Below are 288358 nucleotides of genomic sequence, written 5' to 3'. Positions count from 1 at the left end.
GTCCAGGAAAGCCAAACACAAAGGTAATATCACTTAGCCAGGCTGCAATTAGCAGATTAGCGGCTTGTTGCTCTTGTCTTATGTCCCACTCGATGACCTCACAAAAGCCCAGAGAGCCTCAACACTGAGCTGCTCCAGGAAAGGGCCCATCGACTTCCCTGGCAAAAAAATCCCCCAGCCTGTCACCGTGAGTTTCCCCATTGTAGAGCTAAACTACAATTGATGTTCTGTCTCTATCAATTTCTCAGGAATGCTGGGACACAAGCCCAGTATTAATGAAGACAGCAGAAAGGAAGGCATGGGGTTGGCCCCGTTCCAGAGCTGACAGAGAGCATGGATCCTGAATCATTCCGGGGACCTGGAGAAACCCGAATGAGGCAAAACAACCAGACTCTGGGGTCACACACAGGCTTGGTGGGGCAGACAGATGCGAGAAGGCTTAGGGGAGAATTTCTGCTGGGAAGAAATAGCCTCGAGATTATCCTTTTTTATGATCAAGTATTATTTTCACCATCCAAGAAAGGCAATTTTAGTTTAGACTAAAAGGGCATATCCATAGGTGTATTCATCTGGTAGTACACAATCACACACACAATCACACACACAGAGCTTACACATCACATTAGGGGACCATGGTAAAGCCAGAACTAGCACTAGAGTAAGGAACTGAGGCTGTATCCGCATGTGTCTGACCAAATCCCTGAGCACCTCTCAGAATTGCCTCTCAAATCAGAAGTCCTCCCAGGTCACATGCAGAGGAAGCCTTGATTGATGTGGGAGGCCTCACTGGTATTAAATTAAAAGCCAGTAAAATGCTTGTCTTCATCTCAGTTTGAAAAATGAATAGAAACTGGCCACTGGCTCCTGTTTCTCAGACAGTGTCATCTGGGGGCTTCTCATTTCGGAACCTTTTTTAATCACACATAATTCCGTAATCGTTCCAAACTGACCTGCTCCTTAAAACTGGCTCCAGTGATGCTGGAACAATTTAGCTAAGCCAGCAATCCCATCAAGCCAATTCACCGCCTCTAGGATGTGGATCTATACAGGATCTGGAGAACACAGAAGGCTCCATAGGTGCACAGAGTAGACCAAGGCTGACAGTGGGACAGCCATAATGTGAGACATAATCATCCCTGACACAAATTTCATAAGAATCAAAATCAATAAGAAATGGAAGGCTCTGCCTGTAGGAACTCTATAAAAGAGAGCTAATATCATTAGGGGTATGGCTGTTTTAACACTGTTCTGAGCAGGCTAGAGCTCCAGAACTGTGAGATAATGAATTTTGGTTATTCCAAGGCCCCCAGTTTGAGGTACCATCTTAAGGAAGCCCCAAGAACCTAATACAGTGGTATGTCCAAGAACAAGAGACTCGTATTTCATTCACTTGTTTGATATCTGCTTTAGTATCAGGTTTGTTGACCTGCCCCATTATTACCTAAGCAAGGAGAAAGGAACCTGGGGAGAACTGCTGCGGTGGGAAAATGTGAGAAAAGAGGGACTAGAACTATCTTCCTGACCTTTCAGGTTCCAAGAGGTACAAAAGATGCTTGCCAGTTGGCTACAGAGAGCAGATGAGTTTGAGAACTGCTCAGTGCAGGTGACAGAAAGACGTACAATAAAGGGGGTGTATCCTGATATCACCACATGGGAACAGGCAGAAGGGCTTGCCAAATCTCCAAGGACCCTCCAGTGCCAGTGGGGTCTCAAGGGAAGGAGCCCTTGTCAGTAGGACACACTGGAGCTACCACACTTCCTCATGGAAACTGTAGTTCATGAGCCAGAAGGGCAGTTATAGTCATCCTAGAAGAAAACCACAACCTCATATAGGGAAGGAGGATGCTTGCCCTCTTTAGGGTCTCTTCACTCCACCCTACCATACCTGAGGGACTAAATGCCACCATGCATGCTCACACATGCACATACACAAAGCACATTTTCTTTCAATGCCACCAGAGTAGAGAGCAAAGCTAGACATTGGTGGGGGGACAGAAAAGGGCTGTGAATCAAATTGGAGAGTAAATGGGTTTTTAATTAGTTATTAGGAATAAGTCAAATAACCAAATGAGATGATTCTGTAACCAAATGTAACTAAAGAGTTATGGAATCTGGGCTAGATATTGTTAAGGGAGCTACTAGGTAGTATGAATAGGAGATTTGGGATGGTTTCACTGAAAGTGATGATTGGAAAAAAAGTAAAAATCATTATGATGGTAACCTCATCAAGCAGAGATTCTTTAATAAACCATTTGCTTGTACATAAAGGAATGAATAACACTTTCAGGTGGCCCTGTGAGGAAGTGATGGAGCAGGCAATGTAACCAGGGGTCAGAAGAGGGCTGAAAGTCACCATGGACTGGAACAGTCAGGAAAATAATGCTTAGGTGCAGCCAGACTGAGCCTCAGACACAAGGACTACCTTGAGGAAGTGGAGAAGGAAGAGGGAAGATGATTGACATCTTTCTTAGTGGCATGACCAGCAAAGGCACTGATTGGTACTTGTGAAGTACCAGTGAATCTACATTACAGGAATGGGGATTGGTGTTGCAAGCTTGGGGTCAGAGGATCAGATATTTTGGACAGGGGAACTACAGGGAAGAAGCAGGAGAAGGAAGATGGGGCCTCCCAAGGAGGACTGTCAGTGCCAGGCTAAGTGGAAGGGATCCCACTCATTTGTCGTCAGAAAACCAATGGCCTGCCTGGGCACCCTGCATCTGAGGGCCTCCCCAGCTGGCACTCTGGGTGCCCTCCTTGCATGGGTCTAGTGCTGGTATTTGGGAGTGTGCATAGGCCATTATGTGTTTGGTGAAGGAATAAGTGGATGACACTGCTGGCCAAGAGACCAGCACACAAGTCCCAGCTCAATTTTACAAAGACTCGGGAACTGCCAGAACCCTAGGGAGTAGCCCCCACTCTGGCTTGGGAAGGCAGAATGGGCTGTTGAAGCTTATGAGACAGTGTGTTTTGTCTGGCTTCTGGCCATCAGAGAAAAAAAAACACACACACACACACAACAAAGGAAAGAGGAAAAGATATGGATTATTGGCATGAACGGCCTAATGACAAACACATTTGCATGTGTTGCTACATGGAGAGCCTGCCCTCTCTGTGGCCTAATAGGGTTTTTATTTCCTGTGCTCCAAAGGGCAAAGCCAGGTGCCAGCCCCAGAAACAACACCTCTTCTCTTCCCAGGACCCTTGGTTTAATGTGGGTGGCTCCAGGTGCCTGAGTTTGGGCCACTGCCTCACATGCCTGATTCACCATCTCTGACATGTGGTTTCTCTATCTGGAGGATTGGCTGGGCTGTCCCAGAGAGCCATGGGCCATACTTAACTCTGGGGTGAAAGGGGCAACAGACATGTCTTGAATTAGCCCCCACAAGTCAGGGACCATGTTAAACTCCTCATATACATTGTCTCATTTGATCTTCACAAATTCCTACAAAGTAATAGATCTTATCCCCATTTTAAGGGTGAAAAAACTGACGCTTAGAAAACACACCATTTCCATCTTACCACACTGCCTCCCTGTGTGAAGAGAGCTACATAAATTATTAAAGAAAATTAAGATTCATGGATTTCGGAGCTGAAAGAAACTTCAAATAACATCTTTTCAAATTTCTTTACTATACAGTTGGTGAACTTGAGGTCAAAAGAAAAAAACTGGCTTGCCCAAAGTTGCACAGAACTAGGAAGATAATGCTATTGTGTGCATTCCAGGCCCCAGCCCATCATAATTTGGAGGCATTTTAAACAAAGGCATGATTAACAATAAAGATGGGGCTGTTCCTAACAGGGGGATGTACATGGCTAACTGGGGAAAAAGCCCCCAGCTCCCTACTCCTGCATGCCCCAAACTCCTGGGTGTTTTCCACGAACATGATAAGGATGCTGCTACTTGCAGGTAATGAGTAAACACTCTTGTGTGGTGTCCACATATCTGTCATGTTGAGACCTGGGTTTCATCAACATGTCACCCATTGAAGGCCCGATCTTTGCTTTCTTCACTCTGCACAACCCAATGCCAAGCACGCAGAGAACACACTGGCCACGGTCAAGAAATGAAAGGACCTTGCTAAAGCTGGAATGTAAATTAGGAATTATAAACAGAATGTCAGCTTGGATAAACTCTTTCAACTTACCAGCAGACCTTGTCCACAATGTCAATTAGGAGGAAAATAAAAGGAAATTAGGAGAAACAATGAGAAAAAAGGAACAGAGGAGCAGAGAAAGGAAAGACAGTGAATAAAAAAAGACCTCGGAGGGTGTCACTCAGTGATAACCTGGTACCCAAAGTCTGGCCAATACCTCTTTATGATGAAATCCCAAACATACCCCATTCCCAGGTGAACCATTAAACCTGGAGAGAGGGCTTGGTGAGAAGCTGGACCAGCAGCAATGGTTCAAGGCCAGTGATGTTAGACCCTCTGATCCCCCAATTCTCCATCCAGCTCCTACCAGTCTACAGGCACTCAAAGCCCTAAAAACCATCCAACTTCAGGTTGACAAGCCTAGGCCCTAACCAATAAGAAGCAGGTTAGGGATGGGTGTGGTGGCTCACACCTGTAATCCCAGCATTTTGGGAGGCTGAGGCAGGCAGATCATGAGGTCAAGAGATCAAGAACTGCCTGGCCAACATAGTAAAACCCCGCCTCTACTAAAAATACCAAAATTAGCTGGGTGTGGTGGTGTGTGCCTGTAGTTTCAGCTACTCAGGAGGCTGAGGCAGGACAATCGCTTGAACCTGGGAGGCAGAGGTTGCAGTGAGCCAAGATGGTGCCATGGCACTCTAGCCTGGCCACAGAGCAAGACACTGTCACAAAAAAAAAAAGAAAAAAAAAGTAGATTAGGCTGTATAGGCTGTGTATGAAACCCTGTATACCCCATCAAAAGGGGAAGTCATTCTAACCTAAGCCCAGTATCCTGTGGGTCTGGGTGGGCCCATGATTTCGAATATCCATCAGGATACAGATAAACTGTATACAGAGACCAGCATAATGCCTGGCACATAGTAGGTAGTTATGACTATTTACAGTCTATGCCAGGCATGGCAGAGACTGATGTACTAAATACATTTTCTTTTCGTCTTGGGCACACAGACCATACACCAGCTTCCTCTGCAGTGAGGCATAGCCATGTCTTTGAGTGCTGGCCCATGGATTGTGGGCAGAAGCGCTGTGCTCCATTCCTAGGTCTGGTCCATTAAAACCTTCCATGTGTCATTCGCCTTTTCCTCCATCTGTCAGCCAGACACAGAAACCCAGCACAGCAATCCACAGCCCCAGGGTAAGGCAAAACCACAGACGGAAGGAGCCAATGTCCCTAAATGAACATATCTAATGCCACCTGGAGAGACACCAGGAATATCATATTGGACTATGTGTGAGTGGGAAATAAGCTTTCTGCTACATTAAGCCACTGAGATTTGGGGATTTGTTTGTTATAACCATGCAAACACTAACATTACTTACCCTAACGTAGACCTTAAGCTTGGTTTGCTGAGAAGATTCCACAAGGACTGAAGCCCTTCTCTTTCTGAGTGACAATTTTGATGAAGCTCTGGCCTTCTGTCAGGCCCCTGGAAGCTTCTCTGTGAGACCTGATTACTGCCAGGAGTCCTTTTTCCACTGAGACAGACCTGTCTGATACTACATCTGTACCTCCTGCCAATCCAAGAGCTATCTGCCCAAAGACAGGCTGGCACATCCTCAGCTTACCCCCCTCCACACCTGCCAGGCTAAGCTGGCTTCTAGGAATGCCTCACAGCTGAGTTAGGGGTAAAAACAAGGTTTATGCCTTGACTCTTAAGGGGCAGCAGGAAGTAATAAAGAGACCACTGGGTACAGTGCCAGTCAAAATCAAAAGGAAAAACACCAAAGCCATGTGTTATAATGTTATAATGTGGAAGCATAGGTCATAGTCCAAGAGCAGAGCTGTAGACACATTCATTACACATTTATTCATTCAAAAATGTATACAGCAACTGCTGTGGGGTAGCTACAAATCACCAATGAGTGTTGTTCATTGAGTCAAAGACGTATTTGCCATCGTAGCTCTGCACATTCGTACTTCCTTTCCTTCTCTTCCCAGTACAGTTGTTCTTGGATCACATGACTACTACTTCTAATTAGCCTTGGTTATCCATATATGGTTAGTCTATGGATTAACTTGAACTGGAGAATGCAATGCAGCAAATGGAAAACCTTATTACATGTGAACTCTTCTTTAAAATCCTCATTTTCTTTTATACCACACACTATATATACTCAATGACTCAATCTTCTACTCCTGTGAATTTTACCTGATCCCTTAATGCTGGCATTTGAATGGCTGCTGTGTGTCTTCTTAGAAAAAAATGTGTCACCTGCAACTTGTTTTTTTCTAAAGGAGGCTCTGTTTATTCACTGTACACAAATGACAGTATGTTCCTCAGCTCCTCCTGGATTTCACCAGTCAGCATCTATGGGCACAAATGACAACTTCAACTAACGTTATTTGACTCCTTCTTATCTCTCACCTTCTGATGGAAACATTGAGCTCAATGCAATGTTCTTTTCATTCAGAACACAGCTTAAGTCAATGTGGAGTAAAAGCTGCAAGCATAACTCTTGCATTCGAAAATCAACTTTGGCCAGGCACAGTGGCTCACACATTTTGAGAGGCTGAGGCAGGCAGATCACCTGAGGTCAGGAGTTCAAGACCAGCCTGGCCAACATGGTGAAACCCCATCTCTACTAAAACTACAAAAATTAGCTGGGCATGGTGGCAGGCACCTGTAATCCCAGATACTGGGGAGGCTGAGGCAGGAGAAATGCTTGAACGCAGGAGGTGGAGGTTGCAGTCAGCTGAGATTGTACCACTGCACTCCAGCCTGGGTGGTGGAACAAGACCCTGTCTCAAAAAAAAAAAAAAATCAACTTTAACTTGGTAATTCACCAACAATCCCTGTATGATGGCAGGAAGTCTCACTCTGCTTCAGGTTGTCAGCTGCAAGGGCCATGGTTAAGTTAGTTAACCTATCTGAGCCTCCTTTTTTGTTTCATGTTGTGTTGTGTTTTCATTTGAAAAATGGGGACGAGTGTATTCTTTGCATATCTACTCATGTTGTTTTGACGATCAAAGAAGATAAAACGGAAGTACTTTGTAAACCATAAAGCAGATAGATTGGGACAGGATGTGGCTATCATTCAGTTGCTCCCCAAGCCAAATATGCCCCTCAATACGTTCTCACAGATGCACATACTTCCTATCTCTTCTGCAAAGTCCACTACAGACTAATTTTCCCCTTTTCTAAATATCAAACTAGTGGTCCATTTGTTTGCTCTTCTCTAGCTGTAAGGACTGCACAGTTTAGCACTTTATCTCTAAAGCATTTTATGCACCAAATTCCTGTTGGCTAATTGGGGTGTGTGTGTGGGTGTGTGTGTGGATGTGGATGTGTGTGGCTGGCTGGCCTTCCACACTAAACTGGCAAGGACTATCTCATACTCATCTGAGTCGTTTCCCCAGTATGTGTGCATGTGTGGCCCTTAACAGGGGTCCACATAGAAAGGGCATCTAAATAAACCTTTGGAGTGTGGGAAACTGGGAAACTTCATAAACTGTATGTTGCCTGAGTTAAATCTCAAAAGATGAAAAGACATTAGCCAAACAAGGGAACAGCATATGAAAAGGCCAGGAAGCTCAGAGCACCTCAAGAGCTGATGCTCAGTAAGGGTGGGCAGTGAAGGCCAAGCCTCAACAGGGTAGGCTGATGGTGGAGAAGAGTGGAGACCCACAGATGGGCAGGTGCAGGAGGACAAGGGATACAGCTGCCACTGATGAAGAATGGAGGAAGAATCTGGAAAACACGTAATCTTCAGCATAGGCTACAGCCTTTTTACATTCTAAATCCTGTTATTCTGCTCCTCTTTGTCCCATGGTAGTAACACAGAAAGTGCCTCAATACCACCCCAAGCTTCTCACATCCGGCATCCAGCCCAGACATAGGAATTAGACCAGCAGAGGCCCAGGGCAGAGGTGGGTGCCCAGGCTGACCAGTGGGCGCCCTCTTCTTGAGTGTACTCTGTATCCCTGCCAGCCAGAAGACAGCCCCACATTACTTCAGCCCCTGCCTTCTTCTGTGTTCCATATTCATACTTTCTTGACACAAACCATACAAAGTTTCAACACTTGGAGACTGCAAAGTAAACCATTTGTACATACCAGGTCTGGTAACACTTTAAATAATAGGCCAGTTAGTTAATGCTGCGCTACAATAAAAATTCCTGTCCAAGTACACATTATGTCCTCATTAATGCCAAGTGAGTTCAGAGTGATTAATGTTATGACAATAAATAACTGGGAAATCATTATGACCACCAGGCTGCAGCACACAGTGGAGCCCAGAGCAGCCTAGGCTTCTGCTACTCTCTGAACATACTAGGGTGCTGCCTGCCCCTCCATCAGGCACACTCAAGCCCCTCCAAACCACAGCTCCAGGGAGCATGGGTCTGTGCCAGAGAGCTGAGGCTAGTAAGCCCTACTCGTGAGGCCAATCTTGAGTTACCCGGGAAGAGGGGACAAGATTATCAGAACATGCCCTCTCCTCCAAAGGAAAGAGAGCATGTGTCGGAAGCTGGAAACAAAGCCCTCAAGTCCATGGGCAGAACAGCTCTCATCAACCTCCTGGTAGAGACCCAGGCAGGGAAAGCTGGGCCAGCTCTAGCTGCACTGGGCACCATCAGGAGGGGCTCAGGGAAGTGGATAGGTCTCTCATGAGGGACAGTGGAGGGTGTGGTCAGGGAAAAGGGGACTCACTGCACAAGAAGTTCAGGTAGAGACAGAGGCCCCTGTCTTCAGGAAGCTTCTCTCAAGGCAGTAAATGAAAACCGGCTTTGTGGTTGGTCAAAGAAATAGGGCAGCTGTGCTCTTTCTCAGCATCTCTAAGCCATGTGGGGGCTGGTCCCTGGGATAGGAGACTGGTCCATGGGTAGTATCCTTGAAGTTGGAGATGCCAGGCTAGCAAATAAAATGCTGACAACAAGGAATGAGAACCAGATTAGAAAAAAATTACTTTACAAACCACGGAAACTAGCATCTCACCCTTTAGAGTATAGAGAAGGCTTGATAACCCAAAGAGCAACTTCAGCTCCTCCCCAGCTCATCCCACAAATCCCACGTTGCACTCATTGCCCAAATGGCTGTGGACTCTGTCTTGGCCTATGGGAGGCCTTAAGGCTACTGGCATATGCCAGATCTTATATGAGTGCTTGTTTTTGGCTTTTGTCCTTCTCGGTTTCTCTGAAGCAGGTTTGATCCGGCCTGCTATGAGCTCCTCTAGCCTTTGGGGATTTTGTGAGCAGTGCAGTACCTGAAATATAGTAGATACTCAGCACACGGTGGAATCGGGCTCTGGGTGGAAGGCCAGAACTCCCCAGCCTGTCTTTCATTGAATGAACCACCACCTCCAACATTGCTGGCCCTCTACTCACCCCTGCCCAGTGTCTTCTCAAAGCACAGCCCCTCAGGAGTGGGTATCTAGGCTAAGACTGGAGCCCCAGATGGACATGGGGGTAAGGAAGGGTGGGCTTACTCCAAAGTGGGAAAGTCCAGCTCAGAGTTTCCACTCAGTCATCAAAAGTCAACCCTATTGATTAATGAAGATGCTGGGTTGACCAAGAAGTGAGGACAGAAGTGGCTAGAAGTCAGTGTTGACATTTCAAACAACCATAAATTCCATAAGGGTGACAAAAGAGCCTGCTCTGTAATCTTGCTCATTATTTACACTAAAACCTAATTAAAGTCATTATGTTTTTTGTTCATTAAACAAACTTACTATTACAGACACCAAGCCAGCACAAGGACTGCTGGGCTCACTCTGGAAGCCGAGAGCCTCAGGCTCAGCCAGAGCCCAACATCCAACCATCTTTTGAGTCAAACTTTCTCTGGAAAGAAAGACTGCAGAGAAACTGAATAGGACAGGAAGCTGGGACAAGAAAAGTATCACAAAACTCCCCCAAAGTACATGTCTTCTCTGTTCTGCCTCTTTCTACAAAGCAAGAACAAAGAATTCCTTGCAAGTCCCATTTCATTTCAAGGGAACTGGATCCACACCAAGATGAACATAAAGTAAATGGAAACGTGCGTTGCGGTTCGTCAAAGAAATAGGCAGCTGTGCTCTCTCAGCAACTCAAGGCCATGTGGGGGCTGATTCACGGGATACGACTAAGCATAAGAGTCCATTTAACTGGCCAACATTTCTAGACGCATCCCATGAGCCATGTCCAGTGGAGGGTCTCGGGGTGGAGTGGGAGTATTAGATCTATCTCTAAAGTCACTGGCACTCTATTAAGGGTAACAGGAAGGTAATCTAGTTACAAGGCCAATTGTGAACAAGAGACCAAAAAGGACATTATATATTAAGTGTCAATTCATCAAAAAATGTGATGGCTCACGCCTGTAATCCCAGCAGGGAGGCGGAGGTTGTGGTGAGCTGAGATAGCACCACTGCACTCCAGCCTGGGCAACAAGAGCAAGACTTTGTCTCAAAAAAAAAAAAAAAAAAAGTAACACTTATAAACGTGTGTGCACCAAACATCAGAGCTCCCATATTTGAAAGGTGAAATAAACAGTTCTATAAAAATAGTTAGATACTTTTCAATACCTTATTTTCAATAATGAATAGAATACCTAGACAGAGGATCAATGTAGAAATAGGAAACTTTAACAATATGTAACAGCACCAAGATCTGTTTCTCAAAGCACAGTTGCTCAGGAGTGGGAATGCAGGCTGAGACTGGAGCCTCAAATGGACACAGTAGTGAGAAAGGGTGAGCTCTTACTCTAAGGTAGGAAAGATCAGCTTAGAGTTTCCATTTTGGCATCAGAGTCAATCCTATTGATTAATGAAGATGCTGGGTAGACATAACATTGATACAGAACACTCCACCCAAAATTAGCAGAACGGATGCACATTCTTCTCAAATGCACATGGATGGAACATTATCAAGTATAGACCACATGTTAGGCCACAAAATGAGTCTCAATAAATTTAAAAATATTGAAATCATACAAATGATGATTCTTCTTACCACAAAGGAATAAGTCTAGAAATCAATAACAGAACAAAATCTAGAAAGTTCACAAATATGTAGAAATTAAAGAATATACTCCTTTTAAAATGAATTATATTATGCACATATAATACAACATGATGTTATAAGGTGCATATATATATAGTAAAATGGATACTATAGTGAAACATACTAATATGTCCATCATCTCCTATAGTCACCCATTTTCCTCCCTATGGCAAGAGCATCTGTAATCTACTCATTTAGCAAAAACCCTAAATACGATACACTATTATCAACCATAGTCCTCATGTTGCACATTCAATTTTTCAGCTTCTTCATCCTACATCCTTTGATCTATATCTCCCCATTTCTTCCCCCCACCACTCCCTGCTCTACCTGATAATCACTGTTTTTTTCTATGTATATATTTGACTTTTTTTAGAGTCCACATGTAAGTGGGAATCATGCAATATTTTTCTTTCTGTGTACAGCTTATTTCAATGAGCATAATGTCCTCCAGGACCATCCATGTTGTAGCAAATGACAATAGCCAAAATATGGAAACAATATATCCTTAAACAAGCAATGGGTCAAAGAAGAAATCACAATGGAAATTAGAGTATGCATAGAGATGAACGGGGGAAAAGCACAACATATCAAAACATGGGATACAATGGGGCAATGCTCAGAAGAAAATTGATAACACCTATATTAGAAAAGAAAAAAAATCTCAAATGAGTAAGCTAACTTTACACCTTAAGGAACTAGAAAAAGATGAGCAGGTCAGGAGATCGAGACCACGGTGAAATCCCGTCTCTACTAAAAAATACAAAAAAATTAACCAGGCACGGTGGCAGGCACCTGTAGTCCCAGCTACTCGGGAGGCTGAGGCAAGAGAATGGCATGAACCCGGGAGGCGGAGCTTGCAGTGAGCGGAGATTGCACCACTGCACTCCAGCCTGGGCGACAGAGCAAGACTCTGTCTCAAAAACAAACAAACAAACAAACAAAAAAGACGAGCAAATCAAACCTATAGCTAGCCGAAGGATTAGCAGAGCAGAAATAAATAGAAAAACAATAGAGAGAATCAATAAAAGCAAAAGTTGGTTCTTGAAAAGATCAACAAAATTGACAAAACTTTAGATAGACTAATGAAAAAAGAGAAGATGCAAATAAAATCAGAAATGAAAGTAAGAACATGACCATCAACCCTAACAAAATAGAAAAGATTATAAGAATACTATGAGCAATTGTATGCCAACAAATTAGATAACCTGGATGAAATAGATAAATTCCTAGAAACACACAAATTACCAAAACTCACTCAAGAAAAAGCAGAAAATCTGAACAGACCTATAACAAGAGATTGAGAGGGCTTTCAAGAGAGTTGATTAGAGGCATCTCTTACTCACTTCCTTCACTAGGAAGAACTGAAATAGTGAGTAGATAATTACAGTTGGAATAGATCACCCAAGAGAGGGCACTGGAATACAACAGGCAAGTGACAGGAAACATGTAAAGCAGGGAATGAGAGGAAAGTGAGGCAATCTGCTTGGCCAGGATCAGCTGGGAGCTGGGAGAGACTCCTGAATGTGGGAAAACGGTAAATGAGAGACACTCACCTCAACCTGCACCCAGGTGTCCATAGCCAGGGGAGAGCTCTTTGACCCTAGCAGAATCTGAGACCAACATAGGGAGCTCCCAGAAAACTACATGGAGGTATTGCTCCAGAAAGAGAGCTTACATTCGATCACACAAACCCCTAAATCTTAAGCAGCAGCAGCATGGTACCATTTTGAGTGCCCAGCCCACACCAGACTGCATCCTTCACTGCAATGTGTGCTGAGGTGAGAGCCACAGGCAACAATCCTACCTGCTGCCCTGCAAAGGATGGCCACCCGCCTTGGCCTCCCAAAGTGCTGGGATTACAGGCATGAGCCACCAAGCCCGGCCACTATCACTTTCTCAATCTACTTTTGACCAATAAAGTTGGCAAGACATCAAGAAGAGAAACACAAATCTCAAAAAAAGAGAGAGAGAGATTGAATCAGTAATCAAAAGCCTTCCAACAGAGAAAATCCCTGGGCCAGATAACTTCACTGGTGAATTTTACCAAATATTTAAAGTGAAATTAACACCAATTCTTCTCGAAGTCCTCCAAAAAATAGAAGAGGAAGTAATGCTACCTAACTAATTCTATGAGGCCAGCATTTCCCTGGTACCAAAGCCAGATATAGACATCACATGAAAAGAATATCACATAACAATATCTCTTATGAATACAGATGCAAAAATATTCAACAAAACACTAGTAAATTGAACACAGCAGCACATTAAAACGGAGTAAATACCATGACTAAGTGGGATTTATCCTAGGAATGCAAGGAATGGCTCAACATAAGAAAATAAGAAAATGTAATGCACCACATTATTAGAAGGAAGAATAAAACCACAGTCCCCTCCATTGATGCACAAAAGGCATTTGACAAAATCCAACACCCTTTTCTTATTAAAAAAAAAAATGCAGAAAGCTAAGAATAGAGGTGAACTTCTCCAACATAATAAATATCACTTATTGAAAACTCACTGTTAACATTATGTTTAGTGGTGAAAGACTGAAAAATTTCAGTCTTAGCAATGAGACAAGAATGCCCACTTTCACCACTGCTAGTCAACATCATACTGGAATTTCTACCTAGAGAAAACAGGCAAGAAAAAAATAAATAAAAGGCATCCAAATTGGAATAAAAGAAGTAAAACTTTTTTTCCATAGATTATATGACCTCACGTAAAGAAAAATCCCAAAGATTTCACAAAAAGCTACTGAGCTAGTATATAAATTTGGTAAAGTTGCAGGGGAAAAAAATCAACCTACAAAAATTGACTGTGTTTCTGTACACCAGCAATGAACAATCTGAAATGGAAATTTAGGAAATAATTCATTTATAATAGTATTCAAAAAAATAGAATACCTAGGAACAAACTTGACAAAGGAGGTAAAAGACTTGTAGACAGAAAACTACAAAGCATTGCTGAAAGAAATTAAAGGAGACCTAAGCAAATGGAAAGACATCCTGTGCTCATGGTTCAGAAGATGTAATATTGTTAAAGTGTCAATACTACTCAAAGAAATCTACATATTCAATACAATCCCCATCAAAATTCCAATGGCCTTTTTTGTATAATGGAAAATTCAATCCTTAAATTCATATGAAATTTCAAGGGGCTCCAAATAGTCAAAACCATCTTGAAAAAGAAGAAAGTTGGAGGACTGACTCTTGCCTATTTCAAAACTTACTATAAAACTATAGTAATCAAGACAGGGTGGCACTGGCATAAGGATAGACACATAGACTTATAGAATAGAATTGAGAATCCAGAAATAACTGTATAATTCTATCACTAACTTTTATTTTTAACAACAGTTTCAAGACCATTCAGTGGAGAAAGAATACTCACTCCAACAAATGGTTCTGAAACAATTGAATATCCACATGCAAATGAATCTCATTAGACCCTACCTTACACCATGTACAAAAATTAACTCAAAGTGGATCAATGACTTATATATAAGACCTAAACCTACAAAATTATTTGAAGAAAACATAAGGGTAAATCTTCGTGACTGTGAATTTGGCAATGGATTCTTAGTTATGCTTAGATATCTAAGAATAAGCAACAAAAGAAAAAATAAATACATTAGACCTCGTCAAAATAAAAAAAAAGTTGTGGATCAAACAAAGAACATTATCAAGAAAGTAAAAGAAAAACCTACAGAATAAGAGGATATATTTGCAAATCATGTATCTGATAAGGCTCAAAAAGACAAACAACTCAAATAAAAATGGGCAATGGACTTGAATAGGCATTCCTCTAAAGAAGATATACAAATGGCCAAACACACATGAAAAGATGTTCAACATCTTAGTCATTAGATAAATGCAAATCAAAATCATGATGAGGTACCACTTCCCAACCACTGGGTGGCAATAATCAAAAGTTGAAAAATAACATATTTGCAAGGATGTAGATAAATTGGAACCCTCATATGTTGCTGATGAGAATGTAAAATAGTTTAACTGCTGTAAAAAATAGTTTGACAGTTCCTCAAAAAGTTAAATAGAATTGGCATATGACTGCAATTCCACTCCTAGGTGTATACCCAAAAGAATTAAAAACAGGGCCTCACATAAGCACATGTACACACATGTTCATAGCAGCATATTCACACAGCCAAAAGGTGGAAACAGCCTAAATGTCCATCAATGGAGGAATGAATAAACAAATTATGGCATATACCTACAGTGGAATATACCAATTATTCAGCCATAAAAAGAAATGAAGTACTAATACATGCTTTAATGCTGACAAATCTAGAAAACATTATGGTAAGTGAAAGAAACCAGACATGAAAAGTCACATATTGTGTGACTCTATTAATGTGAAACATCCAGAATAGATAAATCCATAAGGACACAACACAGATTGGTGGATTGGTGGTTTCCAGGAGCTGGGAGTATTGAGTATAATATTAGTTGGATTCTGCAGAGAAACAGTATGTGTGTGTGTCTGTGTGTGTGTGTGTGTGTGTGTGTGTACGTATATCTCCAATTATTGTATACATATATATGTGTATATATATATGTTTATATGGGGGAAGCAAGAGTTATTTTAAGAAATTGGCTAACATGATTGTTGGTGCTCCCAAGTCTGAATCTGCAGGGCAGGATAGGCTGGAGATTCAGTGAAAAGTTGTTATTGCAATCTGAAGACAGTCCAGAGGCAGAATTTCCTCTTCCACGTTGTATTAGTCCATTTTCACACTGCTATAAAGAACTTTCCTGAGACTGGGTAATTTATAAAGAAAAAGGGTTTTATTGACTCACAGTTCCACATAGCTGGAGAGGCCTCAGGAAATTCACAATCATGGTGGAAGGCAAAGGAAAAGCAAGTACCTTCTTCACAAGGTGGCAGGAAAGAGAGAGAGTGGGTAGGAGGAACTGTCAAACACTTATAAAACCGTCAGTTCTTGTGAGAACTCACTCACTATCAAAAGAACAGCATGGGGGAAACCCCTCTCATGATCCTGTCACCTCTTACCAAGTCCCTCCCTTGACACGCAGGGATTATGGAGATTACAGTTTGAGATGAGATTTGGATGGGGACAAGGAACCAAACCATATCACTCAGGGTACATCAGTCTTCTTCCTGTTAAGGTCTTCAACTTGGATTGATTGGATGATGCGCACCCACATTATAAAGGGCCATTTGCTTGATTCAAAATCTACTGATTTAAATGTTCATCAGATCTTAAACTAATACCTTGACAACAACATCTAAACTGGTGTTTGACCAAAGACTAGGTACCATAGCTTAGCCAAGTTGACACATAAAATTAACCATCACAGAGGGAATGGGAAAAACTGTTTAATGGGCATATTCATTTCCTAGGGTTACCATAACAAAATCCTCCAAACTGGGAAGCTTAAACAGCAGAAACAGATTGGCTTATAATTCTGGGAGCTAGAAGTCTGAGACGGAGGTCTTGGCAAGATTGGTTCCTTCTGAGGGATGTGACAGATAAACTGTTCCATGCCTCTCCCCCAGCTTCTGGTGGTTTGCTGACAATCTCTGGTGTCTCTGTCTTCAGTTGTATCACCTCAATCTCTGCCTTCATTGTCACATGCTGTTCTCCCTATATACATGGTTCTGTATCCAAATTTCCTCTTTTAATAAAGACACCAGTCATATTAGATTAAGGCCCATCCTAATGACCTCTTCTTCACTCAGTACATCTGAAAGGACCCTATTTCCAAATAAGGTCACATTCTGATTTACAGGGGGTTGAGACTTCAACATCTGAATTCTGGGGGGACACAATTCAACCCATAACAATGAATAACGGGATTTGCTTTGGAGTGATAGAAATGTTTTGGGACCAGAACGAGGTAGACAAAGTTATAAATGTCCTCAATGCCATAAAATTGCTCACTTGAAAATGATGAATTTTATATTGAGTTAATTTTATCTCAATCAATTATTTCAGAAAAGGAAGTAGAGCTTGCAATGGAGCTTGAACAATGGGTGACATCGCAGAGACCCAGGTGTTGCAGGTGGAAAATGTGTAATAAGCAAATATATGAAGAAAGGACACTGCAAGACGTAGTCGTAGTCATAGTGCAGAACAGCTGGAGGGTGGGCTTGTCATTGTTCATCACCATATTAACATCCCAAATGGATCACATTACCTGAGAAAGTCAAGAGATATCATCTTCACCTGATAAACCAGTGCCCTGACCAAGACACATTCTCGAGGGGCTAGCTACTTGTCTAGTCATCCAGGAAAATGATGACTACAAATATATGGGCCTGTTGGCATCTTTGGCTCTTGTCTGTCTCTCTCCTGGGCATAACTGAAGGAGCTACTTTTCTCTTTGAACTTGACAAATCCCCAAAGGAAAATGCAAATCCGTGTAATATGTAAAATGCATAGTGATGCATCTTATGAGGGTGGCAGTAGAGGATAGGAGGGTCTATAATCATCATATACTGTGAAAATTAAAAAGTTTAAATAGTTTATCTCGACCAGGTGCAATGGCTCATGCCTGTAATCCCAGCAGTTTGGGAGGCCAAGGCAGGCAGATCACTTGAGGCCAGGAGTTTGAGACTAGCCTGGGCTACATGACGAAACCCCATCTCTACTAAAAATGCAAAACTTAGCTGTACATGATGGAATACACCTGTAATCCCAGCTACTTAGGAGGCTGAGGCATGAGAATCAATTGAATCCGGGAGGTGTGGGTTGCAGTGAGCTGAGATCGCGCCACTGTACTCCAGCCTGGAAGACAGAGTGAGACTCTATCTCAAAAATAAATAAATAAATAGTTTATCTAAATTTTGTTCAAAGTAGCCAGCCCATGAACTGCTTGCTATTATTGGTTTATAATGATGTAAGAAACTTGTGCGAGTAGCTAAATCAATATAATCCTTTGTTCATTGAGAAAGTCTTGCTATGAAAAATTAAAATGTTAGCTATAATAAAGAGCTAGACAGTTGATTTACATTTACATTTTACATTTGCATTTACTAAAGACGTCGATTTACATCCTGATACAAAGTCCTTATCCCCTTGTAGACAAGTAACAGCTGGTTCCCATACCAGCAGTTGTCTGCAAATCACACTGAAAGTGGTACTCACCTAAATTACCCTTAAAAAGTCCATAAAGTGCAGTATTCATGATTTTGTGTATATATGAAAATTTCAGTTTGAGAAAGATTGATCTAAATATCTAGAGCGAAAAAAAAAGGAACAAAAGGAAAGTGACTATTCAAAGTTATAGGGCATTTAGAACTTCCTGCCCGTCTGTGAGAGCTGTAAACTGGAAGCCACTCAAATGCCATCGACAGTAGAATAAATAAATTCCAACATATGCATAGAATGATGATAAAATAAATGAGCTACTATTCGCGTCACAACATGGATGAATCTCACAAATGGAATGCTAAACAGAAGAAAGATGGCACAAAAGAGCACATACTTTATTTATATAAAGTTCAAAATCAGTCAAACAGATCTATGATATTAAGGGTGATGATATTGCTTTCATTTGAGGGAGAGAGTGACTGGGAGGAATCTAAGGATTTTAATGTTCTTTTTCTTAACCTGAGTGGAGTTAGGAGAATTCTGTTTGTAAAAAACCATCACAACATGCACTTGTGATGTTCACTCTTCTGTATGTATTTACACTTCAATAAAAAGTTGTTAAAACATCCTGTCTTTAAGACAACCCTCACATTCCTACCAGTAATTGGAACTTGCATAGAGAGCACCTGCTTTTCTGAAGAGTTCCTGCCACTCTGTCTCCAAGCTTCCAGCTATAACCCTTGACGCATGTCAATAGTGCTGTTTGTCGTGTTGAGGTCTGAAGGCAATGGCGAAGTTGTATCTTAAGTTGTGATTAATTTCTAAAGTCAGCATGTAACATAAATGCACATAAAATGAGAGTCCACTATATACACTCTGAAGCCAAGTGAATTTGTCCATACACATGCACACATCTGTACATATCATAACAGTAGGACTTTGTAAGTAACATTTCAGTATTCCCAGAAACCACCTTCAGCAATCCACAAATATACAAATGCAGACATTTTGGAACAGGCTACTGGCTTTCTCCTGTATTATATTTTGGAACAGAGCTCATATTTTCTATGCCCTAGCTTGACACCACAGTTAACAGCCTTTTTGACTTTCACTGGAGTTTTATCTCTCTGTTGATGAGAGAAAAGTTTTCTCACTAGTTGGAGCATTCTCAGCAAGAGCCTCCCAAATTCCTTTTCCATTCCCCAGATAAAATACGCAATGGACTCTTCCACATCACAGAGCCAAGCCAGTGCTAAGCTCAACAGTCTAATCTTTAAATTTTTCAAAACTTTTATTTTTTTCTCTGTCAAAGCTGATATGTGCAGCTGTGCAGGTTGTGTACTGCACAATTCTAGGAGGGGCCATTCATTTAGAATACTATGAATGGTGTGCCTCCTTCCCCTTCCTCTCTCTCTCTCTCACACACACACACACACACACACACACACACACACAGTTACAGTGTTGTGAGAAGTGGAGTACAACGGTGTACATGGAGATATGAGGGCAGGAGGCCAGCTCAGCTTTGTCTGATCAAATCGTTCGTGGTCCATTCCAGCATTGCAGTGAGTCCCATTCAAACTCTTCTCTCAACAAGATTGTAAATAACCACATGCTTTGGGCCTCTAGTCAAAACTGTAACTGTTACATTTACAAGAGCACGCTGTAATCCCCAGGGGGTTAATCACCAATTCCCCCTCCCTAGGGCACAAGTGAAAGTCGTAGGTCAGGCAGGGTGAAGGTGCTATCTCTCTCTCTGCCCAGGCCTGCTCCTCCTCATTCATTCTGTGGCTCCTCAGCCATCTGTGATCTCCTTTATCCCCTCTGTATCCATGCAGGACCTTGTCCCATTTTACTCTGTCTTATGCTGGTCCATGGCCCTGACTGTGTCACTTCATTGTATCAGGACTGATAGAATTATTGGACTAAATTCTCAGTCTGTTATTTCTCTGAGTTCAGTTCTGAAAGCACAAAGCCTTTGTTTTCCCAACCCAGCCTGCTACATTGCATTTCTACTGTTACAGTTGTCTGTAACCAGATACTAACCCCTGCTGTCCAAATTCACATAGAGCAAGGAATTCTGTAGGTGTGGCCCAGTGCAAACTAATTGTACTCATGCCCCTGCAAGAAAAGCTTCTGGAATTCATCTTGCCTGAAACCCCACTCCAGGCTCCCATTCCTCCAGAGATGATCTCCCCTTCACACATCCAGACACCTCTCCTATGGAAGGATGCATACTTGGAGCCAGATGCTGCCTCATTCAGGGTTTTTCTGTAGGATCATGTCACTTACACAATTACATTATGAATTTCTGCCTTCCCTTATAGGGGAGGAAAGTTAAAGAAGACGCAAACATCAGCTGTAAACGTCACCGATTGTCCACCACTGAGCTCCCATTTCGGGGCCGGCTAACAGGGTGGGCTGGAGGCTGCCTTTGAGGGCCAGGTAAAGGGCCCAAGCCGTGTGCTCTGGGGCAGCTTAGAAAATCCCCTGGGAGCACTCACCCAAGTATGAGCTGTGCCCTCTAAGTGTTACCTGTATTAAATAGCCTCTGCTGAGGCCCAACAGCCCTGTCTCCAGCAGCCCTGCCCTCCTGGCCCTAGAGAAGCCCACCTGGGCACTGGCAGCCCCAGCGTTGTGGCCAAGCTAAACCATGAGCAGGAAAGACAGAGTCCCTCTGGAGATTGGTCCCTCTGGGAACTCAGGCTGTTTGGATCCAAAGCAGAGCAGACTGGCTCTGTGATGTCTTCAGGGAAGAATTTGAGGGCCATGAGCATGCCAAGATCTGCCTTCTACATGCTATGATGGGACCCAAGTGTCCTCTAGAAGCCATGAAAAGAGCCAGCTCAGCCCCTGTTTTCTAGTATGGAGCTCAGGGAAAACTTCTATGTGCTGTCTTCCCCCTGGGACGGAAGATGCATATCCCCTAGGCCTTCCAGCAAAGAATTAAAAGCTGTTTGGAAGACTCTGTCTGCAAAAATGTCTGATGTTTAAGTCTAGTGGGTAGAGCCTGAGACTATGGCCTATCCCTAGGAGGAAGCACTTGGGATTTGAGGAAAGCACTGTTTCCACATTCAGGAATGCTAGGATGAGTCTTGCCACTTACAGAGAATCTGAGTCACGACCTTTTCCTTCCTAAGACATCATCCCTTCAGTTATAAAGGGAGAGGATGATCCAAGTTGGCAGTTCATAAACAGCATGCATTAGAATCTACTTGGGAGCTTTTTAAATGCCTAAGCCAGGCCCCCACCTCCAGCATACCTTAGGTGGCCTAGGCATGGGAAGTTAAAAAATTTCTGCAGCTGACTCTGACGTGTCCCCAACGACCTGTAGTTCCATGAACAGAACTTAACATTCTACTCATGCAAATGTGGCCATGGCATGATATTGTAGTTAGGCCAATTTCCTGACATCAGCCTAGTTGAGGTGCTTTGCTTTTGCCCAAGTACAAGCTGCACATTAGAGACAAAACCACATCCCCAAGGCTGAGCTTGAAGATCACAGGCCATTGATGAGGCCACAGCCACCTCTGCACAGGCCAGCACAGCTAAGTTCAAAACAAAAGTATCCCTTACCTGTCTCTCCTTCCATGGCTCCCAAGATCCCTGCTCTCATCCCTTCCCCAACCTGGTGCAGTCCTCTCTTCCCATCACTCAATGGGGAAGGAGAGGCTGTGTTTCTTCCACGATAGTGGCACCACTTGCTATCCAGTTATCCCAGTTTGAAACCTCTAAGTCTCCTTGGCCTTCACCCTCCATGAATTCTATTTCAAGCCTCTCCATCCCAATGCCTGTATTTCTGGGTCAACTTCTCCCTTGCCAGGAATAAAACAAAAGCCCACAGACAAATGTCCTTCCAGCCACTCCCCCAATCTGTCCTCTAGGATGAACTTTTCAAACTGAGGTTCTGACTTCAGGGATCCCTGCTCTGGCATGTAAAACGCCGTGGGGAGGGAGTGTATTTGTACATTTTTACAGAGGATCCATTGCTTTCATCAGACTCTCAAAAGAGTTTCCGGCCTAACAAAAGTAGATGAAAGTGGATACCAGGCTGCACCCCACTCTGTGTTCTGACCAAGGTGGTCTTGAGGGCAGGAACCACATCTTCACCACCTCTGTTTCCCTGTGGTCTGGCTCAGTGTCTGGCACCAAGGAGGAAGTTCCAGGGGTGTTGAATTGAATTACTAGCCACAGCCCAGCATGATTTCAGCAGCATGGGAGTGATGCCTTAAAGAACTCTCCCTTGTGGGCTGGAAACACACAGAAAACTCTTGGCCCTCTCCTAGCAAGATAACAGCCTTTAACTCTGAAGGAAATATTCCATGTGCATCAGCTTTGCCAACGAAAGTGAGCCAAGCAAAGGTGTCTCCAGCCCGTGGAAGAGCCTTGAGGACACCATGCCAACCGCAGCAGGTGATCCACTCTCAGGCATGACTGCATGCCACAGCAGTGCCAAACCACCTGCCCATTCAACCAGCTACAGAATCCCAGGCCTGCTGTTGGATCAGTGGGTCAGATCCAAAAATCCCCACCAGCCCCAAAGCTGTCTGCCAATCATTACTACAGTCTTGTGCTCCCCTACAGACGCCAAGCTGTGTGTGTCTTGTTCAGAGATGTTTACAGCTCAAGTTCCAGAGACAACTTGGAGGGCTCTCAGGCTGTAATCTACTTAAGACAAAAATCTATGACATCTCCTTGGAATCCTGCAGCTTCCCAAGGGACATTCCAACTGTACTTAGGAATATTTGATTTTCCTGCATGTTGTACTTCCAGGTAAGAAATCATAAAGGTAGAACAGAAGATGGCTGGACATGATAAGAATGCAAAACATGTGTTTGCTAAGGGGGAAACAAGAGTCATGGAATCCTAATTCTTCAGGTTGATTCCAGCAGTGCAAGCCAAGTACAAAGAGATTTACAGAAGAACCAAAGTTTGCCTCATCTACATGGTGTCTTCCCCCAGACAGCAGGCAGTCAAGACCAATTTCTCAGCCCATAGTGTGGGTATTACCTTCAATGCCCAGGATTCCTGAACTTAGCTTCTTCTGGACCGCAATGGTGAATAGCAAGAGTCCCAGCTGAAGCCTATGTGGGAATCCAGACATGTTCAGGACAGAATTCTCAGAACTCTAACTGCATAAAGAACTGAATTTCCTTCAGGGAGAGAATTCATCCTAAGGCAAGACTCAGCAATGGAGACTCAGATATGAAATTTCCACATCTTAGCAAAGGAGTGATTCCGAATGTACTCTGGCTCTGATCCTCATATCTCTTCCCCATCTAGTCCTATAGATTTATGTCTGTTGTCTTCAAACTTTTTAAGACAAGCTGGTAACTGACAATGGCACAGACCAGCCTTCAGTTTCAGACTAGGAGGGCCCCCTGCACATCAGTGCTACAGCTAACAAGGACCACAGTTCCTGATGAGAGGAGTCAGGTAGCAGGAGTGACCACAGGAGACTGTGGAGCCCACAGAAGATGACAACAGAGTCCAAAGCCACGTTCGGATGGCATGCCAGGACCCCATGGTGAGAGGGAAACTCAGTGATGGGGAGGCAGTTCCTGGAAGAAATAGAAGCACAAAGTGGCTACCAGCCATGCTCAGGAGCACACAAGAGACATTCAGGGGAATCCAGAAATATTCAGTGGAAACTTTGCAAGGGAGTCAAGACCCTATAAACAGATGGGAAGGGTAGTAAAATTCTGATTATTATTAATATGAATTTATCTGTAAGCACAAGTTAGAAAATTGATAGAATCTCAAGTCATAATAGAAGAAAAAGCACAGTTGATGGACTTACTCTTTTGACAGCCTACATGGGCCTTCTGTGGACTTACTTTCCTAATACAAAGATGGGAAATGCTGTTTGAAAACAGATGAGTACAGGCTCAGCCACTTCTCCATAAGCCACTGGGAGTGAGCCCTTGACCCCTGAATCATTTGGGTAATTCAGCATCTGGGCTGCAGGTGAAGAGGGACTTTGGTGAGAGTACCTAGATGCCATTTCCATCACAGGGTACTAAAGGGGTCTTTAGGGGTCTGTATGGGCTAGAGCCCCAGTGCCTTCCTGCTGAGCAATGGAAAGTTATTTGTGATCACTGTCTCCTGAGCCATCATCCTCAACCTTCAGCTCCTCCTTCCCCTGCCCACAAAATCTTGGGATATGAGAGAAGGATCACGTTGATCACAGAATGGTAGCAGAGCACCATTCATTCATTCAATCATTCACTATTTAGTAAATATGTCCCACATGTCAGGCACTAACCAGGCTCCAACTCACATTAGTGAACAATACAGTTGTGCTCTCTGCCCTCAGGGAGCTTACAGTCTAGTGGGGCAGACAGGCATTAAACAAGGAGACACAAAAGAACCACAAAGTGTGATCAAGATTTCAAAGGAAAAGAACAGGTCTCTATAGGAGAGGACAACAACAGAAAAACTGCTCAGGATTAGGGTGTCATGGAAGCCCCTTGCAGAAATGCTACTTATCCTGAGATGTGAAGACAAGTAGGGTTGGTGTGGGGGAAAGCGTGGCTCAAGGCAAAAAGCCCTTAAAGCCAAAAAGAGGATCCTGACCCTGAAAGGAGCCATGGAACAAAGCATCATTTGCAAAGAGAAGGGCAGCAAGAGAGGGGGTCAAAGAGGAGTCTGGACCACCAGAATGAAGCCTTGGAGGCCATAGCAAGGGCTGCACATTTTGTCCTCGTGCAAAGGCAAGCCAACAAGGGACTCTACACAGAGAAGTTACATGACAATCTATTTATATAACCATCAATCTGGCTGCTTGGGGACAGTAGGTTGGACAGGGCTCTAAAATATAATCAAGGAGATCAGTAAGTTGCAGAGAAGTTCAAGAGAGAGAGATGATGGCAGCTAGGCTAAGGTAGAGACCATAGTAAAGAAATGGATAAGTTTGAAAATATTTGAAGATAGCATCAACATAATTGGTGATGAATGAGTATGAGGACAACCAAGGGGGAAGCAGGGAGGATGATGCCTCAGTTTCCCAGTGGAGTAGCTGGGCAATTAGAGGTGCCATTTATTGAGACTGAGACTGAGGTGGAGTAGGTTTGAGAGAGAATATCAAGTTATTCCTTTGGGGCCTCTTAAGTTTGAGCCTGTGAGGCTTCCAAGTGGAGATGCTAAGAAGGCAACTGTCGTGCAAGTTTCAAGTTCAGAAAATGGAAGAATTTAGGAGTTGCTGGCACACAGTTGGACCCTGGGGCATGGGAGGCCTGTTCAAACTTTTGAGGTATTTGCCCAGTTCACAATCACCCAACCCCACAGCGACGCCTGCAGGTAGGAAGACACAGCACCACTGCCCTCAGCCCATACCTTTTCACTTTTATCACCCTCTCCTTAAAGGCCTCCATGATTCCTTGTTACCCAGAAGATAAAGTCCAAATATCTTAGCCTGCAATTCAAGGCCGTCTGGGATCTGGCCTCCACCTTCCTTATCTCCCCATTGCCTTACATGTGTCTCTGCACCAGCAAACTGGCCTCTTGACTGTTCCTGACACACCAATCCCTTCCAGCCCGCACGCCTTTGCTTACAAGGGCCCTTACCTGGGCTTCCCTCCTCCCTATTCTACAGTTAAATACTACTCAGGGCAAAGAGGATTGGAAGTGCTGATCACAAACACAAGATATGGGATGAGCTTCAGTCTACAGGAGGCTCCAGCAAAGGACAGGGCATCAGACCCCTGGGCTACCTCTGTGAGCACAGAAAGGATTCAAGGCAACATGACTCTCTTTACCCATCTGTTAAATGGAACTGAATCAGGCTAGTTTTTCTAGGCAAAAAACAGGTCACAAAATGTCCAATTTTAAGATTATTCTTGATGTCTCTTTGCCACGTTACCCTTATTTGAGCAAACAGAATTCATTTCCAAAATCAACTCTCCATAAATTGTATTTGGGAGAAACTCTTACATAATTTAAGATATGATTAAGGGGAAAACAGAAAATGGGGGTGGGTGGGCAAAAGGGTATGGACAAGCTGATTGTACCCATAGATTGAAAGGATTCTATTCATAGATTAAAAACTGGCTTTTGGCCTTATTTAAAAAAAAAAATTATTCCCATTAGGGTGCTTGAGATGCCTAGAGGAAGGGTCGGAGATAAATCTGGTACTTACCATGACAGGCTGTGGAAGGAGGATGCCAGCTGGCCCTGTAGACAGATTCTGTTTCATGGCTTTAGGCCTAGTGGTTGGGGAGCCCAAGGCAATGCCCATGACAACAGATCACCTGTGCATTTAGGCAGTAGCTTTTTGTCCTTGGGCTATCCTATGGGCTTCCCATAGGATAAAGTATTCTCTGCCTACCTCTCCTGCTTCACATAGACCACTCTCTCCCTGGCCCCCAGAGCTCCAGCTGTTTAAATCTCTCGGTTTCTTGAACCCATCATGCCTGTTCTTGTCCAGGCACTTTTGCTCTGCTGTTCCCATTGCTGCAAAACACTCTGCCCCTTTTCTGGGCTCCCTGGTGATATGCTATCCTTTTGTGACTTCCTGGATTAGGGTAGGGGTCCTCTTCAGTTCTCTGGCCTCACCCTACACCCTCACACCCTGCTTCTCACTCCTCCAGGCTGCTGACCTTGCCACACCTCAGGCTTATAGAGGGAAGGCCTGTGTCTGCCTGGGGCACAGTAGCCTCCGTGGTGCCTAGACACAGTGATGCTTTCTGCATGTTTACTGATAAAGATGTGAAGGAGAGTGCAAACTGCACTCAGCTCTTCTCTCATTCTAAAGAGCCACAGGAAAAGGTCAAGGCTCTGAGATTAACCGGGTGAGCCTCAGAGGTCATTGGATGAGTCAAGATCTGGAAGTAGAGGATTCTCACATGAGAAATAAGAGTCATGGAAGTTAGTTGCAAAACTTTGCAAACTTTTTATACTAGCAGATTAAGTCTTCCCATCCAGAATGGAGGTGTCTTTGTGGTGGACTGTCTCTTCCTGCTTGTCTCCCAGGGTATAGTAATGATATGGTTTGGCTGTGTCCCCACCCAAATCTCATCTTGAATTGTATTCCCATAATTCCCACATGTTGTGGGAGGGACCCAATGGGAGATAAGTTGAATCATGGGGGCAGTTTCCCCCATACTGTTCTCATGGTAGTGAATAAGTCTCACAAGATCTGATGGGTTTATCAGGGGTTTCTGCTTTTGCATCCTCCTCATTTTCTCTTGCTGCTGCCATGTAAGAAGTACCTTTTGCCCCCAACCCCACCATGATTCTGAGGCCTCCCCAGCCATGTGGAACTGTAAGTCCAATTAAACCTCTTTTTCTTCCCAGTCTCTAGTATGTCTTTATCAGAAGACATAAACTAATACAATAGACTAATACAGTAAATTGGTACCAGTAGAGTGGGGTGTTGCTGAAAAGATACCTGAAAATGTGGAAGCAACTTTGGAACTGGGTAACAAGCAGAGATTGGAAAAGTTTGGAGGGCTCAGAAGACATGAAAATGTGGGAAAGTTTGAAACTTCCTAGAGACTTGTTGAATGGCTTTGACAAAAATGCTGATAGTGATATGAACAATAAGGTCCAGGCTGAGGTGGTCTCAGATGGAGATGAGGAACTTCTTGGGAACTGTTAGCAAAGAGACGGGTGGCATTTTGCCCCTGCCCTAGAGATTTGTGGAACTTTGAACTTGAGAGAGATAATTTAGAGTACCTGGCAGAAGAAATTTCTAAGCAGTAAAGCATTCAAGAGGTGACTTGGGTGCCGTTAAAAGCATTCAATTTTAAAAGAGAAACAGAGTATAAAAGTTTGGAAAATTTGCATCCTGACAATGCGATAGAAAAGAAAAACCCATTTTCTGAGGAGAGATTCAAGCCTGCTGCAGAAATTTGCATAAGTAACGAGGAGCCCAATGTTAATCCCCAAAACAATGGGGAAACTGTCTCCAGGGCATGTCAGAGGTCTTCAAAGCAGCCCCTCCCATCACAGGTGCAGAGGCCTAGAAGAAAATGGTTTCCTGGGCTGGGCCCAGGGTTCCTTTGCTGTGTGCAGCTTAAGAACTTGGTTCCCTGTGTCACAGCTGCTCCAGCCATGGCTGAAAGGGGCCAACATAGAACTCAGGCCATGACTTCAGAGGATGCAAGCCCCAAGCCTTGGCAGCTTCCACATGATGTCGAGCCTGCCAGTGCACAGAAGTAAAGAATTGGTGTTAGGGAACCTCTGCCAAGATTTCACAGGATGTATGAAAATACCTGGATGTCCAGGAAGAAGTTTGCTGCAGGGGCGGGGCTCTCATGGAGAACCTCTGCTAGGGCAGTGCAGAAGGGAAATGTGGGGTTGGAGCCCCCACACAGAGTCCTTACTGAGGCACCACCTAGTGGAGCTGTGAGAAGAGGACCACCATCCTCCAGACCCCAGAATGGTAGATCCACCTATAGCTTGCACCACGTGCCGAGAAAAGTCACAGACACTCAACACCAGCTCATAAAAGAAGCTGGGAGGGAGGCTGTACCACAGGGGCCAAGCTGCCCAAGACCATGGGAAACCACCTCTTGCATCAGCGTGACCTGGATATGAGACATGGAGTCAAAGGAGATCATTTTGGAGTTTTAAGATATGACTGCCCTGCCAATCCCATCTGCCTCTGTTCTCTTATTTCCATGCTGCAGCAGATGTTTGGGGTCAGATCACTGTCTTTGGACTTGCCTGGGCCCTGTGGCCCCTTTGTTTTGGCCAATTTCTCCTGTTTGGAACAGCTCTTTTTACCCAATACCTGTACCCCCATTGTATCTAGGAAGTTATTAGCTTGCCTTTGATTTTACAGGCTCGTAGGCAGAAGGGACTTGCCTTGTCTCAGATGAAACTTTGGACTGTGGACTTTTGGGTTAATGCTGAAATGAGTTAAGACTTTGGGGGACTGTTGGGAAGACATGATTGGTTTTGAAATGTGAGGACATGGTATTTGGAGGGGCCAGGGGCAGAATATGGTTCGGCTCTGTGTCCCCACCCAAATCTCATCTTGAATTGTACTCACATAATTCCCACATGTTGTGGGAGGGACCTGGTGGGAGATAATTTGAGTCATGGGGGCAGTTTCCCCCATACTGCTCTTGTGGTAGTGAGTAAGTCTCACAAGATCTGATGGTTTTATCATCTTCCTCATTTTCTCTTGCTGCCGCCACGTAAGAAGTGCCGTTCACCTCCTGTCGTGATTCTGAGGCCTCTCCAGCCACGTGGAACTGTAAGTCCAATTAAAACTCTTTTTCTTCCCACTCTCAGGTATGTCTTTATCAGCAGTGTGAAAACGGACTAATAAAAGGAAGCGCACAGCACTGCAAAGCTTAGCAAATGCCATGAAAACACGAGGCTTATGTGGGACTGTCACAGGCAGACTTCTCTTGGGGGTCATTTGTAACTTCTTCTGAACACACAATTCCCATTAGTGAGAATATTCACAAACACATACATATACACATACATATATATCCAGTGTATATCTCATATATGAAATATGCATTATTATCATTCCATTATAACTGCTATAAATATCACCTCCTTTTTTCCTGCCCCTATGAGTTCCTATTTCTCTGATTCTCCAAGCCTCATGCCAATCTCATCTGCCTCTGTTGTCTTATTTCCACGCTGCAGCAGATGTTTGGGGTCAGATCATTGTCTTTGGAAGGCAGTGTTTGGAGGAAGAGTACTTGCCAAAAGACCTGGCTCTACTGCTGCAATGGGCAGCCAGGCGCCTGCAGAGGGCTTGGTCAGGACAACAGCAGCTCACCTCCCTGGCATGGACTCCTAACAGGCCCCTCAGTGTCAGCCAGACGCAGCCCCAGCCATTTGCCTTCCCTGTCCCACTGCCCCTACACCTTCCCTTGTCCTCATCACTACCCTGCCTGCTAAGAATGCTCACTCAAAATCCACCCCCAACGCAGGAAGCCTTCCCTGACCACTACTCTTCAAACACACATACACACACATACACCATACACACATTATAAACACATACCACACACACACACCCCACACTACAAACACATACCACACACACACACACACCCCACACTACAAACACATACCACACACACACACACACACACCCCACACTACAAACACATACCACACACACACACACACACACACCCCACACTACAAACACATACCACATACATACCCCACACTACAAACACATACCACACACACACACCCCCCACACTACAAAAACATACCACACACACACACCCCACACTACAATCACATACCACACACACACACACACACACCCCACACTACAAACACATACCACACACACACCCCACACTACAAACACATACCACACACACACCCCACACTACAAACACATACCACACACACCCCACACTACAAACACATACCACACACACACACACACACCCCACACTACAAACACATACCACACACACACCCCACACTACAAACACATACCACACACACACACCCCACACTACAAACACATACCACACACACACACCCCACACTACAAACACATACCACACACACACACACCCCACACTACACATACCACACACACACACCACACTACAAACACATACCACACACACACACACCACACTACACATACCACACACACACACCACACTACAAACACATACCACACACACACACACACACCCCACACTACAAACACATACCACACACACACACCCCACACTACAAACACATACCACACACACACCCCACACTACAAACACATACCACACACACACACACACACCCCACACTACAAACACATACCACACATACACACCCCACACTACAAACACATACCACACACACACACCCCACACTACAAACACATACCACACACACACCCCACACTACAAACACATACCACGCACATACCCCACACTACAAACACATACCACACACACACCCCACACTACAAACACATACCACACACACACACCCCACACTACAAACACATACCACACACACACACACCCCCCACACTACAAACACATACCACACACACACCCCACACTACAAACACATACCACACACACACACACACACACCCCACATTACAAACACATACCACACACACACCCCACACTACAAACACATACCACACACACACACACACACATACCCCACACTACAAACACATACCACACACACACACACACTACAAACACATACCACACACACACCCCACACTACAAACACATACCACACACACACACACACACACCCCACACTACAAACACATACCACACACACACAGACTACAAACACATACCACACACACACCCCACACTACAAACACATACCACACACACACCCCACACTACAAACACATACCACACACACACACCCCACACTACAAACACATACCACACACACACCCCACACTACACATACCACACACACACCCCATATACACAACACATACACTATATATACGCTGCACAACCACAACAGATAAATACACCCCACACATACCACATCCACACTATACACCATATACATACTGCATACAAACATACTAAGTATACCATGTACACACTGCACACAAATACATACCATATACATATTATACACAAACAATATACATGCAGTATACACACCACACACCTAATACACAAAGCACATGCAATATACACAGTACACACAAACACCACGAAAACGTATACACATGACACACACTATACACAAACACACACTACAGTCACATACCACACACATTACATATACATACTACACACACTGTAGGCACCATACACACATTACATGCCACACACGTGCTACCCTATACACACACACACATCCCTCCCACCATCCAGGCAACAGTGGCTTCCTTTTTCACAAAATCTGACTGCGTTGACTGCAGCTCTCCATGCAAAGCACCCAGAATGGTACCTGGCAAATGTGGCCTTCTCCTTCCCCACCTGGGCCCTGAACATACCCGGTCTGTAGCCAGGGTTGCCCTACCTCTCCACAGAGCAAGAACCTGAAGGGCTTAGGTGGAGAGTGAGTCGACAGCCACATTCGGGTAACTGGGAAGATACCCAGGAGCCAGCTGGCCACACTTGGGGATGGTTTGAGGGTGACATGCAGATGACGCCACTCACCCCTGCAATGCCACTTCACTCTTCAGAACAGCACGGCCCAAACTGCTCAACAGTATTTCATCCAAGCAAATGAGAGGCAGATTCCTTAATAAAGAAACAAAACAAAAGAGACCCATGCACTGAGAGTAAGAGGCTAGTTCTGACCTGACTCTGCCATGAACTCCCTGAATGACCTTGGACCAATCACTTGAGCTGCCCAGACCTCAGTTTACACTATGTGTAAAAGAGGAATCGTTTTTCCCTGGGCCCTCTCACAGGATGGCTGTGATTACCCATGGAACAAGCAACACCTAAGGGCTTGCAAAGTTAAAGTGCCAGACAAACAAGTCTCCCTGGTAGAGGCTGCAACTTCCTCAACCCGAGAGGTGACAAGGTAGATACCAGCAATTGGACTTACCTACCAATCTAAGTTCAGGCATATGGCTCCCCCAGTGCCATAAAGGAAAAGACAGGAAATTACTTTTTCCCTGAGGGCACTGAACTAGGCAGATAGCCAGCCTATTGTTATTCAATGTCAGAGTCAAAAATCCTGAGAGACCTCTATACCCCTCATAACAGTGTCAAAACTGGAACAATCTTACACACACACACACACACACACACACACACACACACACACACAAACACTTTCACTTTCATCATCCCCGGGCATCCCACTCAGGGCATAAAGCATGCCTGGGAACAAGAATGACAGGTTTCCTACCTCGTGGGAGACTACACAATGACCCAGGGCCCTTAAGAGTTCCAAATATAGTCCAGGCTCCCAGAGCGAAGGCAGTGACTGGCCAGAGCCTCCCCATTTAGGGGTACTGACCTGAGTGCCATCTACCCGTCAAAGTGCTTCAGACCACAACAACCCCTGAACGTGAGGCTGATTAAAGAGGGTTACGTGAACTGCCGAATTAAGCCGTCCAAAATTGGATAAAGCGATTGTGAAATCTGTTTTGAGTCAACCTATACATGTCTCATTGCAGGAAAATGTCTCGGTAAGAGTTCATGGAGAAAAAAAGTCTGGCAACTCATTGTTGGCTGACCTTCCTGGGCTCCTAATATTCAGTTCCCCAAAAGGCATCTTAGCCATGTAATTTCCAATATGGGAACAATTTGAGTTGCAATTAGGCAAATCTCAGAAGGTTCTGCCACTGATTTGTTCGTTCTCTCAATATTATTCTATAGGACACACTAAAATACTGCACCAGGTTCACGCAGAGGACAATTAGGACTGCTGCATGTCAGGTTACAGAGGCGGGGTAAACACATCCACGTCGCCATTCAGGAATGGTGTCGTTAGGCCTGCAGAGCTGGGCACAGGGCCCTCTACCCCAAAGGACACCTACCAATGGCTCTGTGGGGGACAGAGGCTGTTAGCAACCCAGAGCTTTGGGCTGTGGTGATGGCAGGTCCAGAGCAAGTGGAGAGGGGGTCAGGGTAGCTAGCAGCTGGAATGCAACCCTGGAGATTGTAGATGAAGGAAAGCTAACAGACAACCCCTGGCAGTAACATTAGATTTTGTTAAAAGCTACATCTTTCACTGAGCACCTCCTCCGTGTCAGGCTCAAGCCAGGCCCCAGGGACACTGAGATGAAAAAGACATAGCTCTTGACCTCAAGAAGCCCAGTGGGAGGGCATATCAGCAAGCCCAATTATGATAAAAGATAAATTACAATCAAGATACTATTTTCAAAAGTGCCAAGAAAGCACAGAAAAGGAAGAGTTTGATTCACCTGCAGTGTGAGAATAAGCTTCCCATAGAAGGGCATATTTGAGCAGGCCTTGATGCATGGCTAAGAGTATGGCAGGTAGAGAGGAGAGAAATGGCCATTTTAGAGGAGCATGCCTGGTTGGGACGAGTTGGTGCTTTCTGAGCTGTGAGTGCCTCCCAAGGACTGAGTCATGTTCCTCTTTTTCAATAAGCAAAAACTGCTGGTCTTCAGTTTGTCTCAAGCCTCCAGGGAGAAGAAACTGTCATTCCAGCCCCCTTTGAGGCATATTCAGCTTTCCCTGGACTCCTGTTATGATTTGCTCTTTGTCCCCAGGTGGCTAGTTTACTCCCAGTGAAGAAGAATGTCTAGATTCTCCTCTAAGTCCTTTGCAAAAACTGCAGAAGCTCTCTCATCCCTTCCTGACCAAGCACATGACTCCGACCAGATTCTGCTAGAATTCAAGCACAGGTGAGGGCAAAGTCAGCCTTGACTGGGGACCTGCAGAGCAAGGCCTGAGTCAGGTTTATCTTTGTTTTTCCTTTGCCCCCACACCTACCCAGGCCCAGCTCTCAGGATCAAGTGTGTAGGTGAGTGCAGAAGCCCAAATCAACAGCCGGGCAGTGCCTGGATGGTTAAGGGAGCACTCAAGTCTCAACCTTGGGATCCGGTTAACGGGCCAAATCACAAGCAGGAGAGACATGAAAAATGGGGCAATTAGTCTCAGGAACGAAAGGCAGAGGTAAGTTGTGTCAGGGCCACGTGTGGAGTGAGATTCAGGGACCACATAGATGGAAGCCAGGAAGGAGAGTGGGTCGCAACCGGGCAAGCCTAGCTTCCCAGAGCAAGAGAACCTTAGGAAGCATGCAGGGCAACTGCGGAGGCAGAATCAGCAACTCAGCACGGCTCTGCATGGGGGGCATCCTGCCAAAAACCACCTTCCCAGCCTCCCCGACTGCTACAGGCACCACGGGATCACAGTGGGAGTCGATTTGCACTTTGTAAACAAAGTTCTCTTCCCTGACACAGGAGTACCCCTTCCTCCACAAATTTCCTTTGGCATCTTCCTGCAGGTGATATGGATAGGCAGCTGCCACTTTCTGCCCACGAAGAAACCCTGAGGATGAAAACTACCCAGGAACACTGCATGACAACTGCAGCAGCCCCGCACTCTATACCTGGGCCTCTTGCTTAACTGAGAAAAATAAGCCCTATTTGTTTAAACCAACTATTCTCCTTTTTTTTTTCTTCAAGCAGCCAAATTCACTCCCTGATACACCTGACACTGGGCAAGTACTTGGTAAATGCGCATGGATGCTCCTGAGTCATCAGATAGCAGGGAAGATGCAGATGATCCCTGCGGATGAAATGCCTTGCCTTGGCTTCCAGCTGCGTGATGCTGTTCAAACCTCAAATCAGCCCCACGGGCACCCCTTCTCCTCTCTTTCTCCTTCACACACACACATCTCCTCTGAGTGCAGAAAGGCTACCATTCCTGCAACAGAATCTGCCTTCCAATCGCAAGGTCACTCATCAGGGTACTGCTTAAGCCGGGATTATTTCTTAATGATGTTCTAGGAGGGACAAAGCAGGAGCTCTCACTTACCTGTAAGTCCCTGAGCCAGGCCCTTCGTGCCTCCCTGTCCCAGTCTCCTCATCTGGTAAATGGGGTTAAAATCATTCCACAAGTCATAGATGGGGGAAAATATGCTTCTTTTGGAAGTAAGAGTTTATTTCTGTCATGGTTAGTATTTTCTCATTTGTTTCTGGCTGAATGAAAGGTCTGCTGCTTCTTAATGATACTCCTGGTGCTGGGCATGGTGGCTCATGCCTGTAATCTCAGCACTTTGGGAGGCCGAGGCAGGAGGACCACTTGAGCCCAGGAATTTGAGACCAGCCTGGGCAACATAGCAACACCCCCTTCTCTACAAAAATAAAAATAAAAAAATTAGCTGATGTGGGGGTGCACACCTGCAGTCCTAGCTACTCTGGAGGCTGAGGCAGGAGGATCACTTGAGCCCAGGAGTTTGAGATCACAGTGAGCTATGATCCTGCCTCTACACTCCAGCCTAGGTGACAGAATAAGACCCTATCTCTAAAAATAAATTTAAAAGAAAATTAAGGATACTCTCAGATCATAAAATTATTCTGCCAAGATGCTTGTGGCTTTGCTTAGGGATACAGCTACCCCAAAGCAGACAGTCGCTTGCCCAGTATATCCTGAGCCACTACCAACACACAGCCCAACCCCATCCGGACGGTAACCAGACCTGTGCCTTCCTAACCCAAATACAGGCTCTCAGGGTTGGCTGGGGGTGAGGATAGGAGCCTGAGTCTCACTGCCTGGTGCCCCAGCCCTCCAAGGTCTCCCCTTGACAGGCCTCAAAATGAAAACGCCTAATCCTACACAGGGTACACAACACATCACAAGCCACGCAGTTGTCACTGGCCATTTTCAAAAGCCCATGTTGGACACAGCTGTACCCAGAAAGCCTAAGGACTCCAAGAAATACCACTGGGGACTGATCACATCTGATTCTCTCAGTGACCCACTGACCCTAAGTACAGTGTCCATGTCTATACTGGTGCCTAGAGTTGGGCTGTCCTGCCCTCAAGGAGGCCTGCTTAGCAGGTTTGTCAGTACGTAAATAACTGGGCGCAGAAAGAGCCTGAAAGTCAGGCCCACCCATGCTGGGGGAAAGGCCTGGAGCAGGGAGAAACACTTTTTCCAGGAAATCAGGAAAGCCATCATGAAGATTTCCCCAGCACAGGTCATTCTGAAGGAGGCAACAGCATGAGCAAGGGTGGGAAGCAGGAAAACAAGCAGCATCAACAAGGAATGGAGGGCTCAGTTCCAGAATACCTGGTGCTGATGGGGAGCAAGGAGAGTGGGGTGGGAAGGCAGGCTGGGGGCCAGGGAGGGCCAGAAGTTGGGCTTTGTCAGGAGGATGTCAGATGACATTGATGCATGGGGGGTATTACAAAGATGGTCCTTGAGAAGATGGATCTGGTAGAGGATAGAGAGGGAGGGTGAAAGCAGGGGGCAGGGAGAGCTTTGGGGTGGTGCTGGTGGGCTCTGAGCTAGGATGCTGACAGCAGAAACAGATGGGAGAGAGGTCTTACGGTGGGAGAATTGGTCAGCCAGAGCTGCACTCTGAAAATGGCGAGTGGCAAAGAGAAAATAGTCAAAGAGAATACCCAGCACTTGGTTTGGGTGCCTAAGAGGATAGTGGTTCAATGAAAAACCTCAGGAACTAAAGAAAATAGCAAGTTAGGGAGAAGATGGTGAGCGGTGCAGAGGGAGCAGCCCCTCCTATTGCACCACACTTTCCCGAGTGTACAGACCACACTCTCCTCCCTGTTGGAGCTATTTGAGACCACATCCGTCCCCACTCCAGTTGTCATGCCGAGCTTCCCCCATCCCTCAACTCTGGTCCAATGCCTGTTACAGCCTTAGGCAGTTGATTCAGGGATGTTTGGTCATTCATGGGTTGAGATCCATGAAGTCACTTTAATGGACAACACAAATGTGTCCCTGCCTCTGGTGACCGGAGCCCGGCACTGTCTCCATGGGAGATAATGAGACCCTCCCTTGATAGCAGGGGCCACTTAGCTCCATGGAATCGACCCCTTCTTGCTTCAATGTCACTTCCAGGTGGAGGAGGGTGGTATCTGAGCATCTTGTTTGTTTACAGGCATTGGCCATAGGGATTCCCTTTTGGCCAAGAACCAGAGTCCCATACCATGATGATTTCCAGCTTCTTTTCCATTGATTAACAAACCGCAGGGGGTGTCACGATAAAAACCAATGCTACCACAGACCCATTAATTGTAGCTCCTTCTAAGCCCAATCAGCTGCAGGTAGGGTGACCAACCATCCCAATTTGCCTGGGAGTCTCCAGTTTTAGCATCAAAAGTCACACCCTGCAGGAAAGTCCTCAGTCCCAAGCCAATGTGAACAGCTGGTCACCCTAGCTGCAGAAGAGCTCTCTGATGTTCAGACAGGAGCAACCCTGAGGGGTTTCTTAGTTTGTGTTCCCAGCTGCTGTGGGAACACAAGCAGCCAGCCACCAGAGGCACTGCCCGGGGGCTGCCGAGTCTCCCCACCACAGACTCAGGCCCTCCGTAGCCTCTTCAGAGGCTACAATGCCCTGTCCTTTGCCTCCACCCCCTATGAGATTAAGCCCGTCCTCAGAGGCCCGCCAGAAGGCTGGGCACCCAACATGTGCTCTGTAAGGAATGGTCAATTGTCTTAGGAAGTCTGTCCCTCGGCCTCTCCGATCTTCGCTTTTCTCCTCTCAGGGAAAGGCTGAATGGATTCGTGTGGGCACTTGATTCTACCGGAATGCCACAACCAAGAATTAATTCCCAGGACAAATTCAGGTTTCTGTTGCTGATTCATTGACACTCTATCCATCCAAACCCAGTTTGGTAAACCATTTAATCATGAGGTTTCTACATGAGAGTTTCCTAATGGGACATTTTACATCTTTTTTTTTTATTTTTATTTTTTGAGATGAAGTCTCGCTCTGTCACCCAGGCTAGAGTGCAGTGGTGTGATCTCGTCTCACTGCAACATCCGCCTCCTCAGTTCAAGTGATTCTCCTGCCTCAGCTTCCCGAGTAACTGGGATTACAGGCACCCACTACCAAGCCCAGCTAATTTTTTGTATTTTTAGTAGAGACGGGGTTTCACCCATGTTAGCCAGGATGGTCTCGACCTCCTGACCTTGTGATCAGATCTTCTGACCTCATGATCTGCCCACCTCCCACCTCAGCCTCCCAAAGTACTGGGATTACAGGCGTGAGCCACTGCACCCAGCCTTTACATCTGTTTTCTAAGAAAAGAAGCCATATGTTTCCAAGAGCAAACTGACTTGGTACCCTCAGTAATGGAGTCCTGCTAAGGGGACTTCTAGGGAAAGGAGAGTCCTCTTCATCCTGTAAGGAGTAGAAAAGTGAGAGGCACGCAAAGGGCTGGATGCTGTAGCACGGGGCCATGCAGACTCACCACAAAGCAGGTGCTTTGTGTTTTTAATAAATGTTTTTATTTTGAAATAACTTTAAACTTACAGAAAAAGTGCAAAGGTAGTACATGGAGTTTGCCAACGTTCCCTGTTGTTAATATTCTCACATTTCCACAATATATTCATCAAAACTAAGAAACCAGCATTGATTGGCTACAATTAGCTTTTTTTCCTTCAGATTTCACCAGTTTTTCCAATGTCCCTTTTCTGTTCCAGGATCCAATTCAGGGTTCACTTTGCAAAACAGCCTTGTGTCTTCTTAGGTTCCTCTGGTCTATAACAGTTTCTCAGACGTTCCTTGCTCTTTATGTCCTTGACAGTTTTGGGACACCCTGGTCAGGTATTTTGTAGTGCACCCCTCAATTTGGGCTTGTCTGATGTTTATCTCATGATTAGACTGATGCTATGGGTTTTGGAGAAAAAATATAATGGAAGTGAAGTACTTTCCTCTCCACAGCCAATGAGGCTACATGCTGTCAACATGACTTACCTCTCACAACGTGAACTTGGTCCCCTAGCCAAGGTAGTGTCTGCCAGTTTCTCCACCATGGAACAGAGCAGGATTTTTCAAATGTCTCCCTTTCCAAACCTTATTGGGGAAAGCAGCAACAATAGCTCCTATGTTCATCCAACTCCCTGGCCGTGACAACTTGTCCAGGGGTGACAAGCATTTGTCCAAGTTCCCCCATGACCAGGCTAGAAATCTGTTCAACCTCACACAGAACCTAAAGTGGTCCCACTCCGTCAGGAAATGTATAACAACAGAAGGTAGCCCTGGTCCAAGAGAAAACTGCAGTCCTTGCACTGATGTCCTCAAAGAAAGCCTATATCGTTGACCCTTGAACAACTTGGGTTTGAACTGTGTGGTTCCACTTATATGTGGAATTTTCTTCAACCAAACACAGATTGAAAATAAGAGTATTCACAGGATGTGAAACCTGCATATACAAAGGGCCAATTTTTTTGTATATGGAGGTTCCATAGGGCCAATGGAGGGACTTGAGTATATGTGGATTTGGGTATACTCCAGGGTCCTGGAATCAAGCCTTGAGTACATCAAGGGACAACTGTAGTTGCAAGAAAAAAATATGTATATTTACATTTGTATTAGTCCATTTTGACACTGCTATAAAGAACTTCTCTAAGACTAGGTAATTTATAAAGGAAAGAGGTTTAACTGACTCACAGTTCTGCATGGCTGGGGAGGCCTCAGGAAACTAACGATCATGGCAAAAAGGAAAGCAGTCACCTTCTTCACAAGGTGGCCGGAGAGAGAAGAACAAAGGAGGAACTTCCAAACACTTATAAAACCATCAGATCTTGTGAGAACTCACTATCACAAGAACAGCACGGAGTAACCGCCCCCATGATCCAATCACCTTCCTCCCTTGACACATGGGGATTACGGGTCCCTTCTTTGACATGTGGAAATTACAATTTGAGATAAGACTTAGGTGGGGACACAGAGCCAAACCATATCAACAATCACAACTATTATATTGCTCTGAGAACATGAATCTTCTCTAGCCTTAGTAAATGTCGGTTGAATTGAACTGGGTGTATCCAGTTCCTTCTACTCTCTGGCTGTGCCTCTCTCCTCTTTATTTCCCTCTCTTTTGCTTTTTGTTCCCTGTCTTGGTCCTTTAAGTGGTTATTACAGAATACAGTGTAATTTTTAATTACTATACTTCTTAAAAAGAGTTATGTCTCTGCTCTCCTTTATTTACAAAACAGAAAGTTGGGAGAGTTTCACTTCCATCTCCAAGAGAAATGGCTAGGATTGCTCTATGCATATGTGATTACTGGTGTTTGTTTTCTGGAACCGGCAGTGGGAACACACTTTCTAATATGTGATCTGGTAAGTGACAGAGTATTGACACCAGGGTTGTTGGGTCACCACATCCAAACCTTACTCCAGTAGGGAACGGGACATTAGAAATAACTTCCTGCTGCTTCTGAGTTTATCTTGGGAGGAAATTTCAAGTGTTGTCGCTTAAAATTGGAGATGACCTCAGTTCTCATCTAGTCCAACTACTTTGCTCTACAGATGGGGAAATCTAAAACCTGTTGATAAGAGGAGGCTCGTACAAGGTCACTTAGCAAGTGAGTGGCTGTGAAACAAGAGCCCAGCAGTTTGGATTCCCACTCTAGTGATCTTTCTACCACAACAGGGTTGATTATTTCATGAAGAAAACAACTACCTTTCCCCACACAGCTGTTTGTAAGTAAATTAGGGCATAAAAAATCCCACACAGGCCCTTTTCCTGTACAAAGTGTGCTATGAACACTTTCTAATTTAATCAAAATGCATCTCAGAGTTTAACCAAACTAAACAAAACCCAGGTTGGAATCAGCACCACTTTGAACATCATACCCAGACCCTGGCTCCACCTACTCCTCACATAGCCCAAGCCCAGGTTAAGGCACTCAGACATGAGCCTGGACTCCATAAGATAAACCTTACACTTTGGGGTTATTGCTCAGTAATGTGACTGTTCTTGATGTGGGAATCCAAATGACTTGGCTGCAGAGATTTTATAGGCCTGGGAATGAAGGGGCTGCCAGCCTCTGACTTCGCTCCACATCAAGCAGCCCACCAAGGTGTTGGAACTAGGAGCAGGGTCAGCAGCGAAGGTGGCCTCTCAGAGACATTACACAGGTTCTGGAAGTCCTTCAGGAAACTGAAGCTAAGGGGTTCTCCTGCGAGTCTCCAGATATCCAGCACATCTGTCTGTCTGTCCTATCAGCTTTTCTGCTATTTCCTGTACTCACCCAAATATGATGGAAGAGCAGGAATCTAGAAAAGACCCAGAGAAAAGTAATAAAGCCTGAGAATGGCTCTGGCAAGCTGTGTGGACAGTTACACTCCACCATGTGGCAAGCCTGGAGGAGAACATGCAGGACAGGGCTGAGGCTCTGCTCCAGACACCTATGCTGGGAGGTGTCCGTGGCCACCACTGAGTTATATGCTGTCACTACACAGCATAAGAAACAACGAAGATGCCAACGTCATTGTCAATAACTCTGAATACATTCCACCCACATCACCAGTTGGGTTTGTCTGGCTTATCCTCTTAAGAGATTGCCCAGAGTCACTCACTGAAGATGCCATTCAGGTATTGCTATGGTAGAAACTCCAATGCAGGTGGACCCAGCTGACCATGTGAGCCCAACCTCGGTGTCCGGGCAAGGATTCCTTGATGTTGAGTCTGGCAGGCCCCCTGTATAATTTGTACTCTAGGTCCCAACAGATAGCGAAGTCACCTTAGATGGCAACAGCATCTAAGGGATATCAAACAAATTGTTATTTTAAAACCTAGGCAGCCAGATGCTATGGCTCCACCTGTAATCCCAGCACTTTGGGAGGTGGAGGTGGGCGGATCATGAAGTCAGGAGTTCGAGACCAGCCTGGCCAACATGGTGAAACCCCATCTCTACTAAAAATACAAAAATTAGCCAGACATGGTGGTGGATGCCTGTAATCCCAGCTACTCAGGAGGCAGAAGCAGGAGAATTGCTTGAACCCACCAGGCGGAGGTTGCAGTGAGCCAACACTGCACCATTATACTGCAGCCTGGGTGACAGAGTGAGACTCCATCACAAAAAAAAAAACAAAAACCTAGGCTCTCAAACAAAAGCCTAAAGGCTCTCCATTGCCATTACAAATTTCATATACACTCATTAGTAAAACTCTCTACAGTCTTAGCTCAACCCACTTTTTCATATCCTGGAGACCCACTTGCTCCCCAGCATATACACTGTACTATAGCCCCATCAGACTTTCTCCCTAGTGCTTTTACCAGGAATTCTCTTCCTCCATCAAAGCCATCTCCCTTTGCTGATTGCTGAGCTCTTATTCATCCTCCAAACCCATCAAAAGCTTCCTCCAAGGAGTCTTTTTCATCATCTCTGGACCATCTTCTCTGCGAAACACCCAAAGAATTTCTTTTGTATCTCTTTTATGGTTCTGATGCTCATAAACATCAAATGGTATTAGCATCAGCAATTTCCCTAAATAGGAACTAAGCTCCTGCTTCCAGCCATATATATAGAAAGCAAAACAGAAAGATCTGAGTCCTCAAGACCCTAGGGATAAGACTTTCACACTCTCTTTTATTCACACAATTATAATTCAGCTTCATTTTTTTGTCTTAATAAAAAGCATTTGCAATGTTGCTAATGTTCCTCTGGGCCTGTAAACATTTTTACTCCAAACACATCAGCTGCAAAATGTTGGAGCCCCACTCAGAGAAAGAACAAGAAATCCAGATCCGCTTCTAGCCAACAGCCAGGGTGGGAGCTGAGACCCCACTCTGAGCAAGCCGCCCAGCACCTGGGTGGGCATGTGCAATCCAATACAGGCAGACTCAAACTAGTAAAATGAGGGGGGGAAGAGAGGATGTTTTTGTTCTTCTAAAAAATGGCCCCCAATGTTACATATAAAGCCCCATGAAATATTTCACAGCTCACATCAAGAAGCGGAAAGTACCTTGATATTCAGACCCTTGACTGCTGCCAGGGTCCAAAGCAGTCCCTCAGCCTCAACTTCACGCTTGCCAGAGGACAAAGCCAACTAGACCATGTGAAACCCGGATGCCTTTGCCACCTCTTAGCTGCCTAGGGGGACAATTAACTTAAAAATATAATGACTTTACACCAGAAGGAAGTTTATCCAAACCACACATGAAAAGTAGATTTCTGATTTCATAGTCACACCAAGTACTGTTTGGTTAAAGACCAAACAATTGTGAAACGTAGAGAAGAACGATGAGCAAGCCGTGAATGTGGGTTTCTGTTTCCCAGCAATCTTTTTCAGACTTTAGAAATGCCTACAGTTTCTGGAGATATGAGTGTCTAAGTATAATGAGAATATGTTTAGATTTCACACATTCTTATTTTACAGCAGAAATCCTTGACAAGTGAGGAAGCCCCGTGAAAGCTGAAAAATCATTGGCTTTGACAATAGACCTCTAAATAGAAGGCACAGGAATCATGAATATGCTAATGGATTTTCCCTGCTATGGCCTTGCGGTATTGAGGTTTTAGCCCTAACATGTACATCAATTGGTGCCAAGTTTAACCATCCTGCAATCTTCAGCAGGAATCCCTGCTTTACATGAAACAGGCAGTATGAATCACAGATGTTAGGGGAGGGTCCAGGATTTCTGAATAAGAAAACTGTCTCCCTGCAGAGTTTTGATGATTTAGTACTTGGGTAAATGTTCTCTCTAAAATGGACCAGTAATCGGGTGGTTCAAAGGTTATTAGTGCAATAGAAGTTTAAATATTTTCTAGCTTAACACATTACATAAAGATAAATCAGCCAACAGACATTTATGGATCCATGGAGCAGCTATAATAAATGGGTCTTAACTTTACTAGAATGTAAGCCCTATGAGGGCAAGGATGTATCCACCATGGAGTGGATAAAAGAGTGATGGGCACATGGTAGGTGTTGATACTTATCTATTGGATGAATTGGGTGGTTGATTCATTAATTAATTAAACTGTGTTACTGAAGAATATCATTTCAGGGGGTCCCCAGCTGTCCTAGGAAATATGACACCAACTAAACACATGGAACTTGCTGTAAAGAAAGCCAGCAGAGGGAAGACTTACCTGTTTCCAGTACAGTAACCCTGCTGAAGGAGCAATGGTGGGCAGTCGAGTTACCCCTCATTCATTCACTCAACACTCACTAACCTAGTTCTTACTGTGCTCCCAGCTCCAGGTCAGGGCAGAACTATAGACATGGCCAGAACACCACTGTCAGAAACAGCATCTTTAACCCATCAATCCAACCCATCCATGACAGTCTCTGAATGCCTGTCCAGCCTAGATGGGGGGTAAGAGTGGGGGATGCCCACAGAGAAGCACAGGGCCCAGCCATCTTGTGGGAGCTGGACCTCCAGCCAATGCACAATATGGGCACATGTGTCCCTTTGACTTCAGCTCTTCCTGAGGTCCATGTGTTTTGCCCCAGGGATGTGCAAAAATCTGAAGGGAGATCACAGATGTTGTGCAGGAACAGAATGTGTGTGTAGCAAAGCAAACGAAGGCATCTTGGAAAACTGGCGAGGACCAAGTCACAAAGGACCTTGGATGCAGAAAGAAAAGAAGCAAGAATTTTAAAGTTATAAGGAACTTTGGGCAGAGTGGTTAAGGAGACAGACTTTGGATCAAATTGACTTGGGTTAGAATCCAAGTTTTACAGATTAGCAGTCATGGTACGCTGAACAAGTTAAACTCATTCAATCTCAGTTTCCTTGTCTGTAAAACAGAAGCAATGCTATGAATGCCTTGTAGAGTCATTACCTGTTCCTAGTAAGCTTCCAATAAACTGTAGCTGGTTTACAAATAGTGTGTGGGATCAGGCAGCTGAAAGTACATGCACACCCTGTTCTCGTCTCCCCACCACACACACACCACTCAATTCCTACTTCAGTTCATGGTAGACACTCTGCCTGAATTACAGGCCCCCTTGTCTGCTGTAATCAGTTCACCTCCTGATGCTATCTGCTCTGGGAAGCCTTCCTTGGTTAGCTCAGCAGGGTGTGATCTCCCCTGTCTGAGAACCCATAATGCTACATTTCTACATCTCTGGCAGGCTGTGATGCAATTCTGCCTTGTACCATAGAAATCTGTGTTCTCTTTAAATCTGCTCCATCAGACCAAAACTTCTTTGAGAGCTACCATCCTTTACACCTTCATAGCCCCCACTGTGGCTCATAGATATCCAGCTTTGATGCATGTCTATTTGATTGGGTCCAGATCTCCACGAGTTTTGCAGGTGAGGAAACTGGACTCAAGATCTTCCAGCCCATCGGGGTAGAATGGAGGCCTTTGGCCTCAGGCTCCCATGCCTAAGCTCTGTTTCAGAACCATCAGAGAGACATTTTATTTGATCATGGAATGGAGCAGTCCTGCAGATCACACTCGGCCCTCGGAAGGAGCAGAGGCAGTGGGAAAGGCTGAAGGCTCCACTGTGGTAAGGGGGCAGCAATGCCAAGCTCCCAGTTGGTAACAGAGTGTTGGCCTTGACTGTGTTCCTGCCTGTGGAAACAAGACCCAGCCTTCAATGCAACTCTGATAACATCTCACCTGAAGGCAGCACAGGCAGGCCTGACTAAGGCTTCCACTCTTCGGGGGCCAGCCAGCAGCATCCAGAAGTGCATGGAACAACCCAGGCTGCATCCTCCCTCCTCCATGTTCCTTCAAGAGTCCCTTCCTCCTTGCTGCTCCAACCCACCTGCTCCAGCCTGGCCAAAGGGATGCTTCTGAAACATGGATCCAACCACCTTACTTCTCTGGCTGCAAACACCTGCCCCACCCCAACCCACAGGATTGCTCATGGAACTGAGTTGAAACAGTGTGAGGATAGATCTTGGGGTCTCCATGTATAGCCAGGTGGAATCACTCTGTCTCTACGCACCAAGGCCTACTTTACTCCCAATCTATGTCTCCCTGGAAGCTCCATCCATGCAACTGTTCATCTGTACATCTGTGCATTCAACTCGCATTTACTGGAAAGGGAATCTCACAAGAATGAAAGGACTGGGAAAATTAAGGGGTGATACTATTTGAGCTAGGTTCTAGCCCTGGTTCTATGCTAACCCACCATGAGTTGTTATATGCTCTAAGCCCTGGTTTAGTGGGTCCCTTTCTTCAGTCACACCAAGTGTCCTGTTTGAAATGGGTGCAGGGACCTCAATCAGTCCCCTCTCTTCCTCTGAAGGTCCTGAGGAAAAGGATCAGCCAGATTCTGAAGTGGCCCTGCTCTGACCATCTGGGTTCTGCGATCCTAAATGACCTGGATGCTGGTCAGAAGCTCAGCTCCATAGAGAACACAGTTTTACAGCAAAGCAGGGAGCCATTGACTGGGCCCCTCCTGACCCACAGAGCTTCCCCAACTGGCATGAATAAAATCTCTCCAGCACTTGTACAAAAGCCGAAGAGTTCAAAACAGCATAATGGGTGCTGTGATGGAAGGGAACAAGGTTCTGGGGGAGAGACAAGGGAGAGGAGTTAGGAATAGGAGCAATAAGGTGTGGCCAGGATAGAAGTCCTGCAGCCCTGGGACAGGGAATCCAGGTCAGAGAAAGGGAGGTGGTGGAGTCAGTCTCAGACGAGTTCATGGGGAGGCAACACTGCGTCTGGGCCTTGAATGACAAAGATGACAGCGACTGTTTATTGTGCATCTACTGGGCACTGGGCAATATAAATGCATTATCTCTCATCCGTACTAAAACCCTAGAAGATAGGAAGTATAAATTCCATTTTACTGACAAGGAAATTGAGGTCGAGATAAGTTCTCTGGTTGTCTGGTCTGTTAATGTCAAAGACAGGATTTGAACCCAAGTGCATCTCATTCCAGAGCCCACACTCCTTCACTACACAGGATCTGGATAGGGAAGGCATGCAGAGGGCAGCCCAGAGACAGGCTCCCTGCAGAGCAAAAGCCTGGAGACAAGACCAGGGAATAGCCATTGGTATAAAGGATGTTGTGCATGGACCGAGGACAGAAGCTTGTCTCTATCCTGGGAAAAAGGCACACTGCCTCACTCAGGCCTAGAGAAAGCCTGGTGGCTTGCTCCTCCCCAAACCCCAGTCCCTGTCCCAGGTTGTTTACCTCCAGTGCTTATGGAAATATAAGTGCTCTCACCTGACTGGGGACTGCAAGGAACAAGGCAGGAGCACACTCTGTGAACCTTCTGCCCACCCAGCAGTATGCCTCCAGAGGACAGCCAGCCCCCAGGGTTCCTGGCAGCTCATCTAGACATTTCCATTTGATGCTATGCAAATGGCTGAGACTGCCGCCGCCATCAGGGCCACCACTCCATGCTGGGAGTTTTCATGAAACAGATTCCAAACCTGCCCTTAGGCAGACATGGCCACCCCCAGATCCCAGCTCCACCAGGAGATCCCAGCTGCAGGGTACTGGAAAGGGGCAAGTCAGCACTCACAGCTGAAATCCACCTCTGAGTACAGTTCTTTCCAGAGCCACAGCACCCCCTGCCCATGACAGGCCTCTCGAAGGCCATGCTAACACCTGCCCACTTCTAGAAGCTGCATGCCAGAGAGGCTAACGTCCCCATTTAACCCACAAAGACCCACACCCTGAGCCAAGCCATCAGCTAATTAAAACACTCTGCAAGTGCCTTCCACGCAGATGGAAAAAAACAGAAACAACACAGAACAAAGGAAAGGAGAGACTTCTGTTTGGGTCCTGGCTGTCACTATAGCAGCCATGTGACCTCCAGCAAGCCACTTATTCCCTGATCTTTTCTTTCTTATCTAATAGTAGTAACATCCAACATTTATTTTTTAAATTTGTAGATCACAATGTACTTTTACATAAACTGTTGTATTGAAGGTAATCCTCACAAAACCTTGCAAGATAGAATTGTTTACCCCATTTTGCAGATGAGGAGCACCAGGGTCAGAGAGGTCAACCTCCATATTCAAGCCACACAGCCAGTAAGTCTGGCCTGGAACCAGATCCCCTAATAGCCTGCCCTCCCTGCTGCGTCCACCTTCCACAGCCTACATGGGAAGACCCTCCCTTGTGAAGGCTGCCCAGACATCTTGTCAACCATCAAGGCATTCTCCCTCTCATCACTTCAATGTCTGGCTTTCTGCATCCTGATTTTCTACAGTCTGAAACCCTTGGGACAGCTGGAAGGCTCTCCTGCAGGTACATTCACTGTTCACCATTCAAGCCCCCAAAATAGAATATTCTCTTCCACCTAACCTCTGCTAGACCAAATGCCACCACCAACAGGTCCCCAAAGACAAAAAGTGGGAGAAAAACTTCTGGGTCGGCTGTAGGAATGTGCGGTTAAAGTAAGACAGGAAAGTTGAGAGTTTAATCTAGAAATAGGACCCTATACAGAAAAAAAGAAAGGAGGGGGATGATCCTATCGGCAACTGCCCAAGTTGGCCACAGCTGACAATACTGACATAGGAACACATTCTCTGATGTCCTGGGAGAGGGTGATAGGACCATCCAGCTGCTGCTGCACGCGCCAGGGACCACACCTGGCTCTGCAGCCCTCTGGGCATGCTGCCTGCTGAGTCTCGTGGGCAGTGCTGACTCACAGAGGCCAGACCAAGGGGACAGCCTGGCCCGGCTCTCAGCACGTCTGACTCACCGTCTCCTCCTGAGCCACTGTACAACATTCCTTCTCCAAGAAACAACATCCATCTTTTTTTTTTTTAACTGGCAGAAGAGCTTTTTCATGTTCTTGGGACTGTAAACCAAGCATCGAATTTTCCGCAACTTTTTCTAGTAAGTGTGCCTTGTGGGAAAGTTAAAAACAAGTCCATTTTTGGGCCTAAACTTTGTCATAACTCCTGAGCTGCCTTAGTCTCTCCCGAGGTCGTTCACCTAGGGGAGGCCAAAAGCAAGGATGTTTCAGAGATCATCGATCAAAGTAGGCACAAGATTAGGTAGTCAGTTTTGCTTGAATGAGTGTTTAATATTTAATAGAAATCCACATGTCAGGCACTGAATAGTCATTGTGCATGTATTTCTCTAGGCACTACCATAAGCCTGCAGAGTCAGAATTGTCATCCCTGTTTTAAAGCTGTGGAAACTGAGGCTCAGAAAGGTTAAGCAACTTGTACAAAGTTAAGAATTGGAGCCAAGATTTAAGCTCAGGTCTATCTAATCCCAAAGCTTCTATGCCTTAACTAAACCACGCAGCTTCTTTCCTCTCAGCCCCTGTACATCCAGGCTGAGAGGTCATTCTCCTGCAATTTGTACATTCCTGGAGGTTACTGAGCATGCCAAAGAGTTTCTATGAAGAGAATCCCTTGGCCTCAATCTCTTTGGCCAAGCTGTCTGCTCCTACCATCCCTGCCCCTCCTGACTCCTGAGGCTAAAGCCCCCTGACTGCATCTCCTGGAAAAGGCAAAAAGTAAAAAATAACAGTTCCTATGGGCACTACCCAGCCAGTCAAGCAATGTGTCCTCCTGGGAAGTTACTAACCTCTACCAGACTATACAAGAGCCCATCCTCAAAGCCCTACATGGACCCATAAAAGCAAACCCTGTACCTAAGGCCCCTGTGGGGCACAGATGGTGCTTGGGAGGAAGTCTGCTCATTGCAGATGGCATGCTGATGGGCAGATGGCCAGGTGGGCACTGCCCATGTACAGAGAGCTCATGCTGGATGCTTTGTTTGCCCCTTGGACCCACCCTCCGCTGTTCTCTGACCTGGAGGCCAACCTGGAGCTGGATGAATGGGTTCCCTTGCCCTTTGTCCTCCAGCTGGGTCTGGCCAGTGGAGGGTGCTGGCACTATAGCAGAGGGCAGTAGGTGAATAAGACCAGGCTACTTGCCCAGCTCCTCTCAGGCAGCCTCTCCTGAGCCCCACAGCTGCAAGTACAGGTACGGTGGCTGCAACTGTCTGCCCCTGCCACCCACCGCCCCCAGAGGGCTTCATCATCCCTTACTCATGGCTCTTGCTCTTCTCACACTTTGAAAATAGCACCAACCCCCTCGCCCATTAAACTCTCCACGGTTACTTCCATCTGTTCCTGCCAGGTCCCCAGCTCATTCAGAGTGGTTTAGTGCAACGGTGCCGCCTTGAGTAAAGGAAGTGTGGGGTAAGCCAAGGCTATTTTGATGGCTTTTCTTTGGCTTTTATCATCATCAAAATCAGGAAATTTTATGATGCTGTTCTTAGTGCATTTGCTGTGCATTTAAATTGTCGGCTATAATTCAGAAGTACCGGCACTTCTGTCAGCCACAGCTTCAATTCCCTGGCAGTAAATTCCTTAAGGAAAGAGAGAGGCCTTGGCCTCACAGCCTTCCCAGGATCCACAAGGTACCCACTCACACTTGGAATACTTGCCAGGTAACATCAGACTCAAAGCAACATTCTGCGTAAAGCATGTTTGTTGGATTTAAGAATAAAATTTTTATTGAGATCCATTATCTTCCCAGTCTCCATTAAAATTGACTTGCTTTCAGTCTGTACAGATTTATTTGTAATGGAAGAGATAAGAAAAAGACCAAGACCCAATTCCTACCCTCAAGAAGCTCACAGATAAATGAATGCAATGTAACAGGAGCAATAAGAACACAAAAGCGACTCTCACACTGCCTGGAGGTACCAACGAAGGCTTCACAGAGGAGGTGGCATCCAAGATGATGTCTGAAGGGTGGCAAGGAGCTCAGCATGTGAATAAGATGAATGAGGGCATTCCAGGTGGTGGGCACAGCATATGTAAAGGTATGAAGGCATGAAAGGGTACATGGTGTCCCGGGGGCCAGAAGTAAAACATTACGACAAGAACTTGGAGTATGTTTTGGGGACTGACAGTCATCAGACTGGAGAGTCAGGCCAAGGCCCTGCAGCCATGCTTAGAATTCAGAAGGAAGAACAAAACACTTGTAAAGTATAAATGATTGTCAGCCAAGAACCGTGTGTAAGGCTTTCTTAGCAACATTTCAAAATGGCCCTCTTATAAAATGGTATTTCAAAATGGCCTTCTTAACGACAAAGGAAAATCTGGTCAATTCATTTCTGGGTTAAAATTTATGCTCCAGAAAAATGTGACCTAAAGAGTAAGAAAATTAAGGTAACATATTTTGAAGTGGTTTAAGTAATAGATATTGTTGGGTACACATATTCTGTAAACTAGTGTGTATCTGTGCCAACTGGTTGGAAATAGCTCTTAAAAATGGAGATTGGATACCTGGCTGGATGGATGGGTAGGAGATGAATTTATGCATGCATGGATGGATGGGTAGATGGATGATTAAAGGAAGGAGGGAAGGAGGAAAGGAAGGAAAGGGAATGAAAGAACACAGTGAACGAATTCAGAGGTAAATGACTGAGAGATGGATGAAAAACAAATGGATGCTCCCAAAGCATTCATCACTCCCTGCCATTAAGCCTCCTTCTAACCCAGTGAATGAGGTCTGCCTATTGCCACAGAAACAAAATAATTTGGAAATGGCCAATTGAATTAGAAGCCAAGTTCAAAACTCCCAGAGCATTGAGAACACACAGTGAAGACCCCTGCGCAATCCCACAGATAACTGGAGAGGGCCCGATATGCCCATCCTTGCCTCTCCCTGGCCCTGCTCCCCTGGACAATGTGAGGATCACATGTGGGGATCCTGCAAGAGAACAGTGCCCTGGGGAACATCTCAGACTGTAAATTCCAGGGAACATTACAACCAATTGAAGGAAACTGTTGCAATTTTGTGAGCCACAAATGGCTCCAAGGAAAGTCTGGGTCAGTTTTCAGACCTGGCAATAACTTCCTTCATGGCAGAAGGATGGTGGCCATGAAAAGGCCAGTTTTTCCTTCCCCATTTCCCCAAAGGAATGGGCCCTGAGCCGGGAAGGTTGTGTTTTCCTCACCTGTGGTTTTCTGTTCAAGCCAAGTCAATAAACTGAAATACAGCTTTGGTTCAGATGATTCTCGAGGAGGAAAACAGCAATTTTGCCTTCAAAGGGACAGACCCAGGAGCCAGAAATAAGAGTTATGTTTCTGGGCTGTGCTGAAAGAAGGCTGGGCTGTAGGCTTCAAAGGGCCAAGCTCCCACCAAGTCCAGGGGTAGCCGGGGGCAGCCCAGGCTTTGGCAGTTGGGGGCACCTGTCATTTAAAGAAGGTGCTAGTTCATGAGTGGGCAGGGCAGATGCTAAAAGGAGACTAGTACCTGCTGGGACAATTAACACACCAGGACACAGCTATCTGCTTGTGCCCCCAACAGTAGAGAAAATGGGGTAACATACTCCCTTAATGGGGTATCAATGGCCAGGCATACAGATAAATGGTAGAGGATGTGAGGAGGGAAGAAGGATGGCCTCAAAATCATGAGGCTTCACTTCCTTCCTTACTTGACTTCCAAGTCCCTTTGTGGCTTTAGGCCAGTGATTCTTCCTTCCTGAGCCTCCATTTCTCATCCATAAAATGGTCATGGTCGCACCTGCTCTGCCTATCTCACAGCCCTGATCAAAGAAAGAATGTGAGACTGCTTCAAAGTTTCAGCAAAAATCACCATAGCATGGCCTGTATCAGGTGAACTGCCCTCCAGGGATCTTGTTATCAGTAACATTCCTTGCATCTTCAGAAGCGCATCCAGACTCTTCTCCTCCCGTTCAAATAAGTCTGGCTGCATTCCCCACCTCAACTGAGTTCCCTATTCCAGCCTTGAACCTGGGTCTTCAAGGCCATCATTTCCCGGTGCCCAGATCCCCAAGGATTATGTACAGCTTCTAACTACCCCGACCCTCAGCCATAACCAAGACACTGCAACGTTTAATGCCGACCCAGTCCAATTAATCCCCCTGCATCTTCCTAGGCACAGCGCTATGGAGAAAGACATTTAACGGCCTTCAATACACAGAGGAGCCCACATTCCCCTCCACCTGGGGAAAATCTCCAAGACGCCAAAACGTTTATTTTTCTAGGATTAACACAATGACAGGGAATCAGCCATATATATTGTTGAACATGATGAGCCAAATATTTTTCTGTAATTTTTACAATAATATGAGGAAAGCTGAAAAAGAAAAAAAAAAAAGAAAGCAGCTGGTGTTAGGCTAGTCTTCGTAAGTTACAGCCTCCAAAAATAACAGTCGTTCCCATGAATTACCAACAACACTGTTTGTAGGGCAGTTGCTTGATATAAGAAATGGAACATATTAACAGGAGCTTCCTGAGAAAAAGGGGCTTAGGGAGGACAGACTGACCTAAGACAGAGGATACCCGGGAGGCCACAAGCTCTCAGCCCCAGCCCCAGCCCCTGTGACGTGGTCTCCCCAAGCCTTCTGCAAAGCAAAAGAGGTCACAGGAGATGCCGCCGGGACCCACACTGATTTCAAGCACTCAGAATGTGGGCAGGTGGGGATGGGGACTCAAGCCAGGAGGGGGGCATCTGGATTGGGTCGCACAAGTGCCACAGCACTGCCAGACAACTTACTCACTGTGTTGCTCTTTCCAAACCTTGAAACCTGATGTGGAAGAGACAAACACGAAACCAGAGTCTAAGGAGAGATGAGGGTCAGAAAGGAAGTTCAAGGGAAGAGAAGGTGGAGACAGACATGGTCAGGGCCTGGCAGCAAGGGGGTTCATCTTCTAGGGCCCCCACTCTCCCACAGCCTCTGGGTAAATCTAGTAGGGCAGGTATGTTGTGAGGAGGAGGAAGAAAAACAAGCAGCCTGGGCTAAGAACGCAGAATAGAGTGCTGGGATGGCTTCCCACTCCCTGCCTCTGTAGCCTTGGATCAGTCACGGGCCCGCCCTTGGGCCAAGGTGTCCTCAACCTCATGAGGGTGCTGTAGAGATTAAGTGGGAGTGAGATAATTACAGCAATGCCACAGAAGGCTGGAAGCTGGTGTCTAGGAGCCAGCTGCTCCTTCAACCCTGCACTAAGGGAGGTCACGTGAGGAGCGTGAAGAGGACCCTTGTGGACCAGCCAGAGGGGACCCCAGGAACAGCAAGCCTGCTGCCTCTCAGCCTCCCAAAAAGAGCTTTCCCCTGGACTTTCCCCCAGGGAACTGGAGCCCCAGCTGACAACTGCTTGTGTAGAATAAGAGATGACATTTGTTCAGAGCCTCGGAGGACAGATTTAGGGCCACTAGCAGATGCTTCCTGGAGTCACATCTGCTTGGCAGAAAGAAGGACTTTCTATCAGTCAACACAAAGCTGGCAGCCCCTTCCCCACCCGCTCTCTGGGGATTTGCCCAACTTTATTCTCACACTCATACTCTCTTCTCTCTTAGGGCCTTATTTTTTTAAAGGGACCTGGAAAAAGAAGGATCTTCAAGAGCAAAGGGCTAAGGAGAAAGGAGCTGATCAGATTGGGCCCTGGACACAGGAAATCCTCAGGCTAATGGAGGGGAGTTGAGGCAGAGACACCCAAGGCTGGGCTTGGGTTAGGAGAGCTGCACAAAGCAGCTGCCTAGAGGAACCAGTGGAAGAGAGCCTGGAGGGACCAGTGGATAAGGCCTTGGAGGGGTCAGTGGAAGAGATGCTACAGGAGCCAGGGTCAGAGGAGTGAGGGAGAAGAAAGGACCAGGAAAGAGGGCTCCCAGCAGGAGGAAAGTCCAGAGACTCAGTGCTGGCCCCAGCCTGCCTTTCCTGCAAGTTGTGCAAACCCAAGTGAGATGTTGAGTGGAAAAGATGGCAAGCACTCCAGGGACAAGAGACAAGGCCCTGGTACACCCTGCCAAGTGCTGGGGTAAAGGAAAAAATAAGACAGAGCCCACAATAATGCCCCCTAGGAAGAATTCCCATTTAACAGATGAGAAAACTGAGACTCTGAGAGATTGAGTTCCCAGCCATCAGAGAACTCCTGGTCTTTAGGTTCATGGGAGCCAGTGTGGGGAGGGAGAGAAGTCCTGCCCCCCCACACCCCCTGCTAGCAGGAGGCAGTTTCCACTGGAGAGCCAGGGATTTGAGGGAAGCATGAGGCAAACACCAAATGTTTTACCAGTGGAAATAAAATTGAAAATGTCCCTGGAGCCCACTTCATCCAGAATTTCCAGGGGAGGTTTGGTGTGAGTGAGTCACCAAGAACACAATGGCTGGTTCCGAAGGCCAGGCCAGCTGAGCTCGGTGGATATTTAAACAGAGCTTGGGGAAAAGATGGTCAAAAACACTGGCCTGTGCCTGCTGAAAACTGAAAGGGTTGCCTCCACCCTGCCTGAACCCACTGACTGCAGGCAGCTTGGCAGGCCCCATGCAGCTCTCAGAGGCTGGACAAGGACTGGGGGAAACCCAGAAAACAGTGAGGGCAGTAAATCTCTGCCTGCCCACGACGGTGCTCTGGCACCTTCAGCGTCCTTTTTCCTCTCTAAGGAGAAAAAAAGTACATAACGAATAAAGCCCCCAAGATCAGAAGAGTTATTAGGCAAGCTTAGTGCTGAGCCCACTCTCTTTCTCCCCAGCAAAATGTGAGCTTTTCCATGATACCTCCAGCCAGTGTCTTGTGATGGCACCGCCACTCTCTCACAAGCTCCCTTCTCCTTCACGGAACAAGCGTCAAAGATGGATCAGCAGGCAGGATCATCCTGTTCTGTTCCCAAACTCCACCACATGCAAGTGCCTCTGAAAGAGAAAATCCCAACCCTACATGGGAGAAGATGGCCTGACGTCTAAGGACAATTTCCCCTTAACAGCTCAAGAAACTGTCCCAGACAATGAGAATAACTAACAGTAAGTTACACCAACCATGTGCCATCATTTAAGCCTAACAACAGCCCCTCCAGAAAGAATTCTTCTTTAGCAGATAAGAAAACTGAGGCTTCAAGAGATTGAGTGCCCAGGCCAAGACAGCATTGATAGTGAGAGAATAAGTAGCAGAATGAAGCATCAAAACCTACCACTTCTCTAGACTGTCTCTCCTTGTTCTCAATACATCCCTGAGCCCCAGCAGGAGTGAGCTCTCCAAGCATGCAGAATGTGGAAATGTCTCTGATATTCAGAAGCATACTAGACTAGCATCCATATATCCTGGGTCCAAAAACCTAGGAGTCAGGCTAAATCAGGCTTAGTGGCCATTGTAAAATAATAATAATAAAATATTCACCCTAATAATTATTATTACTATGAAGTCTTCCTTGGTGCAGCAAAAATCCTGGGCTTCTGAACATCCCCATGCAGAGAGAATCCAAAGGTCCCACCTTAAGCCTAAGGGGCAAAAAGCACCTTCCATTCTGACTCTCCAGGAGAGATGAACTGAACAAACGAAAAGCTCTCAACTCCCAAAGATTCCTGTTGCAGATCCACACCAGGCCTGGTATCCTGCCTCACTCCTGCCACAGCCAGAACGCACCCCCGCCCCCGCCCATGGCCCCCAAGTCCTCCAACCTCAGGGATGGTGGACATTTACCCTCCCTCTGAAAACTAAGGGCCCCCAAAACCAGCTCTCAGTCAAGCCTCAGCCTTTCCTGCTCCTGGGCCACTGCTGGGCTCAGAGGCACTGCAATGCTGAGGGCAGCCACCGCAGGCTTTCCTCTAACAGGCCATGCACAGAATAGATGAAGTCAGTGTCAGATAGATGGAGGTCTTACTTGTAATCCTGAGCCTCAGTTCTTCTGTCAACTGGGCACAAAATTAGTACCCACCCCCAGGGCCATCGTGAAGATGAAAACATATTAATGCTCTAAACCATGGGATGGTGATTAATAAAGATTACCTATGAGTGTGAGAATGCTTAAAGCTGAGGACTCAATAGACCAGAAGATCAAGGCTTGTCTGCCCCAGATGACACTACTTCCCATCCATTTATCCACCCCTGCCTTGAAGCCACCCCTAAGTCCAGCGCTCACTTTCAGATCCCTAGAGACACAGCTCCATTAAGAATGAATTCATTCATTCAGGGCCTAGAGCAAGAGGACAGGTGAAAGTCCGTGACCCACCCATCCTTTTCCCATCTCCCATTCCAGTGGAGTCCCACACCATGAAGGGCCTCGTATGTAAGTCTATAGACCCCTCCTTAAGCCCATACATTCAAGCCCAGTTCACATGCTGCCACCCCTCAGACTTAGAAATGCCCTCATGGGTGGCTCAGGAAAGACCCCAACGAGACTCCACGCAGGCCTCAGGGCCATTGGAGCAGAGGAGTCCAGGGTCCCTTGTACCAGGAGTACAGTGGATAAACCTAGGGTCAGACTCCAGCTGGGAATGTTGCTTTGGTCCCTTGTCCCCTGGGAAAGGGCAAGGCTGGAGGAAGACCAGAGCAGGGACACAAAAGCACCGTGACCAGGGCAGTTACTTTCCCTCATTTACTCAATACATTCTCTGGGAACCCTGTGTGCCCTGGAAATACCAAGGTGAATAAGGCCCAAGACCTGCCTACAGGGAGTTCTCAGTCTGGGGATGTGACGAGGTTCTCATAATTGCAGTAAAGTGAGCCCCGTGGGAGAGATGTGAACCACGGCAACCAAGCTCAGAGGTGGGGCAGCCCCAAACAGCAGAAAACCTCTGAGCAGGAGGAAGGGGAGTCTTGCGGGCAGAGAATGGAGGCAAGAGTACTCTGAAAGAAGACAGCGCAGGCCAAGGTGTGCAGGAGTGTGGGCCTGGGCTCCAGCACCATTTGGGAAGGCAGATCCCAGGAGGAGGAAGAGTTGAAGATGAGGCTCAAAAAGCAGAAAGGAAGTGAACCAAGCAGGGCTCCTGTGCTAGGGAGCACTAAGGAGAGTCTCCAGACTCTCAAATTCCAGCCCGGCCCTCCACACACAGTCTACTCCACCTGCTTAGCAGAGAACCTTCCCTGTCTTGCTCATGGGCTCCATCCTGCCTCCCAGCTCAGTGCCAATACAGCACCAAGAATGTCCATGGCCACCTCATCACCACATGTGCAAGGGTGACATCACAAGCCATCTGTAGCTCTGGACAACACAGCCCCTGTTGGCCTGGTGATGAAGCTGTGATTAGATGCCGGGGCCAGGCCTAGGGCTGATGGCTGGAGCCCAGCTGGCCCCAGCTGGAGAGGCAGCTGCCCTTCCCAGGCAGCGCCTTTCTCCTCCTGAAGCACATCCCATGCTACCCAGGAATTAGCTAGGGAGGGACACTGTGAAAAACCAATGCCTCTGAAACTTGGGGAATATCACAACTACAGATTTAGAAATCCCCAGAATATGAAAGGCGGAGACTTATATGACCTTGACTGACCTAGCTTCCTGTAGACAATGATGCCCTCAACTGCACAATGGACTTCAGGACCAGGGTATAGAAGGTGGGTGACATGCCTGCCACCATCTTCCTTCAATCAATAAGCCCTAGGCCGGCTTCACCCTTTTCCAAACACCACCTTCCCACATGCACCTGCCCCCACAGCCTCTGGCCTGGCCACACACAGCTCCTCAATACACTCACTGCTGCACTCAGAAGGGTCTTCTCACTACTCGGCGAGTCCCTTCTCACTCAGTCCCCCAGCAGAGCAATACCCTAGGTACCAAGCCAAACCTCAAAGGGTCAAAGGCAAGGAGGCAGGAACCTGGCGCGCTCAGGGAAGAGTGTGACAGGACCCAGTGTGGGAGAAGCAGGGGGGCAAAGTGGACATAGTAGCCTGGGGTCAGGTCACCAAGAGCACCCCACACCAGGTGGAGAATCACTGTTGCCTTAGCACTCCACCCCAACCCTTGCCAAGCATGTTACATTTCAAGATCTATTGATAGAGGGTAGAGGCCACCCTAGGACATCTTCTGGACTCCTGGAGAGGTTATAGGAGCTTTCTGGGACTATATGGCAAAAATGCCCTCAGCTTTCAAAATCTAAGTCAAAGTCACCTGCTGTCTGGAGATTTTTCTGATTTCCCAGTTCTTTCCTTGCCCCACTGTACCTGCAAGAAGGCTATCATAGCATTGTGCTTAACGGCTGGTAGTTCTATCTTCCCCCACACCTTAGGTCTTTCAAGTGGAAAGACTATGTCTTATTTATCTTTGTATTTCCAGAGTCCAGTAAAGTGACTAGCATGGCAAGTTTGTTCAAAGATGGATGGATGGATGAATGAATGGATGGATGATAGACTCTGCATTCCATAGCAGTCATAGATTCAATGAACATATCTTCAAATTACCACTTGCCAAAAAGCTAAAGTGGATAAAAGCATTGGACCCAATTATGGTTTTCCCAGGTACCCTTCCTTCTGTCTGCCCACTGGTGCTCAAAACCCTTGGCAGATTTCCTCTGTAGAGCTGAGCTGGGGCATCAGGCCCAGCCTCCCAAAGACATCATGGGAGAGGAAGAGCCACGACTGGATCCTGGCACCAGAACAACCCTTCGGTAATTACATGTTTCCAGACAGACATAAATAGACAGATTAGCCTTTCTGCATTTTTCTTATAAAAATAACAACAGTTCCTAAGCACACTGGCACGAGCATGGACATTAAGCATTGCAACCTGCTGTTCTTGGCAGGCAAGGGCTGGCCTTCCTTGCTGTTTCCCCCTACACTACCTCCCCCTCCAGGCTCTTGGAGGGCTCCTCATGCCTGGCTCTGTCCACCCCTATCGCCCCAGAGCAGGTTGGCAGCCAAGCCCTGAGACTGGCTAAGGGCTTTTATGAGCATCATGTCCATGCTTTGCTGTTCTCTTGGCTGGATCTTTATCTGCTTTTAGCCATTATGTAACTAAAAATCCTGTACACACGGTGAAACGATTATATGCCCTTTCTGTACTAGGGAGAATGTTTGCTTTATTTCTGCCCTAACCCCGAAGAACAGCACTCCTAACAATGAAGCCCCTAACATTATACACACACTTAATGTAATCTCTCTCCCTTTCCTTCTGCTCTGGCCCTCTTCCTCTTCCTCCTCATCTCTCTCTCTCTCTCTTTCATTCTTTTCTACTTGTCCTCAGACTCCCATGCTGAACCTGGTTATGACCATGGCCCAAGGACCAAGGCACCTTCACTTTGCCTCCCACACTCTTCCACACCTGACCTGCCTCTAAGGCCTCAGTGCTCAAGAATCAGACCCTAAAGTACTGATCACCAGACCCTCCTCCCTAAGGCCCATGGATCCCCCCCAAGCTAAAAGAAGTCCTATCCTCATCCTCCTAGCAGATACTGACCCAATCAGGCCTCTGGCCACAAGGTCAAGGGTCTACAACTAACCATCAGATGGCCATTGTTGTGGGAGACAAATGTGTGGAAGACAAATGATGACTAGAACTGCTTTCAGGCCATAAAAAGCTTTATTTTCTCTTCCATGTGATGCTATTACTCCTCATGGTCTCCCTCAGAAAGACCCAGAACAAGGGGTCTACATGCCACATACCCAGTCAACTATACAAGGTATCTCTCAAGAGGGCTACGACATTCAATGAAAAAGAAGAGGAATTTGAAGTCAGAGGCCTTCAGTTCAAGTCCCAGCTCTACCTCTCATTAGTTGGTAGGTTCAGGCAAGTCACTTCCCCTCTCTGAAACACAAAAGCAAAAATGGTGGTATTGTGCCAAATCATCAATGTGTGTGCGTGTGTTCTATTACTACACAATGTGGTGTCCCATGCCATTTTCACTTACAATGCAGCTTAGTAATTATTTCACATAGGTACATAAAGCTTTCTTGTTCTTTCCACAGCTATGTAGTATTCATTTGTATAGATGTAATGCTATTTTTTAATAAATAAGTAATCCCCAATCAACTTATTTTTAAGCTATTTTCAGTCTTTGACTCTCTCCATCAATGCTGCAGTGAACAACCTTGTAAAAATATCATTTGAAACACTGCAAATATACCTGCAGATTAAAGCACAGATATAAAATTACTGGGTCAAAGGGCATATGCATTTTTAAATACAATAGGCTTTCTCCAATTACCCTTATAAATGTTGAATCAATTTGCACTTCCACTAGAAAGGTATGCACACTCGTTTCCCATATTCTTGAAAACACAGTTTTTCACTAACATTTAATCATTGCCAAATGTTGATGAAAATTCGTATCTCAGTATAATTTACATGACTTATTTTTAATGGGTGTGAGAATCTTTTCATATTTTTGACCATGTGTATTTCCTTTTCTATCTGTTTATAATATTTTTCCATTGTTTTATTTAGCTATTGGGTTGTCAGTATTCAGGAGCTTTTAACCTGAAGCTGCAGAGAGAACACAAACCCCCAGAAATTGAGTACAAATGTTATGTAAGCATGTGTTCATTTCTCTTGAAAATGTGTTTATTGCTTTTAACAAATTCTCAAAGGGTTTGTGACCTTTAAAAGTTAAAACAAGTGAATGAGATTTCCATTAAGAACTCTTCAAGAGTTAACAACTGAATCTATGAATGCTGCCGAGTTTAAGGTGCTGAGCATCAATAAGCACCTATCTGTGTGCCCAGTACTGGCTCAGTGGGGTCGTAGGATACTCTAAAGGACTAGCTTTGCAAATCCAACATGAGTCTCTACACATGTTCCACTTGCAGTTTAGATGCAATATTTATAGGTAGAAGGGTGATCTATTCACCCCTAGGGACACCATGATAAATTAGAAAACATAGGTACCATGATGAATGTGGGATTCTGATGAATACTCTAGTCCTACTGTCAGTTTCAGTAACCACAATCAACTTGTTCCTGGAGGTTAAATACCGCCCTTGACATTTGCTTCTCTGGAATCCCATCATTCCCAGTGAAATCAAGAAAACCCTTCCTATGGCAATCTCTCCCCCCATCAATTCCTGCCTGCAGCAAACAACCATTACAAAGTCTTGCAAGAATGCCAGTACTTCTCCCACCAATGTACAGTGTTTCTCAACTACTTTGTATAAAAGAGTGATATTTGTGTGAACCCTCCTGTAAGGGGCTGGGTGAGCAGGTTGCATATGATAGATCCATTTCAGCATTCCTATCTCTTTAAGCCTTGGGATTTCTTTGTCTGCAGTATGCCAAGGAAGTTCTGATGTGTGAGTTTCATTTCACTCAGGACACCATTGAGTCCAAGTTTCAGTCAAAAAAAAAAAAAAAAAAAAAGCAAACTGCCAGAGTCATGCTGAGCTGCTCAAGCTAACAAATTAGATCAAGAACCTGGTAAATACATGCATCTTGATACATTTGTCCCAATCCAACATTACATAACCTCCTCCGTAGACTGTCACCTTGTAATTTTTCTTGCATGTATGCTTTCTCCTCCCGGGTCATACTTTGTTCTCAACCCTCTTGGGCATGCTAGGATCTGACTTAGTTTTGAATCTGAAAACAATGAGAGGTAGTGAGAATATGTCTTAAGGGGATTTAGCATCTCCTTACAAGGTCCTTAAGCAAGTGGAAAGTAGTCTCCACAGCAGTGGAGAAGGTTGCTTCTAATGGCAAAGTAGGGACAGAGAAATTTGGGATGTGAGACCAAGCTATTCTGAATCAGCCAAATCTACCCAAATGTCTCCATACTATTCTCAGTGTCTCACTCTTTCTTAAACAATGTCCTCACTTTAACACAAGACCTAGTATGGCTGTAAATTACATTGTGCTATTATCTGCTACTTCATAATTGAACTTTGTAACACACTAAGTTACAAAACAAGCAACAATTATTTTAAGGCAGTTACAGAAGCACTCTGATTCTCTGATCATTGACTTGTACCCTGAGATTATTCATTTCTCTTATTCCAGTGCAGTCAGAAATGGCCAGCCTGCCCACCCTTACAAGTCTCACTCCACGTGGCCACCATGACATCCTATAGCAGTCACCATGTAGTCTGCCAAAGCCTTGCCCTTCATAGGTTCTTTATTCCAGGCAACTTCAGGTGACATTTTAAAACTACTGTTTGCCATGGTAGGCCATGCATTGTCAATATTCCATTTTCTTTTGAGAAAGAAGCCATCACTAGCTTCAAACCTAACCTGCACAGATAACCAACCCATTCTTCTCATCTTTAAGTGTCTGCTTTCTAGGAGCACTTGCAGTGCCAAATACTGAATCAGTCAGGAGCCAGTCAGGAAAACAGAAATCTCTCCAGTTATATTAAGCAGGATGTTGTTTCATGCAAAAATGCAGGTGTTTATAAAACTGTTAGAATAATATCAGGAAAGACCACGATTAGCTTTTAGGAACCCATGAAGGATGACCAGAGCAGGAACATGTCCAGAGATCACTATAATACCTCCCCCTTCTTCCTAGATTCAACAGACTGAATGATGAATAAACTTCTCATTTTCCATTATAATTTTTTAATTGAAAGATTAACAATAAAATTGGAAATATGGTTAAAAATACAAAGCTGTTTTAACATTGCAAACTTAACAGTATTATATACCTTAGAAAAGCAAAACCAAAAATGAACTGATATAGCTATCTCAGGCTTTGGTATAGCTGAGACTTTGGGTCTCAGGTCTAGGAAGGGCTTGGCTTTCTAACATCTGAAAGTAGTGCTCTTTGTCACTTGGTCGTTTGACTCTGGTTTTTGCTTTAATTTTTTTTTTCAGTGAAATCCACAAGTGGCTCGTCCATGGTTCTGGGATTTCCAGCAACTTCTTCAGATGCATAAAACTCTTTTGGCCTATCTTCCACTGAGGCTGTTGTCTTTTTAGAGAAAAGCTTTTTATCTCTGACAATCACTTTCTACTAATCTCTGGAAAAAGGCCTCTGTTGTCTTCTCATAAACCCTAAAAATGGGTCTGTAGGGCCATGACACTCCAGAATGTTCTGTGCTTGTGTACAGCCCAGGAGTTCCCATAAACTAGCAATGACTCCCCTAAGGCATCCTCAGCCATTAATACCTGTATTAGGGTTCTCCAAAGAAACAGAACCAATAGAATGTGTGTATATACAAACATGCAGAGAGGGAGGTATTTATTTTAAGGAATTGGTTCAAGCAGTTGCGGAGGCTTGACAAGTACAAAATCTACAGGGTCTGGCAGCAGCTGGAGATCCCAGGATGAACTGCAGTGTGAGTCCAAAAGTCATCTGCTACAGAATTCCTCCTTGCTTCAAGGTCAGTCTTTGCTCTTAAGACCTTCAACTGATCGGATGAAGCCTATTCACATTATGGAGGGTGGTCTGCTTTACTTCAAGCCTACTGATTTAAACATTAATCTCATCTTTAAAAATACCTTCATGGAAGTATGTAGAATAATGTTTGACCAAATATCTGAGCACCATGGCCAAGTTGGCACAGAAAATTTGCCATCACAATACCTCCTTCAAGAAGCCCTTTCTAGGGAGCAGCCCACTGAACACACTCAGAACGTAGCCTTCCTCCCACGCAGCATCCCATGCCTTCAGGGTACTATGGTGTTTTACAAACATGTCAATCTCACCTACTTGAATCCACACACCTCAATGGCAGAATCACTTCTGATTCATCTCCGTAGCCTGCTACCAGCCCAAACCTGACAGAGATGGCTCAGTAAGTGTTTGCCGATTGAAAGAATGAATGATCACTGTAGGAGCTGGGGGAAGCTGATCCTACTTCCTCTCTCTTGAGAGGGTCTTGCTTCTCTCAAAACATCTTTTCAATAGACATTTGAACATGCAAAATAGAGGCGGTTTTTTTTTTTTTTTTTTTTTTTTGAGACGGAGTCTCGCTCTGTCGCCCAGGCTGGATGGAGTGCAGTGGCGTGATCTCAGCTCACTGCCAGCTCCTCCTCTCAGGTTCATGCCATTCTTCTGTTTCAGCCTCCTGAGTAGCTGGGACTACAGGTGCCTGCCACCACGCCCGGCTAATTTTTTGTGTTTTTAGTAGAGACGGGGTTTCACCATGTTAGCCATGATGGTCTCGATCTCATGACCTCATGATCCGCCCTCCTCAGCCTCCCAAAGTGCTGGGATTACAGGCGTGAGCCACAGTGTCAGGCCCAAAATAGAGTTTTAAGGCAACCTGGTGTGGTTTCTTCATGGGGAGACAAGGTACACATGAGACCAGTTAAAGATTATAGCACACCAACCTCACTTAATACCAAGTTGGTACTACAAATAGTACCTTGGGTAACCCACTGTAAGTCTTTCTACTGATCATTTCTAACCAATGAGGGAAATACTTTAGGTATCCTGGATAAAAGCACCTTGAAGTCAGGATCTGAACACTGTGACAGGCCCTCTTGCATCTCACTCTGGACCAGGTTCTGAGCTGGTTTCTTTCTTGATGTCAGATCTGAAAATCCTGCAAACTAAACACATCTGATTCCCAAACCACCTCCTTGCAGTCAGGAATGGCCCATGCAGTGACGCATTCATGGAGGGGCTCCCACAGTTCCCAGCCCTGCCAAATCACTGACATGCTTCCCCAGACACTATGAACGGTGCCAGCAAGTCCCGCTGGAAGCCGAGTCTCCTCATGTCCTGATTCTGTTCTGTCTTCAGACAGACTCAGAGGGGAACATGAGCATGAAACACACAGCAATGCGGCCATCAGCCAGGGACATCAGAGCCCAACCCACTTCTTCTTGGGGTGAAGACAGACCTAGCACTGACAGCAGAGGGAGGCGTGATTTCCCCAGCAAAGTCCAAACTTCCTCACTGGGAGCTTTAGAAACCTCTAGATGTGAAGGTTACTTATCAGGGATCCATGAGGCCAGGAGGGTCAAAGAAGGAAAGGGAGCCTGGGCTAGGGAATGGCCTGAGGGTGAAGGATCTCTCCCCACCACCTTCATTTCTGGACTATTTGATGAAGGAAGGAGGAAGCATTGCTCTTCACTGGTGTCGGGGGCAGGGAGCGGGGGAGGAATACAGGTCTGGGAGATCTGCCTCTGATTAGCTGAGTGGCTCTCAGCAAGCTCCTTAAAAGTCCTGGTTTGTGTCACAGTGGAGGGGAGGTGATGGAGGACAGGCAGTCCTCGGGTGATTAATGGTGTCTGGGTTTCCACCTCCAGAATTAGTGCTCTAACTCTTTTCTGAGAACTGGATGCAAGAGTCTTTAGCTAGAGAGGTGCTCCCTTTCACTCCCCACCCACACACCCTGCGAAGTGCAGAGCCAGGCACACAGATTTCTCCATCAACAGCTCTTGGATTGACGAAGAAAAGTCTTCTAAAGGGAAAACATTGTTTTTCATTGACTAGGGTGGGTTAGCAATGAATGAAGTTCCAGGACCCTGAATTCCAAATGGCTTCTCACACGGGTCAGGTGCTTTCCTCGGTGGTGTTCTGCCTGGGGGGTCTTCTCCTGAGAACAAGGCCTATACCTCCTCCTGTCTTATCCTCTTAGCCAAGAACAGGACCAGACACCAGCTGGGTACTAGGTGAAGCTCCGGGGTGAAGGGGCATACATAGACGAAGGGATGGATAGAGACACTGAACGTGTTTGTGAAAGAGCACCTGGCCTCTGTAGACCCTGCCTTGGCCTGAACTGGATTTCCCTGTTCTAATCATCACCCAGCCTTTGCTCTGCAGGGAAATATATGGGTGAGCGGAGAGCCACACATACTTCCCCAGTGAGCTTCAGCTCGCCCCCTCACCATCAATCTCCAGGAGGCTGGCTCCCCAAGTGGCTCATTGTTTCTGGTTTTATCTGAAACAAAAATAGACTCTTGCAAACATTCCAGTCTTGAGGTCATCAGTTCACAGGCCTCATCCAGCCCTGGCTGAGGTTCCTCCGTCGAGCTCACTCAGGACACTGTGGCTGCCTGGGCACAGCTGGCTTCATTGCCATTGTGGCTTATTCAACACAGCATGTTCTTCCCTCAGGCCTTTTAGATGGTCCTTGGATATGAAGCTATTCACAGACAGCAATGCCAAGCACTCAGACACCTTAAATAGCTGCCAAGACACAGACCTCCGGGGCCAATCATGTCCCTTTTGGGGAATGACTCAGTTACCACTCATGAGAGCCACCATGACTTCTCAGGGCCCCCAGGGCATACTGCATGGACAGGGCTCTCTTCCCATAATTCATTCCATGCTATGGGTGTTTGTCTATATATCTTGCCCTGTCGTTGGAGGGGAAGCTTCTGGTGGGTAGAAGCCAGGTCTGATTCAGCCCCAGGACCTTGCCAGCGAATATAACCAAATTCCCTCCTAGACAATTTTGTTAAAAGAGGCCTCATCAGGAAATATTTATTTATTTATTTATTCATTCATTCATTCATTCATTCATTTATGAAAGGATCGACTAAAAGACACCCACTCATGCTATAGATTCTGGAATGTTCATGTCAAATTTGGCCAGGTCATCAAAGCTCTTTGTCCAGCCTGTATCCTTTGACCACCACCTCCCATTCATTTTTCCTGGCTTGGATATTGTCACTGTGGCCTCTGCTTGCATCGGGAACTGGTGTGAGAAAGAGCCATTGGGAGACACTCCGATTGAGTTTTGGAAGGAAAGCCATCCAGTTCTTGGCACAGTGCCCCACTTTTGTCTAAGATTTTTCCTAAGAATCTGGTTTGTTGTTATCCTATGGGTGATGCTACTGCTCAGATTTCCCTATTTGCCTTTGCTGCTAAGAAGTTTATAGACTAATTGCCAACCCATCACTGGGAATGCATACACAGGATTGCATTTTGAGGATTAATCTTACCTCCAACATTTTTATTTTCATACCCCTATTTTCCCTTTGCCCAACCCCCTATATTTTATTGTATCTTGCTGTTTATAAACTGTGCCCGGTTTCTTTTGAGACAAGTTGAGGTCTAAATTTATTAATAGATTAACTTATTTTAAAGTTTTATCCAGGTGGGCGCGATTGCCTGTAACCCCAGCACTTTGAGAGGCCAAGGCAGGCAGATGGTTTGAGCTCAAGAGTTCAAGACCAGCCTGGGAATGTGACAAAACCCTGTTTCTACAAAAAAATTAGCTGGATTAGCTAGTCGTGGTGGCACACTCCTGTAGTTCCAGCTACTCAGGAGGCTGAGGCAGGAGAACTGCTTGTGCCCAGAAGGTGGAGGTTGTAGTGAGCCAAGATAGCACCAAGATAGCACCTTTGCACTCCAGCCTGGCCAACAAAAATGAAATCCTGTCTCAAAAAAAAAAAAAAAATTTTTTTATTTTTTTTTAACGTTTTATCAATGAGGGTAGGTCAAGTTTTGCTACATAATAAATAACCCCAATATCTCAGTGGTTTAACAGCACAAAGATCAATGTGTGAATTTATTTATAACACTCCCTTATTTATTTCTCCAGCAGCATTGCTAGGAGCTATGCTCCAGGCCATCACCATTAGAGGTTGCAACCTGACATAAACTCCTATTTGACATATGCTTCCATGATCACTGCGGCAGAAAGGGGAGGGTAAGCATGCATTGGCTCTTAGAGATGCCATACATTACTTCTGCTCACCTTTCACTGATCTTAGTATGTCATATGGCCATAACTGATTACAAGCAGAGCAGAGAAGTACAAAACTACCATCCACCTGAAAGGTGGAACACTGAATATTCACGAATTCTGTTAATGGCAAACACAATGCAAGGGCAACCATATAATATACCATTCAAAATGGGACACTTTTGAGAGTGGAAGGAGGATCTAACAGTAAGAAAAACTAAATAGTTTTCTTAAGATTCATGTGTTGCCTAGCAAATTATTTTATTGATAGACCACAAAATTATTCTATTCAAAAACTAATTTCAAAAATAAAATTTCTGGCCAGGTGCAGTGGCTCATGCCTGTAATCCCAGCACTTTGGGAGGCCGAGGAGGGTGGATCACTTGAGGTCAGGAGTTCAAGACCAGCCTGGCCAACATGGTGAAACTCTGTCTCTACTAAAAATACAAAAATTAGCTGGGTGTGGTGGCATGTGCCTGTAATCCCTTCTACTCAGGGAGCTGAGGCAGAAGAATGGCTTGAACCTGGCAGGTGGAGATTGCACTGAGCTGAGATCATGCCATTGTACTCCAGCCTGGTGACAGAGCAAGATTCCATCTCAAAAAAATTAATAAAATTTCTTCTAAACCTATAATACAGACTTGTGTACATCAAGTCAAAAAAATATGTTGTAAAGATGTCAACAATAGATACTGGGGACTACTAGAGGTGGGAAGAAGGGAGGGGGGGCAAAGGTTGAAAAACTGTTAGGTTCTCTGCTCAGCATGTAGGTGGCTGGATCATTCATACCCCAAACCTCAGCATGGCTCAATATGCCCAGGTAACAAACCTGTACACGTACCCCCTGAATCTAAAATAAAAGTTAGAAAAAAAGTTTTAAACCCACAAAATAAAATAAAATTATCCTTTCTTTTCCAACTAGAAAAAGAGATAGAGATTTTGGAAATTGTGAAGAAAAAAGACTTTCTACTCAACAGAAAAACTGAAAGAATATAAATAAATAATCACTGACAAGGAAATATAGTTAAGCAATATGAAAAATGCTCAACTTCATTCTTAATAAAAGAAATGCAGATTGAAAATTTTTTTTTAAATTTAATCTTTATGTTGATCATCTGAACATTAAAAAATAATGTAAACAGAATAATTTATGTTTGTTATGGATTTGCATATTTAATTCTGTTTCCTAGACATATTACCCTCTAATATTTTATCACCAAAATTTCAGAGATTGTAATTTTTTCACGCTGATCTTATCATTTTAGACTTCACCATAAAATTGCCTGCAATTTTCTTCAAATTGCACATTATGATTCATACATTTGAAATCATTGATGCTTTGAATTGGCCCTTCTTTGTAGAGTGCAATTTTTTTTAATTGAGAAAGCATTTTGCCTCCTGGTACTGAGATATCTGGAAAGCTTGGAGAAATTTTAATGAAATTGAGGATATTGTCCATTTTAATTATTTTTCATATTTGAAAAGAGTAAATATTTCACTTCAAGTATTTTCACAGATACTTTCCTTTTGCCTCAGAGCAGTTTTCTTTGCCAAAACATGTTAAGTAAGTTGTCTCTATGATTCTTTTGAGTAGTTCACCAGTTTTACATGTTCGAGATCATAGGCCTACTCAACTCCACTCCACCACATTGCAGAATACAAATTTACTTAACTACCATGTGAGCACCATCACGAGATTCGCCCCATAAATCAAGATAGTCCAAAGCACTTAGAAAATTTGAATATTAAGTGTGGTACACCATTTTATCTCTTGTGATTTATTTTTTTTCAGCTTCTCCCTTGCTTTTGTAGAGATAAATCTCAAAGTCTTCCTACTTACAGGGCTTGTTTTTAGTAGTCACAATTCAAAAAAAGATTCATAAGCTGATGTCTTAAGATGAACCACTTACTTAATTTGGTTAAATATCTCCAGCTGGTTTTAAACAAAATGAACCAAAATTTAGAGAATTTATTTACACAAAAGCTGTACAACATTTTAAGACACAAGTTGATTCACAAAGTAGTTCTTTAAAAATTCAAAGATTTCTAAAATCTGACTGACAATAGGCAGGAAAGAAAAATGTGTATACTGTCATGCTAAACTATTTCACACTCAAAATCAGTTTTGTCACAAAATTTTGTAGTTCAGTTTTCTGAGTACATATAAAATTACTCAATTTTTTACAACTACAGTTTCTTTTTTTTTTTTTTTTTTTTTTTGAGACGGAGTCTCGCTCTGTCGCCCAGGCTGGAGTGCAGTGGCGCAATCTCGGCTCACTGACTGCAAGCTCCCCCTCCCGGGTTCACGCCATTCTCCTGCCTCAGCCTCTCCGAGTAGCTGGGACTACAGGCGCCCGCCACCACGCCCGGCTAATTTTTTCTATTTTTTAGTAGAGACGGGGTTTCACCATGGTCTCGATCTCCTGACCTCATGATCCGCCCGCCTCGGCCTCCCAAAGTGCTGGGATTACAAGCGTGAGCCACCGCGCCCGGCCTACAACTACAGTTTCTAATTCAACTGATGGGGGGAAAAGCGACATTTGGAAACAGTTATTAAGTATGTGTGCACCCAACCAACTTCAAGTACATTCTGCGTCTATTAATATCTTAATTTAGTAAGAAAATTATTTCCTCTATAACACTGTGTTCCACCAAAATTTGTATTTTTATTATCATTGAAGAGAATCTCCAATATTCAAGGTCTTAACATTCATTTCATCTGTTTCACTTTTGACAAAATGATCTTACAAAAGCATTACAAACATACCTCAGAGATATTGCAAGTTCAGTTCCAGACCACTGCAATAAAGCAAATATTGCAATAAAGTGAATCACATGAATTTCTTGGTTTCTCAGGGCATATAAAAGTTATGCTTACACTATACTGTAGTCTATTAAATGTGCAATAGCATTATGTCTAAAAAATACTTTATTGCTAAAAAAAATGCTAATGATTATCTGAGCCTTCAGTGAGTTGTAATCTTTTTGCTGGTGGAGGGTCTTACCCTCAGTGTTAATGGCTGCTGAATGATTAGGGTGGTGGTTGTTGAAGGTTGGTGTGGCTGTGGCAATTTCTTAAAATAAGACAACAATGAAGTTGCCTCATCAATCGACTCTTCCTTTCACAAAAGATTTATCTGTAGCATGTGATGCTGCTTGATAGTGTTTTATCCACAATAGGACAACTTTCAAAATTGAAGTCAATCCTCTCAAACCTTGCTGCTGCTTTATCAACTAAGTTTATCTAATATTCTAAATCCTTTTTTGTCATTTCAACAATGTTCACAGAATCTTCACTAGGAATAGATTTCATCTCAGGAAATCACCTTATTTGCTCACCCCTAAGAAGCAACTCCTCTTCCATTGAAGTTTTATCATCATATTGCTACAATTCAGTCACATATTTAGGCTCCAAGTCTAATTCTAGTTCCCTTGCTATTTCCACCACATCTGCAGTTACTTCCTCTACTCAAGACTTGAACCGTCAAAGTCATTCATGAGAATTGGAATCAACGTCATCTAAATTCCTGTTAATGTTGATATTCTGACCTCCTCCAATGCATCACAAATGTTCTTAATGGCACCTAGAATGGTGAATGCTTCCTGGGCAGTTTTCAATATGCTTTGCCAAGATTCAGCAGAGTAATCACTATCTATGGCAGCTATAGATTTACAAAATGTATTTCTTAAGTAATAAGATATGAAAGTCAAAATTACTCCTTGATCCATGGGCTGCAGAATGGATGTTTTGTTAACAGACATGAAAACAACATTAATCTCCTTGTATGTCTCTACCAGAGCTCTTAGGTGACTAGATACATTGTCAATTAGTAGTAATATTTATAAAGGAATCATTTTTTCTGAACAATAGGTCTCAATAGTGGGCTTAAAATATTCAGCAAACCATGTTATAAACAGATGTGCTATTATCTAGGCTTGATTTTTCCATTTCTAGAGCACAGGCAGAGTTGATTTAGCATAATTTTTAAGGGCTCTAGGACTTTCAGAATGGTAAATAAGCATTGGCATCAACTTATTGTCACCAGTTGCATTAGCCCCTAACGAGAGAGTCAGCCTGTCCTTTGAAGCTTTGAACCCAGGCATTGACTTCTCCTCTCTAGCAATGAAAGTCCTAGATGGCATCTTCTTCCAATAGAAGGCTGTTTTGTCTATGTGGAAAATCTGTTGTTCAGTGTAGCTGAGGTAGGAGGCGGGACTCAACTCCAGAGGCAGGGCTTGGACATCAGTCCAAATTGAGGACTAGCTAAAACAGGGACTGGGTAGAAGCAGCTTTCCATAAGGCATACCCAGGAGTGTGCCATGTCAGTTTACCACTGCATGGCAACACTCAGGAGTTACCACCCTTTTCCATGGCAATGACCCAACAACCCAGAAGTTACTACCCTTTCCTTAGAAATTTCTGCATAAACTGCTTAATTTGCATGCAATTAAAAGTAGGTATAAATATGATTACAGAACTGCCCCGAGCTGCTACTCTCTGCCTATGCGGTTGCCCTGCTCTGCAAGAGCAGTCATGGAGCTGTAACACTGCCACTTCAATAAAGCTGTGTTCTTCTACACTACCACTGGCTCTCCCTTGAATTCCTTCCTGGGAGAAGCCAAGAACCCTCACAGGCTAAGCCCCAATTTGGGGCTCACCTGTCCTGCATCATAGCCAACTTCCTGAATTATCTTAGCTAGATTTTCTGGATAATTTGCTGCAGCTTTTATATCAGCACTTGCTGCTTTTATGTTATGGAGATGGTTTCATTTCCAAAACCTCATGAACCAACTTTTATTAGCTTCCAACTTTTCTTCTGCTGTTCATAGAAGGCAGGTATTACTTAACATTCTGTCTGGAAAAGGAGCTGGATAAGGGAGCTCCTTGTATTATAGCAAAGCAGCCTACATTTTATGTGACATAGTACATTATTAACTCTAGGTATAAAGAAATAAGCTAAAGACACACATTGTTGTTCCTAAAGCAGCCACCAAAATAATAATGCAAAACACATAGCTAAAAATTCAATAGAAAAATCAAAACAGAATACTAAAAAAATTTCGATTAACTCAAACAAAGGAAGGAAAAGAGAAAAAGTGAGACATAAAACAGAAGCGACAAATACCTAAAAATGGTAAAATGGCAGACCTAAATCCCACTATATCAATAATTATATTGAATGAAAATGAACTAGATACTACAATTATAAGGCCAATATAGTTGGGATGGATTAAAAAAGAAAAAAGTTTCAACTATAGTCTGTGAGATGAAACATAAATATAAAAATAGGTTGAGGAATCCATTTGTGCCTGGTAGCCTAGTGCACACACCTTGCAAGCAATGACGCCATGAGTCTGACTTCCAGCTCCAGCATACAAGTTGAATGGATCGCAGCATTTACTGCTGCTGCTGGGACAGCTGCAATTGGTTATCTAGCTTACAAAAGATTTTATGATAAAGATCGTCAAAATAAAGCTATGATGAATCTTCACTTCCAGAAAGGCAACCCCAAGATAGTACATGCTTTTGACATGGAGGATTTGGAAGATAAAGCTGTGTACTGCCATTGTTGGAGGTCTAAAAAGTTCCCATTCTGTGATGGGTCTCACACAAAACACAACGAACAGACTGGAGGCAACGTGGGGCTTCTGATCATCAAGAAAAAAGAAACTTAACTGGACACTTTTGATGCTGCATATCAACTTATTGTGAAGTTAACTGATTGCTTAATTAGAATGACTACCACCTCTGTCTAATTCACCTCCCCTGGGTTCTAAATGTGGTATATTGCAGACTGCAGCTTTCGTATTCATGGCATTTGTCTTACTTTTTGAAACATTGTGGTGCACATTTGTTTAAACAAAAAAAAAAAAAAAAAAAGGAAAAACCAACCTCATGGCCTGTGGGTTATTTTGGTCTTGTAAGGATCAGTTTCTTTAAAATATTGACATATACAGTTGTATCTTATATAGAATATAGTTGTATCTCGAAGTCAACATATTAAATTATTCTCAAAATTTTTAAAAATATATATTGAAAGTAGAAGGAAAGAAAAAGATAACTAGGGAAACACATATCATAAAAAAAGCTGGAGGAGCTACATGCACATCAGATAAAATAGACTTCAAGAAAAGGAGTGTTAGCAGAGATAAGAAGGGACACTGTGTAATGATAGAGGATTCAATTCCACATAACAAGCCTAAATGTGCCTGCAAGTGATAGCAAGCTTTAAAACAAATGAATCAAAACTTAACAGAAGTAAAAGAGGTAGTCAAATCTGTACACAGAGTTGGAGATTTTATCATCCCCTCAGCTACTGATAAAACTGTTAAACAAAAAATCAGTACAGGTATAAAAGATCTGAATGATGCTATCAAACACCTTGGTCAAAACTGGCACTTACAGAACACTACATCCACAACTATAGACTACATTATTCTTTTTAAATGCTATGGAGTATTCACCATATGCTGGACCACGACAGGTCTAAATACATCTCAAAATATTAAAATATTATGGAGTATGTCCTTTAACCACAACAAAATTATATTGGAATCAATATTAATGTGAAAGCTAGAAGTGCCCCCAAGTATTTGGAAATTAAACAAATACTAAATAAGTTTCAAAGAATTCAAAAGGGAAACTAGAAAATATTTTGAATTGAATAAAAATGAAAACACAATGTATCAAAATTTGTGAGATGCCGTTAGAGTGTTCAGATGAAATTTCTTAGCTTATATGAGAAAGGAAGAAAGGTATAGAATCAGCGTTATAAGGTTTCACTTTTTAAAAAGAGCAAATTAAACCCAAAGTAGATAGAAGGATAGCAATAATAAAGGTAAGAACAGAAATCAATTGGATAGGAAATAGAAATAGTACACTGAAAATTAGATCTTTGAGAAGATGAATAGAATTGATAAACTTCTCACAGGAAGGATCAAGAAAAAAAGAAAATACAAACTACTAATATCAGATTTGAAAGAGCCGATAGTGCTACAAACCCTACAGATATCAAAAGGATAATAATGGAATATTACGCACAATGGTTCATTAATAAGTTTGCCAGCTTACGTGAAATGGGCAAATTCCTTGAAAAGTACAAGGTGCCAAAACTGACACAGGTGAAATAGAAAATTTGAATAGCCTTATACATGGCAAAGAAATTGAATTTGGTATCAAAAACATTCCCAGAAAGAAAACCTTCAAGCTCAAGATTCCACCGCCGAATTTAATCAAATATTTAAGCAAGAAACAACATCAATCACCTGTAAACTCTTTCGGAAAATAGAGAAAGGAACATTTGACAGCTCTTTTAATGAGTCTAGCATACTCTGATATATCAAAGCCTGAAAAAAAATTATGAGAAAATTCTCCATTAACACAAATGCAAAAATCCTTAACAAAATACTAGCAAATAGAGTTCATCCATATATGAAAAGGATCATTCATTGTGAACCAGTGGGCTTATTATAGGAATGCAAGATTGATTTAGTATTTGAAAAGCAAAGAAATTCACCATACTAACAGAATAAAAGAGAAAAACCACATGATTATCTCAAAATGTAGAGTAAAAGCATTTGTTAGCATTCAAAATTCACTTAAGTGTATGGGGAATCAAAGTGTATGGGGAATCAACACACACAGTGTATGGGGAATCAAAGAAAAACTTGTTCAGTCTGATAAAGGGCAGCTACAGAAAAAATCTACCAGTGTCATACTTAACGGTAAAACACTGAACACTTCTCCCTTACTACTGGTCACAAGACAAGGATGTCCCGTTTTCAACACTTGTATTTAACATCATACTGGAGGTCCTCACCAGTTCAATACAGAAAAGAAACAAAAGGCATAAAGACTGGAAAGGGAGAAGTAAAGTTTTTCCTTTTCACAAGTGACCTGATCGTTTAATTATCAAAACTTAATATTGACAATAAAACTACTAGAATATGCGAGATTAGCAATGTCAGAGGATATGTCAATAAATATAATCCATTGTATTTCTAGGTAGCAACATTGAACAATTGGAAAATGAAATTAAAGAAATAGCTTCTTTTATAATTATGTCAAAAAGAAACACACTTAGGAACAAATTTGACATCAGTATTGCAAAAACTTCTCAACGAACATTTCAAAATGTTCTGCTTATGTAAATTGCACTGCTTAGGTTAACTGAAAGCCTTAAAAAGTATCCAAAAAAGACATTATGTGCATGGCATGTACTTTCAAAATCTGTTGAATAAATTCTAATGAATACCTAATACATTCCAGGCACTGTAGATACAACAGTTAAAGTCCTAACCTCATGAAATTTACATCCTACTTAGAGAAGCAGCCAATAAAAAGACAAATTATCCTACAATATATCAAGTGCTAATAATTGCTATAAAAAAATAAAACTTGGTAAGGGAGAAGACAGTAATGCAGGAAGATTCTTTTATATAATAGTGAAAGCCTTATTTATTGATTTAAGACAAGGTCTCACTCGGTTGCCAAGCTGGAGTGCAGTGGCACAATCACAGGTCACTTAGGCTGCAAACTCCTGGGCTCAAGGAGTCCTCCCACCTCAGCCTCCCAAGTAGTTAGGACTATAGGCATGTGCCACCATGGCCAGCTAATTTTTTTAATTTTTTTTAGAGGCAGAGTCTCACTGTAATGCCCTGGCTGGTCTGGTCTGAACTCCTGGGCTTAAGCGATCCTCCTGCCTTGGCCTCCCACAGTGCTGGGATTACAGGTGTGAGCCACTGCACCTGGCCAAAAGCCTAATTGATAAGGGGAAAAAAAAAAAAAAAAAAAAACATTGAGCAGAAGCCTGAGGAAAATGAGAGAATGAGCTATGTATGTTAATCAGAGATGAGAATTACAGGCAGAGGGAATAGCAGGTACCAGGGTCCTGAGTTATGAGTGTGCCAGTTTGAGAAACAGTGTAACGACTAGTGTCTCCAGAGTGCAGGGAGGTGAGCAAGAGGAAGACTAAATGACAGCAGAGGGGGAATGTCTCAGGGACCCAGTGATGCAAGGATTGGGGATTTTCCTGTGTGCATTATGCAAAGCCACAGGAGTGTGCCATGACCTAGATATTTTAAAAGGATCTCTCTGTTACTATGAAGAGGATAAAGTTTAGGGCACCAAGGATAGGAATTGGGTGGGAGACAGAGGCTTTATAACACCTAAAGAGAGAGGTCAGTGACGGCACTAGAGGGGCCCAGAAGCTCTGGGGAAAAGTATTCTTTGTGTTCTAAAAACACACCAAAGACACAGCCTATAAGACTTGGAGTCTGAGAAAAAAAAAAAGTTGAGGAGTTTACCTGAGCAGCCAGAAGAATAAAGTACCTTTAAAACTGTAGGCGGGGCACAGTGGCTCACGCCTGTAATCCCAGCACTTTGGGAGGCCGAGGTGGGTGGATCACAAGGTCAGGAGATCCAGACCATCCTGGCTAACACGGTGAAACCCCGTCTCTACTAAAAATACAAAAAAATCAGCCAGGTGCAGTGGCGGGTGCCTGTGGTCCCAGCTACTCGGGAGGCTGAGGCAGGAGAATGGCGTGAACCCGGGAGGTGGAGCTTGGAGTGAACCGAGATTGCACCACTGCATTCTAGCCTGGACGACAGAGTGAAACTCTAAAAAAAAAAAAAAAAAAACTGTAGGAAGTGCATGTTGAAATAGAAAATCCAAAGGTACATTTTGGACTTGTCCCTTGTGAGATTCAAGTGGAGATCATAGACAGCTGAATATGCAAGTCTGGAGTTCAGGGGACCAGGTTTTGGGAAGGCAAATTTGAGGAGCCATTAGCCTACTGATAGGGTGATCATATAACTTAGCTTTCAAACTGGGACTTTTGCTGAGACTGAAAGGTGGTGCCGATTAAGCCCAGCATTGGGCAAAAACAAGAATTCTCCCGGGCAAACCAGGACACAGGATCATCCTACCTACAGAGGGTGTTAGAACGATGAGACTAGGTGAGATGCTTGAGGAAATTAGGTTGGATTGAGAAGACAAATATTACAATGCCTAAAAATCCAAAGATGAGAGGGGCCAGCAAAGGTCCTATAAGACCAGTTGGTATGAGACCTGAGAGACTGCTGTCCTGGAAGCCAAGTAAAGAACAGGATTTTCAGTAAGAGACAGTGATCAACTGCATCAAATGCTGCTGGCATGTGATGGCAGTGAGAGGATGGATGAGAACTGGATGACAATGAAAGCTAAACTCTGACCCACAGAAAAGAAAGTGTCTGTACACTCTAAAAGCTTTATTCTTTTTTAATATTCAGGGTTGAAGAAGTAGAAAAGTATTAGAGAATGCACATTGTGTTCACTTTAAAGAGAAATAATTCAAATCCTTCTTTAAAAATACACTGTCCAAAATGGAATGCTTTGTCTGGGTACGGTGGCTCACTCCTGTAATCTCAGCACTTTGGGAGGCTGAGGCAGGTGGATCACTTGAGGTCAGGAGTTTGAGACCAGCCTGGCCAATATGGTGAAACCCTGTCCCTACTAAAAATACAAAAAAAAAAAAATAGCCTGGCGTGGTAGCACACACATTTAATCCCAGATACTGGGGAGGCTGAGGCAGGGGAATGGTTGAAACTGAGGGATGGACATTGCAGTGAGCCAAGATGGCACTACTGCACTCCAGCCTGGATGACAGAGCAAGACCCCATCTCAAAACAAAAAAAAAAAAGTGTTTTATGGTCAGTTAAAAGATTTTTAAAATGGCAAAAAGTAATGATAGAAATATTTAAATAGCACATAAGATGTGCCAGCCACTGTTCTTAGTGCTTTACATATATTAACTCATTCAATCCCTACAAGACGTGGACTATTTTGCTCTCCTCCCATTTTAGAGGAGAAGCAGCCCAGGTAAAGGAAGGTAAAATAACCTATCCAAGTCCCCGTGGATAGTAAGTGACAAAGCCAGCATGAAGACCTTGGTAGCTTGGCTCCAGAGACTGTGCTCTTAGCCCCATCTGGGCTTAGTGCCCCTAAGGCAGGGATATATTCACAGTAGGGGAGAGATTTTTCAAAAATTGACCCTAAGGTGTTGAAAACAGTCATATTTCCAAAGTCACCAAGCTAGGACACAGGATACACACTTGGTGCTTGCTCCCACAATAGATCCACTAGGCCAAGGACCAGAGCTTTCTAATCTCACTTATATGAGTCCATTCTCGCATTGCTATAAAGAACTATCTGAGACTGGGTAATTTATAAAGAAGAGGTTTAGTCTGCTCACAGTTCCACAGGCTGTGCAGGAAGCATGGCTGGGGAGGTGTCAGGATAGTTACAATCACGGTGGAAGGCAAAGGGGAAGCAGGCACATCTTACGTGGCCCGAGAAGGAGGAAGAGAGAGAAGGGGGAAGTGCTACACGTGTTTAAACAACGAGGTCATAATAGTGAACTCATTCACTATTATGAGAACAGCAAGGGGATGTCTGCCCCCATGATCCAGTCACCTCCCACCAGTCCCCTCCTCCAACATTGGGGACTACAATTGGACATGAGATTTGGGCAGGGACACAAATTCAAACCATATCACCACTCATCTGGGTCAGAACTTCGTCTGCTATAGTTGCATTAGAGTTCAACAGCTTCCAGCTTCCCCTTTCTTTCTGGAGTTCTGAGAAGACACTAATCTTCCTAAAAATTCAACTAATTGGCTGCTCACCTGGACCCTGACATCCTAGCATGGTTGTTATAAGCCAATGGATATACCTACGGTGGGGCAAGGTCCACTTAGAACATGGTTACATAATCTAAGTAGGTCTGGGGTTTTCCCCACTCAAAAACAATCATGAATATCTCTTCATCTCCCAATGGATTTGAAAATACTTTATCATTTTTTGATGAATGCATAGTTTTCCTCTGTAGTATGAGCTATAATTTAACTAGCCCCCTTGTTTAACATTTAGGGTTTTCTTCCAGTTTTTCATCAATCAGAAATTCATAAATATCCTAGTGCATTCCCATATAACTTTCCCCACTGGAAGAGTTTCCTTTTTAGGATAACTTTTTCAAAGCAGGTTGCTGGGTCAAACGATATGGGCATTTTATATTTTGATACTTGTCATACTGCCTTACAAATAGGTTGAACTAATTTACACTGCCATTAACTAAGCAATTCTCAAGACCTTAGCTAATACTGATTTTTTTTTACCCAATCTGTTTACCTTCGCCATTAGGCAAAATATGATATTTCATGTTTAATTAGCATTTTTCATCATTAGCAATGTTGAACATCTTTTTTACATGTTCCTGACCACTTTATTTCCTCTTTTGTAAATTACCTATTTAATTTTCCATTAGTCTATGTGGATTGTTCTTTCTCCTTTTGCTTGTAATGGCCTTGTGTATATCGGGCTGATTAACTCTGCCATAAATCATGCAAATATCTTTCCCAGTTTCTCATTTGGCTTTAAATATTAATAGTATTTTTATAGGGCAGATGATTTTCAGCTTTATTAAATACAACTTACATATTAGGAACCTGCAGGAGATTTTCTTCTGATTGAAAGATTAAATATTGAAGTTAAATCAGACCCATATACTCCTAAATAGCCCATGCATAATGCAACCTTCCCTCCAGAAGCAGTGATCTAAGCTCTGGAGAGAGTAAAGATAGTGACTATATGTGTTCTGGTGGCATGGTACCTCTGGTCTCTATACTTTTCTCCTTCTCAGCCTTCTCCCTTTGGCTCCCAAAACTCTCACTAAAGCACGATGGGAGCCATCTGTATGATCATCTCCCCTCCAAGGCTCCTGCCTTTTTAAGCTGATGTACATTCAAAGCTTTAGCTTTAGCACTGGCTTTTTGCATTTGTATGAATAATCCTTAAGAACCACCAAGCACCAGCATAAGTTGGCCTGTGTTGGATGACAAGCCCATTGAAGGGTCTCTCTGGTTAACAATGGAGTTGCTATGTGCCATCCCAAAAAGACAGAAAAGACAGGAAGACGGAGACAGACAGACCAGCAAGGGACAAGCCCAGGGTGGGCCTTTGCCAGCTTGCAGTCTTGCCCCAGCCTGGTTTTGACTATGGTAAATGGAGGCTGTCATCTGTGAACAGGCCCAGTCCTCTGCCAACAAAGCCCAATCATTGCCAAACCTCAAAGGCCTCCAAGTACGTGGTGGCCAGAGCCCACTCAAAAAGATGACTTCACCAGCATAGGGTAGAGCCAAGAACCAAAATACTTTGTCTTCTGCTGTTTATTTTAAAATCGTGATTATGTGTTCCCTCTTCTTTCAGGGACATCAAACATGTAGTAACATTGTACAGGGACTTCTGGAGGCCTGGCCATTGGCACGAGCATAGAGGAGATGTCAGGCAGGTGCTGGGAACAGTGTATCCTTGGCAGATGTTCAAAGGGCTGACCACACTTGGCTAGCCTTGCTATCCAAAAAGTGTGTCTAGTCCCAAGGCCATGGCCATCTGGGAACGGTCATGCAGCACATGGTTCCCCACCCCCAAGAACACTGCTTCACCTGCTGCCTCCTCAAGAGGAAGCTGGCAAAGGTCAAGAGGGGGAGCAGACCTTCTCTGACCTTTCGTGCTCTTCCAGACCTACACTTCTTTACCCTGTTCGTGCAAATCCTGGCTCTTTGGAGGCTCATACTGTCAAGAAATACTACCCATGACCACTCCCTATCACTGCTGTCTGCCAACGTCCTGGACATTCTCTTCATTCATTAAAAACTCCAGGATCTGACTAACAATTATCTTTACCAACCAAAGTCCCTGGGTGACCTCAACAGCTCCAAGAATGACCTAGTCAGCACCGGGCTTCTTCTACTTCTTTTAGCCTCTCATCAGCAGTGATCTCCATCTCCTCCTCACTTTAACAGTCATTCCTATTGTTACACCCTAGGCTTTGTCTTTATCTGTACTTTTCTACATCCAAAATCTTAAATTCAGTCACCCTAGTTTCCAACCACAGCCTCTCATCCCTCCAGCTTACTCAACTGAATGCATTCTCTATATAAATATGCTCCTCCTTTGTGAATTCTTCCACCTCACAGGCACCATCAGCCCTGATTTCTTTCTTTCTCCCTCTCTCCCTTCCTTCCTTCTAGTCTTTACTTTTTGCCCCACCCACCTGAGATTCCAGGGTTTTCTTCTGATTAAAAGATTAAATACTGAAGTTAAATCAGACCCATATACTCCTAAATAGCCCACACATAATGCAACTTAATCTTTCTCATCAATATTCTCAGATCAAACCCTTGTCCCCTTGATGTCCCTCTGCAACCATCTCACAAAACTGCAACCCAGGATCATTTGGACTCTGCAGTTCCATATGCCTAAATCAGGTGGCTAAATCCTACTGAAGAAATTAACTCACCCCTAGGTTTGGAGTCACTACAAATGCCTGGTCACTAGCTTATTCCACACTGCTTTCATTTTACCGAGGAGCTAGTGCAAATGTTCTCCACTCTCAAATCCTTGACTCTGTTCCCACGCTCTTTCAGCTGTCAGTCCCAGGAGACGAACTCATCCCCTCTTTACAGAAATGATGGCAGCCACTGGATAAGACACTTGTTAGCAGCTTACCAGCAAGCCTCCCAGTTGTCCCCTCTGCCCCCTTCCTTTCTCACTCCCACTAAAAGTGGAGAAAGTTTCTTTTTTATTTTTTTGCCCGAGGCTAATCCTTCCTTGTGTTCTTTCTCTTATCACTTTCACCTTCAGTGTCTCATCTCTTGATCATGGGCTGTCTCTAGCTCCTCCGTCTTGCTATTGGCTCTTTGCCATCAGTGCTTAAACATGCTCCAGTCTGCCCAGACTTTAAGCAAACAAAAACAAAGCAGCCTTCCTCTGCCCCAGATTCCACCCCAAACCTCCTCAAACTCATTTCTTCAGTTCATAGCCAGACATTGTTAACATTTTTTATTCTAGAATAAAACACAGATACAGAAAACCAGTAGAAATCTATAGCTGAATGAATAACCTTGTCAAGGTGTTCAAAAAATTGCATTTTTCCAGTTAGAAGCCCCTGGTGCTCCATTCCAATCATAACTTCCCCTTCCCCAAGAAGGAACCACTCTTCCGACTTTCAGAGTGGTCACTTTCTTGTGTGTTTTTGTAGCTACACCACCAAAAGTGCATCCCTAGGCACTACAATTTAATCTTGCCCATTGCTTATTTGATATATCCTGTAAGTATTTATTATCTACATGTTTCCTCATGATCCCTTTATTTTTTTAACAGTGTATTGGTAAAAGAACCATCGTCATGTGACCTGTAGGGTTTCTCATGGTCTCTGGATTTGGTTGATTGAACACTCATGTTGCACTCGTGTTCTTCTGTGTTCCTGTTAATTGGTAGCTGAGTCTAGTGGCTTGATCAGACTCAGATTTGATCCATTTAGCAAGACTATAGGTGATGGTGTTTCTTTCATCAGGAAGCATCTAATATCTGGTTGACTTTGTGCAATGTTTATACCCAACAATGTTCAATGCCTCCTAATCCTGTTATTTTCTTTTCTAGCTTGAATATTTCTAGAAAAGATGCCTCCTCTCTCATAATTTGGCTACATGGTGGTACACAGTTGGTATAGAAAAGGCAGAATAAATGCTTGATTATTTCCTTATCTTTATCCAGTTGTCCAGATAATCAATTTGTTTCTTATCCTTCCAATGTGGCCAAGTAGTTTTTTTTTTTTTTTAAGTATTATTGTAAACTTATGGATTCCTATGTTTTGCCAGTAGAAGCCTCTTCAAATTGGCTCCTGGCCCATTTGACACAGCCCCCTTGGTCTTCGACAGCTTCCTTACTATCTGGTATGACAAGACGTTCCAGATTTATCTCATGTTTACTGTTCCAGACCCAGAATTAGCCATTTCTCCTAGAAGCCTTGATTTGTTTTCATGGAAAACAAGTTTTCAAGACCAAAATCTTCATGATAGGGATGCTCATGGCTACTTAGTTACACTTCCTAAAATGGTTATCTTCACTTCCCAATTCCCATCTACTCCTTAGGCCATCCAACTTAACTTCTGCCACCACCACTTCCTTGAAAATATTCTTATCAATTGCTAAATGACATTGGCACTTCTGAGTCTCCATCCACAACTGACATAACCACTCCTTTCTTTTCAAAACATTCAGGAACACTTATTTCTATGACACCATCATCTTCTCATTTTCCTCCTTTTCTTTTTACATTTTTTTCTTTTTCCTTTTTTCTTTTTCTTTTCCTATTTGTTTTCATTTTCCACCTTTTCAAGTGCTCCTTCTCATTCTCCATTGTGACCTGTTTCTCCTCTGCCAAGCTCTTAAATGCTGTGGCCTTGAGATGATTAAGGGGGTCTTAAGACTTTCTTCTTCTTATCAGAACCCCCCTCTCTGATCTATACCACCTACTCCATGGCTGAAATTAACTTATATGTTGATAATTCTCAAGTCAATATCTCCTGTTAAGATCTCTCCTCAAACAAAAGACCAGCTACCCAACTCTTCACTCTGATGTCCCACCTGAGATTTCCAGATACCCATCACATCCCCAGTCTCTAGCATGCTCCTGATGCAATGATTCAGATCTCAGTAACTGGTGCCTCTGTCTACCCAGTTGCCCGAATCTGATTCTGGGTAGTCACCTTTAACTCATTCTTTCCCTTCACCCCCGCAATCCAATCAAAAACTGAAAGTGACTCCCTCCATGGTCCCCCTCCTAGCTGTCTAGCATCTGCCACCTTCTCTCCACTCACACCACCCTTACCCAAGCTCATGCTGCCTTCATCCTGCTCATCTCAGCCACATCCTCCCATGTGGCCTCCCTGCCTCTGGTGTGGCCCCTCCAGTCCATTCTCTACACCACAGCCAGAGCAATCTTCCTGAAACACAAACTAGATCATGTCATTCTACTGTTTAAAACAATGCTCTTGCCATAAAGCCCAAAATTTTTTGTAAGATGATTTTTACAAAGCCCAGCATGATCTGGTTCTTGCTTGCTTCTCCATCCTCTCCTCTGATAATCGCCACTTTTCACTACCCACAACTCACTCCAAGATCCAGCTTAATGAACTTTGATCACTTTAAATGGCACCATTATTTCCTCCAGGAAGCCTCCCCTGCGCCCCCAAGTTTGAGTCTGATGCTTCTTTCAACACTAATTTGTGGCTTCAAAATTCCCAGTCCATTTATCTGCATTCCTCACTCCCCCCAACTAGAGTAGAGTTTCTCCTTGTTGACAAAACTCATGCCACAGCTGCCTTATCAATTGCCAACTCAGGGACACCTTCCTCTGGGTCCACTATGTATACCTCTGAATGCCAAGGTTCTATACTTAGAAGATCCTTCACATTCAGCAGACTTTCCTTAGGCAGAGACAGGCTGCCCAAACTGGAAAGATGTTCTAAAAACATCAAGTCCGACCCTTCCATTTTACAGAGGAGGAAAATGAGGCCCCAAGAAGGGGCCTTTCAAAACCCCTTCAGAGAAGTGGTGGTTGAGACAATACAAGAATCCAGGTCCATTCAAGGGATTTTGCCTTCTACCAGCAAGCCCATGAGAGCTGCTCCAGGAGGCCTTAGGGAAAGGAATGGGTCATTAGAGCTTCCTTAGTTCAAAATAATCTAAAGCCATATTGTTGCAGAAATCTTACAAAACTACAGCTGCTGACCCCAACTGGGGTCTACTTTGCTCAGTGTTGGGACTAAATCAAAAGGCATAGCCCAGTCTAGAAGACAGACTGGCCTAGCCAGTTCTAAAGGGACATGAAGCCCCCCCTATCCCCCATGGTGACCAAGGGACTCCTCTAATCAATCAGGTGGCACAGACAGAAACATAGATGTAGTCACAGGAGCCAGGTGGATCTTGTGGCTAAAGATCAGCCTAACAGAAGGTAGAACAAACAATTGAAGTGGCAGAGAGATCACAATTTTGGGTCCCTGACATGGCACAGTCCAGACCAGATTCCCCTGCTAACTGCTTGACCTCTCCTAGGTCAAGCCAGAACAGGGGCTAGATGACAAAAAACAGATTGTGGCTTGTCCGTGAAATCTGTAGACCATCACAGACCACACTTGGAGAAGCAAGCATTCTCCTTGTCCCAAAGAGCTGGAGAAAGCATGGGTTCTTGGGTCAGATTCCCCAAAATAGGCCCTGAAATGAGAGTTTGCATTCAAGCGATTTCTTAAGGAAGTCTAACTGGAAGAAACTGGTAAGAACAGAGAAGGAAAGAAAGAAATAGAGTTTGATTGTAGGCAGAGACCCACAGAGGACACTCTGAGTCCGATCCTGCTGTAAGACTCCTCAGGATTGACAAACCTTCAGCAAGGGCTTTCATAACCCCTCCCCTCACAGTCACTGGTCCAGGGGAGAGGTAACTGCCCACTCAATTCTGGCTTCTATGCAAAGTAAAGCACCACCAGTAGCCCAAGGGTATGAGGGCAGTCCTTCATAGAAGAGCTGCAGGCTCCAAGTGCTGGGGATTGGAAGCAAGAGCATACCCAAGACAGTGGTACCCAAAATGGACAGGGGCAAGGGGAGTGGTGGTGCATTGTCATTGCATCAAATAACAGCATAACATCATAGGGTGACCCAACTAAAGTGAAGCTGGAATTCACGGTCTTTCTGGCCACATGAGTAGAAATCTGGTTATTGCTCTTGGAATCTGTTTAAATTAGCTGGTATACATGGAAGCTGTTTAGGAGTGAAGGGATGCAGAGACTCCTGGGGAGACAGATAGGGTGAGGAGGGGAATGGGAACCATACGAGGGAATGGTGTGGTGACTGTCTCTCCCTCCAGCCCAAGACAGGGGTTCTGGATCTCTGTCATTTGTAGCCAGAGTTCTAAGTAACTCACTTTATCAGTTTGCTAGGAGGGGGATAATGAGCGAATGGACGAAAAAACGCTTCATAAATAACAAATGTTGTATTATTTCCAAGTCACATTTGATGGTCTGGAAAAAACACTGAAGAGTACACATAATGGTCACTCAGTGAATATTTGTTAAGTGAATGAATCAAACTGGCCAAAGGAGGAGGAGGAAGAAGAAAAAAAGGAAGAAGAAGAAGAAGAAAAAGGAGGGCAGGAAAGAAGAAGAAGAGTGGGTAAGAGGGAAGGGAAGGAGAGGGGAGGGGAGGGGAGGGCAGGGGAGGGGAGGGGAAGGGAAGGGAGGGGAGGGGAGGAGAGGGGAGGGAAGGGAAGGGAGGGGAGGGAAGGGAGAGGGGAGGGGAGGGGAAAGGGAGGAGAAGGAGAAACCCATACACAGAACTCACTGTATCTGAAAATTCTAGGGCTAGGTCTAAATTTAGGCATGGCTGATTCAGGCCCTCAGAAGCTGTGGACAGGGCCGTATCTCTCACCAAACTTTGGCGCTGCTTGTCTCTGTGTCGCCTTCATTCTCAGGCTCTGTGTGAAGTAGCAATGCTTCCACCAGTGAACATCCTACCAGCTTAGCACCCTAATGGCCCTTTCCTCATAGCTCCAATAGAAGTTCCATGATTGATTCTGATTCACTGACTTGAGCCATCTGCCCATTCTTCAACCAATGACTGTGGCCAGGGAGATGGAATAAGCAGATCGGCCAGCCCTGGGTCACACATTCACTCTTGGAGCAGCTTACAGGTGGGTAGGGGTCAGTTGCTGGTCCCACCTGAACTGCATGAAATGAGCATGGGGGAAGGGGATTTCTCCCAAAGGAGAGCTGGAGTGCTGCTTGTTGAAGTAGAAAAACAAGGTGCTGGACATGCAAAAATCACAGTCTCCTATGTTCCTGTGTGATACCAAGACTGCTTCTGCAGCAGAAATGGCAGAAAGAAGGGTGGGCCCTTAACTTCCATAAGTGATGCACTCTTAGATGTCTATGAACTACAGAGTCAAGGAAATTCAAATGTTTGTACCGGATCCAGGCTTTCTCTTGAATCACAGGTAACTGTTTTTCCAACTTCCATTAGTTTTCTCTCACTTGGTGAGCCATTTTGAACCATTAGAGAAGCTGTTAAAATGGTTTCAGGAGATGCCTGGTGTTGTTTTCTTATAGAACTCCTGGTAAATTCATTTACACCATTGGAGTGAGTCCCTGCTGAATTCAACATTCCTTCTTCTAATTTGTTCAAAACTTCAAACGCTCATTTTCTTAACCCACCCAGTTTCTCTACACATCCATCTCCAGCAATAGTTTTTGGCATTCTTTAATGGTCATTCTTTTTCCCACTGGAACCAAGTGTTGAATAACCTCATAGCAGTTACAGTGTCCATGACGATGAACAGAGAATGTGAAAGTGGCCCTGAGGTGTGGGCAGCTTGCTGCGTGCTGAAGGTCTCTGAGAGAGACTCCTGTGGCCTTTGCCTCCCAGGATCTACTCACCTTTCTGCTGATAAGTGTATTCTGTCCTTCACTCTTAGATCCTAGGTTTTGGTGGAGCTTCTCACCATAATTAGGGCTGGTGCCTATAATGTAGGCCTAAAAACCAACTAGATTATCACAGCTCTCCAGCCACAACAATTAATTTGGGACCCAGTCAGAAATAATGAGAGGCAATGAGACACTGGCAGAATTTTCTGGGAAAGAGACTGATGCTATTAATATTTCCTGCTGGACTTGAATCTGAGGGAATACCAGGTTGGGAGCTAAGGCTGCCATTTCCTGAGAGATGGATCTGGCCTCCAAATGGAGTCAACCCAAAGGAAGTGGATTTTAAGGTGAGGAAGAGGGAGAGATGAGAGAGAGGCTAGACTCTGGTGACATTGATTGAGTGAGGTGCCACCTGAAACCAGCCCAACCTCTGCCTTTTAAGAGAAGTGAGTTGATAAGTTCTCTTTTTGCTTACCCTGGTTTGTGCTGGGATTTCTCTCCCTGGAGAGCAAAAGTTTCCAAGTAGATACAACCCTATTGTATTTCAATACCCTCTCAGTCCCCACCAGCCCACGGGTTGATATCTGGTCACATTAACAACAGCACAATGGAGGCTCTCAGCTTTCATGCACTGCACAGGGACTCAGCACCCCTCCAAGTCTCTCTCTCTCTTATTTCTTAGTGAAGATTTCCCCAGTGGGTGTCTTATATGTTCAGGAACAATTTTGGTCATGTTCTTTCCTGACATTCTCTTATAAAATGACTGTGGCCAGAGGAGTGGGATGAGACCACTGACCTCATTCTGATCATGAGCAGGGCTGGGAGGACAGTGAGTATAGCTGGCAGCCTCCAGGAGGAGCACTCAACTCACATGGAGGAGAGGCCATCCATGGAGAAGAAGGGAGCACTATTGCCAGAACAGAGAAGAGCGAGCTAAACACACAAACAAGGGGGCCTGCCATGGGTAGAAGTGCAAGAAGTGCTGAGACCACCCACTGAGGAGGACAGGAAGGCCTGGGGGAGGGAACAAATGTGCCAGTGGTCACTGGGTGAGGAGGTAGTGGGGCTCAGACTCAAGCCCAGGGGCCCAGGGTGCTCCCCCTGCTCACCCATGCCTTTGCTAGAGAGCCATGCACAGTTTAGCAAGAGTCAGGAATGTGTGAAAGTCCACACTGCCAGTTCTACCCAATCCACAGTCAAGTTCAAGTGTATTCCTGGATGGGGAGCAAAGGCAAGATCTGTCTGACAACACCAACTTCCCCCAACCTGAGCACCAGCCCCCAAAGCTCCCTGCAATATAAACTGCCATGGAACACTGGCCTAGACCCCTGCAGACTTCCTACCCTCAGAAACAGCCATTCTATGGAATTACAGTGTGGCGCAGGCTTGATCCAAACACTCCTGACTCACTGCATTGCAGCCATGCCCTGTGGGCTCTGATCACACAATTCTCTCATTCTTGATAAGCTTATTCCCCTGCTCCTTCAGACTTTCCTCTCTCCCATCATCCCAGAATTCCCTTGCTCATTTGTATAATCTAAAGTCTTTCCTCTTCTTTCTCTAAGATTTTTCTTCTTCAAACCCCACCCCAATGTTCAAATCTGAGACTTCTCAATAGAAAGAACCCCAAATTGGAAGCAGGAGGCATGGGCGAAGGAGCTGACTCTGGTGCTGCCTCCTTGGATGACCTTGAGCCAATTCCCACAACTCTCTGGGCTCCAGCTTGCTCTTCCCAAGGCATTGCAGGCAAACGCTGGGATTCCCCACATCATCTGGCCCACTGTGAGCACAAAAGATGCCCCATCTTCTACCATCCCTGACCCCAAGCCTCTGTCCCTCACACCAGGGCTGCCTTCTGTCCCCAGGTTAGACCTGAATGATGGGAAGAGATGTTCTTGCCCCTGGAGACTGGGCAATCCAGGGCTGTTTCTGTTTTAAAAATAAACCATATGATTCTTTTGGATTTGGGGGTTGAAGAGCAAAAAGAAAGAGGATATAAGAAAAGCTTCAGGGCTGATTGCCAAAAATGTTTCCCACCCTCCAATTTCTTAAACTAGGAGCATCTCAAGGGGGAGCTGACCACATGGTCTTGATTTACTAAAACTTCACTCATTAGGCTTGTATCCTTTCAAGCATATTGGACAGCCAACAGGCGAGAACCTTTTCAAAGCCCCTTCCCCTTCATACTGGGGCTGGCAGGGGGCCAGGAGGGAGGCCCTAGAGCAGAAGCACTTGTGCACCCGCCCCCAGGGGGCTGTTCCTGCTGGGTTACAATCTCCCCACTGAACCAGAAGAAAGCTCTACTGAGGATCACACGTGGCACAGATGTGGTCACACATGGCTCCAAAGTCCGAATGGAAGTCTTGGCACTGGACCCAGGTGTGATGGACACACATGTGTGCCCAAGGGTATAGATGAGAATACGGGCAGGACCACACACAACCAGCCCCCTATGGGTGTCATCTCCCCACACAGGCACACATGTGCTCACACACACACACACACACACACACACACGCATACACACACAGAGGCAATGGTCCCTGCATGCTGAAGAGGCACATCCAGAGAGCTCAGTCTCTGCCTACAGCTAGAACATCTTGGACTTCCAAACTCCTTGTAATTAGATGTTGAATCTGTGCACAGGCTCTTGCTACACACACTGAAAGACAGCAAAAGCATAAACCCGCTGGAATCTAGCACCAAAATGTATTTTCCACCAAAGCATCTTCATAAGAATATTATTTTCTATGAGCTGATGAGAGGTCATATTTCCTGAGTTCTGGCAGAGACCTGCCTGAGTATATCTTCTGTCCCATCCAGGAGTGTCTGCACCCCACATACCCAGACTAGCACAATTCCATTCACAGGCTGCAAATCAGCACATCAGCTCTGTCCTGGGGACACAGCCTCACTGGCAGAGGATTCCTAGGGCTCTGTGGGGCTCAGTCTATACCCAACACTGTGAGCACCAAAGGGTAAGCCAACCAAGGCACTCCCCAGAGACACCTTGCTTAGGGAGGTGGCACAGTGCCAACAGGGAAGCTGAAGTTCTTTTCCTGATTGGGAAACATACTGATGGTGAGAGCAGAAAGAGTCAAACCCAGCAACTGATTGTTTCCCAGGAAAGAAGCTCCAGAATATGCTACCATCCAGTCGGAAAGGGCTGCTGCCTCCCTAAACACCTTCCAGCTACGTTCACTCTCAGAAAAACTCGGGTGAGATTCATGGATGATGGCTCTGAAAAGGGTGTAGTCCAATATGAGTTTCCAAATGGGAAGCAGAGGCTCAGAGAGGAGAAGGCAGTCCTGTTCAAAGCAGTGCAGAGCTGGGCCATGAAGCCAGGCTAGTCCAGCAACTGAGAGCACAGGCTTTCAGGACATGTAGTCCTGAGGTCAATTCAAACTCCACTGTAGCCAGGAGTTAACACCTACTTATCTAGGACTAGAATCCTTATTGACAAGAACACCACTAACTCATGGAGTTAAGTGAGAATTAAACGAGACACTACATAAAAGAAGCCAGTATGCAGTAGGAGCATAATAAATGCTGATCTCTGCCCCTTCTCATTCCCACGTTCTTCCACCAATCTGAGCACAGCTTTGGCTGCTTTTTGAGTGCTTGACTAGATGATGCTTTAAAGATCTGGTCCACAACCCAAATGTCCATCAATAATAGAATGGATTAAGAAAATGTGGCACATACATACCATGGAATACTATGCAGCCATAAAAAAGGATGAGTTCATGTCCTTTGTAGGGACATGGATGAAGGTGGAAACCATCAATTCTCAGCAAACTATCACAAGGACAGAAAACCAAACACCACATGTTCTCCCTCATAGGTGGGAATTGAACAATGAGAACACTTGGACACAGGTGAGGAACATCACACACTGGGGCCTGTCGTCGGGTGGGGGAGGTGGGAGGGATAGCATTAGGAGATATACCTAATGTAAATGACGAGTTAATGGGTGCAGCACACTAACATGGCACATGTATACATATGTAGCAAACCTGCACATTGTGCACATGTACCCTAGAACTTAAAGTATAATAATAATAAAAAAAAAAGATCTAGTCCAAACTGAAAAGGTGGCTCCAGAGGATGGAAGCACAGCAGCTCAGCCCCTTCTGGACCAAGGCCAGGTACAGCCCAACATTCCCAGGACTGCAGAAAGACTCATGACCACCAGGCACAGCCCAGAGCCTATTTCTGTCTCCCTCTTGCACTCTGATCCTGAAAGAACAGTGGTATCAAGACTGGAGACTCCTCCTCATTTGGTGGCTTTGGGGGCCCTCCCTGAGTAGAGGAAGAGGCATCCTGATTCACAGCATCATGCAGTCCCAGGTGTGGCTGAGGGGCTAGCAGGCCCCTTTCTGGCTGCAGATCCTGAAGGGCTCTATGGAGGCAGGGGAGCACACAGGCTCTGTGGTCCCAGAAGGCAGAGCCCAAGCAGTACAGGCTATTGTCAGATTACAGGGGCATCATACTGCCAAATTTGCACTGCTTCTCAGGTTGCAAGATGCTTCCATGTCTATCTTCTCAGCTCAGGGTGTGGTGGGACATTTCAAAAGGCAGTGACTCCAAGATAAATCCTAGCAGAGGATGACCACCCGCCTACGACCACACTAAGAATTCCTCTAGTAGGTAAAGGTAGGAGGTGGCTTGGAGATCCCTCCCAGACCCAAGTGTCTGTGAGACCATCAGAGCCTTAGAGTCCAACTCTATCAAAAGTTTAGGGCACTAAATGGATAACCCCAAAGATCACATAAGAGGCAAGTTACTTCTGTGGAGTTCAGAAAAGACACCTACTTTCTTTCAGTCAGATGTGTCCAACAATTTAGCTGCTACACCCCAGGTAGGAAAAGTCAAGCTAAAATTCCAGGCCTCCTTCCCCAACCCAGAAATTGAAAACGAACTTGCAAAATGTGAGCCCAGCAGAGCAAGATCTACAGCACTGACCCAGTGAGGAAACTAGGCCACCCAATGGGGGGCTACCTGCGATTGGCGCCTGCAAGTGAAGCATTCCAGGCTGAGCCTCCCAGGACATACACATCTCTGTCCGCTCAGTCTCCACACCATTAACAAGCAGAGATTTCCCTAGGCTGATCCTCACCAGGTTCATTGGGCAGAAGGAAGTCGGCTTTCCAAAGACAAAGAAAGCCATTTCGCCCGGGAACTTGACATAGCCAAAGTGGGCCATCTTTCTTCTCTAGATTCTAAGACCTTTATGGCAGGGCTAGGGAGGTATATATAAAGAGGTCAAGGCTGGGTGTGGTGGCTCACACTTGTAATCTCAGCACTCTGAGAGGCCAAGGTGGGAGGATCACTTGAGTCTAGGAGTTTGCGTCTGCAGTAAGCTGTAATGCCACTGCACTCCAGTCTTGGCAACAGAGCAAGACCCTTTCTCTGTTAAAAGAGGGATAGGTCGGCCGGGCGTGGTGGCTCAAGCCTGTAATCCCAGCACTTTGGGAGGCCGAGGCGGGCGGATCACAAGGTCAGGAGATCGAGACCATCCTGGCTAACACGGTGAAACCCCGTCTCTACTAAAAAATACAAAAAATTAGCCGGGTGCAGTGGCGGGTGCCTGTATTCCCAGCTACTCGGGAGGCTGAGGCAGGAGAATGGCGTGAACCCGGGAGGCGGAGCTTGCAGTGAGCCGAGATCGCGCCACTGCACTCCAGCCTGGGGGAGAGAGCAAGACTCCGTCTCAAAAAAAAAAAAAAAAAAAGAGGGATAGGTCAGAGGGTGAGAATGGACACTCAGGGCAATTCTAGTCCAAGGCCCCATCTAGCACTTTGATGCTTGGGCCTCTCTGCAGCAGGAGCAGAAACCACAGAATTGGCTCTTTCAGTGGCCAGGACTCATGAATGATTACAATTCAGAAATGTTCCTCCACTGCGTTGAAATCTGCCTTCCATTTTCCCCCACCATATCTTCATTTACTCACAAATATTGACCATCTAAGCAAACATGGTGCCTGCCCAATCAGTCTAGAATTTTAATAGAACAACTATGGCCTCCTGAATTCCCAACTACCTGTACCTCCCTCTGTCCCTCTACTTCATCTCCTTCAGTTTCTCCTGCTGTGGAATGGCTTGGCAGGACTCTGCAGAAGAGTTGAGAGACCTTGAGAACACACACCAAAGTGTTTGGTCAGGAGACATTTGAGGACCAGGGCCCTGCCAGGTCACAGCTGCCCAAGGTCAATGAAGGGATGACCTGAAGAGAATAGCTCTGAGGGCCTGAACAAGCCCACTTGGCTGAGAAGGGGAAGCTCAGGGAATGGAGGTCATCACATTGTCAACAACTAGTGTTTCAACCACACAAGAGAGAAAGGAAGCTCCCATGAAGACATTAGTCCATCTCCTTCCTTCGTTCTTGGGTCTTAAGGGAGCTCTGGTGCCATTTGGGGTTTATTTTGTTTTGCTCAGGTAGGGATGGAGGAAGAATCAAATTGCCATATATTGTGATGTCCTTACATGTGACCCCCGCTGGTTTTCAAACGATGTTTGATGAAGCCCTGGGGAGTGCACAGAGCCCTTTAAGGGATGCTGGGGAGAGGATCCTAGGGACAAGGTAAGCTAGAGCCAGAGGCATCAGTGTCTTCTCCGTGCCCCTGTCATATCAGAAGAGCAGCTCTGAGTTTATCTGTACTATATGTGAGGCTTTTTGTTTGAAGAAAGTCCTCTGTGGATCTTTTCGGATGCCCTTGCTTTTTAAAACAGAAAATTTTTAAAGGACCTGAATTTCTGAATTGCAATCATTTCTAAATCATTTCTGAATTGCAATCATTCATGAGTCTTGGTCACTGGCAGTGTCAATTTCGTGGTCTCTGCTTCTGCTGCAGAGAGGCCCAGGCATGGGCCACGGAATGGATTGGTGCTGTCTCCTGACCTTCCCACCAGAGTTCTTTTCATCTAATTCAGCAAAGCTCGAGGATCCCTTAAGGGTAAAAGGTGCTATACAAGAATCCTGAAAGAAGTGGAGGGCAAAAATGAATGGCAATTATTTCCTAATTGTGAACCATAAGATATGCAAATAGAGGGGCTTTTCCACAGATGGAAACCACACAGTCCAGGCTTGGCCAGGACACCTGAGACCTGGGCAGTTACCTCTGCTGGATTGTTCCCAGGATGACTGATGACCTGACATCATCAAGCCCAGCTTCAGGGCCCACTACCAGGCCCTACTAATGCTTCACTGCCCCAAGCCCACCTGTGGAATTGAACATAGAGTTTATCCTAAACGGAGTCACCTGGATCAGGTATAGAATCCTTCAATGATCCCAGGCCGGAAAGCCCTGGGCAGGGCCCCAGGTAGTGGCTGAGTCAGTGTGAGGAGGAGACATGGTGTCAGCGTCTAGCAAGTGCTCAAATCAATCATGAATAATTTTCTGGAAGCAGCTGAAGGCCGAACATATTCTTTAGCCATCAGATGTGGACTGTACATTGTTTTTAAACTTATTTCGTTTTCTCTTTTGCCAAAAAAAGGGGGAAAAAAAAAAGACACAAGTTTTGGACCATGAAAACAACCCTGCTTCCTCTGCTCTGCAGCGCCTGGGCTTTTATTGGTGTTTTGTCTGCAATGGGCTTTGGCCACGTAAATGTGAACAAAATGAGGTAACTCACAAATCCTCTGGCTGCCTCATGGCTGAAGGCTAGTGCCTCTGAGGGTCAGCGGAAATAGACAGGCAGACAGGCGAGCACCCTAAACAAGTGGCTACGAGCCGGCAGCCAGCATGTTTCCCAAACCAGGGGGGGTCAGATCAGGGATCTGGAATGCGGTGGCTTGGGAAAGTGGGACAAGATCACCATCACTATTAGGATGAGGGATGTGCCTCATGGGCACCGTGGCTGTGGGCACTGGGTGTCTCTTGTGAGCTACTCTGTCCCCTCCCAGCCACCAACCACCCCCACTATGCTGAGATGCCCTCTGCTCTGCCCCTATCCTAACCCACCCCCGTCATCTATTAGGAACACATGTTGGTGGGGGAGACTAGTTGGGGCTAAGGACAGGACTAGCTACATCACTGAAGGGGCCCAATGCAAGATGAAAATGTGGGTCTTCTTGTTTAAAACTTACTCAGAATTTCAAGATGGCAAAAGTCCCAGCCTCTTTCAAGCATGGATGCCCACGAAGCCAGGGAAGCAAGACAGAGACACAGGCAGGAGTGGGAACATCACGTAGGGTCTCTGTGATCAGGGCTGAGTAACAGCACTCTGTTCCTGAAATGCCCCCAGGCAAAGCAATAGTTCTGAGAGAAGTTCCACTTAAGAAAAGACTTTCTCAAGCTCGTGATGCAGTGAGTAGCACTGATGCACCTCCCAGGTGAGGCCAGCCCTCATCCCATGCTGGCAGGGTCACCAGGGATGCTGCAGCCATGAGCTCAGCCCTCTGGTGGCCAAGGAAGTCCAGGCGTGAGCTTCAGACCCAGCGCCCCTCACCCAGCTGCTGCAGCTACCCACAGAGGGTGAGAACAGTGGGTCATCCTTACATGCCCAGGCAGGTCAGCACCAGGCAGCCCATCCCCTCCCAGCCACCAACTACCCCACCAGGGCATCTCAGCAGCACAGGCTCAGTGCTGCAGGAAGGGCAGAGGTAGGTCACAGGCTGGGAAGGCCATTAATGACTCAGGTACCCTATAAGCACCAGGTCTCTGGGAAGCTGTCCCCCTGTGGCCTGACACCAATCCCTCCAAACCCTGGCTCCTCCCCTCCTTTGTCCAAACAGGCAACATGAAGTTGGGCAAAAAAGTCTGATCTCAGCCACATCACTGACCCACTGTGTGATCCTCAAAAGACACCCCTCTCAGAGACTGTTTCTTCTAAAGTAAAACCCAAAGTTGGGTTATATGATGGCACAGGCACTGCTGGTTCCAACACCACGATTCTCCCTGAGAAAACAAGTTATGTTGGCTTTCGGGGATCGAAGTTCAAGTCCTCTTGAGAACACATGAAGGGATAGGGATGCATCACTTTACCTCCTTCCTGGCGTTTCTGGAGTCAACCTCCTTGTGAGATCCTAGGGCCTCTCTGCCCAGCCACAGGTCAATGGGAGCATCACACCACTGTGGTTTAATCTCACATTGTGGGAGCTGCCCCAGTCCAGGACTTGGCCGTGGAAGCAGCCAGCAACCCATTGTCCAGCTGGCAACGTGTGGGATCTCACACAAAGGGTATGTGGAAATTGCCCATAAAATCACTCTCTTGCTCCCCACCCAGCTCTCATGGACCCCACAGAATAATTTATAAAGCCCAAGTGGGAAAGACTTCATCCACAGCCAACTCCCCACAGGCCCCAGGCTGGAACAGGCTCCAGCCCAGAGGGTCTGCTTCACTGCTGGGCGGGCCTCCCTGTGCAGGCCAGAGTGGTACAGCCTGAGAACAAAGACTTGGCAGAAGTGTAGTGCCCCCAAAGCCATTTATCACCAATCGCCACCCCTGTCACAGAGCCAAGAGTGATATGATCATATAGTATTTCATAAATTGTGTCCAAATATCTATATTATACAAAGTGATGCCTCAATACAATTAAAAAGTCAAATAGCACAGAAAGTTGTACAATGAAGAGAAAAATCCACCACCTAACATTAAAAGACTTATCTAGGAGAAGGTTGAATCCCCACTCTACTGCTGGAGGAAAGGTGGTGTGACTTGTCCAGGGTGACTCAGCTGATCTGCAATGGAGCTCAGAGCCTCTGACCACCCAAGGCAACTATTCCCAGTGGACAGCATTTAGTATGCTCTGTGTCCTGGTGCTGGGAGATACAAAGTGTCCCCGGCCTGCTCCTGAACCCCACACAAGCCTGGAGGAATGGCCCACACTGAAGAAAACTGGAAGCCAGGTCCCGTGGGTCACACCTATGGTCCTAGCATTTTGGGATGCCTAGGTAGGAGGATCGCTTGAGCCCAAGAGTTTGAAACCAGCCAGGGAAATATAGCAAGACTCTGTCTTTACAAAATAATAATAATAATAATAATAATCACCAAGTGTAATGGCACATGCCTGTAGTCCCAGCTACACAGGAGGCTAGCATGGGAGGATCTCCTGAGCCCAGGAGTTCAAGGCTGCAGTGAGGTATGATCATGCCACTGCACTCCAGCCTGGGTGACAGAGAGACCCTGTCTCTATTTAAAAAAACAAAAAGGAGAAACAAACATGGAAAAGAGGTGAGTTTTGGTTTTGGCCCTTACTTTGCACCTGTGGGGCCTGGTGTCTGACACCACATCCACCAATAGGTTCTTTGCTCCACGTGGAGCTCGCTTCACTTTGCCCAAGTGTGTCATTCCTGCTGAGCCCTCCGCAAGCTTCCCCAGTGAAGCCCTATTAGAAACTCTTTCATCCATCCCTAAAGCTCTTAAGCTACAGAACCCAGGTCTGGGCACCCTATCTGGCACACTGAACACACATCTGCAGATAACATTTAAGCCCCCAGGATTCTGAGCTAGGGCTGATGCCATGGTGGGGAGAGAAGGGGAGAAAGTTTCCAGTCTGACGTCTGGGAGATGGGGCCCGCCCCTACAATTCAACAAGTTTTGTTGAACAGAGCAGACTCAAGGGCAAAGCACAGCACGTAATGGTTGATTGAGTGGAGAAAAAAGAGATGAATAACTCATTTGTGGACAAGATAAAATTGCCACACCACCTGAAGAAAACATCCAGCTGACTGTGACAAAGGCAGCCTAGGGACCACCACGGTCACCACCTGCTGGAGATGCAGAGGCTGCCCCAGCATGGCAGGTGACAGTGTCCTGAAGGCTCACATTCTGAAAGAGAACCCTGCACCATCTTGGCCTGCCCCCAGCCAAAGCTGTGCAATCTGGGACTAGCCCTGGGATCATCTGAACCACCAGAAGCACACAGGATTATAGGATAGTGAATTGTAGGAGAGCTCAGGAGAGAAACTTTTATGGCCTTAGACAGAATCGTAGAGAAGGGAAGAAAGAGTATCTATGACCTAAACTTCTCCATGTCCTAGGCAAGAGGCCTCTCAGCAGCATCCCTGGCAAGCATCCATCCTCACCTACCTTAAATACTCCCTTCACAAGCACTCACTCCCCTGGAAGTCAGCACCATCTTTAGCTGTAAGGGGTATTCCTTTAAATTTTTTTAATTTAGGTTAAAAACCAATCTTTTTGGAATTACTGCTGACTGCCTGAAGTCCAGTCTCTTAAAGCAGTTTTTACAACATTTTTTTCTTCTGTAACATGTAACTGATGACCCACAAATGCATATCCATGGGCACCTGTTCATGCATTCATTCAACAAGTTTTGTTGAACATCTACTAGGTGCAGGCACTGGAGCAGAGTAGAACAGGAAAGAGACAAAAACTCCTGCTTCCTGAATGCTATATTTATTATTGTTTATAACACTAGTAAGTAAAATATACAGCATATCAGGTAGAGATAAGTTTAAACATAAATAAAACAGGGACAAGACAGGGGAGTACTTGGGATACCTGTTTCTATAGAGCAGGCCAGAAGGTCTCATTAGCAAAGGCCTGAAAGGGGAGGGAGCCCACAAGCCACGCAGACATCGGGGAGAAGGGCAAGCCAAGCAGTGGGAGCAGTAAGTGCAAAGGCCCTGAGGCAGTAAAGCTGGGCACAAATGGAATGGGCCTCAGGTTGGGCACAATTCTATGGAGTCTAGTCACCCTTAGCTCGCCACCCTAGAAAAAGCTGAGAATACACAACAATGAGGAAACATTGCAGAGATGAACCTTGCATCTGCTCTGATTTTTTTATTTTATTTTTTTTAAGACGAAGTTTCACTCTGTTACCCAGACTGGAGTGCAATGGCACAATCTCGGCTCACTGCAACCTCCGCTTCCTGGGTTCAAGTGATTCTCCTGCCTCACCTCCTGAGTAGCTGAGATTACAGGCACGCACCACCAGGCCCAGCTAATTTTTGTATTTGTAGTAAAAACAGGGTTTCACCATGTTGATCAGGCTGGCCTCAATCTCCTGACCTCAAGTGATCCGCCCATCTTGGCCTCCCAAAGTACTAGGATTACAGGCGTGAGCCACTGTGCCCGGCCCTGCATCTGCTCTGACTTCTTAAAATGCATGAGTTCTTTATCATTAGCAACAAATTTGCCAGCAACACACCTCACAATAAAGAAAGCTCCCCAATGCGTTGCCACACGGTGGCCAAGAACAGCTGTCCTAGAGACAAATGCACCCGGCCCCAGCGTGAGGATGTTCTTTGGGGAAGAGGAGAAACACTCAACACCCTGCACTGTCCCCCTTGTCCCCTTCTGGCCCACTCTAGCTTGTCTAGGTCAATCATCCCTCTCCATCCTTTTCTAAATCATGATGTGCAGTCCACAACATGAATGATGGAGAAAAGGCAAGCTGCACATCTGTTCACACACAACTCAGGTTGCCTTAACCCAGACGCCTGACCTCCATGTTGGGGAGCTGGCGCTCTGGGCTGCCCTCCCTCCTTGTAATTCACGTCACCTCCAATACCAGAAACATGTATCATACAGATCTTTTCCCTTTTTTTAAGATGTTCCCAAGAAAATCTGCATTTAATTTATGGGCAATTTATAATGGAAATAGACCATATAAAATGTATACAAATGTGTAGGCCTGTCTATAGCGCTTGGAAGGAGACAGTTTAGCTTAGCAATAATTAATGTGAAGGGTCTCTTCCCTGCTGCCAGGTAGACATTTAGATTGCCTGGACTTTCATTAAACTTAAACCAGAAAGGGCTCAAGGGCCAAGGTCCAAACATTCCTCAACTCTATGGAGGACGTCAGGACACGTAGCTGATGACAATACATTTCACCAGGATTGCCAAAGCCCTGCTTAAGTTGAGAAGATGCCTGCACTGCGTTATCAGACAGAGGACACCAGCCTGTGTATCATAATCAGTTTTCCAGAGAAACAAAGCCATCTCCAATGCCCCAATCAGCGTGAGGCCACAGGGTTTGCAAAGCAGTCAGCAGAGACACAGGGCACCTCTCTGTCCCCACACCTGGTTCTTCAGGCCTCTAAAGACAGCTGTTGCTCCCAGCACAGGGCTGCCCCGCTTAAGTCAAAGAAGAGTTACGGAGAACCTCCGGGTTGCCAAAAGCTATTTCCAGGGGACTTTGATCATCTGATGCTGTAATCTCTGAAGGGAAACATACTTCATTTAGAAGGTATTCTTTGGTGTCATTCCCAAGGAGAAGGCATACTTGTTTTTGGAATAGCAGAGCACTTACTTTCTCTCTCTGTTGCTTTTACTTGATCTCCCTCCCGCTCTCTCCCAGCCATGAGCATTCTAACTGTGATGTGCACAAACAACGGTGCTGAACACAGTGAGAAATCATAGAACATGCTGTCGGCCAAAAAAGCATGTTTTCGACAGTGCCCAGTTAGGAGCCAAAATCCTAGATGGCAGCAACACTGACGCCTAAGGGCCAAAGGCCAGGCTCCAAACTTCCCAGAACTGTTACAGCTCCACCAGCCTCCTGACCTCACTCAGGGTGAGACCCCATCATGGGGGAGGTGGAACACCCTAAAACCCAAATGGGTCCCTAGAATCCTCTGAATGCCATGGTGAAGGGTGGTACATTTAAATAAGTTTTTCCTGGCATAGTCAAACACAGTTTAGATCAATTACCTCATTTTTCAACAATGAAAAGATTAAACAGTTGTTAAGGGCTACGAAATGATTTAATATGTTATTAAGCAGAGATGTAAACTATCAAAGTAGAAATTTCCAGAGAGAGACTTAAATATCAATTATATGTGCATCCAATTTGTAGGCAGCTCTTCCCCACACCCCTCCCAGAAGCCCACACCAAGGCCCCTCTGAAGCCAGCTTTGAAAATCCAATTCTTCTGCATTGGTTTCATGAGAATTTTTCATGGCCAGGGGAACCAGGTTCAGAGTGTTCACAACACTTTATTTCCCCTTGAAATGGAGAACAAAACCAAATTTTAGAGAGATTTTGGGGATATGTATTCCTGCTGAATGATGGGAAAGGATCATTAGGTACCTTACTTGAAACCAGAGTAGGGCTCTAACTTTTGAACTTTCACTGGTTTTTACTCATTCACTGCTGGCAACATTTCAAAGGGTAATTTTTTTTTTTTTTTTCAAATTACTGTTGAAGGAAAATGAGAAAACAATTCTTTTCTTCATCTGTCTCTTCTCCTCGCAATAACTTTTCAAAATATTGGTTCTTCAGGCTCACTTTACTCCCCAAACAATTTTACCTAAAAACCTGCAGCCCCTGATATTGACATCTTCTCAATTTGCATAGCACCCGTTTGCATAATCAATCAAACAGAGTAAAGCATGCATTCCTGTCTGAGTTCACCTCTTGGCCCCTGGACAGGATCCGACAATACGGACCCCATCACAAGGACAAGTCAATAACCCATTTTATCAACTCCAACCGCAAAAGGGAAGTTAAGGTGGACGCCACTGCGTGGGGAGCTCCGGGTCAGTTTTCATAGAACACAGATGTGCCCCCACTTCCCTATTCACTCCAACCAGAGGAAATAATATAAGAACAACATCAGGAAGATAGACTCAGCAACATTCCCATGCAGTAAAACAAGGCTCCCTGCCCCTGCAGGCCTCCAGACCCCATCTCCTTCCATCAGACTCCAGAAGAACAAGTCGGGGAGGGGAGGCGATACTCCCCAGCTCCTGATGAAAGTCTGGGGGCATCAGCTTAAAGAACATTTGGAAAAATGTTTTGCAGAGTAAATATCTCCCAACTTCAAACTACTGCTGACCAGTGTCCAGGAAACCAGAAAGCCCATATCATGGCACGGTTGGATCGCAATTATTAAAAACTGCACACTCCATGCCTTTGATGGGGTAGCCAGACTCCCCAAATTAACAGTAAATCCAAACAACCCAAGCATGGATTGGCATCTTCAGAACAGCGCTGGAGTCTGCCGTGCCACGTAACACACTGCAAGTCCCCACTTGCAGGAGGAGTGTGCCTCCTGTGTCCTCTGCCGCACTGGGACAGCAGCCCCCACCACAACACTAGCAGCCTCCAGAGTCCCAGGGCCGCATGAGACAGGTGAAGTGAGCCTCTCTGTGAGGATGGCCCTTTGCTCTGCTCAAGGAAGGAAGCGGTGCCTGAGCAGGGAACCTTCTCCATCAGCTGTGCATGCAAGGACTGTCCTCATGACCCGCTTGTCAGAGCAGTGACTTATCCCCAAGTCTCCAAGAGTGAGGCCGATGGGGCCAGCAGAGGAGTGGCCATGCGATTTCAAAGTTTCCCCTCCTCTGACCCTCCTTCTCACACTAGTTCGGCTACAGATGAGGGAGCTCAAAGTTCTGTTCCTTCTGATGTGTGGCCAGTAGGGAGGGTCTCAGAAGGGGCTTGAGTCTTTCCCTATCTATCCCAGCAAGCAGCACCTGCTGGGCCCCTGGCTCCAAAGGCTGGGCATGGATGTAGGTGAGGAGGGACATTGTTCTGGAAGGAATGGAGGCATGCAGCTCAATCAACCTCATCCAGAGCAACTTTGCCAGAGGCAAGGTGGATTCTCACCACTGTAAGAGCTCCTCTCCCGTCTGGGCAGAGTTGAGTCCCTGAGCTGTTTATGTAGCAGAAAGACACTTAACCACAGGCAGGACACACGCGAGACCTGAAAGCATCCTCTGAAAGCCATTGTCTGAAACTGCAGGCTCTGTCCTCCAGCAAGGTGCCCTGCACACTCTTCAGAAATGTGGGCAAAGCTCCCTGAGGAAGGCAGCCTCAGGGTTTTGTTGGCTGAAAGCAAACACTAAGTCAAGTTGATCTAAGTTGTTCTCCTCCAAGCTTCAGTTTCTGCCATCTGAAAATCTTGTTTGGAGTTTGAAACAGGGCAGAAGCGGAGACATGGGGAACCCAGTGGAGGCACGAGATGGACCGAGGGCTCTGCACTTGCGGAGAGGCCCTGGCCAGGTGCACCGGCCCTCACCCCTAAACCTACCTGGTGTGAGCCAACAACAGATCCTCAGGAGGGAAGCTGGCAGCCCCGTCAGGCTGCCCAGGCCAGGATTCCTGAGAGGCAGCAGCCAGAGCTATCTCTAGAAGTGGCGCTTCCTGTCTATCCCTCCTTACACAGGGCAGCAAAGCTGAGCCCTCTGCTGAAATGAACTGAGCCAAATGCTGATCTTTATTTGGGGGGCATCTTGTAAAAATATTGGATCCAGTTTATGCTCTGCTCATGAACAAGCTACAAAAGTGACCCTGGAGGGACTTTTCTCCCACAGGCCAGGAGCAGCGACAGCAGCGGCTCTCACCTTCGCCACCTGGCTGTGCTGCATGCAGGAGGGGCCCAACAACCCGCGTGAAGGAAAAGGAGGTAAGAGAGCCACTGGATCCTGAGCCCCGCCGGAATCCGTGGCCCGTGGTGCCACTGGAAAGATCCAAGGACCACACGCCCAGTGTCCAGCAAGCCTCAGCTCCTCCAGCGGGCATTTCCAGAATCCCCAAGGCTGCCCGAGAGCCCCTTCACCTCTGCTCTTAATACACAGATGTCATGAAATGCTGGGTGACCTCTGAGGAAGGGATCCGTGCACCCACACTGCAGATTCAGGGGAGCGGCCACAATGGTAACAAGTGGGTGGGCAGGACTGTAGCCCATTTCTCCTGCCTCAGCCAGTGTTCTCACACTAACCACAAGTGTGCATGCACACGCACATACACATAGGCACACATGCTCACACACGTAAGTACATGCTCACATGCACACATACACAGTCTCTCCGTGAGGAACAGGCCCATGCACTCCCTGGCGGCTGGTTAACAGCAGCTGTAGGCTTCTAGAAGAACCACCACTCCCTGGGATTTTCCTGGGAGGGGAGACGTAAGATTGGGGTTTGGATCACCACACTCAGACCACCTTGTTGCCGTGTAACCGCAGTCCTCTGACCCTTGATGGCTCTCAAAACCATTCTTGTCATATAATACATGAACTATGCATAAACAATTCTGGGTTATGATGTGTTTCCTAAAACTAAGAGAACTTCAGCCATAACACTGACATCTTGTTTCTGGAAATTAAACCCTGGGAACAGTGAAAATAAAGTCCCTCAATTTATGAATTGTATTTCCGTACATACTTCAATTCCCAGTGCTTGCGGTGAAAGAGAAACACGATTTTGTTTCTGATGGCGTAGCCACTGAGACCAGAGGGCCTGCCCCTCCTAGGTTCTCCACTTCATACCAGGAAGCCAGGCTCTCCAAATAAGGTCCTCACTAACAACCTTGGTGACCTAATACTTCAGGAAGTGACGAGAACAAACCCAAGCAAGACGGATTTGCCCATTGCTCTTGGGAAACAGTCACCTCCACCTCTGCCCTGTTCCTGGCAGGAAGGGGCAAATGCCTGGGAGATGCTGAGACAAGTTTGCCAAGGCCTTGGGCAGAGTCCCCAGGCTGGCATCTCAGTATGAACGAACCTTGCCAGTCCCGGGACTTCTGTAGGCAGAAAATGTGCACCCCCAATGCCCAGCAAGCTGCAGCCCTGCCGATGTGCGTCAGGCTACGAACAAGGGTTGGGGAGAGGCTGAATGATTATAACTGCCAAGCGAGGTGAAGATGGATTGGATTCTGGTGCACAGAGGAAGGTTGAGAGAAATGGAGGAAGGTGAAACGAACAAGAAGTGTCCGGACACGCTAGCAGGATTTCAGCATACAGAGCTAGCAAGACACAGGGGTGAGATACACATACAAGCTGGAGAGAACGGGGGCATGGGCAAAGGTGGGGGCCAGAGAGGCATGGAGTAGAAAGGGAATAGTGGGAAGTTCAGTCAGATGCAAGCTCTGGAGATGAGCAAGGGAGTTGAGAGGTGGGGACGTGGCCCCTAACATGAATAGATGTCAGGTGTGTTATTTCCCTGCAGGGACTGCCCTCCTTCTCCTTCCTCCAGGACAAACCCTCCATCCCCACTGGCCCTGCTCAAACTCCGCCTCCTCCAGGAAGCTTTCCCTGAACTGCTCAACTGGCAATGAACTTCTTCCTCTCTTCTCTAATTTCTATAGCACACCTCAGCCATCAGTTCAGGGCCACAAGGTGTGCACAGGCATCTCACAAGCTTGCAGAAACACCTTCGTAGACTGCGTTCTTCTGGAAGAAAGGTCACTTTGTACACATGTACCTCCCTGCAGTGTGGCTTAACCCAGGTCCAGGCACACCAAGACTTCAGGAGGGGCCCACCAACTCAGAGGGAGGCTGGCATATGGGCAGGACAAACCATCCAGCCCCACACCCACCCCAGCCCCTATCCATGACTCCACCAACCAGGACTCTGCCTGCCTTCCCAGCCCTTGGCACAGGAACCCCAGCTTTTAGCACCTTCTCTGAGGCTCCTGCACCCTGCCTGGAAGGCAGCCCCTTGCCCCCAACCTCCTCCCGCAACTCCTCAGTTCCCCACGCCACCAGCCTTCCACAGCTGAAGGCCATAGCTCATTAAAGCCAGACGTGTAGTGCCCCGTGCCACATTTCCTGGGCCTCAGCACTTCCACAGAGCCCCAGTGCCAGGAGGCCACACATTCAGCCCCAGGGGCAACCTGTCTGGTCAGGGAGGCTAACAGCAGCCCTATCACAGCAAACGAGCAAGCCCACTCTTACGAAACCAGCGTGGGCCATGGGGGCATGGGGAGAAGAGACAGGAAGCGCTGGGCAGGGCTCCTGTCTTGGTCCTTCCTACTGAGGAGGAAAGAGGGCTCAGGCTTCCACTGTCAGTGGGGATGGTGGGGGTGGCCTCCAGAGAGGACACCTGCCTGTGCAGAAGCCAGAGCCAGTCCTGGGCCCCTGGGTCAGCAGCACAGACACAGAAAGAAAACATGCTAACTTGTTAACTGAGTGACTTGTAATGGGGACAAACATTCACATTAGAAAATAATCTCCATTTGGCAAAAGGTCCTCTTTAGGAATTAACGAACTCCTCTTTGAACATGTAAGTGCCCTGTAAGAGCTAAGTGAGGCTGTTCCCTGGAATCATATTACCCAGGTGTTAGTCACTCACCCCTTAGTGTGAATCAGCTTGATCAGGCTGCTTTCCTGCTGCCTTCTGCTAGAATTCAACTTTCTGAAAAAATAGATCTGTTTGGGAAGTGATGCAGGCTGGGTCATCTTAGAACACAGAGCACAATACGAGGCTTGGAAGCAGTGGGGAGGGAAAGAGGAGCTGTTCAGCCAGAGGGCCAAGCAAGGAGACAAAGAAAAGCTGGGGGTAACAGTAGGAGGCTCAGGAGGGCAGAGTCCAGGGGCGGGAGCAGCCTCCCAGGTGTGGGCACTGGATTTGCTTGCTGGGGCTGCTGCAACAATGCCACACAGACGGAGCAGCTTAAACAGCAGATGTGCACGGCCTCTTGCCTTCTGTCGTGTCCAGTGTCCCCGCTTTCCAAGGACACCTGTCACATTGGATTAGGGGCCCACCTGACCTCACTATGACCTTGCCTTAACTAACTACATCTTCAACCGCTGAATTTCCTTATTTGAAATTCTTTATTTCCTTATTTCATCACATTCTGAGGTACTGGGGGTTAGAACATCAACATGTGAATTTGGGGGTATCATGACTTAGCCTGTGATTAGCACCTTTTCTGGGGTGAAACTGAGGCAGAGGAGACCTCGGCCCCAACCAGCCGAGTAACCCTGAGCAAGCCATTGTCCTGTGTGACCTCAGGTGACTCACCTGTGGCACGGATGGCCCGGGGATGGTGGCTGATGGTCTCTTCCACTTGCCTCCCAGCACATTCAGATGGTTCAGTGAGGACCTCCTGCATCTGTGAGGTGCAGGCACCTGGGCAGTGGCTTTTCCACGGCTGTCAGCAATGCTCACGTGACTAGACCTCAGCGGCTCTTCCATCCCTGCTCGATAAGACATGGGGACTCGTTACCAGCACTCCCAAGCCCCAGGGAGGGAGAGCTAGGGCACAAAAGTAATAACCGACACCAAGAGGCCTGGAGACTCCTTAAACAGGTAAGCCTCCAAGACCACACAGCCGAGACCTCCACTGTATTAGTCCGTTTTCACACTGCTATAAAGAACCGCCCGAGACTGGGTAATTTGTAAGTAAAATAGGTTTAATTGACTCACAGTTGCTGCATGGCTGGGAGGCCTCAGGAAACTTACAATCATGGCGGAAGGCGAAAGGGAAGCAGGCACACCTCACACGGTTGCGGGGACGGGGAGAGGAGGGGAACTGCCAAACACTTTTAAACCATCAGATCTCGTGAGAACTCACTATCACGAGAACAAACAGCAAGGGGGAACCGCCCCCCTGAGCCAATCACTTCCCACCAGGTCCCTCCCCTGACACATGGGGATTACAATTCAACATGAGATTTGAGAGCCAAACCATATCATCCACGAAAAAAAGCATGCTCTTACACAGTCTGGATACATCCTGCTGTTGACTGCAAACAGCTTGCGTTTACAGGGAGCAACAGCACCATCTCTGGCTGAGTCAGGCCCATCTGCCTTCAGAACAGAGCCTGGCCAAGGGGCCACCTCCCGGCGCGGGACAGGCCAGCACACAGTAGGCGCTCAACGAGCGGGGTCAGAGGCGAGGGCGGCCCACTCGTGGAGCGAGGGCGACACCCAGTGGTCAGGTGGAAAATGACCTGCTCCATCCCAAAGGCGAGAGGCAGCAGCGTCTTATCCGCCAGCCTCAGGCCAGGAGGAGGTGGCAGAGTCCGATTTGAGTCCCATGTCCTCTGGACTGCAAGTTGAGACTCCCGGTCCAAGGAGGGACACCAAGGCCTGCTCCACCTTCACAGGCCATCTGACGACCTGCGCAGCTGTTTAAAGAGCAAACCGCGCATGAGTTAGGCCGCTTGGCCCCTCCCATTCAGACCCCTAAGGTCGCCTGTGGACAGCCTGGCTCACCTTCTAAGGGCCTTCCTGCCCACCCTGGGAACACACACCGCAGGGTCCAGGGACTGGCGTCAGAGGCAGAGCGAACTCAGCGCTACCTGGGCTCCAGGCTTGGCACCTGCTCCAGGACGGGGACAAGCCCCACCCCTCCCCGATCCCATCCCTGAGGCCAGGGACACTGGGGTTATAGTGAATCGCTTCTGAGGACATGTGCAGCTAAGGGTGAGCAACTTGTTTTTCGTTTGTTTGTGTTTTGGTGTATGTGGGTTTGTTTTGTTTTTTGAGATGGAGTCTCACTCTGTCGCCCGCACTGGAGTGCAATGGAGGGATCTCGGCTCACTGCAGCCTCTGCCTCCCAAGTTCCAGCGATTTCCTGCCTCAGCCTCCCGAGTAGCTGGGATTACAGGTGCGCACCACCACACCAGACTCATTTTTGTATTTTTAGTAGAGAGGGAGTTTCATCGTGTTGGCCAGACTGGTCACAAACTCCTGGCCTCAAGTGATCCGCGCGGCTGGGGCCTCCCAAAGTGCTGGGATTACAGGCGTGAGCCACCCCATCCTGGGTGAGCAACTTGTCTTCAAGACCCCGAGCCTTGATATCAGACAGCTGGGTTCAAATCTGATCTCTGCCCCTCCCAGCTCTGCAGCCTCGGGCAATTCTCTATGGGCCCTTTCCTCTCTTGGGTTACCACGAAAATTCGATGATGGCAGGTGCGTAAAGCTCCCCACGCGGTACCTTTCCCATAACAGGTGCTCAGCGGTGGCAGGCTCTTCTTTAGCTTGGTATGCATATCAGCACGACAGAAAACAGCTGCACCGTATCTCAGGCAGCCCCAGGTATGTGGAACTAAGTGATCAAAATCAGAGACATCTCCTGCCTCTGGTCTGCAGAGCCTCTGCCCTTCATCTCACACAACACTGATCACACCCCCACGCCAACACATACACACGCAAGCTGCCCAGGACCCCTCGCTGACTGCCTCAGGGTCAAGTTCACACCGATCCCCCCACCGCCAGCACAATTATCCAGCCTGGAACCCCAAGTATCCATCCTAGAAGCTGCTGTCCCCTGTTGCCCTCATCCCCACCCCTCCAGCCGCCTAGAGAAGACTGGGAAAGCCCAGAGAAGAGCAGGGCAGGCCCCTCTACTTGTTCCCTTACTCAGGCAGGTCCAAGGCAGAGCCCTGGAGCCCAGGGACAGAGGACAGGGAGGGTCCTAGGCCCATCCAGCTCAGAAGCTCAATGGAGAGGAAGGAAGGGTTCAAGAAGCTAAAAGGATGTGGTTGTTACTACCTTCGACAGAACCAACAGACCAAGCTCAGAGCCACTTCCTAGGCAGAGTGTGTCAAGTAAATCTTACTTTCAAGCCCTGGGAAGATGAACCCTCCTGCTAGCGGTGGGGGTGGGCATTCCTGTTGTACTAGGGGCTGTGACCCCTCCCAAGACCCAGCCTTACAGTATGGCTGCAGAACTACCCCTCCCACTAGGTGTCCTCATCCTCCCTCAGCCACAGCCTGAGATAAGCCTGAAGGGCCTTTCCACTCAGTGACTTTAGATAAGGAGAAACAGAGGCCTGGAGAGTTTAGGGGAATTGCCCAAAACCACAGAGGGAGTAAGTGGTAGAAGCAGGTGAAATTGTTTAACATTATTTTATTTGACCCAGTATATCTAAAATATTATCATCTTGACACAATATGAAAATGTTAGAGGTACTTTACATTCTTTTATTTATACTAACTCTTAAAAATCTGGCATATATTTAACACTTACAGCCCATCTCAATTTGGGTGCTAAATTTTCATTGAAAATACTTGATCTGTATTTAGATTTCACAAACTTTGCAGTGGCAGATTCACATACTTTAAATGTGAATTTGTTGTTCCAAACATGAAGTGCTCACATGAAGTATGAGTTCACTTCACCCACTCCACTGCCCTACTTTAAAATTTTTTAGTAACTGAATTGTTGGCTTTGGGTTTGTTGTTGTTGTTGTTGTTTTTGGAGATAGGGTCTTGCTCTGTCACCCAGGCTGGAGTGCAGTGGTGAGATCATAGCTCACTGCAGCCTTGACTTCCCAGGCTCAAACAATCCTCCCACCTCAGCTTCCTGAGTAGCTGGGACCACAGGCGTGCACCACCATCCCCAGCTATTTTTTTTTCTATTTTTTTGTAGACGTGAGGTCTCACGATGTTGTGCAGGTTGGTCTTGAACTCCTGGGCTCAAGTGATCCTCCCACCTGGGCCTCCAAAATGCTGAGATTGTAGGTGTGAGCCACTGTGCCCAGCCAGTATTTTTTATTTTAAATGAACTCAAATGAGAAATTCAGTTCCTCAGTAACACTAGTGACACTTCAAGTGTTCAATAATTGCATTTGCTAGTGTCTATCAGTGGACAAGCTAGCACTAGATCTTCTTGCAGAATCCTTAAATGAGACCATACCCAGCTATACAGCACTTAGAAATCCATGATTTGGCCAGGCACAGTGGCTCACGCCTGTAATTCCAGTACTTTGAGAGGCTGAGGTGGGCGGATCACCTGAGATTAGGAGTTCAAGACCACCCTGGCCAACACAGTGAAACCCCATCTCTACTATAAATACAAAAATCAGCCAAGCATGGTGGTGCCCACCTGTAATCCCAGCTACTCAGGAGGCTGAGGCAGGAGAATCACTGGAACCTGGGAGGCTGAGGCTGCAGTGAGCCAAGATTGCGCCACTGTACTCCAGCCCGGGCAACAGAGTGAGACTGTGTCTCAAAAAAAAGAAATCCATGTCTTTTCTTGTCCTGTCCAAGTACTCAGTTTCTACAGGCTTCATGTTATAGGGCAGTGTGTCCCAAATCCCTCCAGCTAATTTAGGGGTATGAGTAACAGTTAAAGCATCAAGAGAAGTAGCCACCAAATAGAAATGAAAGTATGGTGCAATTTCTGTTCATGTAGCCACTACCCCTAAAGAGGCAACACTTGTAAAGCATCCATGGAGTAAAACCAGTCTGCACATCTCAACAACTCAAGGTCACCAAGCAGAGACCATGGAGCTGCAGAAACAGGATGCTATTCAGACTGTTGGGAGGCCCACACATAACTCATTTGAGAGCACAAGGTTAATAAGTGGCAGAGACAGAACTAGAGCCTAGGTCCTTGCACTCACAGTCTGAGCTCATCAGTGTGTGAGCTCACTTCACCCACTCCATTCCTACAGCCTCAGAGTTCCCCATGGAAGTCTCAGTTGCACACCAGAGAGGCATCTGGGGGAAAATGTTCCACCTGGTCTCATGGCCTAGGAGACAAAGAACCCTGCGTTAGGATCTCAACCCTGGACTTAGTAATGACCCTGAATAAGCCTGCGCCCTCATGTCCTTCCCACCTGCAAAATGGAGGCTGTATCCCTGTCCTAGGCCCTCTGCAACAAAGCATCACAAACGTGGTGACTTCAAACGACAGAAACTTATTCTCTCCCAGTTCCGGAGGCCAGAAATCTGACACCAACTTGTGGAAAGGGCCTCTAAAGCCTCGAGGAATCTTTCCTGGCCTCTTCCAGCTTCTGGTGAATGCAGGTGCTCCTTGGCTTGTGGCAGCAGAACTCCAGTCTCTGCCTCTGTCTTCACATCACTGCTGTCCACTCTTCTATCCCAAGTCTCCTCCTGCCTTTCTCTTAAAAGAACACTTACACTGGATTTAGGATCCACCCAGATAATCCAGGATAAACTCTCTTCTCAAACTCTCAATTACTTCTGCAAAGGCTATGTTTCCAAATAAGGTCACATTCACAGGTTCTAAAGGTTAGGTAATGAACATATCTTTGTGGCAGAATTGGGGCGGGGGGAGTGGAGGGAGGCGCAGCGTTCAACCCATGGTAAGGAGTTTGGACCATGTGAATTCCAGGTCTCACTCAGCTCTGAAAACATACAAAAAGGGCAAAGGGCAACTATCTCTACCACATAAAGAATGCATCCAAGTGCGTCAGGTCAACATCAACATCCCAAGAAGTAAATGGACAGTTCACACATACAATTAGAAGATGCTCTAATTAGCAAGCAGACACATGTGGGAGTTTTGCCTTTCTAAGGTCAGAGAGATGCAGACTAAAATCTTAGATTTGTTTAATCTCAGAAAACTAAAACCAAATGCTGGCAAGGATGTGATGGAACTGAGACTTAAACGTGGATCTGCCATTTATTCCCTGGGACTGGCTCAGGGTAGGCACTTACTGATTTGGCTTGCCGATGGATGGTTAATTGGCAAAACTCTTTGGGGGAAAACTGTGGCAACATATTCCAAGAACCTTGAAAATAAAGATGGCTATTGGCTGAAAATTCCTCATCTGTACTGAGAATTTATCCTAAGGAAATAATCCTTGTGAACAAATATTTGTGTCAGCATTATTTATAACATTTAGATAGTGCAAACAACCTAAGCCTTCAAAAGAATGGGAACAATTCTGCACAGAAGTTCCGCAGCCGTGAAAGTGATGTTAAAACCAGGAGAACAGATAAAGCTAGTTGAATAAATCAGGACCACTGAGGAGGAGGCAGGGGAGGTTTAGGGGTGCCAGCAATGCATTGCTGTGGGCGATCAAGAACATGATGTGATTGCTGTAGAATCGTTTCCTTAAACTGTGCATTTGTGTTATGTATTTTTTATGCTTAAAACACATTTTAAGAAAAACCGAAGATAGATTTTATTTTTTCTTTTTAAGAGCTGAATCCAAGAATCCTAGGACACTCTTAATTTGTCCTAGAAGTGTGAAGTCCACCTAGGGCATAGCCGTGAAGGGCTCCCAGACCTGTACGGTGAGTTTTGAGGCTGGGGTACCGCGGTGAAGTGCAGCTCACCCGGGCGGAGCGCACCTGACCTGGCTTCCGCACCTGGTGGAGCGCCTGGGAGGCCTTGCGGATAAAGCCCCGGGCAGCGCGTGACCCGCCCCAGCCCAGTTGTGAAGTCCCTGCCGCGGGCCCCTTGCTTGCAGGGTAGGTGTGGCCCGGTCGTCCCACTCCCCGCCCCCTCCTCCTCCTCCTCGCCGCGCTCAACCCGCCCGCTTCTCCTGCCTATGTTCTTCTTTCTGCTCCGGTCGCCATGGCCCCGGCCTGGGCGCTCAAGCGACCTTCTCGCTCCGCCCAGGTCAGTGAAGGATGGGATGCAAGTGCCCGCCAAGCCCTCCGTTTGCCACGTGGAGTTCCCACAGGGCAGCAGGGAGGGGCCGCGCCTTCTCTAACTGACCCGAACCGACCCGGACTTCACGGGCTTGGTGGAGAGCAGCTGCCCCGCCGGCATCTTCCGGATGAGGCTCTCTAGACAACAAAGCCTTCTATGCGGAAGTTACTGGTGACAGGGGAAGGATTCATGGGTTTTTGCAGCCCAATGTCCCCAAAACAACCTCCTGGCCCCCAGCCCACCCAGGTTCCCTTCCAGACCGCCCAACCCAGAAAGACTGGCCTGCCCGGGGGCCAGCAAGGATGCAGAATCAAGCAGCTGCCCCCCACAGCCTGCCGCCCAGCATCGGTTCTCCCACCCATCTGCCTGTTCCCACCCGCCATGAGACGCCCTGGGTCTGCTTCCCTGGGACCAGCCCTCAGCGTTGCCTTAAGTGATCCTGGTGCCAGGGCCTCTGAGGACCCCCAGGCTCCTCCAGGCTGGCAGGTGACCACACTCCTTCCACTGCAGACCCCCGGATGCCCAGCTGCCGCACCTCCCGTGGCCCCACGCTGTGGCTACGTGTTGTCTGAAGACGCCTGGGGAAACCTTCAGGGCCTCTGTACTGGCCTGTCATGTGGTCAACCAGGTGAGCAAGCTTCTGAGATGCCCTTGTTCAACTGCCCCAGGAAACAGGTGTCCAAGACTCATATGGAAGAAATCTGGCCCTGCCCTCAGCACTGAGGACATTTGGGGAATCCAGCATCCCCTCCTGGAGGCAGATCGCTTCTACCTGGCACAGGCTGTCTTCACAGCTGCAAAGTCCTCTTGTGTCTAAGAGCAGAGACCACAATTCCATCTTTGCCTTGCCAGGATTGACCTCTACTGAATAGAGCACCTTTGTAAGGTGGACCAAAAAAAAAAAAAGAAAAAGAGCATTTCCAGGTGGCTGTAACTGACAGCTGGGAACTGCCAGAGTGTGGCAGGAGGCCCAACGCGGTAGGAGTTTAGAGGAAGCCGCATGCAGGTACCTTGCGTTCAAGTGATGCATGGGGTAGAACTGCAGGTGAGAGCAATCAGAAGGAGCCTCATGTGGGATAGCAGGGTTTAACCTGGCTATGATGTCAGCAAGGTGGACAGGAAAACTGGGGCCCCAGCTATGCCTGGATTTAGGGTTTCGAAGGTATTGGGAGCTAGCAGGAGCACTTGAACAGAACAGAGGTGAGATTAGCATCAGATCACTAAATCCTAAGTCTCTTCTGTGCATCTCTACCTGCTCTATTTCATCATGCTCCCTTCCCTGCACACCTCCAGCCCTCTATCTACTAACAAGAGACCTGTACCTCAGTCCCACTGAGCCAGGTGGGACTGGGCCAAACCTCCCTATTCGATTCTTGCCTCATCTTCCCTGGGACTTCAGTGCTTTCTTGCCCTTCTTCCAGGATAATAGATGGTTTTCCCTCAGTGTGAACATCAAGGTGTCTGGGTTCATAGAACCTGGTGAAGAAACCACCTACAACTATACCATGTCCTGTCCCTATTTCACATAGGCCTCGAGGGAGATTCTCTGAAGGGAACTACATGGAGGTGAGCACAGGTAACCCCAGCCAGAATGCTGGGTCTCCTGGGGCCGAAACTACCTCCTTCATTCTATGAAGTGAGGCCACACTTGTTATTTTCATGGAACCAAGTCCCTTAGTACTTAAGCCTTATCAGCCATGAAATAGACCCTTTTCTGGAAACAAGATTTGATTAAGTTGAAAGGAAATCAGAATGTCGAAGAGATCTCTGCACTCCTGTGGTCATTGCAGCACTATTCACAATGATATGGAATCCACCTAAGTCCCTCTCAGTCCCTCAGTTGGATGAATGGATAAAATGTGAGATAGATAGATTAGATACACACACACACACACACACACACACACACACACACACAGAGGAATACCATTCAGCCACTTTTAAAAAATGAAATCCTGTCCCTTGCAGCAACGTGGATGAACCTGGAGGTCATTATGTTAAGTGAAACAAGTCGGGCACAGAAAGACAAATACCACGTGACCCCACTCATTTGTGGAATCTGAAAAAGTTGATCTCAGAAGTAGAGACTATAGAATAGTGGTGCCAGGAGGCTGGGAAGTGTAGGAGAGATAGGTTAAAAGGTACAAAATTACAGTTAGGAGGAATAAGTTTTAATGTTCTATTGTACAGTGGAGTGACTATGGTTAACAATAGTATATTGTATATTTATCATATTTATAATTTATATTGTATATTTATAAGAGGATTTTGAATGCTCTTACCACAAAGAAATGATAAAGGTTTGAGGTGATGGATACGCATTACCCTGATTGGATCATTACACATTGTAAACATCACACTGTACCCCATAAATATGTACAGTTATTATGAGTCAATTAAAAATACAACTTCAAATCTTGATTTAGGTTGGCAGGGGAGTGTTTCAGGCAAAGGAACAGAGGCCTAAAGGTAGGTGGGCTGCACACAGTCATCACCCAACCACATGGCTCATTGCTGTTGCCTTGGGCTCAGAAGTAGCATCAAAGCTGGTGCCCCAACCAGGCCCTCAGCCCTTAGGATATCTCAGGAGAACCTAGGTCCCAACAAGAAAGGCCATTCCTATGAATGACGTGACCCTTAGGCTGCATCCCTGCTCCAGGAGATGTAAATGGACCTGTGTGGGTATCTGCTGGGTCAGGTCCTGGGAATCTGCATTTACAGCCATATGGTGGAGAGAGCCCAAAGGAGAGGCTAAGACATTTGTAACTGGAGGAGGGGAGGGGAGTCAGGAGACAGAGCTGCGTGAAGAGCCTGCTTGTTGGCAGGTGTCTTGAGGATCAAAGTGCCCATGGTTTCTGAAGCCCAGGACCCTGAGCAATGGCTGGATGCATTGGCTGGATGCACTCCCCATGGTAGGGCTGAGGACTGATCAAGCAATCCCTGGCCAGCCCAGATGGACCTGCCCACCACTCTCCCATACAGTGTGCAGGTAGCCTGCAAGCGACATCACATCCTTCAAATTCCCTGTAGCCTATTGAGATCCTGGAGATAGGAGCCCCACCTGTCTCATCTTGCCTACCTGGGAAGGTACCCCGTCTTTGCCAGTCTTGCCTCCAACTGGGAGCCTCTTCTGCCAGTCCTCTCTGCTGAGCCCTGCTCGCACCGAGCCAGGGGGTGGAGGGACAGTGAGGGTTGCTGAGTGCAGCTATGTAACTTGTACAGCCTGCACAACTCCAAGCAGTGGCCCTGTGTCTAGTATTTTCTGGGGGGAGATTCTGGTCAGCCTTGATTTTTGGGCCTTTTAGTGTTCTATCTTGCCAACTTAGTAAAAGATCTGGTTGCCTTGCATTTGAGAGGAGATGAGAGAAGCAAGTACCTCTTTTCTGTAAGAACAAGTAAGTGAACAAGTGCCTCTTTCCTGCCTTGCATTCAACTCCTTAGATCTCAAACTTGATTGCACGGTCAACCTCGCTCCTGTCTGTCAGGCTCAGGAACCACTTCCAAGATATGGCAGGTGATCCCACAGGGAGGAAGCATCCCACAGGGAGGAAGATTATGCTGGTGAGCCACGTGGCCAAGCAGGACTATGGCTTCAACAGCTATGGGGCCTGCATGTTCCTGCATTAGCCCTACTCCAGCAATGAGGCTGAAGTCACTGGGTGAGTTTCATCTACCCCACTCTAATCCTTGGGAGAGCAAGAGTGGGGACAGATCAGGAGGATGCTCTTTAACTGACATCTGTGAGCTCTGAGCACAGAGTACTATTAGGTTGATGCAAAAGTAATCTCAGCTTGGTCAAACAGCTTAAGTCTGCTTTCATCTTTATGAGCAATTCTAATCAAAACTGATTATGTCCCAGGGAGCAAATAGATTAATGTGGGAGCAAATAGATGAATGTTTTCAGGATTTAGGCGTCTGGTCTTACTTACAGGAAGTTTATTTCGTCTCAAACAACTCCTGTATCGTCTTCTCTAGGTTTTAATATAACTCGATACCTGCCTCTCTCTAAAGAGTGCCTCTGGGTAGGACTGAGGTGTGATCTCATGGGGTGGTATAACATCACAACTGTAACTCCAGCTAGAAGTTTGTCTCAATCCCAACTGGGTGGCCAGCTATGGTTTTCTAGGGAAGGCAGTTGGCGAAGTGCCTCATCCACTGCACACCTCTTATCTGCTGCCTCTTTGTTTCTCCTAGAGTGACATCATGGTATCTGTGGTGCAAGCTATAGCAGCCACCTATTCTTGGAGCACACGTGGTCAGACACTGATTGGCATGTGACCAAGTTGATGGTGGTCAAAACAGAACTCCTTTCATGCCCACAAGCTTCAGTATTACTATGTTCCTTGCCACTTCAGTTGAAGTTATGCAGGCTTGGGATGATCCTTTGGTGTGAACAAGCCCCAGAGAGGACCATGTGGAGAGTGCCTGGTATGTCTTAGTGTGCACAGCAGGAATACTGACTTGGCATAAGGGCTCAAGTTTTAGCAAGTACAGCCCATCCCATCTGGGCCAGCTTCTACCTTTAGGCCTCAATATGCCCACAGACTGATTCAGTTTGAGTTCTGATCACTTGTAGGCTGTAACTAAGAGCTGGGTAAGTGGATTCAGAGTTCTGTCAAAAGTGTGATCTTGATATTTAGAAGTAAAAGCTTCAGAACATCAACTTTCTAGCCTATCATCCAATTAAATCTTAAAAACATGATATAGACCTTCCCTTAGAACTATCATTAATGCCAGGCACAGTGGCTCATGCCTGTAATCCCAACACTTTGGGAGGCTGAGGCAGGCGGTTCACCTGAGGTCAAGAGTTCGAGACCAGCCTGGCCAGCATGGTAAAACACCATCTCTATTAAAAATACAGAAATTAGCTGGGTGTGGTGGGACACACCTGTAATCCCAGCTACTCAGGAGGCTGAGGCAGGAGAATCACTTGAACCTGGGAGGCAGAGGTTGCAGTGAGCCAAGATCATGCCACTGGACTCCAGCCTGGGCAACACAGCGAGACTCCATCTCCAAGAAAAAAAGAAAAAAAAAACTATTATTCAGACTCTCATGTGATTGGATAACTTTCGGTCCTGAGGAGAGACAACAGTAGTGAGGATTCTTTTGACCTCCACGAGCCTATAATCTACACAAAGAAGATTGTGGTTAGCCCTCACCTGCGAGCTTCTTTTTTTGTGTTCAGCCACTACTTAAGCCAACATACAAAGGGACAAAGTTGAGTAAATTGCACTCTTACCTGGGATGGAAAGGCTAGTATGTTAATGGTTATTTGCATAAGGAATGGCTGGCAGTTCTTGACTCATGCTGCTGGGTTGCCCTCGGGTTTATGAATGGGCTTATGTTCTCAGAATGGCCCTCGCTGATCCCATCCTTCCTGTGGCTCCCCACTTGGCCTTGTTCTTGAGTTACTGGCTAAAGAAGGATTGGCTCTTTAAGAAACAAGAGCATCTTTGAGGGAAAAGGGGAGAAGATTATCGAAGGACACAGACACCCCTAGTCCTTTCTAGTCCCCTCACAGGAAAGAGAAAACAGGATGCTGTTAGCTCTGAAGACTTAATTAAGGGAGACTGGGAGAGTCTGTTGCCGGTAAACCACAGGCCTGTAACAGATGAGAACTTCCAACAGACACAGTCCCTGGGACAAGACTCTTCAACATCACCTTTGGAGCTGTCTTCCCTGGTGACCAGTTGGTGGCAGTAGGGATCAGAACTGTGCCCTATCCTATTTCAGAAGCGGATGAACCTGGGTATAAGATTTGGGAAATTTCCCTCCCAGATGGAACACAAGGGTTTGTGCTTGAAGTGTCCTTGCTGACACGAAAGTGATTAAAGAGGTAAGCTAGTGCTCATGTCCATGTAAGAAGCCGTCAGTTTGGACAGATCCTCTGCCCAGCAGATAGCTTACCAGATAGTGTTACCTGCTGGGCAGGTAACATACTTCATAGGCAGAGCTCTCACCCACCCCGCCCTCACAGGTCATTAAATTACATGAGCATGTCTTATCTAATCTAGCTTGGCAGGCTGGAGCAGTTTGAAACACTGTAAAGGAGAGACCAGTAACCACTCGAGTACGTGATCAGAGTGGACATCTTCATTGGATTGAGGTCTCAAGCCCCCCATCAGGTGGTGGGCACACAAGGACAGGGCCTACTCAGCTATGCTGTCCAGCCTGAGCAGATGCTGTAAGGGAGAGGGAGGCTGTCCTAGGGTCACTACCCAGAAGTAGCTTCGGAAATTCAGGCAGCCTTTTGCTCAGCATGGCTCTAAGCTATGGTCAACCTGAAATAATTGAAAGGATCAGAATCCAGTTTTAAAGTTTATTCAAGCAAAAAGCTGGGAATGACCATACAGGAAACAGACTTCAGAGAAATGGAGTAAGTGCTCCAAAGTTAAAAGTTAAGGTCTTGCTTATATAGGCAGAAAATACAGAAATTCAGTAGGATTTTATCATTTTCTATACAAGGCTGCTTTATGAGTTACAATTTAGTTTGTTTTCTTTTCCATAAATTTTGTTTTCTTTACAGCTTGTTTTCATTTCCTTTCCAATTTAAGAGTAGTTAACATTCCATCTTAGACAATCCCGTAGCCATGAAGTCTTTGTGTGGAAGAGGAAAGAGGGAAGTTTATCTATACTGAATATCAACAGTTAAGAGGGAAGGGGTCTTCCCTGGCACCCTTTAGTCATTTACGACATTTACAAAACATGTAGGTAAGAAAAATGACCAATCTGTAATCAGGAACAAAGGTTACAGCTGCATGTTTATGTGACTCAGGTCCTATAATCACATTCCCTTAAGGCTCAAAATGTTTTGAGGTTCTAACTGCTTAGATTTTGAATTACTTTACTCTATCCATCACTTGCAGACTGTTCCTGTGATGTCTTCTTGTACATGAACAGGAATGAAACCCACTATGTCCTCCATGTGAACTATACACTGAGCGTGGGTCCAGATGGGAAACCATTCTCCTACCCTGCAGAAATGGAATATAGTTTCGAGGATGTTGGTAAGTACACCAAGTGAGGTGCTGGTCCTGGACTCATGGATGGTCTTGGTGCCCAACAAGTTGCACTGGCTTTGTCCAAACAATGGCTGTGGAGGCCCCTCCCATGGTGGGGGGGCTCCCACTGGGGCTACACAGAAATAACTCCTCACAAGTGGCTTGTCTGCATGCTGGGATTGGAAGCCCAGTATAGAAGGAGCTGTTGGCAGACACATGAAGTAATACAGAGAATGGGTGGCTACTCATACAATCAGCAGTAAGACTTCACTTAAATCATGCCAGGAATGACATGAACAGGACTCAAGGTGCCCCATACAGTCTTCCCTCCCTGGTGCCACCACCCCTGAAATATTAACCTTGGTAGACTTCTCATGTCAAGGTCATGGTAAGGGTAGCCAGTGGTATCAAGACCTTGGTATAAATCAGACATGGCCATCTTCCCAGCAAGGTCATTAGGTACCCAATGTAGAGATAGCAGGGAACGGATATAAGAACAGGGAAGTTCCAGGTGAGTCATCTTTTGCCTATGACTAGGCCTACTTATAGGTTTTACAGCTCCAGGAAGTAAGAAAACAGGTGTATTGTCTTCCTTCCTATAGCTCTGCTAGGTGTCATCCTCTTAAGGTGACTAGGATTCTAGTGTTGAAGGCTTGCTGCCACACAGATGGCAGTGTTCTATCCTCACAGCACTTTCAGGGTGCCATCTGATGGGTCTGAATCCTGGTTCCACTGTGAACTTTAAGCAAGGAACTTAGCATTATCCAATCCCCATTTTCTCCAACTACTGACCCCCTCTAAGGAGGCTGAAGAGTGAAAGCATGTTGAACACCAAGATGCTCTCCAAAGATGGAGTCCTTCTCTTCTGAGCCCCACAGCTCTGTAAGATGGGTAGAACTCAAGGTGGCATTAGGCTCTGAGTGGAGCTCCATCACACAGCTAGCATGGTATGGAGCTGGACCAGAGCCCAAGTCCCCTGTCTCCCCACTGTCTTAACCAAAAGCTTACACTTCAGAACCCAAGGCTGTGAGCACAGACCTCACACAGCTGTGACCTGAGAAACTGCCATTGTTGATCTAGTGCCAGAACCGCTTCCCCATCCCTGGCTGTCCTACTGACTTCCCAAAAGATAAGACTTTTGTTTAAAAAGGGGGCCTTCTCGGCCACGCATGGTGGCTCACACTGTAATCTCAGCACTTTGGGAGGCCGAGGCGTGTGGATCACTTGAGGCCAGGAGTTCCAGATCAGCCTGGCCAACATGGTGAAACCCCATTTCTACTAAAAATACAAAAAAAAAAAAGCAAGGCATGGTGGCACGCACCTGTAATCACAGCTACCCAGGAGGCACAAGAATTGCTTGAACCCAAGATGCAGAGGTTGCAGTGAGCCTGTTTGTAGCCCTGTACTCCAGCCTGGGTGACACAGTGAGACCCTGCCTCAAAAAAAAAAAAGAGCCTTTGGCCAGGCGCACACCTGTAATCCCAGCACTTTGGAAGGCTGAGGCGGGTACATCATCTGAGGTCAGAAGTTTGAAACCAGCCTGGCCAATATGGTGAAACCCTGTCCCTACTAAAAATACAAAAATTAGCCAGGCGTGTTGGCATGCGTCTGTAGTCCCAGCTACTCAGGAGGCTGAGGAGGGATAGCCTCTTGAACCCTGGAGGTGGAGGTTGCAGTGAGCCGAGATCACACAATTGCACTCCAGCCTGGGCAATAAGAGTGAAACTCTGTCTCCAAAAAAAAAAAAGGGAGCCTTCTTGGGCTGACCAAGGTGGTTCATGCCTATGGTCCCAGCACTTTGGGAGGTCTAGGTGGAAGGATTGCTTGAGTCCGGAGGTTCAAGACCAGCCTGGGCAACATGGTGGGACCCCATCTCTACAAAAAATTTAAAAATTACCATGGCATGCTGGTACACACCTGTAGTCCCATCTACTCGTGAGGCTGAGGCGGGAGGATCGCTTGAGCCCAGGAGATGGGGGCTGCAGGAAGCCATGATTGTGCCACTGCACTCCAGCCTGGGCAAGAGTGAGGCACTGAATCAAAAATAAAAGCCATCTCACTTAAGGGCCTTCACACTAGGGCTCCAGTGGAAAAGTAAAACGGCCAAAGGGGAGTGATGAGAAATGGATGCTTGGGAGAGAATAGGCCTCCAACAAGACTCTTCAGTCTTGGTATGCCAAGGCTGGACAATAAGGAGAATCTGACCCCAATCTGAGTCCCACATACCCATTCTGTACTTTTCACAGAACTTCCCCAGGCCATTGGCACCTGTGACAGTGAGAACCTATACTTGGCCATCGCAGTAACTGACCTGCTCTCCTTTTGGGAGCTCTACGTGGGACACCAGCACCTGAGCCCTAGGCCAGGACCCCTTGACATAGTCCTCCTGACAGATAACTCCACCCTTCTGCTATTGGCAGTGCAAGTCTTTTCTCCAGGGTGCTGTATGAGGGGGTCCCCCGAGGGCTTAAGCTGGTTAATGGGCTAAGGAGGGTGGAGAGAAGTTGTGCAGCCACTGTCCTGGGCCATCAATCACAGGGGTGTGTCACATCAGACACAAGGGAGTGCCTGGATGCTGAAGGCTGCTCCCAGGCCAGGCTTGAGCGATCCCTGTCCAGTGTTCTCGGGGAGCAGAATGCATGGTGTCTAACACAGTCTACAACAGCACTTGTGAGGAATAGCCTGTGTTTGGGTGCATGTCATGCCATTAGAATGCCTAGAACTAGAAAGAAGTGGCTTCCAGATCCCAGGCCCCCTGGGCAACTCTCAACATCCTGGGACCCACAGGCCTGAGCTGCCAGATCTGCCCCCATGGCGAGGACTGCGTGGCGTCTGTTTCTAATAAAACTGAACCCAGCTGTGGGGTGGGTCCCAGGATCTCTCCCTCCAGAGGATATACGCCCAGCTTGAGGTGGCCCCAAAGAAGCCTGACATGCTAGAGACTCCAGAAACCTTCTCCACGGACTTACCCCATTGGGAGAGAAAAGGCCTCCAACAAGACTCCTCAGTCTTGGTATGCCAAGGCTGGACAATAAGGAGAATCCGACCCCAACCTGAGTCCCACTTACCCATTCTGTACTTTTCACAGAACTTCCCCAGGCCATTGGCACCTGTGACAGTGAGAACCTATACTTGGCCATCCCAGTAACTGACCTGTTCTCCTGTTGGGAGCTCTACACGGGACACCAGCTCCCAGGCATTTATCCCTCTTCAGACCTCACTGGTGAGAAGCTGGGCTTCTGGGTCCCCATGCTGCTTCGTCCCCCCTCCCAACCCTGTCGTCAGGCCCACTGCTGATCCCAGTCTAGAATCACAGCACCACTCCCATCCTGCATGAGGAAGGCCTTGTGCATCTGTCTTGGTGAGATCTTTCCAGGCTCACTGGTCTCTACCCCCTGGGGAGATGATCAAGACCAGCTCACACTGCTGTGTGTAACATCCATGTGTTCTACGGGAAAACTAACCCTCCTCATCTCCTATGTGAAGTCTCAGGCTTCAGAGCCTATTTCAAATGCTGTTTCTCCTATAACCACATAGCCTACTGACCAGTGGCTCTCCTTTCTGGTTCTTACCTCTCCCCCAACTTTTTCCTTTTGAACTCTCGTAATCAGAGCCATAACCATATTCTGCCTTGCCCTAGCTACTTGTCCTTGACTGTTTGTCTTTATTTTCCCTTCTGAGCTGACTTTCTTGAAGGCAGGGCCCCCAACCTAATCAACGTGCCTCAGATAGTATCAAGGTTTTGCCTTCAGCCCCTCAAATCATACATATAAAAATGAACAAAGTCCAATATTTATCCAAAGCCTACTTGATGGCCTAAGAATACATTTTAAATGGGTGTGTCTGAGGTCACTTGTGAGAAGCCAGGAGCCAAGTCCTACCTCAAGGAGCAGCATAGAGGCTTAGTCCAGCCTAGTCCAAGGACTGCCAGATAAAATAGAGAACATGCTTTGATCAAAATATGGTTGGAAACAGGATGGTTGTGAGAACTATGGTTGTGTTCCTAGTGTGTTTCCCTAATGGGACTGTGGCCATCTCTTCCATTATGGCCACAGACCCTTCCATTGACATGTGCAAGGCCACACTGAAGGACCACACCTGCAAGCCAACAGAGTCTAGCAGGAACCAAGCCTTCTTCCGGTTTAACGTCACCAGCCGTGGTATCTCAGCGAGGGCAAGTAAGGCAAAAGGGCCACCTGCTCCTGCCAGGCCTTACCATACCATCTAAGCTTTTTCTTCTCAGTCCTGCGGTATTGTTCCATTTTCACACTGCTGATAAAGACATACCTGAGACTGGGCAATTTACGAAAGAAAATGGGTTAATGGACTCACAGTTCCACGTGACTGGGGAGGCCTCATGATCATGTCAGAAGGTGAAAGGCATGTCTCACATGGCAGCAGATGAGAAGAGAAGACTTGTGCAGGGAAACTCCCCTTTACAAAACCATCAGATCTCATGAGACTTATTCACTATCACAAGAACAGCACAGGAAAGACCTGCCCCCATGATTCAATTACCTCCCGCTGGGATCCTTCTACAACATGTGGGAATTGCAGGACCTACAATTCAAGATGAGATTTGGGTGGAGACACAGCCAAACCGTATCACCCGTGTTCTCCATATGCTCTAAAGTCTTGGGTTATGTAGTTTGAAGGTGACTACATGATATATGAAAAGGGAATCATGTATGAGAAGGAACCCTTGCTATGAAGGGCTGGCCCACAATTACAAGATATCCAGACTACAGGTGAGATGGCCACTGTATGAATGGAAGTCAGCTGTGCCCCTGAGCTTCATCTCACTGTTGTCCCCACCCCTGTCCTCAGGAAATTCCAGCTGACTAGGGAAGAGAATGCCAATGTATAGTTTGCAGCAGGAACTCAAAACACCAGTGACAGTGCCCCAAAGTGTTTCAGGTTCCATGTTCTCTTTTTCATTTTTTAGGTCTTATTTTACTTCCTTACCTAATACTTATTATACTGGAGGTATGATGTAAATTGGAGTAATATTGACAGACCTTCTTCTTTGATAGACTAAGCAATGTTGCTAAAAACAAATCATCACATAACTAGATCATGATCCACCATGCACATAGCCCACCAACCAATGGAGAAGACCAGCAGAACAGACAGTAGGCTATCTCTTCCAGCCTCAAGCTCCAATGCTGTCATTCCTAAGTTGAGACGTTGAAGTCTCTTTGCCTCCCTGGTACAGAGTCTCTTTGCCTCATCTTGTCCATGAACCAGAGTTCCTTCAAGTCCTTTCTTGCTCTGCGGTTCTACAAACCAGTGAGCCTACTCTTGCCTCCATGCTTGTCCTAGGCTGATGCTGCTCTGCTACTACTCAGTTAAAGAAACATTGGCCCAAGAGGACAGGCACAAAGACAGGTGGAAGAAGAAAGCTCTCCTGCCACCAGGAGATGGCAGGGTGGTATGGCAGTCCCAGGTCCGAGGTCAAGGGGTGGCTGGGGAACAGAGGGAGAACTTTGAGGGCACCTGGGTGCCCTCAGCTTGACATTCTCTCATTCAGCAGGGCCTCAGAGAGAGCAGACAGACACTGGAGATCCAGGCAAGAGTAGCTCAAGGTAAGGGTGTTCTGGAGTATACTTTGGGGGACAAAGGGCAGAAGAAGAAAGTTGTCCATGAGTTCACCAAGCCCTTCCTCTCTTAAGATGAGTCGTTCACTGAGTTTCCCCATGGGGAGATGGCCATTGTGAATCAGCCATAGTCAACACTCTTTGAGGTAGAACTGATGAGCTTTGCAGATGCCTCAGCAGAATTACTCCTGGACAAGTGTTGGGTGTCAGAGTCACCAGAATTTGATGGCAGCCCCCAGTGGAACATAATAAATAGGTACATATTCTCAGCTAGCAGCTGAGAGGGCAGAACCAGAACCCCAGTCCTACCAGATATAGCCCAAGATTCTGTAAGAATATCTTACATGCTAGAGCAAGATCCCCAAAGTGAGGACCTGATACGGTTAGGCTGTGTCCCCACCCAAAATCTTATCTTGAATTATCCCCACAATCCCCACATGTCAATGGCAGGACCAAGAGTGGAGATATGGGGGCAGTTTCCCCTAAGCTGTTCTCATGATAGTGACTCTCACGAGATATGATGGTTTTATAAGTGTCTGACATGTCCCCTGCTTGCACTCACTCCATCCTTCCACCCTGTGAAGAAGATGCCTGCTTCTCCTTTGCTTTCTGACATGATTGTAAGTTTCCTGAGGCCTCCACAGCCATGCAGAACTGTGAGTCCATTAAACTTCTTTCCTTTATAAATTACCCAGTCTCAGGTATTTCTTTATAGCAGTGTGAGAAGGGACTAATACAGGACCCAATCTCCCAATAGATCTGAGTGTCATCTGAGCCTTCCATCACTTTTGAGACAGGTGATGGAAGACTTCCATCACTTCTGTGCAGCTTCTCAGTTAGGAACTTCCCCTGACTTCTAACAGCCTCAAGCCCCCGCCCCAGTCCTACTCATATTTCCTCGTGTATAAGAAAGGGTCAGCCAGTCCTCACCAGTCCTGAGATAACTACTGGAATGGACACAAGGTTTCTCCAGAGTGCCTCACTCCTTGTTTGTCTCCAAATTCTTCCTGACAGCTGCAAAAAAGAGAAGAACTTGTTGGAGGTAGACTTTTACCCTGTCTCCCAGGGTGAGAGGGTCCAATACCTCTCATTGGTCAAGAAGCTAGTGAAGTTTGTGGCACCCAGATTCAAAGAGATGAGATCTCAGAGAACCATAAAGGGCTAAATAGGAACCTAGATTCCTGGTTATATGGCCAATATGGGGACATTGAGCAAAGTCCCTGGGAGCCCCAGGTCCCAAGTACTCCCTAGGCTTCTATAAAGAAATCTGGATGACATGTCCTGCTTGGTGACTTGGCATCAACGTTTAGAGGTCAAATCTGACAGATGGCAACTGGTAACCAGATTAAGCATGGAGGGTGGGGGCAGGGCAGCCTAGCATGAGTGGGACCCTAGCTGATCCTCTGCTTAGACAATTGTTGACTGTGTGACCTAAACAGGTCATGTCTCCTTTTTGAACCTTACCACCTTCTGCAAAATGAAGCATTAACGTTAAAGTCACTGAAGACTTCAGAAGTATTGATAAAGCATTCAATAAGTGGACTTCCTAATAGGAAAGGAAACTGACTCATTCCTGACCAACACCCTCAGAATAATCCCATTTCATGCCTAGATGCAGGAGAAAGCTCATTATCTTCCCCATCCCATTCTCACACTTTAACTCCTCCTCTCCTCCTCTTGTCTCCTTGAAGAAAGCCTGCCCTCTTACTAAAGCCAGTTGGGATGAGGTCCCATAAGACTTTTGTCTTAGGACAAAGTATGGGTGGGAAGGAATTGGTGTTGGGTCACTCTTGGTTTCCCAAGACCCTGAGATGGGAACTTCTGTTCCTGCTAGAACAGAATGGCCTCTGCCCGCACACAGCTCGAGATGCTGTGGAAGCTTCCAGATTCTTGGCCCCTTAAGGTTTGTCTTCCTGTAATGCTCAGTCTTCTGCTATTCACCCATTTCCATTCTCAGGTGTATCCGTACAACCTGACCCAATCCTGCCTACACTTGGACCCTGATGGGCACTGTGGTGGCCAGTACTATCCAGAGGAGAGAGGAGGAGGTAAGAGCAGGCCCCTAGCCACGTGTCCAGTAGCAACACTGAGAAGTTCTGCCCCAAAGGTCCTGCCCACAAAGTTCTCTGCACTTTCCCCCTCCATCCCTCCAAACAAACTCAACCTTCTGAAAGCTGCCTCAAGTCCTGACCAGATGGCACCCTCCTGCAGAAGTCCCTGAACAGCACTCTGCACGTCATGCCTACATCTCAGCCTGAGGAACTCTTGAAGAGGCCTTTCCTCCAGAGCTGAGTGAGTTCTAAGAGCTCTTTGGCCAAAAACCCCTGGCTCTTGCCCATCACACTTGCGTAGTATCTGGCTATGATAATTTTCAGGCATTTTATGAAACATTTAACAAGTCTAATTACCCTTCTAGGAGACAGTCCTATAATAGAGGTCATATGAACCCAGATCTTAGTCCTCCTGCATCAGTGACTCCCTCACCCCATACACACCTTGAACTCAGGCCAGAAGAGAGCACTTGACCATCTGGCTCTGGTTCCAGTGACTCCAGGACTTATATGCCCACAAGCCAGAATATCAAGATCTGAGTGGGAACTGTGGAAAGCATGTCATGCGAGCCCCCGCCGCCCTTGAAACTCTGCCTTCCTCCTCCTCAAAGAACAGTGCCTGAAGGTCCTGGCTGTGGCCCTGGCTGGCCATCTTGCTTCCTGGTCATGGTGGTGGCCACTGCACTGGTCCTGTCCAAGATGACCTGTACATCATTCCATGAATGACACGTGACAACAGATTCCCAGTGTAACAAGCACATTTAACCCAGCACTTGTCAGCCCCACTGTTCTGTTGGAAGTGTTCTATTTCACTAATCTTGCCTCTCCTAAAACAAGGAACAACTCCTGGCACTCCGCTGCAGAGGCCCTTGAAGCCTGTTGGAATTTTAGTGAAATGAGATGCCTGACTTAAGCCATGTTGCCTAGCTTCTCAAGTACCAGCAGACCTATTACTAGCAAGGAAGAAAGCTAGCAGCAAGAATGGTTATTGCATCGTAGAGGTGTTCAGTGGAGGAGAAAACCGCCCTGGTACTGCCGTAGCCCTACCTGCTGCCCAGAGTTCTGAGCTCTCGATGAGCACTTAGAACACGTCTGCCTGCAGCCTCCCTACACTTTCTTATGACTTGTCCTACTTGTCAAGCCCAGCTTGTCCCACGTCTCCACATGAGTCTTCCAGTGACATCTGCGTGACCATCTCCACCCCGTGGATAAATGCTCCACGCTAGGAGTCCACAAAACACAGTCTGACTTAGAGATTCTCTGGCATGACTCTCTTCCCTGTTGTGTGCACTGACTGCCTTAGATGTAGGCCTCTTGTTTGGGGCCCTTCCTGGCCAGAACCTGAAGCAGCCTCCGAGGAGGGTGGTAAGAATGGTTTCCCTAGAGCCCAGTTACGGAGCCTGCCTCCTTTCCAGATCATGCTGTAATGGACTGAGATCTCATCTTGGCCCACACTCTTTCCTGGCCTACACAGCCATCTCAGAAGGGCAATGTTTCTCGCTGTTAAAGTGGGTGGTCCCTCTTGCTAACTTAGCTGAGCATCAGGTACTGGTTAGCTGTCAGGGCTGGGAAGTGGTGGCTATACCCATTGGCCTTGGTGATGAAGACAGCCAGGTCTCGAAGTCCCAGCCGGGACTCCTGCTGGGCCATAAAGGCTTCAACATGCTGGCTTCTCCCCATTGAGGACCTCAGGCCCCAGTTCATGATCAGGATTTTAGAAATACCAAGAGCATCAAAAGAACAGAAAAGAGGCCCTTAAGGGACTCCTAACAAGATGGAATTTGCATGTCCTCATTGGACTAGAACCTGAACTGCTTTAAAAAGCAAAAGGCCCGGGCCGGACGCGGTGGCTCACACCTGTAATCCCAGCACTCTGGGAGGCCGAGGCGGGTGGATCACGAGGTCAGGAGATCGAGAGCATCCTGGCTAACAGTGAAACCCCGTCTCTACTAAAAATACAAAAAATTAGCCGGGTGTAATGGTGGGCGCCTGTAGTCCCAGCTACTCGGGAGGCTGAGGCAGGAGAATGGTGTGAACCCAGGAGGCGGAGCTTGCAGTGAGCCGAGATTGCACCACTGCACTCCAGCCTGGGCGACAGAGCGAGACTCCATCTCAAAAAAAAAAAGAAAAAAAAAAAAAGAAAAAGGCCCTTGGTACAATCTGATGGATGTGAGTGTACAGAGAAGAGAAAACACCTCTGAGGGGAGTGAGAGGCCTCAGTAAGGAAGTTGCAATCTGGAGCCACCTGGGCAGGTCAGAGCTCTATAAGCAGGAGAAGCCAAGGGCATAACATACAGTAGTGCCGCTGTCAGCCAGGAATCAAGGCTGTGACAGCTGGAGTCCCGGGCCAAGAACTACAGGGGGGAAGGAGGAGAAATGCTTGTTCCCCCAACTCCTAGCTCCTGCCATGGGGGTGGACTTCTACTAGCTATGACATTCCTACTATCTCTCTGCCTCTTCCCTCTCTCTTCTCTCTGCCCCACCCTGGGACACAGTGACTTCCCTGATGCTAGGGGGAGGGGATGGTGTGGGTTAAAAAAAAAAAAAAAAAAAACAAGCTGCATAGCTCAGCCCCTTCCTCTCTCCCCTCACTCTCCTGGGGGTGCCTGCTTTCAGAGTCTGTGCAGCTCTTGTCTCCTTCTTACCATAAACTCTACCTGGGCAGCAACAGCTGCCACCCACACCCTCCCCTGCCCCCATGGCAGTGCCTGCCACATCCAGGACCATTTCCGAATTCTGAGGCTCTGTTGTTGGAATGTCCCCTCTAAGCTGCATCCTGCAACCCAGTCCTATTCCCAGAGAAGTGCAACATCCCCTCTGGATCTGCCTGTCTGCATTACCATTTGGTTCAAAACCCAGTGCTGGTTACTGGGCCTCTCAGGACACCAGGGAGGCTGGGCTGGGGAGGACTGGTGGGCGAGCTGTCCCCTCCACATTCTGCTAATGCCTGGGACGTGAAACTCGTTCCTGTTTCCATGAGACTTGTATCCTTAATGTCCCTTTTGACTTGAGCTAATTCTGAGTAAGTTTTTGACCCTTGCACCTAAATTTGGCCCAAGGCACAAACAGTGGGGATTGGCTTCTCTGATGGCTGAGTCACTTGCCTTCCTGTTTTCTCCCTCATATTCCACTTCTTGTGGGTGTGAATTAAAGTAGAACCAGGCAGGTGGCACTCTCCTGTTGGTGACCGGCGTTCCACAGTAAAATGGGGTGTGACAGCAGCTGGCAGAGCAGCAGCCTGCCCGGGGCTGTGGGCCACATCCCCCCTCCACCCCAACCAAGCAGCCCGCCCTGCCCTGGTGCCAGGCGCCAATCAGCTGAGCAAAACAGGCTGAACTCAGGCCCTGCGAGGCCAGGACGGCGCCTGTCAAGAACTCCTATTCCCTCCAGGGCAAGAAGAGGGAGGATCGAGGCTTGCCCTGAGTGGAGAGCCTTCCCAGGACACGAGACTTTGTTTCAAAACTGAGCCCTAGGCAAAATGGGGCAAGTTGGTCACCCTAGAGGGAGCTTAGGTTTAAGGAAAAGAACCTGGGACCCTCTAGCTTTGACTCCAGTCTAGCATAACTCTCTGATTGTCCCTTTAGTAAAACAGAAATAATGTCAGTCTTGAAAGAATGTCATGAGGCTTTCATGAGGACACACGAAAATGGCAGACATTTGTCTTGCTGGAAGGTTCTCCAGTTTCCCTACCCCTATTCCAGGTAGGTTAGGTTGCTGTCCTCAGTACCTGAGGTTTTATGTGGAATCACCATTCTCCTTCCCATGATTGTAAGTCAGATTGTAAGCAGCATTCGAGTAGATGGAAATCTGATTAGGTCTATGTCCCTTGTCCCAACATTCTTTATGCCAGCTTTCATTCCCACAGCTCCAGCTGGAGACATGTGCCCCACAACTTAGCTGTGCCTTGGGGTGTCCTGTCTACTGCAGGACGTCTTCAGTGCCCATAACATTCTTCTCCAAATTAGGTTTCTGAGCCTTTGCATATTACATCACAGGGCTGGCCCATGGGACTCCAATCTGGGAGGATGGTCCTAGGCACAAAATTGAATCTTGAGATAGGTCTAAGGTTTGCCATCAGGATTAACGAAAATAAGTGTACACCGGGGAATGCTTCACTAACTGGAAGTCACTATTATTCTTAAACTGAGAACCAGAAGGGCTAGACTGGTCATAATTCTGTTAACCAACTGCATAACCTTTAAGCCAGAACCTTTACCTGTAAAATAAAAGAGTAGATTTCTCCAGTTCCTTCCCACTCAAGTGTCCTATGACTGATTAAAATTATATGTCCATTAAGCAACTCAAAAGGAATTATGTCTGGCTATCTGAAAGCTCACAGCCAGCTGAGGAGGAAGCGCACTAAAGGCGAGGCCCAGCTGCTCCCCAGCCCAGTACTGCTCGCTGCTGTGTTAATTGACGATGATGGAACAAAGCACATTTTATGAGAGTTCATGAGTAGGAAGTCCAAGGAGCCTATACATTAGTCACGTCTGAAAATCTTCCTTGCTGGTCCTGCAAGCCAGAGGAGCTGGCCACTGCCACTTGCCCAGATGAAGGACATATAGATCCAGAAAAGGGAACAGTTAGCTAACATTGCTTTATTTGCTCAATCGTAATAAAAACTTTTTCCAGGGAGAAAACCCACATAAAACTATTGGAGACAGAATTCTGGATCAAGTCAGGCCACAACATAAAATTACATGGTAACAATGGTCTCCAATTTGAGAGAAGCAGCATAATGCGCCCCAACCTCCCACAAAAACTTCAAACCCTTGAGAGACTCGGGAAAACAAAAGAAGGTCATCTTCCATCGGCCCTTTCCTCCTCTCTCCTTCTCCCCAGACTGCCTTGTGCTTGTATAGGGCAGGGAGGGGGAAGGAAAACTGATCAGTTACCCTGGGATGTCAATCACCCTGTTGAAACTGGTCTGAGTGCCAGACAGACAACCAACATGGCTCCTGCCTTCAGGGTCCACATCTTGAAGAGGGAGAGGAACACATGAAATGGAAAAGCACCCTGGAATTAGATGCTGGGCCAAATGAACTAGAAGTAGTTCTCAAACTTGAGTGTGCCTCAGACTCCCCAGGGGCCTTGTTAAAACACAGATGGCTGGACCCTACCCCCAGGGAGCTAGATTCACTTGGTTTGGGGTAGGGCCGATATTTTGCATTTCTAACATGGTCCTAGGTGCTGCTGGTCCATAGACCATGCGCTGAGAACCAGTACTACAGACAGTGCTGCCCATACCTTAGTGTGCGTACGAACCACCTGGGGGCCTGGGTAAAGTGTAAGCTCTGATTCAGCAGGTCTGGTACAGGGCTAGGGATCTGCATTTCTAACAAGCTCCCAGGTGATGCCAATGCTGCCAGTCTGTGGTCCCCATTCACTAGCAAGGGTGCTCCATCTAGACCAGAGTGCGATGGAAGTTAGAGAATGAGATGAGTTTGGGTTGATATTGGCAGGGAAGGTTTAATGGTAGTTACTGGGACTTGGGCTGGTCCCTGAAGAATGAGCAGGATTTAAATAAATGAAAAGGCTGTATTCTGGGAGAGAAACTTGAGCACAGGCAGGGCAGTGGGATTGACAATAGCAAGGGTAGAGGAGTGGACAGTGGCCATTGTCACAGATGAGTGACAGACCGAGGCTTGGGGCCCTGCATGCAGGCGCCTCGCTCCATCTGCCTCCACCCCACCCTCCCCAAGCAAGAGGCTGGTGCAGTTCCAGTAAGCCTACTGGCAGCCGGTCTTCATAATGGAAATAATTATTGTTCTGTGAGTACCAGACTGACAGCTCCCAATCCTGCCTGTTCAGCCAACTGGGTTATTTTTTCACCTGGCTTGTTAGTAATGGTTTGTTGTTTGGCAGCATGAAGTGACTCCCACTTTTCCTTTCCAATCTCAAGTCAGAGAAGCCTCAGTTCTCCAAGAGTTGAATGTCTCGGGGTGGTTATGAATTTCTCAGCAGGCAGCCAGAGCAACCAGCATGTTCTGTATGGTGCTCAGTCATGGGTTCCTCTCCTGATCCAGTGAGGGTCATGATCAGATAAAGGAATAATAGCCCCTTCTTTCCCACACCCACCCCCCCACCTTGGAAGTCTTTTGTTTTCAGGTTTGTTCTAACAAAAAGCTCACCTTTTCTTCAATAGAGCTGCATTCGTAGGTGCAGAAACATGAGAGCTCATGTGCAAAAGGCCTGTCATTTGAAAATGAAACTAATATTTATTGGGTTTCCCAGCAGTGCTGTAACAAGGCACTACAAACTGAGTGGCTTATAACAACAGAAATTTATTTTCTCACAGTCCTGGAGACTGGGAAGTCCAAAATCAAGGTGTTGGCAAGGCCATGCTCCCTCTGAAGTCTCTAGGGCATGGACCTCACCCCTGGGGAGCTGGAAACCCTTCCTTGCTTTTTCCAGTTTCTGGCATCCCTGGGTGTTCCTTGGCTTGTGGCAGAACCACTCCAGTCTCCACCTCTGTCTTCACAAGCCTTTCTCCCCAGTGTCTGTGTCCAAATTTCCTTTTCCTTGTAAGGACATCAGTCACACGAGGTATCTGTAAGGACCCACCCTACTCCACCTACATCTTCTTAACTACTTAGATCTGTCATAACTTTATTCCCAAATAAGGTCACATTCTGAGGTACTGGTAGTTAAAACTCCAACATATCTTTTTGGGGGGCCCAATTCAACTCCTAACAGGTATCTTTATAGTTTATAACATTATATTACCTGCTGAATTTGATCTTGTCTTTTAGAGGGGCTTTTTCCTCTAAACTAGAATAATGACCTGTTTTAAATAAAATCAACACTGAACTATAAATCAGGCCCTATTCTCAAGGTCAGCTGAGAAGGGGTCAAACACTTATCCACCCCATACCTATTAGCCAGTGATGAATCTGTAAGCTCTAAATAGCAAGTTACTGAGCAGATTATGATAACGAATTCATTTATCCATTCAACACATATAAGGCCCTTCTGTATGCCAGGCCATGGTGCTGAGGATACAACAGTAAACAAAAGAGACAAAAATCCCTGCCCTCTCGGAGTTTGCCTTCCAGTGTGGCAAAGACAAAATAAATAAGAACATGGTTTGGGTAAACAGAAAAAAGATGAGTATGATGAGGATTTGCTATTTTAAAGAGAGTGGTCAGAGAAGGGCCAGAATAAGGCCATGGGGTAAGGCAGGGAGAAAACAGCACATGTAAGTTCCTCAACGTGAGTCTTTGTGAAGACTCTGCTTCTCACTGAGAGAAGCCATGGCACACTCTCAAACCTTCACTCTGGTGGCTGTGCTGAAACCGACTTTGGAGGTAAAACTGACAAAGCAGGAGATTTGCAGTACAGAGGGGCTGATGTCTTGGCCTTGGGTGGTAGCGGACGAGATGAAAATTGCTGGAATCGGGATCTGTTTCAAGGTAGGAACCCACGGTGTTTGCCGGGGAGCAGTGGGACCAAGTCTGGCATGAGAGGCGGGACAGTATGGCTGCCATTAGCTGTGCTGGGGGAGGACCAGAAACTCCGTTTGGGATGCTTTAAGTTTGCACAACATCAACTCTGTGATCTTAAAAAGAGCTTTCCAATAAAGTGGAAATAGGTTCAAATAAATGTGGTGCCAAAAGAATATATTCAAAGGTATTCTTGGTACACAGGAGTCAAAATTGCCTAGAGGGGAAAGAGCCACTCAGGTGGTGAACAGAACTAATAGTAATTTTTTCAAGATGTGACTAGCAGCAATAGGAAAGGGAGCCTTTTAACCCTTTGTTTCTAGTTATTCTGGCTAAAAATGGTTAGCTGTAGAGAAAAATATGAAAGGCGGGGGGGTCTTTTTATTTATACCTCCTGTACTGTTTTTATTACCATAGCCATGTATTAATTGTATATCAAGAAATTGGCAAGCACTTTTCATGCGGCTTTAAAAATTATGTGTCAAAGCAGAATAAGGTAGACTTCTAAGTTCTTACACAAAAGAATGTTCAAAATAATAAGTGATTTAAGTTACCGAATAATATGTATACCATAAATCTGCACATGTATCTGCATACATGTACCCATGTATTTGTACAAAGAAAAAGGCCTAGAAGGATAGACAGAAACTGCTTTTTACCTTATATTCTGCAGGTTTGCCACTTTTAAAAGGAGTACTTTTTGCATATGTTTAAATTGAATGTGATGGCCTTCCCTCTACTTCACTTCAGCCAGAGCTCAAGCCTCCACACACTCCAAACAAGAATTGTTGAATAGTTTAAAGAGATAGGCAGGCCGGGCACGGTGGCTCACGCCTGTAATCCTAGCACTTTGGAAGGACAAGGCAGGCGGATCATGAGATCAGGAGTTTAAGACCAGCCTGACCAACAAGGTGAAACCCGGTATCTACTAAAAATACAAAAATGAGTTGGGCTTGGTGGCACATGCCTGTAATCCCAGCTACTCAGGAGGCTGAGGCAGGAGAATCCCTTGAACCCAGGAGGTGGAGGTTGCAGTGAGCTGAGATCACGCCACTGCACTCTAGCCTGGGCGACAGAGCGAGACTCTGTCTCAAAAAAAAAAAAAAAAAAGAGGCAACAGAAAAAAAAACTGAAGCTTTTCAGTCCCCCTTGGCTCTTATTCCTGCTAGAAATAATGTGACTATGTCATAATAAATTCTACTTAAGGGCTGTATTAGTCCGTTTTCACACTGCTATAAGGAACTGCCCGAGACTGGGTAATTTATAAAGGAAAGAGGTTTAATTGACTCACAGTTCAGCATGGCTGGGAAGGCCACAGGAAACTTGCAATCATGGCAGAAGGGGAAGCAAGGCACCTTCCTCACAAGGCAGTAGGAAGAACGACAGGAGGAACTTGCCAAACCCTTAAAAACCATCAGATATCGTGAGAACTCACTCACTATCACGAGAACAGCATCGAGGAAACCGCTCCATGATTCAATTACCTCCACCTGGTCTCTCCCTTGACACGTGGGGATTATGGGGATTACAATTCAAGATGAGATTTTGGGTGGGGACACAGCCAAACCATACCAAGGGTTTTTTGTTGTTTCTTCAGTAGTAGGGCCAAAATGTTTTTTAAAGTTAAGCATGATTCTTATAAGAATATAGAATGAAAACGTGAATAATGTTTAACTCGTTAATAGAGAACCACCAGAGTGGTAAAAGAGCATTAGAATAACAGTACTTATGGCCCATGAAGAAAGAATTTGGGAATAAAGTTGCTAGGTTAAATACAAAACTGGTTAACGTTCTTCAGGGCAATACAGCCAAAACTTTTGGGGTTATCTTTTCTACCAGACAGAGTTCATTTGCATCTCCTCTGGACAAAAATCTCCAAGTTACATGCAACCTCCCAGAGTCTGGGCCCTAATCAAGAGTAAATAGAAAATCAAAGAAAGGCACACACATGGCCCCCCAAGAGAATTAAACAGTCGTTGAGTGGGTCTGCTGGTATGATATTGAAATGACATGCAAATCTTTTTGCCTTATTTCTACGTATTGGACGCTTTCTTTGACATAAGATAAAAATTTACATATTGGCAGCTATAGCTATCTAATTTCCAAATGGAGTTTGCTCTTAAAATTAATCTGCTTTTCACCATCTTTTGTGTCTGTTTTTAATAAGAAAAATGACCACCAAGCAATGTGGGCATTGCAATAACATTCCATTATTTAAAAACATACTTTAATATTATTTTGATACTCACTTTGCTGGGTACTAAAACATTTTATGAGCAATTTAAATTTTTTGTCAGGACCAAAAAAAAAAAAAAGTCCACAAATCTGCTGTGAGTTGATGCCAGCAGCAAAAACACTGATACTCATTGCAGTTTCAAATATTTATATGGATTTTGGACATAACCTTGCACAAGTTACTCAATTTCTTAGCTTCATCCTCTCTGCAGAATAAGACCTTCACTAAACTGCTGTATTTATGATTTTGTGATGACACATATAAACCTGGGATTACACTGTTGTGTTCCTATTTTACTTTTATATCCACATTCAGAATTTCAGTTTAGGGGCTTCCTTACGGGCTGCTGGTTTTATAATTTGTCTTGCTACGTGATGTGTTCTTTTACCTTCTTGTGATTTTAAAAAGGATAAACTGTGTGTTTTAATTCTATCAATTGCTTTGTTTTTCCAAAAACAGAAATTAGACTATACTTATCCTTCTTTCCTTTCTGTAGAGTGAAATGGTGTCCTTTGACGTCCCCTAACATTAGATTTGAAATTTAACAAATCTCACTCTCCCTCTTTTACCAACTGCCATTTTAAATTATGGGCATTCTATTCTCACAATTTACTATCACATTTTTTAGAAACACAGAAAACACCAAAATGTGAATTTATATAGAAATTGTTAAAATTACACACCTAGCTTAAATAGCAAATATTCAGTCAACTTTTCACTATGCTCTTGAAAAGCTATTACACGTTTGTCAACAATTTGTTTAGCATAGCAATATGTTAACCTAAACACACTAAATTCAGCATCCATTTCAGGCAGAGATGAGCCATCTGATTTACTGAACACATTTCTTGTTAGAGAACATCACATGAGACAAAGTGGAATCGTGCCACATATTTGAATGAAGCCAGAAGCAGCACTTTTTAGGACTCTTAGATTTGTTTTGTGCATGAGCTGTTGTTTTTGAAACACTCTCATGTTTAGTCATTAATTTGCATAAAATTTTTTGTGTGTTTAAGTGCAGTTTGCATGCAAGACCAAGATACCCAAAAACCTTGAAAAAATGGTGCAGCAACTCTGAATATACCTTCAAACCATTGAACTTTACACTTTAAATGGGTGAACTACATGATATGTGAATTATTCTCAATAAAACAAAAAACTAGCATAGTAAACATTTATGCTTAGCCTAGGCAATGTGGTGAAACCCCATCTCTACAAAATATACAAAAATTAGCTGGGCATGATGGTGCATGCCTATAGTCCAAGCTACTTAGGAGGCTGAGGTGCGAGGATCACCTGAGCCCAGGGAGGTCAAGGCTGCAGTGAGCTGTGATCAAGCCACTGCAATCCAGCGTGGCTGGATTTTTTTTGAGACAGAGACCCTGTCTCAAAAAAGAAAAAAAAAACATGCTATTACGGTTTATATACAAACTGTTTACTTTTGAGTTAAATTTTTAAGGGGGCTAGACTTGGCAGAAAGGGAGACATTGAGACAAGAATCAGTGTAAACGCTGAGTGGTAGGTGGGGTTGAAATATATCATGCCCACACAGAAAGATTTCAGACCTACAAAATGGCAGGGAGCCAAGGCTACATTTAGGATTGAGAGGGTAGAGAAGCCAGTGAAAAACAGAAAACCAAAAAAGACAGAGCAAAAGAGCAAATAGATAATGACTGAAGACTAACTTGGATATTTGCTTTGCTATCATAAAGGGTTTTATTCAGTTCCAAATTTCAGAAAAAAACAAATAGCTCCACACTTTTCAACTACTGTTAGGAGTAATATTCTAAACTTAAAAGTAACTTAAATCCATTTTATCCTATCTTACCTCACTTTGTGAAAGAGAAACCTTATAACAAACCACAATTCGTTTTTACAAAGGAAACAATTAGAAAACATAGTTACTTTTCTAGCAGAAAACGGAAATAACGAATACTGAAGTGTGGGAAATATGAATGGTAATGAATATCTTTTAAGGTAAATATCTTTTAAGGTAAATATGAACGGTAATGAGTATCTTTTAAGGTAAATATCCAAGGTATTATTTGGTCAATCAGAAATTTACAATCTGAATAATGCCTAAAGTTTCAATGCTAAACAAGGTAAATGAATTATTCTTTATTTCCAGTAACAAGACAAGAGAAAATGAGTGCCTGGATCTACAATCAGCAACTGCTGATTCTGAACTTCAGTGACTTTTTTTTTTTTTTTTTCTGACAAAGGATGAAGAAATTTTGAATAAAATCTAACAAACCACACGAATACGTTAAACAATTTTTCCTTTTCATATTCCATGTGATCCCAGTCAAGAGTAAAGAGAGTATGAGTCAAGATAAAATAAAATTAAACATTAAGCATTTGCTTCTCTGGGTGGAATGGCTTAAAGCTTTCCCTCCCAAGGTCTAGGGAACTTGCTTTTTTAAAAAAAGTTTTCCTAAGAGAGATTTTTCTACATTTTAATGCAATTTTAGAAATTTTTTTAAATCGCCAACAAATATAAGATAAACCATTTTGGAAAGTGTGAATAATTCCAGAAACAGAGACTTTGTTTCTAGGCCGTGAAACTTAATTTCCTCTTAATATTCACTTACCTACAGCCCAAACTCTCCATGTATTTTGCCAGGTTATTACTTATGAAATACAAACAGGGCAATTACTTTTTCTGCTTCATGAGATTACTCATACACACACACAAAAAGTATTTTAAGGTTGCTGATGATGATTGCATCTGAGGCCACAGAAGTCACCCTGCGCCTTCCTCTGGAAACACGAAGCAAAGACACTTTCCTTTCTCCTGATTCGGGTAATTTCCACCACAGTAAATTACTGCTTTTCCACAGCAGTAATAAACTAGTTTGGGAGATCTGAGATACAAGGTCTAAATCTTTGGAAGCCAAACAACAATAAAAAACAAAAAATGTAGATGGCATATGGCTGGTGTTAGTTTGTTTTCTCTTCAAGTTCTTCCCGGTTTTTTATAGCCTCGTAAGGGCTTAATTGTTGGCAGCACCAAAATAAAAGATTTTTAAACTTTATATTTACTAAGTGCTTTTTGTCATTTCCTCACCTCTCTATACATTCATACCTGATCACCAAATTATTATGGAGATTTGAACAGTACTTGGCTTATAGTATTCAGTAAATGTTGATAACGATTGTCATTATCCAGAGACAGAAAACTATGTTCAATATTTAAATCTTAACCTATTCTTATCAATGATTACTTGAGAAAACCAAGTGTAATTCAAGCTGAACTCCTTCAAATTGTTCTCTTGTAGGACATGTTTATTTTTAAGCCTAAATGTTATGTCTTTCTAGCCTAGCTATATAAAATAGCCTTACTCTCAAAGCCAATGCTAGGGGGAGAAAATGGACAGGGGACTAGATTAAAAGAACTGAGAGAAACATAAAAAAAAAAAAAAAAAAAAATGCAATGAAACCTGATTGGCTCTAGATCCAAATAAAAATCTATACACTTTGGAATATGGGCTGGATATGGCTGACATTACAGAATTATTCATTTTATTAGGTATTATAGTGGTATTGTGGTTATAAAGGAGGATGTCTTCATCTTAGAAAATGTAGGCTGAAATATTTAGGGGCGAAGTACTGTGACCTCAGCACCTTATTTTCAAATGGTTCAGCAAAAAGTTATATATTTAAATAGAAAAAGCAAATGTGGCACAATATTAACAACTCATGAATGTAACTTGAGTTTATTTTATTATACTTTCAACTTTTCTGCACATGTAACATTTTTAAAATAAAAAGTTGAGAATAAAAAAGTCACAAAAATAGTTCTGCTGAAGAAAACACCACACATTCCTTTTTACTATAATATTTAATATAATATACACTTATAAATTGGTATTATTTACACTTCATTAAAAAAACCCATTCAACCTGAAATTAACTACCTTAAACACACTATTTAACTTTCAGTGCTAATGTATTAATTTCTTAAATATAAATCAAAATAGCTCAATATCTATTTTAAATTACTGATAACTAGATGCAGATGTAAGGATCATGAATCAATACTTCCATTAAGTTAAAAATATCAATAATTTTTTGCAACATTTCTTCTTTGTTTTTCTTCTTTGTCTAGAATAGTCTGTTTTAAGCTCAAAGTAGCATCTTGAAATCCAGGATTTAAGTCTAAGACCTTCTTGAAATCTTCCAAAGCATCATCAAAATATCCTGTACCAGAACCCAAAAAATGGAAAACAGAAAAGAAACTGAGTATTTCTATATATTATTCATGGCAAAGCTTTGATACACGTACTTTTGCTTTTATATTTATGAGCTTTCAGTCACTTCTAGTAAAGGAATTTTTTTATCTTAATAATATAGAGATGTGTATATCAAAGTAATTCTGTGTGCCCTTAGGGAATAATACACCTAAAATTAGCTATGGGTTTATTTATTGAGATTTAACAGGTAAATATTATCAATCATCTTAAAATTTTAACAAAACTGTATCGCCTGTTTTACATAATTGCAGTAAAATTAAGAAACAGGAACTAATTTTCTTTTTGACACTTTAAATGAGAAACAGTACCTATGGTCCCTTTAATCCAAGAATCTAAACTTCACTTTCTATTGTCTTGTGTGTCTTCAAAGATTTTAACTCAGAAAAGTTTCACAGGTGATCATCTGAATTGCCCTCATTTCACAGCTGGGAATGCACAAGCACAAAGTAATGGGGTCACCCCGGCTCCTGCGCCCAGGTCCAATTCCCACCCCAGTGCTCTGCTGTGATCTATAACGCCTATCAAAAGCCTAAAATAAACTCAGGGACACTTCCTTTGTTCCAAGCTCTAAACCTAAATTTCACAGAACTTTAAAATTTGATTACCACGTTAGTTTTACAACATTTGAAAGCTCTGAAATAACAGAATACAGTCAATGACAAAATCCAAAAAGAAAAAAAATTCTTACCCAGCCTATACAGTATCAACCCTCTGTTGTAATATGGAACTTCAAAATTGGGTTGGACTTCTATGGCAGATGTGTAGTCATCCATGGCTTCATAAAAATCAACCCTGAAGTACTTGATTTGCCCCCTGTTGTTATATGCAGTAGCCAAATCCTCAGGGCTGCATTTGCTTTAAACAAAAAGTTCACATTAAAAACACCATGTTACCAAATTCCTCTCATTTCCACTTTCATTCTCTTTTGGGTATTGTCAAACTTCAGAGCCTATAACATGCAGCATGAACACTGAAAATCCAAGCTGAAGAAGAAACGTACAAATAAATAAACAGCTAAAATCAATTTCTGTTTAACCCTGTTATCTACTTTCGTAGGGTTATACCACTACAATATCAACCTGAAAAGCATACTAACTTTACAGTGTGTTCACTGCCAACTTGTTCTGCTGAATATAACATTACAATGAGTGTTCATTTTTCTAAGCACACACCAGCAGGGCAAAGAAGACAGAACAGATAAATACTATGCAAAGAGGGAAAGCCGGCCCAAAGCCCGAGTTTGCTATGGACATGTCACAATGTGAATCAATTTCATTCTCAAATTTTTAAGTGATCTTAAAACAATGAGATTTGAAATCATTTTCCACCAATAAAAAACTAAAGTTAACGCTAAGTGAAAATTCAACATGCTATGATCCCCAGGAAGTTATCTCTGGGGACAGAGTTGCCCTCCCTCCAGCCTCAGCTGGCATCCTCCCCAGTGCCAGGCTGGCTTCCTGCTAGGAGGGTGGGCTCCTTTAGACCCCCTCAAGGTTCCAGTCAGTTTGGATGTCCTTTGTGCAGAACTGGCTCTGCACCTGAGGGAACTAGAGGTTGCCCAAAGAGCTTTAAATTAGCAGCCTTTCCTGGGCTGTACACCCAGGTAGCTCTGACCAGCCACCAGCTCAACAGACCACAGCCCCTGGCTGCCCTGAACCTTTCTCTGCACAGGACAAATAGTCTGCACAGAGAACATTAGTGCCTCTGCTCTGAGTCAGGGATGATTCTGTTTCCCTTTCCTTTTTCCCAAAGCAATTCTCAAATTAGAACCAAACAGAGAACTCATCTGTCACTTCTTTGTGATACCCCGTAGTAAAAAGTATAGTCCTCCGAAAATATCTGTGAATGCAGTTAGTGTAAATAAAAGCTACTTCTCTTAATATCTTGATCCTTGAGATTTCAGACAGGGACTGTAACTACTGCTACCCTAAGAGGCACTCACAGTCCAAGGGCCTCCTTCAAACCAAGTTTGCTAACGATGGAAAGGACTGTCACAATTTTAGAAAATGTCTATTCTATGAGCTGTGATGGAGACTGGGTGTAAGGATACTTCTGGATGCCACTAAGCACTCCTGTTAAAACCTAGTTTACAAGAGGGTACCACTCCCCTTCACCTATGTGACATGACACTAGTTGAACTGCTCCCAGTAGAGAGTTTGAAGAAAAAAGCAATCTCAGGATGCCAGTAAGGTTTTTAGTCATTAAATCGAAGTTTCAAAATTATTAAGTTTTTAATACTAATTATATATTTGTAATATAGAGAATCATAAAATGTTAGATTTAGAATTAGATCTCATTAAATCAAATTCTAAAATCTTTTTCATGTGGAAATTTTGTTTCTACTTTAAAGAAATGGACTAACAGTTGAAGCTGAAATTTTTTGTAATATTAAAATTTTTGTAATGATAGTATTTATTATAATGGAATTCATTCAAGTTACCTAACCCAAATGTGAATTTTTAGGATTTGCTAACTTTCGCAAAAAAAAAAAAAAAAAAAAATATATATATATATATATACAGAGAGAGAGAGACTTTGGAAATTAGGTTTATGACTAAAGCTATACTTTAGATATTAAAAGAAAACGTCACAAACCATTCAGAATGAAAGGCATTCAAAAACTGCAAATATTGTTTCAAAATAATTCAGTGACCCAATACTTCAAAAATAAATGTAAGCTCCAAAAGATAAATTTAAGGGAAAAAGTTGAAATGACAGAATTCAGTTTCAATCCATGAGTTTCTAGAATTTTATCAAAAGCTTATTTTACAGATGAAAAACTGAGGCTGAGACATTAGCCATGTGGCAGTGCCAAGACTGGAATTCAGGCATGATGAACTCCCTTCTACTGCGCTATGACAAACTGTCTTTCCTGTGCTGGTAAGGCACAGCTATTACATTTGCTACGGACACTTGTGTTCTTAGGCTGAGATGTGCAACGAAGGAAGAATAACAAGACTAGACAGCATCAGTATACCTGGTGCTGATGAATACTTTTTTAAATCTACTAGATAAGTCTATTTTTAGAGCTTGAAACACGAATAGTTTCGCTTTCTATGTTTACTTATCTTTTTTATGGGGGAGGTGCACTGAGGAAAGTAGACAGTATCATCTTATTGCCTGTTCAGAAATTTCTATTATTATTCTTGTGTGTTATTGAAATGAGAAGGCAATTTTATCTTTCTGGTTTAATTCCATGTAAGTGTAACAAACAGGGTAAGAATCAAGTCCTTAGTGTTTAGTTAAGCCTCATACAAAAGACAAGCTGGCATCCTGTCCAGAAAACTCAAATCCACAACAGACAACTCACAACTGTTCAAAAAGCTGTTCAACTAACCCCTTTGTTCTTTTCTCATCCTGGTCCACTCCATACTATCAACAAGCCCAATCGAGGCAAGACTTGGAGTAAAAACAAATGCTACACATTCAGGCACAAGCCGAAAAGATGCTTTGGGCAAGCAGATAGTAAGAGGTGAAGCCGCTCACATCACAAAGAGAAAGCCAGCGAATCATTATGTGCTTCCTGTTGAAAGTATACACACCCACCTAAAAAGTATTCCTGCCATGATATTGAATCTGAATTCAATTGGATCAAACCTCAAGGTTTAACTACCAACTCACAGCAATATGAGATAGATGACCACATTAAATGACAGAAGAGATTCGGTCAGCAAGTCCAAAACACGGAAATTCAAAGGACACAAGAATCGGTTTCCTCAACAAATAAAGGAGGGGAAGGTGGAGAGGAGACTTAAAAAGACTTGATGTGTATCCTGATTTGAACTAACTGCGAAAAGCGAACCAAAGAACAAAACACCTTATTAGTCGATCAGAACGGTTCCAACACTGACTACTTGATATTAAGTAACTATGTGATGATGACATGGTGGTTCCTTCTGAAACATCCATGGATGAATACAATAGGTAAACTGATAATACTTAAGCCAACTGATAAACACCTAGACGTTCGTTATGCTCTATTCCACATATTTAAACGTTTTTCACAAGTGAAAAACACCACCAAGAGCCTGCGCTGTGACACTGAGATGGGAGTCGCGGTACTGTGGCCCTACGCAGCCGTGACCCTTTCCCTTCCCAGGTCGCGGATTTCTCGCCAGCTAAAATCAAGAGTGGAAAATTCCTATCTGTCCTAAGTCTCTGGGTGGGAATGAGGAACGTGGAAGGAGATACGGCGGGGTGAGTGGCGGCGGCCCGCGCCCGAAGATCGCGCAGAGGGCTTGGTTCCCGGAAGCTCCCCGCACCGTCGAGGCAGCTGGCTCCTCGCGGGTGGGCTTCCTCCCCGCGTTCTCCGCCGCCCTCGTCCTAGGCCTCGCCTAGGCCTTTCTAGAAAGACGAACGTCCGCCCGCTCAGTCCTAGTGCTGTGTTATAACAAGCACCGCCCGTGAGCTCCAGAGGCGAAGATAGGAGCCCAGACAACCCCAACGTCCCCTCCACCCGAGGTCGCCGCGGCCCCAGGTCTCGCGATAGTTACCTCCCGGAACTCTCGTTGCTGGAGGCTGCGCAGGCGCACTGGCGAATGTAAGCGGAGTACAGCGCCTCGGCCTCAGCGTACTCTCCCTTGTTGAAATGAGCCTGGGCGAGTGTTAGGGTTGCGTGGCTTTCTTGCCGCTGTCCTTCCATAGCAGCCAAGGCCTAGTTTTCGGTGTAGAATGGGGGTTGACCTCCGAGCGGTTAGAGGTGGCACCACAAAACCACTTCCGCACCCTGGAATCTACCTTGACAGCCAACCTTGGCGCTGGGTTTGTGCCTTATGGGGATCCGTCGTCTCGCGAGATAACGGTTCCACTGCTGGCGGGGCGTTTGCAGTGGCCCCCGTGAACTATGTTTCTGTCGTTACTACTGTTGGACTCCCCTTCGTCGTTTCCTAGAAGAGGCGCAGATGCGTGGTCGCAAACTGATTTCCAAGTCCGTTGTCTGATGCTGCGAGACACTATCCGTTTGTTACAGCGGATTGGGGGCCGATGACGCTGGAGGTGGAAGAAGCCACGGTTCTGTTTCTTAATGGCGAATTAGCCTGCGGACTTCCTGTCACTCCCTTGCCTTTCAGCGTCCCAACTTAGCAAAACTCCGCGTTTAGGGTGTTCTGAGTAGGCTTTGTCTACCCTGAAACGCTTTGTGTCGACATTCCACCAGGTCTGTTCCACGGTCCAAACTTCTCTACCTTTTTTGACCCTCTAGAATTGTGTTAAGATTGTTGTGTCGAGAGTCTGGGATCTTTGATGTTAGTTATATTCCCTGGCTGTTTATGCCAAAGGGAAATCCAAATAGTAATTTATTACCTACATTACGTATAATTCAAATTAAAATTATGTAAGAACAGTTGCCAGCCACGCTACCCTACATGCCTGCTGTGTATCTTCTCGGCGTCCCTCAATTTTGTTTTGCTTCCCAAAGTACTTCAGCCCTTTCCGTCATAAAAAATAAAGATGAAAAATATATTTGGAGCATGATACTTGCATGCAGAAGTCTTAACAGGACATAAATTGTGTGCTTTTGGCTGCTTTCATTAGATTTTTTATTTTTTCCATTTACCACTACTGAAAAAAATACAAATACAGTGGATTAATGTTAAATTAAAAAGCACTAGTGGAAATTAAAAGATTGCAAGACTACAAAAAAATAAACTGGCATTTCTGGTGTAAGCAAATGGACAGTGCAATAGAACAAAAGCCCAGAAACATACCCCAAATAGGCTGTATTTTGTAAAAGACATGTAACATGTATGGGGAAAGGACAGATTATTCAAATGAGTGCTATTGGGAGGATTAGTTAACCATTTGGGGAAAAATACATTTAAGCATTTAAGCTCCCAATTGACGTAATATTCATTCCAGGTGAATTAAAAGATAAATAAGATAAAAAGCTTTTTTTTTTTCAGTTCCCATTTGTTTTTGCCTCCTGGGGCAATGTCATCTTTTCAATATGAAAAAACAAAACAAAAGACAGAAATCTGAAGTACAGGATAGAACAAAACCAAGTGTGTGTGGGGAAGCAACAGCAAAGGGAAGACAAGATGTTGCAAAAAAAAAATGGAGGGGCGTTCCTCTCTCCTCTGGGGAATGACTCAAACACTGATGTGGCAGTGTACACTATTCTACATAAAGCCAGGGATGTTAAGCCTTTTGGGGGATAAGAAAAAGTGGAGATGGCCAGGCGCTGTGGCTCATGCCTGTAATCCCAGCACTTTGGGAGGCCGAGACGGGCGGATCACCTGAGGTCAGAAGTTCAATAACAGCCTGGCCAACATGGCAAAACCCCGTCTCTACTAAAAATGCAAAAAATTAGCTGGGCGTGGTGGTGGGTGCCTGTAATCACAGCTACTCAGGAGGCTGAGGCACGAGAATCCCTTCTGGGTGGAAGTGGTTGGCAGTGAGCTACTTTTTGTATTTTTTGTAGAGATGGGTTTCCGCATGTTGTCCAGGCTAATCTCCAACTCCTGGGTTCAAGACATCTGCCCACCTCAGCCTCCCAAAGTGCTAGGACTACAGGCATGAGCCACCGCACCTGACTAGAAGTTTTGCTTTGTTCTGTTCAAGGAATAACAGGAATATTTATGTGTCTAAAAACCAGTGATCTAAGAGGAAAATAGCAGGATATGTAATGGAAATTGGGGATTTGGGAAGGGGGGGTTCTAAATAGAAGTAAGATTCTTAACCTTTTTTGTGCTATGGCACCTTTACAAGTGTGGTGAAGCCTCTGTCGTTTCAATGTTTTCAAGTGTTTTTAAAACAGGATTACAAAGGAAAGCAGTTATATTAAAAAAACAGTTGGAATATTAACAGATTCATAAAAAAGTAAAACATTAACATTAAAAATCAAGAACAAATGGCAAACACAAAGCTAGCAGAGGAAGAAAATAATAAAAGATCAAAACACAGATAAAACAGAAAAATGGAATCAACAAAACCAAAAGTTGGTTCTTAAAAAGATTAACAAAAATTAATAAAACTTGAGCTAAATTTACTAAGAAAAAGGAAGACTCAGATTACTAAAATCAGAAATGAAAATGGGAACATTACCATCAATTCTACAGAAATAAAGAGGATTATAAGAGAGTACTGTGAACAATTGTATGCTGAAAAATGGGAGAAACTAGATGAAATGAACAAATGCCTAGAAACAAAAAACCTACGAAGATTGTATCATGAAGAAATAGAAAATATGAATAGACCTGTGTATTAGTCTGTTCTCAAGCTGCTAATAAAGACGTACTTGAGACTGGGTAATTTTTTTTTTTTTTTAAGATAAAAGAGGTTTAATGGACTCACAGTTCCACGTGGATGGGGAGGCCTTACAATCATGGCAGAAGGCAAACGGCACGTCTTACATGGCGGCAGGCAAGAGAGGATGAGAGAACAGTGAACCATTTATAAAACCATGAGATTTTGTGAGACTTAGTCACTACCATGAGAACAGCATGGGGGAAACTGCCCCCATGATTCAGTTTTATCTCCCACCGGCTCCCTCCCACAACATGTGGGAATTATGGGAGCTACAATTCAAGATGAGATTTGGGTGAGGACACAAACTATCAACCTGTAACTTGTAAGGAGATTCAATCAGTAATCTAAAAATAACCTCTTGACAAAAGCCGTGGACCTGATGGCTTCACTGATGAATTCTACTAAACATTTAAGGAAGAACCAACACCAGTCCTTCTTAAGATTCCATTTAAAAAATGGTTATAACTAATGAATTCAGCAAGGTAGGAGGATATGAAATCAACATGCAAAAATCAGTTGCATTTTTATTCACTAACAATGAAGCTATCCAAAAATGAAATTAAGAAAACAATTCCAGCCAGGCACGGTGGCTCACACCTGTAATCCCAACACTTTGGGAGGCCATGGTGGGTGGATCACTTGAGGTCAGAGTTCGAGACCAGCCTGGCCAACATGGCAAAACCCCATATCTACAAAAAATACAAAATTTAGCCAGGTGTGGTGGCAGGCACCTGTAATCCCAGTTACGCAGGGGGTGAGGCAGGAGACTCACTTGAACCTGGGAAGTGGAGGTTGCAGGGAGCCAAGATTGTGCATTGCACCACTGCACTCCAGCCTGGGCAACAGAGCAAGACTCTGTCTCAAAAAAAAGTAAAAAGAAAAAACAATTCTGTCTACAGTAACATCAAAAAGGAAAAAATATTTAGGAATTAACCAAGAAAGTAAAAGGTGTGTACAATTAAAACTATAAAACATTGCTAAAAGAAATTAAGACATAAATAAATGAAAAGACATCTCATGTTCATGGATTAGAAGACAATATTGCTTAGACGTTAATATTATATAAATCAATCTGCAGATTCAATGGAATCCTTATCAAAATCGCAGTGATGTTTCTGCAGGAATAGAAAACTCCATCCTCAAATTCATATGGAATTACAAGGGCTCTCAAATAGCCAAAACAATTTTGGGAAAAGAACAAAGTATAAGGACTCACTTCCTGATTTCAAAACTTACTGCAAAGCTACATTACCCAAAACAAGTGTGTTATTGGCATAAAGACAGTTTTTTAAACAAATGGTGCTAGGAAAATTGGACATCCACTGCAAAAGAATGAAGTTGGACTCTTACACCATATACAAAAATTAAATCGAAATAGATCATGACCTAAATGTAAGAACTAAAATTACAAACTCTTAGGAAAAAACATATGGCAAAAGCTTAACAACACTGAATTTGGCAATGATTTTGTGAATACGACATCAATGGCACAGGCAACAAAAGAAAAAACTACAAATTTGGCTTGATGCGAATTTAAAAACCTTTGTGCATGAAAAGATGCTATCAGAGTAAAAAACAAAATATTTACAAGTCGTATATCTGATAACGGATGAATACCCAGAATATATAAAGAACTTCCAAAAACAACAATAAAGCAAAACAATCCAGTGCAGAAATGGGCAAAGGATTTGAATAGACTTTTCTCTAAAGAAGATACACATGTGGCCAATAAGAACATGAAAAAATGCTCAGCATCACTAATAATTAGGGAAATGCAAATCGAAACCACAATCAAATACCACTTCTTACCACTCCAGTAGGATGCAAACTATTAAGAAGAAATAAGTGTTGGTGAGGATGTGAAGAAACTGGAATCTTTGTGCACTATTGGTGAGAATGTAAAATGGTGCAACCACATGGTGTAACACTTCTTCAAATACTAAGAATAACCATTTGATTCAGCAATTCCACTTCTAAGTATATACCCAAAATATCTGACAGCATGGTCTAAAAGAGATACTTACACATCCAGGTTCATAGCAGTATTGTTCGCACTAGGTAAAAGGTGGAAGCAATCCAAGTGTCTATCAACAGATGAGTGGATAAGCGAAATATGGTATACTCATACAATGGAATATTATTCAGTCTTAAAAAGAACAAATTCTGCCACATCCTACAACATGGATGAACCTTGAGGACATTACATGAAGTGAATTTAGCCAGCCACAAAAAGACTGAATGATTCCATTTTTATGAGGTACCCAGAGTAGTCAAATTCACAGAGACAGAAAGTAGAATGTGGTTGCCAGGGACAGCTTTAAGGGGGATAGGGAGTTACTGTTCAATGAGCAGACAGTTTCAGTTTTGCAAGATAAAGAATTCTGGAGATGGATGGATGGATGGTGGTGGTGGTGTTGGAATATGAACAATATGAATGTACTTAATAGATATAGTTAATGCCACTTTAACTGTACACTTAAAAATGATTAAGATAGGCAAGGTGCAGGATCTCATGCCTGTAATCCCAGCACTTTGGGAAGCTAAGGTGGGAAGATTACTGTGCTCAGGAGTTTGAGGCTGCAGTGAGCTATGATTGTGCCACTGCACTCCAGCCTGGGTGACAGAGCTAGACCACGTCTTGTAAAAAATTAAATTAAAAAAATTTAAAAATGATTAAGTTAGTAAATTTTATGCTATGTCTATTTCATCACATAAAAAACAGGGAAAAATCAAGTGGCAAGTGTGTTTTCTGTAAGAGATCGTTGCAACAACATTGCATTGAAGTCATTATTACTGTATTTCTATTAACTGATTTTGTTGCATCCACTGCAGTTTCTGCTTTATAAAGGTGGTTGCTATGAGTATAGATATTAGGTGTTATATCTATGTCTACAGATACTCTTACATGATACATTGTCACTGTGAATAGCAGTTTTTAGCATTATCAAGTATTCTTGCTTGTAGTACTTAACTCACCACATCAACAAATTGAAGAAAAATCTCAACAGATGTAGAAACTGCAGTTAATAAAATTCAACTCCTTAGCAAACTAGGACAAGAAGACATACTTATTAAAACCTACCGACAAAATGTCTACAGAAAATATAATAAGCAATGATTTCTTAAAATATTGAAAAATTTCCTTTTGAGATTAAGAATAAGACAAGGATGCCCAGTATCATCACTTTAATTATTCAGTATTGTATTGGGTATCCTAGCCAGTGCAATAAGATGATAAAAAGAAATAAAAGGTATGACGATTGAGAAGTAATTTTTTTTAAAAAGGCAGTCATTAAACATGGTTATATGGTTGTATATGTAGAAAAGAAGTGCAAAGGACTGAGAGTGACAAAACATTTTTAAAGAAGAAAAACAAAGTAGGACTTGTACCAGATAGCAGGACCTATTTTAAAAACTATAATAACTGAGACATTCTGCTTTGGGCCAAAGAAAGACAAACAGATCAATGGAATAGAAAAAGAAAACAGAAATTGTTACCTACATATATGGACTTGATTTTTTTCCCCATATAATTGCACATCAGTGTGGAAAAGGTGGACTTCAATCAGCTGGAGGTATAATTTACATTAATTTCTTTTAACTTTAGAGAAATCTCTTAGGAGCTGATAGCTGTCAGTATAAAGACATAATACAGCAATTTATTCAGTCTCACCTCAGTTTCTTTTTCTTCTGTTAAATTCAACTAAAATAGAAATCTCTTATTAAAAAAATAAAACTACCAATGTTAAATGGGCAATTTGATGAATTTTAACAAATGTGGAGTCATGTAATCATCACCAAAACCAAGATATGGAACATTTCTATCATCCCACAATGCTCCTTTGTACACCTTTGAAGTCAATCACCTATCCTTCTCCCTGATCTCAGGCACTACTTTCTGTGATTTTGTCTTTTCTGGAATTTCATATAAATAACATCATACAGTATGCTGTCTTCTATATCTGGCTTCTTGCACATAGCACAGTGCTTTTAAGATTCATCTATGTTGTTACTTGTGTCAGTTCATTCCTTTTTATTGCTGAGTAGTATTTCATTGTGTGGATAGTCCACAATTTGTTTATACATTCACATATTATATTAATGGATATTTGGTTTCTTTCTAGTTTCTGTCTACTATAAATAAAACTTATGTACATTTGCATTCAAGTATTCTTGTAAATGTGTTTTGATTTCTTCTGGGTAAATTCCTAAGAGTGAGATTTCTGGGTTCTATGTTAAGTGTATATTTAAATTTAGAAGAAACTTCCAAACTTTTCCCAAGTGAGTGTATTGTTTTGCATTTCCATCAGCAATGTATGAGAGTTTCAGCTGTTCTATACCCTCACCATTTCTCTTGTCAATTTTAGCCATTGTAGTATGTAGAAGCATCTCATTTTTTTCTAAATCTCTCTCAATTTTACTACCTAGAAATTTAAACTCTGCCAAAGAATAAATTAGCTAAATAATTTTTTGTTTGTTTGTTTAGACAGAGTCTCGCTTTGTCGCCCAGGCTGGAGTGCAGTGGCACAGTCTTGGCTCACTGCAACCTCTGCCTCCCAGGTTTAAGCGATTCTCCTGCCTCACCCTCCCAGGTAGCTGGAACTGCAGGCACCCACCACCATGCCTGGCTAATTTTAGTATTTTTAGTACAGACAGGGTTTCACCATATTGGCCAGGCTGGTCTCGAACTCCCGACCTTGTGATCCGCCCACCTTGGCCTCCCAAAGCCTTTTAATGTCTACTTTCTTTTAATTTTAAAGAAATCTCTTGAGAACAAATACTGATTTTGGTACGAAGAAACCAATTATACAAATTTCTTCAGTGTCCCTTCAGTTTTTTTCATCTCTTAAATTCAACTAAAATATAATTCTATTTATAAAGATCAACTAATTTTACTTTCTCATCTATACTGTTATGTATTTTTGAAAATTTCTGCCATGAACATTTTTGCTTTATACATATATATATACACATATATATACACATATATATATACACATATATACACATATATACACATATATACGCATATATACACATATATACATATATACACATATACATATACATATATACACATATATACACATATACATATACATATATATACACATATATACACATATATACATATATACACACATATATACACATATATACGCATATATATATACACATATATATACACATATATACATATATATACACATACATATACATATATACACATATATATACATATATATACATATATATACACATATATACATATATATACACACACACACATATATATATATATATATATTTTTTTTTTCGAGACAGAGTCTCGCTCTGTCACCCAGGCTGGAGTGAAGTGGCGCTATCTTGGCTCACTGCAAGCTCTGCCTCCTGGGTTCATGCCATTCTCCTGCCTCAGCCTCCCAAGTAGCTGGGACTACAGGTGTCCGCCACCACACCCGGCTAATTTTTTGTATTTTTAGTAGAGACGGGGTTTCACTGTGTTAGCCAGGATGGTCTCAATCTCCTGACCTCGTGATCCGCCCGCCTCAGCCTCCCAAAGTGCTGGGATTATAGTCGTGAGCCACTGCGCCTGGCCTGCTTTTTATATTCAAAAAAGCAGTAAATATTAGTTTCTTAGAGAAAAAAATGAATTGAGAAAATGATCTTTAAAATAGACAGTAGAGGCAATATAATATTCCTATTTTCATTTTGAAACTGAGTAGAAAATCTTGGAGCTACAACATTATCACATTTAGCATTCTTTATTTTCTCTTATAGGTCTAGTAGGACATAATTTCCTTCATTCCTAAATGAGAACTCAGCATGACCATTAAGGAGTAGTTCACAGCAACCTCCAATATCTGACATTTGCCTAGTGCCTCTGGAAGGTTGTTGGGGTTTTTTCCCCCTTGTTTGGTAGCAAAAGTGGTATTGTATATCTATTGTACCTCCTGCTCCCTTTTCCCCTTCTCCACTCTGGAGCCCAATACCCTCCTAACCAACCCCCATCAGAATACTTAAATGAAGACAAAGCAAACACCATGTTCTCCATAAGTTATAGATAAAGAAAACGTGGAATAAACACAAGTTATTTTTTTCTTCAATGTTTATTATTTTCATATTTTTTCACTTAATACTACATAAAATCTTAGATCTCAGCTCTCGGAATACAGAAAAATAGTTTCAAAGTGTATTTTAGCAAAACAATTTATAATGAAATTAGCATTTGTGAATTAAGCATGTCAACATTACTGTGTTGCTTGTTAGGCATACTGCTTATTTGTACAGCTTTATCAGTCAGTTCCATCATTTCAATACCTTGGCCCACCAAACCACTTTGAAACATGTAATTAAGGGCAAGTTTTATAATAAAAAAACAACTTGGCATTACTCAGTGGGAAGTCAGTACATGTTTTTTGCAAGGAGAACAACATAACTGTTTAATGATGCTGTCTTCAATATACTGTCTAATTCTGTTTATGCAACTTCTCACCAGGTAATTGTTTTTTACGGTCAATTTTGCTTTTCTTTGTCCCCCTAGTCAAGGGAGAGTTTGTTAGTGTTGTTATCTGGAAATTTCCTCATGTCGAATAAAACCAACTAGATCGACTCATAATATAGGTGTTTTCTCTAGTACCATTTACATACAAGACAAAGGTCCCCAAGATATTATGGCAGATTATTAAAACTTTCACAGATATAGATACCAAAGAGGCATAAGCTTTTACAAAAGTAAAAAAGATGTGTCTGTCTATATACATATGCACACGCACGCGCGCACGCACGCACACACACACACACACACTCACACACATATACATATATGATAATTAGGTCCACAAGGTATGAGAGGTTGTTTTTAGAGATACTGGTTTCTGGATGCAACTGAATTAGAAATATCAACTAGATATTGTTTAAATATCAACTAGATCCAGCAACTTAGGATCTACCTGGAATAATTCGTTGGTGAGAAAATTCTAGGGCTCAGGCAGCACGGAATTAGCAGGAAATGAGAAGGCTCCAAAAGAGAGTTTCCAAAGTTAGGTGAAGACTGAGGAGTCAACAGGTGATCCTAGAATTAAAGCAAATGAAAGTGTAACCAACAAACCGCAGTAAGGGGCTAGAGGCACGACAATCGAATGAATTCTCAGCTGATTCCTGAGATAGGAAAGGGAAAGAAGAGATACTCAAGCATTAGACCATGGACTAAGAATTGCAACACTGACCAAACTGTCCTGCAGGAACCTTTCAGACAGGCAGAGCTAATAAGCGTGCCATCCCTACAACCCTGAACATTGCTCTTTCCTTGATGAAGCAGAGAATAGTCTCATCCCTAAAAACAGAAAGTCCTGTGGAAAGATGTAAGTTCAACAGGAGATGTATTGCCTTAGACAGACTTCTCTGTTAGGATGTGATTTTCTGATTTGGGGAAATTTCCCATTCTGGTATAGGACAAATGAGAAAGCTGGAATTCATTATGTTACATTTAGGTAAGTAAGTTAGTAACTTAGGAGACATCTTAGGCAAAGTTAACAGAGCATGTATGTGTGACCACAGATAGAAAGGAGCAAGAGATACCAAATATTCATGAAGCACTAAAAATATGAAAAGTCACAAAGATACCAAATATTCATGATACACTAAGTATGCATGAGACATATAAAGCCCTCAATATGTGTGAGAAGCTGATTCAATTACCCACTGGCAACACTCATTCTGGCCTGTACTTACCCAAGAAATACAATAAAATTCATGACTGCTCAGCAGACTAATAGGCAAGCTATTGCTGTGGTCAAGTGTACCTGCCCCTGAGACCCTTCTATAGAGCAAGTGTACATCGTTGGCCTCAGGCACATTTCATCTGATTAAGTCATCTGGCTCAAACGGCCACTCTGGTCCTCTTTGTAACCCCACTATTAGGGGAAAGCTTATGTGACAGAATGTGAGTCAGGACATAAAAACATTACATAACCCAGGATTCAGGTGTTGCGTTCTTTCCACTCCACTGGCACGTTACACTAACAGTGTTAATCTATCATTGCTTTCTCCTTGTTCCTCACTGTGTATTGCAAATTGGTTCAATAAACCAATGTATTTTGAGAATTTTTATTTGGTTTGTAAGGCTTTCTGTTCCATGACCTCTGGAATAGCTTGCGAGATAGTGTATTTAGAGGCTACCATTGTACCGAAGTAATTTTCCACGAGGCGCACGAATAGAGACAGAGACCTCAAAGACTTCTGGTCTTCTCTTTTTATTTAGGCCAATGAGCCCACTATCTATCCGAAGCTCATCTACGCTATAAATCTCTTCTCATAGCTCACTATTCCCAATCTGCAACATGCTGAACTTGTCTCTGTCTCTACAAGACAAAAACATATGAGATTGAGAAAGTGTATTGTAGCTGCAATAACAAAGTTGCGTATCTCTATGTATTGCCTCTACTATACGTAAGCCAAACCTCAATAAAATAATCTTGATGAAATAGTGCAAAGGTCTGGTCTTTAGCCACAAAATGGGAATTCATGAGAAATAAACAGAGAACATTATTAGCTATATAAAAGACATAAGAAATGATCCATTACGGATCACAACTGTTTATCTTTCAAATTAATAATAAGTGAAAACAGATGCATATCAAGAAAGAATCACTCCCTCAACAATACTTGTGTAAATTAAGGGTCCAGCTTAGTGACAATGTTTCAACAGAAGCTATAACTACAAAATGGATATTTTTGTTTCCCAAGTTATTTTCATTATAAATAGAGCCAAGTTTGCTGCACAATCATATGAAAGTGTAAATTCCAAATGCCATCTCTTGAATCAGACTAAAAGGACAGGTTTTAAAATAGAAGAATAGGGCTATTAGAAACAATTCAGATTGTAAAAAATGTCTTAAAATGCCATCGCTTCACTTCTGAAAATATAATAAAGAAGACATTCGACACTTATTTAATTAAATACGGCTACAGAGAAAGCTCATTTCATTATTACAATTGTTTAACTTCCTTGTAACATGGGTTATAAAAATTCTCTAAATTCAACTTTGCCCCACTCCCATGCTTCCCCCACTCCCTACTCCCTTCAAGACTTTTTAATGAATTCAGTTACCTTGACACTGTGAGAAAAATATTTATTTGGAATATTTCTATGGTATCATGTAACCAAATACAAGATAGACAAAAGAGAGAGGGAGAGAGAAAATATGGTTGATTTTCATACATTTATATGAAAATCAGCCTTATTATTTCACAGTTGTATTGCCATAAAAATTATTTTATTAACATATATTTTGTGCAAAAATTCAACTATAAATGAGGCTGATTTTCATACAAAACTCACAGAAATAAACCTTATTACATATACAGCATATAGCCATGTATATATGCCACATATATTTTACAGTTATATACAGTTTATCATTCCTTTATCCCACTGGACTATGGCATAGGGGGCAGAAGGTGTAGTGGCTTATTTCCTGAGCAAGGACACCGTGCTTGCATACACTGCACATCCAGAATGGATACTCAGTGATTGGGCTTCCTGTGGCAACGCATGTTGGCAGTTTCCCTTCTCCACTGTAAAACAAGGGGAGAAACAATTCATTATACTTTAAAACTTCTCATTAGTCTAACTTTATTTAATACACTTAAAAAAAACCTAAAGAATAAAAATTCTGAGATTAACATCAAATACTTCATTTAAAAAAGTTTTTTCAAGAAAAAACCTTTCTTACAATGACAAAATAAAGCATGAATACACTTGTAAAAATAAAATAGGATATAATGTTAATGTGAATTGCTTCAAAATTTAGTGCTTTAATTCCTACATTAAACATTGTACATCTAGAAATCCAAGCTTCTAATAAGATAGAATGACATCCACTAATTAAAATTAGCCTACCCTTCCATAAGGCTGTCCAATTCAGGTATTCTGTTATCTTTTGGAGTATGTTTGGTGAAGATTTCTAAAGCAAGGTCTTCATACTGCTGTTTCTGTTCTGAACTGAGGGTCTCTAAAGATTCAAGTTTAATGAAAGCTTTTGAACAAGTCCCGAAGGCTCTGCTGGCACATGCGCAGAGTGCTAGCAGAGAGTAGATCTCCACAGGAGAGATGATGTCTTCATAGTCTTTCAGGTGAAGAGCTAAGAAAAACAGGGCAATTGGGGTTTTTTAAAATAATTATTATGATATCATGAACATGCAAAAGGAAGAATCTAAGGTGATTTCATTGAACTTGCATGAACGAACTGAAAGCAAACAGTGTTGAGAGATGGGAGCAGTAAGAGGAGGAACTAGGCTACACGATATCCAAGGTTCTGTGGAGCTGGGTAACAGCTCATCCTGTGAAAAGAACCACCACCAAATGCTGCACATGGCTGTGCCAGCTCAGAAATACACACACACACACACACACCCACACACACACACACACACAGACACACAATTTTGGTGTCAAAACATCCACCTTTTCTTCAATTTATGTTAGAAATTTCTGTGGCACCTCAGAAAAAGCAAATGAGTATTATACTATGTTAGTCATAAACTGCAAGATAATACCACGTTTCCTTTTGTTAAAAAAAAAAAGCAAAAAAAATAAGCAAAACAGTATAAAATAATATGCTTTTTTCTTTGTGTTTCTTTGGACAGATTATTGCTTTTGTATTACTGCTTTTGTCGTTTGTCTCACTGAAACAATAGGATTTTGTGAAAAAGTGAAAATGAGTCTCCAAGTTGTCAGTTGAGACAATTCAAGTTACAACATCTTATTTGTAATTATACTGGAGATAAAAAAATCTTTCTTTAAAATGCGCTGTAGACTTGGGCCTGTTGGGGGTGGGGGTCTAGGGGAAGGATAGCATTAGGAGAAATACCTAATGTAGATGATGGTTGATGGGTGCAGCAAACCACCATGGCACACGTACACCTATGTAACAAGACTGCACATTCTGTACATGTACCCCAGAACTTAAAAGTATAATTTAAAAAAGCAGACTTAATATTAGATTTAATATTAAGACAATATTAGATTTATAACCAATTTGTATCTTTTTCTTCTCTAGACCTTGGAATCTTAAAAATACTTTCTTATAGTATATCAAAAACTTTATAAAACAAGTTTAAACAATATATTCATATGTTTTACAATCAGAATCCTATAAACTGGTTGTGGGGTCAAGTATTTACAACAAAGTTTAGTAGAAGAAATGTATATAAAATGTAATCACTCAGCTACAATAAACAATATCCTCTAATTTCATATCCAAAGCATAATAGGTTTAAGGGTAATAATTTACAGGTCATACATTGTTTCACATCGTTTTACCACTGACAAAAAAAAAAAATTAGGCATATAGAGATCTTCACCCAGTAGGTGAAGCATCTCAAGTTAAAGATCTAATTGTTCTTTTAAATCTAGAAATGGTGTATAAATTGAATATGATACAGTTATTTTAAACAGTGTATAATTTATGTCACATTATTAGTTAAAACTAAATGAAGGTCAGTTATAAAATAAATACAAAAATAAAAATAATTTTTATATGTAACTAATAACCAATTAGAAAAAAAAATTTACAACCTCATTAATGACAACAAAACTAGGAATAAACTGAAAAATAAAACTTTAGAGCTAGCAAAAAGAAAACTACAAATCTTTAGAAACACAGATACACAAGTGATTTCTAAAATGGATGCTTCTGACAAATATCACATGTTCTCACTCATATGCGGGATCTAAAAACGTTGACCTCGCAGAGCATGCAGTAAGCCAAGATTGTGCCACTGCACTCTAGCCAGGGCAACAGACTGAGACTCCGTCTCAAAAAAAAAAAAAAAAAAAAAAGTTGGCCTTGGCTGGCAAGATGGCCAAATAGGAACAGCTCTGGTCTGCAGCTCCCAGCAAGATCGATGCAGAAGGTGGGTGATTTCCACATTTCCAACTGAGGTACCAGTTCATCTCATTGGGACTGGTTGGACAGTGGGTGCAGTCACCTCACCCTGGAAGTGCAAGGGGATGGGGAAATCCCTCTCCTAGCCAAGGGAAGCCATTAGGGACTGTACCGTGCACTCCGGCCCAGATACTGCATTTTTAACACAGTCTTCGCAACCTGCAGACAAGGAGATTCCTTTCGGTGCCCACACCACCAGGGCCCTGGGTTTCCAGCACAAAACTGGGCGGCCGTTTGGGCTGACACCAAGCTAGCTGCAGGAGTTTTTTTTCATACCCCAGTGGCGCCTGGAACACCAGCAAGACAGAACCATTCACTCCCCTGGAAAGGGGGCTGAAGCCAGGGAGCCAAGTGGTCTGGCTCAGCAGGTCCCACCCCCACAGAGCCCAGTAAGCTCAAGATCCACTGGCTTGAAAGTCTCGCGGTTAGCACAGCAGTTTGAGCTAACCTGGGATGCTTGAGCTTGGTGGGGGAAGAGGCATCCACCATTGCGGAGGCTTGAATAGGCGGTTTCGGTTTCACCCTCACAGGGTAAACAAAGCCGCTGGGAAGTTGAAACTGGGCGGAGCCCACCCCAGCTCAGCAAGGCCCCTGCAGCCAGACTACCTCCTCTCTGGGCAAGACATCTCTGAAAAAAAGCCAGCAGCCCCAATTAGGGACTTATAGATAAAACTTCCACCTCCCTGGGACAAAGCACCTGGGGGAAGGGGTGGTTATGGGCGCAGCTTCAACAGACTTTCAACGTCCCTACCTGGCAACTCTGAAGACAGCAGCAGATCAACCAGCACAGTGTTCAAGCTCTGATAAGGGTCAGACTGCCTCCTCAAGTGTGTCCCTGACCCCCATGTATCCTGACTAGGAAACACCTCCCAGTGGGTCCCTGACCCCCATGTATCCTGACTAGGAGACACCTCCCAGTAGGGGCTGACAGAGACCACATACACGAGAACGTTGGCTGGCATCTGACAGGTGCCCCTCTGGGACAAAGCTTCCAAAGGAAGAGGCAGCAATCTTTGCTGGTCTGCAGCCTCCACTGGTGATAGCCAGGCAAACAGGGTCTGGAGCAGACCTCCAGCAAACTCCAGCAGACCTGCTGCAGAGGGGCCTGACTGTTAGAAGGAAAACTAACAAACAGAAAGGAATAGTATCAACACCAACAAAAAGGATGTCCACTCAGAGACCCCATCCGAAGGTCACCGACTTCAAAGACCAAAGGTAGATAAATCCATGAAGATGGGGAGAAACCAGCACAAAAAGGCTGAAAATTCCAAAAACCAAAACACCTCTTCTCCTACAAAGGATCACAACTCCTCACCGGCAAGGGAACAAAACTGGATGGAGAATGAGTTTGATTAACTGACAGAAGCAGGCTTCAGAAGGTGGGTAATAACAAACTCCTCCAAGCTAAAGGAGCATGTTCTAACCCAACGCAAGGAAGCTAAGAACCTTGAAAAAGGGTTAGACGAATTGCTAACTAGAATAACCAGTTTAGAGAAGAATATAAATGACCTGATGGAGCTGAAAAACACAGCATGAGAACTTCGTGAAGCGTACACAAGTATCAACAGCCAAACTGATCATGCAGAAGAAAGGATATCAGGCATTGAAGATCAACTCAATGAAATAAAGCAAGAAAACAAGATTAGAGAAAAAAGAGTGAAAAAAATGAACAAAGCCTCCAAGAAGTATGGGACTATGTGAAAAGGCAAAATCTACGTGTGATTGGTGTACCCGAAAGTGATGGGGCGAATGGAACCAAGTTGTAAAACACTCTTCAGGATATTATCCAGGAGAATTCCCCAACCTAGCAAGGCAGGCCAACATTCAAATTCAGGAAATACAGAGAACACCATAAAGATACTCCTCGAGAAGAGCAACCCCAAGACACATATTGTCAGATTCACCAAGGTTGGAATGAAGGGAAAAAATGTTAAGGGCAACCTGAGAGAAAGGTCGGGTTATCCACAAAGGGAAGCCCATCAGATTAACAGTGGATCTCTCGGCAGAAACTCTACAAGCCAGAAGAGAGTGGGGGCCAATATTCAACATTCTTAAAGAATTTTCAACCCAGAAATTCATATCCAGCCAAACTAAGCTTCATAAGCAAAGGAGAAATAAAATCCTTTACAGACAAGAAAATGCTGAGAGATTTTGTCATCACCAGGCCTCTCCTACAAGAGCTCCTGAAGGAAGCACTAAACATGGAAATGAACAACCAGTACCAGCCACTGCAAAAACATACCAAATTGTAAAGAGCATCGAAGCTATGAAGAAACTGCATCAACTAACGGACAAAATAACCAGCTAGCGTCATAATGGCAGGATCAAATTCACACATAACAATATTAACCTTAAATATAAACAGGCTAAATGCCCCAGTTAAAAGACACAGACTGGCAAATTGGATAGAGTCAAGACCCACTGGTGTGCTGTATGCAGGAGAACCATCTCACGGGCAAAGACACACACAGGCTCAAAACAAAGGGATGGAGGAATATTTACCAAGGAAATGGAAAGCAATAATAAGAAAAAAAAGCAGGGGTTGCAATCCTAGTCTCTGAAAAAACAGATTTTAACCAACAAAGAGCAAAAGAGACAAAGAAGGGCATTACATAATGTTAAAGGGATCAATGCAACAAGAAGAGCTAACTATTCTAAATATATATGGACCCAATAAAGGAACACCCAAATTCATAAAGTAAGTTCTTAGAAACCTACAAAGAGACTTAGACTCCCACACAATAATAGTGGGAGACTTTAACACCCCATTGTCAATATTAGACAGATCAACAAGACAGAAAATTAACAAGCATATCCAGGACTTGAACTCAGCTCTGGACCAAGCGAACTTAATAGACATCTATGGAACTCTCCACCCCAAATCAACAGAATATACATTCTTCTCAGCACCACATGGCAGTTATTCTAAAATTGACCACATAATTGGAAGTAAAACACTCCTCAGCAAATGCAAAAGACAGAAATCATAACAAACAGTCTCTCAGACCACAGTGCAATCAAATTAGAACTCAGGATTATGAAACTCATCAAGGCTGGGCACAGTGGCTCACGCCTATAATTCCAGCACTTTTGGAGGCCAAGGTGGGTGGATCACGAGGTCAGGAGATTGTGACCATCCTGGCTAACACGATGAAACCCCGTCTCTACTAAAAATACAAAAAATTTAGCCAGGCGTGGTGGTGGGCGCCTGTAGTCCCAGCTACTTGGGAGGCTGAGACAGGAGAATGGCGTGAACCCAGGAGGTGGAGCTTGCAGTGAGCCGAGATTGCGCCACTGCACTCCAACCTGGGTGACAGAGTGAGGCTCTGTCTCAAAAAAAAAAAAAAGAAAAAGAAAAAAAGAAGAAACTCATCAACACCACATAACTACCTGGAAACTGAACAACCTTCTCCTGAATGACTACTGGGTAAATAATGAAATGAAGGCAGAAATAAAGATGTTATTTGAAACCAATGAGAACAAAGACACAGCGCACCAGAATCTCTGGAACACATTTAAAGCAGTGTGTAGAGGAAAATTTATAGCACTAAATGCCCACAAGAGAAAGCAGGAAAGATCTAAAATCGACACCCTAACATCACAATTAAAAGAACTAGAGAAGCAAGAGCAAACAAATTTAAAAGCTAGTAGAAGACAAGAAATAACTAAGATCACAGCAGAACTGAAGGAGATAGAGACACAAAAAACCCTTCAAAAAATCAGTGAATCCAGGAACTGGTTTTTTGAATACAACAACAAAATAGATAGACCACTAGACTATGAAAGAAGAAAAGAGAGAAGAATCAAATAGATGCAATAAAAAATGATAAAGGGGATATCACCACCAATCCCACAGAAATACAAACTACCATCAGAGAAGACTATAAACACCTCTATGCAAATAAACTAGAAAATCTAGAAGAAATGGATAAATTCCTGGACACACACACCCTCCCAAGACTAAACCAGGAAGAAGTCGAATCCCTGAATAGACCAATAACAAGTTCTGAAACTGAGCAGCAATTAATAGCCCACCAACCAAAAAAAGTCCAGGACCAGACGGATTCACAGCCAAATTCTACCAGAGGTATAAAGAGGAGCTGGTACCATTCCTTCTGAAACTATTCCAAACAATAGAAAAAGAGGAAACCTTCCTTAACTCATTTTATGAAGCCAGCATCATCCTGATACCAAAATGTGGCAGAGACACAACAAAAAAAGAAAATTTCAGGCCAATATCCCTGATGAACATCGACGCGAAAATCCTCAATAAAATACTGGCAAACCAAATCCAGCAGTGCATCAAAAAGCTTATCCACCATGATCAAGTTGGCTTCCTCCCTGGGATACAAGGCTGGTTCAACATATGCAAATCAATGAATATAATCCATCACATAAACAAAACCAAAGACAAAAACCACATGATTATCTCAATAGATGCAGAAAAAGCCTTCGACAAAATTCAACAGCGCTTCATGCTAAAAACTCTCAACAAACTAGGCACTGATGGAACGCATCTCAAAATAATAACAGCCATTTATGACAAACCCACAGCCAATATCATACTGAATGGGCATAACTTGCAAGCATTCCCTTTGAAAACCGGCACAAGACAAGGATGCCCTCTCCCACCACTCCTATTCAACACAGTATTGGAAGTTCTGGCCAAGATAATCAGGCAAGAGAAAGAAATAAAGGGTATTCAATTAGGAAAAGAGGAAGTCAAATTGTCTCTGTTTGCAGATGACATGATTGTATATTTAGAAAACTCCATCATCTCAGCCCCAAATCTCCTTAAGCTGGTAAGTAACTTCAGCAAAGTCTCAGGATACATAATCCATGTGCAAAAATCACAAGCATTCCTATACACCAAAAACAGGCAAACAGAGAACCAAATCATGAGTGAACTCCCACTCACAATTGCTACAAAGAGAATAAAATACCTAGGAATACAACTTACAAGGGATGTGAAGGACCTCTTCAAGGAGAACTACAAACCACTGCTCAAGAAAATAAGAGAGGACACAAACAACTGGAAAAACATTCCATGCCCATGGAGAGGAAGAATCAATACCATCAAAATGGCCACACTGCCCAAAGTAATCTATAGATTCAATGCTATCCCAATCAAGCTACCATTGACTTTCTTCATAGAATTAGAAAAAACTTTAAATTTCATATGGAACCAAAAAAGAGCCCGCATCGCCAACACAATCCTAAGCAAAAAGAACAAAGCTGGAAGCATCACACTACCTGACTACAAACTATACGACAAGGCTACAGCAACAAAAACAGCATGGTACTGGTACCAAAACAGATATATAGACCAATGGAACAGAACAGAGGCCTCAGAAATAACACCAAACATCTACAACTATCTGATCTTTGAGAAACCTGACAAAAACAAGAAATGGGGAAAGGATTCCCTATTTAACAAATGATGTTGGGAAAACTGGCTAGCCATATGCAGAAAGCTGAAACTGGATCCCTTCCTTACACCTTATACAAAAATTAACTCAAGATGGATTAAAGACTTAAACGTAAGACCTAAATCCATAAAAACCCTAGAAGAAAACCTAGGCAATATCATTCAGGACATAGGCATGGGCAAAGACTTCATAACTAAAACACCAAAAGCAGTGGCAACAAAAGCCAAAATAGAAAAATGGAATCTGATTAAACTAAAGAGCTTCTGCACAGCAAAAGAAACTATCAACAGAGTGAACTGGCAACCTACAGAATGGGAGAAAATTTTTGCAACCTACCCATCTGACAAAGGGCTAATATCTAGAATCTACAAAGAACTTAAACAAATTTACAAGAAAAAAATAATTCCATCAAAAAGTGGGTGAAGGATATGAACAGAAACTTCTCAAAAGACGACATTTTTGCACCCAACAAACATGAAGAAAAGCTCATCATCACTGGTCATTAGAGAAATGCAAATCAAAACCACATTGAGATACCACCTCACACCAGTCAGAATGGTGATCATTAAAAAGTCAGGAAACAACAGATGCTAGAGAGGATGTGGAGAAATAGGAATGCTTTTACACTGTTGGTGGGAGTGTAAATGAGTTCAGCCATTGTGGAAGACAGTGTGGCGATTCCTCAAGGATCTAGAACTAGAAATACCATTTGACCCAGCAATCCCATTACTGGGTATATACCCAAAGGATTATAAATCATTCTACTATAAAGACACATGCACATGTATGCTTATTGCAGCACTGTTCACAATAGCAAAGATTTGGAACCAACCCAAATGCCCATCAATGATAGACTGGATAAAAAAAATGTGGCACATATACACCATGGAATACTATGCAGCCATAAAAAAGGACGCATTCATGTCCTTTGGAGGGACATGGATGAAGCTGGAAACCATCATTCTCAGCAAACTAACACAAGAACAGAAAACCAAACACCGCAGGTTCTCACTCATAAGTGGGAGTCGAACAATGAGAAAACACAGACACAGGGGCAGGAGATCACACACCGGGGCCTGTCGAGGGTGGGGGTGCTGGGAGAGGGATAGCATAAGGAGAAATACTTAATGTAGATAGATGACGGGTTGATGGGTGCGGCAAACCACCATCGCATGTGTGTACCTATGTAACAAACCTGCACATTCTGCACATGTACCCCAGAACTTAAAGTATAATAAAAAAAAATGTATAAATTTAGTTTCATGAATGTTGGGAACAGGTTCCCCAAAATCTGGCCATAAATCAGCCCCAAAACTAGCCATAAACAAAATCTCGGCAGCACTGTGACAAGTTTCTGATGGCCATAACGCCCACGCTGGAAGGTTGTGGGTTTACTGGAATGAGGGCAAGGAACACCTGGCCCACCCAGGGCGGAAAACCGTTTAAAGGAGTTCTTAAACCACAAACAATAGCATGAGCGATCTGTGCCTTAAGGACATGCTCCTGCTAGAGATAACTAGCCAGACCCATCCCTTTATTTCGGCCCAACCCTTCATTTCCCATAAGGGATACTTTTAGTTAATTGAATATCTATAGAAACAATGCTAATGACTGGCTTGCTGTTAATAAATACGTGGGTAAATCTCTGTTCAGGGCTCTCAGCTCTGAAGGTTGTGAGACCCCTGATTTCCCACTTCACACCTCTATATTTCTGTGTGTGTGTCTTTAATTCCTTTAGTGCCACCAGGTTAGGGTATCCCCGACCGAGCTGGTCTCGGCAAGTGGCATCCATCGTGGGGGCTCAAATCCAGGTCGAAGGGTCACTGGAGCGACGGTTGGAGAACGCGGAACTAGCTGGAGGACAACCAAGTACTCTTAAAGCAATCCCTGTAGTGAGTAAGTAGGGGAGCTCGGAAGCATCAGGGTAACAATGGGACAAGTGTGGGCTGTGGTTCGTTCCACCTTGGAACTTTTTCACACTGACGATGAGGAGGAAGGAGAGTATAACGAAGTAACAGAAGAGATTACAGAGCAGGTTTATTTGCCAGCTAAAGCTAAAGTGGTAAAGGAGAGAGGTTCATCCCTACCCTTCTGCACCCCCTCATTATTATTTTGAAGAAAATGACCCTCCAGATCTTTCCTTTCCAGAGGACACTGGGCAAAAAGTAGTTGCCCCAGTGACTGTTTGAACAGCGCCTCGAGCGACTGCTCTTAGTTCTATTCAGGCAGGAATTCAGCAAGCTAGACAAGAGGGTGATTTAGAAGCTTGACAGTTCCCTGTTAGAATACACCCCCCAGAACAAAAGGGAAATATTACAGCTACATTTGAGCCTTTTCCTTTTAAATTACTCAAAGAATTTAAACAAGCTATAAATCAGTATGGACCAGGTTCTCGTTTTGTAATGGGACTGTTAAAGAATGTTGCTGTTTCCAGTTGGATGATTCCTACTGACTGGGATGCTCTTACTCAAGCTTGTCTAACTCCTGCTCAGTTCTTACAATTTAAAACTTGGTGAGCAGATGAAGCTTTCATTCAGGCTGCTTGCAACGCCCAGGACCAACCTCAAATTCATATAACTACAGGCCAACTTTTGGGGGTTGGCGGCTGGGCTGGTTTAGATGTACAAGTTGTCATGCAGGATGATGCCATAGAACAGCTTAGAGGAGTGTGCATTAGAGCTTGGGCAAAAATCACTTCACGTGGAGAACAATACCCTTCCTTTAGTGCTATAAAACAGGGACCAAAAGAACCATATGTGGATTTTATAGCTTGGTTACAGAAGTCTCTTAAAAAGGTGATTGCAGGCTGGGCACAGTGGCTCACGCCTGTAATCCCAGCACTTTGGGAGGCTGAGGTGGGTGGATCACAAGGTCAGGATATCGAGACCATCCTGGCTAACATGGTGAAACCCCGTCTCTACTAAAAATACAAAAAATTAGCCGGGCGTGGTGGCAGGCGCCTGTAGTGCCAGCTACTCGGGAGGCTAAGGCAGGAGAATGGCGTGAACCCAGGAGGCGGAGCTTGCAGTGAGCCAAGATCATGCCACTGCACTCCAGCCTGGGTAACAGAGTGAGACTCCGTCTCAAAACAAAAAGGTGATTGCAGATTTGTCTGCTCAGGATATAGTGCTGCAGTTATTAGCTTTTGACAATGCTAATCCTGACTGCCAGGCTGCTCTGCGACCTATCAGAGGGAAAGCACATTTAGTTGATTATATCAAGGCCTGTGATGTTATCGGAGGTAATCTGCATAAGGCTACTCTGCTAGCACGAGCAATGGCAGGACTAAGAGTGGATAAAGGAAATACTCCATTTCCTGGAGGTTGTTTTAACTGTGGGAAGCATGGTCATACTAAAAAAGAATGTAGAAAAAATCAGCAAGTCAGGCCACCAGATAGCAGAAAAAAGAAAACTGCTGAGCCTGAAATATGTCCAAAATGTAAAAAAGGAAAACATTTGGCTAATCAGTGTCACTCTAAGTTTAATAAAGATGGGAACCCGATTTTGGGAAATGCAGTGAGGGGCCTGTCCCGGGCCCCATTCCAAACCGGGGCATTTCCAGCTCAGGCCATTCCCTCACCCCAGTACAATGTCTGTTCCCCGCCACAGCCAGTAGTGCCACAGTGGATTTATGCTGCACAAAACTGTAGGCCTTCCGCCTGGGGAACCCCCGCAAAGGGTCCCAACAGGAGTCTGTGGACCCTTGCCAGCGGGGACAACAGGATTACTTTGAGGAAAGTCTAGTTTAAGTTTAAAAGGGGTATAAATACATACAGGAGTCATGGATTCAGATTACAATGGGGAAATTCAAATTGTTATATCTACTTCTGTTGCCTAGAAAGCAGAGCCAGGAGAGTGCGTAGCACAGCTCCTTATTGTGCCATATGTGGGAACAGGGAAAAGTGAAATTAAATGAACACAATATATTTGGAAGCACAAATAAACAAGGCAAAGCAGCTTATTGGGTAAATCAAATTACTGAAAAACATCCTACCTGTGAAATAACTATTTAGGGAAAAAAATTTAAAGGTTTGGTAGATACAGGAGCAGACATTTCAATCATTTCTCTACAGCACTGGCTGTCTGCGTGGCCAATTCAACACACTCAACATAGTTTGAGTTGGTAACGCCCATGAAGTATATCAAAGTAGTTATATTTTGCATTGTGAAGGGCCCGATGGACAACCTGGGACTATTCAACCAATTATAACTTCTGTACCTATAAATTTATGGGGGAGAGATTTATTACAACAATGGGGAGCACAAGTTCTAATTCCAGAACAATTATACAGCCCTCAAAGTCAACATACAATGCATGAAATGGGGTATGTCCCTGGTGTGGGACTAGAAAAAAATTTGCAAGCTTTGAAAGAACCGCTTCAAGCAGAAAGACAAAGTTCCCGCCAAAGATTAGGATATCATTTTTGATGGTGGTCATTGTTAAGCCTCCAGAACCTATACCTTTAAAATGGTTAACAGATAAGCCAATTTGGATAGAACAATGGCCGCCAAGTAAAGAGAAACTGGAGGCTTTAGAGAAATTAGTTACTAAACAGTTAGAAAATGGGCACATGGCTCCAACATTTTCCCCTTGGAATTCTCCAGTTTTTGTAATTAAGAAAAAATCAGGTAAATGGAGAATGTTAACTGACTTAACAGCCATCAATTCAGTTATACAACCTATGGGAGCATCACAGCCAGGATTGCCTTAAAATTGGCCTTTAATAGTCATAGATTTAAAAGACTGTTTCTTTACTATCCCCTTAGCTGAGCAAGACTGTGAACAGTTTGCATTTACAATTTCTGTGGTAAACAACCTTCAGCCTGCTAAGCATTTTCATTTACAGATGGGTCTAGTAATGGTAAAGCTTCTTATTCCGGATCAAAAGGTAAAGTTTTCCAGACGCCCTATACTTCAGTTCAAAAAGCGAAGCTTGTAGCTGTAATTGAGGTAATGACTGCTTTTGATTTGCCTATTAATGTGATTTCTGATTCTTCATACGTGGTTCATTCTACACAGTTAATTGAAAATGCTCAGTTATGATTTCATACAGATGAACAACTGATGACAAAAACAAAAAAGGAGGAGAAACAGGGATTATGGGACAGCCCATATACAATTGAATCTAGCATTATTAACTTTAAATTTTTTGAGCCTGCCCAAATGCCAGATGTTATCAGCAGCTGAACAGCATCTATAGAAACCAGCTGCAAAGACAGAAGCAGAACAACTGGTTTGGTGGAGAGATCCGATAACAAAAAGTTGGGAAATAGGTAAAATAATAATAACTTGGGGTAGAGGTTATGCTTGTGTTTCTCCAGGCCAAAATCAACAGCCGATTTGGATACCATCAAGCCACCTGAAACCTTATCATAAGCCAGATGCCAAGGAAGAGATTCCGGGATGATCTCGAGGACCCCCCACCGTCAGTATCTCGTCAGTATGTCGAGACTGACGATGAGGAGGACCCCAACTGTCACAAGCAACACCCGTTGAACACAGTCACCCACCTGGGGACGGATCAAGAAGCTGTCACAGATGGCAGAAGAAAACCTGAGGAAAGCGGGACAACCAGTCACAATGAGTAACTTAATGGAGCTATGATAGCAGTTATCACCACTGCTGTGAGTATTCCTTCAATAAGGGCCGACACAGGGAACAATTACACTTATTGGGCATATTTATCAATCTTGGCTGGCAATAATGCCCAGATGTAATCACTCTATGATGCAGTTACACATGCTTTCTGATCTCAGTATTTACCATAATAAATCTGCTCCTATAATTGAGGCATACCGCCCTCAAAAACCTATTTGTAAACAAAATTGAACCTGGCCAGAAAAAAATGAATGTACTTGTTTAGGAAGATTGCATTGCAGAACAGGCAGAGGTGCTGCACAATGATTCCTAGGGAATCATTATCAATTGTTCCCCTAAGGGGATGTTTAGCTTGAATTGCACCTCTCAGTCTGCGTGCCATGGCCACACTATGTTCAGATGGTCTGAACAAAATGTTCAGATGGTAGATATAATAAGAAGTATGGCAAGAGTTCCTATTATCTGGAACCATGGTGGTATAGTGGCACCTCAACCTCAAATGATATGGCCCTGTCTAGGAGCTAAACATTAAGGATTTGTGGAAACTATTAATAGCTCTTAATAAGATCAAAATTTGGGAAAGAATAAAAAAGCATCTAGAAGGACACTCTACAAACTTGTTTTTGGATACAGCAAAATTAAAAGAACAAATATTCAAAGCATCCCAGGCACACCTGACCTTAATGCCAAGAACTGGAGTGCTTAAAGGAGCTGCAGACAGATTAGCAGCTAGTAACCCATTAAAATGGATAAAAACACTGGAAAGCCCTGTAATTTCAATGATGATTGTGCTTTTAATCTGTGTTGCTTGTCTTTCTATAGTCTGCAGATGTGGATCCTGACTCCTGCAAGAAGTAGCTCACCATGACAAAGCTGCCCTTGCTTTTATCGATTTGCAAATCAAATAAGGGGTACATGTTGGGAACATACCCCCTCAAAATCTGGCCATAAACCGGCCCCAAAACTGGCCATAAACAAAATCTCGGCAGCACTGTGACAGGTTCGTGATGGCCATAACGCCCACGCTGGAAGGTTGTGGGTTTACTGGAATGAGGGCAAGGAACACCTGGCCCGCCCAGGGCAGAAAACTGCTTAAAGGAGTTCTTAAACCACAAACAATAGCATGAGCGATCTGTGCCTTAAGGACATGCTCCTGCTGCAGATAACTAGCCAGACCCATCCCTTTATTTCGGCCCATCCCTTCATTTCCCATAAGGGATACTTTTAGTTAATCGAATATCTATAGAAACAATGCTAATGACTGGCTTGCTGTTAATAAATACGTGGGTAAATCTCTGTTCAGGGCTCTCAGCTCTGAAGGTTGTGAGACCCCTGATTTCCCACTTCACACCTCTATATTTCTGTGTGTGTGTCTTTAATTCCTCTAGCGCCGCTCAGTTAGGGTCTCCCCGACCGAGCTGGTCTCAGCACATTAAGGTAGAATTTCAAATCTGTTAAGAAAGAATAAACTCAATAAATGGTTTCAGGATAACTTAGATGTTATAATAAACATCATATTTAACAAACTTAAAGGAATTGCTATGCATGATTCCTAAGAGAAAAATATGAAGTAAAAGACTGGCAGATATGACTATATAAAAAAACACTATTAATATCATCATCACAGCTACCACTTACTGAGGGTTCATAACGTCCAGGTGGCATAATAAGTGAGTTTTCTTTTCATGAACTTCTCAATCATTACAATAACTCTATGAGGAAGATACTATTTTTTTTTTTTTTTTTGAGATAGAGTCTCGCTCCGTCACCCAAGCTGGAGTGCAGTGGCACGATCTTGGCTCACTGCAAGCTACACCTCCCAGGTTCACGCCATTCTCCTGCCTCAGCCTCCCAAGTAGCTGGGACTACAGGCACCTGCCACCACACCCGGCTAATTTTTTTGTATTTTTAGTAGAGACAGGGTTTCACCGTGTTAGCCAGAATGGTCTCGATCTCCTGACCTTGTGATCCACCTGCCTCAGCCTCCCAAAGTGCTGGGATTGCAGCCATGAGCCACTGCACCTGGCCAAGGAAGATACTATTATCCTTTCTTTACACAAAGAGAAACTGAAGCTTAGAAAGGTTAAGTAACTATAACTTATAAATGCTAGGGAAAATCAATATATATGAAAGAGGATTATTACATATGGTCTCTAAAGAGCTCTTATAAAAATAATTAAAAATAAAAATCATCCCTATAGAATTCCAGAAATATTCAAATAAAAGAATTTCTCTAAAAGTTTTCTTTTAAGATCATGCCATTGGAATACAGATTCATGATGTATTAGGATTCGAGTGTGATGTGCATTTGGTGATGATGTGAGCAGCAAATTGATGATGTCACCAATATGACAGAGGAAGGGTGGGGTGTCATGACAGTGCTTGCCATGGCCAAGCTGAAAGACCAGTAATGATTTAGTCATTCATATGCTTTGGCTTACAACATAGTTATCATAATTACACTCTCTGGAGTTCACATATCTAAATTCTAGAATATTGTTATTGTTAAGAAGAAATTGAGATCCTGATACTACATGTAAATAATCTTCCATCAATTACAGTACACAAATACCATGGACTATTAGGTAGAATGTTTACATAGATCTCTGTTTAAGAACGAGGAAAGAACTATAATATACCACTGAGGGGAAAAACCATGCTCCTGAATGTAGAAACATCAAAAAGGAAGTTTACCCAAACCTTAGCAATGATTACCTCTGAGTTATAGAATTATTTTATAAATTATTAGATTATTTTACTTTTTCTTCATATTTTTCTGTTTTGGTTGAAATTATTAGCTAAGTATCACTTTTATAAAACACAAGATAAATGCTACAGCAATGTATATATAAAATATGGAAATATTTTAAAACGTGGTTTTCAAAAAGTACGTAAAAGTATGCCATGTTATACTCCCGATATTGTAAAGAATAAAATTATCTGAATGTATGTATTAAATATATTTTATGTATTTAAATATATGTATTAAATATATTTAATAGATACATGTGTATACGTTTTTCTCCAAAAAATGTGAACTTGGCTATGAAGTATTTAACTTTGAATGGCTAGCCATATGAATGCTATACACGTTCTTTTTGCTTATCTCAAATTTCTGACATTTCTGTGAACTATGTGTTTTCTCTGTATTAAAAAAACTTCAAAAACGGGAATGCATAAGACAAATTATATATAGCATAATCTCAAACATAGGAAAATAAATCCATAGGAAAAAATGTTATTGAAGGCCACATAAAGGCAAATTGAAGAAGCTAGCCCTTCATACTCAATTTATAATTTTCAGACATACTATACACATTAGGTGACATGCCCACCTGTCTTCAGTGCAGTGTCCACATATCCATCATAGAGCTGCCTCTGTGCAAGTATAAAGAAGTGGTAAGCCTCTGCCCCTCTCCATGCATTATCTGTGAAACGATCCGTTGTAGACAGAACTTCTTCTTCCAGCAAACCAGCCAAGGCAGAAGTGGCCTACAAGTAAAGTCAGCCCACACTTTCCGTCAGCACAAACGCACACACAGTATCAACTCCCAAATAACAACAGTCATTAAAGTATCTAAATGAGCAGATTTTATCATTACAAAACTACGATTACAGACTTTTTTTTAAGAGATGAGGTGTTACTCTGTCACCCAAGCTGGAATGCAGCTGCATGATCATAGCTCACTGTAGTCTCAAACTCATGGACTCAAGTGATCCTCCCACCTAAGCCTCCCTAGTCACTGAGATTATTGGTGTGAGCACTGCACCCAAAACAGATTTAATTTTTTATTATAATTCATAGTTTGTTAAACTGGCATGAATAAATTTTAAAATATAACTAATTAGATTCTAAGTTAATCAGACATTCATTTACGCATTAAAATAATATATCTACAAAAGTTTTAAAACTCACTGATTAGAAAGGAGGATTTCCCAGGTAAGTAAAATTTTTTAACAAATAAGACATTAAAGCAAAGACTACAGATTAGTATTACAGAAAAACAATTTCAATATTTGTAGGTAGAAATTTCTAAATTTGAATACTAATTCTAAATCAGTCATTCTTTTTCTTCATATTATTTAAGGAAACAAATGCAGACATGCAAATTAAATGACCTGTTCATAACAGAAGTTTGATAATTTCTTTTTTTTTTTCTTAAACACTCCCGATGACTTAATGTTATTTAACGTGCTACTTTACCTCTGAACTTTTTCCTTTAACTTTTCCTCGCTGGGCATTCTTCATCTGTTCGTGGTATTGCTCTATAAGTAAGGCTGACATTACATAGAGCTTCTTGACACGTAAAGGTTTACTTCCTCTCTTTGCCTCTTCATCTGCAACCTTAAACATTTTTAAAAATTGAGGGAAGTTACTTCCTATCTATATTTGTACAAATATAATCATTTCCAAAACTAATAAATTTAATTCCCTAAAAAAGGAGGAAAATCAGTAAGATGGAATATAAATACCACCTATTTAAGATAAATATCTTAAAACCTATCTTCTTTTCATTAGTATCTATACATATTTAGTTCTTTCCTTAGTATTTAGCCCTAGGAGTTGGAACTCAGATCTCTCTTAGAAAATGAGAGGTGCTGTTAGATAACTAAATCGGAATAAAGAAAGTGTTGATGAAATGCTGGTATTTTCCATAATACAGCGATTTTTAAAATAATGTTCCAAGTACACAAAGATATGATAGTGTTAACACGGTGCATCCTTCAGAAGCTGAAATTTATTTAAATGATTTTAAGAGATATTTTTCCTTTTTCATTAAATCAAATGGGAGTAGAATAGAATGTATAATGTGTACACATTAATACTGTACTAATTATCTTCCCTCCAAATAAATATTATGTAAAGCGTAATATTTAAAACTTGTACATTTAAAAGAACTCAAAACTCTATTATCAACAAAATTTAATTCCCTGTTGTAGAAATTTGTACTTTGTAGTCTCAGCAATTTCTTTAACTCTTTGTTAACTCCAGCATTCAACATACAATTGTTTAGGTATTAGTAAGTTGCTAATATTAATAAACATCTTTGTTGGTAAAAGGTAATAATACTAAAATAATGTATACAGAAGCAATAAAACCAGAGAGGTTTTGCTGTAATAAATATTTGTTTCCAAAGAAAATGTAGAATGTGCTCTTTCATATATTAAAATGTTGTGACTGGAACAAATCAAATATTCACCAAGATTTTTACATTACCTTAAACATCAGTTTAGCAGCATCAAAAAAGTAATTGGCGTTCCGATACAGTTCTATGGCATCAAGAGTTTTATTCTTTTCCAGTAAATGAGATGCATACCTAGCTAACAGAGATCCAATTTCTTTCATACTATGATTTTTAGCCAATTCAACAGCTTTGTTCCACTAGGAGAAAAATTACACCATTCAGTCACCCAAGTATTTACAGTCACATGTATCATAAAATTCACACAAGAAAGCTTTAAGTTTATAATAAAAACACTATTTCAAAATTAAAAACTGGTATGTTTTAAAAATAGCATTTAAAATCACAGCAACATAAGTTCTATAAGCATATGTCAAAATGATTAAATGATCTCTAAGATTCTGATTTGCTTAAGAAATACATGTGAAAATGAAAGTTTCAAAGTTTATAGTCATATTAATCTTGTAATTCTAATCTTACAAAACTTCAAGCAAGAAAAAGATACAATTGTTTATATGTTATAGTAAAACAAAATATGCAATTTCAGTTGTGAAACTGTCCTATCAGATTTGACACTTAAAATTATTTTTATAAAGCAAAAGGGGTTTTAAAAAATAAGAAAAATATTAAAAGAATACATTAATAGTCAATAGTTTCTATAATAACTCTGTACTTTCAGTTTAATTTCAGCTCTTAAAAATATCAAATGTATGTTTTCTATAAAGGAAAAGGAAAATAGATTTGCCAAAATAAATATTGATAAAGTAACTCAATTCCTTCCGCAGGCAATGACCAACCATTAACTGGTCCTTCTTTGGAAACAAAACCCAACCCTAATAAAATGCAGAAAATTATGAAATTACTTCCAGACAAAAACTTGCCAGACTAAAAGCACAGGGTTTGTTCATGCTCCCATTCTGAGCTGGTTATAAGTGGGTCACCCCTCATGATAGCACTTTTAAGAGGTAAGTGCAACTTTCTTGGTCCTCAATTAAGAGAATACCTGCCTGGCTCCTTCCATAAAATTCATGTCAGGCTCTCCAACCCTTACATTGGCAATAATCTTTAAAAGATCACTAGGGTGACTTTAATTTTCCTTTGACTTAAAAATTCCTAAGACAACAAGCTGCACAGACAGAAAGTTTCAGTTCCTACTTGGTTGAGATGTACGCAGGTATCTACTGCTGCCTTTGGTTGACTACATTTCAAAAATGCAGTCACTGCTTGTTCACACATTCCAACTCTGACAAACATTTGTGCTATTTCCTGTACAAACAAAACAATAGTATGATTCCACAGACCAAGGAAATTACTTACATTTTAATTTAACAAAACTCCGTAGGGAAGTATGAGTATTAAATTTACTGGTAGTTAGATTTTTCTTGTAAACAGACGCAAGGGCAGAGGGTACAAATGAGAATGGATGCTAAGGCATCACTTCGATAAAACCAGAGCTTCACTGGCTCAGGCTGTGGATCTGATTTTTAACCATGCCCTGAAGACACTGCACTCCTTTCTTATCTCAGTTCAGTAGCTATTGTATACAGAAATGTCAAGCTCCAAAACAAATCCCCCACCAGTGGGTGAAAAAAGCCTTTCTGTCAATTGGTGGTATACTCAGTGCTAATTATTAACTAGAGACTTAAGGGAAATCTCACATTCACAGAGCTCTCAAATACCTCTATAAAGAAATGTCCTAGAGAAGTCTGCCGTTAATCAGTTCAGGAAGCTAGACCCAAAACAGAGCTCCCTTGGAAAGTGGTGGCAGCGAGGAAGAACCAACACCACCACCACTGCCACCGCCGCCGCCGCCACCACCACCACCACCACAACAACAAATCCTACTTGTTCAGCTGCACTGGACATTTTCAGAACATCATTTTTTTTTCTTTCAGAATATCTAACTAGCCAGAGGTTCTCCCTCCCCAACCCTTCTACAATATTTTTGGAAGTATGAAAGTATATTTTATATCCAACTTTTAAAACAATGCTTATATTTTTCTGATTATAAGGGAATACATTCTATTAGTAAAAAAAATTACAAAACATGAAAAAGTGAAATTACTCATAATCTTATCATTCATAAGAAACCTCTCTCAATACTCTGATGTAATTTCTTAACATCTTTGTCCTTCGAATATATATGTTTGTGTTGTACACAATCACACAATACATAATTTTGTATCCCGTATTTCCTACTTATTATGTACACCTTCCCATATTATTAAAAATTCCTCTATATTTAAAATTTATAATACTAAAATTTTTACTATTTTAGTTATTTATTATTATTATAGTTATAATTACTTAGCATTTACTCAGGAATATTACTATTCTGGATACTCTACAGCAAAATGTTTGTTGGCATCATCAGACACATCTAACAGACAACACTAACGGAGGATACACTCTTCCCTATACCCAGGGTTCTAAGTAATTTCAGTTTCTTTCCTACTCAAGAAAACCCATAGGATTGAAAATAAGGGTGAGTGAAAATACCATTATTACAGAGATAGCTGCTCAAATTCACAATAGGGAGAACTGAATTATCATAATACTATACTTATCTATTAACTAATAGGCAAAATTTTTGAAGCAGAACTCACAACTGATATACATCCAGACTCTGAAGTTGAGAGCTACTAGCTCTACAAGTATTGTACAGCTCAGTGATTTACATATTAAACACATAAAATAAAACTTATTTGCAGTAGTCAACAATTAATTAAGAGGCTCTAAAAGAACATTCGAAAGCAAGAGAACTCTTTCGATTTCTCTTTTAACTTGAAATACTTTATTAATATAACATAATAAAAGTTGAGCTACCTTTTTAAACTTAAGTTATAGCAAATTTCAAACAATTTCAGATTACTTTGAAGCAAATCCCTAGCAACATATCATTTCATCTGTAAATATTTCATGTATTCAGCTAAGATTTAAAAAGTAACTTTATAAATCTTAACAGACTACACAAGACTGTGATCATATTAAAGTAGTAGGAATGTGACTGACTTTCTCCCCTCCATTTTCAAGCATTCTATATTATTTATACATTGCTTTATAATTAAAAGCATCATTCCATGTCTAAGAAACTGTAACATTACAGATTTTTAATTTTCTTTATTGTGGGAGATATTTCCTGACGATAACATAAAGTTTTATAAAGTAACCTAACAATTCCAAAAACCAAAATTTGCAATACCTACTGGAAGTAACTTGTGGTTTTCTGGAAGTGAAATGGCAAGGTTCTCTAACCCCTCGTAATCCTCTAACATATAGTAACATTCAGCTAAGCGTTCCTGGTTCCGTCCTTGTACATAATATTGTACAGCATCCAACCTACAGAAAGAAAAAAGGTAAAACTTTTAAAACTAATGTGAATCTCCTGATAAATAAGCACTTTCAACCAAAATGTTCCTTCATCATAATTCCCAGTACTAGTATTACTGTTCATTATCTTCAGCTCCAGAATAACTTTCAAACATATAAATGGGGAAAAAAATCTAAAGCATATTCTAGTTGTAAGATTCCTTGACTATTCTTAAGAAATACCAGTGCTTTACTCCCAAACACTGACATAAGCATACTAATCAAAACGAAAAGATTAAAAGCCAATGATTTCTGAAAATAATATATAATAAAGCAAATAAAAACACTTATTAAACTTTGTTCAAAAATAAATCATAAAACATCTTAGAATTATATACTGTAGTCTCAAACAGAAAGCTGCATGGAGCTAAGTACAAGTTATGTGTTTATACACTCCAAATTTTTATAGTGCTCATCTCACAACTTCACAGGATCTCTGGCTTTCCAAGATGAATCTAAAGCTATCTGAATTTTAGCATTCAAGAAAATGATCTTCATTTCCCCAGGATTACTTCCTAGAGAAGTACTCAGGCAGCTACTAAGTGTTGCATGAATGCTTGACGAGCTCCAGGAAAGTTACATACCACTTCTGTCGATCAGCAAAGTAGTCTCCAATGGCATTGTTGGCTTGTTCCAGGAGACTGTCATCTGCATCACCAGATCCAGTTTTCAGGAGCTGGAGTACTCTAAACCAATCCCCCAATTTCAGCCGGAGGCCAATAGCAAGATCCCTACAAACAAAGGCATTCATACATTCATCTATTTGACAAATATTTACCAAGAGCCTACTATGTGTTAGGTACAGTTCTAGGTGCTGAGACTACACAGCAGTGGACAACGTGACTCTCCAAACACTTTAGAAACTTAGCCTGACTAGCTAAGAGGAAATGAGGAGCACCTGGAGGTTATGGTTTGAATGTGTGTCCCCTCCAAAATTCATGTTAAAACTTAATCTCCATTGTGGTAGTATTAAGAGGTGGGGTTTTTGGGAAGTCATTATGTCTGCCTTTATGAATTAATGCCCTTATAAAAGACTCTTCAGAGAATTCGCCCCTTTTGCCCTTTTCACTTTCCACCATGTAAAGGCATAACATTCAAAGCACCATCTTGAAAGTGAGACAGGGCCCTCAACAGACACTAAACCTGTTGACACCTTGATCTTAGACTTCCTAGTCTCCAGAACTGTGAGAAAAATATTTCTGTTCTTTATAAATTATCCAGTCTCAGGTATCTTGTTAAAGCAGCCCAAATGGTCTAAGATACCAGAATAGGGAAAAGAAACAATGTTGTGCCTTTACTTTCCTGGACTTTCAATTTATTTAGCAAAATAATAATTTAAATAACAATCATTTCTTTTCAGCAATTTCTTAGATGTGATCAGGTTTATTTCAAAACAAAACACAGTATTAACACATGTGGTTTTACATGTCTTTTCAGAGCCTAAGTCGTATTAGAGATCTCCTGGGAGTATAAATAACATTAATGAAGATGAGATACAATCTTAACAGCTGAAATGAAGTTCAGACAGACTCTCCGCCTTGCGGTTCAGTGGCTAAGATTCTCTGCATTTGCAGCAGCTGCCTGGGTTTGATTCCTGGCCAGGGAGACAGGCCTTGCAGTTCTTTAATTCAAAAGAAGAAATATTTATGAAGTTCATACATTATTTTATATAAATCAAAAATGAAATATAAAGAACTAATCTCAATCCCTAACGACTTCTGATTTTTATTTTATGCCTCTTGACAACATTAAATTAAATAATGGCCTAAACAAACAAAGAAAGAAAGAACTGGAATAATGAGCTATGTCTTAAATATAAAAGATCCCAGTCTCTGTTGTTCTATCATTTTTTCCCATCAAATGAAAAAAAAAACCTCCCAGAGTCAGCCATTATTAGATGTAAAAACAGAGAAGAAAACTGCCTCCAGACTACAAAACACAAATGAATGAGGGGCATGTAGAATATCTAGGTTGTAATCCAAACTTAAAATTAATTTCTAAAACAAACTGTATGATACACCTGTATTTATAGTCTCCATTTGTAAAAAATACAATGATGAACTGATAGAGTACTCGGGGATGCCTGCGCCTTCATAACTTACCTTCTGTCCATCTCAAGATACATTCTTTCAGCCTCTTCAAACCTGCCGAAGTAGCCAACAACTTCAGCCTGTTTCATTGACTCACTCTGTAGTTTGCCCAAGCGCTTCACAAACTTAATGCCTTGGTAATCTTTGCAGCGCACAAATGCTTGCTCTGCAGTGTATAGATCCAGTTTCTGAAGAGCTGCTTCAGCCAGTAAGCGCCTTTATTTTAAAAGAAACAAAAACATAAGTGCATATTGCAAATTACTGATAAACTAGTCTTGAATCACAACTCAATTATCATTTATGTCTATTATTTCTAGAGAAACATGGTGGAAAGTAACACATGCAAACATTTTTCAAATAATATTCTGCTTATTTTGAGGATTTCCAAATCTAAATGAATTTCTATATTTTAAAAAGAAGAGCAAGAATGGAAGTCTGCTCCCATCAGGAGGATAGTAGGGGAGCAGAGGGACAAAGCTGAGACTTTAAAAACCTACACCTGACATCTTGGGAGAGTTTGCTTTTTTTAAATACCAAAGTCGGGGGTGTGGATTGTCCTCTATGAACTGAGATGCATCTTTAATTCCAACCTTCTCAATCAGTGCTCGGCTATCTCGCAGAGACCGAATCTCAAAGTTCATTAGGTAATCCTTGTTTGGATGTTCTGGATCCTAAAAGTAAAGATGAAAACAAAAAAATTCAAATACTTGCCATTAGAGTATGTGTTTCTTTTTTATGTTAAAAACCAGAACAAAACAAAACAAGAAAAAAAAATGGCATCATATTGTGAGCAAAATAAGGAAGAGAAATCTTCATGTTTGGGTCTTTTGAGTTATTTGGAAAACATCCAAAACCCACAAGTAAGTCCCTCTGAGGCAATCAGGCGGCCTATGAGGAAAAGGGGACAGAGGAAAACAGCAGAAGGGATCCCTCACAGTTATACATCCCTGTTTCCCTCTGCTCAGATTGGTTTTTCACCTTAAATGAGATAACATGTCTCAAAGATTCAGCACAATGCCTAGCTGTACTATTTACAGTATTCAATATTCATCATCTCAGAACTGACCTAATGCTCTCCTGCTTCAGAATTTTGAACAGGTGTACCATCCTGACTGAATCACAGCACCCCTAACTCTTTTCTGGCAACTGAATTACTTATCCATCTCCTCAACTCCTCTACCCGAGGCCAAGAACTGTGTCTTATTGGCTGTTAATTAATAGTTGCTGAATTAATGAATAGATGAACTTTGGGTAAATCATTTTACCACTGAGAGCCTTCTTTATCTAAAAAACTTCACAAAATTCAATATAATCATCAATTACAGCAACAACACCACAGGCATTTTCACACATTCTAGAGCTTAAGGCAATCGGAAATTATGAGCCTTTCTTGAAAAACACTACTAATGATGAAATCCAGCCAACTGAAAGATTAACCAAAATTAAGAACTTATGTACAGAGAAAATGTAGTAAAAAGCCTGGCTAATAGCTTTGACTTCATTTAACTGTTAAGACTAGACAACTGGAAATTAGGATTACAAGATGAAATTTAAATGTTCTAAATCTTGACAATGTAAAAATAATGTATCTACAAAAGGAGAAAAAGAAGAAAATGTAAGAATGTTATCTTTTAGAGTGGAAAGACAATACTATTAAAAATTAAAATATAATTTAAACTAATAACTACCTGGTTTTTCATAATTTTTCTTCTCAACCCAGGAAAATGGTATTGTTTGTAGTGGAAAAATATTATCTAAAAGTCTAGAATTCCTTTAAACTCACTTTCAGGTTATCTAATTAAATTAACACTAAAAAAGTAGATTGTACAATGATGTCATTTTTATAAAATTACTTCTGTTCATCCATCTAAATCTATCAAATCTATATTTCCATACATAACTTGCAGCTGTAAGGAATGATGTTCTGATGTTTAATGGTAGTGACTAAAATATCTGAGTTGTGGGGTTTAGGGTTCTTTTTTTTAACTTTTTTCAGTACTTTTCTGTTTTGCTTGAATTCTATATAATTCTGCCATTTGTTTAAAAGCAGTAAAGTATTCATTTTAAAAAATCAATTTAACCAACACTTTCTGAAAACCAACTCTGTATCAGATCCTTGCTAGATGTTAGGGATTCAAGAAGCTCACTCTTTATCAAACCATTAAATATATAAAAGCAGACAAAATATTTCAGTCACCTTAGTTTGATTCTACCCACTTATGACTGTTTTTTTAAAGGGCACTGGAAAAACCACATATTCAAAATAAAAAAAAAAAAAGAAAGAAAGAAATAATGTCTTCTTTCCCTAAATCTTTTGGGAAAGAAGACAAGCAGAAAGACATCTTCTAGCTGGGCATGGTGGCTCACACCTGTAATCCTAACATTTTGGGAGGGCAAAGTGAGCGTTTCACTTGAGCCCAGGAGTTCAAGACCACCCTTGACCAACATGGCAAACCCCATCTCTACAAAAAAAAAAAAATACAAACAATTAGCTGAGCATGGTGGCCTGTGCCTGGGACCCCAGCTACTCAGGAGGCTAAGATGGGAGGATCACTTGAGCCTGGGAGGCAGAGGCTACAGTGAGCCATGATGGTACCACTGCACTCCAGCCTGGGCAACAGAGAGAAACCCTGCTGAAAAAAAAAAACAATAGACATCTTTCTTCACATATGTGGAAAAGGAAAAAATATTATCTGGTGGTACTGTATTCAAGTTAAACGGGCAATGAAATAAGTTCATTAGTTTTACAAGTCATATACCTTAAACAAGGACAAGAAAAGTGCTATCCATATAGAGAAGAGTCAAATAGTCAAATCTGGAGGTAACATAATCCTAGGTAGTAACAGCCCAGACTCCATTTTTGATGGTTGGCTGCTGACAGCTTTTAAACCTCACCCCTCCCTCTTCCCCTCTGCCTCACATGGGGCAAGCTAATGAGAAAGCCCAGATACTCCTTCCTTTGGGGCGCCAGTGAGTTTCAAACCACATAATCCCCTATCCATTAAAAGCCTCACCCCAGACCCACTCCCTGACTACTAAACAACAAAACAACAACAAAAACACCGTCAAGCCAGTCTCCTTTCCCTGTGCTCTCCAGCCATTTCTGACAGCTTGGGAAGCCTGCCCTTCTCTCCCCTAAAAGTTTCATCATGGAAGATACATTCTTGGTGTCCCTATGGTATCATCAATCTTTACATCCAAATCAAATTTTAGGTGGTGGCCCATCCCACTGCTGCATGGTGGTTATGATATAGAAAATGAAACTGGTTCACAATAAAAGAGCCATAATTTACATATCAAATCCAAATATAATTTACATATCAAACCCAAACCTGTTCCAAATTGCCACTAACTTCTGGAAATTTTAAATCTACTATCTCAATTCAAAAACTATATATATATATTACATAGAAAAAGTTAATGCTTTGGCTAAAATGAAGGTAAAACTTCTCTCAGTACATTCTTAGAGAAAAAAAATTCTCAAAGGATGGTCAATATAGGCCAATGCAGGGGTTCAAAATCATGTCTTGAATTTAAAAAGAGAAAAAAGGATTATTTTACAAAACCTGGAAAAAATGGAAACATAGATCTCTAAAAAAAAGTTACTCAAGTATCTTAGAACTAGAAAAAGGCTAAACTCTTAAATATTTCTTCAGTACCTCGTTATTACTACAAAAACAATGACAACAATTAGCACTCATTTTTTTAGCTCTCACTTGGCCGTAGCATTGTGCTAATTGCTTTTCACACATTATCTTATATAATAACAATCCAATAAGTAGTATTATTATCTGTATTTTATAAAGGCAATAACTGAGACTCATACATTTTTATCATCATTTTACAGGAAAGTAAAGTGAAGCTCAAAAAGATGATGGCACCCACCTAAAGGCTGGACAATAAGAGAGCAGGGCTGGACCTGAGATATATCTGACTCCTGGGTCCACACTGCTAACCAGGATACTACACTGCCTGGTCCAGAAATAATCCCCAGTCAAGCTAGCAACAGAAATGTAACTTTTTAGGAATTACCTTTAATATCTCATCCAAAAGAACAGATTTAATTTCTAAATCCTCAAAATTACAAATATATCCCGAGGTCTGAATGGGTTCCTTTAAAGACAAAAAAAAAAATTATGTTTCATTATGCAAAATTTCCTCTCTTCCAACAAATCATGCTTTTAAATTTTATTATCAGAGTTTTCAGGTAAACAAAAGAGAGAATGTCATTAACACTCATATACCCATAACCTAAATAATTAGAATTATGGTAAATATGCTTCATTTAACTTCTTGAGTGAAGTATTGTAAAGTAAATACAGTAAATTATAGACATCATGATATTTTACCCCTAAATACTGCAGTACATATCTTTAAAACATAAGAATTTTCTCTTACATGGCCACATTACTATGATCACACTTTATATAATTAATGTTAATTCCCTAATAGCATGTAATATTCAGTCCAACTTTCTCAATTAATAAAAAGTCATATAGCTTGAAAATTCTAATTCATGCAATTCAATATTAAAGTTAATTCTTCATAAAGCTGATAAACACTATATTTGTATGTAAGCCCTCTAGCAAAGAAATCCCATACCACACTGTACAGTCTCTTCTCTGTAACATAAGCCAGAATGCATTCCTGATATATCTCCTACTCTTAAGAAGATTTATTTGCCAATATGTAAGTGAATGAGACTGTTATATGTCTGTCTCTTATCTTAGTGTTATATAGGCCTGTTGAAATAAAGAATAGGATATGCATATTATAAAGTAAAATAGCTGCCCTAGATCTTTGTATAAACATGTTTATCATTAGAAATTTTTTTTATTTTTGGCAAGACAGTGCAACAAAACAAGATAATCAAAAGATAAATTCACAAAAGTTGATCCATGAAAAAAAAATACTACCAAAGAGAAAGGGAGAAAGATGGAGACAGAGATGAAAAACTAAGTTTCAAAAATAATCTGATTATTAATGCATAAGTAAATACATTTATGTAATTCAGATTTTAAAAATTCAACTTCTGCTGGAATTAACCAATTTTCTTTAGTTTCCAAAATTCACTAGCTATCTATCCACACACTTCATTTAAATATGAAGTTTCAGACCAGCAGGGTCTCACCTAACCAGTATGCAAGATACTTCTTTTTATCAAAAAAGTAACCAAAGCTTTAATAATCTATACTACACCAAGAAATATTGGCACCCTTATTTGGCACACAAGTCAGAAGGCCTCATAATATGTGCCGTATAATGAGTATCCTGAAGTACCTTTATTTGTCCTACAATTTTAGCATATTGTGATATACTGAGGTTTGCATATACCTAACTAAGTGAATCGAGGGATTGTATCACCTAATTTTAGCTAACTCTCACAAACTGGACAAGTGGCTTAAAAAGCTTCTTGCAAAGAACTTGTAAATTAAAAGTAATATAATGCAAGCACAAGCAAACAAGGAAAGGAAGAACTGACACCTCTCTTAATCCTAGCACAGATCCTTGTGTCAGTCACATTACAACGTGAAAACAATGACAATCCTATCAGGTCTGACCAAAAGTCAGCTAAAAGGCCAAAGTTATCAAGTAGACTATTTGAAACATGAGACTTTTATCCACTAAGTTAACAAAACCTTGCTCTAAAATGTGCATTATGCTGATATACTAGCTAATGTAGCATTAGCATGAACCATAGCAATTAGCATGACTTATAAAAACAAAGTTATGTCATCCAGTAAAATTTATTTTTCTCATTCTTTTAAAATTTCTATTTTGGGGCATGATTCATAATATATTAATATGGTAGGTCATGTAAATAATTTCTAAATAAATATGTATATATAAGAGCATATATTCAAAAGTTTGGGAGCCCCTTGTTTGAAAAAGAAGCAAATGTACAAAAATGAGAGTCTGATGAAATTATGAGATATGAAAGAAACATGAATATGAAATTGTAGTGCCAATGAGAAGGAAGAGCCAAGAAAAAGAACAAAAGAGTGCAATCAGTACCTTCAGAGGGTCACTGGAGATGAAAATGATCAAGCGGGGAGTATCAACATTAAATATTCATCTCCTAATTCTCAAAGAAAATGTGCTTTATCAGTGAATTAAAACTTTGCACACAGATAGCATCTTTTTCTCTCAAATAATCTGAAGATTTACAGCTTAAATAAAGGTATGAATCTAGAATTCTTAACAACACTCAAACGGATAAAAATATATTCTGTTATTAGCTGTCAAACAATAACTTATCTCCTAAATAACAATACAGAATACTATATCCTGAAGGAACATACTATTAAATGTAACTCAGCAGATCCTGTAAAACAGATCTTCCCTGCTTTGAAGAGATCATGTTCTTACATGATCAATAAGCGAGCAAATGAGCACAGTAGCTAAACCAGCTGTGACCACAGTAAACCAGTGTCCTTGCGAATGAAAAGAACAGAACAGCATCATTTATAAAGAAATCCAGACAGTGGGAAGGTTGTAAGAAATCCATCTAGCTCTAAATCTAACAGAAATCGAACTACATGCCAAACCAGAAAACAAATTCAAATTAAAAAATAGTATGTTTTTAAAAGGCTGTTCTGTTAAAACTACTTAAGAAACTCTTTCCACCAGGCAAAGATTTCACTTGGTACCAGACTGACCATGTGTGCTATAGACACATTATGAGCAGCCAGATACAACAAACATTCTCCCTTCTCCAAACATATGATTTGTGACTTCGTATGAGCAGGGCTAAGGACAGAAAAAGACTCTAACATTCAAAATGTATTCTCCCAACTTCAAGGTTATCCCACGATTACCTGTCAAATTGCCACAATTGTTTTGTGGCAAGGATTAAATTTCCCTTGGACCCTTGAAAGAAGCCCACGCTTACAGGTCAAATGCAGCAGCCCTGAATCTGAATGCCTTTCCTTTGAACCATTTCTCAGGGTCGAAGAATCACAAAGATCCTAAGACTTGCAAAAGCTTTAACAGAGCCTTTGAGAGCACTTTACATCAGGGCATTTTACATCCAAAATTCCTGAGTAGGACTCAAATGGGGAAATGTGAAAATAATTTAGGATATTAAAGGGGCAAACAGTTTACCACTAAATAAATTACTCCAGAAACCCTTTGGCAGCTCAGGGGCCCAAGCGTGCAATTTCTTCCCAAGAAGGAAGCTATACATGCAAACAAATGGAAATTAATGATATAACGCATTTATTAACTTATTCCTTATTATTCACAAGAGTAGAGTGCAGCAGGAGTACAGAAAATTCCAAATTGAAAATCCGTTACTAATTCAAAAGTCATTTAAAAGATTTACCTTCTTAATGATGTTTTGATTAGGTTACCACTCAGATTATTTTGTATTTCCTAAATACAACAGCTGACAGTTGGCCAGAGTAGACTAAGTGACAGGAAAATCCAGAGCATAGAAATTAGCTGATGTGAGCCACAGGCAGAAAATCAAAATGTAACCTTAAAAATGAGAACAAAGGGGGCTTCCTCATACCCAAAAGAGAGATTAATCCCTGCCTGCACTTGCATATTTGTAAGAATATCTGGGTTAAGAAAGAACACAGATTTGTGAAAGATATGGTAAATGTAAATATAAATAAGACAAAGTAAGCACAGAATAAAGTGAATAAAGAGACAGAAAAGAATGAATGGACACGGAAATTTGAAAACTATGTTTTTTTATTAGGTTATTTTGAGAAATTCTGGTAAATAAGACTACTGACTTTCTTTGTTTTCTTAAGTTTGACAAGGGAAAAAAAGACTAGTGACCATGGCTCCACCTTTTAAAAAGAACAGATAAATAAATGCCTAGGAAGTACCTTTCAGGGAAAACAGAGAATATTTAATAGATAAGTATTTTCTCACCTAAGACCAAATATTTTTAAAATCCACAGAAATGTTCCTATTTATTTTCAGAAATTCATGCAGCCATGTTGGCACTGCTATTCAACAAACTTCTTAAAGAAACAAAGGGGAATATATTTGGCTCATTATTTATAGACTGTTAACACTCATTTCTTGTTTTTACCTCAGGATCCAAATTTCTGAAAACATACATTCTTGTCTTCTCCATCATTGCAAACAAATCAGGATTATCTTTGGCCCACTTCATATCCCAGACATCTCTTCGTTCCAATTTTAACAACTCTCCAACTACTTGCTGTCCTGTACTGTCCATTACTCGAGCATCCAAGTCAAAGAAAGTCAGAACTCCTGAGATGTCTATGATAGCAAGACGGCTAAAAACAATGCAATTAGAGAAAATAAAAAACTATAAAATTACTATCAGCAATCATGAGAATAATTACCTATAGCCATTCTTCTTCAAAATCAGATTATCAGAAACCTGGAATACAGTAGAAATGGCTTAAAATTTTGTTAAATAAATTTGATACAAGATATGGACTACTCTCCATTTTGCTCTCTTCTGAGGAAAATGTATCCAGAGACAAAACCCATTGGTAGGAAATATAAAATAGTCTCAGTGCTTTTAAGCTTTAAGAGTAAAAAATTATACTAGTACTTCCATACGCCCAATTAAAGACATTTAAACCAAATGCAGTATAAAATAAAACTATACTGAATTTTAAGACAAGTTCATAATAGACACACCCATCTTTACATTTATGACATATAAATCTAACAATCCCAACTGATCATTTCTAAGTCTAACAACTACATGAGCAGAGTTTTCAGGCTTACCTACAGTTGCAATTCAAGGATAACTGGTAGGCTCGACAATTAAGGGAATATTTTTGAATCAAACCAACATTAGGTAGACTGTATCTCTGAATGGTGCCAGATTCACGACCCTATGGAAATTACTTTTGATTACTTAAGCATACGTGTATCATAATAATATTAAACTACAACTATTTCTCTATATGTCTATACATTTGTCTTAAAACCAAAGTGATGTCACAGCAAATTCTCAATTCTAATAATGAATCCTGTCCTTAAGTATATATTTACCTACTAATTTAATTAAACCTTTTTCAAACAGCTGAAGTATTCTAATTTTTTTTCATGTAATGTTCAAGAAAGAAGTCAGAAACCTAGCACTTTGGCAATACACAAATTCTTACATCACAAGGAAAAAAATCTAAAGTTATTTATATTGTTATCTAGGTTAATATTCAGGGCACATTAAAAGCTAAACCAAAGTACTTGTTGAGTTAAATTACGTATGTATATGAAAAATCAACAGAAGATCATATTATATAGCTGTTACTGAAGGTCTAGGTTTTTATCCTATAGTCATCCACCTGATACTAGTTTTTAGTAAAAGGAAAGATGATCTGAATGCAGGGATACTATGAGTATTAGCTTAAATATGTTTAAAAAATAAAGCAGCATGTAATTTTATACACAACTCAGGGCAAATCTTAAGGTTCACAGATCAACAGTAAGTACAATGCCATGAGAGAACTGTGGGTTTCAAACCCTTGGCTGCCTCAGGCCATGGCAGTGAGACAAAGTGGAAGCCTCCACACAGCTGATCTTTAACTCTCCTCTTTTTAATCGGAGAACCATTGCTTTTGCAACATGAGTCTCATGAGGGTTTATCAGAAAGGAGGGAATACTATAGAAATACCATGCTCTTAAGATTTTTCCCCCCATAAAATTAGCTCATGGCTGAGGAATGTAACTAAAACTGGAATATATACTATTAAGGTTTTGTTTCCATAATTCAAATGCAATAACCCGAGCAGCATTACTGTATTAAAGTAAACATTAATTTCTAAAATTAATATCTTCAAATCTCAGAGCTCAAGAAAAGACACTATGCCATTGATTCTATTTGAAAATTTCAGCTTAAATTTGCCATAGGCTTCTCTATTTTACTGGCTGGCAAACATGCTATCTCGTCATTCTAAGTCTTATGAAAGTAGCTGAGCCAAAGCACTTTCTCCAACATAAAATATCGGGCTACACAGAGGAGGAAACTTTCTAATACCTACTACCGCCATGCAATCTGCCCCCACCAGCATGCAATCTTCCACAGGGCTCATTCCACTCAGTGTTAGAAACTGTAAGTGTACTCTGTCTTCTCGGCTGGTCATCACTCTACTGCTTTCATAAATAGCTGTTTTTGCAAACGGTTAATAATTAGCGAGGAAAGCTTTAAAACTTTCTTATTTCTTATACTGAACTTATATTCAGGGTACAGTAAAACTTGGGGTGCCCATAAGATGATATTCAAAACTTTACTGTAATATTTTTTTTTTTTTTAGAGACAAGGTTTCACTATGTTCTCAGTCTGGTCTCCAGCTCCCGGCCTCAAGCAATCCTCCTGCTTCAGTTTCCCAAGTAACTGTGATTACAGACATGGGACACACACCTGGCTCCTACTGTATTTTTATAATTTAAACAATTATTATTCATAAAATAAGTTTTTGTAAAACTTACCACAATCAATATCTTATCTGATGCAGTTATGGCACAAATTGGATCCCTTGTGCCCTAAAATAAATTAATCAATCATTACTATTCAACAAACATTTATTGAATAACTAATCTGGTACAAAGTAGTATGCAATTCACTAAGCAGTCAATAATTTCTTAACCAACATTTATTTACTGAGCACCTACTATGTGCCAACCACTGAACTAAGCACTAGAGATACTCAGATGAAATTTTTATCCTCAGAGATTACTGAAAAGTCTATTGAGGAAGACAGTGAACTAAACACCTCATTGCAGGACAGTATGATAAAAGAAGAGGCAGAAACAGAGGTTATGAAAGCACAGAGAAAGGAATATCTAACTTACACCAAGACAGGCAAAAACCTGAGCTCAGGCCTAAAAGAGAAACAGACAGCAGAAGGGCCAGCACATACTAAATTGAGGAAATGTAAGAAGGCATTGCACTGCAACAACCTGGACAAGTCTCAAGGGCATTACGCTTAGTGAAAAAGCCAATCTCAAAAGGTGACATACTATATGATTCTATTCATAAAACATTCTCAAAGTAACAAAACTATAGAGATGGAGAACATATTAGTGATTGCCAGGGGACAAGAATGGGGCTAGGCCCAGCTACTTGGGAGGCTGAGGCAGGAGAATCGCTTAAAGCCAGGAGGCGGAGGCTGCAGTGAGCCGAGATCACGCCACTGCACTCCAGCCTGGGCAACAGTGCAAGACGCTGTCTCAAAAAGAAAAAGAAAATGAAGAAGAAAGAGGTAAGATCCCTTATGGTGATAAAACTAGATAAACCTACACACACACCTATTAGCACATGTAAAAACAACTGAAAACTGAATACGCTCATAGTCTAGTTACAGTACTAAGCCAATGTCAGTTTCCTGGTTTTAATACTCAACTACACTTACATCAGATGTCACCACTGAAGAAGGCTGAGTGAAGGGACTCTTTTTGCAATTTTCTATTAGCCTACAATTATCTCAAGATAAAATGTTTTTTAATAAAAAATTTTAAAAACCAGCATGATACATTCAGGAAATTTCAAGTTGTTTGCCACAGCTGGTATCAGGAATACACTGGGAAGTGGGCCAGGACGGAGGAGTAGTTGTGGCTATTTATACTTTATTCTGAAAAATATGGGAACTTACAGAAAGCTTGTAATTGGGGAGGGGAGGAACTATATGTAACATGATTAAATTTATATTTTAGAAAGGTTGCAGTGGCCAGAAGTATAATAAATGGATTGGCATAGTGGGGATGGGGAAAACTGAAAGTAGAGAGACGATTCTGTACTGTTCAATATGGTAGCCACTAACCTGATGTCACCATTTAAATGTAAACTTCAATTAATGACAGTGAAATACAACTTAAAATTCAGTTCTTCAGTTTAACTAGCCATATTTTAAGTACTCAATAGCCACATATGGCTAATGGCTACTGCACTGGAGAACAAAGATATACATTATTTCCATTATCACAAGAAGTTCTATTGGGCAGTGCTGGATGGAAATTATTGCAGTGATCTAGGCAGAAACTAATGGTAGACCAAACTGACACAGAGATGGAAAGGGGAAAGCCAATTTGAGGGAAATTTAGGAGACAGAATCCAGAGGACTTGGTGATTTATTAGACGTGGAAAGCAAGAGAAAATGAGTTCTCATGATTCTTGCAGAGATAGTGAAGCCAACCACTGATATATAGAATATATATGGAGAAATGAATTGGGAGGGAAGCTGAGTTCAGCCTCACGCAGATTAAACTTGGGGGGCTTTTGAGCTGCTCAATTTCTTGCTATCCAGACGGCAAGAAATATGTTATTCAGAAATTGAAAAAACTCAACATTGGAAATATACATATTAGAGTCACTGGCATATGGTTAAAGGGGTGAATTTCATTAAGAACACTAAGAAGAGTGTATTAACAGGTTTTTTAAAAAAAGGTAGATGGCTTAGGGCTAGACATTAGGGAATATCACAATAACCGATGCATAGATGAACCCTTGACAAAGAAGACTCAGAAGGAAAAGCTAGAGATAAAGCCAGGAGTGTAGTTTCATGAAAGCCAAGAAGAAAAAAGTAGTCATTAAAAATATTAAATGTAATGTGTAGATCAAATAATATAAAGACAGAAAAAGACCTATCAGACTTGGCAATTCAAAGTTTTCTGGAAACCAGAATGCAATGAAGTGCAGATGGAATGAAAAGTAGGGGAAAGATGAATACAGAATAGTTTTTCAAGAAACTCAGCTATGAAAGGAGGAAGAGAGAAGGTAGTAGCTGGAAGAAAATATGTGGTTGACAATGGAAATTTCTGTTGTTTTTAAGATGGCATCTATTTTAATTTATACGAGGGTACAGGGGAAAAGCTGGTTGATGATGAATCAATTTCCCAAAAGTTCCCTATTAAAGCGACTGTTTCTTATTCACCAGTAGATTCCCAGCACCTACTCCAATGTCTCACCCTTAATAGACATTCAAAAAATACTTAATCGAAAAAAATGGATACGTAGATGACTAGATGAACTCTTGCATATTCTAGTAGATACATCACTAGATCTGCTGTCAAAAAATTAAGCTTGCACCCTTGCTTTGTTACTTAATCATTTTATGATCCTGAGTAAATCAGTGAACTTCTCTATCAGTTTTCTAACCTGTAAGAGAGGAGATGACATGCTGCTTGACTTACAGAGTTTTGAGCATCAGATAAGAAATAAGACAACAGTTTTATAAACAATAGGCATTACTTTAAATACTCTGAGAAAATCATTTCAAAAACTATTTACTGAAATAGCAAATTATATTAGTTTGTAAACAAAAGCACATTTTCATAAAGAAACAGTTAACTATATTATCTGCAAAATATGTGCACTCACTAATATGCCAGGGGTGACAGACCAATCCATGGTCAACTGATAGACAGATAAAGAGACAGATGGGAAGGTGTGAGGAGGAGAGGAGGAGTTATGTTTTCCAACATTTTTAGATAATATACTTTTCTAAGTAGTATATTAGCTACTTATCAACATCTACCATCTTTATTTTAGTTCAAAAATTTTTAAGACCTAGGAAAAAGTTTACAGAAGAGAATTCTTTTAAAGAATTGCTAAAATAATATCCTATTCACTGGAAACAAATTATTTTTCAGGTTTAAAAATAAAATTATAATATTTCAAATCTACAGATATTAACATTTTCTAGAAAAATTAAAATCACCTACTTGAATGGTTTTACTATAATCAAGCACACCATCCATTGATCCAGAAGGGGTATCATCAACATGATAAATTCTGCAAAAAAGATCAGAATTTCAAAGAAAGTTTAAGTATAGTTTATACTATTTCATAATCTCTGGAATAAACGATTGGATAACATCAATTAATACTGTTATTTAATATAAAAATTCTGATTATTTTAGAGAGTTCTCAACACAGTTAAATCTTACTGAAGATAAAAATTATCCACCAGGTGTTTACTAGTTATATGAATGATATGTTCCTGAAAGCTGTACCAAAAACATATCTGAACATTTCATCATATATTCCCGATGAATTTCATTAAGCCCAGAGAGATATTTTACTTTACTCTCCATCTGAACATCAGTGAAGAGTAACATCTAATTCATTAACTTTCTCTGTTGTTTCTCCAAAATTTCTCTTCTATCAATGTGTTTAATACAAGTAAAATTTAAGTGGATTTAGGAGGTTCTAATTAATGGAACTTCTGCGCTGAAGTAAAGAAGCCTTTCCTACCCTTTCCTGTGTTAGGAAGAGGTATCACTTTTGGACATCCACTGTCTCTCTAGTACCTGTACCTGTATTATTATTTTAAAATAAATTTAAGGGGTACAGAAGTACAGTTCTGTTATATGGATATATTGAGTAGTGGTGATGTCTGGGCTTTTAGTGCAACCATGACCCAAGAAATGTACATTGTACACATTAAGTAATTTCTTATCCCTTACCCCCTACTACCCTCCCACCCTTCTGAGTCTCCAATGTCTATTATTCCACACTCTATGTCCATGTGTACACATTATTTAGCTTCCACTGGTGACCTCTGGCAAATACTTTAAACTCATGTGTCTGTTTCCTCTCTGCAAAACAAGAATAATGAGCACTGATTAGATTTATGAAAGTGTCTGGCATGTAAGAAGTACCCAATAAATGTTGGCTGTTATCACCATCATCAACTGTACTTTAGAGATGAGGAAACTGAGTTCTAGGGGGAACCTACTCAAAGTTATTCAAACCAGTACACATATCCCAGACAGAAATATAAGGAAATGCTGCCTTCTGGATTTAAACAAAAGTCAAAATCTCTTTAGCAGCTATAAGACACTCTGGAGAGGCTAGGCTTTTTGCCTCAACTTTGTCCTAAGATCTACCTTCTCCCACAAGATTGCAGGCCTCTGCTTATTATTGCTACCACGGTAACTCCTACCAGCATGAGGACTACCACATGCTGTCCTCAAAGAGGCCAAGGATTCTTTCCATTTGGTCTTCTAGCACCACCGAGAACAAAAGATATAACATTTTTCAATGTTTTTTTCCTGCCTCCAACATGAATTCGCATACCCAACATACTTTTACTGAGGATCCATCTCCTATCTTAGCACACGAGTGAGTCTTAAACGGAAGGCAAGGGGAGTCTGCTTTAAGATCTCAAGGATATGAGGGAGGATAATGATTTGAAAAAACACCTAGCATTTCTGTCATGACTCTACCACTCACTTCCGCCAACATAGGCCTGTATCCCCATTAAGAATCCTTAGGTTAAAACATTCAACAAAATGCTTTCCTTACAGGCTTAGAGTAACAACAGAAGAGCAGCAAACACAGAGTATCACTAATGGAGACAACATAACTTACAAAACACAGTAAATGCTTCTTCACTTACAGACTTACTGTGGGGAATCCCTCTATCCTGGCTTCTAACCTATCTACTATGTGGCAGAGCCCTTTACACCCCACTTACTAGAAGTAATTCCAACTCCAGAATCCTTGGAAACCAGGGCAAGAAAAAGAAGCTAAGTCCCCAGTTCACCCCACCTAAAGACTTCTTCCATATGTGTGTCTAAAGGCCTGCCTTTCCTCTGGTCACTGATATTAGAATCACCCCACCCTCTTGGGAAGACCTACACCATTAACATATAGGAATAAACCCTTAGTTAGATCCTTTGATCTCAAGTGAATAATCATATTTTAGTATAGCATATTAACTCTAATCTGGTGGGGAGGGTAAGTGAGGACAGCCATTTCCTTACAAAAACACAGCTTTCCACTCTTTATCTCTAAGGGCTTTATTACACCATGCTACTTCTCTTTTATTTTAATAAATTTAAACACATAAATTTTAAAGATAATCAAATTAATTGAAAAAACATTTCTACTAATCAAGACACTACAGTTATCAAGCATGACAATTTACAATTACTATGTCTGACTTAAATGTGATATGGTTGAGCTGCTAAAAAGTATGTATCAAAAGATATACCTTTCTCTCCCTTCTTTTTGAGACCGTGTGATCTGATTAATTTCCAATGCTGTGAGCTTCTTTGCCACACGATATTGCCAGGTATAAAATGCTTCTTTCGAGGCTGCTATCACATGGGTTTTGGTCATTGCAACAAACAGTGGTACTGTTAAAAATAACATTAATATAATTTACAGTTACACAGAATTGCAGAATGCTTGTGCTGCTAAGGCCTTTAGTAATCACGGAGTTCAACCCCTCATTTTATAGACCATATACCCTCACATAGTCTCAAAATACCCACACACAGTCTCTGAAATCAGAAAAGAATCAAAAGCTTGTAGCATCATACAAACATACTAACTCAAAATAAATCAAAGACTCAAATGCAAGAGCTAAAACCATAAACACTTAAAAGAAAACCTGGGAATACATCTTTATGACCTTTGGTCAGGCAATAATTGGCTTCTTAGATATGACACCAAAAACACAAATGACAAAAGAAAAATTAGATAAATTAGACTTCATTAAAATTAAAAACATTTGTGCTTCAAAGGACACTATCAAGAAAGTAAAGACAACCCATAGAATGAGAGAAAATATTTGCAAATCATGTATCTGAAAAGAAATTTTATCTAGAAAATATAAAGAACTCTTACAACTCAATAATAAAGACAAATAGCCCAATTTAAAAGTGAGCAATGGATACAAATAGACATTTCTACAGTGAAGATACACAAATGGCCAATAAGCATATGAAAAAGATGATCAACAACATTAGCCATCGGGAAGTGCAAATCAAACCACGATGAGATACCACCTCACACCCATTAGGATGGCTAGAATCAAACAGTCAGACAGTAACAAGTGTTAGCAAGGTTATGGAGAAATCTGGGAATGTAATATGGTGTGTCCACTTTGGAAAACAGTTCAGCAACTCCTCAAAATGTTAAATACAGAGTTACTATATACCTCAGCAATTCCACTCCTAGGTATGTACCCAAGAAAAATAAAAACACGTCCACACAAAAACTCAAATGCTGATGTTCATAACAACGTTATTTATAATGATCAAAAGTAGAAACAACTCAAATATCCATTAATTGAAAAATGAATAAATAAAATCCCACTCCTTCCTCCCATCCCCACTACCAATTACTACCGGGTTCACAGTCTCACTCTGTCTCCCAGGCTGGAGTGCAGTGGTGTGATCTCGGCTCACTGCAACCTCTGCCTCCCGGGTTCAAGCAATTCTCCTGCCTCAGCCTCCGGAGTAGCTGAAACTACAGGCACACGACACCACGCCCAGCTAATTTTTGTATTTTTAGTAGAGACGGGGTTTCACCATGTTGGCCAGATTGTCTCCATCTCTTGACCTCACCATCTGCCCACTTCAGCCTCCCAAAGTGCTGGGATTACAGGCATGAGCTACCCCGCCCGGCCACATCTTATATTTCTACTCTAATTTAGAAAAGAAAAATCTCCCAAGTCCCTTCCTAAGGAATATATTCTTCTAAACAAATAATTTGTAATATTCCTAATATGTATTGGAAATATATTCTACTAAGCAAATAATTCTTTTCATCTGCCCATTTCTTAGAGAACATTTAATTGAGCTCCTACTGTATATGCTTTTATGAAGTAGATAGTCTCATCAAATCCATCTTATAGATAAATAAACAGAGGTTTAAAGAAGTAGAACAATTTGCCCAGGGTCACAAAACACAAAATAAACAACATAAAATTAAACACTCATACAAAATACATAAAAGCAAAAAACTCCTTCATAAACAGATTATACTACCTGTTTTCTAAATTCCTGAACAATCAAAACAGTGTAAAACTTAATTTCTCTATTATAAATACTATGCAATGTAATCATTAATATGGCCGGAATAAAGACATAATGTTACTAGGAGGTACCATTTATAGAGTTCTTGCCAGAGTGCAGACAAAGGACATTTGAGGCAGCAAGAGACTTAGAAACTGAACAAAGAATTAGAAACTAGTCTGATGGTATGATGTTAATCGACTGGGTTAACAACTCAGGGATTCGAATTCAATAATTTTTATATGATAAATAACTCAGTCCAACTGAGTAATTTCTTTTTTTAATTCTTTTTTCACTGTAACTGTGAAGTTTTCATTCAAAATGTGTACTATTACCAACCTCTGGAGGGAGCTCAAAGCCTTTCTTGGAAGGAGCACTTTGCTGAAAGCCAGGCATGGAGACTGACAGCAAAGCCTCCAGGGTGCACTCCTGCCAGGTCAGGCTGTGCTCTCCTTTCCCTGACCTGGTCTTCACTAAATCTTAAGACATTTGTTAAATATTTAGTAAACTCCACCATGGATACTCTAATGCTGGTAACTATTATGCCCTTAGTGTAAGCTGAAGCAAGTTTGCACACCTTAACTGCTTTCTAATAAAATATCATTTTTTCCTAAGTATATAAAAGCATTCTTCCAACCAATGTTTACCTACAATTATAAATTACACTCATTTTCCTTTCTTTTTGATAGATCCTAAATACCCACAAGGGTTTATCATTAGCCTGATTACTTCAAAATTAAAATGTTAGTGGTTCAAGGTAAGAGTCAGACTTCTTGGATTCAAATGACAGGCACTTGTTAATTCTGTGGCCTTGAATAAATTATTTGTTCTCTCAGTTTACTTACTGTAAGTTGAAGATAATAATAATGCCAACCCTACAGAGCTGTCTTAAAGTTTAAGAGAGATAACAATATAAATATAATATATATTATAGCATAGCACAGTGCCTGGCATAGAGTAAATGCTTAATAATACTTTTAAAAGATAGTATTTATTGAATGTTTAAAAATATGACAGGCAGTGTTCTAAATATATAACACATATTAACTCACAACTTCCCTGTAAGGTAGGCATTATTGTCTTCATTTAGCAGATAAAGAAACTGAGGCATGTGAATTTGCCCATATCACACAGCTAGAAAGTAGTAGAGCTGGACACAAACCTGGTCAATCTGGCTCCAGAAACTGCTCTTAACTACTAGAGCAGACTGACCCTCACTAAGGATTAAGAAGTATTAGTTAGACATGGTTGCTATTGTTCTTTTCACTTTTATCACCTACACAGGATTTTATAATAAAACCATATATAAAATCTCAGTTACTACAAAAGATACAAATATATCTGAAAAAATATGTTCTTTTGAATCAGTAAGGTGGTAATTTCAGCAAATTCATATGGGTAGATAATCCTATCTATATATATTTTGCTAGATCTTTATTAAGATTCATCCCATCTAGACTAAGCTTCTAGGAAAAGCAAAACAAAATTTTAAAAGATAGAATGTTTTAGGACAAGAACACAGCCAAGATGAAGGCCCTCCATGCCCTTTTCGACTGTTCAATATCTGAAAAGAAAAAAATTTGAAATATCTAGAAAGGTTATGGGATTTTTTTTTTTTTTGAGACGGAGTCTTGCTGTGTCACCCAGGCTGGAGAGCTGGCACGATCTTGGCTCAGTGCAACCTCTGCCTCCTGAATTCAAGCGATTCTCCTGCCTCAGCCTCCCGAGTAGCTGGGATTACAGGACATGCCACCATGTCCAGCTAATTTTTGTATTTTTAGTAGAGATGGAGTTTTGCCATTTTGGCCAGGCTGGTCTTGAACTCCTGACCTCAGGTGATCTACCCGCCTCAGCCTCCCAAAGTGCTGGGATTACAGGAGTGAGCCACCGTGCCCAGCTTGGAAAAAAAGTTTTTAAGAAAATAATTATGCTTTCATTAACTGAACTTTGTAATGCTAACAGGCAGTCATTACCAGCCAAGCAAGAATGTAAAATAATTTAAAACAATCTTGGAATTCACATATAAATAAAACCTGCTTGTAATATTTTAATGCTAAGGCATGAAATAAATGCCTACATCTGTAATGTTCACCCACTTTCCCATTTATTCATTTCTCAGCCCTTTCAAGTGCTGGTAAATTGAAATTTCACTGAAATGTTTTCATCAAATTAACTTTCTCTGAAATATATAGAAAACCTGGTGCACGTGTTAGATACCATCATTAGAAAGCTGCCCATGTGCTCCCACTAAAATGGCTGCAGCATAGGCAAACTGCTACTTGATGGCCACTTTCCATGCCTTCATTCCTCTGCAAATGCCGTTTTCTTTCCTTGAAATATCACCTAAAGAAATACTTACTTTTCGAAACTCAGCTCAAACGAAACCTTCTCTAAGAAGAAAGATGTCTCTGACATCCTTATGCACCAATAACCATTTACCTGGCACCTAGAGCAATACCTAGCACGCAGTAGGGAAGCAATAAATCACTGTTCAATGAATTAACTAGGTTTTAATTATTTGTTCAGAAATCCCACAGGAAATGTCATAATTAATTTCTTATTATTCCCAGTGACCAGTACAGTACCTGAAACAGTACATACTCATTGATAGTTTGCTAAATAAATGAATCATCATTTTTTATTTACATGATAGAAAATAAATCATTTCCATGCATTCAATAAACATTTATTATGGGCCAAGGCAGTGTTAGGTCATGGGGATACAGAAGTTAATTAGATGTAGATCTTTAAGAAGTTCAAAGTCTAGTGGGGAAGATAGACAAGAAAATTAATAACCACAGTGCAGGTTAAGAGGTATTTTGGATGGAAGCACACCAAAGGTATTATGAGTGCTCAAGAAAAGAACACCAAAAAAGGATACCTAACTCTCATGTGTAGAGTATAACAGAATCCCACAAACTACACTTCTATAATAATCTATAAAGTTCTTTTTAAAGTTTCTACAAAAATTGTAAAGAGGAAGAGTAGGTGGCAAAACGAAAATAATAAATTCTAGAAGAGTATCACTCATAGACTTTTTTTGTTTTAGCCTCTAGTCCTCATAAACATTTGGCATAGAAACTTTAAAAAATAAATTTTACAGGATACGTATGAAACAAAAATGTTGAGTCTTTGGCTGTGTTCACTGCAGGCCAATGAAAGAACTGTTTGTTAAAATCTCAGCCAGCGAGACTACAAAAAAAAAAGGGTTTTGAGACTCAAAAATACAAATAGTCATGCCCTCAAGTATTTGCCATTTTATGAAGAAGGATTTACATTTAGTTTTATTTTAAAAAACAGTCTACCTGTGGTAAAAATTACTTTGAGATTAACCCTATCACCATTATGATTCTATGTTAAAACTTTGGATATTAAAAGAAAAAGCATATAATCTGAAGACTGACAAAATTTACCTCTTAAAGACTGTTATGCTTCTAATAAACAAGAGATATTTATGTGATGAGAGTCTGTTAATAATTTTAAGCTAAGCTTTTTAACAAGGAACACTAATGTGTATGTATATATGTGTATATAAACATATACACATATAAAACATATAAACATGCCTATGTAGCAATGAATGTAAGACATGAAGTTGAAGTGTGTCAATATATCTAAGTGAGTAGGTTATCAAGACCCTAAGCCATAGAGTATAAAGTCTTTGAGGTCATTATTTCTCATATTTGCTATTATCACCCAAAGACCTTAGCAAAATGCAAACACTCAAAAGGCAACAGGCATTAATATTTAATTGCTTAGGCTAAATGTCCAATATGAAAAATAATGACTAGTTCTCAGGTTCTCAGAAATAATGCAATGGGTTTTTAATTTCTTAGATTTAATAATTTTTGCAATACTGCATCCAATATACTGCCATACACATTAAAAGAAAATCATTATCCTCTTTTATTTCATTGAGCAGTGGTTTGTAGCTCTCCTTGAAGAGGTCCTTCACATCCCTTGTATGTTGGATTCCTAGGTATTTTATTCTCTTTGAAGCAATTGTGAATGGGAGTTCACTCATGATTTGGCTGTCTGTGATTGGTGTACAAGAATACTTGTGATTTTTGTACATTGATTTTGTATCCTCAGACTTTGCTGAAGTTGCTAATCAGCTTAAGGAGATTTTGGGCTGAGACAATGGGGTTTTCTAGATATACAATCATGTCATCTGCAAACAGGGACAATTTGACTTCCTCTTTTCCTAATTGAGTACCCTTTATTTCCTTCTCCTGCCTGATTGCCCTGGCCAGAACTTCCAACACTATGTTGAATAGGAGTGGTGAGACAGGGCATCCCTGTCTTGTGCCAGTTTTCAGAGGGAATGCTTCCAGTTTTTGCCCATTCAGTATGATGTTGGCTGTGGGTTTGTCATAGATAGCTCTTATGATTTTGAGATACGTCCCATCAATACCTAATTTATTGAGAGTTTTTAGCATGAAGCATTGTTGAATTTTGTCAAAGGCCTTTTCTGTATCTATTGAGATAATCACATGGTTTTTGTCTTTGGTTCTGTTTATATGCTGGATTACATTTATTGATTTGCATATGTTGAACCAGCCTTGCATCCCAGGGATGAAGCCCACTTGATCATGGTGGATAAGCTTTTTGATGTGCTGCTGGATTCAGTTTGCCAGTATTTTATTGAGGATTTTTGCATCAATGTTCATCAAGGATATTGGTCTGAAATTCTCTTTTTTGGTTATGTCTCTGCCAGGCTTTGGTATCAGGACGATGCTGGCCTCATAAAATGTGTTAGGGAGGATTCCCTCTTTTTCTGTCGATTGGAATAGTTTCAGAAGGAATGGTAACAGTTCCTCCTTGTCCCTCTGGTAGAATTCGGCTGTGAATCCATCAGGTCCTGGACTCTTTTTGGTTGGTAAGCTATTGATTATTGCCACAATTTCAGAGCCTGTTATTGGTCTATTCAGAGATTCAACTTCTTCCTAGTTTAGTCTTAGGAGGGTGTATTTGTCGAGAAATTTATCCATTTCTTCTAGATTTTCTAGTTTATTTGCGTAGAGGTGTTTGTAGTATTTTCTGATGGTAGATTGTATTTCTGTGGGATTGGTGGTGATATCCCCTTTTTCATTTTTTATTGCATCTATTTGATTCTTCTCTCTTTTCTTCTTTATTAGTCTTGCCAGCGGTCTATCAATTTTGTTGATCTTTTCAAAAAACCAGCTCCTGGATTCATTAATTGTTTGAAGGGTATTTGTGTCTCTATTTCCTTCAGTTCTGCTCTGATTTTAGTTATTTCTAGCCTTCTGCTAGCTTTTGAATGTTTGCTCTTGCTTTTCTAGTTCTTTTAATTGTGATGTTAGGGTGTCAATTTTGGATCTTTCCTGCTTTCTCTTGTGGAAGAACATTCCATGCTCATGGGTTGGAAGAATCAATATCGTGAAAATGGCCATACTGCCCAAGGTAATTTATAGATTCAATGCCATCCCCATCAAGCTACCAATGACTTTCTTCACAGAATTGGAAAAAACTACTTTAAAGTTCATATGGAACCAAAAAAGAGCCGGCATCGCCAAGTCAATCCAAAGCCAAAAGAACAAAGCTGGAGGCATCATGCTAGCTGACTTCAAACTATACTACAAGGCTACAGTAACCAAAACAGCATGGTACTGGTACCACAACAGAGACATAGATCAATGGAACAGAACAGAGCCCTCAGAAATAATGCTGCATATCTACAACTATCTGATCTTTGACAAACCTGACAAAAACAAGAAATGGGGAAAAGATTCCCTATTTAATAAATGGTGCTGGGAAAACTGGCTAGCTATATGTAGAAAGCTGAAACTGGATCCCTTCCTTATGCCTTATACAAAAATTAATTCAAGATGGATTAAAGACTTACATGTTAGACCTAAAACCATAAAAACCCTAGAAGAAAACCTAGGCAATACCATTCAGGACATAGGCGTGGGCAAGGACTTCATGTCTAAAACACCAAAAGCAATGAACAAAAGCCAAAATTGACAAATGGGATCTAATTAAACTAAAGAGCTTCTGCACAGCAAAAGAAACTACCATCACAGTGAACAGGCAACCTACAGAATGGGAGAAAATTTTTGCAACCTACTCATCTGACAAAGGGCTAATATCCAGAATCTACAATGAACTCAAACAAATTTACAAGAAAAAAACAAACAACCCCATCAAAAAGTGGGCAAAGGACATGAACAGACACTTCTCAAAAGAAGACATTTATGCAGCCAAAAAACACATGAAAAAATGCTCATCATCACTGGCCATCAGAGAAATGCAAATCAAAACCACAATGAGATACCATCTCACACCAGTTAGAATGGCCATCATTAAAAAGTCAGGAAACAACAGGTGCTAGAGAGGATATGGAGAAATAGGAACACTTTTACACTGTTGGTGGGACTGTAAACTAGTTCAACCATTGTGGAAGTCAGTGTGGTGATTCCTCAGGGATCTAGAACTAGAAATACCATTTGACCCAGCAATCCCATTACTGGGTATATACCCAAAGGACTATAAATCATGCTGCTATAAAGACACATGCACACGTATGTTTATTGCGGCACTATTCACAATAGCAAAGACTTGGAACCAACCCAAATGTCCAACAACGATAGACTGGATTAAGAAAATGTGGCACATATACACCATGGAATACTATGCAGCCATAAAAAATGATGAGTTCATGTCCTTTGTAGGGACATGGATGAAACTGGAAAACATCATTCTCAGTAAACTATCGCAAGGACAAAAAATCAAACACCGCATGTTCTCACTCATAGGTGGGAATTGAACAATGAGAACTCATGGACACAGGAAGGGGAACATCACACTCCGGGGACTGTTGTGAGGTGGGGGGAGGGGGGAGGGACAGCATTAGGAGATACACCTAATGCTAAATGACGAGTTAATGGGTGCAGCAAACCAACATGGCACATGGATACATATGTAACAGACCTGCACATTGTGCACATGTACCCTAAAACCTAAAGTATAATAATAAAATAAAATAAAAATAAATAAAATAAAATAAAAAGAAAATCATTACTTTTGGAAGTTACAGTGAAATGGCAACAAAATACTTGTTAATGATTTTTAATAATCTACTTAGAATAAGATTTAGAATTTTTAGTGGGTTACTTTCATAGTTATTGGGTAGAGGGAATAGTAAATCTAAAGTAACAAATGTCCTTTGAAAAGAAAAAGTCAGGAATTTTTAAAACTGTCCCTATTAATAGACTCATTTCATTAGAAAAATCTGGAAAGGGCAAACTCACTTTTACAAGCAGCTAAAGTGTTTTTATGGAAGAGAGGTATTTACAAGCAGTTTATTAATAATGAAAGAGGTTTAAGAGCAAAATTCTTTCTATAATCCTCAGTTTATTACATACTAATCGTTACACTGCATACCAATTCCTACATAATTATATTTCCCATTTAAAGCGAATGATGGTACTATAGCAGTTGTGAAATTATAATGGATTTTAGATAGACTAACCTTACAATTTACTGTCTTAACCAGGATACTTTTGAGAGTAAAATGGGATATTAAGAATTCTACCACGGTAACAGATACAAACTGGTACTGGATCTGACAAAGTAGGAAGTATAGTCATCCTCGTTTTAGAAAACACCATCCTAATTAATAATACCAGTGTTAGGTTTTTAAATTAGTGTTACAAATAAAACCTGACTGGAAAAGAAAGAAATATTAACATTTCCTTACCAATATCAATGTATTTGGGATCCAAGGGTGTACCAATAGAATTACAAAGAACTAGTACAAACTGTGAACAAATAAAACAAAAAGTATCAGAACTCCTGCTTATGAATAGTAAAGGAAGTATGCTTAATATATATCATGCTTATCTCTTTTTCAAGTATTGCTAACTGGGAAATAACTGATGAAACTGTTAGGTGCAAAAAATAGCAGACAAAAAGAAAGATGATTTACAGCATTAAATATAAAGAAAGATCAATTAATACTAAACTAAGGCTGCTTTCTCAACGTAATGGAACACTGTGGTTTTTAAGAAGACACAAGAAACACAAGTACTCTGGCTACTTTTCATCATTTCTACAAGGGGTCTTCAAAAAGTTTATGGAAAATGTGTATTATGGAAAAAATAAGCATGGATTTAAAAATCGTTTGCATCAAAATAAACATGCACTAACTTGTTAATAAACGTGTACTAATGTGTACTAACTTGTTAAAACATGTTTGAACAGGATCTAGTTTGAAGCACTAAGAAGGAGATGGTAGCAGTTCGAAAAAAAGCCCTGTCAAAGAAACATTAATTCTGCTAAAATTGAAGCAAGAAAAAACATCAAATTTATGGTGCAGCTTGGGTGGAAGAATGGTGAAATCATCAATCCTTTATGAAAAGTTTATGGGGACAATGCCCAAAGAAATCAGCAGTCTACAAATGGACAACTCACTTTAAGAAGGGACAAGACAAAGTAAAGATGAAACCTGCAACAGCAGACCATCCATGTCAATTTGCAAGGAAAAAATTAATCTCATCTTGTTTCTGCCCTAATTGAAGAGGACTAACAATTAACAGCAGAAACAATAGTCAACACCACAGACATCTCAATTGGCTCAGCTCACAAAATTCTGACTGAAAAATTTGAGTTAAGCCAACTTTCCACTCAATGGGTGCCAAATCCGTTGCACCAAGATCAGCTGCACACAGGAGCAGAGCAGTAAACGGAAATTTCAAACAGGTGGTATCAAGAACCTGAGGAATTTATTCAAAAATTGCAACAGGAAATGAAACATGGCTTTACCTGTATGATCCTGAATGCAAAGCACAATCAAAGCAATGGTTACCAAGTGGTGGAAGTGGTCCAGTCAAAGCAAAAGCAGACCACCAAGAGCAAAGGTCATGGCGACAGTTTTGGGGGATGCTCAAGGCATTTTGCTTGTTGCCTTTCTGAAAGGCCAAAGGACAATAATGTCCACTAACTTTAAGAATGTCTTGAGAAAGTTAGCCAAAGCTTTAGCAGAAAAATGCCTGGGAAAACTTCACCAGAGTCTCTCCCCACCATGACAATGCTCCTGCTCATTCTATTCATCAAACAAGGGCAATTTTGCAAGAGTTTTGGTGGGAAATCATTAGGCATCCACTTTACAGTCCTGATTTGGCTCCAGACTTCCTTTGGTTTCCTAATCTTAAAAAATCCTTAAAGGGTACCCATTTATCTTTAGTTAATAATGTAAAAAAGACTGCATTGACATGGTTAAATTCCCAGGACTCTCAGTTCTTTAAGGATGGACTAAATATCTGGTATCATTGCTTACAAAAATGTCTTGACCTCGATGGAGCTTATGTTGAAAAATAAAGTTTCTATTTTTATTTTTATCTGTTAATTCCATTTTTCCATGAACCTTCTGAAGTGCCCTCATATTTCTACAGTTTCTGATCAGGTATAAACTTAAAACTCATTTTTATCCTATGATCAGCTATATAAGAGCTAATTTCATTTGTTACCGTTGCACCAAATGTCTCCATCTCATTCTCCTCCTTTGAAGCAATACATAAATGACAGGAGAAATTCAGAAAAATTCAGTTAACTCAAAAAAGACATGATTCAATCTAATGAAAATGGCTTATATACAAATAATCATCAATGACCAATATTAGGAAAATAATCAAACATAATGCACATTTTACATCACATTGTTTTAAAATGATCATTTCATTTTTCTTACTGTTAGTCTCTGTCTCTGTATCTTGTACTAAGAATACTATTCTACTTAGATGGTTTTCCTGACTAGAACAATAATTTCAAATAAAGCAGTTCTTTATGCACTACTTACACAGACTTTTTCTTTTTTCAGCATTCGATTAAAATTTGTTTAATTACTCAAAACATCTCAGGTACCCCATAGATAACATACATCTACTATTACCCATAACATTTTTAAAAAAATAAAAAGAACTCATTGAATTAATTTCATAAATATAAACCAAATAATAAAAATTATATTAAAAAATCATAATTTACTCTTCCACTACTTAAAATAAGCTTATTTACTGCCACAAAATACCACAAATTGTATTTTTTAATATATCTTTCATTTTTATCAGTTATACATGCTAGTGGTTTCAAAAATCAAATAGATCCACAAGGCTTCTTACTAAAAAATGGCAGTTCCCCCTAAGTTCCCATTTTCTGCTCCCTTTACCGATCCTTTTGCTATTACCTCCACAAATCTAAGCAACGTGTTTATACTGCTACTTGTTTTATTTCAATTTAGTCCATTAGCTCTTGCCTCCCCACTACAAATGACAAGTCTTTAGCTTTCTTTCATTCCCTTTTCCACCCCACCCCTACCACACAGGGGCACATTTCCATCCCTCTCTCTATTTTTAATACCATTTTGTCAGATCAGAATTTAGGGTTGAGTATGTTTATTATACTTCAATTAAAAGGTGTTTTAAGTTTGAAAAGGGTGATTACATCATTTTGACTATGTAAATGCTATTCACAACTCAGCCGTCAAGTGTATCATGATTTATTTTCTTTTCAAGCATATTCTGTTTTCTCTGTAGTTGATAATTGTATTTTTTCTCTTTGATTAGTCTTCTATGGGCTTATTACTAACACAAATACCCAGTTATCCCTGAATTATGTATATCTTGCTGCAAAGGCTCAAATATATCAGGTAGTCTATTGTTATCCCCTTGAATTTCTCTTGGAGCCTTCTGACCTTCTCTCGTCTGACTCACTGGACACGCTGCACCATGGTCAGCTGGTACTCTCTTCCTCACTGGTGTCTACTGTTTCTTCTGCTTTCTTGGTTTATTCCTCATTTTGTTAGACTATTTCCTAAAGTAACTTCCTAAGATAGGGAAGCTTAGAAGGGAAATTTTTAGTGAGTTGAACATCTAAAAATGTCGTATTCCACCCATTTATTTATTTATTTATTTACTTACTTTGAGACAGAGTCTCACTCTGTCGCCCAGGCTGGAGTGCAGTAGCACATCTCGGCTCACTGCAACCTCTGCCTCCAGGGTTCAAGCGATTCTCCTGCCTCGGCTTCCCAAGTAGCTGGGATTACAGGCACCCGCCACCACACCTGGCTAATTTTTGTATATTTAGTAGAGATAGGGTTTTGCCATGTTGGCCAGGCTGGTCCCAAACTCCTAACCTCAGGTGATCTGCCCCTTGGCCTCCCAAAGTGCTGGGCTACCCTCATATTTAATTAATAGTTGACTTACAGCTATGGAATTCTAGATGGAAAACTATCCCTCCAAATTTTGAGGCAATTCTCCAAAGCATTGCTGTTGACAAGTAGAATGCCACTTATGATCCTTGACGTTATGAAATCTGTTTTTCCTCTCTGAAAGCTTGTAAGATCGTTGTTTTCTCCCCAATGTTCTGAAATTCCACAATGATGTGTCTCAATGTGGAAATGTTTTTATTCACTGAGCTAGGCACTTCCAATCCAGAACGTCAAGGAAAATTTTCTTGAACTTTTTTTTCATACTTACTCCCCTATATTTTGTATATTTTGCCTGTTCACTATTTTTTTTTCTTTTTTCTTTCTTTTCTTTTTTTTTTTTTTGGAGACAGAGTCTTACTCTGTCTCCCAGGGTGGAGTACAGTGGCGTGATCTCAGCCCACTGCAACCTCCATGTCCTGGGTTCAAGCAATTCTCCTGCCTCAGCCTCCTGAGTAGCTGGGACTACAGGCACACACTGCCACGCCCGGCTAATTTTTTCTATTTTAGTAGAGACGGAGTTTCATCATGTTGCCCAGGCCGGTCTCGAACTCCTGAGCTCAGGCAATCTGCCCACCTCGGCCTCCCAAAGTGGCCTGTTCACTCTCTTTAGAAATATTATTGAAATGCTAAGCTTCCCGGACTGGTCCTCTAATTTTATCTTTTCAACCCTATTTTCCATTTCCTTGTCCTTTTGCTTCACTTTACAAGTGTTTTCCTTCATTTTACCTTCTAATCCTCCAGCCAAAGTTTTCATTATGGTTATCATATTTTTAATTTCCAAAAACTTCCTCTTCTATAGTATCCTTTTCTTATTTTATGGATGTAATATCTCTTAACTCTCTGAAGGTAATATTGATGGTTCTTTCAAAATAATTTTTTTTTTTTGAGACAGAGTCTCACTTTCGCCCAGGTTGGAGTGCAATGGCACGATCCTGGCTCACTGCAACCTCCGCCTCCCGGGTTCAAGCGACTGTCCTGCCTCAGCCTCCCGAGTAGCTGGGATTACAGGCTTGCGCCACCACGCCCAGCTAATTTTGTATATTTAGTAGAGACGGGGTTTCACCATGTTAGCCAGGCCGATCTCGAACTCCCGACCTCAGGTAATCCGCCCGCCTTGGTCTCTCAAAGTGCTGGGATTACAGGTGTGAGCCATCGCACCCAGCCCCAAAATAATGTTTTTCAGACATGTCTTTCCTGCACAGTCTCTGCTTCTTCCAAGTTCTTTTCTACTTGTGTTTAGATGCCTTTCTCAAATGTCTGGCAATCCTTGTCTAACTGCTTATATTTAAAGAGTCAGACGTTGAAAAGCTGTTTGGAACAGAGTTGTCTGTAAGTGAGCCTCACTGACTGGCGTCTTTACTGTAAGGTGATGGGAGGGCTACTTCCCTGGGGATTCCCAATCTCAGTATCTTTAGAAGGCTTTTCTCTTGAACAGGTCGAATTCTCCTGAGAAGACTTCCAAACTCCCACCTCAAAGCTCAATGCTTGGCTGCCAGTGTTCTGGGAACCAAGTAGGAAAAGAAGACTGGGGTAATGTAGAGCAGCAAACTTTTAACATAATTGTCCTGTTTTCAGCAGAGTTCCCCCACCCTCAGCTCTGCTTGATGCTCTTCAGCACAGAGACTCTTTGATCCTCTCTGGAGAGTAAACCCCAGTCGTAGGTGGCAGAAGGGCAGCTGCCTGTGGACTCAGTATAGGGGAGTGGGATCTCCTTCTTCTTATGTTTTTTAAAAATAGTTTTCTCTTTTCTGCATAATCTCTGGTACTTCCAACTTGCTTTTATGTTTGTTTTTTTCTCCCACCAGGTACCCACAAGTCCTGTGCCTCTTTGGGATTCCGTGATCTAAGCCAGTTGCCTCTGTTTTCTCCCTGAATGGCTTATGATTCAGCTTTCTTAGGTCTGCTAAGGTAATTACCGCTAATCCACCTACTCTAACCTACAAAATGTTGTTGCCATTCCCTTTCCCTTTCTGGTCCCTATGGGCTTATGACTTTTTAAAAAATATCTTTACTATTGTTTAGCAAGTTTCAGGAAAGAACACCAGCAAACATGGCTGTTCAAAGAGTCACCTTTAACGAAAAACTCTATACTTTTTAATGGGGTAAAATAATTGATAACACAGCCAAAGACATTGGTAGTCCTTTTCAGAAATATTTACATACTTCTGCAAATATTTAAGTTGTTAGTATACTTTTTAAAAAGACATATTTATATTATTTATGTTATGCTATGATATATTAATTTTAAAAGCAATATAACTCCAAAGTAGATTTCTCAATGTCAAAAGCTACCCAAACTGTCATAAATGTTCATTGCTGCATAATTTCTTCAGTGTTTATGCATAGTAGACATCTGGATGTTCATTTTTGCTCATGAAATTTTAACTTGAAAAGGGATTGTGGTATTTTAAATATATTTCAGAAACAAAAAGCTTCAGTATTGAACCAGTCAGTATGAATTGCCGTATGATTAGCTGCTTGAAGAAAAAAAAAATCAGGGACACAGCATCAATGGAGTCACAGAGTTTTCCAAAATTGATCTAGACCACTAGTGCCAACAGACCCAATGTTTTGATGTACTTGCCAGTGTAGAGGCCATGCTTGAAAAGGTAGAAAACTATAACCCAATTCTGCCAAGCAGTTAGCCCATCTATGCCTTAAGATATCAAGAAACACCTACCTGAGGATGATTTTCATCAGCTTTTGTAGCCAAAATGCAGAAATCTCCACAGGTAGTAATAGAAAAGAGACCCTTCACATATTTAATATATTTTTCATTGTTTTTCGTATCCCAGAAGACAACACAGTACTCTGGACGATCAGGTCTGGTATATGCATAAACTACAGTATTTGAGCAGTAGCCCCACTAGGAAGAAAGGAAGGAGGAAAGGGAAGGAGATTGAAAGGGAGAAGAATTATTTAGCATTGGGAAGGAAAATCATATTATTTTATTTTTACTCTCGAAATATTGCAGATATTTATCATTGCTGACAAAATATATTCTTCAGAAATAGAAGACAGATTCAAACTTTTATAAAAATAATAGATTTATAAAACAAAGAATGTGCTGCAAATATAAATTTAGTTTGTCTAACTTTCCTTATTTTAATTGGTAAGATTTAAGCTTCAATGGTAAAAATTTTCAATAATCAATAATAGCTGCTGGAGAGGGGACAACAGGTAGCGTGATCCCTGTCAAAGTTTCAATTCTGGATCTCCAAGTCAAAATTCAAAAACAGTCACTTTGCCTTTTTACCCCCATCCATATTTTTTACATTTGTTTTTATCAGAGTAACATATTCACATAATATATGGTCAAATAATCTTACCTGGCTTATTTAAAACAAAAACAAATGCAGAATCCCCTGCCAAATTTCCTCTCTCTAGAATGGTCGTGTACAACTCCTTTAACTGCAACTGTTCTGGTGTTTATTTCTGTATCACATTACCTATCGATATGGAACTTACACACTTACAGCTTTCCCTTCTAACTCTCCCAACATGTTTATATTTAATTTTGAATTAAAAAAATACATAAATTAAAAATATAAAAATAAAATAAAATAATGCCATGTTGATACTACCATGATTGTGTTTACCAAACAAACTAAGCTAAACCATGTTTAGCTTTTTGTATCCTGATTACTTTCTAAAATAAATTTTTTTACTTTAAAATAGTTTTAGATGGACAGAAAAGTTGCAAAGATAGCACAGAGTTCCCATATATCCCTCATCCATTTCCCTTATTGTTAACATTTTACTTTACCATGGTACATTTGTCACAACTAGGAAATCAACATCACTATTAACTATATTACTATTACTACTAAGTAAACATCATACTTTATTTAGATTTCATTAGCTTTTCCCGAATGTCCTTTTACTATTCCAGAATCCCATTTGGGATACTTAGATTTAGTCATGTCTCCTTAGGCTCCTCTGGGGTGTGACAATTTCTCAGTCTCTCCTTGCTTTTAATGACCTCAACAGTTTTGAGGAGTACTGGTCAAGTATTTTGTAGATTGTCCCTCAATTTGGGTTTGTCTGATGTTTTCCTCATGCTTAGATTGGATTTCAGGTTTTTAGGAAAACTAGCACAGAACCGAAGTGCACTTCTTTATCATGACATATCAGGGCGTATGTGATATCCACATGACATTCCTAATGATGTTAACCTTTATCACTTGACCAAGGTGTGATTGACAAGTTTCACCAAGATAAAACTACTTTTTTTTCCCCTCTCCATACTCTACTCTTTGGAAACTAAGTGTAGCCACACTCAAGCCAGGGGAACAGGGGCCTGTGTTCCACCTCCTGGAGAAGGCAATACCTAAGTAAACTGGAATAATTCTGTAAGGAAGATTTGTTTCTCCTCTCCCATTTACTTATTTATTCAAATAATCCATCTATATCAGCATCAACTCTTGGGCATTTATACTTTGGGTCACAATAAAATAATACATCATTTATTTTATTCTTCAAAGTGCTCCAGCTTTGGCCATTGGGAGGCTCTTTCAGCAACGTCCTTTTGACATTGCCCCATCCTTTTGTTGTCTGAGCACTTCCTTACTTGCTGGGACTGTAAACTGTTCCGGGCTTACCTTGTATTTTCCCTGCCCTAGTCCTAGAATGAGCCATTTCTCTAAGGTCCTTTACCTTTTAAAAATTAAATATATAAGATTTTTATAACAAATAGTTTACCAGATCAATCTCATATTTGAGAGCTTGCTTTTGGATCAAATGTTAAATTCAAGATAAAATACTGATTATATATTATGTTGCTTATTCTCATTTTCTCCTTCTAATCCATTCTCTGCCCTTCTCTACCCTGCCGTGAGCCTTGGAGACTAGTTTCTATGAACTCCATCACCTGGGCTACCTGACCATCTGGCTCCCAGTTGGGTTTGGCCAATAGAAAGCACCAGCAAGTGGAGAGGTGAGTTGGAATATTTATTCCCCAAATCCCTCTCTGCCTGGCCGGTTGGCAGGGTCTGGGCTCCTGCAGAGCAGCCCCTCTTGCACAGCCACAGCTCTTGTGGGTTCCAGGAGCCTGACTCCCCTGTCTTGCCCCTTCAGGCCCAGGGCTGGTGATGGCTTCTCATTGACACTAATCTTTGGGTGCTACTTTTTATCATCCCTTACTGTTCCCTTTAGCCCTGCCCACATCTCTGTAATAAGCCTTTCATCGATCTCTCTTCAATTACTCCTTTGAGTGTACCATCTGTTTCTGGCTAAGATTCATGGAGTAATTTCACTAACTATATACAGTATTCTAGAAAAGTTTACTAGTTCTAAGGTCTTCACACAAAAAGGCTTCCTTTCTGCTAGCTCCTAAAACAAGACAGCTTTGAATATACTTTGAGCTATAGCAAAATTATTTAGTAAGAAACACTGTTTATTTTACAACTGCTCTTAATATTTACCTTATAATTAGGTCGAATATTTGCAAAATATATAAAGGAATCAACAGCTAGTGCAAGTTTCAGTCCACCTCCTTCCCAAGATAGTGCAGATATTTCCTTTCCAGGAACTTTCAAAGTACCCAGATGCTGAAAAAGAAAGTTATCTTTAACCTAAAGTATAACAATTAACTCAAATACAAATTACCACCAATCACTTCACAGAGATCAAAAGTGGTATGAACATTATTTTGTGAAAAGTTACTACTCACTTTAAAATCACGTTTCTTGAATTTTTTTTTTTTTTTTTTTGAGATGGAGTCTCTCACTTTCACCCAGGCTGGAGTGCAGTGGCGTGATCTCGGCTCACTGCAAGCTCCGCCTCCCAGGTTCACGCCATTCTCCTGCCTCAGCTCCCTGAGCAGCTGGGACTACAGGGGCCCGCCACCACGCCCGGCTAATTTTTTGTATTTTTAGTAGAGACGGAGTTTCACTGTGTTAGCCAGGATGGTCTTGATCTCCTGACCTCGTGATCCGCCTGCCTCAGCCTCCCAAAGTGCTGGGATTACAGGCGTGAGCCACCGCACCCAGCCACATTTCTTGAATTTTTATAATGAAAAACATGCATATAAGAAAAATTTACAAACTATATCCAAGGAATTCAATAGCAAATTTCATCAAATCTAAAATGCCATAGACTGAAACATGAATTTTTATGTACAACTAAGGAAAGGAAAAAACACATTGCTAATTAAAATATGGCAACTTTGATTATAAGATGCCTCCTCATTTTAAAGTTGTAAAAAATTATATTTCTTAGAATCAATGAAATATTATATTAGTAAATTCAATCATAAAGTCTTGTCTTTCTCTTTCATCCCCTCACAACCAAGGAGTCACCAAGTCCTATTGCTTTTACTCCTTTCCACTCTCTACAATTACTTTTTTAACGGACTGCATTGTGGTAATAGCTTCCTAACTTGAAGTCTTAACGTTTCATCTGTTTCCTTATTCTCCCCCTCTGCCCTCCCAATTCAATCTCTACTCTGCTGTCACAATTATCTTTCTGGAACACAGAGCTAATCATAACCTACCCTGCTTTTTAAAAGGTTTAATAACTTTTAAAAATCAGTAACTCCCCACCATCACATTCTTTAGCACGGCATACAATGCCTTTTTCCCATCTTGTCCAAAATCATATTATGTGGCTTAATATCCCACTATTTAGCCATAACTGCTGTGTGCCTGCTCGTGAAGGAACTACTCTGCCTCCATAGCTTTGGCCTATACAATATCCCTTCTGCCTGAAATCCCCCCTCTTCTTTCCTCACAGCTCCCCTATCCTTACTGGTCCTTGTCCTCCTGGGGCACGCCTATTCATCCATCAAGATACAGCTCAAATACTGCTTCCTCAACGAGTCCTGCCTTCTTCCGCCACTCTATGGTTCCAGAGAATTACAGAATGAGCTCCTTAAGAGTACTAACCGCATCATATTCACATTTATTTCCCTTTCCATTAATAGATTATTTGATAAACTGATAGTCAATATATATCTTCAATAAATATACATTATTTGATAAACTGATAGTCAATATATATCTTCAATGAATATACATTCAAATTTTTTTAATTTAAAATTTAAAATTGTTAGTATATGAAAAAATAATTTTTTCATATACTAACAGTACTTTTTATGACCAAATTAACGAGTGAATAAATGAACACAAACACTTTTTTAACGTGGCTATAAAGCAACCAAACATGTTTAATCTATATCTTTTATTTGACAGAATGATAGAATCCCCAAAATTTCAATGAACTTTACTGGTATCCCTTGTTCTAAGCAGATATCCTCTAGGGTCAAATTTAATGTTGCTATAGTTTGAATGTCTGTCCCCTCCAAAACTCATGTTCAAATGTAATTGCCATTTTGACAGCATTAAGAGATGAGACCTTTAAGCAGTGATCAGGGCATGAGGGCCCTCATGGCTGGGACTACTGCCATTATACAAAGGGGAATTAGGTCCCCTCTTGTCTCTCTGTTGCACTCTCTTTGCCCTTCTTCCTTCCACCATGAAATTATGCAGCAGGAAAGCCTTCACCAGATGTCAGTAGCTCAATACTGGACTTATTCTCCAGAACTGTGAGCCAGTAAGTTTCTATTAATATATACTATGCAGTCTGTGGTATTCTGTCATAGCAGCACATAATAGAGTAAGACAAATGTATTGAGCTCCATTTTGCCAAGGAAACCAATGGAAGAAAAAAACCCAAAGTTTTAACCTAGGAGGGTCTGATCTATCTGTCTTGCTACCCGTATGAAATTAAAGGGGAACCAGCAAGCCCTCTACAGTACTCTCAGTATTGACCCATCCATAAGAGGAGGAGAATATGGCCATCTTCTAACTGTAAACCAGCCAGGATGTGGCAGCAGCAAGGAAAGAAAACCACCTTTTAGTAAGCCTTCATTACGTGCCAGGCACTGTGTAGGCATTCCCTCATTGTAATCTCCTTTAATCTTTACAACAGCATCATGACGTATTTCCTTTATTTCTGAAAATAACTAAACTGTGTCTCAGAGGCTAAATAACTTCTCTACGTCAAACTACACTGTGGAAAATGAATTCAATGCCAGATCAACTTGACTACAAACCCCATGCTCTGTTATCTCCTACCATGGCTGAGACCACAGTGCAAAACCCAGGAGCCCCTGGCCCTCAGAATTTAAAAGCCAATTCTTCTCTGAGGTTTTCTTAAGTTTAAATCATTAAGTTTAAATTGTTAGATAACTTCCATCCAGGTTATCTTTCCTACCTTAACAATAACACAGATCTAAATAATTCCCCATATATTCACTCACTCAGAAAATACTGACTACTATGACCTGAGGAACTATGCTAGATACTTTTAGTTACAGCTAGACCAAAACCCACTTACAGTCTTCCATTTAACACTTAACACATTGTTTTGCAAGATAAACAAACAGACTTTAGAACCCATGTTTTTCTACCTGGGGAAGGCTAAACTAACAAAAATAAGCAGATAAAACATTATGATAAATAAGTAAATGGCAACCAACAAAAATAACCAATAAAGAACATGAATTAAGAAGGAGGCTACAAATATAGAAATAATTAGAATGCAGATTTTTAATTATTTAGGAACCTTGAAAACTATGCTTTTTTTTTCCTTCACTTTTACATCTGCGAGAAATATTGTCGTTTGACAATGTATAGAGAGCATCTACGTTCTACAGTATATTTTACTGGGTAACTTTGAGATACTGATTCAAAAGCATCAGAAGACATCATTTCTTGCCCTAAAAGAAATTATTAAAATACATAAAAATAACATTAAAACAACTGGTATAGGCTTTTATGCGGCCAAAAATACATATCACTGTAGTCTATGGTGAATTTATAAAAAGCCAACAGGGTATTCAAAAGGGACAAAATATAGTATTGGGTTAGAAAATAAGATATTCAAAAAACGTATTAAGCTTAGTTATTAATAAGCTTTCACTTTCTAAATTCTTTAAAATTCACAATATATTATTAATTCTCCTACTTGACATTTTCCAATGCTACTTCTGAAAATTCTTTTAAAATTAAATTTATTAAAAATACCATTGAAAAGGATAATACCCATATGTACATTTATGAAAACAATGCTTATATTTTAATGTAGCATCACCTAAGATTAATAATTAAATTTTCTTCAAATAATTGATTACTTTGCAACAAATTAAAAGTAATAGAAGTTTGGAGGAAGGACAGACAGATATGTATGCCTAACATCTAAACACATTTAAAATATCACATTAAAAATCAGAAAAATTAATCTGAAACAACTATATTACACTAAATACTACTCAAAAGCTGGCTATGAAAAGAGACACATATTCAGATCACAGAGAAAATATTCAAAATAACTACTCCATGGTGATTTCTTATGTTAAACTTCTGGTTTTCTGAATGTATAAAATTGTAATTTTTATTTTATAATTATAAAACTGTAAGATTATAAAATTCCATGATAAAATACAACAAAGATCTATACTATGAAGATGAAATGTCCCTAAAAGAAAATGTATAAGTTTACACCGTTTCCTTTTTTCCTCTACCTTACTCACTGCACATTTAAATAGAAAGAAAGAAGATCAATTTGAATGAATTTACCTCACCAAACGGAGTGTAAAACTGCACAATGTTCACATCTTTGTCCTGCGTGGCTGCCTTCTGGAAGCCCGCCACAGCTAACACGCTGCCCATGTGGTTCCACTGGATGCCTACTACGTACATGCCAGTGTCAATCAAAACGGGATCTAGTCAAAAAGAGAAAAATGAAGTCACTGTGGGAAAATATGTAGCCTAGAGAACTTTATAATCTTGAGAACAACTTTTAAATATTTTTAAAACTTTCCACATTTTTAAAAAAACAGGGCTGGGTACAATGGCTCACGCCTATAATCCCAACACTTTAGGAGGCTGAGGTGGGCGGATCACTTGAGTCCAGGAGTTTAAGATCAGCCTGGGCAACATGGTGAAACCCTGTCTCTATGAAAAATACAAAAATTAGCTGGGGGAGTTGGTGCACAGCTACTCAGGAGGCTGAGACCTTGAGCCTGGGAGGCCAAGGCTGCAGTGAGCCAAGAATGCACCACTGCACTCCAGCCTCGGCAACAGAGCAAGACCCTGTCGCAAAAAAAAAAAAGTTAAAAATTAGAAATTGAGGCCAGGCACAGTGGCTCATGCCTGTAATCCCAGCACTTTGGGAGGCTGAGGCAGGTGGATCATGAGGTCAGGAGATGGAGACTATCCTGGCTAACAGGGTGAAACCCTGTCTCTACTAAAAATACAAAAAATTAGCCAGGCATAGTGACACGCCCTGTAGTCCCAGCTACTCGGGAGGATGAGGCAGGAAAATCACTTGAACCCGGGAGGCAGAAGTTGCCGTGAGCCAAGATCATGCCACTGCACTCCAGCCTGGGAGACAGAGTGAGACTCCATCTCAAAAAGAAAAAAAAAAAATAGAAATTAAAAAAATTTTTTAAACAGAAAAATTCCTTACTTTGGTCATTCTCGTGTCTCATTACTTGGCATCTTCCATTGTCAAAGCAAACAGCAAGGCAAGGACAATCAGGCTCCACGTAGCCTTTTGTGCCATGGTACCAATGAATCCCAGCAATGCTGATAGCTCCAGTGACATTCACCAAACAACTCAGTTTCATTTTTATCTAAATAAAATTGGTTAGGTTTAATATTTTACATTTTAAAACAGAGCAGTATAGAGACAATACTCAATAGAGTATTGTAGAAAGAACACTGAAAAATACAATCTAAAAATCAGGTGGCAAATTAAAGCTTAATCACTTACTGGTATACAGGCCATGGACAAATCACCTAAATGTCCATTTTCCCCACATGTAAAAAATGAGGATTAAAAAACACTGAGTTTTTATGAGACTCAAATAACACGTATATGAAAGTACTTTGAAAACAGCAAAATGTCATATAAAAGTTCATTATTTTACTTCCACCAGTGAGTGGATTTACTTAATGTCCTAACCTTTGCTAAAAAACAAAACTGCCCCACCAGTAATCATACATCTATTATAGCTAAACCTTGCAAAGCCAGAATTTTTCTCTAGATTATGCTGCCTGATCCTATTCTATTTTACCTTCTTTCTAGGGATTGATTTTTCTCACTTACCATTTAAGTCTGTCATTCTTTTTACAAACAACCATTGGTAGCTTGCTACAAAAATACTCTTTGGTATCTACATGTAAACTTTGGCTTCAGATACCAGAAGAAACCTAAAAAACTTAAACTGCACATCGCCCTACTCATTATCCCTCTGCTTAAATGCACTGACACCTTGTCCTTTCTACCTACCAAAAAAAATTGGAACTAAAAGCTACACTCTAACTTGTTGCACTAATTTGCCTTGAGAAAACCAAAATTTTAGTTAATTAAAACAAAATTTAGATGATTGGGAAAAAGAAAAAATCTGAATTGAAGACTTTAATTACACAAACCACCATAACAAATAAATGTATATACAAACATGAATGATATGTACGATAATCATATAAAATTGTATAAACAAGACTGATGCATACACTTACCATAAAATTTCCTTGATTATCATAAATGTGTATTTCTCCATTTGCCATTCCAAAAAGTAAGACTTTACTGTCCGCAGACCATGTTACATGGGATAGCTGTATACCCTTCAGGTCTTTTCCCCAAATACGACTGCCTAAAACAAAACATTATTAAAAGTTGTTCAAGGTCATGATCCTCCAACAACTGCTTTCAAAATCTTTGTTTTCCTAAAGAACTCGCAAATTCTTCACAGCATTCACACATTCATTCAATTTATTTGGCCAATAAATATTTACTGAGCACCTATATGTGCCTGAAAAGACATTTGAAATAGCAGCTGTTTCAACCTTTCTCCCCTTTCTTCTAAACTCTGATGCTGGATCTCACTCCCAATTAGCAGTTGAGCCCATCTTCTATTTTGGAAAGAAAATAAAAGCACCCAAAAAACAAATTCCTCATTCCCATCTTCAACAATTCAGAACATAACTGAATCCATGTTTACACTTTCTGCTTTGCCCACTAATACAAAAGAAGAGGTATTTCCCCAGTCAGTCCCCTATCTAAGGTTAATTCCTCTATGTATTCTCTGATCGAATCCCTTCCTACCTTTGCAAAGATCTCCCTTTATCAACTACTCTCATTTTCTCTTTCTCATTAAACTCTTCACTCCAGGGCCTTTCTTATGTGGATTTAAACACATGCAGATCTATTTCTCTTTGAAACCATCACCTTAAATAAAATAAAATAAACACTTTTATTAACCCCAAGTTCCCCCTCTAACTACTATCTATTTCTACCATTCCTTTCCCAACCAAACTTCATGAAAGAGTTCTTCATACCTATAGTCTCCACTTCAACTCCCACTCAACCCTTAACCCCTCCCAATCTGGCTTCTGCCCCACAACTCCATTGAAACTGCCTACAACATACACTATTTGGGTGATGGTTATATACTAATAGTCCAGACCTCACCAATATTCAATATATCCATATAACAAACCTGCACTTGTACCCCCTAAATCTAAAATAAATAAAAAAAGAAGAAACCAAACCTGTTGACATCTTGATCTTGGACTTCTAGAGTCTAGAACTGTGAGAAAATAAATTTCTGTTGTTTAAAAAAAAGAAAGAAACTGCCTTCATGGACATCACTGATGGCCTGTTGCTAAAGCCAATTGATACATTTTTTTTTTACCACTCCCTCCTTCTTGAACTCTCTTGGCTGCCATTAGCCCATATACTCCTTTATCTCCAAGACTCTTATTTTTCAACATCCTTCTTCTGCCCATCCCTTAAATGTTGCTGATTTTTTTTTTCCTGAGACAGGGTCTCACTCTGTTGCCCAGGTTAGAGTGTAGTGGTAAGATCATGGCTCACTGCAGCCTCAACCTCTCAGGCTCAAGCAATCCTCCCACTTTGGCCTCCCAGGTGATTGGGACTGCAGGAGTGTGCCACCACACCCAGATAATTTTTTTTTTTATTTTTAGCAGAGACAAGGTCTTGCTATGTTGTCCAGGCTGGTCTCAAACTCCTGAGCTCAAGCAATCCTCCCGCCTTGGCTTCCCAAAGTGCCGGGACTGCAGGCATAAGCCACTGTCCCCAGCCTAAATGTTGCTGATTCTTAACTCTACAAATGCCTCTTAGTTTTGTTCACCTATTTCAATGGTTTAAATTACCATGCATATATTGGTGGTTCCCAACATTTTGTGTTCAGCACAGATATTTTTGAGCTGCAGATATGTATGTCTAACTATGGTCTGGATAGATTTACTTGAATGGCCTATGGCCTATGGCATGACAAAATCAACATATCCAACAGAGGAATTTTCCCTTAAAATCATTCTTTCTCCACACTATTTTAATGAAAGGCATTACCATCCATCCAGCTGCCCAAGCTAAAACTCTGGATACTGCCCTGGGGACTTCCATCCTCTCATCCCCAATCCTATCTATTCTGCCTCCTGAGTATGTATAAAATCTACTTACTTCCATTCCCTTGTCATTACCTGGATGGCTACCATCCACCATAATCTCTCACGTGAATTGCCAGAGCAGTTTCCTGGTACAGCTGCCCATTATCTTTCTTTCCTTTCTCTATTCTTCATATGTAGCACAGAGATGTTTCTAAAGAACAATCTTATCACATTGCTCCCATTCTTAAAACTTTTCATTGGCCTCCCAAGTGCTGTTGGACTTAAGTCCAAACACCTTAATATAACTTATGATCTGCATGTTCTGGCCTCTGTTTCTCTCTCTAGATTCACTGCATACTACTCTTCACCATTAGTATTATACCCTACTGATAATCAACTTTTTTCAATGGCCCAAACATAGCTAAGTGCAACTCCTCCGGACCTCCTCAAATACTACTTCTTAGGGCTGAGACATTCTACACATCAACCTACCTTGTGGCTAATGCCTGAGCATCAGCATCACTTCCTCCAGGAAGCCTTTCCTGATCCCTCCAAGTCTGCATTAGGTGGCACTTCTACATGCTCCTGTATTTTCCCCATCTTACCGCTTATCACAGGGTATTGTAATTTCTCAGTTACTCATCCATCTCTCCTGATCTAGGTCTGGTCGTTGCTGTACCCTTAGTTCCTAAAATGATAGCTGTTGCTTTATAGGCTCTCAGAAACATTTGTTGACTACATGAAATTACACACACACACACACACACAGACACACACACACACACACACACAGAGAGCGAGCGAGATAGAGAAATAAAAATGATTTTAAAATAAATTATTTCTCTATAGAATTTCAAATTAAAACAACGGTGCAGACTCTCAGAAGACCCAGTTTTATCTATTACTAGAATTTGAAAAATACGGGTTTTTAAGGCTATAAACTACAACCAAAAATCACATGTTCAGTTCCAATAAAAATGACCACAGACTTTTTGAAACTAAAGTCTACATATTTGTACAGACTAACCAATATAAAAAGAAATTACATAATGAGGCAGACATGTTTAAAATAATGCTGAAAAGTTAATTCAATTTTTTCAATGCCACTGTAGGAAATAAAAAAACAGAGTTTTTTCCTTGAATATATATAAAAACAGATGGTTAAAACCAAAGAATGGTTCTTGAATGTCATCAAATTGTATATCAAATAGTTTCCCTTTTATGTCTATTTTTCAATCAGAATGCTAACATATGATAAATCTCTAAAGAAGAAAACTGTCAGCCAGATATTGATCTTAGTTCTACGTCCAATCAATACATTACCATCCACTGAACCAACTATCACAGCCCCATCTTCATATACAATGCAGATCTTCTGTCCGTCAGCATTCCAGCTCATACTGCGAACAACTGATTTATTTCGATTGTTGATCATCTCCTCAATCCAAGAGCCTGTTTTCACAAATTTAAAAAATTATAAGTCAAAAGTTTCACATCTATTAAACAGTAGTTAAGAATTGAAAGCATTCCATAAAGTACACCACGGGATAAATAACTGCAAAGTTTTCTACAACCTGAGACATTAAACTATAAAACTTCCAAATCCAACAAAAATAAAATGAAAAATTAACTTGGGCTTAACTGATAACTGCTTCAGATTATCACAGAAAACATAATAAATGCCCATCCTTTGTTTCTTCTTTCTTTCTTTCCCTCACTGTCTCTTTCTTTCTATCAATTAAAAATTAAACTTAATTTGCTTTTTCAGAGCTAAAACTACCGATTTTTCTGAAAGCCTAACTTTTCCTACTTGAACAATATGGTTCAGATCATAACCAATAAAAAAAACACTCCAAGTAACAATAACTTCATATATATACATAAACTCTCCAATGAATAATTACAAGCATATTAAATGCAGCATATTAGTTACCATCACAAAGAGAATGAAGGCAAAAAATACACAGCGTATTAGGTAAAACCCTAAGCCTGCTTGAAAAAATTCTAATCAGTTTGTGCTACATTAGTGACACCACATCTCTAATGCTGAATGACAAAAATATTCTAGTCGTATGCAGGGTAGGAATGAGATGTAACTTGTCTTTTAGCATAACCAAATTGGAAGCAAAAAAATAGGTTATTTTGTCTTTGTTTTTCTTAAAGGCTTTTTTACACACCATCATAGGAAACTCTGGCCTGCAGCCAAGCAAATAATCATGTAATTTGGAAGAACTGCTCAGAGCAGGGTAACAGAATCAAGACTGAGACCCAGAGAAGACCTGAAGACCTACCCTGGAAACAGACAAAGTTTACTCCAGTCCACTGATCTTTCACATTCTATCCCCTACACACACACACGCACACACATACACACACAGTTTTAAAAATTAAAGTATTATAGCATATCTTTAATGAAGACTTTTTAAATGGTATGCCCTGCCATTTAAAACAGCACACATGAACTTTTCAAAACAGCACACATGAACTAAGGCACCCTTCCCTTTTGAAGATGATGACTACAGGCCTCAGGAGAACATGTATTATGAGCTGCTTTTCTGGTAAAAGTGGATTATCTAAGTTAATCCTTCTTTTACTCACCCTCTCTCTTGTAGACAAACTGAACCAGTAGTCAGAGTTGAGATAAAATCTGTATCCATAAAAGAAAAGGAAACTAACTGGCCCATGCAGGAAATGAATTATTCCCTTTGACTTCTTACTAAATGTGTTTTTATCTACTGAGATAACTCTAGCCACTCATTTATTCATCATTCAACAAATATTTATTGAACATGTACACTGTGCTATGTATTATAAAAGATTCTACATATAAAATGAACAGTCATTTCCCCTTTCCCCTCAGAGCTTACAGTCTACTGAGGAACCAATATTAAATACACACACACACACATGAATGTAATTATAAACTGGAACTACCTAGAAGTAATTCTTATTGGAAATCTGGAAAAAAAAAAAAAAAAGAGCTATCTCAAGTAGAAGCTATTCTTCTGCTAAGAGTCTAAGTTCATTTTGGAGATAGCCAACAGTCACCTAATTCACTTTCTTAATAACAGGGTTAAAGTTTAAAAAAAAAAAAGTGAAAAGTAGGCAGCAATAAATCCAGAAATATTATCCCTGTGCAGTCAGGATGAACTCCTGTTGTTAGTAAAAGGGGTCTATTTTGGAGATGTTATTTACCCATCCAAATACTGTGATCCAGATGCCAACTTGTGAAAAATTAAATAATCTCTCCTAGTAAAGTATACCTTTATATAACATCCACACAATGATAAGCCCGTTTTCATCACTGGTAGTCAACTTCTGATACTGCTCATTCCATGTTACAACTTGAACAGAACCTAGAACATTATAAAACAATTTAGAAACTTAAAGGTTACAATTAATTTCAAATTTACATTTTTATATAAACACCAAGATCATGTTAAAATCAATATGGTTCCTGTACAGCTAACTAGTCTTTAATATTCCTCAAAACCTATTCATAGGATGCAGTTATTGATATCACTAATTTTCTATAATAATGCATAATACTATTTTTCATATCTATCCCTATTTCATCCCAGTAAAAACACCTATCATGGCTAGCTACCAGAACTACCATATACCTGATGACAGAAACAAATACAAGCATGGTTTACTCAATTGGCCTGACTCCCAAAAATAATGATGTTCAAAGGACACCATACCGAGTACTTGTTTAGGGGACTTTTATCACTTTTGTAGATATGTCCTATAATCTCTCTTCTGCCCACCTCTCACCCCGTTTTCCATTCTATTAGTAAAACACTCTTGAGCATATCTTAAACCTCTAGGGTACGTGAATAATTGATGACTTTTAATTTTTTAATCCCTAAATACTTTAGTGTACATTTCCTAAAAATAAAGACACTCTCTTCCATAATCATATTACAAACTAGGAAGTTTAACACTGATATATTATTATCTAACTCACAGTCCATATACAAATTTTATCAATTGTCCAAATAATGTCCTTTATAGACACTTGTTTTTCTCATTCCAAGAACCAATCTAGGATTATACAGTGCGTTTAGTTGTTATACATCTTCAATCTTTAGTCTTTTTTTTTTTCTTGAGACAGGATCTTGCACTGTCACCAAGGCTGGAATGCAGTGGCACAATCATGGCTCACTGCAGCCTCCAACTCATGAGCTCAAGGGATCCTCCCACCTCAGCCTCCTGAGTACCGGGGACTACAGGCACACAGCACCAGGCCTGGTTAATTTTTTTTATTTTTTGTAGAAACAGGGTCTCATTATGTTGCTCAGTGTGGTTCCAAAAACCTAACCTCAGGCAGTCTTCCCACCTTGGCCTCCCAAAGTGCTTGAACTATAGGTATGAGCCACTATGCCCAGTCTCTTCAGTCTCCTTTAATCTGGAATCATAGGACGGATTCTAAAAAGGATTATATATATAACATCCATAGACAGGAGTATTTTCAATATATAAAATAGCAGTTATTTTCTTCTAGATTTATTTAAGATGTTGTTTAATCACGTAAAAGTTGAATGACTCTAAGTTGTATTACTTATGTCTCAACAGAAATGATTACAAACAGCTCCCAACTTACAATGGTACTACTTAAATGACTTTTCGGTGGTGGGAACGCAATGTGCATTCAGTAGAAACCGTACTTCGAGTGCCCATACAACCATTCTGTTTTTCACTTTCAGTACAGAAATCAATAAGTTACGTAAGATATTCAACATTTTATTATAAAATAGGCTTTATGTCAGATGAGTGTGCCCAACTGTAGGCTAGTGTTTTCTGGGCACATTTAAGGTAAGCTAGGCAGAGCTATGATGTTCAGTAGGGTAGGTGTATTAAATGCATTTTCAACTTACAATGGGTTTATTGGAACATATCCCCATCGTAATTCAAAGAGCATCTGTACTTTAAATATTACCATTATTTAAAATGTTGACATTTCTGCATTAGGTAGAAACTTTCTAAATGCCTAAATACCACTCAAACATGACTTAAAAGAAACTGAATGACTCACCACTATGACCTTCAAGAGTCTGATTCATAGAAAGGTTACTGGGGGCTGCAAGGCCCCTCAATTTTGCATCATCTAAAACAAAACAAAACAAAACAAACTACTATGATAAATATATAAAAGTGGCATATTATAAGATTTTGACTCTTTTTGTATTCCTGGGCAGTATTAATCATTTTTCTAAGTATGCCGCATTCTGATATATTTTTCTCATGGTATAAACATGAACAATAACACATACCCCTTGCAAAGATATGCTGGTAAAATAAAGCAAAATACACAAATGAAGATTGTTTACTCATACATTACATATATTAATAATCATCACTGCTTTTTATTCCTTTCCAAAAGACCACAAATAGAAATATTTATGGCCTACAGATTGAAAACTCTACAGCTTACAAGGGATCAAAACAGCATAGACTTTGAAAATGGGTTTTTACTAGATTACACAGAATCTTATATTCACTCATTTATTCATTCATTCAACAAATATTTATTGAATATGTACACTGTGCTATGCGTTACAAAAGGTTCTACATATAAAATGGTGAACAAAACAGTCATTTCCCCTTTCTCCTCAGAGCTTACAGTCTGAAGGACCAATATTAAATACATACTCACACACACATAAATGTAACTATAAACTGGGAATGTGAAAGCATAAGAAAGAGTAGCAGAAGTGACTTAATTTAGATTGATGGGGAACCAGGGAATGCTATCAGAAGAACTGATATTTAAGCTGAGACTGAGAGGTAAACTGGAGATAGCCAGGAAAGGTAGAGAAAGAAGGAGAGTATTCCAGGCTAGGACACAGCAACACAAAGGCTCTGAAGTAGACACCTAGAGCCCTTGACAAACTCAAACCCTACCACAGCTCCAACCCAGGGCCATCATCCTCAAACCCTACCACAAGCAGCTCCAACTCAGGGCCATCATCCTCAAACCCTACCACCAGCAGCTCCAACCCAGGGCCATCATCCTCAAACCCTACCACCAGCAGCTCCAACCCAGGGCCATCACCCTCAAACCCTACCACCAGCAGCTCCAACCCAGGGCCATCACCCTCAAACCCTACCACAAGCAGCTCCAACCCAGGGCCATCATCCTCAAACCCTACCACAAGCAGCTCCAACTCAGGCTGTCAGCCCTTTAAATACCTTTTGACAAGGAAATGACATCATCTGGTCCCTTTAAAAAAAAAAAAAAAAGGGCCAGGCGCGGTGGCTCACGCCTGTAATCCCAGCATTTTGGGAGGCCGAGGCAGGCGGATTGCTTGAAGTCAGGAGATCACGACCATCCTGGCTAACACAGTGAAACCCCATCTCTACTAAAAAAATAATAATAATACAAAAAATTTGCTGGGCATGGTGGCAGGCACCTGTAATCCCAGCTACTCAGGAGGCTGAGGCAGGAGAATCGCTTGAACCCGGGAGGTGGAAGTTGCAGTGAGCCGAGATTGCGCCACTGCACACTCCAGCCTGGGGGACAGAGCGAGACTCCGTCTCAAGCAAAAAAAAAAAAAAAAAAAAAAACCTGACACTGGCTAGAGTGTCAAGAACGACTAAGAGGAAGCCAGAGACAATGGAAGGAGGGAAACTGATTCACACAATAGACCAGGTAAGGGATGATGGTAGCTGGAGCTATAGAGGGAGCAGGGGAGACAAAGGAAAGGATGGGTTCAAGATACACTTTGGAGACAAAAGCAACAGGATCGCTGATGCAGATGTTGTTAACGGAGGAAAAGAGAAGATTTCCAGCTTGAGCAAATGAGTGAAATGGAGATATTTGCTGAAATGGAGAGAATTGAAAGAGATTTGGAAGAATATCAAGAGTTCAGTTTTGAACACAGTAAATATGAGATACCTGTGAAAGACTCCAGTGGAGACACCCAAGTCTGAAAAACCAGGATTGGGCTAGAGATATAAAGGTGGGGCTCTTCACCTCATACCACAGATGGCATTTAAGGGCATGAGAATGAAAGAATAAATAGGGCAAGTGAATAGAGAGCCCAGAAGCAAGTTCTCAGGAATTCTAATAGAAGAGGGAAATCTAGCAAAGAGACCGAGGACTGACCAGAGAAGGAGAGAAAAGTAGTACGTCTAAATATAACAATAACTTAAACATTCTGAATTGTCTTGTCTTGAAAAATAATGTTTCAAGTCAAATCCTGATGAGTCAATAAAAGCTGTCCATTAGATTTAGAACATGAAAGTCACTGGTGAGGGAGAGAAAAGGAGAGAGGACTGATATTGAAAGGAGAGAGAGAGGATAAATTGGCAGAGAGGTACCTGAGAAGGTGAAGGGAGATGGGCTCCAGCAAAACACTGGAAGCTGGCCTGTGAGAGAAGTAAACCTGATGTAAAAAGATGGATTGCTGGTTCTAATTCCTTTCCTTCTAGAGCAGGGGACTGAAAACTGGAAATGCAATGTGGTGCAAACTTTCTGGAGGATAATATGTGTATACATATTAGGAACCTGTATAAATGTACACACTCTTCGATCCAGTGAATGCCATTTCTAGAGATTTATTGTAGAAAGTATTAACAATTTATGCAAAGATTTGGATACAAAGATACAGTTGCTTTAATAATAAAAATGTGGAGATATCTAAATGTCCAATACTAAACTTGGTTAAGCAAATTATGATATATTAATACCAATATAATGAAATACTAAATAGACATTAAAAATGGTGCCATAGAAGATGATTTATTGATGTAGAGGATTGCTGTATTATGTTGCTGTACCCAAACTACAAAACATTATACTTAACATGTTGCATCTTTAGCACAACACAGTGCTTGATATAAAGCAGGCATGCAATATCTATGATTGTTACTGGAGGGACCTGCTGAATCAACACTATTTGTATTAAATATAATATACTGATCTTGTTAGACTCTCACAGCCATATTCCTCATATTTATTTCTTTCAGCACAATTCATAATCATTCAGTTCCAAAACAAATACTTTACTCCATTTTCCAAACCTCCCAAGAATCGATTTCCCATCTTGTTCACTAATTTCAAAGAATACTCTAGTCACAGCTCATCAAAAGGGCAGAGCAGAAAAAGAAGTTTGTTTTTTAAAAAGCCTTCAATGTTAAACAAAATGAATGCATTTCTTAATGTAATTTAAAACTTGCAGGCCAGGCACGGTGGCTCATGCCTGTAATCCCAGCACTTAGGGAGGCCGAGGTGGGCGGATCACGAGGTCAGGAGATCGAGACCATCCTGGCTAACACGGTGAAACCCTGTCTCTACTAAAATTACAAAAAAATTAGCCAGGCATAGTGGTGGGCACCTGTAGTCCCAGCTACTTGGGAGGCTGAGGCAGGAGAATGGAATGAACCCAGGAGGCGGAGCTTGCAGTGAGCCGAGATCCAGCCACTGCACTCCAGCCTGGGTGACAGAGCGAAACTCTGTCTCAAAAAAAAAAAAAAAAAAAAAAACTTGCTACATATTGTAAGCAAAAGTATGTATATACAGACACATATATATATACACATACACATGCATATATGTATCTATATATACATTTAAGAAACAGAGAAAAACTTCCTTTTAACACAGTTTTAAAAAACTAAAGCACTGACAGATTGAACTATAAAACAGCATAAGCCAAACTTTAATTGGTACTCTTCTTTACTTAGGCTGTCCACTAGCCCTTTGTGTAGTGGTTAAAAACAAGGACGTGAATGTGAGACAAATGTAGTTTCACATCCTTGCTCTGCCACTTACTGGCACGTGACCTAGGGCAATTAACAGCTCAGAGCCTCAATTTTCTCACCTAGAATACCTACTGCCCAAGATTATTGTGAAGTCAAATAAGATTGTGAAGGTTAAACATCCACTATATGGAAAATCATCAATAAGTATTTATTATTCATACCACATTCAAAGCTGTAAGGTAATACTATTCAAAGTGGGGTCTGAGGACCAGCAACTCAGCTTCAATAGAAATGGAAATTCTCAGGCCCCATCCAGGGTCTATTGTGTGGGGGCAGAGCATGAAATCCATCTTAACAATCTCTTCCAGTGATTCTTATACCTAATACAGTTTGAGAAGCTATGTTGTAAGGAATCCAAAAACGTAATGCAGTTTAACCCCCTACATTTTCATTTTATGGAAGACTAAACTAAAAGAGTAAGATCCTCAGCTACTTGTTGAAAGTCATTCAGTAGTCTTGTGGAAGAGCTGAGATTTAACTCCAATTGCCTTATCTAGATCTTCAATCTAGTGTGGCACTAGGGGGGCTAAAGAAGTGGGAAGCTGTTTGCTGTGATTCCAGAGAACTAGATAAAGAAATCAAGCTGCAAAGACAAGAGACCTACTAATAGAAATGTAAAACGTATCCCATTTTCTGTTCTTGGACACTAGGTGAATAACCATTAATGCATCTGATAAGCAGAAAGGATGACACAGATCTGTAAACAATCTGCCAGATTTTCTTACTGAAATGTTGACTCACAGGATTTCTGTTAGACTCCTAATAATATAGTACAATAATTAGACATAGCATAACACAGTGACTTATTTTCATTCTTCATTATTTTTCATTTTCCATTAATAACTCAGCAAAAACCATCTGATGTTTACATTCAACATTCTCTGAACTTTATTGCAAATATACTCCAGAAAAACACCATAAAATGTTTAGGTAGTTTTCCCTTTAAAATAATCAGAATTGCATATTGACAGACAACATGAGTAAATCGCACTGAACAAGTAACATTAGCCAATTTACTACCAAACATGTGGGCTTGCATTCATTTACCTGTCTGCGTCTCTAATTTCAAAATTTTCAGTAATCCATCTTCACCACCGCATGCTATGAACCCTTGTTCCTTGTTCCACGATACACACTTCAGCTTCACGTTATTGGGAATGGAAATCTGAAAAAGCAACCACAGCCGCACTAGCAACTTTTCACGAAGGAGTTGGGAAGTAAGTCTGCAGGAGATGAAGGCTGAAGAAAATCTTCCAAGAAGAAATACGGACGGCCTTGCAGAAAAAAATGAGCTGTTGTGAAAATGGGCATGGTCCCCTGAACTGACCCGTGCTCTACCATTTGGGAAAGAGGGAAAGAAGTGCACAAAAGAGAAGGATAGTGACTGCGGAGGAAGCCAACGCCAGAGTCTCACCGGATGGATTTTTTTAACGGGAGGGCGGGGAGAGGGAATAAATCCATACCACCAGTCCCTCTTCCTTTTTACCTACAACACTTAGGCTATCCTATTGTTATTTCTTTTCTCTTGCCCAATGGCTCGTGGTGATCCAAAGAGTTTAAATCACGTGGATCAGCAACAAGTGGAGGAGGAAAGATAGGGTAGCACGTGGCGACTTATCTTCGAGCCACCCAAAAGGACCTAGCCAGGGGCAGGAATGGGAGAGTGCTGCGAGAGGGCAGAGAGCTCGGCCAAAGACTGTCTGGGGCTCTGGGAACCGCAGGAAGAGGTCGGAGGCTGGACCCGGCGGGAAGGATGGCTGCGGAATGGCGAAGCCACGATCAGGACCGGGTGAAGGAGCCTGGCTTCTCGGGAAGGCAGCGGGAATCGCCGCAGGCTGCGGGAATGGCGGAGAAACGAGGACGCCCCCCCCAGGAAACTCACTTTCTTGGCTAGGTAGAAGAACATCGTGGGATCCCCGAGAGGGTCACAGCGGCCGCTAAGGCCCTCGACAGTTAACGGTTCTACGTCTCCAATCGGGAGTACCAGCAGCCGGAAAGCTCCCGTCGCCGTGGCAACCGCTGTTGCCCGGTCGCATCCGGGGCGCCGCGGGACACTTCCGGTGACGCCCTCGCACCGGGCACCGGCGTAGTGCGCCTGCGCGGACGTCGGTGGGTTTGTGGGCACGGGGCGCGAGACGGTAACTGGGCTTCTCCTGTTCCCTGGCGTCTGGGCCTTTCTGCTCTCCGCAAGGAGCTGGGTCGCGACCTGTCACTGCCAGCCGTGCGCTCGCCCTCTGCACCCCGTCTGGTGGTCACTGCCGCCCTCCCTCTCGCCACACCTCTGATGATCGCGATGGAACCGCGCCTCAGGTGGCATTACTATAAACCTAAGAGGAAAGGCGCCTGTTCGAATGAGGGCAAATTATTTAGTATTTTGCAAGTTCCAGAGTTCCAACATTCTTGAAACGGAAAAGCCATTTACTGTATTTGATAGGCTGGCGCCACGGGCCAGATGAAAGTGCAAATGTGCGTACTGAGATCTTACAACCCTTCACTGTGTCTTTGGGGATTGGAGAACCTCTAGCGCAATTTAGGAATAGAAGATTTTGTTTATTCTGCTTGTTTTGACATTTTTTAACAGTTTAATTATTACCGCAACCCCGAGGGTCCTTTTAAAGGAATTTCTATAAAGGTTGGGTAATTATAGCGTACAATTGCTATTGGGGCATAGCCTCCCGTTTTACAAATATTTGAGCGTCTGGTGTTTTCTCGTCCAGAGTCGACTGTTATATATTCTCTTGTTTTTCTTACCTTATTTCTTTCTTCATTCTCCTTTGTCCTTTTTGAATGCCTGAGAGTTACAAAGCCTCAAAATCTAAGGCATAGGGCAGAAATCCAAGTAGAATCACTCTCATGAAATTATTTAGTCTCACCCATGTTATTTCTGGTTTTCCCTTTTACCATAATCTAGCATGTAATTTAATTTCCCCCTTGGAGTCTTCCCATCTCAGACAAAAATAAAATAAAAATCCTCCAATCCTTTGACCTGGTGATTTGTCTCACCCAGCACAATCTATTATAGAATTGACAACAGTCCCTAGTGCCTTCCTAGCAAATCTAAACTCCATCCAAAATCAGATCTTCCCTCAATCCTAAATGTTTTTACTAGGGAGCCCCCACCTCAAGTAAGCCAATATGCTTTCTGCGGGGCAACATTCCATCCGGCTTTGCTTCCCAAGCCACTTTATATATTCCGTGATGGTCCTACCCTCTTAACAGGCCAGTTGTGCCTAGCCAAACCAGCACAAATCAGTCTCCATGAGGAATTCTTTCCAAACTTAACCCAATCCCATTCAGATAATACGTTTGTTTTCCATTGTTTGTGTGTCTGTTTAAGATACATTGGCCCCTGTCCATAGGCTCCCTATACTGGATGCATGAGATAAATTAGTATTATCTAACCCAGGAGTTTCCAATAAACTGGTCAAGACATGATTAGTTGAAGCTAGTTACTAATGGTGACACTTGAAAACTCACCTCTCTTTAAATATCTTTCCCTTCTTGCACATGAACTCTCATTTATTCCTTCTATACCACCATTTCTCTGTGGTATATTAATATGTATTACTGATTTTGGGCTCAAACAAGTCTGGAAAATACTACTGTAGCTCTATGTCATACCCTTTCAAAATTTTTGAAAAGTAAGAGATGCTTTATATATTTCCTTGGTATATTCAGTTTTTGTTCCTTCCTTAAAGTTTATATTTTATATTTACATCTGTAGGATATATTTGCTTTTCAGGAGCTTATATTAATGTAAAGCTCATCATTATTTTATCCAAATTTAGATAATTTTATATTGAAGCCTTTCTTTTGAACCTGAACTTACACTTTTAGCCTCAAGAGTGTGAGATTAAACTATAGGAGGAGTATCAAACTTCTGTCTTTTGATAAGAAACTGTTGAATATCAAAATAACTGTTAATTCAGTATAATTTAAAGAAATATCTTTAATAGACAAAATTGATGAGTCATCAAAAAATAGACGATAATATGTAAAGGTAATAACTTTTATTATATTAAAGACAATACCATCGAAAAACAGAATTGAGCAGTGCAAAATTTAAAGGACTGTTTTGTTCTCAAAGTTGCAAGTTTCAAAGCCAAAAGAATTATATGTATCAAATATATAAGTAAAAAAAAGTTAGACTTTCATGCCTGTAATCCCAGCACTTTGGGAGGCTGAGGCAGGCGGATCACTAACATTAAAAAGACAACATTAGATTTTGTCGATTTATAGCAATTTTATAAATATATAACTTTATCACTTGGATCCTGAAGCAAAATAATAAAGTCAATTTGGGATTTTTTGTACTTGGTAAAAAGTTTAACACCTAAGTTCACAACTAGTGCTCTTTAGTAGTACATTTCTTTAGAAGACCAGAATGAATTAAAAATGGCAATGTAATGTTCACTTGATCTGTGTTAACTATTTTTAGATATGTGTATTACAATCTATTGATCACATCTTCAATAGTACTCCAACAAAATAAGCAAAAAACAAAAAGTGTTAAACAGTTCAAAATTACATTCATCTCAGTTATCTGAAGTTGTATGTGTAAATACCTTGTACAATTTGCACTCTCAGTAATAAGATTGATTTATATTATAAATACTATCAAAAGAAACTAGACCTAAAGTTTCCATCGTGAATATGGTTATCTAATATAAACATTTAAAAATTAAATGGCTCAATTAGTAGATAAAGAAACACTAAACTTTTCATTCTATTTCCTACCAATCATTTCACAGTCATAACTTAGAGACACTAAAGTTTGCTCTTAATAAGTATCTGCATATTTATTTCCTTGGAAAAATCATGCTGATTCTCCAGAAGATCTTCATACAATTTATCCAGTAATATTCAAGCATTAATACAGGTAATGGCAAATTATTAGCAGAAACATTGGCAATAACAGGTATGCAAAAGAATGCATGAGTATTAAATATACCAAGCTGTCCACATTTCCAGGTGAGAAATTGGAGCAATTTAACGATGTGTTTGTCCATATTCATTTACTTTCAGCTTCTCCAAAATGTCATCAAGTGGCAAGTTGTTAAGGCCAACACCATTTCTTTTTACACATTAGAAAATATAAACACACTTTCAAACACTTCACAAGATAAAATAATTATGTCCTATGATAAGTGAAAAAAAGAGCAAAACTGTTTTCTCACCAAAAGTTGAATTCAGTCTAAAAGTCACAGATCCTGTTCTTCAGAGAGCACAATAAAAGTAGACCACTGCAGTGGTCTTCAGATGTTTTTGTTCATATAAAATTTAATTGGAGTAGCATCTTAGTGTGAGGAATGGGGGAAGCAGTGTTTATGAAGTCTTGATTAAAGGGATAGTTGGATTGTCCCTTTGTTTGGCTCTCTCAGGATACTGCTTTTCTAAGAAATGCACCTTAGTAGATCTAGGGTAAATGAGAAGTATGCCTTTCTTGTGTAAAGTTAGGAGAATGGTGATACGGAAATGAGAGACGGGAAAAGAAAATGCCAACTGATTCCAACTAGTGTCTTAAGCAAGTGAAGGATTTGGAAATTGATTCTTTCCAATTATCTACCTCCCTTAAAAGTCTCTGCATACGCCTAGATTGTACCTACCACAATCTGAATTCCACTCCTCTGGGGTACATAGGAACAGAGTTGTTAACTTGAACTGTTCTGAGAAACTTTTCCCGAGTTACTCCTTTGGAGAAAGAACTGATTTTGAAAGTTTCTGAGATTGTATCGTGTTACATTTTAAAATCTGCTTTTTGACCACTTGGCTAGTCAAAGGGTACAACTGTGTGTAATCTGAGATATCACACCCCATTAATCAGCTGACTTGCTTTGTACATGTTCAGATTCTAAACTAAGAAAGCCATATTAAGGAGTTATTAGCATAAATGTTCCATCTGTTATGTAAGAGCATCATTAGGAGCATATACAGTTTTGGAAAAGCACCAGGGGACAAAATAGGCAGCTTTTACATGTAAATATTGAATGGGTGAAACAGTCTATTAAACCATTGGAAAAGAACTCTAAATTTTTTAAAGTTGTGTATTACCACTGCTCATATTAAAACCTCACAAATAAGTCACTTGCCTGTGGAATGTCTTAAAGTGTTTGGCTCGATTGTAATACCTTGGTTGGCTCCAGGCAGAAGCAGAAAACCTTCCAGAAAGGATATGTTTAGTGTTCAGTCTTTGAAGATACGAGCTGACCTTGTCCTGGAATGCCAGTGTAGCTTCACATCCACAAGCATCTTCAGTGGAAACGAGTCTTCGTGCTTCCTCAATGGCTGAAGACAATGACAGTACACAAATATACTATCTAGGAATAGCTATATAGGAATCATAACAAATCAGGAAAACCACAGTTGAATATTTCCACCGTTAAGACTTACCTAAGTGCATTTTCCAAGAGGTAAAGGGATAGATGAACAAACAAAAAGACAAGAAAATACTTATCACAGAAAAATTCATCTTAGGAGACATTGGGAAAAATGTTTATAATTGTCAAAGCTGAGTGATGCTTAAGTGAGGGTTCCTTATTTTATTCTCTGTACTTTTGTGATTGCCAGAAATTATTCATGATATAAAGTAAATTTAGAAAAACATGGTTGGTATAGGGGGAGGCCAGAGATACAGAAATAAAACAGTGTTCATGTGATACTGTGTAATTAAGAAAGGAAAATGGGCCTGGTGCAGTGCCTTATTCCTATAATGCCAGCACTTTTGGAGGCTGAGGCAGAAGGATCACTTGAGGCCAGGAGTTCAAGACCACCCTGGGCAACAAAGCAAGGCCCTGTCTCTACAAAAAAGTAAAATAGTTAGCCAGGCATAGTGCCACACACCTGTAATCCTAGCTACTTGAGAGGCTAAGGCAGGAGGATCACTTGAGCCCAGGAGTTCAAGGCTGCAGTGAGCCATGATCACACCACTGCACTCCAGCCTGTGTAACAGAGTAAGACGCTGTCTCTTAAAAATAAATAAAAATAAAACTAGGACAATAGTCCTCTATTTGTATGGCCAGAATATATCAAAGATGAAAACTAGGGCCGGGCGTGGTGGCTCACACCTGTAATCCCAGCACTTTGGGAGGCCAAGGTGGGTGGAACACTTGAGGTCAGGAGTTTGAGACCAGCCTGGAAAACATAGTGAAACCCCGTCTCTAATAAAAACACAAAAATTAGCTGGGCATGGTGGCACACGCCTGTAATCCCAATTACTCGGGAGACTGAGGCAGGAGAATTGCTTGAACCCGGGAGGCAGAGGTTTCAGTGAGCTGAGATCGCACCACTGCACTCCAGCCTGGGTGACAGAGTGAAACGTTGTCTCAAAAAACAAACAAACAAAAAAGGATAAAAACTAGGTTAAGTCCTGATTTCCTCTAGGGGACTGTTATTCTATTTAATGGTTTGAAGTGACAGTCCTAGTTCTTACCAATAAATACTTTGGAACTGAAAATTCAGGTTTGTATTGACATTTAACCAAATATGAGAGGTGATAAAAGTAACTCCTATTTCTTTATATAATTCAGTCAGGCAGCTATTCCTATTCAGTATCAGGGATCCTATTAAAGTTGTGAATAGAAATAAGAGTAACTTCCCAGGTCTGAAGATTGGTGTATCATCTTCCAATGCAGTAATACCTGACGACAGGAAATGGTCTTTGCTGCAACATTTTTACTCTTAACATTTTACAAAGATCCAATATAGGGATGGAAGATCATAAATTCATTAAATATAATCTATCATCTATCCACCTGTCTAAATCCTATTGAACCTTTTAGGGATAACCAGTCCAAATCCCATCTTAGTTAATCAGTCAGTAAACCAGGAAGTATCTACTGAATATCAACTACATGTCCATTATCCCTGTATCCGTAAGATGGGTATATAATACTTGTTAAGTGTCTGTCTTGCCTGATAGTCTCTAAGCTCTAGCAGGGCATGGGCTCAGTGGGAGAGTCTAATTAAAACATTCCATAGAAAATTGTAAACCTGGATTGTAGAAAAATTGAAAGTTGAGAAATGGATCTCAAACTCCATTTCTCAAACCTGGGTTGTAGCAAAACTGAAAGTTGAGAAATGGAGAAATGGTGCTTATAATAGCACCAGAAAGAATAAAATAGTTAGAAATAAATATTTTCAAAAGTACAAGACTTGTACACTGAAAACTACAAAACAATTTTGAAAGAAATTAAAGAAGACCTAAAATAAAATAAATAAAATAAAAGTCATACCATGTTAATGGAATGAAAGACTGTTAAAATGGCAGTACTCCCCAGGAAAAGATGCCTCACCTCATTAGTAACCAGGAAATGAAAAAAGTATCAGCTGGATTGGCAAAAATTTAATTCAACAAAACCAAATGTTGGCAAGCAAATTCTGACAAGCAAAAGCGTTGAGGGGAGGGTGGAAATGAGTGAGTGCAGGGCATGCTCCTGGACCATCGAACAGCCCACTGTGGCTGGACCAGGATGCGGGAAGAAGCAGTGAATCTGGGGGCAAATGTAGCAGAAAAGTTTTAAAAGCCAAGATGAGAGTAGTAGTTACCATGGGCTGAGGGGAGCGGGTGATGGGCAGTTATTATTTCTTCGGTACAGAGTTTTATTTTGCAATGATAAAAAATTTCTAGAGATGGATACTGGTGGTTGTTGCCCAACAGTGTAAATGTACTTAATGCCACTGTACTACACACTTGAAAATAATTGAAATGATAAATTTTATGTGTATTTTACCACAAGAAAAAAAATTCCGACTTAGGCAGAAAGTTTAATTATTAAGAAAAATGTGAAAAAGAGAGAAGACAGAAACAGATCATAGAACGTAGGCTGCCTGGTATAGGGGTATCATTGTTTTATTCTGTAGACCAGTGGGAGCCACTGGAGAATTCTGACAGGGAGAAAGAATCACAACTGTGTCTTAGACAGAAAGAAAAAAGCTTGCTCCTGAAAAATTTTCCTACCAAAGGAAATAGCCTTAAAGGGCTGATCCTCACCTGAGCATGTTTTCTTGTCCTCATTTAAGGTGTAGCCAGGATAGCAATCACAGTGGTAGGATGCGACCCCATCACTCACACAAATGTGCTGGCAACCATGAGAGCCTAGGGCACACTTGTCACGGACTGTCCGCACGTGGTGCAGGAAAGAAAATATTCACACATTAAATAGAAAAGTAAACACAAATGTTTGAGAGGAGAAGCTTCCATTTGGTCCCTGCAAGTGCTGAGAATGTAGTAGTAGTCAATAGTCAGCAACAGGCCCCATGCTGCAGGAGCAAGCCTGTTTTCTCTTCCCATACCTCTCATCCCTTTGGCCTCACATCACACACACTCCTTTCCTTTATATCTCTCACAGATATCTAAGAATGCCTTTCCTTTTTTTCTACCCACAGCATTGGGCGGCACTGAGTCTTGACTATATTCCAGAACTTACCTCCGGCCTTTCCCGATGACTACCAGTGCTTCTAGCATCCCCAGCTACTCACGGATCATCATCATCATCACCAAAAGTAATGTTTTAGGGACCTAATCATACATGGAGCTAAGTTTGATGCTGTACAAGAAGCACTATATTGACCAAGTGCCTGCCTTCATAGCTTACAAAGTGGAACAGAAAACATTGACCTGGAGACACACGCACACACACACAAGCACAGATGGGGAAATGACGTGGGGTTAGTAATAATGATGATGTGTATGATTAGAGAGTGAAGTACTTACTATCTATCACAAATAACATTTCAGGGACAAATGGAGTTTGCCCAAATTTGAGTGGAGAGCAGAGCAAAGTGCCCTACTCATCCCATGTTCAGACTGGCCTAGGACAAATAAAACAGCAATTCTCCTTTAAAACCCAGAAAGCCTTCCTGGAAAACATAGGTTCCTCCTCTGCCATTGCAGGAAACAAAATAGTTTATTTCCCTCTAATTTTCCTCTTAAATGTCGTTTCATGTGCAGAACATTTTGTGGCTCACTAATGCCTATAGAATAGCTTTGTGTGAAATGCGAGACGCTATACAATCTATACATAAAGTGCCTTTCCAACCTTAATATGGCTATTCCCTTTCAGTGCTACAATTTAGATTTTTTTTCAGCAAAATGCCTTATAGTGGGATGTTTCATTTTTTTCCCCTCCTTCCAGCTTAGTACCCACTCTACAGGTAGCAAATGGACATGCTTCCAGCCCCTGGCCCTTATTTGGGGCTCCACATTTAATTTACAAGCCTTCCTACCACTAGCAAGGGAAAAGCAGACCATTAGAAGGGATCTGATCCATGGGATGTTCCCCAGCTTTATAGCAGTATTCACTATTACTTTAAAATACATAAATAGGACAGGCACAGTGGCTCACACCTGTAATCCCAGCACTTTGGGAAGCCAAGGCAGGTGTATTGCTTGAGCTTAGGAGTTCAAGACAAGCTTGGACAAAATGTCAAAACCCCATCTCTACAAAAAATACAAAAATTAGCCAGGTGTGGTGGCATGTGCCTGTAGTCCTAGCTACTCAGGAGGCTGAGGTGGGAGAATCACGTGAGCCAGGAGGTAGAGGCTGTATGAGCCAAGATCACACCACCGCACTCCAGCCTGGGTGACAGAGTGAGACCCTGTCTCAAAAAAGAGAAGAAAAAAAAAAAAAAAAAATATATATATATATATATAAAAAACTAACTTTCCCACTAGTGTGTCTTTCTCTTCTGTCGCTCTTCGCTGTCCTGTGCTTTGTACACTAAGACAGTAAGGCTTAGTGGTTAAGAGCCTGTGTAACCACTAGAGCAAGTACCTGGGTTCAAACCCTGGTCTGCTACTTGCTAGCGGAGTAACCATGGGCAAGTTACTGAATCAGTTTCCTCCTAACGTTGCTGTGAGTATTAAGGTACATTACCGTAGCTAAAATGCCTAGAATCCTGCATGGCCTACAGTAGGCATTGAAGAATATGGGATATTGGCATCTGGGAGTGTTGTCTGCCTTAATTGAAAATTTTCTTTGATTTATGTTTTTTTAAAAAATAAATTGCTTCACTTTATTCCATACTATCTGTTAGTTTAAATATAAATTTGTTTTTGGTTTGTTTTCTCAGTCTTCAATGTGCCTGGCAGCTTAAAGTACCAACTGGGACACTTGTCACTAGTTTGAGAAGTGCAGCCATAGGTGAATTCTCTCCACCCCTACTTTCTTAGTCGTCCTGCCCTGAACAAATCAGCTCAAGCTAGTCCCCGGCCAGTGCCACTTTCCACTTCTCTCCATTGAAACCTTCACCCTCCTTCAAGGCCCAACACCAGCCCTTCGCAGATGCCCACCTCCCCAGCCTCTACAGCCCTTCGTTTCCATCACTCCCTCTCCCTGGCTCAGTCTCTGCTTTCATAAGGAGCCGGCTCTCTGTTCACCCAGGCTTAACTTGCTCAGAGGCAGAAACTTACACTTCTTTATATGTTCCCAATACTTAGTGCCGTACTGGGAACAAAGTAGGTGCCCAGTATTTTTTTATTGGTTTCCCTTTAAAAAGGGGGAGGGGACTGGGTGACATGCCGTTTCCCTTTGTCTATCTTGATGAAGTCTGTATCTCCTCAAGGGAGAGGAAAATATATATCAAATCTAAAACACATTCAATATGCCAAAGCTAAACAGCACCTTGAGAGCTTGGAATTTCTCTCAGGAGTGTTTTTACATTTATAAATGCTACCCTGTCCTGCCAGTAAGTTTAAATCAAATTAATGAGGATTAACAGCATTGGCCTGGGCTCATTGGCCAACGTATAAGGCTGAGTTTCACCGATGATTGATCGTCTAGAAACTGCCAGGGAGTGACTGGACTCAAACTTACTGGAAGATCTGTGTGGGTCTAATTCAGGCATTCACAAAGTCTTCTTTACTAAAATCATCCAGCTTTAAGATTAACACTACAGAAAAGTTCCAGGCCAAGTTTTAACTGGAAAAAGATCAGTTCATCCTATCACACCAAATAGTTACTGTCCAACTGACTTCCACTAAATTTTCTCTTTGCTTAAAAGTCTTCAGTGTACAGAGCTATAAAATTTTCCTGGATAAGGACCCTACATTTAGTTAGCTTTTCTCATATCCCCCACTCCCTACCTATTTCCCAGTAATTTTCTGAAGTAATCTATGTTTGCTTCAGTGAGCTCACCACCCTCTGAGCAATGTGTGCCTTCATCTAAAAGTGTGGTAGAATGTCTGAACCTTGATTCCTTAAGTTACCTTTAAAAACCTCTTTGCTGGTGAGTTGCAAGTTGGTTTCACAGTGAAAGACCCAAGTATGAAAGAATTTTTTGAGTGGATCTTACCTGAACATGTTTTTTTATCTGCGTTCAGAGTGTAGCCCTCATAGCATTCACAATGATGGGACCCTGTTCTGTCATTCACACAAATGTGCTGACACCCATGGGCACCCAAAGCACATTTATCTTGAGCTGTGAAACAAAAAGTCAGGAGAAAAGAAATAGAAGGTGGAAGAGTATTTTATTACCCATGGATAGAAACCTTATTTGCAGCTGGAAACATATGAGGAAAACTTACTGGAAACTATTCAAAGCCATTGGCACTGTTTTTTTTCTAACTAGAAGTTAACTGAGTTAAGTGAAATCCTGTGTATACAATAAGTATTCTCTGACCTTCCACAATTGCTTTTCAAAATCATCAGTATTGAGTTTTTATAACCTAAATGTCTCATAAATACTTTCTAGCATTCCTTTTAGGCTTATTATACTTATCCCAACTCAGCGGGATACCAACAGTTGTGTGGCTAATTACATTAGATTCAGAAAAACATAGAATTAGAGTTTGAAGAAGTTGTAGTTCAACCCTCTCCTATTTTTTAAATGAGGGAAAGGAGTGCAAAGGAGACCAATTGATTCAGAGCAGCATAAAAACTCAAGACACACATTTTCATTCAATGCACTTTCCTCTGTACTGATATATTTTTAAACTATTTTTTACTTTTAAACTTTTCATCTGAGATAATTTCAGATTTATGAAAAAGTTGCAAAAACAGTGCAAAAAATTCCTGTACATCACCATTTCCCCAAACAGTAATTTACATAACCATAGTATAATTATCAAATCAGAATTAACATTGATACATATGATTTACTAATCTACAGACTTTATTCAAATGTTGCCATTAATGTCCTTTTTCTGATCCAGGATCCAATCCAGGATTCCACATTGCATTCAGTTTCACATCTCCTTGGTCCTCTCCAATCTGGGACACTTCTCAAGTCTTTCTTTGTCTTTTATGACTTTCACGCTTCTGAGAAGTACTGGAAAACTATTTTGTGAACTGAGAATGTCTCTCAGGTTGGGTTTTTCTAATCTTTCCTCATAATCCTGAATTTTTAACAAGAATACTACAGGTGTGCTGTTGTGTCCACAGTATTGAGCACAGCATGTCAGGTCATACATGATGTCACCATGTGTCATCACTGATGATGTTAACATTGATCACTTGGTTAAGGTGATGTCTGCCAGTTTCTCCACTATAAAGTTACCGTCTTTCCCTTTGTAAGCAACAAGTAACTTGTGGGTTGTTATGTGATTTCAACCTACTGAATTGTCTGTAGCATTTGGGAAGGATTGTTCAGGCTAGGTACAGAGAAGGAAATAAGCAACCTATTTATATATTTGGGCCGAGATACATACATGTTACCATTTCTAACGTTTTGGAGAAGACTTAAAAATGGGAAAAACTCAAGGTGGCAAGAGAGGAAAACACACCAACTTCCCAGTCAATGTGACCTGCCCTTCCATCACTGGGTAGGTAGGCAGATAGCTAAGTAGCAATAGTAAAGACTCCTCCCTCACTTACCTGAACAAGTTTTCCTGTCTTCATTCAAGGTATAACCTTCATAGCACTCACAATGATAAGAGCCACTTCTGTCGTTCACACAGATGTGCTCACATCCATGGGTGTTAAGAGCACACTTATCAAGAGCTATCAAAAGATGATTGGGATAAATGTAAATGCATGCAGAGCATGGCAGAAATAAATAATTATGGGCCACACCACTTACAGTTATACACACACACACACACACACACACACAGAGAGAGAGAGCTAATGAAACAAGGGAGGGGCGGCTGGGAGTTGGGAACCAACCCTCTGGTCTTGGCTCTTTCACTAAGAGACCTGTGACATGGGTAAGTTTTTTCCCTTCTGTCCATCTCAATTTCATTATCTATAAAATTATCTCTAAGCTTTCTTCCTCCCAAAAACTTTTTTCTAGGATTAAAAACAAAACAAAAAAAATCTAATTCCCATTCCTCATTGACTCCACGTATGTATGTACCAGACCAGTGAGTACCCCTCTAACTTCTTTGCTACTTCTAGATTCCATGAGCATCTATGACTAGAGAGGAAGAGGGTAGCTTGTATGTAATTAAATAAAATCCAGGAAAATTTTCAAATCCTCAGAAGGGCTAAGAATCTTGGACCCGTTTCTTTTCCTTTTTTTGTGTGTGTGTTTTGTTTTCTGAAACAAGGTCTCCCTCTGTGGCAGTGCAGCAGAGGCATTATCATAGCTCATTGCAGCCTCGACCTCCTGGTCTCAAACAATCCTCCCACCTCAGCCTCCCAAGTAATTGGGACTACAGGCGTGCACCACCACACCTGGCTTTTTTTTTTAAATTATTTTTTGTAGAGATGGGGTCTCACTATGTTGTCCAGGCTAATCTCAAATTAGCCTCAAACTATCCTACCATCTCAGCCTCCCAAAATGTGGGAATTATAGGCATGAGCTACTGCACTTCAGCCTGGACCTCTTTCTTAGTAGCCTTTTCTCCTACGATTTTATTTAAAACTTACAAAGTTTGGAAATAAGCTGATTTATGTATCATTTCAGTTTTCTCCGTAAGCTCCTTTTCAGGGAAAACTGCTGATGAACACCAGTAAACCAGCCAAAAGGCAGTTAGGTAAAAAGGGGTCAGAGAGTCAAAGCACAAGGCCAGTCCAAAACCTGGAGCATAGATTCCCAAGTATTTGATTCAGTCACGGCCCCCTACACAGGCCTCACCTGAACACGTTTTCTTATCAGCATTCAAGGTGTATCCTTGGCTACACTCACAGTGGTGCTTGCCTTCCCCGTCACTGATGCAGACGTGCTGGCACTGGTGTGTTCCAAGCACACAGGGGTCCAGAGCTGTGAGAGGAAGTTTACAACAGTCAGCACTGACACTTAAGAAACATCTCAGATACCTTCTCCCATGTCAATAGACATTGCTCTCCAGGCTCCTTTCCGAGTCTATCTTTACTTCACTATAAAAAATGGTTATTTGTTTTCTGCCTCTGCTTATTAGCAATGCTACTCTTAAACTAGAATTGTTGCTAATTTAAAACTACACATCTTGCTATATAGACTTTCTCAAGGGAGAAAGGGAATTTGGAGTTTGGAGCTGAAGCCAAACACTTAGATAGGCCAGGCAATTGGATGTTTTATTTGGCTTATCCACCTCCCCATGAAAAAAAAGATTTGTGCTTCCCCACCACGAGAAATGGGAGAACAATAATGCACAGCCTGAAGTGACGTGAGCTAGTTGTCCCATTGTAGTCAGAATCTGATTTCCGAGGTTCTATAGCCTATGTCTAAACAGAATTCTCACACAAGTATGGGTCTAAGCCTAGAACGAACTCACAGGTGGGCAGTGGTACATATTTGAACATGCAAATGGTAGAGGACATTTTGGGTAACTGTCTTCTGAATATGTAAGGTGGGTGAAGTCATCCGTATGCTAAATCCATAGTGAACTCATATGCTAATACCAACAGGTAAAAAGAACAAAATAAATGAGATTACATTAGCTAAACTACATCTCCGTCTTACTGCTCCTGGAGCCATTTATATCTCATTGGGTATTTTTTTCCTAGTGACCTCTCTTGAAAGATGAATCAATGAATTAAGTCATTTCTGAGAAACCAAGGAGGCTGGCCCTCCTGTGGCAGGTAACCCAACCTCCACTGCCCTTGGCAACAGGACAAGGCTAATATTTTCCCAAGAAGGGCCTTTTCATGGAATGATCTTTCCAACCCATTGACTACAACAAGCTGCCGCTCAGTCTTTTTTCCATAGAGAGGACATTTTTCCCCTAGAACAAGCAGGTCTTTTGTACCAGAAGGAAAAGATTGCCACTCACCACTTGTTACTTTATAGCCTTCGAAGCCCCACCCCAGGTGCTAGCTTTGAAACCCAGCTTTGCCACAGACCAGCATGTTGATGGAAAGCTCTCACCCACAAGCATGGAGTGGGAGGGTGATTTCCTGGGAGAAAGAAAGCCACCTTCTTTCTGGAAGCCAACGAATGCCAAGTAGATGCCACCAAAGCCAGTGATGGCTTGTGAAAGCCCAGTGTCCTGGGACAGGAAAGACAAGGGGATCCCAGCCAAGTGTGACTGCAATGAGGCCAAACGTTGCCCCAGAGCAAGACTTCATCTCCCTTTTCCTGACAAATCGTTGATGGCTCGGTTTCACATTAACTTAGATTAAAAGTCTCCTTGAAATTTATAATTGTAATTAATTATTGGTTCATTTGTTTGTCTCACCCCCACCCCCAGAATGTTACTTAATGGTATGGAGGGATTACCTTTATCTTTGTATCATCAGAGATCAATAAATGCATGCTGAATAAATAAGTGTGAAATAAATTATATTGCAAAAAGGTATCTATGTTTAAAAGTTCACCTGAACTAGAAATTTGTCCACAACTGCTTGGATATTCACATAGAGGCAACAAAAGATTATCTCCAGATGATAAAAAAATAAAGCATGAGTCCCACAGATCATAATTCTGATCAGTGACTAAAAATAAACTCCAGCATTGAATGGATCTGTAGTCCTAGATTTGGTCAATTCATGCTAAAAATTCCAACAAAATTAGCATGTTCTTATTCAAATTCCATCCTAAAGGATGGAAGGAGTAGCAGAGTAACAGAATGATTTTTTAAGATCATCTTGCTTTCTTTCAGGTGAGCTGAAACCCTAATCTGCCTGGTCCCTGAATCCTGTTGTTCAACAAAGAGTAATCAGATAAACAGCCCAGTCTGAAAACCAGAGCGTTCACTAAATGCACGCTCGGGCCAACGGTGACATTGGAATAGAGGCCTGCTGACTCCCCCAAGGACAGACGCTGCTCCCTGTCTTCTGCAGGAGAACAAACAGAGTTCTGTTAGATCTAGAGATGGTAAAACTAAAAAAATACGTATCGGGGGAAAAAATGTAGTGGTGGGGCAGAGGGGACAGAAGAGGTATCTTGAGTTTTGTTTTTCCTGACCCTGACAGGAACAGCAGGGTCATTTATCCTGGATATTTGCAAACCTTCACAGTTCTAACGCAAACATGAAGATTTTATGAGCAAACCAAGTTCCATATAATGCCGCTCTATATTCCTAAACCAATAGAGTGTGTTTAGGTTGGTCATACACACGCGCGCACACACACACACATTGGATATATTTAAGTTTTTCATTAAATTTCCACCAAAAAAAAAAGAGAATAATACTCTTTTCTCTGGGTACATAATGTCTGAATATAACATCCTTTCTAGTTGGAAGCAAAGACTGACCAACTTACCACAGAAGGTTTCCTGGAATCTAGAGGAAAGTTTCTCAATGACCCCATAGGTCTCCACGTAGAAAACATGCTCCTCTAGGGGCTCACTGGCCATCATCTTGAGGGACTCCAAGTCTGCCCGGTCCACGCCCACAGCGTAGAGCTCAATACCAGATGCTCGGGCTCGAGCCGCCACCTCATTCACCTGGTCCTGGGGCCTCCCATCTGTCACAATAATGGCCACCTTAGGGATGTTAGAAGAGGGCTCTCGAGCCCCTGCCTCCACTGTGAAGGCTTCGTCCATTGCTGTCTGGATGGCTAGGCCTGACATGGTGCCTGTTGACAAGGGTGTGATTCGACCCACAGCCTGCCTCAGGGACTGCTTATCTGTGTAGGCCTGGAGTTGGAACTCGATCTTCACAGTGCTAGCATAGTTCACCACTGCCACCCGCGTGTCAGCCGGCCCAATGTCCAGAGTGTCGATTATCCGGGAGACAAAAGTTTTCACTTTGGTGAATTCCGGGGGCCGTACGCTACGAGAACTATCAATGATAAACACTAAGTCCAAGGGTCTGCTCTTGCAAACACCTGCAAAAGACCAAGCAATGATCAGACCACAATTAGAAATGCGGTAACCCTCACTTCCAGGGAACTCTGGGATTCCAGGAGGCCAGGCAAGGCAGCATCTCCTGACCCCAACATCGCCACTGCCTGCGGCCTTCCCCAAGACCATCGAGGTGTTGAAAGCACCAAGGACTTCAGAATTCCCTAGTGAGAATTCACCTAGAGGTGTGAAGTTTCCCCAAATACCTCACCTGCAGGCTGGCTGAATCCTGAAATTTCACTTAGAACCTCATCCCTCTGCTTAAGCTTTTGCTCCCAAGGGCCCTCATGATTCCTGGGAATTAATAGATTCTAGACGTTTCTTAAGCACCTTGGCTATCTGAAGCAATTGGACAATGTGTCCCTGAACCATGTAAAAGGGCTTGGGCCCTCAGGGACAGCCTCATTGCCAACCACTGTGCCCAGGCCTCAGGCAATGGTAGTCTGAGGCAAGGCACTCACGGGCTCTTCTGGTGGCCCCCCTCTTTTACTCCACTTCCAAGGGGATGAAAACTGCTCCAGAGTATCCCTCAATCCTCCCTCCATCTGGCCATCATTCCTGTTTAGTGAATTTGGGGGCTCACTGGAGCCCTGAACTAATTAAAAGTAAAGCCAGGCGTGGTGGCTCACACCCGTAATCCCAGCACTTTGGGAGGCCGAGGCGGGCGGATCACGAGGTCAGGAGATCGAGACCATCACGGTGAAACCCCATCTCTACTAAAAATACAAAAAATTAGCTGGGCGTGGTAGCAGGCGCCTGTAGTCCCAGCTACTCGGGAGGCTGAGGCAGGAGAATGGTGTGAACCCGGGAGGCGGAGCTTGCAGTGAGCCGAGATTGCGCCACTGCACTCCAGCCTGGGCAACAAAGCGAGACTCCGTCTCAAAAAAAAAAAAAAAAAAAAAGTAAGTAGAAAGAGGGGCCTGGGCGCAGTAGCTCACGCCTGTAATCCCAGCACTGTGGGAGGCCGAGGCAGGAGGATCACCTGAGGTCAGGAGTTCGAGACCAGCCTGGCCAACTTGGTGAAACCCTGTCTCTACTAAAAATACAAAAATTAGCGGGGCATAGTGGCATGTGCCTGTAATCCCAGCTACTCGGGAGGCTGAGGCAGGAGAATCGCTTGAACCAGGAGGTGGAGGTTGCAGTGAGCTGAGATCCCGCCATTGCACTCCAGCCTGGGCAATAAGAGCAAGACTTCATCTCAAAAAAAAAAAAAGTAGAAAGACGGATGCCAACTTAATCTTGTATCTGTTTAGTGAGCTTCCAGCTTCATGAGCATGTCTCGTAAGAAGCAGGGATTGTGATCTGGTATCTACCCTACTGCCCCATCAAACTCTCTTGGTCATCTCTCTTTGACTTATTCATTCGCCAAAAACATTTTTTGAGGGCCTACATGTATGAAGCCCTGGAGCTACAAAAGCACATAAGCCAGATTTCCCACCTTCAAAGAACTTATTTCTTTTCTACACAAAAGTACCTGACAGTTTAGTATCACAGTACATTTTAGTGTTCATCTATTCTTTCCCATTCTTTCCTGTTTCCCCCAACCCATTTGCACACCCTCTCTCCTCGATACAAAAATCAAATCCACAAGTCAGGATGAGACAAGAAAAAAAGCCAATTATTAAACTTCTTTTTCTTTTTTTTGAGACAGAATCTCACTCTGTCACCCAGGCTGGAGTGCAGTGGTGCAATCTCGGCTCACTGCAACCTCCGCCTCCTGGGTTCAAGCAATTCTGCCTCAGCCTCCTGAGTAGCTGGGACTATAGGTGTGTGCCACCACACCCAGCTAATGTTTGTATTTTTCATAGAGACAGTGTTTCACCATGTTGTCCAGGCTGGGCTCAAACTCCCGACCTCAGGTGATCTTCCCACCTTGGCCTCCCAAAGTGCTGGGATTATAGGTGTGAGTCACTGTGCCTAGCCCTAAACTTCTTTTTCAATCCATTCCCCCTTCTCACCCAACACACATGCACATGCATACAGGCATTACATGCATACAGCCATTACACGCATGCAGCCCTAAATGGAAATGAGGTCCTAGGGCATGAAGTGTCACTCAAGGCTCTTTCCTTTCCTAATAAGGAGGCAGAAGTTGATGCTACTCTAGGAAGGTAATTTACTTAGTGAGTAGGAAAAAAAGGTGATTCAAAATTAATGCCTAGACTAAGCAGTTTATAGAAAAAAATTAAAGCCTTACCTGGAACAGCCTACCTTATGTCTCTGTCTAGTTTTCTTTTAAAAGCAGAAAATTATCTTCTTGTTTTTAGCCTGCTGCTTGAAGGTATTTAATTAACAAAAAGAAAATCTTCCTTTCAGTAACACTTTAGGAATCACAAGGTACCAACACATCAACCCTGTGAAGCTGGAGGTGCAGAGGTAGTTTTTATATCCATTTTACAGTTGAGAAACCTGAGGTTCAAGGAGGTGTGAGAACTACAAAGTGGCAGAGCATGGATTGGACTCCAGGTTTCCCGACTCCCAGTCCCTGGGGCTTGCTACTGAATCCCAGTTACCTCTCTCTGAGGCAACATTTTCCTCCACAAAAATCAACATTCTCTCATGTATTCAGTAAACATCCTGCTTGTTGACTTTGAGTCACTGCCCTGAAATATGCTGTATGTCATGCATTTAGTTAAGTCAAAAGGAATTAAACCCAGGCGCAGTGGCTCACGCCTGTAATCCCAACACTTCGAGAGGCCGAGGGAGAAGGATCACTTGAGCTCCAGAGTTCTAGACCAGCCTGGGCAACATAGGGAGACCTCATCTCTACAAAAAGTTTAAAAATTAGCCAGGCATGGTGGCAGGCACCTGTAGTCCCAGCTACTTAGGGGGCTGAGGCAGAAGGATCGCTTAAAGCTAGAGAGTCAAGGCTGCAGTGAGCCATGATCACACCACTGCACTCCAGCCTGGAGGATAGAATGAGACCCAGTCTCTAAAAGCCAAAAAAAAAAAATTAAAAAAAAAGGAATTAAAATTCTTTCTTTAAAAAAAAAAAAAAAACAACTCCAGCAGCCATAAAAAAGAATGAGTTCATGTCCTTTGCAGGGACATGGATGAAGCTGGAAGCCATCATTCTCAGCAAACTATCACAGGAACAGAAAACCAGACACCACATGTTCTTACTCGTAAGTGGGAGTTGAACAATGAGAACACATGGACATGGGGAGGGGAACATCACACAGCAGGGCCTGTCAGGGGGTGGGGGGCAAGGGGAGGGAGAGCATTAGGACAAATACCTAATCTATGTGGGGCTTAAAACCTAGATGATGGGTTGCTAGGTGCAGCAAACCACCAGCGCACATGTATCCCCTATGTAACAAACCTGCACATTCTGCACATGTATCCCAGAACTTAAAGTAAAATAATAATAAGTTTTTAAAAAGATCTGAATAGGAAACATTTGTCACCTATTGTCTCTAAGGGTAGCCACTATAAGACTTCAAAAGAATGTTGATCTCTACAGTCTTTCATCTTAACCTGAACATTTCCTTTCCATGGATCCCAGGTCTTTAGACAAACTCAACCAATTGTCAACCAGAAAATGTTTAAACTTACCTATAGCCTGGAAGCCCCCCACCACAACCAGCTTTGAGTTGTCCCACTTTTTAGGACCAAACCAATGTATTTCTTAAATGTGTTTGATTGATGTCTCATACCTCCTTAAATTGTATAAAAACAAGCTGCACCCTGACCACCTTGGGCACATGTACTCAGGACCTCTTGAGGGCTGTGTTACAGACCATGGTCACTCATGTTTGTCTCAGAATAAATCTCTTCAAATATTTAAAAAAAAAAAAACCTCCAGAATTTTACTTCATTCCTGGAAAGTCCCATAGATCTAGAGCTAGGAAGAAGAATTATGTTGAAAATCTTTCCTGGAGATGGGTCAAAGTATTTTTGTATCATTAGAAAAAGAAAAGGTGGGGGCAACATGAAGATACGAACTCTGTAATTGACCGTGCTTTCACCAACACCCAAATGGTGTCCTTCTAAATATCATGGCTATGTTCTTATAACTAAACGTGCATGATTCCTTCCTTCTCCACTTGGTTATTCACACCGAATCCTCTATTCAGGGTGTGGTATGCAGAATAATGCCCGCCCCACCCCCAAAGACGTCCACATCCTAATTCCAGAGACATGTTACTTTTACGTGGCAAAGAGCAGAGACTTTGCAGGTGTGATTGTTAAAGACCTCTACACGAGAGGTTATCCTGGATTATTCAGTGAGTCAATGCAATTATAAAGTAGAAGAGGGAGGCAGATGAAAGAAATGTGAGTAACTCAATGTGAGAGGGCCTCAACCTGCTTTAGCTGGCTCTGAAGATGGAAGAAAAAGGCCATAAGCCAAGGAACTCATCAGCCTTCATGCGCTGGAAAGGGAAGGGAAATGGAGTCTCCCCTAGAGCCTCCTGAAAGGAACACACCCTACAACACCTTAATCTTAGCCCAGTGAGACCAGTGTCAGACTTCTGACTTACAGAACTCTCAGATAATAAATGTGTGTTGTTTTAAGCCACTAAATTCACAGTAATTTGTTACAGCGGCCATAGAAAACTAATACCTTAGGCTTGAACAGGGTGGCAGAAAATTCTGTGAACATCTGGTTCCTTCCTGATTGGTACTCCCCGCATCAATCATTAGTTGTTTTTGAATCTCACTCCCATTTACTAAATAGCAGCAATTTGATTCCCAAGAACAAAGAAAGAATCTGAATCTCCTAAAATGTTCCCATACTCACAATACCACTGAGTCCTTATAGTCCTGATAGAAATAAAAATCCATAGCAAAGCTTAGCAATTTCTGGTTGCTAAAAGGACAGAATTTGGAACAGGGTGGAATCTGGCATTTATTAAGGGGTTATCATGCATGATCGGGTTTGGACTCCAGCTTAGGGGGACATGGCCACCTGGTGCTGAATCTCTCCTTCCTCGTCCAGTCCCATCCCAGAGGGAGGCAGGTCAGGACCAGAGTAAGATTAACTTCCAGAAGAAAGGCTTTCCCTCAATTCCCGGCCTGGAGCAACCAGCCGCCAGCTGAATCTAGCCCTGTGGACCCCGGCACCTCCTGCCTTAGCAGCAATGCTTTTGCCATTTCAAATCTGCCACTTCAAATACGGGGACTGAGTATTTGAGTCAGGAAAGAGTCCCCTGAGCTCCTTCCCAGCTTATCCAGAAAGATGCAGAAGGGGATAGACAATTCAAATCAGCCTGAGGCATGCAGCATGACTGGCCAGATGAGACTGCATACCCAGAAATGGCCTGGCACAGACTCTCTTTAGCAACACTGAAGCTGGGCTTGGTGGAAATGAAGATACAATCTTATGTAAACCATATTAAGAGGTTGGTAGGCTGGGGCAGTGGAAAGGGACCTTGCTCGGGATTTCGGAGCCCTGAATTCTATTGTGGGCTCTGACACTGATTCACAGAGTCCCTTCAACTTGATATTCCTCCGTTTCCCTTCATGTGCTGTCAGGGGCTGTGTCAGACGACCTGCCCGCTTCGCTGCACTATGAGCTTTGCTCTGCTTCAGGAATCAATTGCTGACCAAAAAGAGAAATAGAATTGTTCGCCAAAGACCCAGAGTGTCTTGATCCTGGGGTATCCTGGGGCTCCGCGGATCTCCTCCTGGTCTCACATCCCTATCCCTTACCTTCCAGTCTGAGGCAGCCTGAGAGCTGTGGGAGGGGAGGAAAGATCACGCCCTGATATTGGATGGAGATGGAGAGATTCCAAGAGAACTAACAGCAGAGTCGCAGGAAGGGTTTGCTCACTGAATGGAAAGGTCAGGACTGGGACGGAGCTGGGCAGCAGCCCCTGCGCTCCCCAGCTGCCCTGTGCTCCTGGCCAAATCACAGGCGAGGTTGCTGGAGTGAGAGCTTCAGGAGACCCACGTCTCTAGCCTGGACACATGAGTGATATTGGGCATCTCCCTCCCCTTCACTGGACCTCAGTTTCCCCCACAGGATTCATCCGGGAGGGGCCTCTTTCCCCCGCACCACGGTCGGCCTGAGGCCGGGATGCAGCGCGCTTGGTGGATGTCCGGGGCTTCACCTCGTTCGATGCTCACGCGTCCCTCCCGCCGCCCGCCAGTACCTGCACCGCGGGCGCGGCCAGGCTCGCTGGCCCCGGAAGCGGGCGCGCGGTCGGGAGCCGCAGGAGAGGGGCGGCGTCCAGGGCTGCCCCCGGGACGTCGGGTCCCCAGCCTCCGGAAACCAGGGTGGGCCACGGGGTCGGGGGCGGCGGGGGGCAGCAGCAGCAGCAGCAGCGGCCAGAGCAGCAGGAATCCCGGGAGGCGGCGCGCGGGGGCCGGGCGCGGCATGGTGAGCTTCGCGGGCCTGGCGGTGTCCGTCGAGGGCCGGGAGCCCACGCGAGGCGCCGATTTAAAGGTCCCGCGGCCTCGGGCCCCGCCCCTCCCCGCCCCGCCCGGCCCCGGGGCCTCGAGCGCCAGGTCGGCCCGGGGAACCCCGCCCAAGGCCAACAAGGAGCCTTGTCCGCGCATTCCAGCGGCAGAAACGGAATGTCTGGGCGAGGCGGCCAGCGGCGCGGTGGTCACCTCCCGCCCCTGCCCTGAGCCCCGAGCTGGCTGCGGCTGGGGGGGCTCGGCTGCTGTCGCAACCTCCGTCCTCCCAGTAACACCGGGGCAGCGGGGGCAGCCATCCGCGGCTGCAGCCTGCGCGGCCCTCCACTCTCCCTCCCACCCCAGCGGGGTCTGTGTCCCAGGTCCGGGATGGGGACCCCTGGGCTCTGCCTTCCCTTCTGCCACTGGTTCGCCCGCCTGGGGCTGAAGATGAAACCCTGCTCCTCGCTCTACATTCCATTCCTCAGCCAAGTAACCCAAGTTTTGCTGTGGGCTCTTGTTTAAAAAAAAAGAAAGAAAGAAAAGGCCTCACAGATTCTAGAGGCATGAATAGAAACGCTTTCATCCGAGCTTCAAATATCCACAAGCATTTGAACTTATATTACCGGGAATAGAAAGTCAAACATACATTCCCCAGAGAGCCCCGTTAGCTGGAAGGACAGCCTGTACCAACACAGGCTTCAAAGGCTCTCCCGAGACCCCATTTCCTCTCCGGAAGAGTTATCATGCTACAGGGCTGGAGGCTGCCAGGGGACCCCCATGGAACTCACTGTCTATGAGGAGGAGATTTGCATAAATGCGGTGTCTGTCTACGGGAACGTGGTGGATTTAGGAAAGAGACACTGACTGCCTGCGGAGACCAGGAAGACTTCTAAAACCAGGTGACATTTGAGCTGCGTCTTAAAACAATGAGCGCGAGTTCCAACAGAGCCTATCTGGTCGTCCTATTTCACTATTTTCCCTCTACAAGCGATCCTCCTCACAGGATCCTAAACCTCACTTCTCATATTTGTACCGCATGTTGGTAGCAGCATTATACACAATAGCCAAGAGGCGGAAGCAATCCAAGTGTCTCTCTTTGTATGAATGGAAAAGCAAAATGCAGTACAATGGAATATTGTTCAGCCTTAAAAGGGAGGAAATTTTGGCACATGCTACAACATGGATGAACCTTGAGAGTATTATGTTAAGTGAAATAAGCTAGTCACAAAAAGACAAATACTGTATGATTCCATTTACATGGGGAATCTAGAGTAGTCAAATTCATAGAGACAGAAAGAATGGTGGTTACCAGGAGCTGAGGGGAAGTGGGGATGGGGAGTTGTATAATATATCAATGACATTGGGCAGTGATAGTCATGCTGAGGGAAAATGTCACTCAACTCCCAGTGAGGACTCACCAATTTAGAAGGACCTGAGAAGAAACGAGAAGTTTGTAATAATGAGAAGAGGACACTAAGAAGTTTGAAAGAAACTATGCCAAGAAGAGGAGGGATTGATAAACAGTATTTGCAAGCTCTGGTGGACATTTGTCATTCGTCTTGCTTTTAGAATGATCCCCAAAGCCTTTGAACCCTGCATTAGTCAGGGTTCTTGAGAGAAACAAAACCAATAAATTTTATGTATACATACATATATAGACAGGGTGGGGGCAGTAATTGAGATTATGAGGGATTGGCTGATTATGAGCCAATTATGAAGGCTGAGGAGTCCCACAGTCTGCCTTCTGCAAGCTGGGGGCCCAGGAAAGCCAGTGGTGTAATCCAGTCCAAGCCTGAAGGCCCAAGAGCAGGAGAGCCAATGACATAAGGCCCAGTCTGAGTCCAGAGACCCAAGAACCAGGAATGCTGATGTCCAAGGACAGGAGAAGCTGGTTGGCCCAGCTTGAGCAGAGAACACATTTGCCTTCCACTGTCATTTTGCTCTATTCAAGCCCTTAACAGATTGGATGATGCCCACTCCACTCACATTGATGAAGGTGATCTTCTTTGCTCAGTCTACTGATTCAAATGCTAATCTCTTCCAGCAACATCCTCACAGACACACCCAGAAATAATATTTAATAGCTATCTGGGCATCCATTAGCCCAGTCAAGATGACACATTAAAATTCGCCATCACAAATACCTTCCTAAATTTAGGGATTTCCAACTTCATGAGTCAGCATCTCCCCAAGTTGACTCCAAGAACTTGCTTCCCCAGCATCTCTTGCAGCTAGGATGTACGTAAGTGGCCCAGACTTCATTGATCATCTGCAGTGTCTATGCCAAGCAGCAGTGACTCTAGGTCTCCCATACAGCAAACCTGCAGTATAATTTTGGGAATGGTTGATGACTGTGTGGCTTCCAAGCTTGATTCTTAAACCTTTCCAGAAATTATTTGAACCACTTAATATCCAGGGCTACTTATGGATGGTGCAGGTGTACATTGCACAGCTTCACAGGGGCACTATTCACATTCGTAGTCAACACATATTGATTATAACATTTGGAATTCCACTTCAACTGAGGAGTGATGCTTCTTGAGGAATGATTGGCTTTTCCATTTGCACTTTGAGCTAGTAGTGGGGCAAATAATACCCTTAATATATACTTTTTCTGTTTCTTTATTATTATTATAAATAGGGTCTCATTCTGTCACCCAGGCTGGAGTGCAGTGGTGCCATCAGAGCTCACTGCAACCTCAACCTTCTGGGCTCAAGCAATCCTCCAGGTTCAAGCAATCCTCCTGCCTCATCCTCCCGAGTAGCTGGGACCACAGGTGTGCACCACCACGCCCAACTAATTTTTTTTTTATTCTTTGTAGAGACAGGGTCTAATTATGTTGCCCAGGCTGATCTTGAACTCCTGGGCTCAAGCGATCCTCCCACCTCAGCTTGTCAAAGTACTAGGATTATACATGTGAGCCACCACCCTTAGCCTCTTTTTCAGCTCATTCTAGCAGGAACGGGTTCTGTTTGCACCAACAATGTGGATATATTAATCTTGTGATTTTTTTTTCTATTGCATACCACTGGGGGGCACTGTTTTAAAGAGCTCAAAATAAAAATCTCAGCTCCCTGGTGAATGTCCCTACGCATTCGTTGTCAGTAACTCAGACAATTTCAGATTCTGGTGTATGAAAGTCATGCCATCTTGAATGAAATAGAAATTGTCTGATAAGTTTGTATCTCCAGAGTTCACACTCCAGGGTGGTTGTCTTACATCTGACGTCCAAAGATTGTAAAATAAAACAAAGGTAGCTCTTCTGACAGAGGAATTCAGGTGGCTGCAGGGCCTTCTTGCATGTCACCAACTCAACTGGCTGCTGGACCAGGTGGTAACTTTGCTTTCAGGTGTTTACATGGAAATATTGCAAAAGCCATATTTCTCCACCACTGCATATTATCTTATACTACTTTGTCAAGACAAAGACTAGAATAATTTTTCGATAACCTAAAGACTTAGGTCATAAAAAAGCCAAACAAAGGTTTTTTTGAACTATTCAAAAATCTAAGAAATACAATAAAGATTTATATATACACTTTACATTGTTTTTAGAATTTTATTATTTTTAAAATAGGTAATACATGCACTTGGTCTAAACTTTGAAAAGAAAAAAGAAACCGACCAAATGTTAGGATTACTTTCAACTTTGCATCACTTCTTATAAGCAATAAATTCAACATGTTGGGAGAATTATTTTTCTCACAACTAGGATTTCAGCAGTAGAATAAGACTTGCGAGCTACTTAAGGAACCACTTATCTCCTGCTTTGCTGCCCTTAATGTGTGGATTTTGTTCCCAAGCCTGCTGGAACTCCAAGTATCATGTTGGCATTCCAGGATGAAGGAAGAGGGAAGGCCAAAGGCCAGAGAGCAAAGGACAAAAAGAGTTTTGCTGCTGACATCTCATGGCCACACCTGGCCACAAGGGAGTCTTGAAAGGTAAGTTTTTAGCTTTTTTGATCCACAGTGAAGAAGGCAAAGGAAAACGCATTGGAGTGGGAGTTGACAGCTAACCTGTGGCATATACTACAGGTATACGGTGAAAAGGAACTATCCCAACCACCCTTGCCAATGACACCACTGTTGCCAATGTCTTGAATGTGCATAGACTTGTAGGTGTAAACATTGAAAAATATGTGGCCGGGCGCGGTGGCTCAAGCCTGTAATCCTAGCACTTTGGCAGGCCAAGGTGGGCGGATCACGAGGTCAGGAGTTTGAGACCATCCTGGCCAACATAGTGAAACCCTGTCTCTAATAAAAATATAAAAAAATTAGCAGGGCGTGGTGGCAGGTGCCTGTAGTCCCAGCTACTCGGAAGGCTGAGGCAGGAGAATGGCATGAACCTGGGAAGTGGAGCTTGCAGTGAGCCGAGATGGTGCCACTGCACTCCAGCCTGGGGGACAGAACCAGACTCTGTCTCAAAAAAAAAAAAAAAAAAAAAATTGAAAAATATGTGTGCAGACATCCACTGTTCTATTGAAAGAAGACATGTGTTTGCAGCTTTAGACCAAAAAATCTACCCCCAAACAAGTTGAAAAGGCCTTTGATTCCACGGATGCATTGGAGAAAATGTTGTCAAAAGATGTCCCAAGGCTTCTTAAATCTGATAAATGACAGACCATGTACTTGGAGAAAAAATTTGTTTTATTTTGTTTTCAAAACTATCTCAATCCCAAGGTGGAAGTCTTTTCCGGAAAGTATAGAACTCTTTACCTATGTTTTTTGCAACTTACCCACCTGAAAAAACCAAGTAATTATGAAAAATGAATATGTTCAATAGCCTACAAGTTGTATTGCCATCTTTGTTTTTTAATTGCCACAGGGATTAAGATAGTACAAATTATGGATTGGTACTACCCATTAATATTCATTTTATTAAATAAATATTTCTAGACTGGATGTGGTAGCTCATGCCTGTGATCCCAGCACTTTGGGAGGTGGGAGGATCGCTTGAGCCCAGGAGTTCAAGACCAGCCTGGGCAACATAGTGAGACTCCATCTTTATGAAAAAATTTTAAAAAATTAGCCGGGTGTGGTGGCACACACCTATGGTCCCAACTACTCGGGAGACTGAGGTAGGAGGACCGCTTCAGCTCAGGAGGTTGAGGCTACAGTAAGCCATGATCGTAGCACTGCACTCCAGCCTGGGCGACAGAGTGAGACCCTGTCTCAATCAATCAATCAGTCAATATTTCTGTGAATAAGCAGAAAACATGGAAACTAAATCTAAACTCTTGTGTTTTAAGGCCTGTGCCTATTTTTAATACCAAATTCTTAGCTATATGAGAGTAGCTTGCAAATGAGATGAGGTTGAAGGCAAAGTTTGGCTTGTTCTAAAAAAGAAAAAAAAACACTATTTCTGAAACATAGGAAGCACATTTCATTATTGCCAGTAAGTTCTGAAGAGGGCTGTTAATTACCTACTATTATTAACTAACATTTACAACTGAAGACATATTTCTATTCAAAATAGTAGAATCAATATTTGAAAAGGGCAACTTATAACACTTTTGCTTCCTTTAATAAAATATTGGTTTTAATTTTTATTGTTTCATTTTAGAAGTACAAGCATGAGCATTAAGTTTCACTAGTAAATAAAAAAACAATTATCAAGTCAGCCAATTCACTGTAATGTCTTCCCCAGGGTTGATTCTCTGAAGCCATATTGTAAATTAGGTTTTTCAAATTTATTTTTACCACAATTCACTATAACGACACATTTTATGAGCCAGTTACTACACAAATATATAATAGATATATACAACAGAAATGAGTTGTTGTTTCATTGTTGTTGTTGTTTTGAGACGGAGTCTTGCTCTGTCGCCCAGGCTGGAGTGCAGTGGTGCAATCTCTGCTCACTGCAAGCTCCGCCTCCCGGGTTCACGCCATTCTCCTGCCTCAGCCTCCTGAGTAGCTGGGACTACAGGCGCCCGCCACTATGCCTGGCTAATTTTTTTTTTTTTTTTTTTTTTTTAGTAGAGACGGGGTTTCACCGTGTTAGCCAGGATGGTCTCGATCTCCTAACCTTGTGATCCACCCACCTCAGCCTCCCGAAGTGCTGGGATTACAGGCGTAAGCCACCACGCCTGGCCCAGAAATTAGTTTTATAAAGCAATATTGACAACACATGTGATGCACTCTAATGATTCCTATTTTATTCAACTCCACTCATTTCTATTTCATTTTCTTAAAAATCTGGCTATAAACATCTAAATAGAATTCATGATTTACTAATGTTTGAAAACCTCTGTATTAAATAGATTTTCTTCTGCTGCCTCCGCCCTTTCAATCTACAAGTGTCCGGTTTGTTGCTTCAATGGGCCTTACTCACTTTGTAATTATTTAATATGTATTAAATGCATTTATTTCATCAGACTCCACTAGAGCATAGGCTCCAAGAGGGCAGAGGCAATGCTTGCATTGTTTGCTACTAAATTCCCAGAAATTCTACCTTACCACATGCAGGTTCATAACCTGTGTTAGGACTGAGACTTCAGGAAATGGGAGATCATGGAACAGAGCTGATATTCAGCCTTTCCTTGGCAGAGTAGTCAACAGGCACGATAGATTGTTTGTAGGAAGAGAAACAGCCTGGCACTGCTTTTTCCAGGAATTGAGTGGTGGCGAGTGCTCTGTTTCGCTTCACTGACTGACAACAGACTGCCCTGTGCTGGGCATTGGCTCCACAGACCATCTCTTCCTTGGCCTTCTCTAGCAGTGGAGTGAGATCCTCCTCCAACACCATTCTCCTTCTAGGGAAGGAGTTTGGGGGAGACGCAGCCTAAAGTGTAATGTCTGTTTCAGCACATTAGCATGTGAGCGTCTGTGGAAATTAAAACTATTTAACAAAGGCTAGAAAGTAAATTAAGAGTTGCTTTTCTTTAAAAAATTCACTTTAATATTCCTATAAGTTTTTTGCGATTCTAAAAAACTATTTATTAGTCAACTTTGACTAGGTTATGCTATGGTAACCAATGGCCCCACACTCATGTTCTTATAACAAAGAACCTTTATTTCTTGCTGTGTTATGTGTCCTTCATAGGTTGGCTGCAGCTCTCCTTCATGTCTTCTTCATTCTGGCACCCAGACATAGGAGCAGGCCCTATCTGGAATGTGCTGGTCTTGAGGCAAAAGAAGGAAAAAAGGTGGTGGAATCATGCATCTGCAAGAAGGTGGCAAATCAGTTTCATTCACGTTATTGGCTGAAGCAAGTCACGTGGCCAAGCCTGATGGCAGCAGTTGGGAAATATTAATATCAACTTTTTGCTGGAAAAATGGCAAATACTTGGAAACTATAACAGGATCTGGCACAATTTATTTAGACATTGCTTATGACGGGGATAGATGGGTGCCCTCAGAGGGCACTTTTCTTAGAAGATTCAACAAGAACCCTGCATCTCCCATTCCAGGTTGGCTTCTCCTCAAGAGGCCACTCACGTTGGCTGATCTAATCCTAACCACTTTCTAACAGCTTTTCATCTTCATAAGTAGATAGCCTTGGTGGAACAATTTCTTTGTTCTTGTTGCTTGGTGTCCTGTGAGTAGGGAAACTGCTAGCTCTCAGCTCAGGCCAAATGGGAAGCATGGTTGGAATCTGCTTCCAACAAGTTGTCACTCCCAAGAGTCATGCCCTTTCTTGACTTTGGGTTGTGCAGATCCTGACTCTAAAATCTCCGAGGACACATGCAAGGCCATGGATCCCAAGATATATTTTTTCCACATCCTAGACTTACTGATTTATGACAAAACATGCATTTGTGCTATTTACAGAAACCTCCAATGGAAGCCTTTTCATATCTCTCAGAGGTTCAATCTGTTCCAGCTCTGGGTGCAAAGGAAACAAAGGGGAAGGAGGCCTGTAGTCCCCATGCCCTGATGCAGTGGGCCTGCAACTGGACTGTCAGAATCACCCGGGAGGCCTTATCAAAGACAGATTCCTGGACCCCCACCCTATATGTGCTGAATCAGATGGTTGGGTTCTGGGCCCAGGAATTTCCAGTTTCTGGAGGTGTATTAGTCTGTTCTCATGCTGCTAATAAAGACATACTTGAGACTGGCTAATTTATAAAGAAAAGAGGTTCAATGGACTCACAGTTCCACATGGCTGGGGAGCCCTCACAATCATGGCAGAAGGCAAAGGAGAAGCAAAGACACATCTTATATCGTGGCAGGCAAGAAAGCTTGTGCAGGGGAACTCCCATTTATAAAACCATCAGCTCTCGTGAGACTTATTCACCACCACAAGAACAGTATGGGGGAAACCACCCCCATGACTCAATTATCTCTGCCTGGCACCAACCTTGACACATGGGGATTATTACAATTCAAGGTAAGATTTGGGTGGGGACACAGCCAAATCATATTATTCTGCCCCTGGCCCCTCCCAAATCTCATGTATTCACATTTCAAAACCAATCATGCCTTCCCAACAGTCCCCTAAAGTTTTAACTCATTTCAGCATTAACTCAAAAGTCCACAGTTCCAAAGTCTCATCTGAGAGAAGGGAAGTCCCTTCAGCCTATAAGCCTGTAAGATCAAAAGCAACTTAGTTACTTCCTAGGTTCAAGGGTGATACAGGCAATGAGTAAATACACCTGTGCCAAATAATAGAAATTGACAAAAACGAGAGGGCTAGAGACCCCGTGCAAGTCTGAAATCCTGGGGAGGGGTAGTCATATCTTAAAGCTCCAAAATGATCTCCTTTGACTCTGTGTCTCACATTCCAGGTCAAACTCATGCAAGAAGTAGATGCCCATGGTCTTGAGCAGCTCTGTCACTGTGGCTTTGCAGGGTACAGCCCCCCTCTTGGTTGCTCTCAAGGCTGGCACTGAGTGTCTGCAGTTTTTCCAGGTGCATAGTGCAAGCTGTCAGTGGATCTACCATTCTGGGGTCTGAAGGATGGTGCCCCTCTTCTCACAGCTCCACTAGGCAGTGCCCCAGTGGGGACTCTGTGTGGGGGCTCCTACCCCACATTTCCCTTCTGCACTGCCCTAGTAGAAATTTTCCATGAGGGCTCTGCCCCTGCAGCAAACTTTTGTCTGGACATCCAGGCATTTCCATACATTCTCTGAAATCTAGGAGGAAGTTCCCAAGCCTCAATTCTTGATTTCTGTGCACCTGCAGGCTCAAAATCACGTGGAAGCCAACAAGGCTTGGGGCTTGCACCCTCTGAAGCAATGGCCTGAGCTCTTTGTTGGCCCCTTTTAGCCACAGGTGGGATGCAGAGCATCAAGTACCCAGACTGCACAAAGCAGCAAGGCCCTGGGCTGGGCCCACAAAAACATTTTTTCCTCCTAGGCCTCTGGGCCTGTGGTGGGAGGGGGCCGCCATGAAGACCTCTGACATGCCCTGGATATATTTTCCCCATTGTCTTGACGGTTAACATTTGGATCCTCATCACTTTTGCAAATTTCTGCAGCAGTTTGAATTTCTCCTTAGGAAATGGGTTTTTCTTTTGTATTGCATCATCAGGCTGCAAATTTTCTGAACTTTTATGCTCTGCTTCCCTTTTAAATAAAGTTCCTATTCCAAACCATATCTTTGTGAACACATAAAACAAAATACTTTTAGCAGCACCCAGGTCACCTCTTGAACACTTTGCCGCTTAGAAATTTCTTCCATCAGATGCCCTAAATCATCTCTCTCAAGTTAAAAATTCCAAAAATCTCTAGGACAGGGGCAAAATGCCACCAGTCTCCTTGCTAAAACATAGCAAGAGTCACTTTTGCTACAGTTCCCAATAAGTTCCTCATCTCCATCTGAGACCACCTCAGCCTGGACTTTATTGTCCATATCACTGTCAGCATTTTTGTCAAAGCCATTCAACAAGTCTCTAGAAAGTTCCAAACTTTCCCACACTTTTTTGTCTTCTGAGCCCTCCAAACTGTTCCAACCTCTGCCTGTTACCCAGTTCCAAAGTCACTTCCACATTTTTGAGTATCTATACAGCAGCAATTTACCAATATCAATACCAGTACCAATTTATTCTACCAGTACCAATATACTGTATTAGTCTGTTCTCTTGCTGCTAATAAAGGCATAACCGAGACTGGGTAACTTATAAAGGAAAGAGGTTTAATGGACTCACAGTTCCACATAGCTGGGGAGCCTGCATAATCATGGCGGGAGGCAAAGAAGAAGCAAAGGCACATGTTACATGGTGGCAGGCAAGAGAGCTTGTGCAGGGGAACTCCCATTTATAAAACCATCACATTTCATGAGACTTCTTCACTACCATGAGAACAGTATGGGGGAAACTGCCCCCATGATTCAATTATCTCTATGTGGCCCCACCCTTGACATGTGGGGATTATTACAATTCAAGGTGAGATTTGTGTGGAGACACAGCCAAACCATATCAGGAGGCAACTGCTATGCTGGGGGAGTTTGTGTCCTGCAGTTTGTAGTATCTCATTCGAATGATATTGGCAATAGGCCTGTATCTGCAGTAAGAGCAGGTGCAAGGAAATGGCCACCAGCAAGGAAACTGCACAGTGGCCCCGTGTCTTTGTTATGAACGGGACTTGCTGACCATCTGGATCTGTGGTCATGAAACATCTGGGGCCAGTGACTATCCTCCCACCTCCTTCTCTCCACACCACACTTCTCAACAGCTGTCACTTCTTAACCCATTTCTTACTGCCTCCCCTGTACCATCCTGGGGAAAGTGCTCTTCCTGCCTCCCCCGCACTATCCTAAGGAAAGTGCTCTCCTAAGTGCATAATGGCTCAGATCACCAAGCCCAGAGGACTCTTGGTAGAGTTTAGACCACCCTGTTTTTGGCAGGAGATCCAGTGTTAGCCTCTTCATCCCAGGTTGTCCTATAGTCCTGATTCTACACTGTCTCTCTCATTTGCCACTTCCTTTTCTTCTTTCCACACTCTATGAAGTGTGGAAGTCCACAGGCTTTTTGCTAAATCAGCTTTTAAAAAGGTAAATCGATTTTTTTTCTTAGTATAAAAGTAACATATACTTTACTATACAGAATGTAGAAACTGTAGATAAGCAAAAGAATGGAAAGACCATCCATAGACTACTACCCAAAGATAAGCTCTGTGGTATTCTCTTTTGTCTCTGCTTATATATTCATACATTTTTATTAAAAATGAGACCATGCTATGTTGTAGGGTTATAACTTGCTTTCTGTACTTAACATATAGTGAACACTTTTCTGTTATATTCTTCAAATACAACATTTTTAATGACTGTACTATATTTCATTTACTTAACCAATTTTCCATTGTGGGACATGTAGTTTCTACTTGTTTTTAATTGTAAGTTGTGCTTCACTGAATCTCTTTTTGTGAATCTTTGTGAATTACTATTATTTCCCTAGAAGAAATTACTAGAAATGGAAGGGCTGAAATGACTAGGTCTTCTTTGATACCTTGTGTACCATTCATGTTAGGAGTCTCAACTACCAGGGTGGTTTCAGCTACCACCTCTATATTGCTAATTTCCAGATCTGTGTCTCTTGTCCCAACCTACTCCTGAGCAATAAAACTACATTTGTAACTCTGCTTTTGTATTCCTCTATTCAAAGGTCACAAAAGTACCTCATGCTCAACCATAACCAAGAATGAACTCATCTTCCTCTTTTTTAAAAAAGTTCACTCTCCTTTATTCCCCATTTATTCCACTATTCCTCTGGCCAGACAGGCATGAAAGAAATCTTGATGACCTCCTTCCTCTCTTGATCCTTTCATATTAAGTTGCAAAGTCTTTGACTGACATCTCTACCAGTTCAAGTCCTAACCAACTCTCAAGGCCTATCTCAAATCTGCTCACTGTAGGAAGCTTATCTTCCCTTTTCCAGCCAGACAGGATCCCTGAAGGAGAGAGAAGAGAGGACAGAGGAAATATTTGAAGAGCTGATGACTGAAATTTTTCCAAACATGATGAAATCTACAAACCTACAGATTTAAGAATCTCAATGAACCTCAAATGCAACAAACATGAAAAAACAAAAAGCCAGCATCGAGGAACATCATAAACAAATTGTTCAAAATCAGGGCTATAAGAGAAAATGTTCATTACCCGAAGAAAAAAAATGTTCCATACAGAGAAAGAAAGTCAAGGATGACAGTAAATTTCTCATTAGAAACCATGTGTTCTAGAAGACAGTGAAGCAGTACCTTTAAAGTACTGAAAGAAAAAAACAAAAATAAACCAAAAAAAGGTCCACTTAGAATTCTATATCCAAGGAAGATAGCTTTTGAAAAACAAAGGTAATTTTTTTTTTTTTTTTGAGACGGTGTCTTGCTCTGTTGCCCAGGCTGGAGTGCAGTGGAGCAATCTTGGCTCACTGCAACCTCCACCTCCCAGGTTCAAGAAATTCTCCTGCCTCAGCCTCCTGAGTAGCTGGGACTACAGGCACGCACCACCACACCCAGCTAATTTTTGTATTTTTAGTAGAGACAGGGTTTCACCACGTTGGTCAGTCTGGTCTCAAACTCCTGACCTCGTGATCTGCCCGCCTCAGCCTCCCAAAGTGGGTAACAATATTTCTAGATATGCAAAACACAAAAGAACTTATCACCAGCAGAACCACACTGTAAAAAATGTTAAAGTCTTTCTGACAGAAGAAAAATTGTACCAGATGGAAATATGGATCTACACAAAGGAATGAAGAACACCAAAAATGGTAACTAAGAGGGTACTTATGTAGTTTTTTAAATTATCTTTTTAATTCTATCTTTGAAAGATCATGAACTGGCTGGATGTGGTGGCTCACACTTGTAATCTCAGCACTTTGGGAGACCAAGGAGGGAGGATTGCTTGAGGACAGGAAATTGAGGCTGCAGTGAGCTATAATTACACCATTGCACTACAGCCTGGGTGATAAAGACCCTGTCTCTAAAAAATAATAAAAGATAATTAACTGTTTAACCAAAAGTGAGAGTCACAGAAGGTCAGAGGAAGAAGGAATGTACAATCTCATTTGCAATCTGAATTACTTACTGAATTCATATAATTGGTGGGAGGGCCAGGAATATAAATCAAGTTCTCTGATGCAACCTAACCAAATGATGACAGATATACTAGTCCCCGCTTATCTGTGGTTTTACTTTCCAAAGTTTCAGTTATCTGTGGGGGACTACAGTCCAAAAATACTAAATGGAAAATTCCAGAAGTAAATAATCCATAGGCTTTAAAAAAATAATTTATAAGTTTTAAATTGCATGCCATTCTGACTAGCATGATACTCTCACTGTCCTGCTCTGTACTGCCCTGGACGTGCCCTGTCCTGCCCTGACTCACTCCTTTGTCCAGTGCATCCACGCTGCCTGCATGTGTTACCCACCTATTGGGCACTTCGTAATCATCTTGGTTATCAGATCAACAGATCACAAGAAGAAAGGTTGGTACAGTATGTTTTGAGAGAGATACAGAGAGGGAAACCACATTCAGATAACTTTTATTAAATTGTAATTGTTCTATTTTCTTATTAGTTATTGCTTTTAATCTCTAATTTATAAATTAAACTTTATCACAGGTATGTATTATAGGAAAAAGCATAGTATATAGAGGGTACTGTACTATCCATGGTTTCAGGCACCCACTGGGGTTCTTAGAGTATATCCCCCACACATAAGGGGGGACTACTGTACAACGCTCCTAACAGACAGGAAACAAAGTCACTCTTTTTCTGGTTTCCAGGTCAAATACTTTTCTTCTCCCTCTCCAGCCCTTCCTCCAGCCATTCCTTGCTCTCATACACTCTCATAATATTTGCACAGTGACTTATGGTCTGCCAACCCTTCCAGGTCTGTTACCTCACTTGATCTTAAGAACAACTCCAAGTACATAGGTCAGTTATTTGCATCTTTCTGATTTTATAGATGCAAAAACTGAAGCTCAGATCCTAGTTAAATTTCCCAGGGTCAGCATGTAATAGCTGGGTGAAGACAGGAATTGAATTTCAACCTTCTGATGCCAAACTTTGTGTTCATTCCACCATCCCAGTGTTGCCTCTCTCGTGTGCCTGGAATTCCACATTATTTGGCAACACTCATCTTGTTTCTAAATTATTTTCTCATAACCAAAGTCATGACATTTACAGAAAAAGCAACCTCAGAAAAGCAAAGGTACAGCTTTTTCTTTCAGTCAACTCTTAGGCTTATTTATAACACATTCCTTCTTTGAAAGTAGGAGTTCTGAAAATAGCACATCTATCCTTTGCCTATTAAGGGATAATGGAACAATTAGGCTCAGAACAAAGCTAAGTCCATGATAACTGTGAACAAATTAGCCACAGACTGAAAAACAGCACGAGTCACCGAACAGAGGGAAGAAAATGTAGGATTTATCAGTGAAAGATCTCTTGGTTTCCTATTGCTAGAAACTTTAAATGTAAGTGTAGTATGTGTACTGGTATATTCCCAATTATATTGAAAATGATCTATTAGCAGTATAAAATTTGTGGAGGGGAAATTCTTTCATTCAGAAAACATTTAATTCCCTCCCCCCTCAGCTTTTTGTGGGTCACTGTGCCAAATATAGATGGGAAAAGAGAATAAGAGGTCCTCATCTCCAACTTGTTCCTTAACAGGGGACACAGGACACATGAGCTGTAGTGGAGTTGCATCCTAGGTACTGAAAAGGGTTTTATTTCTTTTTTGATTATGAAGCTTAGTTTGGCTGGATATGAAATTCTTGGTTGGAATTTTTAAGAAAGCTGAATATAGGTCCCCAATCTCTTCTGGCTTGTAGAGTTTCTGCTGAAAGGTCTGCTGTTAACCTGATGTAGCTGACCTGCACCTTCTCTCTAGCTGCTTTTAATATTTTTTCTTTCACATTGACCTTGTATTTTTAGTAGAGACAGGGTTTTACCATATTGTCCAGGCAGGTCTCGAACTCCTGGCCTCAAGCAATCCACCTGCCTTGGCCTCCCAAAGTGCTGGGATTACACGCATGAGCCACTGTGTCCAGCCTGAGTTCTGAAATTGAATCAGTAATAATAATACTCCTACCAACTGGAAAAAGTCCCAAACAGATTCACAGCCAAATTCTACCAGACACATAAAGAGCTGGTACCAATCCTACAGAAACTATTCCAAAAACTTGAGGAGAATTCCTCCCTAACTCATCCTATGTGGCCAGCATCATTCTCATACCAAAACCTGGCAGAAACACAACAAAAAAAGAAAACTTCAGGCCAATATCCCTGATGAACATAAATAACGAGACCTGAAATTGTGGAATCGACTTTGGAACTGGGTAATAGGCAACAGAGTGTGTGCAGGGAAACTGCCTTTTATGAACCAAAACCCAGCAACACATCAAAAAGCCAATCCACTGTGATCAAGTGGACTTTATTCCTAGGATCCAAGGTTGGTTCAATATATGGAAATCAATGCATGTAAATCATCATATAAACAGAACTAAAAACAAAACCACATGATCATCTCGACAGACACAGAAAATGTTTTCAATAAAATTCAACATCCCTTCATGGCAAAAACCCTTAAAAAACTATGAGGCATCAAAGGAACATAACCTCAAACAATAAGAATTATCTATGACAAATCCACAGCCAACATTACACTGAATTGGCAAAAGCTGGAAGCACTCTGCTTGAGAACTGGAACAAGACAAGGATGCCCACTCTCACCACTCCTATTCAACACAGTACTGGAAGTCCTAGTGAGAACAATCAGGCAAGAGAAAAAAAATAAAAAGCATCCAAATAGGAAGACAGGAAGTCAAAATATCTCTTTTCACAGAAAATGTGATTCTAAACTTAGAAAACCCCATAGTCTCTGCCTCAAAGCTCCTAGATATAAACTTCAGCAGTCTCAGGATATAAAATCAATACACAAAAATCAGTAGCATTTCTATACAACAATAATATCCAAGCTGAGAGTCAAATCAAGAATGCAATCCCATTCACAATAGCCACAAAAGACTTAAGTAGCTAGGAATACAGCTAACCAGAAAGGTGAAAGATCTCTATAATGAGAATTACAAAACACTGCTGACAGAAATCAGAGACGACATAAACAAATGGAAAAAGATTCCATGCTCACAGATAGGAAGAATCAATATTGTTAAAATGGCCATACTGCCCAAAGCAGTTTACAGATTCAATGCTATTCCTATTAAACTACCAATGACATTTTCACAGAATTAGAAAAAACTATTTTAAAATTCATACGGAACCAAAAAAAAGCCCGAATAGCCAAGGCAATCCTAAGCAAAAAGAACAAAGCTGAAGGCATCACACTATCCAACTTCAAACTATACTACAAGACTACAGTAATCAAAACAGCATGGTACTGGTACAAAAACAGACAGACCAATGGAACCAAATACAGAACCGAGAAATAAAGCCACACAACCTACAGCCATCTGATCTTCAATAAAGTTGACAAAAATAAGTAATGGGGAAAGGACTCTATTCAATAAATTGTGCTAGGATAACTGGTTAGCCAAATGCAGATTAGAACTGGACACCTTCACCATATATAAAAATAACTTAAGATGGATTAAAGACTTCTATTAGTCTGTTCTTACACTGCTGTAAAGAAATAGCTGAGATTGAGTAATTTATAAAGAACAGAGGTTTAACTGGCTCACTCCACAGGCTGTACAGGAAGCATGGCAGCATCAGCTTCTGGGGAGACATCAGGGAGCTTTCAATCGTGGCAGAAGGCAAAGGGGAAGCCAGGCATCTTACATTGCAGGAGCGGGAGCAAGAGAGAGAAGGGGGAGGTGCTACACACACAGATCTCGCAATAACTCACTATTACGAGAACAGCACCAAGAAGGATGATGTTAAACCATGAGAAACCACCGCCATAATCCAATCACCTCCCACCAGGCACCACCTCCAACGCTGGGGATTACAATTCAACATACGATTCGGATGGGGACACAAATCCAAACCCATATCAAGACTTACGTGTAAAACCTAACTGAAAAAACAAAACAAACAAAACCCCTAGAAGGACACCTAAGAAATTCCATTCTGGATGTAGGCCCTGGCAAAGATTTCATGAAGAAGACACCAAAAGCAATTGCAACAAAAATAAAAATTGACAAATGGGACCTAATTAAACTAAAGAGCTTCTCTGCTCAGCTAAAGAAACTATCAACAGAGTAACCAGACAACCTACAGAATGGAAGAAAATATTTGCAAACTATGGATATGACAAAGGTCTAATATTCAGAATCTATAAGGAACTTAAGCAAAAAACAAAACAACAACAACAAAACATTAAAAGTGGGCAAAGGAGGCCGGGTGTAGTGGCTCACACCTGTAATCTCAGCACTTTGGGAGGCTGAGGAGGCTGGAACACTTGAGGTCAGGAGTTCGAGACCAGCTTGGCTAACATGGTGAAACCCCATCTCTACTAAAAATACGAAAATTAGCCAGATGTGGTGGCGCACACCTGTAGTCCCAGCTACACAGGAGGCTGAGTCATGAGAATCGCTTGAACCCAGGAGGTGGAGGTTGCAGAGAGCTAAGATCGTGCCACTGCACGCCAGCCTAGGTGACAGAGTGAGACCCTGTCTCAAAAAAAAAAAAAAAAAAAAAAAAAAAATTGGTAAAGGACATGAATAGACACTCCTCAAAAGACATACACACGGCCAATAAGTAAATGAAAAAAATTCTCAACATCACTAGTCATTAGAGAAATGCTAATAATCAGAGAAATCCATCTCACTCCAGTCAGAACGGCTACGATTACAAAGTAAAAAGAAACAGATGCTGGTAAGGTTGCAGAGAAAAGGGAACACTTACACACTGTTGGTGGGAATGTAAATTAGTTCCACCACTGTGTAAAGCAGCATAAGGGATTTCTCAAACTTAAAACATTCTACCATTCAACCCAGCAATCCTATTACCAGGTATATACCTAAAGGAATATAAATCATTCTCCCATAAAGACACATGCATATACATATGTTCATCACAGCACTATTCACAATAGCAAAAGCATGGAATCAACCTAAATACCCATCAACAGTGGACTGGATAATGAAAATGTGGTACATATATATTATGGAATACTACAGTCATAAAAAAGAACAAGATCATGTTCTCTGCAGGAGCATGGATGGAGCTGGAGGCCATTATCCTAGGCGAATTAATGCAGGAACAGAAATCCAAATACTCTCCCTTATAAGTGGGAGCTAAACACTAAGCACACATGGACACAAAGAAGGGAGTAATAGATACCAGGGCCTACCTGAGAGTAGAGGGTAAGGATCAAAAAACTAGCTATCAGGTACTATGCTCACGACCTGGATGACAAAACACTGACAAAACCCCTGCAACACAATTTACCCATGTTACAAACCTGCACATGTACCCTCTGAACCTAAGAAGTTGGAAAGAAAAAAAAAGACAAAAAAAAGATTGCTACAGCAATCACTTTTCAAACCACCGATATTAATTTCTGTCCTGTGATTCAAGAAATATCTTCACCACAAATTTAGTTTGAGTTAATGAAGAAAATGATTTCTAATTAAGTGTGCATCATTGTACAGTTGTCCCTTGGTATCTATGGGGGATTGGTTGCAGGTTCTCCCTCCAGATACCCAAATCCACAGTTGCTCAAGTCCCTTATAATAAAATGGTATAGTATTTGCATATGACCCATGCATATCCTCCTATATTTTTAAAATGATCTCTAGATTACTTACAATATCTAATATAATGTGAATGCTACATAAATTGTTATAGTGTATTTTTTAGAGAACAATGACAAGAATAAAAAGTCTGTACATGTTCAGTACAGATACAACTATCCATTTTTCACCCCAAATATTTTCAATCCACAGTCGATTAACTCCATGGATACAGAACCCATGGATACGAAGGGCCAACTGTATTCTCAAAGTTAAAAAAAAAACACTGGCACTCTGAATACACTGTAATGGAAAATGTCAGGGTTTATCTTAAAAAAAAGTAACAGATTAAAAAAATGACAACCCTAAGTATTTAAAGAGATTTATTAAATCATCTTATCACAAAAATGGAAACATACACAAATTAGAAACATGCAACCATCATCTTCCACAGTCAAAATGTCAAATATTTTTCTTGTTTCCACAGATGAAAAATTCAGATCTTATACCCAACTACTTATTCACCCTGAATATTTTAAGTCAGTCTTCCCGAAAGTACTCAGGGTGGCAAGTAACAAAACGCAAACTATTACATAAAGAAAGTGCAGTTAAAAAGGAAACTATGTGGCAAGTACCCTCCTTCCCTTCCCACCCCCCAATTAAAGGCAAACAATGGCACTTTGCTCTTGCTTAACCTAGATTGTCTTCAAAAACTATTAAAATGTAAAAGACTTAACAAAAAAACAAAAAGACATTTAATAGATGTCAAAAAGCTCCTTAGTGTTTGAAAATAAATGCTTAAACAAAAGAGAACATATTTTATATCAAACAAGTTTGAAGAGCCCTGAATTGCAGCATTCTGTAAAATAAACAAGACAAAAAGCTGGTATAGGATTTATTGTCAAAGGCAGAATTTCTTCAGGCAGGTAAGTAAGGAGGTGGTGGTTCTTTTTCAGGCATTTTCACGGCCATTTCATAGGTTGGCAAAACGTACTAAAGAGAGAAAAAAAACTGTATCAGATTTAATTCTCCTTTAAAATCCTTTGTGAGATAATTCAGCTTTCAGACTTTATGCCCTAAATAGGGTTATACAAAACCATAAAGAAGAGCTGAAGAAACTGTTAGCTAAGATGTTCCCAAGTAGATGCCTGAATAACCTGGAATTTTACCAAGACTGCTAGCGAAGGGGAGGGTTGAGAGAGGGAGCGGGGGAGAGAGAGTTCTGCTTCGGGACAAGGATTGCTAGACAGGCAGGCAGTGGGTGCCACTGCTCTGCCCTCGTTCCAGTGTGACTGATAAAGTGCCAGTGCCAATTACACTTCAGGTGTTAAGGAGTTGGGTTAAACCATGCAACAAGAAACCCCCAATAAGATGCTAGCTCCTGGATCCTGACTTTCATCAGAATCAGTTTGTAGTCAGAAGATCATGAACTTATGTCTTCGAGGGTAACAGGCACACCTATGCAGTGGAGGAGTGGCATTCCAATCTAAGTGACTCCAAGTGTGAAAGCCTGGCCCTAGATGGGCCACATATATTTTATATGCTGAAAACCTGGGAAGGTAGTACAGTAGCAATTAGAGGGCTGTGAAAGGTAGGCTTCCCCAAAAGACCCATGAAACCACTGTATTCATCTCCCCAGACAGGTCAGCTCCCCCTTTGGATCATATGGATGTTTTCTGAAAACAACACAAGTTTCAGTCAATGGAACTCCCCATCCTTAGAAGCCCCAGGCCACATGAGCCTAACACAGCTGTTTCCTGTCTTGTCTCCCCTACAAACATGACACTAATGAGGACCTCTAATGAGTAAACCTAACAGCCAAACTGGATGAGACAAGCGACCCATGTACTCAGGATTCCAAGTGGAAAATGTTGAATCCTGTGGATTTTAAGCTGTTCATAAAAGTACCCAGGGTTCATACCCAAACCATAGGTTACAGCATGGAAGAGAAAGTCAAGCTCCAGGTTCTTCTCTTGGACAGTCAACAGTGACGCGTGACCTTTTACTCTATCCAACAGTAGCTAACCTGAGGAGGTGCTTCAAAGGCAGGGTACACAGCAATCTCCGGCACATTTCGGTTGTTGATGTATTTATAGCAGTTCCAAACACAGTTAATTAGATAAGCCTGGAAGAATAAAAACAAAGTTGACATCTGCTAGAAACTCAACAGACTACCTGCTCTAAAATGCCGGTGACTTCGAATGCTTTCCCCACACGTCCTCTGTGTAGAAGGGAGCTGAACTCTGTGTGGACCCAGCACAGGCAGGCCCTTTCCGTACTTGCTCTCATTTAAGTGTCATGAGTTTCATCGCCAACATTTCAGAGAGAAACCAGAGATGGAGTTTCAATTCAGGTCAACCCACTGTGCTGCAGAAGAAATTCTGGGTTTCTGAACCTTGGGAATTTTAACAGATTTTCAATACAAATCATGAACCCCTTTTCAAAAACATAAAAAGTAGGTCCTTTCACTTAGAGAAGGATCCTGACAGTTACAACCATTCCTTGGAAACACAACAGAAACCATTCCCTAGAAGCTATCTCTGCTCGTGTGCCAGAATAAAGTGTCCCCACAAATCCTCAATCTCCTGTGACTTGTAAGGTGAAAGGCAGCAAAAAGGTTTAGATTCACAGTGTCAATCTCAGTCACCCCTAAAGATTTGTCAGCAACGTACCTTAAAAATGATGAATAAGGCAAAGAACACAAGAACAATGAACAGGAGGCAGCTGGAGTCCAAGGCCAGGAGGTCATCTTTGTAGGGAAAATCAGGCTATTAAAAAAACACACACACATTTACAAGTCAGCCATCACACTAGCACTTGCTGATAACCTGAAGAGCATCTGAAGAATACAAAGGCACCAAAGTCAAAAGTGGTATTTTAATAAAAATGTATAAGCAGAATTTAATTCAAAGTGCTTTTAAATTTTAAGCCTTATCACCATTAATGCATGCTAACAATCACTTAGAGTACATTTGATTGTAACCCACAACGCTCCGAAAAGTCTAAATTTAGCTCGTTTTCTGTTTACTTTTCACTATTTTCCTTCTGGCCTTTGGAACAACACTATCGCCTATATGGCACTAGAGATCTGTCCCTGTGTGACTTGCATCATTAACTCAGGAGATGCTCAGGTCTATATAAGTTCTACAGATAAACTGGGCCATTTTAATGATACAAGGGGAAAATCATTTTTCTAAATGTCAATCGTTTGTCTCAACTCTCATCAGACAGGGGCAAAAATACATCCACTGGTTACAATGCCAGGCAAGACATAAGTTTTACTGCAGACATACTCTGTTCTACTGAAAAGCATCAGCTATATTCATTTAAATACTTATTCAGCCCTGTGTACAAGGCAATGAGCTAAGTTCAGGGAGAAAGGTGTTATAAAAGAATTTCAGATTTAAAAGCTAACCAACACAGGAAATACCTTCCAGTCTGAGGCACTAAGTGAACAAAACAGAGGAGAGAAAACACCAGGGTCTGTAAAAGGAATAATAAATTTTTATGTTCTTTTCTATAAAGCTAATTTAATTTTTTTAAGTTATGCTTGTTTTTAATGGAAATGTCAACACGAAGGCCTAATTACATTTTCATTTAAAAAGCAACATAAACAGAAATCCCAAAGGACTGAAAAAAATAGAAAAAATTTTTAAAGAACCCACTACTCCCCAAACCCTAGCCAGGTTGTCTCCTTGGGAAAAAAGCTGTTTTTTTGATCTTCATCTATAAACAAAAAGAAAAACACAGAAGGTGGAGCTCATGAGGGAATGCTATGCTAAGGATTTTATTCAGAAGGCAGGGAGGCAACACTTGAAATTTCTCCCCCCAGGAGATGACATGAGCACAGAGCCAGACAGAAGAAGCCGCTGACCGTGACTGACCAGGCCAACAGGCCCTGCCCCTGGCCACCTCTCTCTAGCCTTCCCCAGCCTCCCTCTGTGTGCCAGCCACCATGGCCAGCTTCTAGTGCCCTCACTATGCTGCTTCTTGCCTCAAGGTCTCTCTTTTATCTGGAACATTGTCTTCTATACTTTATCTTAATTCCTGTTCAAACTCCTGAGTACAATTCAAATCTCACTTCCCAGCCCAGGTTTAGTACCCATGTGATATCCACTCCCATAGTAACCTACAATGGTGTATCAGTAACTGTCAACTTCCTGATTCCTTCACCAGGAAGTAAGCTCCACTGATGCATCTCTATGACCTAGCAGAGTGCCTTGCACGTAAGAGCAACCAGCAAATGTTTTCTGAATAAATGAATGACGAATTTGGTGGTGTGGAAAATGGGCTAGGCAGGAAATCTGGTAGTGGGAAGAAAAGTTCTGAAAGACAGCACTTTGGAAATAAACTGAGGATACTCCTGCCAATTTCATCTACCTAGATCCCATATCTCCTTCTGACCACCTCCATGAAGCCCTCCTTGGCCACTCAGCTCAGAGTTTTCCCTGCCCCGCTCCATATGACATTAATCGAAGTTCCTTATTTGCTGCTGCTGTGACAGCTCCCGCTTGTTATCACAGGTAACATCTTCATGTATCTTGACTCCCCAAATATTACAGTTTGCTCACTAAAGACGAGGCAGTTATCTTTATATCCACACCATTCATCAACAGTGCCTAGCAAAGGGCTAAAAACATAGTAGGCATTGGAATACTTGCTACAGATGTCTGTAAAGACAAAAAGCTAGTCACTTAAAGAGTGTCATACACAGTCAAATTACTGTACCTTTGGATGCTCAAAAACAAAAGCTGAACTACTAGTTCCATAATATCCATTTCTAGGAACTCTTAATACTGAATTATCCAAATGTATGGTAAGAAATTACTCTATTTTCATCTTGCCAGTTTTGTCACAGTAGCTAAGAGAGCAGAAATAATTATTTTAAGACACTTTCAAAAGCAAGTGGAGTAGTTAAAAATAATGCCTAAGGCTGATTCAGAATTTAAATGTAAACATTTTACTCAAAATGGAAAAAAATAAGTTTAATGAACATATACACTTACTAATTGGTCCAGATATTCTTTGATTCTTGGCAAATAGGTAAGAGAACTAATAGCAACCAGGCAACTGAGGACGAAGTCAAAAAGCCGGTAACAGAAGAATGGAATCAGCCAACCCACTTGATACTGGAGAAAAAATAACAACCGTAACATTGTATTACATATAGGAAATTACTAAGCTCCCCTAAGGTCAAACTCTAAAAGCTGAAAATACAGTATACTTACAGAAATTGCTCCATAAACCAGCATTGAACTGATTATAAACATAAGAACAGAGACGGCAAAAAGAACACAGGCATTATCTAAGAAAACAAAAACAAAAATCTAATTAAGCTACTTACACAACAAAAAGAACAAAACTTCACTTAAAGCAAGCTTTAAATTATTAAATTTAAATATTTTCAAAATTGGCTATAAAAAGATCTAAGGCCAAGAGGGTAAAAAAAAAAAAAAAATCAAAGTCTCAGCATGAAGTAATGAACCTTGAGACATTCACACAAAGCACTTATTTGTTAAATCGCTACAACAACTCACTGACATGGGTTTAGGATGGCACATGAACCACATTCTCTGCTAGAGAAACAGGTCCCTGTGCCCTTACGAGCCCAGGAATCTGAAGATGCGCAAACAGATCATTATACTCCAATGTGTCAAGTGCTACAACAGAGGCAGAAACAATTTGCTTCGCCTGAAGCATCAGGAAAAAATATGAAGAAATAACACAAGATAGGTCTTATGAGTAGGGTTTAGCTGGAAGGAATGGCTGCAATTGCTTAAAAGACAGATGTATTAAACTCAGAATGCTACATACATTACCTCTTGCTCTAAATAAATATAACCTGAAATTCAAATTTCGCCATTAACCTTGCCTCCCCACCCAACCTCCCAAACACTAAAATTCATTGCTTCCTGCACCCTAGTATCTATGTTAACACACACTACTTTCTTCTTTGTTCCTCAACTCTTCCTCAGGTTGTTCCAACTCTCCATTAATCCATGTTCACTAATTTTTTCACAAAACAGCCAAGTAATCTCAAGCAATTCAAACCGTGCCTGACTTACTGAGTTTCTTAGCACAAATCTGTAGTTGATTCTGTGACTCTGGACAGTTTTTTTTTTTTCCTGAGACAGAGTCTTGCTCTGTCGCCCAGGCTAGAGTGCAGTGGCGCAATCTCGGCTCACTGCAACCTCTGCCTCCCAGGTTCATGCGATTCTCTTGCCTCAGCCTCCCAAGTAGCTGGAATTATAGGCAAGCACCACCACATCCAGCTAATTTCTGTACTTCCAGTAGAGACGAGGTTTCACCATGTTGGCCAGGCTGGTCTAAACTCCCAACATCGGGTGATCTGTCTGGGCAGAGATTAAGAAACTGGGGGGGGGGGGGGGATGGGCATGGCAACCCACACCTGTAATCTCAGTACTCTGAGAGACTAAGGTGTGAAAATCACTTGAGGCCAGGAGTTCAAGACCAACGTGGGCAATATAGCAAGACCCCGTATGCACAAAAGATGTTTTAAAAATGAAAAAAGAAAAAAAAATACTGAGGGCACTAATAATGATGAATGACTAGAACAACTGCTGAATATTCCCTATTGGGTAAATGTATATATAACCTTTTTTTTTTTTCTTTGAGACAATCTCACTTTGTCACCCAGGCTGGAGTGCAGTGGCACAATCTCAGCTCACTGCAACCTCTGCCTCCCAGGTTCATGCGATTCTCTTGCCTCAGCCTCCAGAGTAGCTAGGATTGCAGGCCTGCGCCACCATGCCCAGCTAATTTTTGTATTTTTAATAGAGACAGGATTTCACCATGTTAGCCAGGCTAGTCTCAAACTCCTGACTTCAAGTGATTCACCTGCCTCGGCCTCCCAAAGTGATGGGATTACAGGCATGAGCCACCATGTGCAGCATGTATATATAATCTTATCACTGGGCAGTAAAACATCATCAATATTAGGCACTAAACTAGGAATAGTCCTCTTTACTTTTTTCTTAGAGGATACAGAATTGATAAATGTTAAGAATTTAAAGGACTTCCCTGCTACAACATGCAAACTTCCACTTAGAAGAATTCAGGTAAAAACAAAATATGAAATTAAACGGGTATTATCAAATTTGAAAGCAAAATTTGTAATTCAAATAATCGGCTTTCAAGAGTCTGCTATGGGCTGGGCACAGCGGCTCACGCCTGTAATCTCAGCACTTTGGGAGGCTGAGGTGGGAGGGTCACTTGAAGCCGGGAGCCCAAGACCAGCCTGGTAAAGACAGGGAGATCCGATCTCCACAAAAATTGAGCTACTCAGGCAGCTGAGGTGGGAGGATCACTTGAGCTCAGGAATTCTGGGTTACAGTGAGCTATTACTGTACCACTGCACTCCAGTTGGGACAATAAAGTAAGACCTTTCCTCTAAAAAACTTTTTTTAAACAAATAAATAAATGTGATTTTTAAAATGAAGGGCGCTGGCTGGGCGCTGTGGCTCACGCCTGTAATCCCAGCACTTTGGGAGGCTGAGGTGGGTGGATCACCTGAGGTCGAGAGTTCGAGACCAACCTGACCAACATGGAGAAAATACTAAAAATACAAAAAATTAGCCGGGTGTGGTGGCACGTGTCTGTAATCCCAGCTACTCAGGAGGCTGAGGCAGGAGAATCGCTTGAACCCGGCAGGCAGAGGTTGCAGTGAGCCGAGATCGCACCATTGCACTCCAGCCTGGGCAACAAGAGCAAAACTCTGTCTCAAAAAAAAGAAAGGCGTTTATCCAATTCATAAGGGTAGAGCCCTCATGGCCTAATCACCACCCAAGGGTCCTACCTCTTAATATCATCACCTTGGAGGTTAAGCTCCAACATGTGAATTTTGGAGGGACACATATATTGTAACCATAGCAATTTTCTTCTCCTTTCTATTAGTAGCTACATTAAAAAAAAAAAGTCTTATAAAGCCTGCATGCTTATTCTGATTTCAAGGTACATTTTACACATTTCTGAAAAACCTAATAGTCCATTACATTTTCTGGCTAGAAATGCTCTATTGTAATCCTCACTGAATATCTCTGAAAAACCCATCAAAATACTTTCCTGCCTCAGCAAGAATGACAAATATAATTTAACTTGTTACCCTTATTATATAACCATTTTAACTTTCTGAAATGTAACTTAAGCATAATCTAATCAATCCTCTAAATAACTAGTGTGTGTGGAGAGAGAGAGACATGTGCCAACATTTTGGTCAACAATGGACTGCATATATTATGATGGTTCCATAACACTGTAATAGTGTATTTACAGTATTACTATGTTTTTCTATCTTTAGATACACACTTATTTGCCACTGTATGACAACTGCCTACAGTATTTGGTACAGTAACCTGCTGTACAGGTTTTAGCCTAGGAGCCTCTACCACACAGCCTAGGTGTATAGTAGGCTACGCTATCTAGGTTTGTTTAAGTACACCCTATGATGTTCACACAACAATATCACCCAGTGACATTTCTCAGAATGTGTCCCCATCATTAAACAACACAGGACTGTATATAAAAATTAGCAGGGGAGATTGTTTTTTTTTTTTCAATTAAACACATACCAGCCATTCTCTCAGACGAATAGTAATTACCGATGACTTCATACTGAATGTTGACAGCTGGCATGGAGTTTGGATGAGTCACTTCCACAGTCAACAAAATTGCCATCAATAGGTTTACTACCTGGAAAAGATAACATTCTATCAGTTACGTTAATTACCATCACGACACAATCTGAGCACAATGTCTAGATGTCCTCTCATATTTAAGATTGTCTTACTTGAAGTAACAAAGTTATAAAATAGTGGGAATAGTGGGACACTACCTGTGAGATAAAACAATACACAATTACCACTATGAGAATAATTTAAAAATAAATATTTTATAAAGTATAATATTAACCATTTCAGAGATAAGATGCTTAACCAATACACCAGAATAAAATTAAAACTAAAGAATCATCACAAATGGTTCATGTTCAAAGCAACCTATTTATTCATATACCAATCTTAGGATTTTTGGGTTTGAAGAAGTTACTGTTCATCTGTTATATTTATTCATCAGATGCCCAAAACCCCTCCACAGCATCTCATCCGGTGACAGAGAACTATTTCCTCTTGAGCTAGACTCAAATGCTTAAGAGAATTACCAAGATACTGAAAGTCACAACTCATCTACTAGTCTTACTTGTGTGTGTGTGTGTGTGTGTGTGTGTGTGTGTGAGATATGGAGTCTCACTCTGCTGCCCAGGCTGGAGTGCAGTGGTGCAATCTCAGCCTCCCCTTCCTAGGCTCATGTGATCCTCCTACCTCAGCCACCTGGTGGCTGGGATTACAGGTGCCCACCACCATACGTGGGTGATTTTTGTATTTTTAGTAGAGACGGGGTTTCACTATGTTGGCCAGGCTGGTCTCTGATTCCTGACCTCAAGTGATAAACCCAGCCCTAGCCTACCAAAGTGTTGGTATTACAGGCATGAGCCACCACACCCGGCCTTAAATCTACCTTTTGAGATAATGTGCTCTCCCTTCTAAATAAGTGCTCCAATACCTGAAAACAGCCTCCAAATACTGTGTTCTCTAGAATAGATATGCAGATCTTTAAGCCATTCCTCTGACTAGCATGTTTCCTAGCTACCTATTTCCCTTGTTTTCCTCTTTACACACGCTCCAGTTTGACGGACATAT

The 288358-nt window shown here is 42.2% G+C and overlaps 6 protein-coding genes across 25 annotated transcripts in view; 2 read left to right on the top strand and 4 right to left on the bottom strand.

Moving 5' to 3' along the window:
* Window positions 1-73985: 73985 nt before the first annotated feature.
* LOC129468224 (CDGSH iron-sulfur domain-containing protein 1-like) lies at window positions 73986-74424 on the top strand. Its single transcript, XM_055253493.2, has one exon. The coding sequence runs from the start codon at window positions 74033-74035 to the stop codon at window positions 74357-74359; it is 327 nt and encodes a 108-aa protein (XP_055109468.2). The 5' UTR covers window positions 73986-74032; the 3' UTR covers window positions 74360-74424.
* A 40410-nt stretch (window positions 74425-114834) lies between these two features.
* Window positions 114835-143110, top strand: LOC129467803 (uncharacterized). 15 transcript variants are annotated; one of them, XR_010116943.1, is made up of 7 exons: window positions 114862-115594; window positions 121833-121973; window positions 125056-125190; window positions 127501-127552; window positions 129522-129612; window positions 129776-129856; window positions 129981-130398. XR_010116943.1 is itself a non-coding variant. In XM_063622803.1 (6 exons), the coding sequence occupies exons 1-5, from the start codon at window positions 115123-115125 to the stop codon at window positions 128180-128182; spliced, it is 834 nt and encodes a 277-aa protein (XP_063478873.1). In that variant the 5' UTR covers window positions 114862-115122; the 3' UTR covers window positions 128183-128220; window positions 129522-129551. The 15 variants fall into 15 exon arrangements, 9 of the variants coding, with proteins under 9 accessions (XP_063478875.1, XP_063478880.1, XP_063478872.1 ...); XR_010116942.1 differs by having other exon boundaries at window positions 129776-130398; XR_010116941.1 differs by having other exon boundaries at window positions 129522-129856.
* On the bottom strand, window positions 142983-150484 carry TTC32 (tetratricopeptide repeat domain 32). Of its 3 annotated transcripts, none has more exons than XM_055252592.2 (3): window positions 148040-150484; window positions 144235-144401; window positions 142983-143493 (listed from the first exon to the last, which is right to left on the bottom strand). In XM_055252592.2, the coding sequence occupies exons 1-3, from the start codon at window positions 148186-148188 to the stop codon at window positions 143354-143356; spliced, it is 456 nt and encodes a 151-aa protein (XP_055108567.1). In that variant the 5' UTR covers window positions 148189-150484; the 3' UTR covers window positions 142983-143353. The 3 variants fall into 3 exon arrangements, with proteins under 3 accessions (XP_055108567.1, XP_055108566.2, XP_055108568.1); XM_055252591.2 differs by lacking the exon at window positions 148040-150484 and adding an exon at window positions 147809-148029; XM_055252593.2 differs by lacking the exon at window positions 148040-150484 and adding an exon at window positions 147364-147498.
* A 6398-nt stretch (window positions 150485-156882) lies between these two features.
* Window positions 156883-237644, bottom strand: WDR35 (WD repeat domain 35). Of its 4 annotated transcripts, XM_055252394.2 has the most exons (28): window positions 237460-237624; window positions 236625-236742; window positions 231847-231918; window positions 230072-230164; window positions 228132-228260; window positions 224916-225049; window positions 223858-224023; window positions 222966-223111; window positions 218811-218936; window positions 216068-216253; window positions 211649-211681; window positions 209881-209941; window positions 200348-200492; window positions 198072-198141; window positions 194841-194894; window positions 193134-193243; window positions 192460-192670; window positions 188445-188525; window positions 184947-185083; window positions 184425-184628; window positions 182907-183053; window positions 182160-182292; window positions 180109-180219; window positions 178989-179153; window positions 177975-178115; window positions 177106-177262; window positions 160696-160936; window positions 156883-160370 (listed from the first exon to the last, which is right to left on the bottom strand). In XM_055252394.2, exons 1-28 carry the CDS (start codon window positions 237481-237483, stop codon window positions 160220-160222), a joined length of 3546 nt encoding a protein of 1181 aa, XP_055108369.2. In that variant the 5' UTR covers window positions 237484-237624; the 3' UTR covers window positions 156883-160219. The 4 variants fall into 4 exon arrangements, with proteins under 4 accessions (XP_055108369.2, XP_055108370.2, XP_063478867.1 ...); XM_055252395.2 differs by lacking the exon at window positions 211649-211681 and having other exon boundaries at window positions 237460-237644; XM_063622797.1 differs by lacking the exon at window positions 160696-160936 and having other exon boundaries at window positions 156883-157866; window positions 237460-237610.
* A 1864-nt stretch (window positions 237645-239508) lies between these two features.
* On the bottom strand, window positions 239509-260082 carry MATN3 (matrilin 3). The gene is made up of 8 exons (XM_055252673.2): window positions 259820-260082; window positions 253142-253708; window positions 250593-250718; window positions 249389-249514; window positions 247869-247994; window positions 244567-244692; window positions 241752-241862; window positions 239509-240622 (listed from the first exon to the last, which is right to left on the bottom strand). The coding sequence occupies exons 1-8, from the start codon at window positions 260043-260045 to the stop codon at window positions 240567-240569; spliced, it is 1464 nt and encodes a 487-aa protein (XP_055108648.2). The 5' UTR covers window positions 260046-260082; the 3' UTR covers window positions 239509-240566.
* Window positions 260083-279011: 18929 nt separating this feature from the next.
* Window positions 279012-288358, bottom strand: part of LAPTM4A (lysosomal protein transmembrane 4 alpha) — a 19076-nt gene continuing 9729 nt past the window's right edge. The window contains exons 2-7 of the mRNA XM_055252730.2: window positions 287234-287354; window positions 283874-283950; window positions 283652-283774; window positions 281318-281413; window positions 280672-280770; window positions 279012-279638 (exon numbers count right to left, since the gene is read on the bottom strand). Of these exons, the coding sequence (XP_055108705.1) occupies window positions 279564-279638; window positions 280672-280770; window positions 281318-281413; window positions 283652-283774; window positions 283874-283950; window positions 287234-287354 (591 nt within the window). The 3' untranslated portion in view covers window positions 279012-279563. The remainder of the gene's footprint in view (window positions 279639-280671; window positions 280771-281317; window positions 281414-283651; window positions 283775-283873; window positions 283951-287233; window positions 287355-288358) is intronic.

The sequence above is a fragment of the Symphalangus syndactylus genome, chromosome 18 (assembly GCF_028878055.3).
Source record: "Symphalangus syndactylus isolate Jambi chromosome 18, NHGRI_mSymSyn1-v2.1_pri, whole genome shotgun sequence".
Taxonomy (NCBI): domain Eukaryota; kingdom Metazoa; phylum Chordata; class Mammalia; order Primates; family Hylobatidae; genus Symphalangus; species Symphalangus syndactylus.
This window is presented reverse-complemented; position numbering and strand designations above follow the sequence as displayed.

Bases quoted from the DNA above. Each gene is read 5' to 3' on its own strand.
- WDR35 (XM_055252394.2), bottom strand. From the start codon at position 237,483: ATGTTCTTCTACCTAGCCAAGAAA. The intron at 193,244-194,840 runs GTAAGTTTTACA...TAATTTCCATAG, and splicing joins CAGATAAGATATTGATTGTG to GGTCGTGAATCTGGCACCAT. The intron at 180,220-182,159 runs GTAGGTATTGCA...TTGTTTGTACAG, and splicing joins AAAACCACAAGTTACTTCCA to GAAATAGCACAAATGTTTGT.
- MATN3 (XM_055252673.2), bottom strand. From the start codon at position 260,045: ATGCCGCGCCCGGCCCCCGCGCGCCGCCTCCCGGGATTCCTGCTGCTC. The intron at 249,515-250,592 runs GTGAGGCCTGTG...ATCTTTTGATAG, and splicing joins TGATAAGAAAACGTGTTCAG to CTCTTGATAAGTGTGCTCTT. The intron at 241,863-244,566 runs GTGAGGATCAGC...CATTGTCTTCAG, and splicing joins GGACAAGAAAACATGCTCAG to CCATTGAGGAAGCACGAAGA.
- LOC129468224 (XM_055253493.2), top strand. From the start codon at position 74,033: ATGAGTCTGACTTCCAGCTCCAGCATACAAGTTGAATGGATCGCAGCA.
- TTC32 (XM_055252592.2), bottom strand. From the start codon at position 148,188: ATGGAAGGACAGCGGCAAGAAAGCCACGCAACCCTAACACTCGCCCAG. The intron at 144,402-148,039 runs GTAACTATCGCG...TTTTGTTTAAAG, and splicing joins AGCAACGAGAGTTCCGGGAG to CAAATGCAGCCCTGAGGATT. The intron at 143,494-144,234 runs GTAAGAATTTTT...GTTCTGGTACAG, and splicing joins GTTGATACTGTATAGGCTGG to GATATTTTGATGATGCTTTG.
- LOC129467803 (XM_063622801.1), top strand. From the start codon at position 115,123: ATGCGGAAGTTACTGGTGACAGGGGAAGGATTCATGGGTTTTTGCAGC. The intron at 115,595-121,832 runs GTGAGCAAGCTT...CATCACTTGCAG, and splicing joins CCTGTCATGTGGTCAACCAG to ACTGTTCCTGTGATGTCTTC. The intron at 121,974-124,213 runs GTAAGTACACCA...TACTTTTCACAG, and splicing joins ATATAGTTTCGAGGATGTTG to AACTTCCCCAGGCCATTGGC.